Source organism: Solea solea, chromosome 4 (assembly GCF_958295425.1).
Source record: "Solea solea chromosome 4, fSolSol10.1, whole genome shotgun sequence".
NCBI classification, from domain to species: domain Eukaryota; kingdom Metazoa; phylum Chordata; class Actinopteri; order Pleuronectiformes; family Soleidae; genus Solea; species Solea solea.
In genome coordinates, this window is record NC_081137.1 from 2,424,615 (window position 1) to 2,678,288 (window position 253,674).

Consider the following 253,674-nt stretch of genomic DNA (forward strand, 5'->3'; position numbering starts at 1 on the left):
AATGAAGGCCTAATTATACTAAAACAAAGGAATAAATGTCAGTAACTTCATGTCTTTGAGGATGTATTATACACCTCAATTCATCCATCTACCTTAATGGATCCAAACAACTGGACTGAATTGCCAAATGTCTTTGTGATGTTTTTATTTTTATTTAATCTGTGTAGATTTTCAAAAACCATTTAGTTGCAGCCATTTATTTTATTGTGTTGCAAGTCTGCATTTGTACATTTATATATGTATGTGTGTATATGTATGTGTACTACACACGTACACATACATACGCGTGTCTGAATGTATATATGTATATATATGTATGTGTGTATGTATGTATACATGTGTATAAGGTGAAAGAATAACCAATGTTTATGGATGATCACAAAGTTTGTAGTTTCGGTATTTGTAGCTAAATTAGCTGACTGTGGTGCAGTATTTTTTAAATAACACCTAAGTGAGTGTACAACAAAATTATATGAAGTTAATTACGGTAAATGGTAAGACAAGTGCACAAATATAGTTGAAAAAGTCTTGATTTGATATACTCAATTTCCCTAACACCATTGCGCTTACTGTCAACTACGGCAAGCCGGCGGGTGATACTTTTCCTTCTCATGTGTAAATCAACTCAAATTAACGTTAATTGCGGCCAGCCTGTGTCTTAAAAAGTTTCGTGAAGGCGTTAATTTGATTTAATTCGGATACTTTAAGGGTTGTGAATCAGAAGCAGCTTCTGTAAAAGTCAGTTATAACAGCCAGAAAAGTTGTCAAGTTAGCTCAGGCGCTTTAGCCGTGGAGATAACGAGCAGCTACAGCTAGCTTTAGCATGAGCTGCTCGCCTCAGTCGCTGCTCTAACGTTTGTCTCATGTGAAGCAGCAGCAGCAGCAGCACCATGGTGGTCCTGAGAGCGGGGATGTGTCCCGGGCTAGACGAGGATTTAGTGCGCGACCTGCGTGCCGCCGATGTCAAAACAGGTGAATGACGTTTGTCTTTCTGTACGTGAAACGTGTTTGTTTGGTCATAATGAGCAGCTGTCCTTGATAACGTCCTCACTTTGTTGTTTCCTCAGTGGAGGATCTGGTCTCATGCAATCTGGAGGAACTGGCTCAGAGATGCTCCGTGTCATATAAGGTTGTTATACACACGCACCAATTAAATAAACATGGAGCTCATTCCCTGGGAAACCATGTTCATTGAAGCCACATTTACTCAAAACATGTGATGTTACACTTGTTTAAAAAGGGAAACATGCAAACTTAAGCCATGTAATTACATGTCAACACTGGATACTCCCAACAGCCATATTTATTGACTAATAATACATTAGGCACTAAGTGTTTAATACAGCCAATTTGGGAAGTTTATGTTGCTTAGGTAAATCAATTGTTTGAAGTTGTTTGAGTGAAAGGCAAGACTACATAATTTTTTTATTTTTGTTGAATAAATACAACAAGCTCTATGATTTTTTTTTCCTCCAAGATCAAAGAAATCATTAAAATTGAGTACTTGAGTACCAATTCCACTTTTCTATTGATGGATAAAAAGTATTCAACAGATTAACTGATTAGGATTATTATTAGCAAACCAATCACATTTCCTCCCAACAACACAAAACATCTCGTCACAAACAAACTCATTGTTCCTTGAAATAAATCATATTCACTGTTATTCTTTATGGCATTAAAAGAAAAAAGGTCAACAAAAGCCACAAAAAAAACAACCCACCCACATTTTTATATAATTGCCACAAACCCTGTAGATTGTGGAGGTTTGTCGATCCGTGAAACACTTTCACCCACATGCCACATGACTAAGTCATTGTGTACGTGGGATATATTGGATTATTTTAATTAAAATGTATGCATATTGTAAGCAGGCCTCCCACGGGGCTTGTTATAAATAACCTTCATGAGCCAAGTCATCTGCTTTAGAGGCAGCGCCAAATTGTCTCACAGCAGCAGTTCAATACAAGGTTGAAGATGACACTTGTTTCACTTCTTCTCTGCATATTTTATTGCATGATTCCAACTCCCCCCAGTACAACAAGATAATATGTTTTTCCCTTTAGAGCACAGTTGTGTGCACTAGTTTTACCCCCACTGGGTAAATTCCAGATTTTGTCGATTTATTCATTTCTTGTAAAGGAAAATGAAATGCAGCCCTTGCTGCAGAGGGACTGAAAATGAGCTTCTCTCACTGCTACATTTCATATTATGAACTTGAAAACTGGAAATTATTATCTCCGATGTTTGGCCACTTCTACTGAAAACAACCATTTGTCACATGCAGATGCACTAAAGGGTCAACAATTAAAATGCTAAATAGCTATTAAAAAAACAGGAAACCTGTGATAATGTTTGGAGTTTAAAGTGGCACATCATTCAGGGTTTTCTCTCCGCAGCTGATGGAATGGCAGTGGATTTCTCTCATTTTAAATAGCATTATCATATCTAGGGCTGTAACTAATGATTCTTTTCATAAGATTAACATGATTAGTTGTTTGGTCCATAAAAGTGTCAGAAATTGTTGACAAATGTTGATCAGTGTTTCCCAAACCTTGAAATGACGCCGCTCATGTCTTGTTTTGTCCACAAACCAAAATGATTCCGTTTTAATGATTTCTTTGTTATACGGAGCAAAGAAACCAGAAAACATTCACATTTAAGAAGCTGGAAAAATCCTAATGATGGATTAATCTCTGTTTGTAGTTGAGGCTGTGTTTACTTCCAGTTTGTTGTGTGTGTGTTTTCCACCAGTGGGAAAATGTTAAATGACTCTGCAGTGCATGCAGGTTTTTATCGGCTTTAGCTACGACCGGCATTAGTGGGAACTCTGACCCCTTTCGTTGGGGTACCAGAGTAAAATGGTACACTACGGTCTAAAGAGCTGCTGGATGTCCTCCATTGCTATCCGTTGTGTTGCGTTCTTCTTCGTTGCACCGGTACAGTGTCGCGTTTTGCTGCCATTGGGCACAGCCCACACCCCGCCTCCCAAGTAAAGGGAGTGTTCTCAGTCGAAACGCAAGCCTGACCCAGGGCTTTACCATTCCAAACCGTACCATGATGGAAATGCACATAAATGCACAGGTCACTATCTAGAGATGTTCTGCAAGAATTACTAAGAATAACGATGGACAAACTGAATTTATGAGAGGCCTCACGCGGAGGGACGCAGCAGTGTTCTGATGCTGAAATTTGAAATGGCTTTTTCATCTGAGGTCTTGTTGAGTCCCTCGGGGCTACAACACTGATTTTTAATGAAATAAAATTTTCACTGATGGCAGCTTTAGCTTCCAACATATTGTGTTTCCCCCGCAGTTAAGGACCACTTTGATCGAGCTGATTTCAATTTGAAAGCGTTGAAACAAAAGCCTCGCAGAATGAGAGAGCGACAGTCCTCACCTCTCCTCACATGAGATCGTTATGTTTTCTGAATATTTTTCAGCCGCTGCCCGTAGCAGGTTCAGCTCCGTCCCATTGACTGAGCTCCATTTCCTGACCTGCTTGTTCTGCCTGCAGGCTTCCCCTGAGCTGATGCCCAGCATCCCACCGGCTGGTCACACTCCTGCTGTTGAGCTGAGCCATTGTTTTTGCACAAACAACAGGTAGCAGGTCAACGCGAGGTCACGCATTCCCCACACATTAATGTGACCGAGTCGGCCTCCTCCAGACCAATTAAAGCCGAGGAAGGAGAGAAATTTAAATAAAAACATGTCCTGTGTTATGTTTTGAGGCCACGTCCTAAATTGGGCCACGAAATAAATTCCCATTAATTGAGGCCCGAAAGATTTGCCTCATTTGGAGAGAGGCCGACCAGAGTGTAATGGTGTGTTCCATCTGTAGTGGGAACATGGGATTTTTAGAGGTCATGGGCCACTCCCTGAATTTGGATTTAGAAGTTTCACAGTAAATCTCTAACCATAGAAATGTGTTGATGCTGTTCGTGGGCACAAAATATTATGTAGATCAGTGGTTGTCAAACTTTTTGTACCAAGAACCACCTGAGAAAATATTGAGCTCTTGAAGTAAAAACAATTACTTCACTTTGTTGTTTGTCAGGCTCTGGAGCCATGTTTTTGTATGATGTCGTTATTGTGTTATTGTTGTGCATTTTCATATCATTCCCAGACCCCGGAGTCAAAACTAGTTGTGTTGCCACTAGAGCTAACATTTATTCACTCAATTAATCAGTCGTCTTCCTGTGTTTGGAGATTGTTTTGCTTGATGACAACTTTTGTTTTCTTCATTCTGCCTCTGTTTCTGTGATTGTGACGTAAACATGTAGTTTGTACACAGTGTGCAAAGGGAATGTGTGGATAAGGCCTTTGAGTAGCTCCTCTGGCTCCAACAACCCTGAGTAAGGATGAGGCGAGATGATATTTAGTGCGGGCATCGGTCCGATATCCAAATATCCATTCATACTTTGATTGGGGACCCAAAAAAATCTCCCACGACCCATCTCTGGGTCCCAATCCATCTCATTTTACAGTGTGCCAAGTGATCCAGGTGGACAGAAAGCAACCTCATCTGGCACCTCAGGCCGAAGTGGACCAGCACACGTGTGTCAGGTCTGATCTATGCAGCAGTCGTGAGCCTCATGTTCTGTCTTTTTTTTAATATTTCAGGCTCTGTTTGCCGTGCGCCGAGTGCTGCTGGCCCAACACTCCGCCTTCCCCGTGTCGGGGGCTGATCTCTACGAGGAACTATTGAGCTCCACGGCCATCCTGTCCACTGGAAATCCCAGGTAGAGACATTTGTGCCAACACAGTACAACACACGGCTTTGTCATTCAGGGTCCGGGGCATAAAACGAGGGCTCTGAGCCACAAAGGCTTAAGTATCAAATATGTACTCCTAAGAACAGTTCTCCACATATTGAATTAAAAAAAAACACTCCTGTGTGTTCAGTGTAGAACGAAAAGTAATTTTGTAAAACCTATTTAATACCCACTTCCTCTGCCAAATAATATAAGGTTAGAGTAAAGTCAGATTAATTTTTTTATATGGGAGTAGTGGTGATATTTTGTGTGTTTTAAGGATCTCGTCCAAATCCATTTGTGGTAAAACAGCCTTTGTTGGAGCCGTGGGCAGATTTTAAATGATGTTTCCAGCTGTTGGTCAAAGCAGTGACTGTGACTTTTTGCACAGTCACAGGACACCGTGAAATCAATAGTGTCATACATTACCTAAGATGTTTTGTAACCAGAATCCTCCGCATCGATCCGCTTTACCCGCCTAAAATCTTCTCCGTGTTGTTTGAATCAAATTTGCATTGAACTGTGTCGGTGGATTATGCATCGGGAGTTTGGCCGAGGTTAAAAATACAACAGTGCAGTCGACTGATTTAGAAAAGGTCTGTGTTTCCTTCTTCCCTCTGAGGAGACTCTTTAGCTCCTGAGACCTGACTTTCTTTCCTTGTTTTCTTTTTGGCTGCATGAACCAGACCAAACACAACAAAACATTACTGACAGTTGCTTTAAAACACGCATCTCAAATATCCTGGGTGCCACTGAGCTTCTAATATGTGATATAGTTTAAAAGTAAAAGTGTTTGTTTTGATATCGATTGAGGTACGAGGGTTGGCTGGAAAGTTCATAGGCTGACTAATGCCAGAGCCATAAAACTCCATGCATTAATAATAGTAATGCATTTTATTTATTTCTGGACACTGAAGGTCACCAAATTCAACCTTTCATGATACCAGCTGCATTGTGTCCTTCCAGATAAACCTACATTTGATAGCTTCATGAGGACTTTGAGTATTTGTAGAGACATTTTGTGAACATGGACACGGTCAGTCTGGTATAAATTACCTTAAAGAAATACTTTAGTAAAAGTATCTTACCAGAAAATTACTTGGGTAGAAGTTGAAGTCACTTATATTAAGTATAATATACTGCTCGCACATATAATAACATAACATAAGACACTTAACCCCATGTTGCTGCGTGTGAATGGGTGAAAACTGTGGTATAACGCATCTCATCAAGACTAGAAAAGATCTATATAAATACAGACCATAATACCAACTCCTCCTCTTCTGATTTTATTTGGTAGTAACGAGTAACAAAGATAGAGGAAATGTAGTGGAGTAAAAGTTGCTAGAAATATAAATAAGGTCAAAAACGTAATAAAGTAAAGTACAGATTTTGTACTTGAGTCCAACACTGACTCTGTGGCGTCACCAAACATGTGCAGAACAAGGGGTCAGCAGCACCCAAGGACATTCATGCTCACCCAGTTTATCAGCTGTGTAATACCGGGCAGGTGAATTCAAGAGAGCGTGGGGAGAACCTTGAAGACGACCCAAGGTCTGGACGTCCTGCCACAGCCACCACCCGTGAAAATATCGATCGTGTTCACAACAGGCTGATGGATGACACATGTCTGACGGTTAATCAGAGAGACAACGCTGCAAACATCTCCCGTAAAAGAGTGGAGAACATTCTGCACAACTAACGTGGCATTTCAAAGGTTTCTCGTCTTGTCTCCTGCTCGCTGGGTGCCACGGTTCAAAAGCACACCAGGCTGGTCACGTCGCAGCAGATCCAGCTGCTTCTCTTAAACGCTTCTTCAACATTCCAGGATGAGCGTTGGGTCCACACCGCTGGGAGCCAGAGACGAAAAGGCAGTGGAAGTATCTGCTGTTGATGACGTTTTACGACCATTAAGATGAGAGCTTGTATACCAAGAGCATCTAAGGAAGACGTGTGTCGACTGCAGGGGAGACTGTGTTTGGAAAACAAACCACATGTGGTCACATTCGACCGTTGCATCATGCGTGGCACTTGTTTGGTTTTTTTTATCGTACTTGTGACCATTGCGTCAGCCTTTGAGCTTTTCAGCCCACCCTCGTATAGTTTTCATTTAAAAAAACATGTTTATGATGCAAAATGAATCTGTTAGTAACAAAAACAGAATAACAAACCAAGTAAATGATTACATGTGCCATAATTAGGTAATTAGCTCAGGAATTGATTAATAGCTGAGCAGTTGATTAAACGTTGCCATTTGTCATTTTGAAATTTGAAATCATTTTCTGACATTTTAAGAATCAAACAACTAATCCAACAGATTGCTGCTATGATTATTAATAATAAATATCAGCAGTTTCAGTCCTGTTTGTATTTTTAACAAAATCCATCTCTATATCGCTCCAATAGATATTTTAACATCTGTATTTGCCCAGATTTTCACAAACCGAGCTCAGAGACTCAGTCGTACATGAAAAGTTGCAGTTGTGTGCAGGCGACCCCCAAAATGGAGTCGTCTCACTGCTCAAAAAACGTCGCAGATAAATATTTCAGCTGTTGGAAAAGAAGAAATAATTCTGTGGCAGTGATGCAGGCAGCTCTGGACAAAGCTGTGAAACCAGGCCAGAGAAATTTGACTTTATAGGACGAAGCCTCTTCCACTGTTAAACTCTCTGTTTTCAGCATAATTAACGACCTCAGGTGTTTCCTTTTTAAGTGGTTTTCTTGGATTCGTCGGTGCTTTGGATCGGTGATATGAAAGGGAAGCAGCCATGTGAGTGAAGTCCACTGAGCGTGTGTGTGTGTGTGTCTTGGCTGCCCTCTTGTGGTGGACAAGTGAAGTGATGAATGTGATGCTCTCTGCCACAGTGTTGCCTCCTCGGTGCTGCTTCTGTGTTTATGCAGAGATGATGTAATAACACACACACACACACACTCACAGGTTAGTGCAGGTTTTCTTTTAGGATTCTCATTCATTTGAAAAACCTATATAAAGAATTTCCCGTATCTTAAGATAAGACAGTGGGGACATTTACATTGTCACAGCAGTAAAGATAATAAATTATAAACATGCATTTCCACATCATTTAAAAGCACAATATAGAACGATTTTTAACAATACAACTATAAAAGGTTAAAATAGAATGTACATAAAAACAGCAGGGGCTTGATGTTAACTTTAACCTAATCACATTTAAAATCTTAGCCCTAAATTTAACCAGTTCCTCAAGAGATGAGCTTCTGCTTCTTTAGGACCAGGTTTTGGTCTCCATAAGGACTAGACAAGGTCAGTGTTTACACCACACATTGATTTACAGGTTGTTATCCTCAAAGATTCTAAAATTCTAAATTGGAAATTTAATTAAAGTTGCTTCTGTTTTGATTGGATTAGTGGCGACTCGGTGGTAGAGCGAGTCGTCTTTCAACTCGAAGGTTGTCTGTTCAATTCCCGGCTCTGCTAGTCTACAGATGTGTCCTTGGGCAAGACACTTAACCCCACGTTGGTCCTGGCGGCTGTGCCGGCTGCGTGTGAGTGGGTGTGAAAGATGAGCGATAGAAAAATGTGCTGCTTGAAAGTGGATATCGACTAATTGTCATCATCATAATCCCAAACAACTAAATATCGACATATTTATTTGTAGCCCTAAATTTATACAAAGCTCTGCCATTAGAGCTGCTGACGTTACAATGAAATAGAAGTGAAAATGTGTCGCTCTTTAAATGATTGATCCAGGGTTTGTTTTGGCCACAGATGGTTAAAAAAAACAAAAACTTGACGACAACAGAAAACCTCTTGGCTGCTTTGGGTGCAATCGCAGCGTCGATGAAGATGAAGACTGTGATGTTCACCGACTCCGCAGATCAGTTTGATCTCACCTGATGAGTGCGACCCATGGGAAATTCTCAAGGACAATCACTTCCGCCCCGCCGAGGCTTCACAAGAGTGAGAACCTGATGTTTTCATCGAGTCTGCACTCCTGGAGTAATTCTCCTCCTTCACAATCACACTGTGTGATTCTGTGGAAACCAAGCGCGGGCCTGGAGTGATGCTTAACCTTCAGTCTGCAGGACCTCGGTCATGCTGTCGCCTCCTTCACTGTCATCATCACACACTCGCATGAAGATGATGCAGCTCCACAAACTAATGTCAGGTCGTCAAAGTCGAGATGCTCCGGTCTGGAATCTGTCAGAGGGTTGAAGCTTTGAGACGACACATGCTCGAGATCCAAACTCACCGACATCACTCGTTCATCTGGAGTTCCAACAAGTTCAAGTGTGCATCGTTCGTTTCTGTCCATAAAGAAGTTAAAGCTACTATTAAATTAAATTAAATTAAGTTAAAACAGTTGGCAACATTTAATACACCACAATATGATATTATCGCGATATTTAAGTAGGGCTGAGCAATTGAAAATTCTGGAAATCGCAGGAGGTGCAATATTTTTTTCTTTATAAAAAATAATCATTAGAAATTACTCAATGTAATATCCCATAGTAACACTCATTGTCCACTGTTTTAATAATTGATTAATTGGTTTGAATAGTCTTTTAAAAATAATGTAAACAAGTTCTCAGCTTCTTAAACGTGAATATTTTGGAAACACGATTAACATTTTCATACATTTTATAGACTAAATCACTAAATAATCATTATTTGAAGCCCTAGTTGAGATTGTAGTCAAGATTGTACGCTCTATTCAAGAAGAATATCCACTGGAATACACCCACACAGTCTTGCCTAAGTTTCCGTGTTGTTTGACGAGTTAAACACAAAGAAAGTAGAAATCGCAGACGATATTCCGCAGCTCTTTGAGCAGAGAAGTTTCCATGTCGTTCTTTCAACAGAAGTTGCAACAGCTTGGAGGAACAGACAGCCTGTAAAGAAAGCTGACATTTGCTTTGCTCTTGTTTGGCAGGACCATTGTTTTTGTTACGACTCGTCACAAATTCTATTTGTACGGTAGACTCTGGTTTAGTGCAAGGAGAGAAAACTCGTCGGCCGCTGACGGGAGACAGAGAAACATTCAACCCCGCCGTGGCATCGGTCCGGCCTCTGCTCACTGAGCTCAGGAGGAAAATTAATGGCGCGGCGGTGATTTATGGCTGAAAGTTTCTCACAGTGTGTGAACACATAAAAAGAGCGGACACACTGGGGTGGGAGAGGTCGCGTATAAATGACCTGAGGTGTTTGGAGGTGGAGCTCGGGGGGAAGATTTACCTTTGCAGCAACAAAGAGCCCATAACAAGACTGCCAAGGTTATGGATCCTAAGTACAGACCTTTACTCACTTGGTTTAACACTGTCAATAAAGCTGCAGCTCCACACTTTTGCACATGCATGTCACTGAAAAAAAACAAACTCATATGAATTACAGTAATAAAATGGAGTGTGACGCTGAAATTAACTGATCGTAGTGCTACGAAGTTTTACGGGACGTTATTCACCCACTGTGTGAAACTTGTGAAGAAGAATTCAAGTGTTTGTAGCTCCTGCACAGAACTTTTAAAATTGTTTAATTTTTGTGTCACTTTTGGGAAAGTTTCCTCATATCAGGCTCAAATATATATATATATATATATATTTAGGGTATTTTTACTGCCCTCAAATGTTAAAATGGGTCCAACTTGACCCAAACACCTGGCATTTAAAAATCCCTGAATATTTCAGGTGTAATGAATGACATTTATGGTATTAATGCTGTTGAAATGGGTCAAATTTGATCTGAGCAATTTGTAAGGGTTAGAAAAATAAAATAAATGAAGGATATTTAGGGTGTTTTTATTAGAACTTCTCGCTTAGCGAATGATATTAAGGTTATTTTTTTACTGCTGTCAAAGTTGACAAACAGATGAAGGACTAATTTTGATTAATGTTGATGGATGTTGTTAAAAACATTGATGAGAAAAACAGTCAAACTAAGGCCACATATTTTCAAGATTTGCCTGGAACATAATTCAGGTGGTTTGTTGTGTAGCTTTGTGTCGGCTCTGCAGATTCCCTCAGACGTCAATAGTTTATTACACGACGTGGCCGTGGAGAGTAACCAATTGCACCTTGTTTCCTGCAGCTTAGATAAACTGCTGGATTCCGGCTTGTATACTGGAGAGATAACGGAGCTGTCGGGAGGCCCAGGAAGTGGCAAATCTCAGGTGAGCGTTCTCTTCCTTTCTCTTCTCCATCGCTGATGAGTTCTCTCATAAATCCTCTCCAGAATCCAGGGGTCAGCAACCGGAGGCCTGTGAGACAAAACTGGCCCTCCAGCATCTGTATCTGTATCCTGACAGACTGCTTATCTGCACAAAAAACACAATTCCATCCAGAATTCAGAGCCTTTATTCTGAGAAGAATATGAACTCAAAGAGATTCTGTTGCTAGAAATTGAAACGATTGCACAATAATTAACAGTTTTTTTCAGAGCATTTTATGACATTTTATCCTCTGCCTCTCACACACACGAGTCTTCGTAACAAGTTGAGGATTAAAGGCAACGTCCACATTATCACCAGGACACGATTGTTAGCGTGAGGCAGCTCAAATAGGGTTTCAAAGGAAGGAATAAATATAAATGATAAATGAAATATTCCATATAGGAAACTTTTAATGGGAATTAATGAGAATTTACGTTTAAGGAAGGTTTTACAAAAATTGAGTGCTTCTTGGGGCCACATCAGTATTAAGTATAAGGTATAAGTAATCCTTTTGGTTTTTGTCTCTGACTGAAGTTTTAAGACACGAGCAACGGCCGGTGGAACGATGCATTTCCTAAATTAGATTTGTTTGTGTAACATTAGATATTTTATTTCAACCTTCACAATGGTTTTTTTCATAATACAATTGCATTTCCTTCTTGTCACATGTTTTAAAAAAGGAGCAGAAGTATAAACGTGTATGTTTGTAACCAATTCCTTTTACGCACAACTCAATTTAATAACTACTTTATGCTTTCTCCAACTATTTACATAATAATATTATGTAGTGTATAAACACTGTTATTAATGTTTTCAAAACTGGCTTTAAACACTGGATTAAACTGCTGTTCTTCGTCCTTTATTTAGTATTTTTTTTAACTTTTTACTTTGCTTTAATTCACCTTCCATAATTTAACCCCCGAGATCAAAACACACATACTTTGTAAAGTTCTGACGAAATGCATTTTTGAATTTTAAGAAATAACTATTTGAAAGAAAGTTATTCCTTGCTTTGAATATTATTAGTGCTGTTTTTACAGAAATTGTAGATCTTGTATTTCTACGTCTCCTCGACCTCTGACCTGACTGAATATGAACAATCATTCAGATGTAATGCTTGAGTGCAGCGATCCCCGTGTAACGTGTCGGTCGCGTGTCGCAGGTGTGCTTCGGCGTGGCCGTGCACGTTTCTCAGCAGCTGAAACAGAACGTGATCTACGTGGATACGACAGGAGGATTCACCGCCAGCCGCCTGCTGCAGATGCTACAAACGGAGACGAGCGACAAGGAGGAGCAGGTGGGCTTTTTGTCTTTGTTGTCGTTTGTAACGTGAAATTGATCTTAAAGCAAATACGACGCGACTGAAAGAGGAGACGCTGCTGTGACTTCACAGATGGCTGCTCTTCAGAGGATCCGCGTCTTCCGCGCATTTGACGTCTTCTCCTTACTCGACTGTCTGTTCGGGCTCTGCAGCGACGGCCTTCAGCAGGTTTGTTTCCGCCGTTGCTGAAAATACACCGTCGTCAAACTGCGGCGAGGAGACACTTCCACTAAACTCATTTTGTCACATTTCGAATCAGGCGTCAGTCGGCGGAGGCTCTGTCAAGGCAGTGATTGTGGACTCTGTGTCGGCTGTTGTCGCTCCTCTGCTGGGAGGCAAACACAGTGAAGGTGAGGGCTTTTGTTTTTGTTTTACACCTGAGGCCGTAAACTAACACACACCTGCCACAAATGTGTCCACATGTAAAGCACGTTGTGACAACTGTGACAGAAACACACAAATCATTCATTCATGAGAGGCAAATTAAAGCTGTAGTGTGTAAGTTTTGAATGTAATTCAAAGCAAATACGTTCACACAAAGTGGATTAAGTCCATCAGCGCCACACCACTCTGTAGTATAGCAGTGTTTTTGTGTCGAGACACAAGTGATGCTTCAGCTACACTTAGTTAAGGTAAAGTTCTAAGATAAGATAGTCCTTTTTGTCCCGCAGTGGGGAAATTAGCAGCAAAGACAGTAAAGATAAAGACAATAAATAATAAACATGCATAAACAAAAAAGAAAATTACAATATAAAAAGATATTAACACTAAATTAGTTCAAATAGAATGTATAAGGTACATTATATAGTTAGCAGAATATACACAGTATGAACTTGGATATTTACAGTATAAATATGTATGAAAATGTATTGATATATCATATATATTATGAAATGGCGGCCACAAGAGTGGGGAAAACGAAACCCTGCCGCCTTTTCTTTCTTCTCATTCTTCGTGTTTTACAGCAGTGGGGATCAGTGGCTGAGACTGTGAGGGGAAACGTGCCGTCTCATTCGGCTCATTCTGCCATTATATCTGTCACATTTCAACCGATAAATCAGCCGTGCACACACTGGCACACTGCTAAGTTGAAGCCTGTCAGTAACGTGTTGGACAGTTATGAGGTGAAAAGTCAGATACACAAACATTCCTTAAATGAACAGAGCGCTCGAACATTAATATATGTGATGAAAAGTGTCCTATTCCAGTTGGACAATAAAGTTCTGTTATCATTAGAGAGCAATGAGATTAAAATGATTCAATAATCTGTCTAGACTAAATCCTGTGCGTGATCCTGTGTTTATGCAGCGCTGTGTGATTCAGTGTTTTTATTCTCGGCTACACACACACACACACACACGCGCACGGTGGGTGGGCGGGTGGGATACTGTGGCAGCGCCCGGCGCGGCCGGCAGAGACATCGGATCTGAACGTGCAGTCTCACCCCGGGGCCAAAGCGGTTTGTTATTCGGAGCGCGGAGGAGTGGAAACGTCTGAGGTCACAAAGATAAACTGAAGATGCAACTGGCTGCTGGGCAGTAGGTAGAAATTAGCATTTTGATTTTCCTCCTGAGGTTTTAAGCAGAGAACGCCTTTTTACACACACACAGAGTCTAAAGCAATGTTTGGTCTGCTGGGGTCATGAATACAGGCTAGTGCTTAAATGCTAATACTGATGCAAAGCAGGCTGTAGATAGAGTGTGTGTGTGTGTGTGTGAGAGAGTGAGAATACCAATAATCTGAAATTTAAAGTTGTAGTGAAAAACTTTTAAATGTAAACAAACCCTTTCAAACTTTTGTCGAATGAGTTCACGTGATGCTGATTAAAGCCTCGCTATCGACACGGGAGAGTTAACTTTCCCCTGTTTTCTGTAAACACGACATAGTTTAACCCTCAGGAAACCCACGGAAACAACGTTTAATTTACTTCTTAAAACTCCATGACGGTCTGATTTCAGATGTGTGTTTTTCACAAAGACGAAACAAAAACAAAATCATCAAAAGTTACACGCTCAGAGAGAGGTTCAGTGTCTTACATCTCCACGTCTTCCTGTGTCTGCAGGAATGTCCCTGATGAGTCAAGTGGCAGGAGTTCTGAGGACGATGGCCAAGGATTTTAACGTCGCTGCTTTGGTAAGAACGACACGACACAAGAGTTTGAAGTTCATCGCTACGGATGTGACACGAGTTTTCAACTCTAAGCCACTAACTGTCTTTGACAACATGGAAAACCAGGTTATAGCTTTTTTTCCCCCCACTTGTAGTATAACTACTACAACTATGTTTATATGAGTATGTTTGCTGCTTTATCTCACCATTACTGTTCTTTCTAAACAAACCAAATCCCACTGAGAAAAACAGGAGCTCCTGTTCTTCTGCTGCCTCTTTTGGTAAGTCACTGAGGGCAAACCAAATATAAAATAAATAAAATAATAGTATTTCATACACAGAAGTCACAGAATCACACATTTGAACTCCCTGATGGAGGCAGCAGAGGATCAACACGCTCCTGTGTGCTGTGACGTGAAATCACTGATTTCTTATTATATTTCTATGACTGCAGGTTAGAATTTAACGAAATAACTTATCACATTAAAACAGACGGCAGAGAAAATGTTCCTTTAACTCGGATCATCCTGTTATTTAAAGTAAGATAATGATAATGGTGGAGAGACATAATGTTTTATGTCGCGTTTGATTAAAAGGACTCTGAAGAAGCTCTTATTACCTCTGGAATCAGACTCAATACTTTATTAATCCCAGGAGGGAAACTGGCTGCTTTACATTTGCTCCTTCAGAATCTAAATAAACTCCAGTCAACCGAAACACAGTATAAGCTACTGGTAGAATAGTCACCCGTGTGACCTTTATTGAGTTTTAAGGTGATAAATTGATCTGAATCTCGACACAAATCAACAACGACGACGATGACGATGATGATGATGATGATGGTGATGGTGATGGTGATGGTGATGGTCTGGATCTGCAGGTAACAAACTATGTGACGAGAAGCAGCAGTGGTGAGCTGCAGCCGGGCCTCGGCGTCTCGTGGAGTCACATCCCCAGAACCAGAATCCTGCTGGAGCGACTGGAGGATGGAACTGCTGCTGCTGCTGCTGCTGCTGCTGCTGCTGCTGCTGCTCCTGCTGCTCCTGCTGCTTCTACTTTTTCTGCTCCTGCTGCTCCTGCTGCTTCTTCTTCTGCTCCTGCTGCTGATGTGAGCCGCTCCAGTCTACGATCCGCAACACTGATCAAGTCCTCCAGACAGGTATGACTATCAGCAGGGCATTTGCTGCAGCTCAGCACTGGCTCTGTTTAAAGGGGAAGCATTAAACTGGGGTTGTACGAGGTTATTTATTTATAGATTCACATAAGTATGAGTTTGAGTGGTATTGGCTTTTTTTTTTATCCACATGGAACTGCACTCTACCCCGAGTTCAACTCTCTACATGGTTAATTTGTGCACACACATAAGTTAAAAACATGTCTACGGTTAAAAATTAAACAGTACTACGTATACAACTGATTTACTGTGAAACAAAAACAACTCAAGTGCTATTAACTGTAAAATAATCAATCCTGGAATCCTGGACTCGGGTTTGTGAGGTGGCTCCAAGTTTCTCAGTCAAACGCAGATTTTAACCATGTTACAAAAAACTCTTGTCATAAAATCTACTCCCACTTAAGTCTACAGTATCTTAAGAATAAATTAGCATGTTTATCCTGCTGTTAAACGACCCATTCTCACTGGAAACTGAAGTTTGTTTATGCTCACTTTACCCCCGCACCAAAGCCCATGGAGAAAACCAGCGTTTGAAGGTCACAGGGACACAGCAGCTGCTGGTCTGCTGCGTCCTCGTGGGATGAGTTTGACTCATTGAGGTGAATCCAAACTAAGGTTTTTAAACACAGAAGTCACTAAATAAACACTTTTGAACTTACTGAGGGATCAACAACTCCTGTGTGCTGTGATCTAGAATTGCTGATTTTCTCTGTGGACTTTGGTGCAGGGGATTTCCAAAGTCACAAAAGGCTGTTAAATTTCAAAATAAAGTGTCAGACTTATTCTTTAGATATTGAAGTTTAAAGCTTTGATGCACCTGCAAAAAAAGCGATAAACAATCGATAATGAAAAAAATAATGAGTGTGTTTTGTTTTCCAGCCTTGTCTCATCAGAGAGGAGTTTGACCTGCAGTGGTGGAGTCGCTCCAAAGACCAGAAAACCTCTGGACTCAAGAGGAAACGAGAAGAAGACTCCGATTCCTGAAGCAGAGACGTCCTTTCATCCTCAGGCCAGAAGGTAAACAGAAGTGCTTTTTACATATTCATATTTAAGCTCAGGGCTTATTTAAATTCCACTGACCTGTTTAGACCCAGACTGTGAAGCAGACGCTCCGTCACTCGTCTGCTGCTTATTCCATGTTCTTCTTCTTCTTCCTCTTCCTCCTGAAGATCCTTCAGGCTTTTTCAGAGCAGCTTCAAGTGGATTTACTGAAGCTGCCTCACAGCTTTAATACAGTCAAACATTTAATTAAGCCTCGCCGCAGCCTCATGTTTCCCGGGGATAAAAACAAAAGGCAAATCTTAAATTAAAATAAAAAAGAAGAAAGCCTTTTAAGATGTAAGAGGCGACAAATGATTTAAAATAGGATTAAAATGTGTTTGACTTCAGGTGTTTGCTCATTTAACATGTTTAAAGCCGTGTAACCAAACATTAATGTCACAGAATTTGAACGTGTCATGGTATAAAACACGGGTCTTAAACTCAAATGACCTGGAGGTCACTGAGCGTCCAGTGTGGTCACGAGGGCTCGGTCAACTAGAAATTAAAAACAAAACATTTTTTGGGGGAAAAACAAACTTTTGTGCCAATAATCCACAGAATTTCACAATAAAAGTGTTTATTGCCGCCTCCGGTTACAACTTTAGCTCCAGCGACAACATTTGCAGTCAAGTAAATCATTGTTTTGTCCAAACCCCACCCCCAAAGAAAAACAACCTTACAAACAACAAACACAGCTGCTCGTTTTCATACATTTCAGTTTCAGAACCTGTCGACACTTTCTATTTCTACCACAGTGACTTCTTCAGCTCAGTCATTAGCATACGTGTGGGTGGTGCAGCAGTGAAAAGGGTCCCCATTTTTTAACTGTTTTTACCGCGCCATGGTCCTTTTTATTTTGTAGACCGGTTCTTAGTATGAACCCATATACAGACTCTGACCAGAACTACACGTTTTAAGTTTTTCATCCTCACATTACTCTCTTCAAACTAGGGCTACAACCATTATTAATCGATTACTACACTAATCGTCAGCGAGTGCTTGTTTTTTCAATAATTAAAACCACTTTTCTGATTTTTCAGCTTCTTAAATGTGAATTGTGATTTTCTGGTTTCTTTGCACCACGTAACAAAGAAATGATTTTGGTCTGTGGACAAAGAAGAGGAAGACATTTGAGAGCATCATCATGTCCAGGTTTAAGAAACACAGACAACATTTTAAAGAGCTCGAGTAATCGTTATATACAGCCCTACGATAAACTTGTGTTCTGTAGTACAGTTTTAATATCATATTGTTTATTTGTTTGGTGAGAAAATGTTGACTTTTCATGATTTCTTTGTTCGATGGAGCAAAGAAACCACTAAATATTCACATTTAACAAGCATCTATCAAGTGTTGCAGCACGACTATCAGTCATAGAAAAACCTCTAAAGTTGTTCCTCGTAAAACAGAAAAAAACCTGCACTTTTCCTTTAACTCTGGTGCTGTGTTTATAAAAATACACCAAACATCACTTTCACTGTACATTCAACAGCTTTAGGTGACGTTTTTCCTGATATTTCAATAATGTTGTTTATTCCTGTGGTAAAATGAAAGCACTTGTCTCTCTGGCAGTAAAAATGATGCATATTATGTGTGTGCGTTTTTGCTTCTGCGACGATTTGTGAAGCAGCTTCTACCTCGATTTGGCAAAAACTAAAATTAAAACAACTAAAAACTAAAAAGTTTTTGTTGCTGGTTTTGAAAATGTAAAAACCACGTGAGGACAAGAAATTATAAATAAAAAGTTAAAAAGATTAACTCCCAGTTCAGTTAAGCTCAGTGTTAAAAAAGTGTGTTGTTTTGTTTGTCTTTATTGTTGTTGTTGTTTATTAACAGGGCGGGACCATGCGTCTCTTGCGGATGCACTGCCAGATCCAGCTGGGCGTGACCCTCTCCGCCCTGCTGTTCTCCTCGGGCTCCGCCATGGTGTGCGTCGCCGAGGTGGCGTCGTAGTCCGGCACCAGGTCGCCGTCGTACGCCACAAAGTATCGCCGCAGTTTGTCGAAGTCCTGCGTGGAGCCGGGGAGGAAGAGCTTCACGCCGCTGAAGATGTCGAGCAGAGTCTGCGGCAGGAAAAGAGACGGTCAGGAAAAACGTTAGCGACACAACACACGTGTGTAATGCAATTCAAAAATCAGGTCAAATCTTTCTCTTTAGCGAGAAAGTGACATTTTCACAATTTTGTTCGCAGTTTTACATCACTGATGAAACAATATGTAACTAACTCAGCAACTTTAGCTGTTTTCCACAAGGACCAAAGCAGCTGAACGTCACTGTTCGCATTTTTTTAACCCGCTGTAAAGTTCTATCGTGTGACTTTGTTTCCTTCACAGGAAACAGTGTTAACTTTAATCATTAAAATTTGGTTTGTACAGAATATTAACGTAGTAAAACTCTGGTATCATGTACAGAAGCCACATTTTTACAGTATAGAAACACGTAGCTGTGCGTTTGCAAAACAAAGTGTGTAGAATAAGATGTGTAGGCGAGGACAACATTTGATCTAAAAAGGGGTTTTCCACACATTTTAGCTCTATTATTATTGTTATCATTATCGAGCCGTATTTTTAGATGACTAATAAAAACTCCTGAACAGAGGAGAAACTGTTTTCTATAATTCTACACTCCACAGTTGTTATTTTTCTTCTCTAACATGAATAAAACGGTGTATAGTTACTTAACACGGACTTAAACTAAATGAATCCTAAGTGTGCTACAGCGGTATTTGTGTTGAAAACTAAACTGAAGCTTGTTTGTTTAGAAAGTAAACTAATTAAAAGTGAAGTGTAAATAACTACAGCAGCAGCAGTTCAGTGTAAAAACAATCACGGGAGTAAATTTCATGCGTCAGTGAAGGATGGGAGTCGACTTGGCACACGGAGATAATGAGGAGGAAACTGGAGAGCTGTGTGCGTCACAGGTGGACACACACACACACACACACACACACAGGTTTCCATGTCTTCAGAGGACATTACATTCATTTCCTGGACATTTAACCATAATTACTACTGATTTAATCCTAACCCTGACCTCGGCCTATCTTTAAAACACGTCTTCACCTTTAAATTTAGTCATTTATGTTGTGGAGACTTGATGACTTTTTGTCCCCTTAAGGAAGACACGTCCCACACACACACACACAGACACCTGCGTGCAGAGATATGGAGAAACACACAGGTGTGTGGTTTTTTTGTGCCGATTAACTGCGACGCTGAAGCTGTGACTGACATTTTTCTGATTATTATTTTACTTCATGAAATAAAAATCCTCATGTTTTTATGATATGAATTTGGGCTGAACTGAATTTTTCTGACTGAAATTGCAAATGGTGCATTTTCTTATTTTAATAACGTATTTAAAATGATTAATGTGTGAGAGAAACAAAGTCTGTAGAATGCCACGTGTACAGATCAGGACAGTATTTGTAAGTAATTTGACAGTTACCTTTAATTTAACTTTACTTTTAACATTTAAATTGACTAAACCTGACAATTTCCATAATTGGTTTCCCGATTAATCCGGTAATCATTTAAAAATGAAAAACCACACACAGGTTTGTCATGTTTTGTGCTAATTAAGAGCAACGCTGAAGCTGTGACTGACTTTTATTCTACTTTATGCTAAGGTGCTGATTAAAAATCCTCACGTTTTATATGAAACTGAAAGGTCACAGTCCTTCTTTTAATTATACGTTTAAACTTGACAGTTATTCCAGAGCACCAATCATAACGGGTGTTAAACAGACTAATATTTAATTTTGACAATTGTTTGTTTAACGATTCATTTATGTTCACACCTGGTTATTATAACTGAAGTTAAACTAACTGAAGATGAAGTTGAACTTTGGTCTGACCTTGTCGTTTCGCGGCTCCAGCAGTCGAGACTTCGCCGCCGTCGGTGTCGTCTTTGTTTGTCCGTTACTGTAAACGTTCTCGCTCTTCTTCGCCTGGTGATAAACAAACAAACATCATTAGTTCATGACGATTTCACAAGGGTCTTAGCTCCATTTCTCCTCCGTCAGGCAGAGGAATAACTGTGATGTCACGTGACTCAGCTGAGTCACATGACCACAGCACACTCACTCACCTTCTTGGCAGCAGGCTGCTCAGGGGCCGGAGATCGAGGCTGCGACTTCACCGCCACCTTTGCTTTAGGTGTAACGCTGTTACCTGGAAATTAAGAGAACGTCGTTATTATTCCACGTCTGTTGTTTGTGTCATACTTTTATTCTACTTCATTTTAAAGTTATTTTTTATTGTTTATATAAGCTTATGTGTTAAAAAGTAGTGTTAGCGAAAGGCAAATAAAAATTGCTACAAAATGTTCTCCATAGTAAACAATGTTGTTATTGGTGTTTTGAGTGAATTTTTTATGGAAGAAATTACAAAAGGTTTTGCAGGTTTTAGCTTCTCAGCACTTCTGTCTTTGTGATTACAAAAGTTGAGCTATTATTTATTCAATTTATTATCGCCTACTGTTTTCCTTTTTTATTTTATTAATAATAACAATACTAATAATAATTAACACAAGTTATCTGATTTTTCAGCTTCTTAAATGTGAATATTTTCTGGTTTCTTTGCTCCATTTAACAAAGAAATCATTAAAACTGAGTTACTTTGAAGTTTTAGAAATAACGATCAAAATGAATCACTATTTGCAGCCATAGATGAGGGTTTTAACCACAAATGAAAATGTTTTGTCGAATGGAAATTGTGACGATTATTAATATTATCAGGTAGTCTGATTAAAAATATAGTTTACAGCTTTAGGACAAAAACATACATAATTTTATACGATTAAAAACAGCACAAATGTCATTTTTGTTGCTGCGTGAACTTACCTGGTTTCTTGGGAGGAGCTTTTCCGCGGGCCGACGATGGCGGCGTTGGCGGTGGCGGTGAATTCCTGTCGCTGCTGTCGCCTCCCGACGAACCTTTGTCGTCGTTGGACGTCGACGGTCCCGCGGTCACTTTAAAGTCACAGTTCTCCTTAGAGATGCGGAAAAGCTCCTGCGCGGTCAGAAGAAAATAACAAGAGATGAAGCTTTTCACGTCAGATAATTAGTATTTACCACGTTGTTCTCACTCATTTTCCACCAGAGATGAAAATAATGGCAACAATTCTTGAACACACACTATGTTTTCTTAAGTTTGTGATCACGATAAATGTGAAAATAGTGAATTATATTACATTTTAACATCATGTAACTTACTTTTCTTGAATTAGCACATTATTTTATATGGTCGATAATTTATGCCTATGTTTTTGGCCGTTTTCACAGTTTTAATTGTTGTAAACTGTTTTATGAGAACAAATACATGAAATTAAAAAAACTCTCCAATCTACATTTTATTTCTGCACTGTAGAAATTAGATACAATATTTTAAATTAAAATAATACATAAACTAAATATTTAATACAATAAACAGGTCATTTTTGGCATAATAAAAAAAAATAGTTTGAATTTTAGTGACTTTTAGCAACATTTCTAAAGTTTCAAAAGAACAAAAGTGTAATTTGTAAAAACTGGATGATTAATGAATACAATCGACCAACACTGCTTATTTTCAAAATGGCAAATATCTGCTAAATTAATCATTTACATCTAATTATTAGTATCTAATGACAAACAAATCCTATTTTCTGCCCTCACAATGATTTTCTTTAATCAAATACATTATAAAATCAATAGGAAATATTATATTATGTGTTTAATGTCCTGGCGATTTAATGGCGATTCTGCCATTTTCAGAAACTCCTACATCTGGTAAACATGTAAACATGAATGTAAATATAGAAACCGTACTTTGAGCTGGTGCAGGTTGGTGGCGCTCTTCCAGTCCTTGTCGTCGCGGACTCGCGTCATGCGTGGGAAGCGTATGGAGATGCCGTCGGCCGTGTGCATCTCTGATTTGGAGAACTCGGCGCCCGTGATTTCCCACACGGGCGCTCGCTGCAGAGGTAGAGGAACAAATTACGTTAACGTTTGATAACACGACAAAAATCACATTTGTTCAAATTTGGAAAAGAACCACATTGATATTTTACCATTGGAGAAAAAGATTTTTTTTATGCTTTTAGTCTTAAGTGTAGTCTTTTATTCACAATATCATTGTGATAAACTTTAAAAGAAACCTTGTTTCTTGTGACTAAAAACAGAAACCGCCTCCAAAACACACTGAAATGACTTATATCTTCTATTTTCATACTTTTTTGTCTAAAATAAACAGATGTGGGCGGAGCCTCCTGTCCGAACTTTACATTTGCTTGGTTCAAATACAAGTTAACACAAAAAAAACTGCTTACGATACCAAAAACATGACAAAATAGTAAAATAAAGATGTTAATAAGTTTAGAAAAAAAATCTACATTTCTTCTGTTTTGGAGGCGGAGCTTATTTTTGTTGCGCTGCAATTTCGCTATATTTCAAGAAACTGTAAAACTCTCTGACGGGATACATATTTTTAGGCATTTTCCCTGTTCACAATTATCCCGGTAAAGAAAATTCCGCATGACTTATTTTGAGAGCATTTAACACGATGTATGATAAAAATCAAAAGTAAAAAGTATTTCCACTTTTCTACAGGCTGTAAACGCCTCCTGCAGCAGCTCTGCTGTTCATTATCTTAATACGCCTGCAGTTTAATTTATCTGTGGACCTTCCTGCAGTGGACATATGCAGAAGACGCTTTTAACTGATCACTTTTTATGTAGAAAAGGTCTTCGGTTCGCAGATATACAGCTGCAGGTTCTACTGGGAGGGCGAGAATGTGCTGAATCATGAGATCTCACCTGCGGATCGCGGATAAGGAAATCTGGATAATAGTTCTTGACGACTTTAAACCATCCTGGGATTTTGCTCGGGTCCTGCACGCACGCACACACACACACACACACACACACATACATACATATAGAGAGGATTAATTTTCAGTTTTACGGCACCCGCCTGTGTCGAGCCTGTGAGTGAATCCTCTCTGACCTTGCTGATTTTGATCATGTCCAGCTCCTTCTGGAGTCGGGCCAACATGGCGTCATCGTAGCCTCCGGAGCACTTGGTGACCGTGCACCACTTCTTTGAGTCTGGGTCGTAACAGCCCATCAGGAAGCTTGACATGATGCCCCCTGGTGGCAAGAAGAGGGAGAAAAAGAAGACGACACCTTCAGTGAGGAGGATGCTTGAGTTGATGCTGCGTTCACACGGACGTAGCGTGGAATTTTTCACCAGGCGAGATCGGATACAAAGTCAATACATGGACAAGAATTTCGCGTTTGCGTTGTATTTGCGTTGTTTTTTTTCCTTGGGTGTGACACAAAAACAGGTTTCCCACGCGTCCTGGAAAACCTAGAAAATGTTGTTCCAGTCATGGAAAATGAGGAAATGAATCCAAATGTCCTGGAAAATAATTTCTTAAATTTAAACGGGTTAAAAGTTCAGGTATTTTTAGAATAAGTGTTTTGTGTTATTCTATGATAAATTTGTAAGATTTTTTTCACAGATAAGTTACAGCTACAGACTGCACATCTTTTAGGACGTCTGGTGGGACGGGAGAGGATTAAACAGAAGAAATGTTGGCTGATGTCAAACCAGTGAGACGACGAGGTCAGTCGTTGAGCTACCAGGTTAGTTTTTAAATTAAACATTTGTTCTTTTTAGCACTTTGGCCTGAATCTATGCAACAGTCGACTTTTGGGAGGCGTGTCGTTCAAAAAATTGGCGACACAAATGAGACAAATGGCGTGTCAGGAAACGTCAACACTCGATCCTACAATTATGACTAAACATTTTACATCTTAAAGCTTCCTGTAACCTTATTGATTTGATTGCTTTTGCATGCAAAAAACAGAACATTTAACACATTTTTAATAAATTATGTTTTTGTAAATTGCATGTAAAGCACTTTAAATTGCTTTTGATTTGTTTGAAAAACACTTTACAGGCAACATTTTGGTTAAATGACTGACTGGAGAGTATTTGTAGACCGTAGATGTTTCACCTGAAGCATTTCACTGCTTGTTTTTCCATGTTTTATCATTTTATGCCTGTATATTTTCTCTTTTTAACTTAACTCTTGTGAAGCTCTTTGTAAGTTTTTCATTATGACTTTCATTGAGCGGCTGTGGAACTTTCAAGCCGCCTCACACTCGCATTGTTCATATAGTTATAACATTGAAGGCATATTTAACATCCGTTTTGCTCAAAGTTGAATGCTGTTTCCTAAAACGGTCCCAGCGGTCGTTAAAAGAATTAGCATTATTAAAAATTAACAGCAGCAGTAAAACCTTCTTGATTAGCTCGTTTGGACAAAGCCGAGGAGCCAAAGCTCCAAGCGGAGAAAAGAAACCCGGACAATAAAAGTGTCACATGTAGTGAGACAAAGTGTCCGAGAGGACTAAATGTCCCGTGGACGACAGCTGGAGTTTTACTCACCGTTGGAGCCTTTTCCGTAGAAAGCCCCGAGCACCACCAGGTCAGCCGTGTCCGCCATCGCTCCCTCGTTCAAATAGTCTTTCTTCACCTTCAGCCAGTGGCGTTTTCCAGGTTCATAGGTTCCCTGAGACACAACATGTGAAGAACATCTTCAATAAAAATCATTGTCTTCCAGCTACGTCTATAATTAAACTGGAACTAAAGTAAAGCAAAAACTTCTTTATTATGTTCAAACTTTTATCTGTCAGCTCTTTTTTTTTTTTTTTTTTTAAAGAAATGTCAAACTAGTGCAACAAATAAAATACAAATTTTACTTTTAAACGCAACTAGTAAATAAAACGTTCACTTTATTTCAGAAAAGTCGGCAACAACGCAATTTTCGCTGAATTATACAAGATATTTTAATTTCTGCTCTGGTTTTCTGAATTATCGAGCTGTGTTTTACCTAAAAGTAATAGATTTTGCTCTATTTTTCTGAATTAAGATGATCTTTCCTGAAAATACAAGTGCAGTTTTCATTCTCTTGCAATTCTTATCCAAACCAAGTCACTTGCAACAATGAAATATAAAATAAAATAATGTTCCTTGAAACAAACAGTTTCAACAGTCTCAAACTATCGGCCAGTTATGCGATTAACAATCTGACAAACGTTCCTTGCATTTATAGATAAATATTTCTGCCGTTTTCCTGAATTTGCGAGACTTTCTTTGATTTAAAAATATTATTTTAGCTCTGTTCTTCTAAATAAACAAGACAATTTCTCCTATAAATAAATTGCTGCTGCTCCATCTTCTGAACTAAGTCGATATTATTCCTAAAATAAGTTACGATCTATGTAGTCATCTGTGATTTCAAGCTTTATTATATCGTTAATTATATCTTGTTGATTTTTTTTGTAGGTGAAGAATGCAATTAACTTATGTGGTAATTTAACATCTAAATGTACAATAAAATCTTACCTTAACATCTTTTAGCACGAGGCCTTCAAGTCCTTCTCTGATGACGCGCGTTATCATATCAGCCAAATCTCCCGCTCTCTGACACACACACACACACACACACAGGACAATTTAATCAAACATTTTATAGATATTACAGCAAAAAAGGCGACATTCAGAGGCGTCGCACTCACTGTGACGTGTTTCATCTCGGAGAACAGGATCCTGTTTGGCACTTCCACCATGTTGTCGTCCAGGAACTTCCTGCGTTCGCGCAGAGGCCTGAAGGAAGTGAGGACACGTGTGAGAGAACTTGTTTTTTTTGTGCGTTACATATTGTTAGATAAATACTGAACAACTAAACTTGTGACTAAGGCTGGGGAATAAATACTGAAATGTACATGAAGCCAGTGAAGGGAGGAATATTTTTATATTACTCTCGTCTCTCTGGAGAAATGCAAACGCACGTCTAATGGCACTTTTCCACTTTACAGTTCTTGAACTACTCGACTTGGTTCGGTATGGTCTTCCATGACTTCATTGTACCTCCTTAACGTGGACGGAGTCATTATATCACGGCTGTGACGGTGTTTTGTATGCGACACAAACGCACAAACTAGTGACTTGTAAAGCAGTTGTTTTCGGTGTAATTGAATCATTAGAATCATTTGATCAAAAAGATTTGTTTACAGAATCGTTCAGTACTTCCTGCATGACCGGAGCACTTTGGGCAGTGCTGCTGTTAATATTTATACTTTAGACATTTCCTTTGCTAAATGTTGGAGATTAACGCTTAATGTTTTCAGGGATTTTTAAGTCTTTTTAACTGATCTACACTCCGGCGTTGTTGGCTTTGATTCTTGTGTCGGATGTCACGCTCATGACACTTCCAGTGACGAGAAATGTCGACGTCACATTTTAGCAAGCACTAAAAAAAAGCCCCAGGTGCTATCGCTGATGGAAAAGCCCAAAAACGACAGAATAGTGGATGTAGATGAAGTGGAAACAGCATTACCTCTCCATGAGACTCACACCGTTGAAGAAGATGCAGTCGAAAACAAACAGGCACACTTTGGCATCCTGAAATGCTGCTTTCTGAACGAGACGGGAGAAGAAATTAGAACCAAAAATGATGCTGTTGTATGAGACACTTCCACCTGGCTCTGGTGTCCCCTCACCTTGTGGACGCCTAAGGTCCCAAAGGGGAGGGGTTTACTGGTGTTTGTGTCGATGAGCAGGACTTCAGCGTCCAGTATCATACTGTGACCGCCAGGAAAAGCCTGAGGGATGTATTCTTTGAAATGAGCCACCTATATTTAAAAAAAAAAAAAAAAGAAAGAAGGTGAAGATCAAAGCTCATTCATTAAACGCAGTTTCACAGCGTTGTCATTTATCTGAATAAAAGAGCATTAGGTAAATTTGGATGTTGTAATTGGATTCCATTCCCCCCCCTCCCCCCGACCCTTTACTGAATGTTAACCAAACATTAGCATTAAATTGGCTAATTACAGAGGCTGAGGGCGAGTGTTTAGCCATGTGGCAGATGGTGAGAGCGAGCAGAGCTGTTACACGGGGAAATTAGGTCCAGCACAGCTCAGCATTGTTGTTGTTTTTTGTTTATGTATTTATGCTGTGTTCCTTTAAAGAAGTCTGACTCGTCATGACACATTTTAAAATATGTTTTTCTGGGTTTTATGCAATTTGTTTACACTAAACGTACAGGGTTTTCACTTGAGCTCGACTGACACAGTGGATTTTTAATGACCCTCCATTCCCAAGGGAAATCAAACATCAGTCTGTTTCCTGATATTCCAAGAAAACTTGCAATAACAATGTTCCAATTATTTCAATAGTCATTGCAATAAAAAAAAGATACAAAGCGGAGAAATATCAAATCAACGACTGCAGTGATAAACAACTACCACAAGGTGGCAGCAGCTAATCGGTTCTGTGATTTTTCGGCTTCTTAAAATAATAGTTTACAGATAAATGTTTAAAATGTTACCAAGAAAAGCTTACAGAAAAGCTTCCCTGCGTGTTTTCATGATATACTGTATATCCTTACATGTAAACACTATTTGGCTTTATTTCCCTTGTGCCTTTGGTTAATTTAGCGCTAAATTAATTGACATGTTGCAGTATTTATCCACGCATGTTTATAACTGTCAGGCTCCTGCTGGGAGAGAAAATGCAGGGAAAATTTGCTGTGGAGGAACGTCGGAATTTCACGCTGAGATTACACCGTTAAACTGCTAATCCTCCGGGGGCAAACCTGGCCATGTTTTATTCCGACACACATTTGTACTGTTTGTCTTTGTGTGTGTGTGTGTGTGTGTGAGAGACTGACTTTGTGCGGCAGCACAGGTTTGAGGCTGCGGCTGAAGTAGCTGAAGACGTCTCCGTTCTTATGGACCTGCACGCGCTCGCCGTCGTACTTGATCTCCGAGTACATGCCGTTGGGGCATTTCTTCATGGCGTACTCCACGGATTTACACGCCTCCGCCTGAAAACAGAGACGACGGTCGATCACAAAAAGGCAAGTAACCAAATTCTTAATATTACATTTCATTAAAAAAAAAATCACTGGAAAAATGTCTTTTTCTTCACTGCAGATATGACAACAAAATATTTAGTTTCAGGTGAAGGGTTGAAAATGTTAAAAAATGAATTGTCATCCATTTTGAAATATTGATTACTTGTTTCAAGTGTTTTAAAACAAGCTTCCTGATTCTATTTAGCTTTGAAATGAGAACAAAACAAGACATTTGAGAACATGTTGACTGACCTGTGTCACATTTGTTTTCTTACTATTTTAACATATTAATGGATTTATTTTCATTTAGTTTATTAACAGAAGAAGTAAATGGTTTGGTAGTTTTTGGGTAAGCTTGCTAATGCTGCGGTCACGAGGCGTTTTATCCACAGAGACGCGATATACAAAAATTCACATCCAGTGTGACGGCAGCATCACAAAGACTAAAAACATAACCAACCTAGTTTCTCTTCTTCTGCTCAGTCCACAGCATATATCAGGCCCTGATGCAGCATTTTAATCCTCCACAGACTGATGTACAGGACGTCAGGAGTGAAAGGGTTCCAGCTGTGAGTTGGACCGCGTTGCTCATTTGTAAACTGAAATGTGATAAAGCTGCAGCGACTTTAAATTTACTCTCATACTGCGTAATTAAAAGTCTGCTGTGTAATGTGAAAGCTAATGCTCCGTGGGGTTTTGTGTTTATTATTTATTTGTGCGTGTGTGTGTGTGTGTGCATCTTGCTGAATTAGCACTTGCATTAATTTTGTCAATGAGGACTCAACATGGGTTTATCTGTGAAGTCCAGCCGGAGCCGTCGACTGCAAACTACGAATTAAAAGCTAATCTCCTGAACTGATCGACAGCATTTCCTTTTATCTACATCTTTTGTTTTCATATGCACAGAGGTGTAGCTGTAAGGCATCAAAATCATTTTATATCACTGAATGCTTTTTTATAAATCCAAGCTATTAAAGAACTAATTATCATCCTTTTATCGGAAATCTATTTCTAATTTACTCAGGTCTTACTACCGCTGATAACCCACATACAGTGTTGTAGCCTGAAGCCAGAAAGGATGATTACAGTATCGGCTCACTGCTGGATAATTGATGTACAATGATCTAACAATTAAATTAGGTCATTCCTTGGAGGTCGTGCTGTGTGTGTGTGTGTGTGTGTGTGTGTGTGTGTGTGTGTGTGTGTGTGTGTGTGTGTGTGTGTGTGTGTTTGACTCAGTTACAATGGGCACAAGTGGATGCAGTGATCATAGACTGTATGTTCGAGAGAAGACAAATCAATGTCGTCTCTGCTCAGGAGGGTGAAGGCAATAAGGAAACATTTGAAACCTGTATTCTCCTGAGTGGCCATCGGGTGGCGCCTCCATTAGTTTGTATGCAAGTCGGTGAGAAAATTAGGCTCCTTTTCATTTGATTTATGACGTCAGTTAGCATTTTCCTCATGATGTGATTATGATTATCATGTCAGTGGTTATTTTCACAGTTAATCAATATCATGTTCTCAATTTTCCTTAGTCCACAAACCAGGATTATTCAGTTTTAATCATTTCACAATTCAGAAAACTTGTTTTATTTATATAAAAAAGACTCCCTCAAACGCCGATTAATTAAGCTTTACTTTGCAACCTCAATTTTCTGCACAAATGCACAAAGGCTCCTTTTACATCACTGAAACAATTAATCGATTAATTAATTACTAAATGAATTGTCAACTATTGATAATCGAGTCATCGGTTTGAGTATTTTTTAAAGAATTAAAAAGAAGTTTTCAGATTTTTCAGCTTTTTAAATGTGAATATTTTATCGTTTCTTTACTCCATTTAACAAAAAATGCATTTTAGTTTGTGGACAACAAGACATTAGAGAACGTCATAATTTCCAGGTTTGAAAAACAATTTTCTGACATTTTATGGACCAAACAAGTACTCTGTTTGGTCTGAAATAACTCATTACATTTTGATATTGAGTGGTGGGGCCGCATTAAATAGATTGAGGGGTCACAGGGGCGATAGAGACCCCTGGTGTCTACTCACCAACATGGGCTGGACCGGGGTCATGAGCGAAGCCTCCACAGTGAGGAGTTTCCTCTGTCCCGAACCGTTGGACGCCTCCTGCTGATTCCTCAAAACACGCTCAATCACGTCGCCCAGATTACGCGAGGCCTTGAAGGCGTCGTATGCGTTTGGATCCACGGCATCCAGACTGCAAAAAAAAAAAAGAGGGCAACAATAAAAGAGGTTAGTAAAGATTGTAACAAGAAGTGGAGACGGAAATAAAGGAAAGGGGACAGACAGCACTAGAGGGGGGGGGGGGCAGAATGATAAATCAGTCACACCTGGGAGGAGAGGAGGGAACAAACAAGAGAAGCTTGAAGGAGGAATGAATGCTGTGAGAAGTGAGTTTGATTAAAGTAATTTTGGCCAATTAACTAAGAAAAGAAAAAGTGAAAGATAGTTCTGTGTGGAAACAAGACTGGAGAAGTGAGCTGATCCCTGGAGCAGGAGAACCTGAAGATGCTTTCAAGAGACCTGCTCAGATCCAGGGACTGAGCTCTCGTTTGGAAGACCCACAAGTAGCGGGTAAGTCACTTTTTTCTGTAACTCTTCCTCACTTTTAACCTTAAGCTAAATTTGATTTGATGACTGAGAAATGTTTTGAGTTTGTTCAAGTTATGTTGGTGTTGCTTTGTGGCATAGAAATGAATATTTGACGTTTGACTGTTCTCCAGTCTGGTTTTTGAGAGGCTTCTACGCTACGGGCGTTATCGCCACTGAGCATGTAATCTGGTCAGGAGGGGGCCGGTCGAGTAACCGTTTGGGGGAAAAGCAACTGTTCATCGGGGTGGGCGATAGTTAAAATTTATAATACAGTAACAATTTTTTACTGGATTTCAAACTAAACGTTTGTGTTGATATGGAACAATAATATAGTTCACAATAAAAACATAAGATGCAAAATTAATTTATCAATATGCGAAACGAGCGTCCAATCACAGACGAGATACACTTATACACGTCTGTGACGTCAGCATCTCAGCAGTGTCATTCCTAAACAGTTAAATAATAAATGCCAGATATGAAAAGTGAAAGTTATCTCTGGAAAAGGGGCGGAAGCACTCACTCGTTAAACATTTTGACAATTCTACAGCCATAAAATGAAAATAAATCCAGGCGGCCTGATTAACATGATGGTCATAAGAGGGTTAAGTGGCGGGCTGCATGAAATCTGTTCCAGGGCAGGATGTGGCCCGCGGGCCGCATGTTTTAAGCCCACTGGTCGACAGTGCGTTTAGCTTCAAGATGCATTCAAGAAACCTTGTGAATTTCATCACTTTTGCAAACAAACATGAAGTCCACGGACAAAATGCTTGCTGCTGCTGCACAAACTGGAGTATCCACCGATACCACACTATCAGTCAAATGCAGTCTGTATGAAGCTGTAAACACATTTGTGTCATTTCAAGCTATTTTAAAGACATAATTCTCCAACTGTGAAACAAATATTAGAGGAAATAACAGCCCATAACATGACTCAGCTGAAATATTGAATTTTTACAGTCTGTGCACAGTGTAGCATGCAATACATATTAATTTCGGATTTTTGATTTGAAATTTTTCTCTTGACTATATACGATTCTGTGATTTTGACCAGAACATCAAACAGATACAAAGACTGAGTATTGCATCGGCTTGTCCCTAAAATAGACGGTTTATTCTATCTTTAAAAACATAAATAAATAAAATCACACAAAGACACTTACACATGTTTTGCTCCAGAGTTCATCTTCAAGTCATGTTTAATAAGTCGAATGATGCATTTCAGGTCGTTACTGGTGCATCTGCAATGAACAGAGAATAAACGTCATCACTGTGGAATAATAAAAGAAGCGTTTTATGAAGCTGAAATATAAACATTAAACACAGACCAGAAAAGGTTAAAACAACATTAACACAACAAAAATGCATTAGTTTAATTGCTGGCTTGGATTTGACAGAAAACGTAAATAAATTTAGAAAATAATCTGCTTCATTTCTGCTTCCTTCACAAACTTCAAAACACATATTTTGTTAAGCACAGCAGAAAATATGGCCCGAGTCTTGTTTACAGCAAGCAACGTGAAATTTATGACACACAAACAAACTCTGACTCTGGGGTCTTCTGCTGCCATGCAGGGTAGAAATGTCAGATAAAGATGTCGTGTGTGTGTGTGTGTGTGAGAGAGAGAGCGAGAGATTTGCCTAAAGCAGGAAATCTAAAAAAGCTAGAAAAAAAACCTGCAAATCCTAACAATAAAAAACCAGCACAAGCAAATAACATTTCCAAATAATGAAGAATTACAATTATTGTCTGCCTCCACTGTTGTCTAGCCTGGGGTCTATCTAATCTTTAAAAAAGTAACAATATTAAAGTGTATTATTCCAATTAATGTAACAATATCATAAATCCCAATTATTGTGGAAGTTTTCATATCACCTCATGTCTCTTCAAATAGGCAGATGTTTTTTCACCAACGGAAAAGAATCTCCTCCTCCTGATATCGGGATATCATGTTTTATGTTTTATTCCAGTCAATACGTTATTCTTTATACATTATTTCAGGGCTTTGTTACATGTTTCCATTCAACCTCCCCTCCAGTCTCAGTGAATCATCCAAGTCCATATTGTCCTGTCAACAAGATGATTGTTAAACTTTGTGAAAAACCACTGTGTGTGTGTTTACTCCCTGGTGCTCACAGAGCTCCAGGCACTCTCTCTTCCTCCATCTCCTCTCTCTCTCTCTCTCCCTCCCTCCTGCCCTCTCTCTTCATCTCTCCCTCCTTCTCTTTAGAGCAGGGCTTCTAACTCCTGGTCCTGGGGAGCCACTGTCTTGCATGTTTTAGATATTTCCCTGCTCAAACACACCTGATTCAAATGGTCAGCTCGTCAGTAAGCTCTGCTGAAGCCTGACAATGACACATTTATTTGGTGTGTTTTTGTTTTTACTGTAAGTCGCTTTGGATAGCGAGCGTCTGCTAAATGACATGTCATGTAATGTAATGTAATGTAATGCTTTGTGCCTCTTTGTCTCTCTCCCTTCTTTTCTCTCCTGCAGGTATTTCTGCCTTTGTACGTGCAGAGTCTGGATAAAAGCCCCCCCCTCATGTTCCTGCTTTAACACATGCTGCTACATTTATTATTATTACCACTATTACCGCGAAAGGAATGGTTCGGGATGTTTGAAGTGGGTTTTTACAAGGTCAGAGTCGGTGCCGAGCATACAAGCAAGCCGACTGTGCCAAAAAGCAGCAGAGGGCAGGTGGGAGTGAGCCAAGTGAGAGGTAACAACACATTTTTTCCACTTTAAAGCAAAATGAAGCCACTTTTTTCAGCTGTAAACCAGTGTATCTAGCAATGTTATTTGTGGATGCAGGTCTTCAGTTTAGTGAAACTGAGTTAGCCTCAGAAGAGAGGCTTTAGTTACCATTTAACAAAAGACCAACCCAAAAAATCCATTCCTATTTAAATGTACAATATCTTAATATATCTATAATATTCACAGCTGAAGTTTGTTTTGCTCACTCTCCCACACCAAAGTCCATAGAGAAAACTAGCGAATTTACACCACAGAACACTGGAGTCGTTGATCCTCTTCTGCCTCCATCAGCACACTCAGCATGTGTTAAATGTGTTATTTTAGAGCTTGACATTTTTGGGGGGATTTACCCAAGTAAGAAAAACTCACCAAATGAGGCAGAACCAGCAGCTCCCTTGTCCTGAGAGCTTAAATTGCTATTCCTTTGGTGTATGGGGCGTGAGGCGTTAAGCAAAACAAACTTAAAGAGTGTGTACACTTGTGCTGATGTAGCTTTTATTAGGTGAGGATTTTATTGAGTAGTAACTATCGCCTTTTTTATTTAAACTTTAAGATTTTATATTTTTTTTTAACCTAAACCTACTTTTTCTTCTAACACTTACTCTCTTTTACACTCTTTTTAACATTAGTTTTGATTATAATTTTTTAACATTTTATTGATTTCTAACATTTATATGTTGGTTTTAAGTGTTCCTGCACCGCATGAATCCATCTTTGCAAATGGAAAGTGCTCCATAAATAAAAGTGGTTCATGCCCATCTCCATTTCTCTCTACGCCCAACCGGTTGGAGGGAGAATGGCCGCCCACCCTGAGGTCTCGAGGTCTCTTTTAAAGGAAGTGGAAGTGTTTTCTTCCTTCTCTGCCGCTGCCAAGTGATTGCTCATTGCGCGGTCCCCATAAATAATATCATAAAGCGTACGGTCTGGACCCGCTCTATATGAAAAGTGCCCCGAGATAACTTCTGTTATGATTTGGAGCTATATAAATAAAATTGACTTGACTTGATTTGTCACTTTTGGATGCATTAAAGCAAGAGTCATAAACTGTTTTAATAGATCAGGTCTGCACTGCTTGTTCTTTTAATGAATTACCTTATCTGCGCTACTTTACTGCCCGGCCTAATTAATAACGACGTGATAATGTACTGCCTTACTTTTTGGCAATGGCCTCCAGCTCGGTCTGCTGCTCGTCCTCCTTGGTCAACTGGGCGAGGCGGGTCAGGGAGGCGTCCACTTCCTGGATGGTCAGCAGGCTCTTGGCAGCCGGAGGGAAAGATTTACTCTCGTCGAAGAACATCCTCACCGTCTCCGATACGTCGCCCTTTAAAACAAAGACGCCAGTTCACAGAAACGCTATTTTTGGAAAAACAATAGTCATTTTTATCTTCCTCTGCTTGTGTTTGGAATTTGTACACAGTATGCTAGCGACAGTATATGCACATGATCCACCTCTTTTCCATTCTCTGTCGTTCTGTGGCAGTGTTACGGCGCCACATGCAGGCCAGGCATATACACAGTAGCTTGTAGAGTCATTTGGGGGGATTTCATGTGTATGACGATATTTATTGAAACTGCCGTGTTTATGGAAAACTTTTTAAGTGATCAGGCTGAGGAGAGTGAGGAGATGAGACTGAGGGAACGAGAGGATGAGATAAGGAGATGAGAGAGTGAGACTGAGGGAGGGGGAGGATGAGAGTGTGGAGATGAGAGAATGAGACTGAAGACAACAAGGAATACTAGTTGAGTCGTGTCGATGTTTTCTAAATCCAGGAGATGGCAGTAATGACACATGAATCCAAGCTGCCGTAAACTAGACGGGAGAAAAAGATCTTATAGGGAAATGTTGTGTTTCCATGTGAATGCGGACTCGAAGCGATGACTTTTACTCCCAACTGAACATCAGACTTCACGTGTGAGAACATACCTGCTCCAGATCGCGCACCATGTCGTCCTGGTTGGCTCTGAATATGCGGCTGAAGAGTTTTACGATCTGCTTGTCGTTCAGGTTGTAGACGCTTTTTATGACGCCCGGCAGCAGCAGTTTCACCGTCAGGTAAAGGTCTCCGTGGAACTTATCTAGGACGGTAGAAAAGAAACATCTGAGTCCAACATTTTCTCACAGAATCCTCGCCTTGGGTATTTCTTCTTCTTTTTTTTTTTTTTAAACAGACGCCGAGTAAACAAAAACACCAACCTCCACCAGAGCCTTTCCTCAGAAACTTGTCAATGATCTGCGTCTTGGCATTGTAGCTGTTGTTTTCTGCCACCATGGCGCAGAGCTTTCGGAACTCTCTGAGGAGGCAGTCCTTGTGCTGGGGGTCGCACATCTGGACGGACAGCGGGCTACCTTGACTGGCTTTGGCGGGGGAAGAGGAAGACGACGATGGTCCTGCACCGCTGGAAGAGCCAGCCTTCGCCGCTGAGTGAAGTGGAACAATACAAGTAATGAGACTAGCTTGGTACAGAGAAAAGCACAGTGTAGACCTGTTTGTGTTTAAGTGAATTGTGGTTAAGTTAAGCTTAGGCATTGACTGGTTATGGTTGAGGTTAGTTGTGTCAAGTCAGTGCAGTGTCTTAAAAAGAAACCCACGTCTTGGTGTGGGAGTGTGAGTGACAAAGCTGAAAGGAGCTTGAGTGAATCACAGCGCTCCTTGGGCTGAAAAAAAAAAAAGCTTTAATGATTAGGAAATGGAAATAACTTTTTTGGCTAATTTACCACTTGTCAGATTAAGGAGGAGGAGGAGTCTCTAATCTGTCTTGAGGATATATTGCATTTGTGCAGCTCAGGAATGTGGACAATCCACCTTATTATTAAACCACCTCAGAATGTGGCTTCAGAGCCAAGGACGCACGTATGACCGTGATATCACAGAGGACCAAGTCTGAATGGGTTCATGAAGTCAAGCCATTATTATCACTTTTAAAGTGGAAATTTGGTAAATAGAGAATTAGTTTTAGCGTCTGCATTTTGCCTTAATGGCACAAATGTCCCTTAAATTCGTCTAGAATAAATAAAGTAATTGCTAACGGCTACAGTTGTATCTGTTTCTGTCCGACACCAGGAACGTCCTGTCCTTGCTGAACCTCCTGGGCTGCATACAAATCAAACTTCTGTGGGGTTTTTTTCATTTAAAGCTGCGTTTCATTATTTATACTTGTGTTTTTAAACTCTCACACTCTTTCATTGAAGCTGGAACTAAGTAATTAAGTAATAAATAGTACGACTTCCATTTCGTTATTGCTACAGTCCAGACTGGACAGGAATTAACTGTGCATCATTGCCAAGACAGTGAGTGAAATCATTAGTGAGCAGCAGCAGCAGCAGCAAGAACTGTCAAAGATTTTTAGCAAACAAATCACACAGAAAGACAAACGTCTTGTTGAATCTTTGAGAAGCTGGACATCTTCGACTCGGCTCAGAGATAACCAGAAGTTTTCATTCACACTCTTCATGTCAGTACATTTATAAATAAGACACTACTTGTCTATTTCTTACCTGTGAAGCCTGAAAACTTGCGCGGTGTGTTGACAGACGGGTCAGCAGGGGGAGCCATCAGCTGGCCAGTGTTTAACTTGGCTTGTACTTTCTTCTTTGGACTTGCATTGACTTTGGCCATCAGGGCTATAAGACAAGAGAAATGTTTTAAATGTAGCACATAGCAATTTGAGATGATGATGATGCAGTTTGCAAATCACAAAGGACACAATTGCCATTTCTTGTTCATTTACAATACAGTCGAGCTGCAATGATCACTCAATTACAATAATTAACAGTTACCTATTATAATTGTTTGACAGATTTTTCTGGTTTCTTTGCTTCATATAACAAAGAAATCGATTAAGATCAAAGTCATCTGGTTTTTGTTTTGGACTTGTTTTAGAGAAGTGTCTTTTTATTAAAATATCACATAATAACTCACATTATAGTGTATTCCTAAAATAAGCTCATAAAAAGTTTAATTCCAAGACTTAAGCAGAATTTAACCAAAAACTAGAAATATGCTTGAAGAACTTAATCTTGTGAAGAAACTTGCCAATTAAAAATGTGTCATTCGCACCTGAAACGTGTTTATTAACGAGCTCCTTGTCTTCATCCTGTAGTTCCTCCCATCCCTCCAAATCTGTGATGTCCTCGATTTTCTTCGTGGTGGCTCGGGCTCTTTCCAGCTTCTCAAAAATACATTTCATGTGATACCACTCTTTCATGTCTCCCGCAGACTCGCTGAACGGGTTGGGCACAACCTTCCCTATGCGCACTATGCCCTTTGCAATTTTGTCCTTGCACTTCTTACACCCCGCTGTGCCGCGCTTGGCATATTCCACGAGGAACCTCTGTTCCGCCATATCTGGCTCGTCAGAGAAACGCTGATGCGGGGAAACCAGGGGAGGGTGGTTTCGGAGGAGGATGTGTTTATGGAAAACCAGGGGAAAATGACAGAATTCCCTGGAAAAAGTAGACGCAGATACAGGTGGAGATTGAAGCACAAAGCATGAAGAGCCAGGAGACGATCTGCACACTTTCCGGAGTCGCCAAGTCCTCACAGGTGTTTGGAGACTCTGTACACCTGCGCACACAGTTTTAAGAGCTAATACTCTTAGAGGTACCTGCATTCAGGTGTGATTGTGGACAAATCATAAACCTAAAATGAGGGAAAAAAAGATACGAGTATTAAAGGTATTGTTATTTTGTTCAATATAAAGTTGCAGTGACACATCAAACATTGCTAAAAAAAACAATCATCTGACTCAGCCTGTGCCACCACAGATCAAAGCGACTAATTTAAGGCATAAAATGTGGCTTTTGTTTAGTAGCAGAAGTGCAGATCCATTACTAGGGATGGGAATCACAGGGTAACTCATGATGCACAAAGTGCATCCAGCCAATGGGTTCACAATGGGGTCAGGTCATCATAACCCTCTGTTGCGAGTCATTCTTCTCTTATCATGATGTTTTATTATCAATATCACGTCGGGCTGAACACAGAATCATTATTTACACACCGGAAATGTGACTTGAAACAATGCATCTAGCAAAATTGTAAAGGCTGCAATTGAGATGTTCTATGCCAAATACTGTACAATCATATATTAAAGTTTTCATTACTGCATGACAATATACAAGTTAATATTTTAATGGTATTGTTGTTTAGTAAGCAGTCAATAATGAACTGAACTGAACCTTCACTTATTTCACGTTAAATCACAATCCAATTAAAAATATTTTCTAAATGATTCTGCCCCAAAATGTTGCTACGTTGTTTTCCTAATAGTTGCGTCATTAAACCAAACATCAGGAAACGTGCAAATAAACTCTACACTCATCAATTCATATATTTAAAGAATTAGCTACATAAATGTACTTAAAAATGCCTGTTGTATAAGTCTAGTCGTCTTGGTAAAAGCCTATACTTTGAGAGCAAAGTTTTAAGTACCAGAATTGATCATTACAAAGTGGTAACATTGTAATGCAGATGATTGCGTTCAGCTGTGCGGACGAACAACTGCTCGACATAAAACGCATCGTTTTGTTCATTGCTATCTCTTAACAAATAGGACTCAATTCTTACAATTAAACCGTACATTCTTTTATATATTGCATGCCTTTTAAAGACAACCAGTATGATTATAACGAATAACGTTCTGTGACACGAAGGCTAACTCGCTGATTAGCTTTAGCCACGCTCCCAAACTGCGGGGCGTGCAAAGCTAGCAGGCTCCACAAACTATCAAGAAATAACAAAACGTCTCCAATCTTTCTGCGTATTTAATTTTTGTAACTGTACCTTTTTTGAAGCAGCTTGAATAGCACAGTTTAAATTTCTACCTTTTTCTCATTGTTGTTAGACAACAGTTGTGAGTAGTGTGAAGTGGCTTTCTTATTGGACGTTAATAACAAATGCTTCCGGTTCATTCTTTCAAAGTTAAGAAACTGCACCGAGAAATTGCCTTTTAATTGCATTTAGATTGTATTTACACTAGTTTATACCATTATTGAATGTATATTAATGTATTGTAATTGACTTATTGGTCATTGTATGTACCTTACGTGCTTCCGCATGTGTAATAAACTTTATTTCGAAGGGTAAATACATGATTTCCGCCAAGTATCTGATGTAATCTGCTTAACTTGACGTAACTACACAAAGTGAAAAAGCCAACGCATCAGCCAATGGTCAACGATGCTCGTGGACTTCGTGGACCTTTAAACATGTGACAGGATGTTCATAGTGCCATCTGCTGACGTGGAGCACCTTACACATAAATAATAAAAAAGTGGTATAAAACTCTTTCCCTTTCAGCATTTCTTTTTCTGAACGTTCTGTCTTACTTGTATTTCGTCAGTCTCCTTCATAGATGCTATTATTATTAATTTATTATATTGTTATTACTAAACGCCAGTATTGTAATACAACATGTACAAATACTGCTGTGCTTAAGTACAAAATCCAAGTATCTGTACTTTACTTTATTATTTATATTTCTAGCAACTTTACAACTTTTACTCCACACATTTCCCCAAACTATCTCTGTTGCTAGAGTAGAGTTGGTAAATGGTCTGTATTTCCATAGCACTTTTCTAGTCTTGATGACCACTCAAAGCTGCTTTACACAACAGTTTTTGCCATTCACCGATTCACAAATCTTTCATACCCATTCACACACTGAGGGTACAGCAGGCAATCAAACCAGTAACCTTCCAGTTGAAAGACAACTTGCTCTACCACTGAACCCCCGTTGCTAAATTTTAACTCCTCGCTTATTTTAATACTTTTATAAAACTTGAGTACATTTTATATCAGAAAATTACTCTTGATACTTAAGTACAGTAAATGTCATATACTGTAAGACAGAGGTCTCAAACTCGTGGCCCTCCAATTGATTTAACAAGGGCCACACAACCTTCTATTTCATGTAAACATAATGTGTTTTGCGGGAAGCAGCTTCTGGGGAGGTCATATTTTCTTATAATAAGATATAATTATCACATTATTAAATTTATCATATTCAACATTAAATTATATATTCATGAGCTTGTTTGGTGTTTTAATTGCAGTTGTCTACGTGTTATTAAAATAGTATTTACTACAAAATAAAAAGGAGTTATGGAAAGCTACAAAGAAGCTGGAGGTTTGAATTTACAGAACCTGCACAATTACTACTATTGAAGGAGGTTGTTTTTAAAAATGTTAATTTGTTTCAACTTCTGTTCATGTCTTTTTTGAGCTTTGTGGAAGTGTTTAATGTTGTCATGTTGTCATAATGTGTTGCACCTCCAGGCTCCCGCAAGCAAAACGTGACTTAAACTTCTACCAAAGTCATTTTCTGGTGAGAAACTTGTACTTTTACTCAAGTTTCTCGTTTAGGTACTTCACTGCTAAACACCAAAAGTTCAAAACATGTCTAGAGTTGCGCAACCGCCTCGCGCATAATATTTCCGACGGTACGTGAATGCAGCATGCGCCTGGTCAGATTTTGTAAACACGGCGAGCGCTCGTTCGTTGTCTACGTAAACAACGTATATATCAATGTTTTGTATTACCAGAGCGCCGACTGTCGGGCGTATGGTCTCTGTGAATAACAGGGGGGCGTAGCTGCCGTCACACCATTGCCCCCTCTACGCATTGCGCGTGTACGCGGAGCTGTCGGTAGGGAGGGAGGGAGTGAGGAGGAGGAGGACGCAGATATATTATTGACGTTATTCCAGGCAGTGCGCAGGACATACTTCTCATCAGGCCTGCGGTAAACTACAGCGCGAAGAATGGGAAGGAGGCTACGCGGTGGGGTTAACGCCGAAAGCCTGGTCGCCTCCACCGAACACGGACTTTTGCTTTTAAGCGGCGTGTCCACGGGGATCTAGCAGGCTCGCAGCACAGGCTAGCTCCGCAGCGAGGCTAGCGTGCTAGCAAAACTCCTGCCTTTAATTGTTTTTGGCCCGCAACGAAACTCTCAACTATAGGATCCGTCGCATGCACAGAAAAAGAAAATGGTAAGGAATGACACATGTTTTTGTTGGTTAAATTCGGGACAGTCTCACTTGTAATATCACTGTTGTTACACCTTTTGTCGACTTGTTAAAGGTAGCTATTAGCTCGTAGTGCTACAGTGATGACAGCGTCTGTCACCTGTCTGTGGCTCGGAGCCAAATAAAGGTTTGTTCAAATGACACTAGCAGTTTTTGTGTGTTCATGTTTGTTTAACACGTGTCAACTGTTTTTCTCTGAATTTCATCACAGTTTCCATGTTAAAAAAACATCCTGTACCATATGGTTTACTGTCTCGATAACATATAGATTATAATATATAGATTAATCTGTTTAATTAGTCTGAGTATTTGTTTGGTCCATAAAATGTCACAAAATGTTGATTGGTGTTTACCAAACCTCGAAATGATAATGCTCTCCAATGTCTTGTTTTGTCCACTAACCAAAATCTTTCAGTTTTAATGATTTCTTTGTTAAATGGAGCAATGAGAAGCTGAAATATCAAAACGCTTGTTTTAATTCTTTTAAAGAAAAAACCTAAATAATTGACTATCAAAGTAGTTGACGATTAATCTAGTAATCGTGTAATAATAAAACAATCATTGCAGCCCTAAAACACACCGACGACCCTGAAAGGCATTTCAAAATAAATCGCTGTGTCTATATGTTGGTGAGCTACACAGTATTTTCAATGTTGTACTTACATATGTAATAATAATAATGATGTATGTATGTATGTACCAGTGTTTTTCTGTCTTGTTTTTTTGTCTGGTTTGTCCCATCCCTTCCTCTTCTGTGGGAGTTTAATGGCAGCTTGTATCCACCTCGTTCCAGCATCATGTTTGGAGTTAGAAAATGTCATATTCTTTCTATTCAATGTCCCACACCAGCTGAGATAAACAAATCTTAATTCAAAACATTTGCAGTTCTAGCAAGTCTGTGTGTCTTCTTTTGTTGAATGCATCTTGAAGCTGCTCCTCTAAACTCAACATGCTCTAAATCCTGCACATTTAATGAGTAATTCCATTGAATTTTTAGTATGATTTTTATCTAGAAATGCCTAATTCAAAGCAGTTATTGTTTATTAATTTATTTAATTTCTAGATTGGGAGACGCCTGATATACCCTGCTTAGTTTGACCCAGTTTTAATTTAACTTTCCCCAAACCCGCGATATGAGGACCAACCTTTTAAAAATGGCAAACTATTGTGCCCCAAATTGCAATATATCAAATTTGTGGATAATGTAGCAACCAATTTACAGCCATATCTGTTATTTCTGTAATTCTGCCAAAAAATCATTTATATTAGAAGTTTTTAAAAAGGAATTACAATTTAATTTATGCATTATTTCAAACATAGAAACATTGGGAAAATTCAGCAAATGTCTTTTTTTTGCCTGTGACCCATTTTGGCCCCCTGACTCGGTTTTTGAGAGTCACTGTGTCAGAGTACACATCAAAACACACCATATCCTCCATTGAGAAAACAGACATAACACTTTTATGTTTGTTTTTGTTCAGGTTTACCTGTTGAACCCTATAGAGAACCTGAGAAACTACATCAACAACCGTCCACCGCTGGTCATTTTTATGATCAGTGTCAGTGCGGTGGCCATCGCCTTCCTGACCATCGGGTATTTCTTCAAGATTAAAGAGATCAAGTCTCCAGAGTTGACAGAGGTGAGTCACGCCGACGCAAAATAAATTAAATGATGGAATATTGAGGGCTGTGTACTACTGCTGATTCCATTTGATACAGATAATTTAATTTGGAGAGAGTTTAAGTTTCCATACCAATTTGTTTGGTCGTGATAGAGGCTTTCACAGAACTAATGCTGCAAATTGAATGAAACTTTCAAACCTGGTGCATCATTAAACATAATGTTTGCGTCAACAAATCAGTTATCTTTATATACTTTTTATTTTATATGACCACACAGTAGAAGTCCTACTCTAAAGTTGTTCATATTTAAAATATCCATCCTACAATCACTATGAGACATTTTAAAGTAAGGTTTCAAGCAGAGGGGACTGTGAGTACAGCCTGGCCTGCGTCCATGCCCTCTTTGCTCATTAGAAGAAGACAATATTGATGTTATCTTGTTTTGAGGTGACAATAAAGTAGTATGCAGTGGTAAGGAACACATCTGCTGACTTAGATGTTAACTTAGCTGTTAACCTTGTGTGGCTGCGACCTGTGTAGCTATCATATTTCGATAGTCCCACAACATTGGGGCACAGGAAACAGGAAATGGTATATCCATTAGATCTAGCCCTTGGAGTACTCTCTTCACTTCTCAGTGAGCAGTAAAATGTGGTCACTCGGTGATAATGCTAAATGTCAAGTCATGACCTTTTTGTGTTGCAAGGATGCATTTGCCCTCATTTTTAAAAACATTTATTCTCTGACCTTTTTGTTTTTTTTGTCTCATCCAGTCTTTTAAGGTAAAAGAAGCTACACTTGTGGAAGGTTCTGGTTTTTATTTACCGTGCAGACATTCCACAGACTCTCTGTACACCCGGCTTTAATGTACATGTGGCTATAACTTATGTGTGCACACATCATGTTGACATTGTGTGTTTCCAGGCCTCATAGAAGAAAGGTCATATGGTCATATATGGAAATAAAACCTTTGCATTTGAGTTTGAAAAGGCAGCCAATGCAAATTCCTGGAGATGTTGCCATGAGAGCACATGCCTTCACCGAAATGTGACATACAACAGCCAAAGTCTTTTTCATCTAAAGTTGATTAGACTTTAAATTTGAAGGGACTGGTGTGAACTAAATTGTAGCCTAAACATTCTGGTCATTATTGTGTTTCACTCTTCATATTCCTATTTTTTCATCTTGATCTCTGCATTAGTGAGAAATAAAACGTAGTTAGAGTAAAACAGAACATGCATCGCAACAATTGGCCACAAGAGAAAATACTGGAGACTGGAAGATTAATAAATGACCAAAACCCAGTAGGAATAATGATGACAAATAAAATTAAATCCATAATTAAATACTTTAAACCATATTTATTTTGTAAAGCTAATAAAATTGTATACTGATGAGTAGGGCTGGGTTAAAAGCCCAAGTTTTCCAATTCATATCGATTTTTCTCTGGAAGATTTAATATGGACTCATTAGAACGATCTGTAAAGAGATCCCATTTCCTGTTTCCACTGTGCAAACCTCCTTTGTGGAAGCTATTAAAAAGGTAGTATCACACATGGGGATTCTAAAACTCTGTCTTCTAGATTATTATGATGAAATGTTGTAGTGATCCATTTCAGCTTATTGCCAGAATCAAAGTTGCATAGAGAACATAAAAGATTATAAAAGACATTGTTCCCACTTGTGCGCCTGATAACGTTGAGCACTAAACCTTGAGTTTGACTGCAGCAATACTTACTTAATTGTATGTGCAGACACTTATCTAAGCAGGAAATTGAAAATTAAATTAATTATGTACGCTATACATAAATGATATCCACTACATACTACTTTATAAACATACCAAATTTTGGGAGTAAGATCACGTCCAACATTGACACCTCCCTGTCTTTTTTTCTCTGTCAGGACTGGAACACGTTTCTGCTGCGCTTCAACGACCTGGACTTCTGCGTGTCGGAGAACGAAACGATAAAGCACGGCCTGAACGAGTCGACCACGCCCGAGAGCATGGTGGTGACCAGCGGCCAGGCTCGATCCAGCACCCAGGCCCCTCTCCTGCTGGAGGACTCGGGCCCCATCAACATCTCAGTCCCCATCACACTCACGCTGGACCCGCAGCGCCCGTTTGGAGGCTACTCTCGCAATATCACCCACCTGTACGCCACAGTGCTGGGGCAGCAAGTTGGTCTTTCTAGTAGGTTCCTCTTCCTCTTCTCTAGTTATTTCACTCTTGGACAGGTTTTTGCTCCAACCCACCATGTTCGAAAGACTCTTGATCAATGATGAATGATGAAACAGTCTTGTCGCAATGATTTGCCTTGCGTAAAACTATGCTGTTTTTCCTTCATGGATTTCATGGTGAATTTCATGGTGAATTTCATGGTGAATTTCATGGTGAATTTCAGGGTGTTACAGTTCGGAATGGTTACACCCTGGATCAGGCTTGTGGTTCGACTGAGAACAGTGCCTTTACATGGTAGGCGGAGTGTAGGCTGTGCCCGATGGCCACATAGTGTGATGTTACATTGGTCCTGACCGTCTTGCTCTGGTACCCCAAGGGCAGGGTGCCAAATGGAATGATTTAGCACAGTTATTTTGGTACTATTTCTAATGGAAACGCCTAAAAATGTTTCCTGTACCATAACCAAACCAAACTATTTCACTCGGTGGAAACACGACTTTACAGGGATTTTTCAAAGTTGTGTAAAAGTCCCACCGATTCTTGGAGGGACTGTGCACATCAGGACGTGTGAAAATTGAAATCTGGCCGAGTTTTAGGGGCAAAAGCCAACGGGGGCCTGTTCAGTGCTGCTTACAGCCCTCGTTCGGTCTTGGCTGAATAGGATAGGGGACAGATACAGCACTAATCATAAATGCCAGTGACAGAAAGTTTGAAAAGTTTGTCTCTGAACCTGAAAGAGTGTTTACTTCCACTGAATCAGAGAGGTCCCTTCACTGTGACACAGCTACTATGCATAGCCAGGTCTCCGTGCATCCTCATGCATTCACACCTGCACACGGAGCCGATCAAATCTCCCATGAAGTATGTTGATGCCAGGTTAGGGTGAACTGGGCCACACTGAAGCAAACACTGGCAGCTTTGTGTAACATTAATCTCCCTTTCTTCAGTCCAGCTATGGATTTCAGCCCCTAAAAGCAATCTGAAAAGTAAATACCACCAGCTTTGTACACATCTCATCCTCAGTGTTTCATGTTCTGTGTCCTTTTTTGTGTTTTTTGAACTTTACATGTGTTTTTTGTTGACGTAATATTTTAGTGACTGCACTCTGCTCTCCGTGGAGAAATAGATGTTAGCCTCTGAATGGAAAACTGTATTGCTGTTGAAGGAAATTATATCCCAAAAGATGCTGATATTTCCACATCCCTAACGAGTTACTGGAAGAGAAATTGTTTTGTTGACTTTAGACTTGGGGTTCATTGTCCTCCTCAGGATCTACAGCTCATAAACTTAACACTCAGTCTGTTATTTGTCATGTGGGTTGAAGGTTTGTGTGGCATCAGATATTGCTGCTGTGGCTGCCTGTCGTGTCCTGTTGTGTTGCCATTGTATATTTAGACAGATGGTATTAAACCCACGGACGTGGGCGGCACATCTGTCTGCCCGCCTGTACGTTGCTTTTGTCCAATTACCAATTGTCTTTTCTTTTAAAATGCATCTTATCCACATTGGGTTGTTTTTTTAGATGAGATACATTATGACAGTAATTGTGTTAAAGTTAGAAGTTTTTTCAATGATTGCATTCATAACAACTTTATTATAATAAAAGAATAATCAAATTTGACTTCAAAAACTCCTCCCTTTTCACTTTTCAAACATACCAATTATCTTTTCTTTTAAAATGTATCTTCTGGAATTTAAGGTTTCTTGAATGCATCTTGTTGGCTCAGAGTTTAAATCCTTGTTTGAAATGCACATCCCTAACCAATATGGGTTTTTCTATGGCCAGTAAATAATTTACCATTTTTGGCTCATATATTTTTTCCCCCTCCATCTAATATATAAACTGTTTAATGATAACAAATAATACAAAAAATAACTCAACTTTTATGTCTGCACTGCAGTGCATTTATATTCACTATTCTCAGTAAAAAAATAAGGTATTAACTAACTATTAAATACAAGAAAAAAGTTAAATTTAGTGATTTTAGTAATTTTATCAAGTTTATTGTGTCAATTAATAACTAATAAATGGCTATTGGCAAATATTGACCACATTAATTAGCTCAACTGTTTAGTCTGTCTACCTCTGAACTGAAGTTTAGTCATGTATTTTCTGATAATAATAAAATCATAAACATGTTTTTGTGTGTGTGTGTGTGTGTGTGTGTGTGTGTGTAGGCCGGGAAGCCCATGAAGAAATAAACATCACGTTCACCCTGCCTTTATCCTGGAACTCAGACGAGTGTGTGCTGCACGGACACTGCGAGCAGGTGGTGTTCAGCACTTGCATGACCATCACAGCGGCCAGCAATATCTTCCCAGTCACAGTGTGAGTTGGACCGTGTCCCCGTCTCATGGGAAGACACATTTTGTTTCTCTCTGCTCAGAGCTGCTGGGGGAAAGCTGTCTGAATTAAATACACTGACCTAGAGTTTTTTGTTAATCCTCATCTCTCACAGTGTTTTTGTGGTTTAATAGTGTTTTGTTCCATTTAAGTAGTTTGGGGGAAATGGTTTTTACTCATGTTATTTATATGTGTGACCCTTTTTTTGGTTTATGGGAATTTTATTGGCTTTTTGTCCACATGGAACCGCCATTTTGGGAGCTTTAAAAAACAAACCAAAACAACTAAGAAATCATTGAAACAGAATCATTTTGGTTTATGGACAAAACAAGACTTTCGAGAACATCGTTTCCAGGTTTAGTAAATATTGATTAACAAGTTTTAACATTTTTGACATTTTACGGACCAAACGAGTACTCGGTGCATTGAGAAAATAATTAGTCGTTAGTTGCAAACCGTTTACTTTCCACTCGTTTTGGGGGTTTTTGTGTGTATGGAGACATTTCTTGAAACAATGGGAAATGTTTTAAGAACAAAAAAGAAATGGAAATGTATTCGTGAAGTTGTGTTTGTGTGTGGCCTCAACCCTCAGTTCAGTGTTGGGATCGTTTGTGGCTGCACCGGTTTCTAAAATAAATCAGGTTTGAAATAATATTACGTGACAAGGTACTCCTTCAAAGGTGTTGGTGACAAATGCAATTATATTATTATTATTTAAGTAGGGCTGAAACTAATGACATTATATTCTAGATGAATGGATGGAGTTGTTTGGTCCATAACGTGTACAAAAATGTTGATTGGTGTTTCCCAAACCTCGAAATGATGATGTGCACAAATGTCCACAAACCACATTATTCCATTTTTGTGATTTCTATGTGACACTGAGCAAAATATTCACATTCATGAAGCTGAAAAATCAGAAAACTGTGAAGGAAGGCTGACGTGCCGAAACTGCGGATCAGCAGATGATTCTCGGAGCACCTTTTGTTATCTTGAGGACTTGTTTTTCTCGTCCTGTGATATGAACGCAATGTAACCACAATTTTTTTGAACACACCCGTCCAGCAAACCACATGTGTGTTTTTTTTAAATTGCAGGCAGCCGCCACACTGTGTGCCAGAGACGTACACCAACGCCACGTCCTGGTACAAGGTCTTCACCACGGTCCGTGACTCGGACACCAAATACAGTCAGGACTACAACCCGTTCTGGTGTTACAAAGGAGCCATCGGCAAGGTGTACCATGCGCTCAACCCGAAGCTGACTGTCATCGTGCCAGACGTGAGTCAGCAACACCTCCATTGTTTGATAAAAAAAAAACACATCTGTTTCCTGGTTTGATGAATTCAATGTAACATGTTTTTGGTCGCTCCTTAAATTAAGTCACTGACCTTTAGAAATCAGAGCAGCTGATGGCAGATAAATTATATATTTACCTGATTTAATTTTTTCTCCTTTCATCTGATAAAATAAAACGTAATATATGTATAAGATAGATATATATATATATGTAGTATAATTCTGAGAGAAGAAGTGAGTGTCACAGAGTAGTTTCCAAAAAACTATTTCACATGTGGCCCTAATCCTAACTACTGTTAAATGATTAACTGCTTAACTTCTATAACTATTTAAAAACACCAACGGCCTGCCTCTCTCTGATGAAAATAACATATTAACTAAACAAAACGGGTCGTCCAAAAACTAAAAACCTTTGGTTGGAAAATAACATTTAAATGAGCTACAAATATTTCTCAATAACTGTGTAATATGTAATACTTGGCCAACTAATTATTATTAAAAAATCTGTCAAAATGTTCTTACTTTTATGTTTATTCCACTTCCTTTTTGCCGGCCGTGCCATGCATCAACATCAGGACCTGTAAGAAATAGGAAATGATAAAAATGTATCAGTTTTTTTTGTTGAAGAGAGGCCCGAATGTTTGTGTGTTTGCACTTGTTCATGTGTGGCAGTGGTTTTTCAGCAGGGAATCGAATCACTAAGTCAACATGTGACTGAGGTAAATGTGACCAAACACAAAGCACTGTGTGAAAACCATGCCAGGCTATACTGCGATCTATACTGGTGAAAGTAGAAGGTTCCAGGATCACAATGATCCTATTGATGGACTTCAACGGGGCAGTGAATGGTGGAGCAGACGAGTGAAATATACACCTGATCTCAGCCCGCCTGAACACACACACACACACACACTGCGCTATCCTTTTAATTATATGTTAACACTCTGTACTGACTTGTTTAAACAGCCTAATCGATGAGTTATCCCTAACCTTTACTATAACCACAATTCAAATCTTAGCCCTAAACTTAACCAGTTTCGCAGAAATTAGGTTTTGTCTCATCGGAACCAGGTTTTTGGTCTCCATGAGGACTACTAGTTCTGACATGGTTAGTGTTTATACCAGAGAAGGTCGTAAAGAGGTAACAAATACAAGTAAATGGCTTTACTTAAAAAATTCCATTTCTTGATATCTAGTGGCATGTGTTACATCCTCCCTAAACAATGGACTGATGAGCTGAAGTTGCATTAAACATCAGCTGCTTGTTCACCCATCCCTGTAACCACGTCCTGGACGTTGTCTTTGCCCTGACGCGTGTTTTTTTCCTCGTCACCAGGACGACCGTTCTCTCATCAACCTGCATCTGATGCACACAAGCTACTTCCTGTTTGTCATGGTCATCACGATGTTCTGCTACGCAGTCATCAAAGGGCGCCCAGGCAAAGTACGACAAACCAACCCCGACTTCTGCCCAGAGAAGGTACATCAGACACCAGCAGTGCTATATGACCTCAACAGGTAGTTCAAGCCAAGTGTCTTCACCAGTGATTGGTTTAAAAAAAACATGATCCAATCAATCAAAAAAAAAAACATGGATCATTGTATGTAATTGTTATGCTTCTGAAATGTCTTTTGAGAATGTGGCATAAGTTTAATTACCTAATGATTTGTTACATAATGCCTCTTACGAGAGGATTTGTTGGTAAGTTCCATAGAAGCTGAGAGACATTGTGCTGCTGATGGACCTTGGCGCTGCCTGCTAAGTTGCATCTGGCGTAAAAAGGACAATATTAAGTAGTTTATACTATAGTAGAAATCACCTTTAATTGCAGACACTGTACATCCACACACGAAAGAAATTACCCATTACTAACAGCTCCCTAAACAAAAACAACTACTCTAGTGTTTTTACTTTCAGCAGGTGATAAACATTGTTGTGCAACAATTTATATGCTAGTTTTAGGGCTGCAGCTCATGAATATTTTCATAATCGATCAATCTGTCGATTATTTCCTCAATTTATTGATGTCCATTTTAATGTTTTGTCATGTGGAGCAAAGAAAACCAGAGAATATTCACATTTAAGATTATGCTAAAAAATCGTTTTAAATGATCATCAAATAACACTTGAAACAATCAAGTGAGGAATCATTTATTAACCAAGTCATTGATTAGTTGTTATTTTTTTACAGCAGTGGCTCAGTGACAAGAACTAAATCCCTTCCATTTATAATAGATTTGGATTAATGATTTGAAAATCTCTTATTTTGGCACATTTTGGAAGTTTTGTCAACAGTGAGACTTCGGCAGACAGCAGTTCCAGTATAAGATTATTCTTTGTGTGTGTGTGTGTGTCACTTCCTCTGTTGCAGGTGGCGCTGTCAGAGAGTTAAAATGACGTCGGAGCGTTACGTCAGAACGTAACGGAAACACGGACAAACTCAAAGAAAAACGGAAGGAATAAAAATAAACATACCAGTTGCCTAGTGAACCTTGGACTTTGGTACAGTAAAGGGACTCAAAACGCTCTGTGAATGCATTACTCTTGCAATGTTGGGTTTCTCCAACCAAAGATATACAAGTGCCTGTATGTGTGGTGTAAATATTTGTAGGAACTCTTAATATTCTGTGCAAGACCTGTTTGTTTTTTTCTTTTCTTTACTCTTAATTTTTTTCCATTTTGGTTTATTGTTATTATTTTGCCTGAAATCCCTTGTGCCATGTCGGAACATGCAGTACGTAAACAAAGCAGATTCATCGGCATTTATCTCGTAGCCAGTTATTTGTTTTCTTTCTTTGAAGCAAAACAAGAAGAAGGAAAAAAAAGGTTAGGGTTTTGCACATTCTCATGACCTTTATCGCAGATTTACGGTGTGATTTTTTTTTTTTTTTAGTTTACAAATGAGATTTCCAAAGTATTTTTGACCTCCCATGATGTTTGAAGTCGTTTCCAAAAATGTCCGGAATGTTGGATTTGGACCTTCGTTTTGTGGAAGATTGTCGCGTTCACAACGAATGTTCCGAAAGGGGGCGGAGCTTGTCTCTAGCATGCAGCACTCACCCGCTACCTCACGATGAATGAAATCCAGAAGGAGCTGGCAGAACGTTCTTTAAAGAACTGCATCTTCCTTTTTCCAGCAGCCATTTAGTCTCAAGATCGATTTATTTCTTTTAAAAAGTTTGGATTTCAACACTCATCGCAAATACCAGTTTTTTCCTGTAAATGTTTGTTTACAGACTCGATTTTTAGAGTATTTTTTACCTCCCACGATCAATGAGCATGACTTTTAGTCTGAAAACTTTGGTTCAGACATTCTCTGGAGTTTGTCGATCATTAATGACGAGTGTAGTAGTGTAGAGTTCGCAACAACAGGCAAGAATTTAATTAGTCTCAAAATTGTGCTAAATTGAATTTGTCAAAGTTGGATTAACACAGCCGATAATGCGATAGTACTACAGCTACTGCGTCGTGTTTATATGTTGCATGTCATGTCATGTAACATATAAACTGAAAACTGGAAAAAGGACCATCGTCCAACTGAACGTCAAAATCTAGCTGCGAAACCGCCAACCTGAAAGAGGGGAGTTTCGCCCCCTTGTGAATTTCAATAAATCTTTGCCCTCGACTTAGAAACTGGAAAAAAAAGAACCACAGTCCAACTGAGCGTCACAATCTAGCTCAGAGACGTCTGAGAGAAATTGGCTCCAGACGTTCTCCATAGTTTGCGTAGTGCAGACAAATGTCTTGAGCGACTTTAGTGGAACTTTTTTGCGTTTTACATCCAACCCTTTTTGGACAATCTCTGAATATTCTTAAACACCTGCTCGAGGATGAGATGCTTTTGTTAAATCTTCAGTTTGGGCATTTTTGAGCTTTCAAACAGGGAGGAGAATGAATGTCGCGAGTATTTAGCAGTCTTTATTTTTCATGTCAGTAGCAGCAAATTAAGCTGCGTAGTAACCTGTGGTTTGTGTTGATCATTTGTTTTCAGTGTTGTTGTCACTCTTAAAGTATGATTTTCGACATTTTGCCTGTCACTCGACTTCCACGTTCAATAACGGTCTCTTTTTTTGTTGCACCAAAATACGATCTTGCCTTACCGACTGTACGACGTGATTAACTTCCACAGCCGTCCTTTTCTTTTCGTTCTTGTTATTCCACTTCTGATGAGCCTGTGGTTTTGAACTTTCCTTCTGTTTGGTTGTAAATAACACATGGCCCTTTTTTTTTTTTTTTTTTTTGCTCTGCTTTGAACTGACTTGTGCTTTTTATTTTTAAGCAGCTCAATACCAGTTGCACGTTTTCCAAGTGTTGGCAAAGTTTGTGCACCTTCAGATTTCTTGCACATTGTGTTATTTACCCCCCCCCACTGCATTATTTTTCCACTGCAACATAATGTGCAAAAACTCACTCGGTGTGTGGATGTGGGTGTTCAGTGAGTTTGGTTGAAGGAAGGCGGTTTTAGGCTGTGCTTCTCTAGAAGATTTTTTCCGCGTGGCGAAGCATCTCGAGGCATTTTACGTGTTTTTTTTGGGAACACCGCATGGCCGAATTGACAATCACGTATCACAGCCCTGGTGGACTTGCGCATCAGGGTCCTGTAGTGTCCCACTTCACCATCGGGTGGCAGTCGGCACAAGTCTGGACGTAGGGAATAGGACGCATTCCTACCAAAGAAGAAGAGAATGATGCTACACGTCTGGTCCGAGCGGCCCACCCCTGAAAGGCCCGTCGGGGAGCAGAGTCGGGGTGTCAGCCGGTTCGAGGGTCGCCAGGTCGAGTCTCGGATGACTTTCCTTGGCGACTTCTTCTTCTTCTTCTGTTGTCGAAATGTTTTTTCTGCTTGGTGAGGCGGGTTTATACTCCCACACGCACCCAACGCACTCTTTGCGCACAGTTCCATGGAAGTATACCAGGGGCTTAAAAGTGAGCTAAATTTGACGCAGATGCTTTAAACTTAGCTTATGAAAAATTAAAAAAATAACTAGAGAATGAATAACAATCTAAATCCGCCTTTAATATATTATTATTACTATTATTATTAGGTATTGGGTTTTTTTTTGTTTCAGTAGCGATTGCTGATAGATGTGATTTACCTCTGTGTTATATTTCTGTTCCATATTTAAAGTACCTGTTGAATGTACTTTTTTAATAAGAAGCATAATCTGAATCTTGAGATGCAGGAATTCCAAGTGATTTTGAAAATATGATGTAGTTTATTCTTATTGTTTTGTTTTTTCAGTTTGAAAGGCTTGACTTGAATTATGTTTTAGTTCAAGTGGAATTCATTCACGTAACGGTTTATCTTTTTTTCCTTTGTGACACACGGATGAATCTGTTGTCAAACTGTTGTATCAGACACTTTGTACATGTGTTGATTGAATTGTTTTGTGTGTCTGCACACGCACGTGTGTGTTGGTGAATGAGTGATTTTTTTTTTTTGTGAATGATGCTGGGACAAGTCTTCCAAAGTCTTTGATTTGTGTGCATCATATTTGAGCTTGCATGTGTTGCCTTCACTGTCATCCTCCGTGTCCCGACTCTTTTTGGAAAATGTGGCACCTCCTGCTGGACGTTGTCAGTCGGGAAGTTGAAGATGTGAAAGAAAGATGCCATACTGTTGCCAAACTGCGACATTTAAAGGGGATACATGTAAAAAGAAAGGCTTTTTTAATTCAAATAATTGTTGGAAAAGTTTCAGGCCTTATCCACATGGAAACAGAACTCCCGATACAATTGTTTTCTTTTTCGTTCTCATGAAGTTTTCCGTAAATACGGCACCAGTTGCAAATTGGTTGTATCCATGAAAATGGGTTTGTTTGGGGTTTCTTTTGGGCTTTTGGAGGGTTTGAAAAATAGTATTTTAAGGCCCTAACCTTTGCAGATTCTCCTCAAAGCGTTCTTGCATGTACAGGCCCCTAAAACCCGCCTTTACACCAAAGTGGAAGTGCGTCTGCTCCAATGTGAAAGTAACATTGTATGCGGCGTTAAACATCCACCAACGATGTGTTTGAGAGTGTTCGCGAACCTTGGCTGTAACTTTTCTGTTTAAGACAATATAATCTGTTTTCAACGTACTCTCCACGTACAGCTGTTGATTTTTGACGCATATTCACTGCAAAAACCCTTCTTTTTTAAAAGATTTATATTAAATTATAAGTCAATTTTATTTAAATGTAACCAGTTTCTTACATGTAGCCCCTTTAATGTCGATGACCTCCATTTTTTGCATCTTTTCCCTCTGTGTGATTTTTTTGGTTTGTTTCCGTCTTTGCGCATCTAAATGCAAAATGCCTTAACATTGTACGGTTTCATTTGAATTTTTCACACACTGTAAAACGCTTTTCCCGGCAGACGCGCCGTCACCTCTGAGCTAAACTAACGACCACGCTTGCTGTTGTAGTTTTGAATCGACTCCACTATATATCACTTAAGGACTGGAGTGAAAACAGTGCAGCATCATCATACTCAGCCTGAAATGTCACGGCAATCGTTGGCGTCACCGGATTTTCTCCAGTACTAGGCAGCGGCGGCCATTTCAAGTCACCTCCATTATCCGTTCTGTCACATTAGCAGCGCTTAGGCAAGTATTAAGCCAACTCTGTGCCTTTCTGCACTATCGAGCTGCATCCTCTTCCCCATACATACGGTAAATAGGACCATAGGTTTAATGTGGCTATAAGATTTAAGTCATTTGAATCCTCTTCCTCCCCAGTGGAACTGCTGTAAATTATTAAAGTTCAAATAAACTGTCTCGAAATGATAAATAAAAATGATTGGTTGTCTCACGTTGACTCTTTCCTACCAAAGTTATTTAGTTTTAATCTCTAGTTTTTCAGTTTTGTATAATCTGGAAATACTTTTATGATAGTCCCAAGCCTCATTGAAGAGAAAATGCTTACACTTTGGTGGCAAATTAGATTTTTTTTTTTCCTCCCATTTTACATAAAATGATAAAATATTACAAATTTATTACCAATATTTGGAAGTAAAAATAAAAAGTTATTTGTTTTAATGCCTTTAATGTCTCTAAATACTGTCTTCTCATAAGCTTAGGTGCAAGAAAATATAATAAGTGTACTTAATAATATCCTATTTACTTCAAAAGGTTTAGTCCACACAAATATTAGTTTCAGCCTACTTGTAATTTAACTTGTTTGTTAGGAGTTGCATGTGAGGCAGTTTGTGAAATTATTATTTAACTTCTACAGATATGACTAAAAAAAAAACCGTTTATACTGCTATATGTAGCACCTGTCCACTCCACAGTCGTCGTTCATCAGGACTCAACAAAAACAAAAAAGCCTACATTAGTTAGAAGATTTGCCCAAAATGTTCATTTTGGTCTAGTGGTCAGACATTTGCAAATGACGAAGAAGAATTGAAACCCCAGGATGAGACGCCTTCAGCTGCCCTATATGCAAGACTTGGGGTTGAGGACATCGCCTCAGTGCTACGGTCTTGCCGACTATGGTGTTATTGTTATGTTTTGCGTTCTAATGTCAAATAGGGAGATGATAATGTTGACTTCTGCTGCTACTGACTGTCTTGCACTATTACAAACTCCTGACTTATACATACAACTTTTTTACTGCTAATCCTTACATTTATACTGTGAACTCCGACTCGCTTATTGTTTATTTTAGTATCAGGATATGTCTGCTGTTATCGAATGACGTTTGTGTGCTATAGCAGTTTATGGCCAGTTGAAGGTGCTATAACGTGTTATGCATAGTTATTGAAAAGACATTGCAGAAACAACAAACAAAAACCGTCCAAATATAAACTGGAAAAATGTCCTAGTATAGTGTGTCGACAAAAAACGTACAGGCATAAATCAAAAGTGTTCTAGTAATACTAGGACACAACAAGGAAAACATCAATTTATTGTCACAAAATTTATTGTTGATCATTTTAAGACAAAGAGCTGAAACGGGATAATTTGGGCAGCTTTTATAAGTTGAGGGAGAAAGCACGTCCAGCAGGTGGGAGCATTTCCTACAGGTGGTGGTGTTTTTTTTTTTCTCTATTTTAGCAAAAAAAAAAATAATTCAGCTGCCATTTTTATTTTATTTGTCCAGCGAGGACATGAACGTTGATTAATCACAGGTGGAGCTGCTCCTGCACAAAGACACACTGATTTAAAAACCTTTGTTTACTTTCCGTGACTTGGTACATTCCACTCCTCCCCTCTGTGTCGATCTATTTGGAATGTTCCACTTCCGGAGCTTCTTCCAAGCGGAGACAGGAGCAGGGAGAGGACGAGGAGCAGCGGGGACAAACATGTGGACAACCGTGTGGTAACTGCTAATTAAAAATGACCCACACATTTCTTAGCTGTTCTGTTGATGCTCTGTTCACGCCTGCTGTTAACATCCGACCTGAGCGATCCGATCACAGGTGTTCAGATTACACCTGCTACTGCTAATGTGACGTCACTGCTCCACAGTAAACACACGTTCAAATATGAACTTTCCTAGTATAGTGTGTCATCAAAAACGTTAAATTATGAATTGTCCAAACATGACATCAACAAAAAATGTCAATAGACCATGAAAGCTGTTTAGAATGAGTATCTAGTGTGGCCAGGATGAGGCTGTTAAGTGGGGAAAAAAGTTGCTGCTGCTGCTAATGTGACGTCACTGCTCCGCAGCAAACACACGATCATCGTCTAACCATGTACGTGTGTTTTCAAAAAACTGACTTAAAGTCGAATACGTCATTATATAGTTTGACGTGAACAACGGCCTTCATACTGTCCAAAATGTCCCAGTATAATATGTCAACACAAAGTTCAAATATGAACTGTCTAAAAGTGTCCTAAGTATAGTATGTCGTAAAAAAAGTACATTATTTAGTAAACTGTCCAATTATAAACTGTCAAAAATGTAAATCAATGTCCAAATATAGTATTTCAACATAAACTGTCCAAATGTAAACTGTCAGAAATGTCAAACAATGTCCAAATATAGTATTTCAACATAAACTGTCCAATTATAAAATGTCCCAGTATAATATGTCAACAAAAAGTTAAAATATGAACTGTCTAAAAGTGTCCTAGTATAGTATGTCGTAAAAAAATATCTATATTATTTAGTCAACTGTCCAAAATGTCAAACAATGTCCTAGTATGTCAACAGAAAATGTTAATATACCATTAAAACTGTTAGGAATGAGTATCTAGTCTGGCCAGTAGGGGGCAGGTTAAGTAACAAAAAAGGAGCAGTGGTTTAGTCGAATTTCAAAATAAAAGTGTCCGTGTTGATATGATATGAACCAATATAATTGACCATAAAAACATTTAATGTATTTAACTCACATTTATTCACTCATTTACTGCAATGACCACATTTGAACACTTTAAACTGGATACTACTTTGTCTCATCATGTCTCATGACTGAAGACCTTCAAACAGCTGCAGTTAAAGGCACAGTTCATGTGTTTTCAAGCATGGTTGAATGAGGTTATTATCATCACAATTTAGGGCAATAAGAAAATAACACAAACAAGCCATGACTTGACAGTGAAGAGTAAGAAGAGGCTTTTGGCAGTGCTGTCACGAAATACATCAGAATCCTCTGTTAAATATTGAGATTTTACAAATGTTTTCAGGATTTTTGAAGTCTTTGTAACTGATCTACATCTTTGTTTGGACCAGGACCAGGACCATGAGCCGGCAGGAGCAGGAGGACCTGGAAGAGGACCTGGAGGAGGACGCGGAGGAGCAGCGCCGACAGGTGTGTGGTAGCTGCTGCTTAAAAATGATCCACACATGTATTGGATGTTCTGTTGACGCTCTGTTCACACCTGCTGTTAACATCCGACCTAAGTGATCCCATCACAGGTGTTCAGATTACACCTGCTACTGCTAATGCTAATGTGACGTCACTGCTCCATATGTAAACACACACCTTTCATTTCATGTCTCTTCACATACAAATGATGTCGTTTTCTGTTTGAAAGACAAAGAATCCAGGAAATGTTAATGTTATTCATTTCAAACCAGGAAATGACGATTCTCAAACGTCTTTTTATTATTGTCCACAAACCAAAAATGATTCAGTTTTAATTCTTTCTTTGTTATAAGGAACAAAGAAACTGGAAAATGTTCAACATTTGTAATAAAAAAAACAATTCACTCATTATTTAAGTATTTGACGATTCATTGAATAATCATTTAATAATAAAGCAGTAAATGTTGCATCCCTACTTGTTTTATATATTTTCTTAACAAATCATCAGAGACACCATGATTCGATTTATTGCGATATTTGCAAAATCATGTATTGCGATACACTGACGCAACAGCGCTAGTGAAAGTGAGCACTTGGCACCATCTAGTGGACCGAAATGTTCATTCATTTCGTTATTTTTAATGCTAATCACCAAAAAAGTTTGACGTTTATTTGTAACATCACTTAAAAAAATAGACGCGAAAAAAATTAGTTCTTATAATATTGACACACAAACTGTCGCCGTATTTCACTGTAAAAACACTCAGCAACATTTTAGCACATTTTATGACTCTTTCACCTGTCATTGCATCACCTCACACGGACCACGTTAACAGCACTTGTCAACAGAGCTTCTGTTTAATGTGTGCACATGATTTGTTCCATTGTTAACAGGTGAAAACTATGGACCAGTCAAAGTGGCAAAATTCAACCAATAAATACACCATTAAAAGAATGACTCAAATGTGCCATTCATTCATTGAAATTGGAATGAAGTACATACATGTCTTATTAGTGCTATTCATTCATTCATTCATTCAAATACCAATTCATTTGATGTAAAAAAACATATACAATGACTTGACTATTGAAGGAATGATGTCATGGTCCTGTGTTGCAGTGCATCATCAATTGATTTGATGCTGATGGCTGACCATGACATCATTCCTTCAATAGTCAAGTCATTCTACATGTTTGTTTTACATGAAATTGGTATTTGAATGAATTAATGGCACATTTATTAAGACATTTATGCATTTCATTTCAATTTCAATGAATGAATTTGAGTCATTATTTAATGGTGTATTTATTGATTGAATTTTGCCACTTTGACTCCTCCATACTTTTCACCTGTTAACAATGGAACAAATCATGTGCACACATTAATCACACAGACGTCTCATTCATGTGATCATTCATTTTTAAGCAGCAGTTACTGGACACCTGGGCCCCAACTGTGTGGTCAACAGTCCAGAGAGTGGACCCCTGTCAATTTTTTTTGTGTTTTTATGGGATTTCTTGGGACTTTCTTGGGATTTCTTGGGAATTTCTTTGGGAAAAAATGTGAAATAAAATGGTATAACCCCCTGCTGTCATCTGTGCAGGGGGCCGGGGGAGCACAGCCCAGCCCCGGCCCCAGTTTGGCCCCGGCGCCGGGGCCAAGTGTTCGGAGCATGCTGGATTTGAACCAGCCACAGCCGGACTGGCACAACCTCCTCGCGGTTGCGAACCAACCCACCACGCCACGAACCCTTTTGAGGTGTTGGGACGGAGCTCCGGGCGTTTTTGAGTCTTCACTTTGGCTGTGGAACCTTAAACCTTGACGTATAAAGGAATTGAACCGTCAACGTCAGGACTCAAAGGCAGCTCTCTAACCAGCTGAGCTATCTGTCCACCCTCTTCCACAGGTTTTGTCACACATATTCACTCTCTGTGTAGAATATTGGGCTTAAAAAGTTGCTTCATCTAAGATTTGAACCTCTGACCCCAGGAGCTCCAGTCTTTGTCTGAACCACGTGAGCTATTTGTCCTCACACACTTCTTCTTCAACGTTGGACGACTTTCAATAACAGATGAGCACAAACATGACTTCAAAAAACCTCCGACTGATGAAGTATTTAAGGGTACATGTCCTCTGTGATGCGTCAAACAGTTGGTGTAGTGGTTAGTGCTCTTACCTTTGAAACAAGAATACCTTAGTTCGAGACCAAGTTGGAACATGAATCTTTCCGGAGTTTTTCATGTTCTCCCCGTCTGTGCGTGGCTTTTCTCCGGGTTCCCTGGCTTCCTCCCACAGTCCATCAATCATCTACCACTTTGTCCTCCACTGGAGGGTTGCGGGGGGTGCTCTGCCAAGCCCAGCTGTCACAGGGTTATAGGCGGGGTTCATCCTGCACTGTTCGCCAGTCCATTCAAAACATGCAATACAGTCATGAGGTAAATTCCCACTTAAACACTCACTTCATGTAAGACTCGAACCTCCGACCATAGGAACGCCAGACCATGTCTGAACCATGTGAGCTATCTGTCTTGGTTTGCTTTTCCCCACAATTTGGAAGTCTTTCAATAATAGAATCCATGACCAAAAAAACGTCAGACCGATGGAATATTTAGGAATGTCTGTGCGAGACGCTGGGCTACACTGCTGGTGTAGTGGTTAGTGCTCTTGCCTTTGAAACAAGAAGACCTGGGTTCGAGACCCAGTCGAAACAAGGATCTTTCTGCATGGAGCTTTTCATGTTCTCCCCGTCTGTGCGTGGCTTTTCTCCAGGTTCTCTGGCTTCCTCCCACAGTCCATCAATCATCTACCACTTTGTCCTCCACTGGAGGGTGGAGGGGGGGTTCTCTGCCAAGCTCAGCTGTCATAGGGTTATAGGCGGGGTTCACCCTGCACTATTCGCCAGTCCATTCAAAACATGCAATACAGTCATGAGGTAAATGTCCACTTGAACACTCACTTCATGTAAGATTCGAACCGCTGACCATAAGAACGACAGTCCGTGTCTGAACTATGTGAGCTATTTGTCTTTGCACGCGTTTTAGTCCAATTTGGAAGTCTTTCAATAATAGAACCCATGACTTCAAAAAAACGTCAGACTGATGAAATATCTAAGAATGTTTGTCCAAGTGGATAGACAACATGGTTGGTGTAGTGGTTAGTGCTCTTGCCTTTGAAACAAGTCTTTGAGGGTTCAAGACCCAGTTAGAGCAAGGATCTTTGTGGAGTTTTTCATGTTCTCACCGTGTGTGTGGCTTTTCTCCAGGTTCTCGAGCTTCCTCCACAGTCCAAGAACATGCAATTTGGGATTTAAGTTAATTGGTCACTCTAAATTGACCAACTGACATGGTCAATCAGGCTGAGGTCTGTGAAATCATGGGTAATCTAAAGGTGTCAGAGTTAAATCGTTGTTTGTCTCTAAAACTCCATGCACAAAGAATCTAGTTCCATGGGGGGTTCGACCTCAGGTCCTCTTGCTTTAAAGGCAAGAGCACTAACCACTACACCAAACATCTGGCCCGTCATTTGGGACAGACGATCTTAAATATTTCACCAGTCTGACCTTTTTTTGAAGTCATGGGTTCTATTATTGAAAGACTTCCAAATTGTGGGAAAAAGCAAACAAAGACAAATAGCTCACATGGTTCAGACAAGCACTGACATTCCTAAGGTCAGTGGTTCGAATCTTGCATGAATTGAATGTTCAAGTAGACATTTACCTCATGACTGTATTGCATGTTTTGAATGGACTGGCGAATAGTGCAGGGTGAACCCCGCCGATCTCCCTATGACAGCTGAGCTTGGCAGAGCACCCCCCGCAACCCTCCAGTGGAGGACAAAGCCGTAGATGATTGATGGACTGAGGGAGGAAGCCAGACAACCCGGAGGAAGCCAGAGAACCCAGAGAAAAGCCACGCACACACAGGGAGAACATGAAAAACTGCATGCAGAAAGGTAGTTGTTCCTAACGGGTCTCGAACCCAGGTCTTCTTGCTTCAAAGACAAGAGCACTAACCACTACACCAAAGATCTGGCCCAAGTTGTAGGACAGACATTCTTAAATATTTCATCAGGCTGAGGCCTGTGAAGTCACGGGCAATCTGTTATTGAAATACTTCCAACGTTCAAAAGCTACCAAGCCAAGACAAATACCTCACATGGTTAAATCAAAGACTGGAGTTCCTGAGGTCAGTGGTTCGAACCTTAGACCAAGTGACTTTTTAAGCACAATTTTCAGCGCAGAGATTGAAGTGATGTGAGAAAACCTGCAGAAGAGTGTGGACAGATAGCTCAGCTGGTTAGAAAGCTGCCTTTGAGTCCTGACGTTGACGGTTCAATTCCTTTATACGTCAAGGTTTAAGGTTCCACAGCCAAAGTGAAGACTCAAAAACGCCCGGAGCTCCGTCCCAACACCTCAAAAGGGTTCGTGGCGTGGTGGGTTGGTTCGCAACCGCGAGGAGGTTGTGCCAGTCCGGCTGTGGCTGGTTCAAATCCAGCATGCTCCGAACACTTGGCCCCGGCGCCGGGGACAAACTGGGGCCGGGGCTGGGCTGTGCTCCCCCGGCCCCCTGCACAGATGACAGCAGGGGGTTATACCATTTTATTTCACATTTTTTCCCAAAAAAAATCCCCAAGAAATCCCATAAAAACACAAAAAAAATTGACAGGGGTCCGCTCTCTGGACTGTTGACCACACAGTTGGGGCCCAGGTGTCCAGTAACTGCTGCTTAAAAATGAATGATCACATGAATGAGACGTCTGTGTGATTAATGTGTGCACATGATTTGTTCCATTGTTAACAGGTGAAAAGTATGGAGGAGTCAAAGTGGCAAAATTCAATCAATAAATACACCATTAAATAATGACTCAAATTCATTCATTGAAATTGAAATGAAATGCATAAATGTCTTATTAAATGTGCCATTAATTCATTCAAATACCAATTTGATGTAAAACAAACATGTAGAATGACTATTGACTATTGAAGGAATGATGTCATGGTCAGCCATCAGCATCAAATCAATTGATGATGCACTGCAACACAGGACCATGACATCATTCCTTCAATAGTCAAGTCATTGTATATGTTTTTTACATCAAATGAATTGGTATTTGAATGAATGAATGAATGAATAGCACTAATAAGACATGTATGTACTTCATTCCAATTTCAATGAATGAATGGCACATTTGAGTCATTCTTTTAATGGTGTATTTATTGGTTGAATTTTGCCACTTTGACTGGTCCATAGTTTTCACCTGTTAACAATGGAACAAATCATGTGCACACATTAAACAGAAGCTCTGTTGACAAGTGCTGTTAACGTGGTCCGTGTGAGGTGATGCAATGACAGGTGAAAGAGTCATAAAATGTGCAAAAATGTTGCTGAGTGTTTTTACAGTGAAATACGGCGACAGTTTGTGTGGCAATATTATAAGTACTCATTTTTTTCGCGTCTATTTTTTTAAGTGATGTTACAAATAAACGTCAAACTTTTTTGGTGATTAGCATTAAAAATAACGAAATGAATGAACATTTCGGTCCACTAGATGGTGCCAAGTGCTCACTTTCACTAGCGCTGTTGCGTCAGTGTATCGCAATACATGATTTTGCAAATATCGCAATAAATCGAATCATGGTGTCTCTGATGATTTGTTAAGAAAATATATAAAACAAGTAGGGATGCAACATTTACTGCTTTATTATTAAATGATTATTCAATGAATCGTCAAATACTTTAATAATGAGTGAATTGTTTTTTTTATTACAAATGTTGAACATTTTCCAGTTTCTTTGTTCATTATAACAAAGAAAGAATTAAAACTGAATCATTTTTGGTTTGTGGACAATAATAAAAAGACGTTTGAGAATCGTCATTTCCTGGTTTGAAATGAATAACATTAACATTTCCTGGATTCTTTGTCTTTCAAACAGAAAACGACATCATTTGTACGTGAAGAGACATGAAATGAAAGGTGTGTGTTTGCATATGGAGCAGTGACGTCACATTAGCAGTAGCAGTAGCAGGTGTAATCTGAACACCTGTGATGGGATCACTTAGGTCGGATGTTAACAGCAGGTGTGAACAGAGCGTCAACAGAACATCTAAGAAATGTGTGGATCATTTTCAAGCAGCAGTTACCACACAGCTGTCGGCGCTGCTCCTCCGCGTCCTCCTCCAGGTCCTCCTCCAGGTCCTCCTGCTCCTGCCGGCTCATGGTCCTGGTCCTGGTCCAAACAAAGATGTAGATCAGTTACAAAGACTTCAAAAATCCTGAAAACATTTGTAAAATCTCAATATTTAACAGAGGATTCTGATGTATTTCGTGACAGCACTGCCAAAAGCCTCTTCTTACTCTTCACTGTCAAGTCATGGCTTGTTTGTGTTTTTTTCTTATTGCCCTAAATTGTGATGATAATCACCTCATTTAACCATGCTTGAAAACACATGAACTGTGCCTTTAACTGCAGCTGTTTGCAGGTCTTCAGTCATGAGACACGATGAGACAAAGTAGTATCCAGTTTAAAGTGTTCAAATGTGGTCATTGCAGTAAATGAGTGAATAAATGTGAGTTAAATACATTAAATGTTTTTATTGTCAATTATATTGGTTCATATCATATCAACACAGACACTTTTATTTTGAAATTCGACTAAACCACTGCTCCTCTTTTGTTACTTAACCTGCCCCCTACTGGCCAGACTAGATACTCATTCCTAACAGTTTTAATGGTATATTAACATTTTCTGTTGACATACTAGGACATTGTTTGACATTTTGGACAGTTGACTAAATAATATAGATATTTTTTTACGACATACTATACTAGGACACTTTTAGACAGCTCATATTTTAACTTTTTGTTGACATATTATACTGGGACATTTCTGACAGTTTATAATTGGACAGTTTATTTTGAAATACTATATTTGGACATTGTTTTCCATTTTTGACAGTTTATATTTGGACAGTTTATGTTGAAATACTATATTTGGACATTGTTTGACATTTCTGACAGTTTATATTTGGACAGTTTATGTTGAAATACTATATTTGGACATTGTTTTCCATTTTTGACAGTTTATAATTGGACAGTTTACTAAATAATATACTTTTTTTACGACACTTTTAGACAGTTCATATTTGAACTTTGTGTTGATATATTATACTGGGACATTTTGGACAGTATGAAGGCCGTTGTTCACGTCAAACTATATAATGACGTATTCGACTTTAAGTCAGTTTTTTGAAAACACACGTACATGGTTAGACGATGATCGTGTGTTTGCTGCGGAGCAGTGACGTCACATTAGCAGCAGCAGCAACCTTTTTCCCCACTTAACAGCCTCATCCTGGCCACACTAGATACTCATTCTAAACAGCTTTCATGGTCTATTGACATTTTTTGTGGATGTCATGTTTGGACAATTCATAATTTAACGCTTTTGATGACACACTATACTAGGAAAGTTCATATTTGAACGGGTGTTTACTGTGGAGCAGTGACGTCACATTAGCAGTAGCAGGTGTAATCTGAACACCTGTGATCGGATCGCTCAGGTCGGATGTTAACAGCAGGCGTGAACAGAGCATCAACAGAACAGCTAAGAAATGTGTGGGTCATTTTTAATTAGCAGTTACCACACGGTTGTCCACATGTTTGTCCCCGCTGCTCCTCGTCCTCTCCCTGCTCCTGTCTCCGCTTGGAAGAAGCTCCGGAAGTGGAACATTCCAAATAGATCGACACAGAGGGGAGGAGTGGAATGTACCAAGTCACGGAAAGTAAACAAAGGTTTTTAAATCAGTGTGTCTTTGTGCAGGAGCAGCTCCACCTGTGATTAATCAACGTTCATGTCCTCGCTGGACAAATAAAATAAAAATGGCAGCTGAAATTGTTGTTATTTAAAAACATTTTTGCTAAAACAGAGAAAAAAAAAAACCTCCACCACCTGTAGGAAATGCTCCCACCTGCTGGACGTGCTTTCACCCTCAACTCATAAAAGCTGATGTTACTATGGACATGGAAACAAACACTTTATCTTCCATTCAGCTGATTTTAATGCAGGCAACGTCTCTTCAATAACTGTATGCATAACACCGTATAGCACCTTCTACTGGCCATAAACTGCTATAGCACACAAACGTCATTCGATAACAATATTTATCATGAGTTTCACAAATCACACTTTCTCATGTTGTGTAACAGTTTTCTCACTGAGAGTGAACACAGATCCACACCAAACATCCTCAAGGAAACATGAAGGACACTGCAGAGTGTCTTCTTTTCTTTTTTTTTCAATCAATTTGAGAGGTAACCCTTAGGGACTGTTGTGGGTATCAGCTTTGTCTTTTGATAATCTGGTTGTGTTCATGTGTTCATATGGCATATATTTTAATTCTAAAACACACTGTGTACAAATAAGTGTTACACTCATACCGTTAAGTGCAAAAATGTCCCATTTAAATCCATTCAAAAATCCATTATAACAATATTATGTGTGCGTGTGTGCTGATGTTTTCTCTGTCACGTATGAAGTTTTAAGCAGATCACTGAATGTACGGCGAAGTTACTGGCGAACGGTCGAAATTCGCCATCATTCCAAAGGTTGCTTTCGAATCTGCGAGATGCTTTGACAACTTTTCATCTTTGATGTGTCTCATACAAAGTGATAATTTTTTTTCATGTTGGTACAATTAAGGTGCTCAGTGAGTGTGGTCATTTAAGAAATGTGCAACTAAGTGCCAAATTCAAAATGGCCGACTTCCTGTTGAGTTGAGGCCATGGTCACAATAGACTTCTTTGTTCATCTTGGACAGTGACATGTTTCTACCAATTTTCTACTTAGTTTCGGCCTTGTCCAAACATGTTTCACCTTTTGGGGGGTGCTACTGAGCCATTTCACAACACTTTTACATAGGCCCCTTACTTTTATAAAACATTATTTTATCTATTTTCGCCAACGTTTAGGGTCCCAAAAATTCAGAAGAAAAAAGTGTGAGCACTCAAATGTATCCCCTAATGGATAATTTTTAGGGTGGTAGAAATGTCAAATTAGTGTGAAAACAAGATAAATGTTTAAAGTGGTTGGGAAATAAATAATTAAAACTCAGCTAAAAGTCATGTGAAAGAGGCTTTTAAAATGAGGAGAATAAATGGAGGAGAAACCTTTTTTTCCAGTTTGTTCCAGCTGCTTTTTCAGCCTCTTTGTCTGACAGATGGACAGATGGTGACGATGGTGAGAGCTGCCAGGATGAAAAAGGTCATTAATTAATGGGAAAAAAGAGAACAAGCTTAAAGTCTTTGCTTTTCATAACAGGCCTGTTTTTAATTCCAGTTTAATATGCTACGTCATTATGTCAAATGTACGGTGGCCCGGGAGTGACAAACACCACAACATTACAAAAACACAAGTAAAGTTGTTTGTGTTTTCTTAATGTTGTAGGTACTCCAGGGCCACCGTACAAATGTGTCCATGGCAACGCCAAAAAAATCCCCTGGTCACTAATGTTCCATTCATTCATTCATTCAGTTTTCTTAGAAACACTCATCCACTCACCCCTTCCCTCCTGTGAATGCTGACTGAAGCTGCAGCTCTGTGTTGTCACCACCAGAGGGCAGAGTTTGGCAGACATGTGGATGGAACAGGACAGAATCACAGCTTTATTGAGTTACTCCTTCACCGTCCTTTCCTTTATTACGACTCATCATAAATAAGTGCAGGCAGAGAGAAGCTGTGACGCACACTTTTACTGGCAGCACAGCATGTGAAATGGAGGACAAGGACGACTCTGTTTAAAATGTTACAACTTGATGTTTTCTTTTTTGCCTTTAGGGCCTTTTAAATTCAACCTTGAGCGTATGGTGAGCATTAATGAGAGATGTAGATGTTATTAAACATGGATTTCTCAATGCTTTTGTGGAAACAGAGTTGAAAGATGACGAGAAAAAATTTATTTTCACCATCAGGTGAAAACTTTTAAAACATGGATGCAAAACAGATTTTTAGCCACTTAACAAAAAGATTCACTCCATAAAATCCACTCCAGCATGGACGACAGTATCATTAGAATATGTTCAGTACTTTATCTCACCATGAGTCAGCATTTCTGACTGCTAACTTAAGTTTGTACGCTCACGCTCCCACACCAAAGTCCATAGAGAAAATTGCCATTTTTAGCTCGCAGGAACGCAGGAGCTGCTCGTTTGGCACCGTTGTGTCACTCAGGTGAATCTGAACAAAGAATTACAAACACAGAAATAAGAAAAAAATAAGACATTTCAACTTACAGATGGAGGCGGCCGTGAATCAACAGCTCCTGAAATCCTAATCCTCCTAAAATCACTGATTTTCTCTATGGAATTTGGTTCAGGGGGGAATGAGCAAAGTTTTCAAAGTGCCAAAAACTCAGGAGCAAAATAACCGCAGGGGGAAAGCATTAAACATGTTGTAGATTAAAGTAATGTTATGGTGGCTGCTGTATATTACATTACATGTCATTTAGCAGACACTTTAATCCAAAGTGACTTACAATGGAATTGAGTACAATCAACCAGGAGTGGAATTAAACTTGCGACCATTGCGACCATGATGTCTTTCGCACACAGGGTACCGGTCTTAACCACTGAGCCACTCTATGCCCGCAATACGTATTACTTGTATTGTTTCCATGAGTGATTCTACCAGGCATGCATATCCAGCTGTGTGATTCCCTGTTGAGGATTGGTCTTTCCTTCAGAGGCGGTCTAATTCGTGCTGCCTGTCCACTGGTGTCTGTGATTGGTGTGGCTGTGATTCGACCAAGTCTACCAATCAAGACTCTTCAATCAACCCCAGCTGCAACATAAATAGCCCTCAATTCAGGGCGGCTGTGAGTGCTTTGCTGTTGGTTGTATGCCGTTCTGTGTTTAAGAGTATTTTCAGAGTGTGTTTGCTTAGTTTTTCGTGTCTGGACTTGTCTGAGTGGTTCTAGTCAGTGTTTCAGAATCTTTGAGTAGAGAGTACCTAAAAGAGTTGGTCACTCTATTACATTTTGTTTTCAGACCGTTCTTTTGCAGGATAGCTGTATGTTTTGGTTTGTCTGTGTATCTTTGTGTAGCAGTATGAGCGTTGTGTTACTTTCCCCCTCGCTCATTTTCGTTTATTGGTTGCCATGGTAACACTTCCGGTAATCATTGAGGCAGCCGGTACAAAAACGTAGTCCGCTCGCCGGCTCTTCCTCTGCTCCCATTGTCGCCTGTCACTTTTAGTGTGAGGTCACGTCTCCGATCGGTAGGTTCGCACACTTTACTTTGCTAATCGCTTAGTTTAGTTAGTATGCTTAAACTTGGCATTGTGTTATAGGGCGACTGGTTGGGTGCTGCTCCGTGCTGTGTGTGCACGCTGCTGTGGGTTGATCGGCAGTGGTAAGTGTCTCTCTCTCTCTCTCGCTGGTCGTTGGTTGGTGCTAGTGGATGGCTAACGCTAGTGTGGTCGCAGGTGCATGCTGGCAGCTGCCTGAAGCTCTCTTCCTTTTCCTCTCGTGAGCGTTTGTTACTACAAGAAGGTACGTCTGTATATTGTGAAATATAATCAACTTAATCATAACGTACGTAGCGGTTGTTAATAATGTTCTTTCGATTAGGTGATCTTAACCACCTAACGGCCGCTGCTGCTTTGTAGCCACTGAGTTTTGGTTCGTGTTGGTGGCCGTTGCGGGCTCGTGTGGCGTCATTCGGTGGCCGTCGGAAACGTTACCGCCGACTGCCAGCCCAAGCATACGCCGGGCCAAAGCGATCGTTCGGCCGCAGCCCCGCACGACTTTTTTTCCGGGGATTTTCCCCCTTATACGGAGCGAGTGTGTGTGTGTGTGTGTGTGTGTGTGTGTGTGGGAGAAAGTGTGCAATATTGTTTTTGGGTATTGTGTCTGGGTTAAATGGGATTTTGTTTATGTAATTTTATTTAGTTAATTTCAAGATTGTGTTTTGTAATTTAAGTAATTTGATTTTGTTTTGGTTTTCTTTCATTTTCTTTTTCCTTGTCAGTAGTGAAGTTATGTGATTTATTTAGGCCTGTGACCTGCCCATGTTTAGTTCTGTTTTGCTTTTGTTTTGAATGTATGAATCCCCACTAATTTGTTATTATCCTCCTCCTCTTTCAGTTGCTGTAGGCCGGTGGTGGTGGTGCTGGTGGTCTGGTGGTGGCATCCTCCCGTCTTGTCTTGCTGTGTCCCTGGGAGCGGGTTTTCGTCACTGAGAGTGTCTGCCACGTGTGCTTGGTGATTATTGTGGTGTTTTTCTTTGGTGGATCCCTCCCCTGCCCTAGCCTTCGTCCACTCACTTTGGCCTCAGCCCTGTTAAGGTTCTTTTCCCCCCATTTTTGTTGGTGTGAATGAGTTTTATTGAAGTTTTTAGGATTATTGTTTAATAAAAGAAACATATGTTAACTTGGAACCACGTCTCTTGCCCCCTCAGTAACCCGAACTGTGTGCCTTTATAATATTACTTAGTAATTCCCTGGGTGAAATTCCCGGGGTGGCGTTGTCGAGCTTCTAATAATTTCTTACTTTATCGCCTACCCGCGCCACAAACTTGGCGTTGTCGGCAGGATGTTACTGTAGAAGAAGGGCAGAGACGTGTGTTCTATTAGTTGGTTAATTATTATTATTATTATTATTTTTTTGTTGGCATTGATACAAAGCAGCAGTGGTTCGTTATAATAATCTCCAGTAATGGAGGAGGAAATGGAAGAACTGCGAGATTTGGTCGCACAGTTGAAAGCTGACAATGAGAGGCTGCGTCATGAGCAGGCCCCTGTTGGACCCGTCCCTAGTACCATGCCTTCGGCATCATCAGCGGTGCCTACTGCCACTGCCGGCGTCCCTGCAGCAGAGAGGTTAGTGTTTGTGCCTCGTGACAGGAAGTGCCCCATGTACAGGGGAAGATCGGGGATAGTGCTGAGCGAATGGATTGAGGAAGTGCAGGCGTGTATTAGGGCTCGTCATTTGTCCTTAGCTGATCAGGCGTTCTTTCTCTTCGACCATCTAGAGGGGGAAGCACGTGAAGAGATCAAGTACCGTTCTAGTGTAGAGCGTGGGGATCCAGCTAGAATAATTGCCATACTTCAGGAACTCTATGGCTGTTCTGAGTCTTATGTAGCTTTACAGGAGGCTTTCTTCTCCCGGAAGCAACATGAGGGCGAAACATTACTGGAATTCTCCCTCGCCTTAATGAGCCTTATGGAAAGGGTAAGGCAGCGTGCACCCATCGCCATGCATAATTCGGAGGTACTGTTACGGGATCAGTTTGTTGAGCAGGTTCTAGATAGCACATTACGACGAGAGCTTAAACAGTTTGTGCGTAGACAGCCCATTGCTACGTTGCTTGACGTCAGGGGGGAGGCAATTAGGTGGGAACGTGAGGGTCAATCAAGTGCCGTTAGAGGCCGCAGTAACTCTGTCCCCTCCATCAGTGGCATTCAATATGGGGTCCAGGGTGCTCACCCAGTTGCTCGTGTTCCTCTGTCTTCAGAGATGGGTGAATTGAAGGAAATGTTGAGGCAGCAGCAAGAACAACTTAATCAGCGAACTCAAACCATTGCTTTAATGCAGCGTCCTCCTCCACACAGCCATTCAGCGCAGCGTGGGCCTGTAATATGTAGACGCTGTCAGCGACCTGGTCATTTTGCTAGGGAATGTGATAGTGTGCGTGTCCTCCCTCGCTCTCAGTTTCCCTCACAAGCTTCCCGGCCCTCACTTAGGCAGCCAGAATCAGCTCCAGCTCCGGAAAACTAATACCCACCAAACTGCAGAGCCACAGTTTGGGTGGGGCCTCTACTGGCTCAAATGCTGTGCAAGGTGAATTGGTGGATGTATCAAAACTGGTTTCGTCTTGTCCCCATTTAGAGGTTGTCATGGGTGGAGTTAAGGTCCCATGTTTAATTGATACTGGTTCTATGGTTTCCACTATTACAGAGAGCTTTTTCTGCCAGCATTTTGAACCATGGGGTACAGAGCGTCTTAAATCATGTAACTGGTTGCAGCTTAGGGCAGCGAATGGATTGGATATTCCTTTCCTGGGTTACTTTGAGTTAACTGTTGAATTGTGCGGTAAGTTAATTTCAGAGTGTGGCGTCTTGGTAGTGAAAGACCCTCCCGGCAGTGCGTCCCTTCAGGTCCCTGGTGTGATGGGAATGAATGTGATTCGGAAATGTTACCAGGAACTTTTCGTGCAGCATGGTTCAGCATTGTTTGAGCAGTCTTCTGTCACTCAAGCCTCACAACCCCTCACACAGGCATTACAGAAGTGTCACCAAGTGACCACTCAGCTCCCTCCAGAGCTGACAGGAAGGGTAAAGGTCAGAGGTAAGCGTGCGTGCCGTATTTCAGGTGGTGTAATGAAAGTGGTAGCAGCTACTTGCGCAGAGCATTGTTCGGATACTACGGTGTTGTTTGAACCCCTTGACTCTGGTTTACCTGCTGGCTTGTTGGCTTCTCCATCTTTGGTTAGGGTGGTTGGGGGTACAGCATACATACCTATCGTTAATGTTGGTTCCATCGAGGTATTGTTATACCCCCGCACTGTTGTTGGCACTTTAAAGCCGGTGAATGTCGTTAGCTTACCTGCAGGAGTCACTGAGGTTCCATCCACCGTTGCCACTGTAGCATCCCAGACGGCCCAACCTACAATGCAGGATCAGATTGAGGGTCTGGATCTGTCTTCCTTGTCTTTAGAAGACCAGGGTCAGGTGAGGCTCCTCCTGAGGAAATATACATCTGTTTTCTCTGCTCATGACAGTGATTTAGGTTGTACCAATCTAATATCCCATGACATTCCTCTTGTTGATGAGGCCCCTGTTAAACAACGGTATAGACGTGTCCCTCCTTCTGATTATGAAGCAGTAAAAGAGCACATAAATCAGCTTCTCGCTACGCAGGTGATTAGAGAAAGTAGCAGCCCCTATGCCTCCCCCATTGTGCTGGTTAAGAAAAAGGATGGAAGTCTACGTATGTGTGTTGACTACCGGCAGCTTAATAGCAAGACCAGGAAAGATGCGTTTCCGTTGCCACGTATCGAGGAGTCATTGGATGCGTTGACAGGTGCACGCTGGTTCTCCACCATGGACCTGACCAGTGGGTACAACCAGGTCCCAGTCACTGAAAAGGATCGGCCTAAGACTGCATTCTGCACTCCCTTTGGTCTCTTCGAATGGAACCGTATGCCATTTGGACTCTGTAACGCCCCCAGTACTTTTCAGAGATTAATGCAGAGAATCTTTGGTGATCAACAGAATCAGTCATTGCTTCTTTACCTTGATGACATTGTTGTGTTCTCGTCCACTGTACAGCAGCATCTTCAGCGGCTTGATGCAGTACTGGGTCAACTTCAGCAGGAGGGACTGAAGGCAAAGCTCTCCAAATGCACCTTTTTCCAGAGAGAAGTGCGTTATCTAGGCCATGTAATATCCGCTAATGGTGTCTCAACAGATCCATCTAAGATAGAGGCGGTGGCAAAATGGACGTCTCCCAAAACAGCTTCTGAGCTTCGATCCTTCCTGGGATTTGCCAGCTATTACCGCCGCTTCGTGGAGGGCTTTGCCAAGTTAGCAGCTCCCCTTCATCGATTGGTAGCAGAGCTGGGAAACACCAGGCCCAAGCGGAGGTCCACATCGAATGCCATCGAGAACTGGACAGAGGAGTGCCGAGGGAGTTTCGAGGCGCTGAAGGCTAAGCTCACTACTGCCCCAGTGCTCGCTTTTGCAGACTTCTCTCTTCCATTCATCCTCGAGGTTGATGCAAGCCATGGTGGATTGGGAGCAGTGCTCTCACAGGAGCAAGAAGGCAAGGTGAGGCCCATAGCCTATGCTAGTCGAGGACTGAGGCCCACCGAGCGAAATATGTCCAACTATAGTTCCATGAAGTTGGAGTTCCTGGCCCTTAAGTGGGCGATGAGTGAGAAATTCAGAGAGTACCTGTTGGGACATCGCTGCATCGTTTACACGGACAATAACCCACTCAGTCATTTGTCCTCTGCAAAGCTCGGTGCTGTAGAGCAGCGCTGGGCAGCCCAACTGGCCTCGTTTGATTTTGAGGTAAAATATCGATCTGGCAGAAGCAACAGAAATGCAGATGCTCTGTCCCGTCAGCACTCACCTGGTCCATCAGATTTCGAAGCCATGCTCCCCGGCACCCCGCTTCCCAAACCTCTCCAGCAAGCCCTGAAAATGAAAAGAACTGTGGTAACGCAAGCAACTGTGACCGTTTTGCCTCACCAAACACCTGCAGATGTCCGTGCCCTTCAACGAGCTGACCCTGTTATCCAGGAAGTCCAGAGGTATTGGGAGCAGGGGCGGCGTCCTAACTACGGAGAGCGGCAGCAACTCTCATCACTTGCACTCATTCTGCTGCGTCAATGGAACCGACTCGTAGAGAGGGACGGCATCATGTATCGGCAGATTTTCCGCCCTGACGGCGCAGAGCCAATGTTCCAGCTGCTCCTACCTGCAGCCTTAATCCGGGAGGTGCTAAGCCAGGTCCATCAAGAGCATGGACATCAGGGTGTGGAACGGACCCTTGCGCTCCTACGCTCCAGGTGTTATTGGCCAGGTATGTCCATCGAGGTGGCACAGTGGTGCCAGGCGTGTGAGCGGTGCCAGTTTGCCAAAGACAATCAACTCACTGTATGGAACCCCATGGGACATCTGTTGGCATCCAGGCCAAATGAGATTCTGGCCATTGACTACACCCTGTTGGATCCTGCTCGAAATGGAATGGAAAATGTCTTGGTGATGACAGACATCTTTAGCAAATACACACTCGCCGTCCCCACCCGTGATCAGCATGCCACTACCGTGGCTCAGGTTTTGGTAGTGGAATGGTTTTCCAAGTTTGGAGTCCCAGCCAGGATACACTCCGACCAGGGACGGAACTTCGAGAGTGCCCTCATCCAGCAGCTTTGCAGCCTTTATGGCATTCAGAAGTCTCGTACAACACCATACCACCCAGCCGGCAATGGCCAGTGTGAACGATTTAACCGAACCCTCCACAACCTGCTGCGCACTCTGCCTCCATCCCGTAAAAGAGACTGGACCTCCTGCCTCCCTCAAGTCCTTTACAGCTATAATACCACCCCCCATCAGGCAACCGGTGAGTCCCCCTTCTTTCTAATGTTTGGACAAGAGCCCAGACTCCCCATTGATTTCCTGTTGGGTAGAGTTCCGGACCCTGTGGGTGGAGCTGTTCATGACTGGATTCAGGAGCATCAGACCCGATTGCAGATGGCTTTCGATGGGGCACAGGAACGACTGAAGACTGTTGCAGCGCGTAGAAAGAAGGCCCATGATCAATATGTTCGAGGGGAACCCCTAACGGAAGGTCAGCTGGTTTTACAGCGTGATTTCAGTGCCAGAGGCCGACACAAGATGCAGGACCTATGGGGCCCCACAGTGTACCGTGTCATCAAAGCACCTAAGGAAGGGGGAGCTGTGTATTCCATCGCCCCAAAGGAGGATCAGTCCAAAGTCAAGCACGTTCATCGTACCCTGTTAAAGGCTTTGATTGGAGTGGAGTCCCCTAGTGGTGCTGCTGCCCGGGATTCACCTGCCCTGAACAGGCTAGTTTCCGATGATGAGTTGTCCTGTGAAAGTGATCTGTTTCTGGTTCCCGAAACTGTGTCTGTTTCAATCTTGCCAGCTACCAGAGCCATAGCAGAACCTCGAACCACCACTCAGCCAGGTCTTCCCATGTCCACTGTCATAGCTCCCGCTCACCCAAGCCCATCCATAGTGACTCCATCCACGAGTTCCTCTGACATCAGCAACATGGCATTACGGAGATCAGCACGATCAACCGCTGGTCAGCATTCCAATGTTTACCGTATCCCAAGGCCGGTGGGGGATTTGGCATCGGGGGCTGCAAACTCTCAGGGTTCTGTATCACATGCTGTCACTGCACTTTTTAGGCCCTGGAGCTAGTTATGGTCTTAGTTCGTCGGGACGACGATACAAAAAGGGGGGGTAGATTGTAGCAGTATGAGCGTTGTGTTACTTTCCCCCTCGCTCATTTTCGTTTATTGGTTGCCATGGTAACACTTCCGGTAATCATTGAGGCAGCCGGTACAAAAACGTAGTCCGCTCGCCGGCTCTTCCTCTGCTCCCATTGTCGCCTGTCACTTTTAGTGTGAGGTCACGTCTCCGATCGGTAGGTTCGCACACTTTACTTTGCTAATCGCTTAGTTTAGTTAGTATGCTTAAACTTGGCATTGTGTTATAGGGCGACTGGTTGGGTGCTGCTCCGTGCTGTGTGTGCACGCTGCTGTGGGTTGATCGGCAGTGGTAAGTGTCTCTCTCTCTCTCTCGCTGGTCGTTGGTTGGTGCTAGTGGATGGCTAACGCTAGTGTGGTCGCAGGTGCATGCTGGCAGCTGCCTGAAGCTCTCTTCCTTTTCCTCTCGTGAGCGTTTGTTACTACAAGAAGGTACGTCTGTATATTGTGAAATATAATCAACTTAATCATAACGTACGTAGCGGTTGTTAATAATGTTCTTTCGATTAGGTGATCTTAACCACCTAACGGCCGCTGCTGCTTTGTAGCCACTGAGTTTTGGTTCGTGTTGGTGGCCGTTGCGGGCTCGTGTGGCGTCATTCGGTGGCCGTCGGAAACGTTACCGCCGACTGCCAGCCCAAGCATACGCCGGGCCAAAGCGATCGTTCGGCCGCAGCCCCGCACGACTGTTTTTACCGGGGATTTTCCCCCTTATACGGAGCGAGTGTGTGTGTGTGTGTGTGTGTGTGTGTGTGTGTGTGTGTGGGAGAAAGTGTGCAATATTGTTTTTGGGTATTGTGTCTGGGTTAAATGGGATTTTGTTTATGTAATTTTATTTAGTTAATTTCAAGATTGTGTTTTGTAATTTAAGTAATTTGATTTTGTTTTGGTTTTCTTTCATTTTCTTTTTCCTTGTCAGTAGTGAAGTTATGTGATTTATTTAGGCCTGTGACCTGCCCATGTTTAGTTCTGTTTTGCTTTTGTTTTGAATGTATGAATCCCCACTAATTTGTTATTATCCTCCTCCTCTTTCAGTTGCTGTAGGCCGGTGGTGGTGGTGCTGGTGGTCTGGTGGTGGCATCCTCCCGTCTTGTCTTGCTGTGTCCCTGGGAGCGGGTTTTCGTCACTGAGAGTGTCTGCCACGTGTGCTTGGTGATTATTGTGGTGTTTTTCTTTGGTGGATCCCTCCCCTGCCCTAGCCTTCGTCCACTCACTTTGGCCTCAGCCCTGTTAAGGTTCTTTTCCCCCCATTTTTGTTGGTGTGAATGAGTTTTATTGAAGTTTTTAGGATTATTGTTTAATAAAAGAAACATATGTTAACTTGGAACCACGTCTCTTGCCCCCTCAGTAACCCGAACTGTGTGCCTTTATAATATTACTTAGTAATTCCCTGGGTGAAATTCCCGGGGTGGCGTTGTCGAGCTTCTAATAATTTCTTACTTTATCGCCTACCCGCGCCACATTTGTAAGCCTCCTTTTGTTCTTAAGTGTTCTTTTTTTTGCGCAGAGCTAAATAGTGGTCATTTATTTGGCGGTACTTTGTTTTAGTTATTTGTCAGCACCTGTACAGCCTCCTTTTGTTATGTTTTCCTAGTGCAAGTGCACACTCCTTATTTAATTAAACTTCTGACTTTACCCTAAACAGGTCCAGTTGTATTCCACCTTATTTCTAATCCTATCATGTTACTCCTCTCCAAAACGAGCAGGGTTGTAACGTAAATGGGGGCTCGTCCGGGATCAGACACCTGGATAGGTTAACTGGAATTGGTCCAGATCTCAACGTCCATGAGGTGAATTTGGTGTATTTAGTGGGTATAGTTAGTGGCTTTTTATTTTACTGTGATCGTGTTATATTTTGAGCACCGGAGTTAGCCGTTACAATTGTGATTTTTGAGTGGGACGATGTCTCTCCACAGATCAGTGGATCTTCATGTGGTGGAGTGAACTTTCCAGTTTAGTCTGTTTGATTCATTTCCCTAACTTTGGTAGATGACCAGTGTCCATTTTGTGCTGTGGTAGTGTCGGTTCACTTGTTGGGTTTTGTGTTACTGTGGTAGCGACTTTGGTTTGACCCATTTGCTTTGTGGCTGTTTCAGTCCACTTTGTGTGCGACACTTGTTACTGTTGTGGCAAAGCACCACATTTAATTTGTCTAGTGATGTTTTTACCTCATGGTGGTAGGCATTTGTTACCTTGTGGGAGTGGCACCCACTCATGTAGCAAATGGTGTGAATGTACTTCAGATTTTGGATGTTCTGCAGCTTTTTTTTGGAGGTACAACATACAAATATGGAACTTGAGCATTTTGGTTGTATCTAACGTTTGTTAGGGGGAGAAATGTTCTCTTTAAGGGGGAGGTGTTACGACCCCAGGGTCGTGATTGCTTTTTCCCTGTGTGTATGTGTCTGCATGTGAGTGTGAGATGGATTGCAGGTGTGCATGTTTGAGTGAATGACCTGTGTGCGTGAGTCTAGGGTGGATCCTGGGAGCTGATTGGTCCTCCACGGAGGGAATCTGAATAAGAGGCCTGAACATCCCAGCTGCAGCGGACTTCCTCAAACCACTCACAGCCAGACTGCCAGCACGCATGTTGTACTTGATTTTAATAAACCTATAAAATGTTTTGTTTGCTGGTGGTTTTTTTGGGAGTTGAGAAGGGGAGTCCCATTATTCATGTTGTGATCAGGTTTTCTTCTAGGCCTGGTTCTAACAGTAAGCTGAGGTGAGCGTTTTGTTGACAGACTAAAATCTGTGTTTTTTTTGACAGCTGTCACTCACGTTGTGTTTGTCTTTGCTCAATACAAAAAAAGCCAACGTAAATTAATGAATTTGTTCATTTTGAAAGTGAAATAAAGAACCTTTCACTTTGTGACATAATTTACGAGCAATTTAATATACTGTATAAACAAGTATACCAAATGTATTTACAACCCAACTATCTTGCCATTATGAACCACAGGGGTGTGCACAGAGCCTGCTGAGGTTGTGAGGTTATTGGATAATCAGAACTTGGAAATCACCCAAATTAAAACCCAATTTTTGAAGAACCAAAGAGTTTTAAGGATGTTTTTCCCCCACATAACCTACAACACTACACTGTAAAAAAGAAAGTGAAAATGTACATTTTATGGTAAATTACTGGCAGTGTTGGCCAGAATTCTTTCTCCACCTTTAATTTCATAAACCCAAAACTCATTGGAGATCTGCTTATTAAAGTGATCAAACATTCAGACGACCAGACATTTACTTCTTATGTATGTATATATGTATATATGCACACATGTATATTTATATATTATGGTATTTTTTCGTCTTTAACACAGTTGGTTCAGAAAATTAACAGCCATATAATTAATATTTTGCCCCAAAAAAATGTAACGTAGCATTGACGTAATATGTGTTACAGTATTTTTCACTTATAAACACAGGTCGAGTCCATTTAACAGAGAAATTATTTAGTTTTTAAGGGAAATCTAAAGATTTTTGTTTTGGGTGATAAATACAGGCTATATTTACAGTAGTTCCTTGTTACAAAAACAGTATTACAGTCGTCTATCGTCATGGTTTGACAGTATATTACCGTATTATCTACAGATCAAATCTTTTATTAAGTCTTATCAGAACGGAAACTTCTCCACAGAATAGTGACGCGGTCACAGGAGTTTGCCTATGTTTGTGTGTGTGTGTGTGTTGATTTGAGGCGTCATTAAACTTCAACCGTTATGAACGGGCTTAATGGAAAAGGTCAGTCGTCCCCTCGACGCCCTCATTTACACTGAATTCCTGGGTGACAGGGAGTGACGCAGCCTCCGAGGAGTGCTTGTTAAAGAGGCCATTAATCAGGATTTCTCCAGACATGCCATCCAATTTGAGAGGAGATTGTTTATGTTTACACGCGCGCTGGATAACAACAGCGTTAACAAGGACTGCTTTAGGTCTCGGTTGCGTTCAAAGCTGCTTGTGGGAGTCCAGTAAGATAACAGCGTGTGTTATTAAGCAGAGGGAGAAGTCAAGACTCTCTGTGTTTGCAGATACGTTTCACGAGTTAATGATGAAGGACACAGCTGTGGTCAGGAGATACACATACACACACACACACAGGCAGAGCTGGAATATAGGCTGAATATTATTATGATAATAATAAAAATAATATATACCATGCTGAATATACAAAGTAATGGACTTGCTGCAGGGAGTCGTGTTTGAGCGGTGAATTATTCAGTTATGACAAAAAGAATGTTTTTCAGTAAACGTTTGGTGGATTCATTTTCTAACCATGAAAGTCTTCTTAGAACTTATCTGCTGCTTGGTTTGAAAGGAACATTATAGGATTCATTGTATTACGTACACCTGTTTGACTGCCTCTTCTGCCCAGGTTTGGTCTTTGTGAACAGAAATGAGGAATCATTATTTGTTTGCAGGCTCTGTCAAGCAAAACTGTCAGACCTGACTGAGGGAGTGTAAATAAATCGAAATTATAACAGTTAAGATGATATTTCACAGAATTTCAAAATAAAAGTGTTTCTTTTGATGAGGAACAATACATAGTTCACAGTAGCCTCTCACAAAATAATAGCAATAAAAAAAAAGATAAATATAAACTAAATAAGGCACTGCACAAAATAAGATATTTAATAAACCCGTATTGACTCAACAAATTACAAGTAGGGTTTAAAATAAGTGCACATTCTGCAGTTAATTGCACACAATAAATATATTTTTAAAAAGGGATTTTACAGAGACCTCTAGTGGTGTTTGTTTAGTACTGCATTAACAAGAATGACTTACAAACCACCTGTAGCACGTGATGTGAGGTTGAGGAGGTGTTAAGTTAAATTAAGACGACACTCTGCTCGATGACTTATGCAACAGACAAAACATTTCACCACATTATCTTTACTGTACCTGTGTCTTTGTCTCGTTTCTTCTCCTCCTCCTCCTCTTTTGTACTTTTCTTTCCTTCCCGGGACACCGGACAGTTTGGCATTATTATTGTCCATAACGCTTTCTGGAATCACGTCAGAAAACTCTGCCCACAGAGCAGCTGCAGTCCAGTCAGCCGGAGGAGCCAATCAGAGATCAGTGATCTCTTCATCAACTCAAACATCTGCACCTGTGAGTGCACAGGTGTTTATACAAATCTTAGATATAGAAATTGATTGGAAATGGAAAGATTGTAAAAAACTTCGCCTCAAACAAACACACACACACACATACATACACCAAAATAATTAAGTGTATAATTACAAGCATTTATATGCAAAAATAAACAGCAGTTGTAGGTTTTTGTTCGTATTCTCACAGGTTTTATAGAAAAAAAAACTTAGATAAAATCAAAACCAAGGTAACTCCTGAGATAGATCCTTGTTCGGTGAACTGACAAGGACATGAAATCTGGTTTTTCCAAAGCTGATTCAAACCACACGGAGGTGGTTTCAAATGCGATTCTGATTAGATTTTATCTCTGATAGGATTTTAGGATTTCAAAGTGTTGGACTGCGGCCTTAGTTTGATTAAACTGTGCATGCAAACGTACTGCAACAACAAGGACGTAGATCCAGAGAGACAGAAGTTAATTGGAGGAGCATAAAAAGATCAGCACAGTGGAAGACAATAGTTTAAAACTCAGAAGAAAGTTTGCACCATGGCTTCACAAAACAATTTGGGACAGAAACATGCACAGAATTCTGTCGTCCATTTTTTTTAATTTTACAGTTTTATAATCCAGATTTTCAGTGCGATATATTAATGTTGAAACAAGTAAACAATCGATTATTATACATATAACAAAAGGGCAAATGGCAAATTTATTCTGTGTTTATGTAAAAACAATAGAAAATTTGATTTGGCAATGTCACGTCAGCAGGGGTGTTTCACGGATCTTCAAGGGCTCCAACTCTGAAACAAACTCCCCCCACTCTCAAATTAAACGATAACAGGGTTACTACAAATGGAAAATTACGACCTATAATATCTTAAGTTTGTGCATCACCCTCATCATATCTGGATGTTACCGTCTGTGGTTAAAAAATAAATAAATCCAGGGGGCATAGCCTGTAACTACAGAAATCCATGTGGAAGACAAGCCAATGTTATGTCAATATGGACACACTGAGATTAGATCTGATCATTTGCACTAAATTAAACTTTTGGACAGAAAGATCAGATTGTAATCAAATATGCTTACAAATCTGATTTGCGCTGCAGTCTAAACAAGACCTAATACATTTGTTGACTTTAAGATTATGTGTGTAAAGCCGTCACTAGACTACAGGATCACTTGGACAAATAATCTGTTCAGGCCAGTCTCTAAAAGAAACACCCTGGTGGCAAATATTTAGAAAAAAGCAAATATCAACCTCAGAATGACGGACATGAGTCCAATAATCCCTGCATTTTCTGTCTCTTTCAGCTTCAAGAGGAAATCCTAAATCCGCTAAATTCCCCATAATGTGACTCTGGAAGGAGGTGCAGCTCAGAATTGTCATTGTGCCGGTTGCAACTTGTTAGTCAGCTGATGCTCGGGGATTTATTAGTTTTACTGTTTTCACAGAAAGTGCTACCTGGTTGTTCCACTTGTGTTTACTGTTGTCTGCTCACGCTGATTATTTCAGATAATTGCCTCGGCGCGTCTGGGGGATTAGGAGAGGGCGAACTTTAAATATCCCACAGTCCCACACTGCTTTCGCTTTCTCGGTGCAATGTTAACAAACAAAGATGGCCGTGCTAAAGCTCCTGTTCAGTATGTGTGAACATACCGACACTCACACATACCTTTGTATACTCATAATAAATCATACAACTCATAATAAAGCTGTGATTACATTTTTACCAGCGCTCTGCACGATCTTAAGAACATGTTTCACCATTTGACAGCTTTTTCCAAAAGAAAACCTGAATTTCGTAAACTGTAAACCTCTCCAGCACCAAATCCCATAGAGAAAATCACTGTTTTTAGCTCACGGGGACACAGGAGCTGCGGCCCACTGATGCTGCATTTGGTAAGTATGAGTGACTTAAGTACACCAGAACCAAGGATTTAAAACACTAAAGTCACAAAATAACATTTAAATTTACTGAAGAACGCAGCAGTGGATCAACAGCTGCTGTTTGCTGTAATGTAAAAATTAGTGATTTTCTCTATGGGATTTGGTATGGGGAGCAAGCATTTTTTATAATGTTTTTCAGTTGGAAAACGTTGTCTTATGACGATAAGAAGCAGCAAACATACTCCAAAGCTATTTTAGACTTAAGCAAACATATTTTATAAGGTGAACCTTTTGGAATGTGGCTAAAATTGGAACTTGGCTTGTGAATTTCTCTGTGAGATGAATAAAGTATCTATCTATCTATCTATCTATCTATCTATCTATCTATCTAAAATCTGTTACTTACATCCCTACTGGCAGCCACGTCTCGTGCGCAGCTGCCTTTCCCTCAAATAACCCCGCTTAAATGAAACCAGAATTATCCCTTTTAATATCCACAGCCTACACGATCTCATGAAGCCTCTGGATTTTAATTTGGATTTCATGAATGACTGATGATAACAGGTAGGTATGAATCCTCAGCGTGTATCCCACGGAGACGTCCCCAAGAAGTTATCGGACATAATTGAAACCACCTGTTAGGAGGTAGAGTCTCTTCCGAGGCGGCGGCGATGTTAAGCATCTGCTGCTCGTCTCTGATGTGCTCAGAGTCAACAGACTGACGGGCGGCGTGGGTGGTGAGGGGAGAAAATGGCTGCACCTCCTGCAGGAGCTCAGAGTTCATCGTGGGTCTCCATCATCTCGTGTCAATTTATCTTACAAAACTAATCAGGCCACCTGCTTCAGCATGTGCAGCCTCTGAATTTCAATTCCCCCCCTCAAAGCTGTGACTTGTTGCCACAGGCAGACACAAGAGGGAGCTGCATCATCTGCTCACAGCACAGGTGGAGGTTTCTTTAGTGGATCTGCACAGAGAGGCTCCTGAGACTCTGAGAGTCGCTCTATTATTCAGTGTAAGGAACAGGGAAAAGTGTTAAAGTGCACTTAAAGAGCAGGGGAAAAATCAATTTAGGCAACTTAACATAATATTTACAGCTTCACATTTAAACCTGTTGATCTTATTTCTCAGATCTTTTATCCAGAAGTCCTTGACAGTGATGTGATTAAAATAGATTTCTTAACTGTACGGGCGTGTGAAAGTGCTACATCCACACAACAGCTAATGAAATGTACGTATATACAGCGCTACTCGCGCAGCCGGAAATACAGTTTCATAATCCAGATTTTCACTGCGATACATGAAACTGTAACAGTTAAGAAATCGATTATTATTCATATAACATAAAGGCAAATGGAAAACACAATCAAAATAAATGTAATCTGTGTTTTTGTTGAAAGAAAACTTGATTTGGCAATTTGTTTACATCAGCAGGGGTGTTCCAAGGAACTTCAGGGGCTCCTACTCTGAAACAAACCCCCCCCCACTCGTAAATTACACAATAACACAATAACTACAAATTGAAAGTGTGTGCATTGTCCGTTCAGAATGTACTAACTAAGAGATGTCAGTGTTGAAATTAAAGCTACAGTCTTTGATTTTTGTTATCTGTTGAAACCCTCATCACATCTGGATGTTACTGTGTGTGTGTGTGTGTGTGTGTGTGTGTGTTGGGGGGGGGGGGGGGATCCAGGGTGGGAGGAGTCTGTAAAAAGCTTGTGATAATGTACTACTCAAACGTACGACACAAACCGAATTATTGTCTCAGTCGGACTAAAATTTGACTTTTAACTGTGTCTAAATGAGATTATAAATAAAGATTTTAACTAGTAATTAAACTCAAGTGACGCCCATCGTGTTGTGTCACACAGCGGAGGAGTGGCTAGCATTGTTGCCACACAGCAAGGAGGTTCCAGATTCAAGACCAGGATGTGACCCCACCTTTTGTCCTCTGTCAGCTGGGATTGGCTCCGGCTCCCCGTGACCCTCATGTAGAGGATAAAGTGGTAGAAAATGAATGAATGAATTAAACCCATACTTACCTTTTATAGTGTATCTGCAAGGCAGGTGTGTCCTTAGCTGTTTTGTGGCCCTGGGGGAGAGATTTTATCCTGGGTGCCCCCTTCTTTTTATGTTTTTGACTTTGCACGTTGGAAAGAACTGAGGTGAAAACACAAAAACATCCTGGCTGTGAATTAGAAAACACATAACATCCACATTATTAAGGCACACACATGTGCACACGCACACTCTAAAGGACGCCCACTTGCACGTGCGTGCGTCTGGCGCCGTGGTCCGTCTTCCCACCCGCCGACAGATGGATGAGGTTAATATCATAATTAAGCACCTCAGCCAACAGGTTCCTGTTTACCACTCGGTTGCTAGGCAGTGACATCAGCTGATCCCTCCCTCCTTCCTTCTCTAATCCCTCTCTCTCTCTCCCTCACTCACTCTCTCTGCTCTCCCTCAGACAGGCAGCACATACGTGGGCACACAAGTGTAGAGGTGCAGAGGAAGAGGAGAGAGCAGGAGGGGGGGTAGGTAGAGTAGTGTGTGCATGTGTGTGTGGGTGTGTGTGTGTGAGGCAGTCAGACAGCATGGTCTGAGGACAACACTGGGAGACGCAGCAGCAGCAGAAGCAGCAGCAGCAGCAGCAGCAGACCACATGTCCATGTAGACTGGTCTGGTGACATCCACAGCTCACCTGGACCCAGCACCCACCCAGGACCACCGGGGGGGGTGGGTCTGCTTGTGCTCTTTACATTTTTGTTTTTTTTTGTAAATTTTAATTAGATTTTTTTTAACTTCTTTTCCTGGTTTTTGGGAGTGGGCTCCAGGCTGGACCGCATGCATGACACAACGCAAAGGCGCGAAACCCACCATCAGCATCCAGGAGCACATGGCCATTGACGTGTGCCCCGGCCCCATCCAGCCCATCAAGCAGATCTCGGACTACTTCCCCCGTTACCCGAGGGGCCTCCCCCCTGCTGCGCCCCTCCAAGCGGGCCACGCCGGGCCCCTGCGCTCTGCCCTCTCCACCTCCTCCTCCTCCACCACAGCAGCAGCAGCAGCAGCAGCTCCTGCTGAAAGTGAGAGACCCAATGAGGACACCCCGGATCGGGCTTGTGCCGGAGCCTCAGCCGCCTCGGCCACCCCGTCCGCCGCCGCCTCCATACAGGCCGCCAAGAGGGACGAGGAGCCCGACGTGGAGGCATACGACTCTGACGACTCCAGTAAGTGATGTCTCCATCCCACCGGTGTCCTCATGTGTTTACCTCTTCAACTTCTTTCCTCTTCTTATTCGGTCTTTACCACCAGTTGCCAGGCATCTCTCCTCCAGCTGTGTGGCTTTTCTCTCTGTCACCTTGTCTTCTTGTCAGGCTCTACCGTCCATCTCCTCTGTCTCCAATTGGCTAGTGCTTGTATGTGTGTGTGTGTACTGCAGCTAACTCTTCGACAGACGGCCAACTGTTGCTGCTGCAAAGAAAAAGACAGCTCCCTCCTCCTCCTCCTTTCTTTCTCTCTCCTCCAGCTGAAAGGATGATATGTGTGATTTCATTTTCAGCAAACGATTAGATGCGTCTCTCAGTGAGAGTGTGTATGTGTGTCATTTTTATCACCCTGTTAAGGGTGTTCGGTCTACACACTGTCGATGGGCAGGTTGAATGATTCATCTCTCTGGTGAAGCTTCACATTAGTCGCCTTCACGTTCTATTTTTTTTTTTTTACGTGACTGCACCTGTAGTCGCTCGTATGGAGATGAGCAAGTTCCAGCTGTGTGAGCATGTTTCTCTTTTGTTGTGTTTCTAAAGCGTAAAGACGTTTTCTTTCTTCCTCCCCCCCCTGTTCCATCAGAGGAGCCTTTGCTGAATGTCATGTTAGAGGATTGTGTGGAGCTGAATACAAATGATCAGCTTTGAGAGCAATTAGAAAAGAATCACACACAGTTACACATTTTATACATTTCCCGAAGGCATGGGTTTTTGTTACATCGAATATATTTCTTTAATATATGATAATAACAATAAGAATATCTTTATAGGGACAGAAAAAAATTATTGATTTATATAAAATGGCTTCCAAAATCTAAGTCCAGTCTTCAGTTTGACTCCATCCCTGCTAAATTCTGTTTTTTTATTCTTATTTTTTATTTTTACTGTTTGCTGTTTACTGTAGCCCATGGCCTCGTGCAAAAGGAACTTGGGTAACCAGTTCAAATCCTGACAGGTCAAGGTGCTTGGGTGCCCCTGAGCAAGGTGACCAGCCCCCATCGCCCCCCCCCCCCCCCCCACATTGCTTGGTTTTAATTGGACAGTCTAAACTGACCTCAACCACAGGGGGTTTTCTCGAAACCACTGTTTAAAATGACTCATGTTTAGTGATTGACTCTTTGTGGCTTCAACATGATCACAATAATGATGTTTATCCAATATAGTTAGAGGGCAGCTGTTAAAATTAACATCCATTTATCAGCTCCCTACCATAAAGATGTCACAAAATAAATGTAAAACTGCTTCTTCTTATTCCTCTTTAAATCTGCATTAATTACATTCCTAAATGCCCCATTTGTTGCGCATTTTTCTTGCCGGTAATTACTTAAAGATTAATTTCCATTGCATAATTCGAATGGAAACATCCAGAGTGGTTGTATAAAGACATGTAAGTAGTTTTTCCTCCATTGTGTACACTTAATTGTCTGAAAACTTCCTCCCAGTTTTGTTCAAACAGTCCCGGTGCAGCAGAGATTTTATTCAGCTGCATGTATAATTGATATATTCCATTCTTTATTCATCCATCTTTGATCTCTAATTGTGGGACACCAAACCATTTGATTAGTATTTAATGAAATCTTCTTTTTTCCTTCAAACCTGAGTTATGACTGCATAGCGTTCGGTAAGTCGGTTAATTGTTCACAATAAATAATAGAACTGGAAATATTGCGTTCTGTGTCGACAGAAAGCTGCTTCACACATGTCTGCAGTTACATTTGTAAACTATAGTTTGTAAACTAGAGCCCGAGTCAATCTAGAATTCCTCAAGCTCGCATTTTATTACAGTAGCAGTGATTTCTCCCATGGCGTTTGCTTTCTTCTGCATGTCTTTTATTCTCTGTGCACAGTGATGTAAAATCAGGCAAGTTTCTATAGCCATCGTCTTCCAAAGAAAAGACCGTACGACAAACTGGACTGGAAGGTGTTGTGCTACAGGGAGTACGAGTGGTCACGCGTACGGTCTACGCAAGGTCTCAAACTGGAGACATGCCGGAGTTTTTCGTAACGCAGAAAGTAGGAACCGGGCTATTGTTTAAACTTAGAACATTGTACATTAGTAGCATGTAAAAATTTTAGGATTTTTTGCTTGAAAAGGCAGCTTGTGTCGTGCCCTGTTGTTAAGTCAGGCTTCAGAGAAACTTCCTCTGAAGACCCACATTTTTTACATGGTACGTCAAATAAGATGGAACATCGTCTAATTTACACATACTAAAAGCAGAAAATCTTGCCTATCCAGCGCCCTGTTCTCGTTCTCCGGTCGGTCGGTCGGTGAAACATCTTCTTCTACATATGTCGTTTTTGAATTACCGTGAGAAATCCCGGCTGTGCTGCACGCTGACAGTGCTGTAAACGGAGCAGACGGGCATTGATGGCTCAAACACACGCAGCAAGAGCGGAACAGAGGGGATCACGCGACGCAACACGCATGCTGTGGAATCCCTGGGTTAGTGCTTTGGTTGTTGTTGTGCGCCCTCTGCTGGTGTATACTGAAGTACACAGAATGTGAGGTCTCGAGAATTGACACCCAAATGAATGTTGAATTATTTAAGAGATTAAATGACTAATGTTTAATCATTAGCATCCCTAATTTCTACAACCATCTTCTCAGACGGAGCTGAGAGTGAAAGCTGCTGCTGCTGCATCCTTTGTCACAAATCTGTGCGATGAATCACTGACGGACTGAAGGAGTCAGTCTGTTTTTCCCGATTTGTCACTGAAAATGGCCCGACTGCAGCTCGCTCTGAACAACATGTTGCTCTCAGTGAGCACAAAAGCAGTGAAAACACTTCAGCTGTCGACTCTAACAACCCCCCCACACCCCCCCCCCGTCTCCGTTGCCGTCGCCGCCGTTCTCCGACGCACAAGAGACTTGTGATGGCAGGTTAATGTGTGACAGCAGTGCAGCTTCTCTGAGAGTTAATCCATGCAGAGTGGCAGTGAAGAGGGGAGGAGGAGGGGGGAGGCTCAGGCCATCTATAATCCACAACTGGTCAGGAGGAGGATGGAGTGGGGGAGGGAGGGATGGTAGGCGGCACAGGCAGAGGCAGAGGCAGAGGCACGTTGGGCCTGGCAGATGTTGCTCCCTGACCTCGGCCATGCAACCAGGATTTCACTCCCTGCGGGGGAAAAAGGGGGAGATGGCGAGATAGTCTCTCCCAAATTGCGAGAGCAGTCCTCGCTTTGTGAAACACTTGGCTTTTGTGTCGCGAAATGACTTTCTGAGGGAAAAAACTGCCTTGCTGCCGGCAGCGTTTCTCTGCTACTTCTGTTCAGAAGCATTGAGTGAAAACAAAGTATTGATATAGTAAAAGCTTCTCTACATTTTACTGCATTCTATGGAAATATAGCCTGACACAGGAACCACGCTTCATACATAAAAAGTGGTTTAGTCCTCTGGTTTGCAGGGTGAGCATAACCTGGAAGTAACTATGTATTGAATAGCCACCGGAGTGCGATATTAGTCGCAAAAATAATAATACATTTTGTTTTGTAGACAAAACAAGACGTTTGAAAACATCATCATTTTTTGACAGACAAAAACCACTATTGAACAATTTCTTGAAGAAACAATCAGAAGTTTAGTTGATATAAACAGCTGTTTGTCATCTTTTTTGTTGTGTACAGGCCGCCATAGTTTCCTGATGTATTTTACGACACTGGTGGAATAACTACGAAAATGAAAGATAATCATAAAAAGGTATATTTTATTTTACGTGAATAACGTAAAGCGATATGGCTAACGGTTCATACAGGAAGTAGTAAAAAGCCAGAATCAGTGGCTCTTATTTTGAAAGCCAGCTATTTGGCAGGTTCACAGAAGAAGCTCCGCTTTACAGTTTTGGTGCTCAGTTACACTGTAGAAATACTATACTATACTATACTGTACTGTACTGTACCATACTATACTTTACTGTACTATACTATAATGTGTATTTGCTTCATAAGAATGTCAACTAAAATTGAAGAATAACATAGAAACATGTATTTTATTTTCCAATAAAACTATGACTAACTGCTACTACTAAGTCACAAATGCTGGTTTCCTGTTCAAATTAGGTTGATTGGTGTTTGTTATAATGTGCAGTCCCACTAGATAACTAATTATTACATACTGGTCCTTTAATAGAGGTTCATATTTGACATTATGCAATTTTTATGACCACAATTAAAGTGATACTATGGCTTAATTTTGAAATCCGTAGGATTGTTTATCATACAATTGCCCCACCCTACTGTCCAGGCATTGATATATAAATGTATAAGTGCATATATAATGGACTATACACGTATGAATGCGCCTGATAAGAAAACCCATTTAAGTGTTGTTGTGCAACATGCAGATACAAGTGACACACTCTTGTCTAACCAACAATATTAAGTAGAAATTCACTCCTTCCACACCTGAAACCACAGGAAATGCTTTTCTACCTGTTGCTCTAATGTGCAGCAGAGCATACGGAGATAAATTAAGTCTCGCTCTGGGCAGCTGTCGATCAGGAGGCAGAGCGAGGAGTCCATTAACCACAGGGATGGCCGCGTTGTGAATGTGGTCATGAGTTGCTGCAGGCCAACGTCTTGCACGCATACGGACGCCCGGGAGCGCCAGTGAATGTGTGTGATTGAAAATTGCGGAGCGGCTCGTCCATTAAAGGTAGAAATAAAAGCTTTTTGTAAAGTGCAGTCCATTTACCGTCTCCTGCTATTTTCAAGAGGAAGAGTGAGGGATTCAATTTGCATCAACCGAAGAAGCATTTGTCAGATCTTCTCCACCAGCACGTCAAACTCGTTCTCAGAAGTCTGTGCGCGCGTGTGTGTGCGTGGAAAAGAATCAAGCGCACATGTTCACCTTTACCTCATTTCAACAATTTACAGTGAAGAGACGACAAAAGCTTTTTTCTGCTTTTAACCTGCTGTGCTTCGATGATTCAGAAGAACAATGACGAACGCGACAGCTGTCCTGGATTGAAGGACGGCGAAGGAACACGTGTTGCTTTTAAACATCTGGATTGGACGTTTCTTCGGTTTTAATCCGTCTCTAACACTTCTTACACTTTGCTTAGGTCTGTCAGTCCAGAATTCCACATAAGAAGATACTACACCTGCACCTCCAGACTGGAAAACAGTTTCTACCCAACTTCAGAATCTCATGAATAAGGGAACCAATGACAAACGCGTGTTTTGATCTGGACCATTGGTCTGATTGGTTGGTTGTAGGTCAATCCAATTGTGTTACAGAGGCATTTTTCATCGACGTCCGTAAGTCACGCCTCTTGGAAGTGGGAGGTGACTACACCCTTACCGCACTCGTACTCAATCTCTAATGTGATTGAAATGCTGTCTGGGCCAGTACCGAAACCTGGTATTAAACGGGATACATTTTTAAACACGGTACCAGCGATGACGTTAAGGGAATTGGACAAATTAAACCAGTTACTGTCTGTGACATCGTTTTATACGCAGCACAAACAATAGGACAATGGCTGCTCGGTAGCCACTGTAACGCTCTTGATTCTTGTGTCACACTTCGCGCTCTCGACTCTTCCAGTGATGACACTCTCTGACCAATCAGTGGCCGGCAGTGTGTTGATGTCACATTTTAGTATTGGGTCAGCTGGCATGGAACCTCGCCAGAGCAGGAACTAAGAAAAACTCCAGGTACCAGGTGCTATCACTAATCGAGTGATGAAACTGTATCATGGAAAAGCCTCATTAGTCCAACTAATAGTCTGATTTTACTGGGAATAAGATCTTAGTGTGAGTGTTTGTGCCAGAAAAGAGGCAACAAATGCGCGTGCGCACGCACACACACACACACACACATCTGCCTGAGAGTCCTCTTAATGACTTCTACATGAAGAGTCATCAGTGACGCAAGATAATTAGAGTTCCACTTGTTGTGTAGTGTTGTTCAGTTCATTAGAGAAATAAATTAATAGTAAATAAAAACGTATTCGATTGGAAATCCACTGTTTGTTACCTGTCAAACCTACGACACTGATGTGTCTCATGTAGAAAAAAATATATATAAATAAGTAAATGAATGAATAACAAGTGTCTGGGTCTGATGCAACGTCTCCCAAACGATCCCAAGCTGCTGCTGCTGCTGCTGCTGCTGCCATGGGAGTGTGGAAGAAGGAAAATAAGGCATAAAAACAGTGAACCTTCTGTGGAAGTTAAAAACCACAGTAACAGCACAGGTGATTTACTGAGCCATTCGCTGTCGCGTCTGATAAAAAGTGGATACCTGAGCTCGTCCTACGACTCTCTCTCTCACTCTCGCTCTGCACTTTCATCAGTTTTATAAAGGAAAACAGTGATTATCGGGATTTAATGGTCGGTGTCAGATTTACAGAATCGTCACCAAAGCTTCACATCAACAGACGAGTGAGAAAAGGGAATTAACAGAAAAGTACGAAAAGAAAACTTCTGAAAACTCGGCTTTAGATTTACTTATTTGAAAATATTTTGATGGACATTTATTTATATAGTTTATTTGATGAAGACAATGTAAGTTAACATCATTCAACTTCTCTTGTATAGTTTCCAACTACTGTCCCTAGTCAGGGCTTTAGAGAAAGAAGAACTAAGAAGACTAAAAACAATTGCAGCAGACAAGCCTTTAAGACTTAAATGTTTTAACGAGTCAGTTTCATGTGGCCTGTTATTTAATATCAAGTTATTTCTAGGTTTTCTTTTAATTACGATATTCTTTTTGCATCATACATATGTTTATTATTGTGAACTTTATGGCGTTCCATATCAAAACAAACACTTTTCCAGGGAAATGTTGTCACAAATATTGTTTTTGTGATATTGCGATATAATATTGACTGAAAAGTCACCTTTTCCCCAAATCTTTTTGACTTTTTTCCACTTCTGAGTGGCCCTCAGGTCATTTGAGTTTCAGACCCCTGCTTTAAACACAACAGTGGACATGATGGTAGAAGAGTAAGAGGAAGGAACTGCTGTGTGCTTCCTGTTGTTTGTGATTTTAAAAGAACCAGCGCTGCCCCAAATTGGCTGCTGACGGTTCCGGGGGGACTTGATCCAGTATCTGCATGTGTGTCCCCCTGGAGAAAATGTGGAGGGCCGGGAGACTGGCTGTGCCGCGCCGAACTCCCTCATGAGCCAAATCACACAGGGACGTCTCACTCCTCGCTAAGATCCTGCTGGTTCATCTGCATAATAGCATATCACTCTGTGATTCGTTGTGACTTCAGACCTGATTTTAATTGAAACGGAAAAGTGCATCACCACAGCGAGTGTCGACCGCTCCCCAGCTTAAAGGGCGTAATCAAAACCAAGTGGACATCCAGATCTCTGCCACATTAATTAACGCCTGTATACAGTCAGTGCAGAGAGATACTGTGACCAACAAGAGAGAGAGAGAGATGTTGTGTTTTTTCATAGATAAGCCAGGCAGCCATATTTGTTGACAGGGCAGTGCAGGGTTTGCTGGGTTGCGAGGGTTAATATATTCACACTGTTTTGTCCTCCTGTGGTCTTTTCCTCTGGACGTCTATGTCTGTCTCCACAGTCTGCTTGTCGTCGTTAACTGGTGAGATGCAGTCAGTCGTACAGAAACGGTCCAGAGTGAAAGGTCAGGGAAAAGTCAATTATACGAGTCTGTAACCCATGAGAACGAGTTCAGGAGAATCCCACAAACGTTTTGAATCGCAATTTTCTCGAAAACGGGTCACAGAGTAGGGAGAAAAATCTATCTATTATCTATCTATAGACCAGCGGTTGCTGGTCTATGAAACAGGGGAAGCATAAGTTCTGGCCCAACTTGGCAGGTGACTCATTAAGTGTTAAGAGTTATCGCTAAGAAAGTGACAGATTTATCGCTAAAAGAGCCGCTTCTGCCCGTCACACAGCCAATAATTACACATTTTATTTCTTAGGTGCCTTTCAAGAAGCACAGGGTCACTTGACAACAACAACAGCCCCTGGGGGCCAACTCTTCAGTCGGGGGGAGCGATATTAGCAATTATCACAACGTTTGTTACAACATTTTACACACTTTCAAAAATAAAGGTGTTTGTTTTGCTACACAATGATATGAATCACAATTAAAAAAAAACATAAAATCATGCCAAATTAATCTACATATATACATAAAAACCTTTCATACATTTAAGTGGTGGGCCGCATGGAATCACTCGAAGGGCTGCTTCTGTTGGATTCTAGTGTTTTTCAATGCTCTTGCTGCCAGGTTGTCTTTTGGGCATCTTGTGAGGAAAACTCACATTACACCAAAAACCAGGCACATATCGAATGGGTACTGCAATACGACAAGCAATCTATGAGGGGAAATGATGTCTCTACATCTTCTTTTTCTGTTAATGGTGCATTTATATACACCGTTACAGCGCCACACATAGGCCTGGCATACGTACTACAGCACTTAGAGCCATTTTAGGGTCGGGTTTCTTGTCGTGTTTACGGCAAATGGTTTAACCCTCTTATGACCATTACGATACTCAGGCCGCCTGGATTTATTTTGATTTTATGGCTGTAGAATTGTAAAAAAAAAAAAAAAAATTCAATGGGTGAGTTCTTCTGCCCCTTTTTCCAAGATAACTTCCACTTTTGATATCTGGCAGTTATTCAACCACTTACGGTACTGTCTGTGATTGGACGTCCAATCAAGTCCTGAGGTTCTACTGCAATGACATGTACTGTATATAGGCACAAAGCTCTATTTCTCTGCTTTCCGGTATCCATCCATCCACAGCTTTATCCTCCACATGAGGCTCACACGGGGGGTGCTGTGCCAATCTCAGCTGACATAGGGCGAAAGGCGGGGTCACACCCTGGACAGATTGCCAGTCCACAGTTTTTTTTAATTTTCTAGATATAACAGTCTAGGAGTTAAGATAATGAGAAGTAAGCCTGCCGACAACAGGATGGTAAAAGAAGAATATTGTTATAGGGAAAGTTCTGTTTCCATTTAGATAAGACCTAAAGGTACAGTAGGCCTTATTTTGACAACAGTGATCAATAATAATAACAACTATAATCTTCCAGTGAGAGAAAGCGATTGCTTGCGGGTCTTCACGGCCGTTTGATTACAGCCTCACGACTACGGCTTCATTTCCATTTTTAAACTGAGAGAATTGTCGTACAATAAAGGCAATCAATCACGTGTCAGTAACAGTAAAGTTGTAGAAATGGAGATCGGCTGGAGTCGTCTGTCATTTATGAAAATGTAATCAGTGTTGTCTGATGACAAAAAAAAGAAAAATGTTCCAAAATATGAAATAAATTTCGGATGAAACATTATGATCCCGACAACTTTAAACCAGCAAATTTTTAATTTTTTTATTTGTTACTACAAATGCTGGCTTCCATCTTCAGACTTTGCCTGTGAATGTAGTCGCGAATGTTCACACTTAAATGTCAGACAGTCTTTGCCAGAAAAGTAATAATAAGTTTGACACCTTGACACATGATTTCCAAAAAGAAACAGTTTGTCAAACACAGAGAGGCAGAGGCAGAAGCAGGAGGAGGAGGAGGACGACTGAATCATCAGTGAGAGAGAAAATAACACAGGTCACAAGTTGAAACTAATCAACAGGGATAAACAACATGTCCAACAAATAAAATTAACCCACGACGACTGTGATGCTTCACAATTGACTCTTATTTACATTTAATGTGAGTGTATTTTTGTAAATCTTGCCCTTTTTAATTGGTGATTTCAATTAAAATCTCTATTTGCATTAATGACTCTGTTTTTAAACAAGTGACGCTTAAAACTTTCTCACATTTTTTTTTATTTTTTATTTGTTCTGTCCATTTATGTTGTTAGTGGACGACTCTCCAGTGAATCATGCTGTGTGTCTCAGCGTCTTCATTTGATCCCGGACTGACTCGGTGACGCTGAGATCAGGGCCTCACCATCTGCCGCGCGGTTTCTTATGTCGCTAAAGATAGATCCGTACGACTGTTTGCGAAGTAATTTTCCTCAGAGCCTCGCTCCACTAAAACCAGATGAAATGGCATCGAGAGATGGATTACAATATTATTATTATTAATTGTACCTCATAGTCAATTTAAATTGGGTTTATATTAGGACATTTCTGAGGTGATGTGTATTTCCCGGGACAGTATATCATGAGTGTCAGGGGTTCAAACCCTTGCTCTTTCTCGTGAAGTGGATTTTTCCTGAGTCTGAATTGTACTAAATCAACATTGTTGGACTGAATTTATGCTCTGTCAGCTGAAATAATCCAATATTTTGAAGTTAATGGACGGTAGAAAGATGCAAAATTGCCCTCAAAATGCTAGTGAGTAGCCACCACCTGAAGTTATTCTGGGCTATGCTCACACATGGCCGAGTATATTGAAGAACTGATATCTGTTTTGTTGTGTTTTTGCCTTTCATCCACACAAAAACTCTGTTTTAAGTGACTGAAAATGATTATTTCTGAAGACTTTGTCTTTGGCTGGCGAGGTTGGTATTTTTTTTGCTTACTGTGGCTTTTCCTGAAACAGAACTGCTATAAGCAAACAAATTAGCAATTAGTTGAAATGCTTTTTTAGTGTGTGACCAGTGGGATAATCATCGCCTAAAAACCCTGTGTATTCCTTTAAGAATGGACGGGAAGCAAGTGTGTGTGTCGAGCTGCCATCTGTTGCCTCGCTCACACCAAAAAGCCATTTTCAGACCTTTGCAAAAACAGAGTGTCGCTCGCATCCATCCACTCAAAAACCTCCCCGGAGCCTCGTGGTGCTCAGTTCAATGTAAAGAGTGATTTCAGCCCAGTACAGAAGATCCTATTAGGAGTTTCATCTGCAAGCTGTCATGCAATAGTAATGAGTCACTGGAGTGTCCCATGTTTCCCTGTGACTATAATCCAGCTCCAACAATAGAGGAGCAGATTCCCCCGTCTGTCCACATTATGGCTTTTTATCGCCGCTTCTGTCTCTCAACAGTGTTTTTAAGTCAGCAGCAGCTCTGCTCCACCAGATACAAACTCTGCCTCTGTCCCTGCCCCCCTTCAATCCACTGAGCACATTATGTAATGATAATTCCAGCTATTACACAGACCCATGTGGCGTCAAGGCTTTAGTGCCACACGCTTTGCATGCACACATGGAAAGTAAAACAGATTTTAGCCACTTAATAAAAGACCTGTCTAATAAAACTTAACCTACAATATCTTAATTATGTGTTTCTTTTATGTGTTTTTTTTTTTTTTTTTGACTGGAAACTGAAGTTTGAACTTAATTTGGATTTACCTAAGGGACACAAAATCACCAGATTATACAGCAGTAGACCAGCAGCTCCTGTGTGTCCGTGAGCTAAAAGCGGTGATTTTCTCTATGGAGTTTGGTGCAGGAGTGTGTCACTCTTGTTTTTTTAAACTGAACTTGATGACTTTGGTATTTAAAACTTAGAAGAGATGTGCAAATGTGCACTAAATGAGCAAACATTATTGCCCAAAATAAAGCCAAATAAGTTAAGCGCAACACTATTTAGATATCTAATACATATAGATTTCTTGAATATGTGAAAGTTATGCCTTGGGCCGGCTCTGGGTGCATATACAGTATTCTGAACATGCAGATTTTATGAGGTGAGTCTTTTGTTTCATGGCTAATATCAGTTTTTCTTTGTGTGCCTTTTCTCGATGCAGAGGGGGCACACACATCTCAGTCAGCCCCGTCAGTGTGACAGTAATCACACTTCAAATGGCTGAATAATCACTTTAAATATTGCAGTGGCTTTTAACAGCTTCATTTTTTAAACTTAATTAAAAAAAACTAAAAAAAAAGCTCCTCTCTACCGTCAATAAAAATCTAAATAAAACCCTGATGTCTGATCACTTGTGTTCCCACTCCACAGTGAAACTGAACTAACTTAAATTATCCACAGCAGCATGAGAGTGGGTATCTCCACAGCCCAGGTCACCTGTGTTAGATTTTTTTTAAGCCTCTCATCTCAGCGATGTGAAGCTCGGGTGAGCTGTGGGCGGTTTAATGAGAATAAAGGAGATGTGGAAATGAAAGTTTAAAGCTTCCAAAGTGTCACTTTTTGACCAGAGGTTGCAATTTAGAGCAGATTTATCCAGTGCACATGGTGTTTGTTCATGGTTGCATTAACTTCACCCTAAGTTCCCTGTTATAAGCTAATTGTTAACCAAACATGAAAAGCTCTGTGCATTATTAACTGTTATAACTGACCTTTGTGACCTTTAAATGCATATTAAAGGTTTTATTATTCATAACAATACACAGGGACTTTGTATAATTTTAATAAAGCATTTTTTCCAATTACTAACTACAAAGGAACATTGTTAACTGTTCCTGGTGCAATTAAGGGTTTATTAATCTTAATAAGACACTGTTACTACTGTAGATTAAGTAACTGCTAAGGCGCACTGTTAACATTAATGAATGCCTAATAAAGGGATTACTAGCCTTTATAAGCATTCATTTTAACCTCCTATAGTCTTTATTATTGCTGTTATCTTATTTAAAACTGATAAACTATAAACAATATCTTATATATGTGTTTAATGTGTTTATAAGTAATCATTTAGTCTTATTAATATCAATAAACATCACATTCAGGTTCAAAAACCATAATAAATAAGGTTGGTAATTTGTACATTTCAACTACAACTTCATAATCATAAAAAAATCATAATTAACACATCTATTATTGCATTTAAGTGTCTAAAAAGCAATAATAGATGTGTTCATTCTGATTTTAATTACAGTAATATTAAAGTGTCTTATTAAAAGTTAATTACAGCTTTTACAAGAGTGTTTTCCATGATAATCCGGTAAAGTTCATTGTTTTTGCCACAAAAAACAACAACAGAAACGTCAGAATGTGTGGCTGGAGTTTCAGATCACCCCATGACCTGATTCATTTACCTACTAACTGCAAATTTCATTTATGCCAACAGCAGCTGGGAGTCCTTTCCTGATTAAAAACTACTACTCCTGCTCTGAACCCACACACAATCACACAACGCTAACAAGCAGCTGGTGGGGAAAGAAAGTCAAAGACCTTTGGTCAAACCAAGATTTCAAAGAAATAAAGTGAATATTCAGCTGACATTCATCAGGTGTGAACCGATGAACCTAATAAATGTTAATTTTTCTCCCTGCCTGGATGTGTAAATAAGCGGCAGTTTGCTGAAATGCCAAATCCTTTTTATGTAATTAGATAATTCATGTAGGAGGTACAGTGGTTCAAATTAACATAGTAAATAATCTGCATTTTTATTGTCATTTTCTGGTTTGTAATGACCACTCAAAGCAATTTAAACGACAGTTTTGCCTTTTCACTCACACACATTCACGTAGTATGTCTGTACTGAGCTGCACCACCTCAGGTTTTAATATTTTGATCAGAAACAACTGGTTTCTTGAAAACATACAGTAAATAATTAACAAAATGGACCTGAGACTAGACTGAGATGAGACCATGAACTTTACAGGAGAATGTTACGGACATTAAACCAAATGAGAAGGGACTTCCATTCTAACCAATTCAAGAAAACAAAGGTTTCAGACAAACGTGAGTTTGATTTATAGCTACTTTTGCCTAAATTGCCCATAGGTTTCAATGGGACCACAAATGGTCGTTAGTCTCAACATAGACCTTCACACAACGAGATAGCGGTTCATGGCTTGTTTTGGTGGCTGTGTCTCTTTATTGTCATACTCTCTTTCTCACAATTAAAGGAACTGCAGTTTAAGATGCCAAAGTAATGACTAGATGGCTTGGTTTTTTGGCTTCCAGTTGTGACAAAGGGAAAAAAAAAACATAAGAAAACATTAAGAATATGTTTGACACTTAATCTCATCATTAAACATTATTTTCTGACAAATTTGTATACTGTTCAATCTCTCCCACACCAAAGCCCATTGAGGAAATTAACACTTTTAGATCTGTGATATACAGGAGCTTCTGGTCTACAGCTGCCTCATTTGGTGACCTTGTGTCACTGAGGAAAATCCAAACAAAAGGATTTAAAACATCAATGTCACAAAATAACACTTTAGAAGTTACCGATGGAGGCAGCAGTGGATCATTAATTCCTGTGTGCAGTGATGTAAAATCACTGATGTTCTCAATGGGCTTTGGTGCAGCGGAAAAGAGGGGGCTCACACAGCCATGGTAACTGATGTTTCCAGAAGGGAAAACAGTAAATAAGCAAATGTATCCTCAAGATATCGTTAAGTTAATCAGGGGTGGATTTTATTTGGCCAGTCTTGTTAAGTGGCTAAAATATGTTTTCCAGTGTAGTCAGTGGTGATTAAGTGAAGACCTCCAGAACTATTCCTTTTTTAGTTATATGTTATGATGTGAACCTGTGGAGTGACTCTGCCATTAACTGGAGAGCTTTTTCTACACTTTCTTTCTTGGCCAAAAAAAAAAAAAGACTTCCTTTTCTTAACTGTGAGTACCTCGTTACTCCCTGACAAGCCTCTCAAACTCATTTCCTTCAAACGCTGCTGTATCCCACGTCAGGTGGATCGATATCAGGTCACTACATTGCTTCCTTTGCCACAGGAGAGCAAACTCAGTGAGTAGCTTAAAGCTGACAGACCTCCATGTCTGCCCCCAGAGTGAAGCAGAAAATGCTTGTTGATCGCACCTGGACTAATACCAGCCAGGCAGGAGGATTTCCTTGTCGAGGTGTTTTGTGTGTTTCTCTTTATTGTGTGCCAAAGTCGATTTGATTTCCTAAGAAGAGGAGGAGGAGGAGGAGGGAGGTCGAGGTCTTTCTTGCCAGATGGTCTCCAGACAACTGCAGGCTTTAAAGATTACGCATGTAATCTCAAATCACACTGTGCCGAAAGTCGCACAGAAATTACATTTTCATGGTAATTATATATATTTTAAATTTGAACAGGGTGACAAGGCAGAGTCAGGGGGGGCTGCGACGCAGAAATAGTCTATCGAGGCAAACAGGAAATGTGATGGAAATCACTGAGTGCATGAACACACTGCACTCTGTCATCTAATCTGCCTCTTAGAAACACTCAGTCGCTGACTTTATAATGCTGTAATGCTGTTGCCGTGCAACTAATTGGTGGAGTTCTGATTACTTAGAGATTTATAACCCGGGGCCATAACATTATCCCGTGTTATGTTTGCACTCAGTATGTGTGTGTGTGTAGATGTTTGTGGTTGTAACGTCTTTAAAATAATTCTGAAATTGTAGAAAAGACACAAGTGTGAATATTGGTGGAATTTTGGTGGTGTTTTTGTCAACTTGATGAGGGAAAATGGCTGAAAACATGCAGGAAATCAGTAAAACAACACAGGTGAAAGTAATCAACAAACACAGTCAATTTTACAGTGTTCAAGTAAAACACTAACTCTAAAACAGTCAGTTTGATACTAGTGTTTATGAGGACAAAACAAATGACATAATATAGTTAAATTTAAATCGCAATCATGTTTTTTGGTGTAAATTTGTTCATTTTAAAACAGGTTCACAGTGCATTTAACTGTTTTAATGTTACTTTAATTCAAAAAGAGTGGCAAAAAAGTGGAAATACGAAAGCTGCTTGTTTAAATGTGACAAAGTGTGTAATGAAACAAAATAGGTGAATAAAAGATGACTTGTATGAAACTGTACTGTAACTTTATCGATGCAAAATTATAACTTAAAAAAACAGATTAGTGAGGAGAATTATTTGAACTACACCATCTTTTCCTGTTCTTTTACTCTGCAATGGTTCATTTTTAGTGCTACCACCTTTAACCACCCCAAATAAAATTCACATCATATAAATTTGAATCTCTTATATTATGCATCATACATGCATCATTTGGATAACTGTTCAAACTCAAAGCGGTTATTTTAGTGTCTACACTGTAAAAAAACCAAATCTGCTGACTTGTCTGTTAGCTTTGCTGTTAGCTTCACTCAAGTGAGACAGGCAGCGCAACATAAAATAGGAATGCGTACAATTACGTACAATGTAATAGTATGTGTGTCAGGGTGAAATTCAAATATCTTTGAAAATCATGAAAAATGTTTTATCATTTGTGCATTAGACTGACGTACAGGCGATAGAGAGTTTGTAAATGGTTTTACGTTTAGGTGACTGACTCCTGTTCTCAAGTGGTGGGTTAGGGTTAGAAGGTGGTAGAAGAAAAATAAATAAGGTTTCTGGGTATTGGAGTGCATAATTTGGTCAGGGGTTAAATTAGACCCATCAAAATCCCGAGCAGCTGTTTTGAATTCAACAAAGCAATAATATCTGCCTGGTTTGAAAGATGGGTTGAAACTAAAGTCACCCACTTGCAAATCAACCACTTCTCGCAGTATCTCATGACATTTAATTGCCATGTCGAGCATTAAAATCACATTTTATATGCATGTTCATGTGCTGCTCCAGAATCCATCATAAATATAACCTCACACTGAAGCTTACATAAATAGTGAGTCATCTTTGCAGCGAGCCACAGGTCTGTAAAAACTCAGAAGGCCAAAAACAAAATTGAATTTTTTCCACTTGTATCAATAAACGTCGAGCTGTTTGTCTGCTTTGAATGAGGAGGGAGATGAAGAATTATTCAACTGAATATCAATGCCTCCATGAAGAGAAAAGGTCAAAATACCAAACAAATCTTTTGTTAACACATAAATAACTTCATGTCTTCATTGGAATTACTTATTCATGTGTTGGGTAAATCTAAATTCCAAATGATTCATCGTTTTTTTTCATACGGTCTACTTCTGTAACATTTACATTAGCTCTTAGCCAGCATGTTTTCATCCATAGAGTTGTAAAATATTATTATAAAAAGCACCGAGTGAGGCCAAACCTTGATCTGCAGAATTTACTTTTGCATCCACTTTACTTTTCAGTCCACACTGCCCTTTAATCAAATTACTGTAGTATATTTTCTATTTTTGTTTTGAACAAAAACAGCAACATACGTTAGCTATCGAGAGATGCATTTGCAGCTCAAGACACAGCAGCATTAATTAGATTTAGGAAATGGACGGCCATTTTCCTTGACCAGTTGGGTTGAGAGGAGAGAAATTGTAGGGAAGACGAAAGAAGAGGTGGATGACGGATAGAGGGAGAGAAAAAAGTGATTAAAAGAAGCACTGAAGAGCAAGAAGAAGAAATGCTTTTCAACAACAACAGGATGTTAGTAGCATCATACGCCATAAAATGGTGCATGTAATCTCCCAAGGTTATTGTATGACCACACTAATTGCTGTATCGATTAACAGATCATGGTCTAGTCTTGAGGGGTTTTCATAATTAAAAAGGTGGTAGCAAAAAGAAAGGGGGCGGTTTCACCTTCCTCCAGTAATCTGACCAACTTTCCTGAAGCATAACTATTGTGTCTTACACACTAATTTGAAATTTGAGTGGTTTATTGATTGCAGGTGTTCAAAAATTATATATATATTTATTATGTTCATGTAAGAAATGGAAAACATTCCCATACACATACACACGCACACCCCCTTGCAGTTACAGATATTCACCATTAGGTGGTACTTTCATTTCATAGTATAAAAAAAGTGGTAATTTATGTTTTTTTGTGACTGCAAACAGTGGAATAAGGGTGGGTTCAAGGAACACTGGAGAATGGTCATGAATGGATGCCAGCTATGGTCCCCTTTGATTGTCAAAGTTACTTTGAGGTCTTTGCCGCGATGCGTTTCTTTATTCACCCTGAGGTTTAATGTGATAATGAAGCTCAGTACTTAAAGTCCCCTGTTCTATTCTCCAGTGCATTAGCAAGGCCAGTCAACTTGAGTGTGTGTGTCATTAAAAGCACACATCAATTGCTCTTTTAAAATGCAAATCCTCCCCCTAGTCTTTAGTGGAAGCCTCATCTTTATCGTCGATCTGCTGTGACACTGAGTGAATGTTTCATGGAACGTACTTGAGTGTTTGCTTTGTGTACGTGTGTGGGTTGAGAGGTTGTACGTGAACAATTTTAAACGCTATAATCCATGTTTGTTTACCAGTCATAGCACTGATCATCTTGGATGGCTAATTACACTTTTTAGAGATTCCTCTTTAAAAGTCTGGTCGTTTTGTTTGTTGGATTTCACAGCAGTTCTTGGAGTGAAGGCTAAGTCAGTCATTTTGTGCTTGGGGGATTGCAGCCGAGTTACGGCATTGCTAATTTTATATCAGCTGTTAGATCTCGGCGCGACACGTAATTCCTAATTCCTTAAATGCATTGATTATATTGGTAATTTATGTACATGCTGTACTCTCGAAACCTGATTCTATGTTCTGTTTGTTTTTGAGAGAAATGTATCACATGTATTTAAGGTTTTGGTTGTACTCAGAATTCAACATGGGCAGTCTTAAACTTTGTAATGGCTGGAGTAGAACATCAGACAGACAAGGTCCTCATTGGACCAACCACCTTGAGCCCCTACTTTTTGATGTTCTTCATGTTTTGTCTGTAGTTTGGGTTTCTCCAAACGGTCACAAGATAATTCTCTGGAGATTTGTTTTAAGCAATTTTAAAAATGTTCCTCATAAATACAGTAGTTAAAAACTGTAGTTCATTGAATGTGAGAAAACGCCTGCAGCTCTTTGCTTGTTGCCACTCGATTAGCATCCATTCCCATCCCACCAGGTAGGAATCTTTGTCTGATGAAGGACAGTACAGCAGCAGAACAAAACACTCAAACCCACACAGTGCTCTGAATGCACCATTTCCAAGAAATGATGCTGACAGTTTCAAAAGGTTTGACTCCCTGCAGGTTCTCATTTTCCCCATCTGTGTTCTGACTCATGACGTCTCTACAAGCCTCTTACTTTATTTTAAATTGTTTGCCAGTCTTTATAAAAGTACAGTTTACAGCAAACAAAACATACACAAGCACAAAATTATTTCATCCTGTATCTCAAAGGAAATATTGATTGCGAAAGCCTCAGAAAACCCTCACTGATCTGCAGGGACTGGATGTTGTTTTCCAGGAAGAGTGGGCTGACGTCTGTGTGGCTAAAAGTGAAATTACTTTCTGCCAAGGAAATATCACATTCACGTCAGTTTTTAAATATCAGAGACCTGATTGCCTACAAGAGTGTTTACTGAAAAGAAAGCCAAATTCTGTGGCTGTGGAAACTGACACAAAGATATAAATACATACAGTAATCTGTGTATAAAGTGTGTCAAACAGGATTAGGAACTCTTTACGGGGTTATATCTAAATCTGGAGTTACAGTTTGATTACTTTACCAAGTGGGTAAAATGAGTGGGTGGAAATACACAATACAAAGAATCAGTATTTTTACCTCTCCATTCTACAAAAGCGTATTGCATTGACCAAAATTTTATTTTAGGGTTTGTTTTTACAAGATTTTTTTGTGGCTCCACACGAAAGGTGTTTGCAGTACACTTACGTAAGCCTCTCTGTATGTATTATTTAAGCATGCCGAATTAACTCAAATGATCTTGAAGAAACATTGCAATCTCCAGCAGATCCGAGTGTCCTTTCTGTTTGAACAACCGCAAAGTCCAGAGGTGCCTACACAAAGTCGACAAACTAACAACAATTCCATCAGTATCACTTAAAGACAGTCTCAAAGTAAAACTGGGTAAAACTGATCAACTGGGACATGTTTTCAGCTCCTCCGCTATCTCATTCACTCAGAAAAACTGATCGCTTGCGTGTCACATTTCCTGATGCGTTGCCATGATGATCAACATTGAGATTTATATCAACTGTTGTTTCAGAAATGGAGGTCAACTCTTCTACTTTTGTGTGAAAAGAAAGTGTAATAATCTGAGTAACCTCTGCCATGTTTGTTGGTGTAGTTTCTCTGTCGGAGGAAATACACAGACTTCTGGTAATCCTGTCACTTTTGTTAGAGACACAAAAGACGTGAATTGCACAAAATTCCTCAGATTAAACGGTGCAAACACACAGTAATGCCAGTGCTATGTTCATTACATGCATTTTTGCGTTTAAATATTATCTGGTGGCGTGGAAAACTGTGATACAGTATCTAGTGCACTAACGTTGTTGTTTTGGAGAATTTTCTCTTATGTAAATGTTTTTATTCAACACAGTATGCTGAGTGAAATGTGTAATATGTCGTATTACACATTTATGTTCTGAATCAAAACAGACAAAGTGTCTCTTTTTGTTCCTGTCAGCTCTTTAAAGCTTTGCCATTAGTGAATGAACTGTACTCACACTCTCACACACACACACAGAGAGCACAGGGTAGGTTACTGCAAAACACCCTCATCAACAGAAAAATCAATATTTGTGTCGATCATCGTGCCTGTCTGGGGTTTTCTCCACTTCCTGCAGTGACAATAAAACCAAGAAAACCCGCAGACATTCAAGCTTTTAGCAAACATTTAATTACATAACTGGGTACAGACATGAAGACCTTTCATCTCCTGATGTACCAACACAGCTATGCGTGTGCAGCTCATACCAAACATCTGATTTCAACTTCAAAGACTTTGGTCTGATCCTGTGTGAACATGAGTCATCGGGTCTTTGAATTTCAAACACTTAATCAACCTTAAACCAAACAGATGCAGTGTTTGTTTGCTGCTCTTAAATTTCCAGTGTGTAAGAATAAGTGGCATCTAATTCTTCCACTTATGTGTCAGGGAACGAAGGTGGCATTTGCAAACCAGAAAGAATGCTGTTCTTCTTTGTGTAGTAAGCTTCTGGTTCTGGCCGGTTTGTCCATTTTGGCTGCGATAGAAATACGGTGGCACATATACCCCCCTTTTTTCTTGCTACAGATGTTTTTGTTATCTGTTAATTTGTTTTTTGTATGTCTGTTTGCTTGCTTGGAAACAAAAGTTTAAAAATGGTAGGTGGTATATTCCAAAATTACACACTGGACCTTTAAGTTGCGTTTGGTGACATTTTCTTTTCAGGTTTGTGTTTGCATTCAAAATGGAACTAAATATTAAACTTGTTTCTTTATATGGGTTATGAAAGACAAGGACAGAAAAACAATAAAGGTAATGGAATGTAGTTGAATGAAAACCCTTGTCAGGTTTGACAATTAAACTGTCAAATGAAATACACAACACATACTCACACACGCTCATTCTCGCACATTATTCCATCACAACAAAGTACCTTACCCTAACTTTTAACCGACACCAAAGTCTAACCATTACCCTAAAACCAGGTCTAAAACCCACATAAAGTCATTCAAAGTTGTGAGGACAGACAAAATATCTTCACTTTTTCAAAATGTCCTCACTCCCTATGTTGTGAGGACCTAAAAATATAACCTTCAAATAACCACAATTCAAATCTAACCAGTTCCTCAGAGATGAGATTTTGCCACATTAGGGTCAGGTTTTGGTCTCGATGAGGACTGCTCCTGACAAGGTCAGTGTTTGTGCCAGAAGATGTACACACACACACAACAGACCGCAAAGTGAAAGCAATACCAGCCGCACTGTCACTGTCAGTGCAATTAACAAGCAACAAAACCGTGTGTGGTCATGTTTCATCACATGTCCACAGCAACGTGTTGATCTCCGGCACCTTTTTGTTCTGTTGGTAAACCCAGAAAATAACACGGTAATCATGTGTTGTGAGGATCCACTGTGCTGTGCAGCAGAGCAACAGCAACTCTTCACGGCTTTGTTGTGAAAACACCATTTTGGCCACTGCCTCGTCAAGGTCAACCCCCCCCATACACACTACCTCACTCCCTCGCTTCCCCGACAGAGATTACGGTTTCCATGAAAAGCTCCATTTGTCCAGATCTGAGTGCAGCTTGATCTGGCGCTGCTAGCGCTAATGAGTCAACAACACCTCAGTGAGCTGCCCCTTGATCCCTTCTGAGGCACAATTTGCTCGACACATGAGGTGCAAAAAGTGTACAAAATGACTCTCAACATGCTAATAACTAATAACTAGCCGCCAGCTAAAGTTATTTTGGTCTACTGGGAAAAGCCTAAGAAAGGGGGCACATAAGACCACCTAGCATATCAGAGTTTGCTGCTCGTGCAATCATCTGGTTGCAGTTCTCAAAGCAGTTGTTTTGTTTTTTCATTGTCCGTACATGTATATGTATTACTAAACACCAACTGACTGTGTTGTTGGCATTTGGTAGCTTTCTAACTTTAATGTGTGTGTCTTGTAGCGGTGCCACCTTTGTCGTTGTCTTTGTTTAGGCTTTATTTTGTTGTTTCCCTTGGGTTAGATTGAGTTTTTTTAATTGAGCTGACACAGTAAACCAAATAAATGGTTGTAGCTTGACACAGTTTTGTGTTGTAAAGTCTTTTTTCCTCTACGGAGCTACCCCAACCGTTTCAGAGTATGCATAACGACAACACTGTAAACATTCATCAACACATCTTCCACCTTTTTATCCTCACTGGTTGTAAAAAATCACTGCTGATGCTCTTCCCGACCTCCTGATTCTAAAGACTCTGGGTTGGTGGCCCTGATCTTGCAAGGCCGTTAATCCACTAACAGACAGTAAAGAGCAGTGGAAACAGCCCCCAATCTCCCCCTAACATGACATTTAACCATCACAATGACTCCAAAGCTGTTAGGGTAAAAACCTGCATAGTTCCGCTTTATACGAGCCAAAATGGAGACATGTAATATTTTCCTCTGTTGTGTAATTGATTCCTGACTTGCTCCCATGACCTTTTATGGTTCCTCTGACTCACAGATTGAGTGATTAGCTAAAGAACTCTCACCCTCTGGTATTCCATTCATCCAGGCTGTGGAAGGTGTAACTAAACCCCATGATGGAGTCGAGTCTCTGCAGGAGGCTCAGGTACAGAAAGGGACTCGGCCTTGTGTAAAAGTCACAGACAGGTTGTGTGACATTTAAAATCAAAGCAAACTCGTTCAGCAGGAGCAGAACACCACAGCTTTCCTTTGTTGAATAAATGGGAGATTGATTGGCTGGAAAGGTAAGTAATTCATTCAGTCCATTTTAATGAATATCCAATGTTGATTTTTGAAAGGTGGATTCAAATTAAAATTCTAAATACACACTTTCATTTTTTTGTTCAGTGTCCTTGTACCATGTTGAGTCTCACAAGCAAATTAAAGGAAAATCTTTATTCTTGATATATTAATATTAATGATGGCCTTATTTACCGTTTTTTAATAATGCGTCACATGTGCTTTTGTCAGGTCAGTACAAATCACTACACAAGTAGAACTCTAGGTTTTATGTAAGTCATGACCAAACAGTGATTTGATAGTTGATGTGATTGTGATTTATTAATGACTTGATAACATTTATGTCAGCTTATTTAATGTTTATTTAGTCATTTAATGTTGAGTTATGAGTACTGACTACATTTTTTTTTTTTTACATTTAATTCATGACTTTGTAACATTTATGATGATTTAATGTTTGTTACCCTTCAATATTGACTAAGTGCTGATTTAAGGGTTTATTACAATTACATGATTACATGATTAGTAAGATCAATGACTGTTTACTTAAGTTGAGTAAATGAATAAGTAATTAATAAATGACATAATCATTTACAAAAGCTTACAATAGCGCAGTGGTAGAGTGAGTCGTCTTTCAACTCGAAGGTTGTGGGTTTGATTCCTGGACTCCCGGCAGTGTACAGAAGCTTTGAGTGGTCATCAAGACTAGAAAAGCGCTATATAAATACAAACCATTTACCATTACTTGTTGTTCATTACATTAATGTAATGGCTACCAAGTGTTGAGTTAATGGTTTATTACCTTTAATAAATGACTATGAACAAGTACTGACTGCTAACATCATGACTTATAACCTTAATTAATGACTTAATAACATCTATAATAGCTTTCTTATTGTTAATTACATTATGCAATGACTACAAAGTGCTGTCACATTAATTAATGACGTAGTAAGATTAATAATGATTAAGTAATGAGTACTGGCAGCTAAATTAATTAGGTTATCACTGTTAATTAAGGGTAATGAACATTAAATCAGCAGTTGTAAATGTTACTAAATCAATAATTAACGAATATCAAGTGCTGATTAATGGTGAATGACCATTAATTAACAACTTAGCACTGATTTACGTACAACTGTTGGTCAAAATGTTCTTTAAGCTTTATTTCTAAAGCAGCAAACTTAACTGGCAAGACATGATGCTTTTATGTTGAAAACCCCCCACTAATGATAATTAATAATGGCCTGCCATTATTTTTAAATCTACCATACCCCTACTACCCATTATATTTACTAAACTTATTAATAGCCTTTAACTAACAACATTAGTGAATCATTTATCAGCTATTGTTACATTTTGCCAAACTTTATGAGAAAGTTGGACCAATGGAATATTTTTACACTTAATAGTGAGAAGACAAAAGCATTCATTTGTCTCCGAATGTCTTACGTGCAGGGACATTATCTTGCTTTTATTGCTGCTCACAATCATCACAGAGTTGGCGATAATGAAGTCGCTGGTGCTGGTTTATGGTCAGTGTGGATTCACGGATGGCTGAATTTTCTTAGCAGTGTCAGTTTGTCTTGTTTTTGTCAGTGTGGAGAGAAGAGGCAACATCGTGTGAGGGTAGAATAAAATGTAAGACGAGGATGTGATGTTTACGTCCCCTCAGGCTTCCAGTGGAGTTTAAAGAAACAACATAACCTGGATCCTGTTTGAAAATCTGGCCACACATCAGAAAATGTCCTCAAGGTCTGGAGCTTCAAAGAGAAAGCCTCAGCACGGGTAATGATCTGTGCCTCACATTATGACTGTAGAATTGTCCAAAAAATGTTGAATGATTGAGTTCTTCTGCCCTTTTTCCAAGATAACTTTCACTTTCCATATCTGGCAGTCATTAAAGCGTTAAGGAATTACAGTACTGAGAAGCTTAAGTCACATCACGCTGGTAAATCTCGTCTGTGATTGGACGGTCATTTTGCGGAAGTCCTGAGGGCTACCGTAATGACAGGTATATGGGTACAAAGCTCTATTTCTCTGCTTTCCGGTATCAATCCATCCATCTTCTAGTGCTTTATCCTCCACATAAGAGTCGTGGGGGGGGGTCTGACATAGGGCGATTAAAAATACACTTTTTGTTTGCAATCATCAGAATTTTGCTTGTGTTTGCGCTCCAAACTTTCGCGCTCCCTGGGTTTTTGTTTGTGATTCTGACCATGGGCGGGGCCTTAGGAAGCTGCTTGCTGATTGGCCACTCAGTTTTGTAGTGACAGCTCAATGGACCGGAAGTAGACACACTTGTTCCCCCAAGTTTACCCCACGGCCATCCGACAAGGTCCTTACAATACTGTAATTATCTTTGAGATATTACAAACGAGTGTCAGAAAGAAAGTTTTAAAAAGTCCTTGAATAAGTCAAACGTCGACCAAACCTTCAAGACTTTAGTTTAAAAGAATCCAGATATTCTCAGTTGATACCAGACAGACTAACAGCAGCATCCACCGATGTTAATATTGTACATCAGGACTGGAGATTTAGAGTTCGAGAGGTGATTGGATTTTCTTATCAGGCGAAGTGCACTCTGCCAGAAAGGTCCTTATTTTTGGCGAGAACGTTTACCTCTTGGCCTTTGTGCATGAGTGAGCACCGTTCTCCTTCACCTATGGAGGCACATCCTCTGCTCTCACACGACTGCTGACTGCAACTTTTTCATTCACATCACTGACTTTCTCTAACGCACATAAGCAGGCACACACAAGTTGCAAGAAGAGAGCAGGAATAAAAGAATAAAAGAAGAGAAAATGCATAAACAACTAAGTAAATAAAAGTCCATTCATGGTCCATAAAATGTCAGAAAAATGTCCAGTTATATTCCCCCAACTCATCAGTTTTCATGATGTCTTTGTCATATGATCAAAGAAACAAGTACAAAAATCTAATTTAAGGAGCTGAAAAAATAGAGAACTTGTGATAATATTAAAAAAAAACACCAAAACTAGTCAATTGATTAGCAAAATTACTGGCAATTACGTTCCAGCCCCATATTTATGTATATATATATATATATATATATATTTACATATTGTCATTTTTAATTCTTCCCAACCAGTCAAATGGCATTTAAAAATCATATAATTAAAATAAAATCATTTCTGAGCTATTACAATATCCTAAGTGTTAGTCGTAATAAGTGTTTCTGCTTTGTTTTATCCTGTGAAGCACTTTGAGTTTTTATACCTTTGTATGAAAAATCTGACTGATTGATAAAATAAAAACAATAAACCTTCTATTATACAGAGCACATTATCTAAAACACATGCTTTCACCTTTTCATTATTAAGTGGAAAACCTTTCCTCTTCAGTTTTCACACTCTCCCACTGTTTTTCTTTCTTTTCCTATTTTCTTCTTCTTTTTTTTTAGTGATTTACTCCCTCGGGCTCGTGGGAAACTTGACATTTTTGGAGATGCAAGGTTTTTCTTGTGAGATCAGTGATTTGTAATTTGCCGGCTTGTCAGGCCACTAAGCTCCAGCCTCGGGCCAACGCTGAGTAAAACAAGGCAGGGAACCCGGCTCTGCTCATTGGCTTTTATATTAAATCTCTTCAGGTCCTGTTGGATGTGACCAACACAGAATGAAAGAGAGAAAAGAATAAAGTATTGTTTTGATGAAATCATCTCATCATGCACATGAGAATTCGGGGGCTCTCTGGGTGTCACTCTGTGTGTGTGTGTGTGTGTGTGTGATATCACTGATTATACTGAGCCCGGCTTCAAGAATCAATCAAAGCTTCTTTTATCACACATTATTCAAAGCAGTCCTCCCTCACATCACAAAGCTTAAATGGCTTTGTTTTCAAGTTTTCATCCAGTATGTCTGCCCACAAGAACAACAAGAGAACCAAAAAGAAAAAAGAAAAAATGAATTTCTACAAAAAGATGGATGACAGAAGACGGAACATTCATGTTTTGGTACTGTGAGAGATTAAAAAAAACAACTTCATTTCTTGTCTTAATCAGCTTGGCGAATGGAATTCATTTTGGCTGACTCTCATTAAGGACTTTCTGCTGCGACCATCATGTGACTGCTGGATATAAACCCAATTGTAAGGGGATATTGAATTTTATGGATACTGTGTACCCACAATCTGTTTTATTTTTATAAACATTGACCCAACTGGGGGGCACATGCAAGCCTCACAGCAAGAAGGTCACCAGTTTGGGTCGTGGTTTGACCGAGGGTCTTTCTGTGTGGAGCTGGCATGCTCCGCGTGTGCTCATGTGTTCTCAGGCTCTCAGGCTCTCTTGTTTGCTCCCACAGTCCAAAAACATGCAGATTAGATTAATTGGACATTAAATTGAGCGTAGGTGACAATATGAGAGTGAATCACTGCCCTATGTCAGCTGGGATTGGCTCCAACCCCCTACTATGACTTTTATGTAGAAGATAAAGCGGTAGATGATGAGTGAGTGAATGAATGAATGAATGAACCAGTTTGGTCAGTTGTAGCCTGTCAGATGGACACTGACAGTAAAAGTATGTCTGCTTTAGAGCAGCAGCTGAGAATTATTACATGTTGAAAGAAGGCACCAATAACGGACCACGAAAAACGTGACGTACATTAAATATCCGCTCATGAGAGGGCATGAGCTAATCCTGGTTGAAGTTCCTGTGGGTGTTTCCCTGTATGAGAGAAAAGCCCAGCCTATTTTTGTTTATTTGTTATCTTGTGAATCTTGTTTTTCGTCTCTGGTTGAGACATTTTTTAATTAAAAAAAGGTGCTGAGGCTTTTTAGGTCATGCATGATTCTGTATTTTCTGACACTGCTCATCCCGTTGACATCCAGTGTATTGAAGTGCGACTTGCTGTGTTAATTCAATTTTGTTTTACATAAAGTATTTACTGTTCCTGTACAATGACAGTAAAAGCTTTCTATTCGATTCTATAGTACTGTGTGGCAGCAAGAGCACAGGTTGTGGCGCTCAAATGAAGAGTTAAACTATGAATATACTGGATACGTGATTGTTATCAGTGAAGCGGGTCTCAAACCCAATCAAAATGCGGCCCACAAATTGGTTTCACATGGCCCACCAATTAATAGTTATGAGTAATGAGTTATATCTGTCTGTTTTTGCTACTTATGGATTTGTTCTGCATCATAAATACATATGTATTACTGTGGACTAAAAATGTATTTATTATTTTGAAGTTCTGGTATTCCCAGGTCATTTCAGTTTGAGACCCCCTGATTCAACCTGCTCCATCAGTCACATGTGATCACACATGTGATCACACATATCACCTTTCACTGTTACTGTGTGCAGTAACAGGATGTGAAGACTGGGTTACTCACCCACAGTTGTCCTCTTGTCCGTGTTTGTCAGAGCTTGTCTCTCGCCCGTGGACGGTGTCGGCTCAGTGTGAGATTCAATAAGGTGTGGCACTGAGGGCTCTATATTCACTGAACAGGGCAGCAGCATCAGTCAAACAGCACACTGCTGTTAGAAAAGTCCTGAGGGGAAAACCAATAAGAGGTTACTTTTTTTTCTCACTCTCTGTCTCTCTGTCTTTCATTTTCTGTCTCCATACTGAAAGGATTATCTTCTGCTCTCACAAATCCCCACTCTGATTTCCCACATTGTGGAAGATGAATTGCGTTATTAATTGGAAATGAAACGCCGGACATGCCTAATGAGCCTCTGCATATATTTTTTTGCATGTGGTCACATTTTTGCATGTAACCCTTGTGGTCATTTACAATTAATCCCAGCGCTCATTGTAATTGGCTCCCAAGCCCAGAATGTAGATGATTTTCTTTAAAAAACAGAAAAACCTCCAGACTGTCCTCTTGCAGCCTTTCTGTCGACTAACTCCTGCCAATGAAAGACCTCCCGCGGCTTCATTAATTACAGGCGAGGTGAAAAAGCATTAATAATCATGAGTCATGTCTCCCCCCCCCCCGTCCTGTCCCCACACCTCTGTTATCCTCACGGTCGCCTGACACCAGGTTTTTAGAGCTTAGAGGAAAATCTGATGAACCAAACTGCTCATTTTATTGCTTAACATGAAACTAAACCAGAAGCGGAATCCAGTTTTTTTTTAAATAAATCAAATGAAGTATCCTTCAAGACATAGACTATGCCCTTTGTTCTCTATGTTGAGAATAAACAGAGAAATTCTTTGTTTTCTTCAGTTAGACAAATATCGTGATGTATCGCTACATCACAGAATCGTTGTATCATGATATTATTGGTATCGTGGATCATGTATTATAACGTGAGGTCAAACCCTTACTTCCCAGCCTTGTTTTTCTCCAGTAATGTAGTCGGTAGTTCATAAGTGGGCACAGTCAGTACATTTGTGGTTGTAGGTTGACGTTGCCATTTCAATGGAAGCAGTAGTGAATAATTCATTTACTAATATTAGGCATTTTCTGGTTGACCTATTACAGACTTTCCTCCAATGAAACATACATATAGGTCGTATGCAGGAATTACGACCTATGTTTACGTTTTCAAAACCAGCACCCCTAGCGGTTGTATACATAACAGCAACCACTTCCGCCTTAGACGCAGTGGCGAAAGCACTGCGCCGGAGCGCAGTCGACAATGGTACGATTCCTAACTATACCACCTTTTTAATATTTTTTTAATTTTTACTACCTAATCCTGTCCGTTTTGCCCTAACCCTACCCTCAGTAACATCTGTGCATATTCAAGTTGGAAAATACTAGTAAAAACATACCTTTACGTCGCATTCAGGGGTTTGAAAAAAAACGACCCACAGTCACGTTTTCAGAAAACGACCTATATGTACGTTTTCAGGGGTTGAAAAAACGACCTATATGTACGTTACAGTTGAAGGACAGGTTGCCTATTACATCACAGAACAAAACAACTTTAGCTGTTAGCTGGTTCTTAGCATTTCAAGGGCATTTGGTGTATTTCTACCTTCCATGAACTTATTTAGCCATGTTTTTCTTTGCATCAACTTTCTCCTGTTATTTCTGGCCCAAAAGCTAGAGCACAGGATCCATGGAACATGTGCAAAGTGTTTATGCCGCTTTGAGTCTGGTAAAACTTTTATATGCATTCATAATTAATCTCTCAGTTGCATTATCTGGTTGTGCTAGTCTGACAATTTCAGTCAGACTAACATGTCTTCATGTTTTTTAAGTCCAGTCTTAGTTGAACAAACAAAAGAATATTTGTTGAGTTGAGTTGAGTCCAAAAACCAGAAAGTCATAGAAGATGTTAATTTTTCTCAGCAGGTTAAAAATGATCTAAACCAGAGGTCTCAAACGTTGCACCATTTAATCAAGTTACACTTATTTCTGTATGTTTTTTTATCAATAGATTCATTTTGCAGGTTTATATTGTGGACTGGTTATTGCTCCATATCAAAACAAATAGTATTATTTTGAAATTCTATGAAATATCATTGTAAATGTTATTTTTTGATTTGTTTTTCTCAAAGGGTTTGACTGATGCTCAGCCATTTTGAATTTCGAACTCAGGCATGAGGAGTTTGACGGACGTGACAAATTGTGATTGCGACTTCATGGGTTCTTCAGATTGAAACTAAGCTCGGAAATGACAACCTCCATGTACAACTTGGACGTTGCGCTGCTTCAGGATGGATGAGATCCTTCCTTACGCTCATTTAAATATATTTGCATGTGCAGCAAACACATCAACAAGCTTTAAGACCCCATACGTGAGGAAGTTTCGATCAGCGAATGTGCGCATGTAAGGAAATGCAATTCAGCGTGTGTATCTGTGGTGAAAATCTGGTATGGCCCTGCAGAAACACTCAGCAGGCCTTTTCCTGCTGGCTTCTTCAACACAGTATCTGACCACAGACTCCTGCTGGCGAACATAATGTAATCCGTCTGTCTCCTTCTCTCTCTTCACTGTTACAACTCACAAACGCTTTGTCTTCCCATATTTGATCAGATGATCTGAAAACAACTAGTTTCCCCATTTTTTTCCATTTATATCCCAATGCAGATTAAAATTCACTTATTCGACCATACTTTACTGAGGACCCAAGATATCAGATTGTCGGCGGATACGTTTTTAAATTTGTCTTCACAGCAGTTTAAATTAGCTCTGAAATCACTTTTAAGAATCCAATATATTCCAGATGGACCAAGTTTTCATCTTTTATGGACTTTTATATGTACAGCAAAGGTACAGTCTCCACCAGGGGTCTCAAACTCATCTAGTCAGGTCAGGAGGTCAGGAGGGGGCCGGTCAAGTGAAAAAGTCCAACTTTTTAGGGAAAAAACAACTTTCAGTTGGAATGGGGGATGTTAACTTAAAATTATATCGTATATACCATATATCATCATGATTCCACAAAAACAATATTTGGGACAATATTTTCCCAGAAATTTCCAAAAATAAGTGTTTGTTTTGATATGGAACACTATATAGTTCACAATAATAACATATTTATGATGCAATATGAAAAAAAAGCTATTGATAAATACAGACATAACTTCAGACCTCTGGTCTACGCAGGTCTACGCCATATAGCCGCAACTAAAGGGCCAGTATAACCACATCAAAATGCACAAAGATACGTATAAATACCATTTTATGACAAAACATACACTCAAGCAACTTGTTGTTTTTTTCCTTAAAAATATAATAAAATATAATTTATAAGTGATAATGAGACTGTTATGATTGTGTGTTGTAGGTGTTGGTGGCAGATTTTGAGGCCTTTAGGACGAGGGTAGGGGGCTAACATCTTTGAAACAGACAAATGCAATGATTAATGTATGCATGGCCAGGATATCAAATCAAAAAATTAAATATCACAACTAAAAGTAGCCTCCTGACTAAAATGGACTATGCAACGATGAAACTGTATTTTACATCAACTGCACTGCAAACTGTTATTTCAAAAAGAAAAGAAACAACAACAAAAACAGATGATGGAAACATGACTACACTAGTGTAAGGACAACAGAATAAGCCACTCCCCTTCCTATATATTTTTCATGTTATTTAATTTCAAATGTTAAGAGGTTATAATGTCCAGTTTTTCATGTGTTATATATGTATTGTTCTGTGTAGCAGTGTACCTCACAAAATAGCATCTGTACTCCAGTTTCTGTGATGAGAAGTAGCACACACAGAGAGGTGTGGTTTCTCCGTTTGGCCACAAGGTGGAGTATCCGCTAAAGTGAGCACTGCTCAGGAGTAAACAAGGCAAGCATGTGTGTATGAGAACAGTTTCCTCCCGGTTCCATAGCGATAGTGGCGCACCAGAGACATTTATATGATCATTTTTTTTCAGCGTGAGAAATACAATGTGTGGCGGGAGTGCGTGGCAAAATACCAAAAAGCGTGACTATCGAGACTTGAGAGCCATGCGTCCAGTAAAAGATAATAACATGAGTCAGTTATCGTATTAAATTGGTTAAAACAGTCATGTCGGCAACTTTGTTCTTCTGTGAAAATAATGCATCCAAATAGATGTAGAGTTTTTGTGCAGGTCCGTCTCAGCTTATTCATGAATAAATAAAATAACAGATATTACATCAACATAGCAGATGTACACTGTCATTTTGGCAGGTTTGTTCCAGCACACTGTATTTGTAAGAAAACCAGAGGATCCTCTTTTACGTAAATGACATTGCGGCTGGTTGGTATAGCAACAGGTTTACAAGGTCAAGGTTTAAAATAAATTCTTTTCTTCCTCATCTGTGTCTAGCAAATGCCCCATTCAGCTCGTCAATAGTTATTGTACTGCTTGCCGTAAACACACAGAATGGCGGCAGCAGTCCTCCTCGCAACCCAAATGTCGAGTCGCATTCATCTGACATTCATGAGCCACACATTTATGGCGCTCGTGTCTCCTGAGTGCGGACAGGAAGCCGACTGGCTCCTCCATGAAGCTGTTGACAGTGAATTCTCTTTCCCCCACATCTCCCGTGGCTGCATGTGTGAGTCTGAATTCAATCTCATGGAAATGAACTGGGGGGGAAAAAACAAGCTTGAAATTGTTATTAGTACCATAAGAGTCAATAAAGATTTAAATTTAGACCTGAAATTCAATTTCCAGGCACTGCACTCAGGTTCCGACTTAATGTTATTTTCAGAATTGTTTCTTATAATTGTGATGTCCGTTCCCGAATACTGATTTCACAATCTGCATTTTAAGGGTTATGCAAAAGATAAAAGTAGATGTTGTAATTTCAATTTAAAGGCCTCAAAGAGCCATCGTGTTTTTAATTATTGGAACATTATGGCCTTATCTCAAACTACTTTTAATGCAATTATAACACGCATATATACAAACTGAAGTTACTATTTTGACTCTAATCATGATCTTCTCTTGAAAGAAACCATATTTTGCTAACTACACATTTATAATTTTACACATATGTTTGGTACATCTGCTTGTATTATACTGTTTATTTCTATACGATCTGTGTCTCTTTATGGACTTTAGTGCAGAGAGTGAGCGCTTTACAAAGTAATATAAACTTCAGTGTCTCGTCAGAAAAGTCTGTGTAACAGTGAGATAAGATAGTGATTATTATAATTCTTCAGACGCCACAGGCTTAAGCAGGCAAAGACATTTTCCTCAATCACTAGTTCACCTCTTCTTTATTAGAACATTAAGCCGTTTTTGTAAATTATGTTCCCCATTTAGAGGAAAATGGACGACAAAGAGTTAACGGCTGTTGCCTTTGAACTCAAGTTTGCGGAACGTCAACATGGTGCTCGGTCATGTCTCCAGTCATTTCATTTAACAGATTCATTTCATTCCATATCAAAACAAACACTTCTCTTTGGAAATTCCGGGGAAATATTGTCTCAAAATATTGTTTTTGTTATACCATGAAGGAATATCATGATAACATCGCCCACCCCAAATGAAAACTAGATTTTTTTCCCAAAAAGTTGGGCTTTTTTTTCACTTAAAGACCAGACTAGATGCTCAGTGGCTCAAAGGTTTGAGTTTGAGACCCCTGGTCTAGGAGATTCATAGATAAAAACATATTCTCCCTGTTGTTGGAGTAGGAAAGGATCAGAGCTCCCATTCAAAGGATAATTATTGAAGAGTTTTGAGCAAATCAGACTCTTGTGGATCAGCCCCCGCACTGACAACCTTAGTTTCTCACACTCCTGGTGTCTTCACACCTCAGTGTCCTTTATACCTTTAACCTTGTGCTCGTAAGACAACAACATGACAAACACCACAGTCTGAACGTACTGTTCATTTACATATAATAGTCATAAGAGTTTTCCGTTTTTTTTTTATATTCCTACACTTTTCCTAAAAGCTCCATTAACGTTCAGCATCTCCTCCCGTGTGGCGTCGCCGTGATCTCGACGTGAATGTCGATCTGTAGTGAAAAAGCTTTTTATTTTTCCTTCTCCTCTCCACATGACTTTGGTCTGTTGAAAAGATGAAAGCGGTGTTGGCGGATTGCGCGGTGGCGGCGGCGTTGGTGGTGGTGAGGCAGCGATGGGAGCGGCTTTTCTGCTGGGAATTGCTGAGCTGCAAAGCATGAGCATGCAAATCCTTGGAGAGGAACCAAATTTCCTCCTTCTTTTTCCGTCTAGATTGCACCAGCATTGGAAAAAAGCAAAGTCCAATCATTGCGAGGGAAGCGGGTCAAGGGCCAATCGCAGTAGAAAAAGGGCCATTGCGGGCGTTAATTTGTCACATTGCAATAAGTGATTCTGTGCAAGAGGAAAGTCTTCATCACATTTTTCACACAACGGTGGCCTTGAGGAGGAAACACAGCCCGATGTTTTCTGCTCTCTATGTGTGGTATGCAAGAAAGAGGGAGGAGGAGGAGGAGGAGGAGGGAAATCAAGATGTTTAGCCTTGCTTTTCAACAGCTTTAATTCATTGTTCAGTCAGAAGTCATTGACGCAGACGGAGGTTTTCATTCAGGCTGTGGAAGCGTGGAGGTTGAGGGGGTTTAACGTAAAGACAAAGTTGTTTTTTAATCTTGAATCACCCTTAAAATAAACGCTTTAAGGATGCCTCGACTATTTAACACAATCAGAAGCCACAGCGCTGACGTTTCTAGCCTCCAGTTTTCAAAAGAAAGGGTGTTTGTAAGGTGTAGAGTTACGTAAAAAACCGATGAAATGGTTTGGCTGATCAGGGCAATATTTTTAATAATCATACTCAATAATAATTGTAATAAATGACATGGTCTCTGGAGCTCCAACTACCGAATTTATTTTCAGCGCTGATTTATCAATCAACTTGTTGTCTTTTGAGCTGTGTGGTCCAAAACGTGCAGATAACAGCGTGAAATTTCCCCCGTTGTCTCCCACGCTTCAAAATGACGACACCCTCGACCGCTTGTTTTGTCCACAAACCAAAGATATTCAGTTTATTCCGTGCACAATCTGTGCAACAAAGCCTGAGCAAAGAAGGACGAGCGTCGTGCTGAGGGAGCCTGAAAATGTGGGATTACATGTGTCTTTTATCCAACCTAACCTATGTCAAACTTTTGCTTGCCTAACACGTTCACTTATCTACTGAAAGTGCGTCACTCGCTGCTCCACTTACTTCAAATCCTCCAGTGAGTCGGCAATTGCAAAGATTTGTCTCCAAAGCCAAATTTAGATGGGCAAGGGTCAATCAAATAATCAGTCAGAAGGACACTTGTTCACTTTAATTTTGCCCGAGGATGACACCTGAGGAGGGCTGTTGCTTTTTCAGCATGACGGCTCCCACTGAAGGAGCAATTTCACATTTCATAACAGCGGCCTTGAGGGACAGAGACATCCCATTCCATGGTTTCCTTTCAGAGCTCGGAGGAGTGATGGACAGACGTGTTTGCCTTGTCAGTGTAAACACACACACACACACACACACAGGAGACACACTGGACGAGAGTGTGACGGGTTATATCATTTCATCAGACATGACTATTACGTGCAGAATTTATAGCACCGTTTCCTTTTATGAGCTGGAACCAGATCAAGAAAAGACCGTGGTTTTAACCTTGAGCCTACATTATGTTACATCTTCCTCATGTTTTCAAAATCAGATGTCACTCACTTTAAATTAATGTGTTTTTTGTTTTTTTAAAGTGTGGTTAAAGTGTGGTTGCTAGGCATGCGTCTGACACTGACTAATGGCGTTTTTCCATTTTATCTTATAGTTCTAGCACTACCTGGCTCTACTCTATTCTGCTTGGTATCAGTCACGTGGTTTTCTTTTACTTCATAGTTCCTCCTCAACGTGGACAGGGGTCGCCATAGCGCGGATGTATGAAACTGCTGTTTTTTTACGCAACACAAACACACAAACTAGTGGTCAAACCAGTTGTTTTCCGTGTAACTGAATCATTAGAATCAGTTCATTAAAAAGACTCGTCTGACACAGTCACTGAACTGAAACATGACCGAACAGGTCGTGATTCGGCTCATGATCGCACTGTTGTTAAATACAGACTCCTTTGTTAAATATTGACATTTTAGACATTTCCTTTGCTAAATGTTGGCGATTAACGCACGTTTTCAGGATTTTTACATCTTTTTCAAGACATTCTCTGACCAATCAGTGGCCGGCAGTCTGTTGACGTCACATTTCAGTATCGGCACAGCTGCTTGGAACCTTCATCAGAGCAGGTACTGAAAAACACCAGGTACCAGATACTATCACTGATTGAAAAAACAAAAAGTTGTGCTAGGACTGACATGGAAAAGCACCATTAATACTGGGAAGCCAGTAACCTGAGCTAACCCTCTCTGAACACAAAGAAAAACAGATTCCAGCCACGTAACAAGAGTCTCAAATCATGAAATATACATCAATGATATCTTAAGAATATGTACATGGCTTCTCTCACTGTTAGAGAGCCAAAGGTTTGTTATTTTACTTCGTACACTGGTCAATCTCCCACACCAGACTCCATGGAGAAAATCATCGTGTTTTTAGGTCTACTGCTGCTTTATTTGGTACATTTGTGTCACTTAAGTAAATCTGAATGAAGGATTTGCGAACACTGAAGTGACAAAATAACACATTTGGACGTAATGATGGAGGACACGGTGGAACGGCGACTCCTGCTGTGTGCTGCTGATGTGATGAAAATAAAAAAATGTTGTTTTTTTTCTCAATGGGCTTTGTTCTGGAAAATGAGCAGTGGATGATGTTGTTTGTTTGCTCTCGGTTTGTGTTTCACAGCAGTTGGCATCCGTAACGTTGCACTACTGTGTTCTTATTCTCTCTCCTTTGCCTCTCTTCTTCTCCTTTTGAATAATTTTTGTTGTCCACATTCTTATAATGGGTGACGTTTCCTGTCGGCTTGTGAGCAGGATGACTCATAGGGGAACAATCCCCTGCTCATCTACAGCATTTCATGTTTAAACTAAGAAAAGGAGACATGCTTTTCCATTAGTTATTGTTCATGTTTAAGCAATTATTGATTATAAACCTGGTTAACAGGTGCAATATTTAAATATAAATTTAAAGCAATGTCATTTTCATCCCAAGAAGACAGCTACAAGTAAAACTTTTCCAAACGGATGTGAGAGATTGTCTGGTCGGCCACCGCAGGGATCTGCCACACTCGGTCTGTCTCTATACATTATTGCATGTGCCACCGTCTTTGTTTGTGAATTACACGCCGCAGAAAAATCACATGCACCGCAATAACACAGAGACAACTGGGATAAGATCAGAATGACAGAGGAGAAATGTTCCCGATTTTTATTACATTTACATCTAACCAAAATCTCTCCTGATCTCTTCTTATCTCTCCTGTGTTTCTGTGATAACTGTGAATCAAAAAAAAAATGTGGGCATTTAATATTTTATTAATTTACTTTGCTCTCCCCCTTTTTCCACCCACCGTGCAGTCGTTCTTTAAGAAAAACAAAAACCAACCCAGTGGAAAGAGTCTTTAAACGATTCAGTTAAAACCCCTCAGAAGGAACGCTCTTTAACAATGGAACAAACAAATCTTAATGAAGTGGACTATAACAGGCTGACTTTGGGTCTCACACACATAATAAGCCACACACATAATCAAGCAATACCAATGCTCTACATCCATGGTTCTCAAACTGTGGTATGTGTACCACCAGTGGTACGCGAGCTTCCTCTAGTGGTATTTGGGAGGAAAATCTGAAATACTGTTCTACTGTATAAACTAGGGCATGAGATTGGAGCGGAGCTGAGGGATTTTTGAACCGGAGTGCGTAGTAGAGCTGCAACTAACCACTATTTTTATAATCGATTAATCTGTCGATTAATTTCTCGATTAATCGAGGAATCGTTTGGTCCATAAAATGTCAGAAAATGGCAAAGAAATATTGATCAGTGTTTGTCAAACCTGGAAATGATGATTTTCTTGAATGTCTTGTTTTTGTCAAACCAAAAATAGTGATTTCTTTGTCATATGGAGCAAAGAAACAAAGGAAATATTAATTAATAATCAATTAATCAAGTACTTGTTTCAGCTCTAGTGTGTAGAAAATTAAAGAATAATAATTAGAGTGTGAAAAGTCTGTCGCTGACTTTGCGAGGGCTCAGTATTTCTTCAGGTGGTACTTGGTATAAAAGTTTAGCGAATCAATGATCTGCATGGTAAAAAACAGCATAGCAACAGGTCAGGGTTTGGTGAGGACAGCCATTTTGTCTGTTGGCCCTGTTTGATGTGTTTACTGTTGATATGATTGAACAGCCATGAAATATTCAAAGCCTCAGATGTTTTCAACTTGTCTGTGAAATCAATTAATGTCATTTACTTTGCATCTGAAAACAAACAACACTGCAAAAGGAAGGATCTGTTCATTTCTTCCTTCTTTCCTAACGTTTACCTAACAGTGTGTTAAGATTCATTAGTCATGTTGCCACTTGTTACGCTCCACGCATCAGCCGATTGTTTTTGTGCGGGGAGAGAGAAACACAAGGTCACGCGAGGATAACGCGGTCCGCTACGCCTGGCGTTCTGTCACCCTCCTCACTCCCTCGCACACACATTTCCCTCCGTTGTACCATGAGATGTTGAGGTATTCAGCCGGAGGATGAGAGCGAGATCAGTCATGTCGTGTCTGATAGCAGGATATCGATCTGTGGACAGTTTCTTTTCCTACATCAGGAGAAATGAATGCGCCGCTCTAATTCTACGCGTGGCCAAATCCTGTCACTTTAATCCGACAAACCGATGTCACTTCTGCTGCTGCTGCTGGGTCGGAAACAGGTCAAGATGTGAACGCAGTGTTTGTCATCACTGCAGGGCTGATGCACACTCTGTATCTTCATTCATTCATTCATAAATCTCTGTTTTATGAGGTGTGCCTCTGTAGATTCCTCTGCTGCTGCTACTGCCAGCACTGAGCATCTGCTCTACACACACACACACATAGATTAATAGTCAAATATGAAAACTATTCTTGATAATTGATTCATCATTTCGTGTTTCTGCTGCTCTAGGTTGTTGAATGACATACGCTGTCACTGAAAAGACATCAGGAAATCATTGATGCAAGCAGTAATCAGATTTTAGCCATCAACTAATAAAGTAATATAATTAAATAATAAAACTACAGTATCTGGAGAATATGTTTGCTGCTTAATCTCACTATTGGACAGCCTTTTCCAACTGGGAAGTTCGTTTTGCTTTGTAAACCACTCACTTCCTCCCTTCCTGTGACCAATGTCCATTGAGAAAATCTGCGATTTTAAAATCACAGCACACAGGGTCAGGGTGAGAGTGACTGATCCACTGCTGCCTCCATCAGTAGGTTAAAAAGTGTTATTTTGTGACTTCTGGGATTTAAACACTTCTTTTATATTTACATAAGTGACACAATAGCATATGAGGCAGCAGGATACCAGCACCTCCTGTTTCTTTGTGGGCTTAAAACAACGTTTTTTTCAATGGACTTTGGTGCAGGAGACTGAGTCTTTAACAAACTTGTGTTTGTAAAAAATATCACAGGATATTTCTGGTTAAAATAAGCAAAAAAGTCCAGGCGGACATTTTGAGGCTTAGGCGTTAAACAGATTTTTAGTTCAAACCCTCACACAGCCTTATATTTGGCATCTTGTGGTGCCAGTTCTGTCATGTTTGACTTTTAATGAGGGCCTTTAAACTTTTGCCTGGACAAATTAACACTTCTGAATATTTTTACTCTCGTTTAGCTGAAAGCTCAAACCTTCTCAAGTTCAAATACTACGCGGTGACAGCTCCAGGATGTGTGGGGAACATTTAAAAAGGTCTGAAAGTCAAAATGTGACTGCGAGAAACCTCAGAGCTCCGTCTTCCCTTGTTCTTATCTGGAGAGAGAGTAAGAACAGCTGACGTCTAAAGCACAAACGGGGGGTTTTCTGTCACTGAGACTGATGCTCGCAGCTGGTTTAGACAGCATTACTAATTATATCAGCGGTGCCGTCACCGCTGCTGCTGCTGTTGTTGTTGTTGTGTTGCTGACAGTGATGCTGTAACGAGCCTGCAGGTGATCTTAATGTTGATTCAATGACAGCAAAATTACAGCCTCTCTTCAGAGAGGATTTTTCTGCAGTTGTGGATTTGTTATTCGAGTAAAACACAAGGCCACGAGATCAGGATTTATTTTCCACCCCTAAAGTCTCCCCTTACAGAAGCGAAGTTTCTTTTTAATATTTAATATTTGTTTTCTTACTGCTCTTCGATTCATCAATACTAGTTGAAGGATGAGGCCGGTTATAGGAAGATCTTGCAGTCATGCACACCATTTTTGGAATGCACTTTATTTGTCCTTTCTGGTGTGCGATATGTATTTCACATCAACAGCCTGCTAATTAGCGGAACTGAAGCTAATGAAGGGCCTCATGCTGCCTCTCAAATGACTGAATTACTATTTTCCTAGTCGTGAAACTGTCATTGTGTTTTCTTTAAGGCTAATGAAATCTCATTTCGCTTATTAAACATGTGTATGTAATTTTTTTAAAGAAAAACAATCAGTGCTTATTCATCAACAAGCTACACTCACCGGCCACTTTATTAGGTACACCTGTCCAGCTGCTTGTTAATACAAATCACTAATCAGCCAATGCTATGGCAGGAAACAGTGATTTAAGTGATTGGTGTTGTTGGTGTGAGTATTTCAGAAACTGCCAAGCAACCAATGGTTTGGAAAAAAAGAGAAAATATCCAGTAAGCAGTAGAGACTAGTTGATGCTTGTTCATGAGGTCAGAGGAGAATGATCAGTCTGGTTGGAAATGACCGAAAGGGCACAAATAATAAAAACCAAGGTGAGGAGAAGACAATCTCTGATCACACAACATATTAAATGTTAAAGTAGATGACCTGCAGCAGCAGCAGACCACACACTCCTGCCTCTCCCAATCAGAAAGTGAATACGGATAACGGAACCATCATTTCCAAAGATCTTGGTTTTTGCCTTTTCAAACAAAAACAGAGCCAGCGAGTTTTTAAACTTTAAACATCAGCTTTGTGGACGACAGACGTGTCTGTAGAGCAGAATTGATGCATTTTTAAACAAAAACAGAGTCGTTTAATGTAGCAGGAGCTCCAACTGTCTCCGAGCAAATATGTACGGGAGTCATTGGGAACATCCGTGAAAATGAATCAACGTAATTGCCAGTGTGAACGCCGCTGTGAGGGACAACACCACCGCTCGCTTCGTTTCCATGCATCTCTTGACCTCTGCTCGCCTTAAATCATCAGCCGCAGCACAGTGACCACACGCGGCGGACACGCTGCATTTTCTAACACGATTGTCTCCAAACAAATACAAATACATCCTCCTCCTCCTCCGTCCACAACCACCCATTTATTTCCTCTCCTGATATTAGATCAAGTCCGGCTCAGTGTGGTAAGCTATTTGATGGGGAATAGAAAACCGTCCGCCTCATCCATTCCTCAGCTTGTCCAGTTCCTAGCAACCAATGAGATTAGACTCTGTTTCTCAGCGGTTTGGAGGGAGCTGCAGTGCAGGCAGATACCATAATCACATTATATAGATTTAATGCATGCGCGCAAGCACACGAGATAAACACATAATGTATGTGCCTGCACGCACACACACACAGCTGATAAGCCAGTGACTGAAAATAAGACATGGGAAACTTTTATAGTAAAAATTGAAAAATACCAAGTTGATTCACTTTGCTCCAGTTTAGAGCAATTATGCTTTAGGCTGACGTCAGTTAATGTCAGATTTTCAAAATGGAATAGATAAAATATAAAGTATGGGAGGGCAAAAACTGTCCTCACTGAACCACCGGGTCACAGAAATGGCTATTTTCCTTTTTATAGCAAAAAAAAAGGCATAAATAAAGTAATAATCTAACATGAAAATGCACAATTTAGTGAAAAGGGGAGCAACAGGTGATACCACAGTGTTCTCTTTAGAGTATTACACGTGTTAAAGCACAATTAAAGAAAACTTTATTGGAAATATCAATGTATTTGTTCAATATAGATGAAAAGTCAGTCATTTTAACTTGAGTATATATAACAAAAATATAATTCCAACATACAAATTGAGTTACTTCAGGATTATATAGAGAGGATATAGATGATATGAGGATAAAAAAGAAAGTGTCCTTTACTAAAACCCAACTAAGTGGGTTAGGGTTAGGGTTGCATGTCTAAACCCAGTCATCCATCCATATATCCATCCATTTTTTACTGCTTCATCTATTATTTAACAATAATAATAATAATAATTTTATTCCAGAACATGTGCAGTATAAAACGCAAGTGAAAATACAGCTTTTGGAACGTAATCTTTCGGGAAAACAGGTTGAATTAAGACCTGAATCTGACAACATTATATAAACGTGATGATCTGATTAAAAGGTGGTGTATTCTGATTTTAGTCACATTACGCATGTATGTGGCTCAATCAGGTTAAAATGTCTTATAGAAGTTTTCACAGCATGAAAACCCTCTCATTAGATTAGTTTTACAAAGATTTATTCCAGCGCTGTGGCATTACACACACTTAAATTAAACCTAACCACACACGTGGCATATGACGTCCACTCACACCTCTTAAGATTATCATGCAAAAATAATTATAATAATTTAATAACATAATTATCAAAAGGAGGGGTTGTAATCTTACTTTGTGGGTAAAATAAATCGTCTGATGAAACTAAATGAAGTCACGATCTGCCTGACACGGCTCAGCGGGCAGCGATGATAGAGCAATCAGTCATTCACGTAGTTCTCTATTAATCAAAGCAGCACAACACAACACTGTGAGTGAGGGAAAAAATCCAACGCTGCTGGTCAAACACCGGACTGAAGAAAGTTTCTGAGTCTGAGTTTCACCCTGCAGAATCAAACCATCATCATATTATATTTGTATCTGTGGTTTCTGTAGGAGAAGTCTTCTCTCTGTGGAAGCTCCTGCCACAAACTGAGCTCTTCCAGCCCTGAACTTTATTTTAATTTATTACATCGCAGTGTTCAGTCCATACCTGCAGGGATGTGCTTTCAGAGCAGGATGTAAGTTTTGCTCACTAAATCTACTTCTTCTTCTTCAGGCTAGGTGCTTTAATAAAACTTTAAATTTAGTTTAGGGCTGCATTATTCTGACCATTAATCGAGTAATTCAGCAGTTTTTTAAATTTAACAACTTCAGGTCTTTGCACACCGGACGTGTTGCAAAAATACGAGATACGTATAGTTGAAACGCTGCATTCATTCACTGTAAGTTACAAACTACAAACCAGACTACAAGCTTCAGGGTGTTAATGTGAATAAGGTCAATAGATTATTGACATTTGTTGCTTTGCTGTCTCACTCTTTAGTTTAACCCGTGACTGATGGTCAGTTAGTCGGATGTTCAAGGCTGCGGCCCAAAGTCCTTGAAGCTATAAAAGTAAATGAACTGAACTTAAAATCACCATCTCGGTCAAGCAACACCACAGTCGTTGATTTTGATCAACAACCCCCATTGCCTCGCTCAGACACTAAATCAAGAATCCTTTCTGTGCAATGGGGCAGGAAGGGAAAACATGCAGGAGCTGTACCCCCGGCCGCGCTGTATAGCTGCAGGGACTAAACCACATAATGGTCAATCACATGGACAGCGATGGTGTGATAAGACAACAAACCAGAGGAAAGAGAAACACAATGACAGATAGATGGGATTACTGTCCAATGGGCTGATGCACTGCTTGGTAAAACCGTAGCATGTGCCTCACAAAGCAGAGCCAGGGTCAAACAGAGAAACAGGCACAACATTACAGCAGAAATCTTATATTTCTGTGCAACTGTGCATAGTTTTTATGCATCATTTTTATTAATCAATTTATGGAGTCAATTTTTGTGTACAGACACTTTTAGTCTGGTTTCTATTGTCATGTAATTCAACCTAAATGCAGGTTAAAAAGGTATTTTCTGTTCAAAAGTTTTCTTCAACGGTGTCCATAAAGTGAAGCCAATGTGGAAGTGTCGTAAACCTGTGTTCTTTTTAGTAGCCAGCAGGGGGCATTTCCAGTTTGGAAGTCTATAAGACAAAGACCAGACTTCTTACTTGTTTTTAAAACATCAGTAAAAGTTTTCTTAATACCAATCGCTATTTTCAGGTCTTCTTCGATGCTATAAGAAGTCTATTTCGAGCTGTTGGTTGTACCATCTTTGGTTGTTTTGGTCGTGTCTCTTGATTATCTCTACCCTCTTAACCAAATTTTGTTCTGGTTTCCAAGAGGACGGTAGAGAAACTGCAAAATGGTGGCAGTTCAGGTTTCTCAATAAAAAGTAGGTCACAAAGGGTATTACTCCATTCAAACTGATTATCACTTAAGTTTTCTGAGATGATGATGACATAATTAGCAAAAACCTAACATTGCCTCCTCTGGTTTCACAAACCAAGATGGCGCTGGAGAAACTGCAAAGTCATGGCTATAAAACAGTAGTTCACAAAATAAGAGGGTTATGTCACGGTGTGTTGACTTTTCAATAAAATAAAGAACTCATTTGTGGGCAAAATACAAGACAGTATAAGAAAATCAACAGAGCGAAATATGAAATGACAAGATGCTAGAAAAATCTATTTGACTCGGTACATACTTTAGATTGATGATGGCTCCATTGTATCTGTAGGAGCCTTCAGCTGCGGCGACACACAACACAACCAGGCAGTCGCTTCACAGTCGACGCTGCGCACTGATCAGACACAAAGATTAGGCAGTGCATCAATCAAACGCCGCTCCATCACCGTGACTCACTTTGTCCTCGCTGCAGTTCGTCTCAGCGTAGAAACACTGGGAGTCACTCGCGTGAATAGACCTACAACATACATCTTCCCTAATGGAACACAGCTAGCGTTGCTTTATCATCGGCTGCTCCGGGTACGCCGCTGTCTGACTCATGAACATTTCAACAGCTGGCTGAGTAAAATGTCGTCTTTTTTCCCCCCAGAGGCCGACACAGAGAAATTAATCACTCGGCCCTCGATGTTTGGTGACGTAAGCACAACTTTTGGCACTAGGTGATAAACCATTGTAGCTATGTAAGCGAAAAGCTAAAAAAAGTGTTCATTACGTTATTTACTTAAGCGTTTTGATTTGATGCTTATATCATTTACATAATACCTCACGGCCACTTTTTTAGGAACACATATTCAGCTGTTTGAAGCAAATATCTTGTCCAGAGGTCTCGAATTCACGTCCCCCGAATCAATTTAATTCGGCTCGTCATTTAATATCAAGTTATGAGTTATTTCTGTATGTTTTTTTAATAATAAATTCATTTTGCACCATGAATATCCTTATATAGTGAACTATTTATTGTTCCATTTCAAAACAAACACTTTTATTTCTTTATTTTGAAGTTATGTGAAATATCATCATAGATATTATTACTTCGTTGAGACCCCTGATCTAGTCAGTCAATGGTAGCAACTCAATGAATTTAGTCACAGAGACGTGGTCAAGATGACCTGAAGTTCAAACCAAGCATCAGAATGGAGAGGAAAGTTGATTTAGATTACTTTGTAAATCAAGTAAAACATGGCATCCTGCAATGGACTGGCGAACTGTCCAGAGTGTACCCTGCCTATCGCCCTATGTCAGCTCAGATTGGCACAGCACCCCCCACGACCAGCAATTTGTGGTTATCCCGAGACCTCACAAGACCTCCTCATTCTGAGGACTCCCTGATCTTATAAGGCTGGTTTTCCGCTAACAGACAGCAGGGGCAGTGGAGACAGCCCCCAATCTCCCCGCAACAAGACATTTTACCATCACAATGACTCTGAAGCTGTTAATTTAGGTAAAAAATACTGCATTAGTTATTGTGCGTTCCTAATAAAGTGGCAGGATAGTGTATATGTTATTTGGTTTAGAAAAATAACAGCATTTTGTGTTTAATTTTAAGGTTAGAGAGATAGAGAAGGTCTATTGCAAAGATATCGGAGCTACACAGCTGTCAAATAAATGCATTCCCCCTCAATAAGCCTATGGCAGTGAGCTATAATGCTCGGTTATAGTATAACAACAAGAAGCAGTGTTGGTTTCAGTGTCTTGTCCAAGAATTCTTCAAATGTGGACAGGAGGAACTCGGGTTTGGACCATGTCATTACTGGGACTACAGAGCTGCAGAGCTACAATAGCTTTCTCCCGTTACCTCAAAGGTCAGTGCTGTCAGGCGGTTTATTCTTGGTCAGCGTTGCAGTGTCGTGCCTCAAATATCATGAAAGTTTTAGCTTCCCCCAAAGGTGAAGGAGGTTCTGATCGAGTATTTGTGTATTACGTGACTGTGGGGCCTTTCTGCAATATCTGTAGGTACATGTGACCTTTTCTTTGGCAACCAATCACAGTTGTTGTGGTTTTGAAGGTATAGAACCTCTGAATGAAATGTGTCTGCTACCTTACACTTGATGTAATACAGCTTCGGCATTAGCACGATAAAGTTGTGTAAATAATGAAACCATCTGTGGCTTTTTCTGTCCAACTCTAAACAGGGAGACGTATTAGCATCAGTCCTGAGCAACATGCCATTATTTTCAAACAGCCAAATGTGAACCTAATATTAAAAAATGTTTCTCTGCCCCACGGCTCAATTCTTTCACGTTAACGTGCTCACCATTTCATCATCAAACATTCTGACATTCAATAAATGTTCACACGATAGCCTGCAGACAACATTGAAATATATTACGGCCAAAATGAAAATGGAGTCGACGTCCGTAAGTCATCCATCATCACTACCTGCTGAATGGAGTCGGGAGCTAAATACCTTTGTGGAATCAACATCAGAGCTGTTTCTCTGAGCATTTTCACCTTGCTATAAAACCATATTTGGGGTATTTTGCACTCATCTAAGAAGAAAGTTAACAGGAAACACTTGTTTGCATTTCCATTTGTCTTTAATAAACGGTATAGTGACAGGGGAAGCTCAGGATTTCATCATCATTTTCAGGGTTTTATTGTTAGTGTCTGATGTACAACAATCCTCCCTGCTGCTGTGTTTTATGCAACATAGACTCTCGAACATCATGTGTCTTATTTTTAACCCTCGGCGTACGAGTGACTGGTGATTCATCTGTGTGCGACAACATAATCCCATTACAGGCGGTAATGAAGCTGACTACCCGACGACAAATGGTGGCTGTTGGTGTTGTATGTGTGTGTGTGTGTGCAGGGTGTCATGTCTTATCACCAGTCTTTTCTCCACTTCATTCTGTTGTCAGTTTTTGAGACAGAATTTCATATCGCTGGAGGTGGATAAAGGCAAAAAAAAAAAAAAAAAACACACGCTCCTTTCCCTTCGTCTAATCCACTGGGCTGCAACAGTGAACGTACAGCAGGGCGGAAAAGATAACTTCTCTCAGGGGAAGCTGCCAGGCTACAGCTCTTGATCAGTGACTCGATTCGTTTTAAATGCATAAATAAAAATGTGGGTAAAGTTTTGCCCCAGTGCTTAACAGAGTGAGTTTTTATCCTCCTGCAGCTTCTGAGTGAACTTCTGAATTTTTCCCCTTTTTTCCACTTTAAGTCGATAAGTACAGTGAGTGACAACAATATAACTTAAGGCGGTTTATATGACAGTGACTGATAAATGAAGATTGTCCAATACATTTTTTATGAGGGGCAAAACGGGGCAAAGGTCAAAGGTCGGGGTACCCCTCAGCAAGGTACCCAGTACAGGAGACTCTAAATTGATCCCAGGCATGGGGTAAAAAGTGTACTCCTACTGCTGGTTCCAGGCCTTGATACATGTGAGGGTTGTGGCAGGAAGGGCATGTAAAAAAAATCTCTGCTAAATCAAATATGCGGTGATCAGTTCGGCGACCCCTAGAGAGGGAGAAGCCAAAAGAAAATAAATAAATAAAAAAATAGGATCAGAGAACTGACTGGTTATTATTATCCAACTTCCCAGGTGTAAAATTACATGGTGTGCACATACTGTAGGTCCAGTCCCAAACAAAAACTATCAAGTGAAAACTGTAAAACTGACACCGTACTTGCCTGAGGGCATCTGCACACTGTACCGCACAAACGAGACACACAGGTTTTTGAATTCTTCAAAGACTGAGTCTGCAAATGCTTGCTTCAGTGTTCGTAAAAATTGTAAATTGATAAATCATTGAAAAATGCTTTTGGATGATTTGAAAATTCAGCCAGTATTGCATGAAAATGTAAACTTCTTGCTTTAATGTGCATATAAATTGACAATGTTTTCACATCATGGCTGATGATGAGTAAACATTTCCACAACTGAACCTCAAAAACTGGATTTTTGAATGATGCCCTCATGTTAACAACAATGGCAGTCAACGGGGAAAATGTCATCTTTAAACATCAGTTCTCCACTTGTGGAGTCAATTTCAATCTTTTTTCTTCTTTTTTTCGAAGATCGGCATCTCTATGCTGTCTAGAAGAATTATGCAAATGTGCACTGACAGCTGATATCCTGCACCCTGATGGTTGGCTCAGTCACAGTGAATAGTAAATGGTTTGTATTTGTATTACACTTCAAATCTAATCTTGACGAACACTCCAACCTGATATTCACCCATTCACTCTCATGTTTATACAGAGCATTTACTGTATGTGCAGCACTTTTCTTCTATCACAAAACTCTCATACCTATTCACACACTGCCATCAGGGGCAACGTGTGGTGCTGTAGGCTAGCAGAGCTGGGAATCAAACCCTCAACTTCCCAGTTGAAAGACAACTCACTCAACAACCTCTCCACCATTGCCCCATTGTCAAACCAGCTCGAGCTTCTCACTTAGCATGTAGCTCAATGGGATAAGAGGTTATGAGTTCAAGTCACATTATGATTGAAAAGTTTAATTCAGTCAAGACCTAGCCAAGTTTAAGTTTAAAGCAATTGAAAAGCTATATTAACAACAAAAACCACAAAAGTATCAAAGTACACAGCAACAACAATCAGTCTCTTAATTAACAGTAAATTACAACAATTGCAGCTCACAATAACTACAGCATTTCCCTTACACTACATATAAAAATCTTTTAATTTGGACTGAGGTTTGTTCCAGAACTAAATGTCTCCATGACACGTCTCTGGGCAAGACTGCGAAACAACAACCTGCGTCAGAAAACGTAGCGTCGTCTTACCTGTGAGAGCTGAATTGACGTACGTTTGAGTGGCTAAAAGGTGACTGTGTGCTGTGAAGAGCTTTAAGTGCTTGTTGAGACGAGGAAAGTGTATATAAATACAGACCATTTACCATTTAGTACAACCAACAGCCCAATCTCTCCCCGAGAGAAGAACACGGGTGAAGCTGGGCGCTAAATTATCACCATGGAAACCTGTATGCAGATGATTGGATGTTTCAAGTAAAGGCTTGTAGCTAACGAAACACTTGACGTGACTAAATATACTTAGTGTCATTATTTTACACTTAATATTTAGCATATCTTGAATTTTAGTCTTCGCATACACAAATATTACTACACATTTGTATATGTTTGCATGTATTCACAACACAGTACAATGTTTCTTGGGATACACATACCAAGAAACAAAGCTTTTCCACCTTTGGCAACATTATTAGGTTATTAGGTACACAGGACATCTAATAAAATGGCAGGAGTGGCTTGACTTGTTTTGTGTTGTTAATTCAGAGATGGTCCTCTCCATCAGTGATCCACAAACTCTGGGTTGGGACCCACAAATGGGTCGCGGGTGCATATTTTTGGGTCTCCAAACAACTTTGCCGAATTTTCACAACCTGTTGGTTTTGATGTATGTGTATATGTTTTAAATAACATGCACGTTTTGATTCATTCCTCAAACATTACTTTGTATATTACTTGAAATATTTTGTTTACCAAACCAGCAATCAGTCCCACAAAATTGTTCTTGTCAGTATTTATATTGCAATTTGGGTCACAATAGTTTGCCACCTTTAAAAATTGGGTTCTGACAAATAGTATATAGAAAGTTTGGGAAACACTGCTCTATCTTATGGTCTTCTTCTGCTGTAGCTAAACTTCTTCAAGGTTTGACATGTTCTCCTGCTTCCCTTGGTTGCAATAAGTGGTTCTTTGAGTTCGACAAGGTGTTTTCACGTAGAGAACTGCAGCTCACTGGATATTTTCTCTTTTTTTTGGCCATTTATTGCATTAACGAGCAAATAAACTGGTGTACCTAATAAAGTGGCTTCAACATCTGTTCAACAAAGTACCTGTAGTAACCTCAAGCAGCAAATTCTCCAGTGTCCCAGACTTTCTCTTGAATTAATTTAAATTCAGGTTCCTCTGGTCGAAACACAATTTGGGCAACTGAAAAGGTTCATGAAAGTGCAGTCCATTTTCTCTCCAGGTTATTTTTGTCTTGAAATTGGGGGCAATTTCTTGCTTAAACTTCTCACAATCAGGGAAAAAAAATATGACAATTTAAACGAGAGCAAAAGCAAGTGGTATGTGCTCTTTCTGTTTGCTGCTTGTAACAGGTGTTGGTGATTTGGAGAGAAGCTGTTCGAAATAACTGAATGGAAGAAGAACCTAACACTAACACTGCAAGGCTGCTTAATATAATGAATGGCAAGTGGATATATATTATACACAGGGTTTGTGGTTATATGGTAATAAAAATGGATTGAACAGAGATATGAATCTATGGTAGAGCTTCGCCAAGGACCCCAACAATATAAAAACAAAATTCCAGTGACTTCCTCATGTATAGTCCTTTAAATAATTTTGCAATAAATAGTTTCAGAGACCTTTATCGTCTCTCAGGAAGGAAACTTGGTTTGCAGTGGATGACGAAAACATCCAAAAAGACACATAACTTTGTTCTTCTAAGTGCAATTGTGTAACAATTACTGCTACTTCCTTGACCTTAAGGGGAGAGGTGTAATCAATCATCTTGAACATCCCATTTAACATGTTAAAAACCAAGTTTTGAATTTGAATAGATCATGAAGCAGGAGATTATGGCGCGTTTGCACGGTTCAGTTCGGTACATATTTTTTTTGCGTTTCCTTTAGGAGTAATATCAAAAATAAAAATATAAAATTAAATTTTTCGGTACCCTACCCTTTGGGTACAGGTACGGTATGGTACAAGTGGAGCTAGACTCATGACAGTCAGCTGATTGGGCGACAGAAAAACTCTGGTGCTTCTTCAAAGCCAGGAGTCTCTTGTCAGACAAAGTTTGACATCTTGTTGAGACAAATGGCCACAAATCCAGCAGGAAAAAGCTGCTGGATGTCCTACATTGCTGTCTGTTGTGTCGTTTTAGTCGTACTGGCACAACGTCACGCTATGTATGTCGCTGCCACGGCTATCGGGCACAATGTACACGTCGTCCACCAAGTAAAGGGTACTTTTCAGTCGAAACGCAAGCCTGACACAGATGGAAACACAACTTTAGGTGTCTCCTGTACCTAATAAAGTGGCTATGAGTGTATATCAGATCATTTTATTAGATTTATCTGGAAACTTGTCACAGAAACACTGGTTCACAGCAGTATTAGTCGAGTTACTGCTGTTTGACTTCTGGCAAATGATCTGTAATTCTCAGTTGGGCTAATTTAAACCAAATTCCTCAACCATCTTCCCTTTTGCCTCCTGGTGCTGCCACACTGATCTCACTCATCTTTTTATTCGTATTCCGCCCACACAGAGACGCGGACACTTCTTATTGTCATTTGTGGGGCAGAGGGAAAGAGCAGGGGCGGACAGTGGCCTGACATTTATTTAATAAATAAAGACCATTTTAATCACTCTCTGTAAAATGCCCCAACCTCGAATTGAATAATTAAGTGCTCAGTGAAGGTCAGGAGGAGTTCAGAGCTGTTACGCTGAAACCTCAAGACAACATTAAAAAAAAAGGTCCAATATTTCATTATTAAAGTTCTTCTACTAAATTAACAGCGTCATTAAGACCAAGGATCCAGCCTGAAAAGAGAATTCTGCTTCCAATCAAAGAAAGATTATGCTGCATTTGTCTGATTTATGAAAACAAGATTTTCAGGATACAGTTCCACTCCAAATAATTGATATTAACATTAGCCTTCATCCAAATACATAATTAGGTGACCTTTACTCTGAAATGAGTCTGCAGCAAAAATCCATGTGAATTATTGAACGCTTTGTGTCAGAGATTTAGAGACGGACGGACGTGACCTTAAGTCTTTACTTGGCAACATTACTTTGATTTATGATCAAATACGTCACAAAGTTCGGCCGCAAAACAATGCCTTTAAACATGTCTTCCTTTATCTTCCTGTGGAGACATGTCTCGCACTCTCTGACATGGTATTAACCTCCATCCTCAGTGATTTGGAGGAGGTTTGAGGACAGCGTGAGAATTTTGCCGAAATTCGAACACAGAAAGCGCCATGTGTAGTAGAGTTGGGCGGTATCCAAATTTTGATCCGATGAAACCTCCCTGCGACTGCACGAAAGTGCCTTGACATCATTTCATACGCAAATGCAACAACGGTATGCGGAATCATTATAATCAGTTATTTAAAGACATTTAAAGACATTTAAATAACACACTACAGCACAGACTCCGTCTGACACAGTCACTGAACTGAAAACACGACTGAATGGGTTGTGATTTGGCTCACGATTAATGGCTTTCAGCAGCGCCGTCGCTAAATCCACCAGACTCCTCTGTTAAATATTGACATTTTCGACATTTCCTTTGCTAAATGTTGGAGATTAACACATGTTTTCAGGATTTTTAAGTCTTTTTAACTGATCTGTACATTTCTACATTGTTCGCTTTGATTCTTATGTCGTACGTCGCACTCATGACTCTTCCAGTGACGACACTCTGTCGTCTCTGTGACGTCACATTTTACTATCAGCTCCACTCACTTGGAACCTTTGACAGAGCAGGTACTGAGGGCTTTACGGTATCCATCCATCCATCTTCTACCGCTTTATCCTCCACATGAGAGTCACAAGTGGTGCTGTGCCAATCTCAGCTGACATAGGGCGAAAGGTGGGGTCACAAATTCCATAGTTTTTGCCCCAGGCCCAGTGATGTGTCTGGCGCTAGCCCACACTGTTTGAACCTTTGGCGGGTTTTGAAGTAAGCTATGGCCACTGCATTAACACCACCGATCGATCATGTTTCTGATCTCCTTCGTGTGCACTTTTCACGGCGATTGTTTGGAGAAAAGAAGGAAATTATTTCAAGAGGAAGACCTACACCGAAGAGGTACATCATTTCCGGTAGTTCGAGTGTTAATGATAAATTGATATATAGTGGCTTGTGAAATTGCGGTTGCTGAGTGACATAACGGAAGATGTGGTGGTAATGATGCAGTAGCCTATAGATGCGGAGTGGTGTCCGTGTGCACTATGGTTGGTGCAGATCAACTGTCTCGTGAATATAGTGCATAATAGTGTGTTTTGTATGTGGTTGTGTTTGTGCATGTTTTTTTTTTGTTTTTTTTTACTGAAGGCCCTGACTGAAACCCCACGGTACGCTACTGATTTTTAGATACCACGAGATACCTTATCATCGCCCAACTCTAATGTGTCGCTGATACTCAACTTTGTGTGAACTCATCTGACAATAGTAAAAAAGTTTCATACTACGGTTTAAAGTTTTCCAGTGCTGCTAAAAAAATATATATATATCTTATTGCATCTGACTTTGCTTCAGGGCAGCATTCTTCTTCTTTTCTTTTTTAGCCAAGAGGTTGCTTGAGGCCTCCTACAAATGGTGTTGCTTACAATGTGAGGTCCCAAAAAGGAAAGCCGGCGTTGTTACTGATGCAGCAGCCATGACGCTGCGCGAGGTGTCGACTCCACTTGTTGCATCAGCTTTAAACAAGTACGGTTCAGTGATCTGTCAGTACAGTGTTGTACAGACTTCCACCTCAGCAGGGAATGTGTTGTTTTTTTTGCATGCAGCATCACGCGCCGCATCCATACACTGTATGTGACGCTCATTCATATGAGCTCGAGCAGGTACACTGAATATTTGATGGGTGTATTTGTAACGAGAGCAACACAGACAAGATGTCTTACAGTCCACTGACTGGAGTAATTAACAGGTCAAATTGTAGTAACTAGACTGTATTTTGGTGTTTAATCATCAGAAATAATTAGTATAATGTATAACTTTAGTGTTGTTGGCCTTAGTGAAGGTTGTACTTGAGAGAAAATGTGAATCTTTAGTTCCGTTTCCGTGGTTTGCACCCTTTAGAGGAGCTGATAGCTTGGGATTTGGCAACAGATGCTCAGCGGTAACAGGACACCACCAGGTTGAGAGAGTTATTTTTCCAGAAGCTACAGTGTATGGAAGTCTGTACGTGCCATATCTTGATATTAGAAAACAAAAAAAGTGATAATTAAAAAATTAAAATTAAATTTGAAACATAAGCAAAATCACTATGCTCACAATTATTTCCCTGATTTAATTTTTTTGAAATCTATACCCCAATTCATTTATTTCCATTTTTATTTATTCTTAGCAATCAATTCTGTCTAACTGGCACAATGTGACCAGGGTTGCCAGGTTTGTCTAATTTTGGAGTTTTGCTGCAGGATGAACATTTTGCTGCTGGTTGAGCAGTGGTGAGTTGCGATGTTTTGCATAAAAATAATATGGGTATCTTGAGATGACATGATTATTTAATACACGATGTAGACCAAAAGAGACAGTAAATCAGAGTTTGAGGGAGAGTAACATTTAATTTTACAGCAATGATTCAATTTGAATTTAGATTATCTCGATAATTTGTATCATGTCCAAGTGTTTTAAAATACTTACTTACGTGTAATGGTTTTATCCTGACATTTGTAGAAAAATCCTCATTTTCTACCTCATTTTCTAATGACTGTAAATGTTCCAGATGAAAGTATCAGGTCATAGTTATTTATTTGCAGTTTCACTCACGTGCTGATGATTTTGCAGCAGAGGGTTTTTAAATTAGGTTTATTTCTGTTAGTGTGAAGAAAATAGATTAACTGTAGGAAGTAATCTGTTCAATAGGATTTTTTTTATTGAGCATGGAAATATATAAACATTTCTCCTTTTAATTCCCGACGCTCTTGTGATAAATATTTGGTTAATAAGGAGCTTATTTAAGCAAATGCAGTCGCTTCATATGTGAGAAAATGATGTTGAATTCATTCCACTACTGTTGACATATTTAGACGACACTTTCATTTATTTATTTTCTTATTTTTTTATCTATTGGCTCAGGTTGTTTACAGTTGCCAGTTTGTCCGAGAAGGACTTTCCTTATCGTACCCGGCTGTTAAAGGCATAGTTACATTTTTTTGACGAGTGTTTGCATGAAGTATTGACCTGTTATCAACACTGGCTGCACCACTGTGTCCATGGACACTCACTCTCACCGATAACATGCCTGTCTTTAGAGACAGACTTTAGCCACTTAACAAAAGTCTTGTGTGATTAAATCTATGCCTGCTTAAGACCAGAATATCTTAAGGACATGTCTGCAGCCTGGAAAGTGAAGTTTGTAAACAATTCCGTCTCCCCTACGCCAAAGTCCATAGAGAAAATCAGTGATTTTTAAATCACAGCACACAGGAGTTGTTGATCCACCGCTGCCTCCTTCTTTAAATTAGAATGTTTTGATTTTTGTGAATTCGGTGTTTGAAAAACTTTTGTTTGGATTTACCAAAGTGGCACAAATGAAACAAAAAAGACAGCAGTAAATAAGCAGCTGCTGTGTGTCTGTGAGCTAAAATCGCTGATTTTCTCTATGGACTTTGGTGTGAGAGAATGAGTGGTTTATAAACTTAATTTTAGAGCCAAAAAATGCTGTTTTATGGTGAGAAAAAGCAGCAAACATGCTCCTACGATATCAAAGACTACAGCAGACATAGATTTTATGAGTTAAACCTTTTCCTTTTATCTCTTTTGTCATACAACCACACTTTAGTAAGTTGTAACATAACTGGCAGGTGTTAAAGATGCTCCTTGGTTACTAAAAATAAGTGTTTCTGTGTCAAAACACTCGTCTTTAGAGTTAATGTGAACTAAAAAGCGTTCAGATGTTACAATGTTTACGGAAAAAAAAATTCTCCTTCGTCTCATTAAGATGCAAATGTGTGCAGTCATGAGCTCCTAATATAATAATTTCCCGTGTAGGTGGAAGCTGTCATGGCATGTGGGGAAGTTTCTATCATGTTCCTTTAATTAACCCGAGATGTCACAGGAACAGGCGTAAAAAAAACGTAAAGTGCAAAGAGATATGTCTCAAAATTTCGTCTGAAAGTCCTGATTATTTATTTATATCAGCAAAGATTCAATCAGCTCTGTGATGTAAAACAAAAACAGTTTCATCTTCAGCAGGAACCTGCCGTTCCCCTGCGAGACTTCCCCGCTCTAATGAGAGGAACAGAATGGGAGGCATGCAATCTAATTGTTCATTCAAGCACCACGAGCAGACAAATTAACACTTGGACTATTTGTCCTTCACTCTGCAGTTCAGTCAGTGAGCAGGGGGAGGGACTTTTACTCACTTTCTGAAGACACAGTGTAAACGCACCGGTTTTTAAACGTCTTAAACGCCAACAAATCTCTGCATATTTGCTTACATAAAACCCAGATTTATTACAGTTCCCAATTTTTGACAAAAATACTCATTTGTTAGCTAATTTATAAGAGCTGTTCACTCTATATGTTTGTTCTCAGCTTCTATTTGCTTTATTTAAGGCAAGAAACACAATAGAAACAGTGTTTCCCAGACTTTCTATATGAGGACCCACTTTTTAAATATGGCAAACTATTGTGACCCAATATAAACCTTGACAAGCGCAAATGTGTGATTAATGTAGCTAATCTCTAATATCATTTTGGGCTGGAATCATTTTGATAATTGCATTTAAAGTTAATTTTATGCATGTACTTTAATACACAAACACATCAATCTTGACTGAAAGGTTGGGGAAATTTCCGTAGATTTGTTTGGGGGACACAAAAAAATATCCCATGACCCATCTGTGGGTCCTGACCTAGGCTTTGGGAACTACTGCACTAGGGTTAAGGTTCCCGACCCTGACTTGTTTCCATAAATCAATGATAACTGCCACATTTTGACATAGCATTTCCTGTTTCTGTTTCAAAGAAAGAGCACTTTGTTGCAGTTTCCTGTGTCCAGTCTTTTTGATACAGGGCTTTTATTGTGAAATGCTCCAGCTTCATATTGAAAGGTTCGGTATTTCATTGATTATAGAGCAATATTTCAACATATAGAGGGAAAAAAAAGAGTATTTTTTGTAACAAAAACAAAAAACAGTAACTTGATTTAGTGGAATTCATTTAAACATTTCTTTATTGAGGGCTTTGTGAAGGTTCTCAGTCATCCAGATCATTGTGACCTTCAGTGGTCAGCCCCTCGGGGAGTTTGTGACGTTGCGATCACTACAAATTCAAGCAAATACCTCCACTTTTGCAAAACTTTGCCCAAACAGTGTTGTTTTCTACATCGCAAATCACCATGACAGAAGCTGTTTAGTCATTTCATCATTTCAAATGTCTTGTTTACTTTACACAGACGCCGATACTCATATTTAAATAATATAGTGCTTTCGACTCAACTACTTGGGATTTTAGGAGCTGTCCACACAAAAAGGTGTTTGTTTTATTGTATCAGTGTTTTATTCACATGGAATCGGCATTTTAGGAGCCCTGAAACACAACGGGCCCCAGAGTGGAAATATTTAGGGAAAAAATTGACATGTTTTGTCTTGTCTTCTTGTTTTTTGTTCCTTTGTTAGCCACACTCATGGCATGACTAGCTGTAAAAAAAATCCTATTATGTTTTACACTATATGGCAATAAACCTATCCTTCATCCTTGATCCTTGACTTATTTGGATAAAGTACACACAGCGCACATGTTAAACTTCTCCAGTTTTGGTTTAGCAGTGTTACAGCACTACGTACAGGCCTGGCATGGGTACTGCACCATTTAGAGTCGTTTTGGAGGGAAAATATTTACGGAAAATGTATTCAAAATGGCAAAAAACAAGATTGTTTTGAAGGTTGTGGGTACATGCCAACAAGTCCTTGAGCCGGCAGCGTGTGAATGTTATGGAAAAGATTTGTGACAGAAAAAGCGCTGCTCATAGATGCACAGTATGCATATGTACCTCTGACTACTTATGCTTTGCTAAGTAATTGTTTAAAAAAAATGTATTAGATGTGAGAAATACAGAGAAAAACAAAATGCTATGTATTAAAGGTCTCCACTTATTTCCAGCACATTTAGTCATAAAATAAAGTCACAGGGTATTTGACCTAGTTTGCGAGATGAATTACTTTGCACTCAATTTATGCAATTTGACTTTGAGCTATTTAGCGGTAATGGCAGCCTAATTGCAATCCTATTCCACCTGAGCGCACCCAGAAAATAACCACTGGTGTTGATCACAGCATGTGCTGTATGTTTCTCTCAAAAATGTTCACGCTGTGTCACAAGTGGCACTAACTGAGCTCTCATTTGCATTGGATTATTCTCAAAAACAGCCAAATTCATGTCTATGTCAGGGTATAAGTTTTTTTTCTGGCCCTGTCTATAAGTTTTAAGGGACATTTTGAATCATTTCCATTTCAGTTTTTAATCAAATATTGGCAAATACCTTGATTATTTTCTTTCACAGCAGTACCTGTATATATATGTACATATATATATATATATATATATATATATATATACAACACACATACATACATATATATTTCCTGGTCAACAGTTAAGGGTAAACTTAAGGGAAATTAAAGTAAAAATTATTGTCATTTTTAAACTTCTTAAATTGCTTTACATTTTATGAAGTATACAAGTGTACATACACACGTGTACATAAGTGTAAATCACTGATGTACACATATATATATATATATATATATATATATATATATATATATATATATATATATATATATATATATTAATACATTGTATTAACAGTGCTATACAAATAAAAGTGTTATTGATGGTTAAAGTGCATGTATGTAAAGTCTTACTGTATTTTAAGACGCTGTATGATATTAATAAAGCCTTCATTTTATTTGCTGAAGTTAGGGATGAGATTGAAGTTCCCTTAATTGCTGTCCAGGCAGCTGTGAATCTTGATGCCAACTCCATTGTCGTTCCAGAGGCCAGTGTTAATTAACTTAAATATCTTTTTTATTGATTTACTTTTACTGCGAAAAATTTGGTGTAGATTAAGGGAACGTTGATTAGAAACGTTTAAAATAAAAGGTACTATCGAAACACAAGCCTGACCCGGGATTTTACCATACCATACTATATCAAACCGAACTGTACTGTGATGGAAACACATCTTTATGCTGCGGTCACAACAGACGCAGTTTACATACAAAGTCAATACACGGATGTGAGTAGACGCGGATTTGGCGTGAATAGTGCAGCACATTTAAGCGTCATTCACTTCAGTTGAGCTTAGCGCTGAGATTCTCCGAATTGATGTCGTGTCTGTGACGTGACGGCCAGTTGGTTCATGATATTTTGTCAACGAAAAAGGTTAGAATCAAGTCAGTGAGGAAATATGGATTGACGTGATCTGCACGATGCAAAAACCGGCAGAGTTACAACTTGAAACTAGCACAAGCTCCATTCATCATCATTCCAACAACTTTTCCTGCCAACATGGCAGCAATCAGTCATGTTGACATCCAGAGCTCCAGTGATACATCACCCAGCCCAATTTGTGAGTTGTGTGTGGTATTTTTTTGCAAACATTAACCATCTATTTTATGTGGGCATTAAAAACTCCCATCACGTAAATTTCAAACCCAATGTTAGATATTTCAAGGGTAATTTACCCCCGAGCCCACACTAATTTCCCACCCTGGCATGTGTCAAGGTGAAATGTGGAGAGCTTCCACCACACAGGGTTTCATGAACTTTGCTCTCAGCCAGGAGGTGAGTGGCCGGTCAGCATCACTCACCAGGGAATTGCCTCTGCAGTTTGGCCTGGAGGGAGGTAATGGAGCTGCCATGGCTCTGCTCTTAGCTGAGCAAAACGACGGCCATTTTGACAGCAGTCATCACTCTAAAAAAATATATATAATAAAAACAAAAAATAAAACCTTCTGTCCCTGTCGGCTGTGTCTCCTTCTACAAACGGAGCTCTGACATGAGCAACATGCTGCTCGGCTTTGTTGCCACATTAGCCGTAATGTGTGAATTTGCACATCAAGTCGTTTCTTTCCGATTCTTGACTGTAGGGGAGACTTTCCACACTTTACCAGCACCATTTTGGTAAATGTGTAAACTGTCACATGAGGTACGAATCAAACGCAGCCACATGTGGCCGAGGGTGATCTGTTTTTGTGATGTCTACCACCTGCTTTTCACAGAAGCTAATTATTTATTTATTTTAAAGATGTATTTGGGCGAATGTGTCATTAAAAAGCCCATACAAGTTTTGTACACTTTGAGCATCGATTGGTGCAAAGGTTTTCAATCCCTGGTGACATAGAGCTGGAGGCACGTTCACCCTGGACAGGTCAGCAGTCCATCACAGCAACAACATATAGAAATAAACAACCATTCACTCCCACACTCACACTTTCAGTCAATTTAAAGTATTTAAAGAACCCATAGAAAACCCACTCGACCTGCAAACGCCACTCAGAAAGACCCAAGGCCGGACCAGGATCCACATTGCGATTATTTTGAAAGGAATTGAATCACAATATCAGAGGGAATGGTCATTTTTACATAATTATTATCTTAAAATGATTACTGTGTGATATGTTTGCAGATCTGGGAGAAACACAGTCTGTAGAATAAGACGTGTATAGATCAAGACATCAGTAATTAATCTAAAATTATATTTTAACACACATTTTGGCTTTAAAAAATATTGCAGCTCCTGTGATTTGCAAATTGCAGTAGGCCATATTGCGATTTTGATATAATTACAATTAATTGTTCAACCCTATCGTGGGTGTTTGGTTTTTTGCTTTGTTTGAGGTTAATGTTTGTTGAGTCTAACTCAGTGTTTATAGTGGACACTATATACACAGTATATACTGTATATAAGCTGATAATGTGAGATTAATGATGCAGTGAGAGAGAAAATAATAAAGCAATAAAGCAGGAGGAAATGTGAAATAGATTTTCAAGCTTCAGCAGGATTAAAGTTTTCCAAGTCAAGTATTTCAAAGTCATAGTGCAGCAGTTCTGCCAAGTTCTGCTTTTCAAACGTGTGGAAAAACTCATTCTTCACTTTAAATCAATGACTTGAATTCTTTTTTTTGAAACGATCAATGGTTTACAGAAAAAACAACGGTGGTCAATGCTTCAAAAATGTTGCTTCACGCAGAGACTGTGATAACAGGCGGTGACGGCTGTCAGCGCATTAATCATTACACACAGCAGGAACGACGCCAAAAAACAAACACAAATAAAAACAATTATGAAAAAAAAAGTACTTCTCAAACATTTGGCATCAATACATCTGTACTTTACTGAAAAAAAGTCATTTAGTAATTTCCCTGTTACACACGATTCTTTACAGGAAATGTTTGGTCATTATCTTTCTCATAATCACTTGAGACTGAATTAGACTTTTAACGTCATTCTTTTCCTGCTTGAGCGTCAATGAAATTAGGCTGCACAGCTGGAGTATGACTCCACTGTTCTCTTTTCTTTTTTTTCTTTTTTTTTTTTAAAAATGGGAAAGATTCCACTTCATTATTCTCCTTCTGGGTTCACAGCTCTGTTGCATCTCACTGGACTGTAACAGCGACACAAATGGCTCATGCAGCTGCGGGACAAAATGGTGTCACGAGAAGCAGACAGCATTACTGTAGAGACTGTAAATAATAATAATAAAAATAAAAATGATATTATAATATCTTTAGGAGGCCATGCCCCCACATTAAATCCACATTTAAGAGTATTTTCAGACATGATTGATGGTTCAAGGAAGAGTTAACAACCTCTTTAAAATAAGGACAAAGAGGATCACGCACACAATTTGTCTGATCTGTTTTGTTAAAAACTAGGGGTGGGAATAACAGATACGATAGCGATACATCACGATATCTGTCTCACTGAGGAAAACGAAATGTTAACGTGCAGGATTTCTCCGTTTACTCACAACATAGAGACCAAAGTGCATAAAGTCTATGTATTGAACGTGGATGGAGCATCTCTTAACGTAGCTCTCTTAACCCCATTATCCCTCTTCTTCATCCATGTAACTTCCACCCCAAATTTCCCCTCATACATTTGAGCAGCACCGCCATGAGGAGACATGAATAGCGATGCCATATTTGCGCCAGCATATCGATTATCATATTGCACAAGGAAGGACGACGATTCATCCCCTATTTTAAACAAAACTTCACCCTCTTCTGCTTCCTCCCAAGGATTTTAATGGTCATATTTATAATTCTGGACATTGTGTTTCTTTGTTTTTAGTGCCCAGATTTTCACACCACATGCACATATTGAAAGAGAAAACACTTTAAAATAAGCCTTCTGTAAAACTCTCTCGAAAATGCTCTCCCTCATATCAAACAAAGCCAATTTCCCTGCACAGATGCACGTGCTACACTGCCCTGACTCATCACCACAGGTCAAAAAACTCTTACTTTAACTCCACTATATCGAATGTTTCATTCTTTGACGACTCTTGGTGAAACGGCCGTTCCTCAGCCACAGTCGATTACAATCAATCTCATGTAGTTGAATTACAGAAATCACTCACAACAAACATTAACCCGCTCCCAGCAACCGCTACCACGTCTTCTGTGTGCAAGTGTGAGTGAGTGGACTGCAAATGATCCCGACAGCACAGTCTGTTCGCGTTCCTCAGAGAGAAATCAGCCAACTTGTGCAGGGCGTTAGACGGAAAACTGTCGAGAAAACAAAATAACTGTTCATTCTCGTTTGTCTGGGGAAAGATGAAGCGATGCTGGGGCGGAGAACGCGCTGCGTTGAGCAAGAGATCGGGACATGATGGCAGGAAAATAAAGAAGTTTTTTCAGCGTGGGAGCATTAACGATCACATTCACTCAACAACTTTGATAGAAATACAGCAGCTCTGTAATTGTATGAGACACCAGAAGAAAGAGAGACACATTCATCCTTAGAGAATGTGTTTTGAACGTTTCACCATGTGATTTTGGTTCTATTTGTCTGCACAGATAAAACTGAATGTATGTCATAGGTCAAGCAAGAAAGAGGATGATTTTTGTGGTGATCGGTACCAAAGTTTTGAAAAGCCAATTAAAAAGTTGTTCACGAACAAAGGTCTTGTGATCAATCTTTACAGGAATTAGATATCCAAGCCAACACTCACAGATAACTGGACAGGAGCATGGACCAACAATGGCTCTGTTGGCAGAGCAGACCACTTTAAAAGATCCATTATGTAAGAGTTAGTGACATCTAGTGGTGAAACTGTACAGTGCAAGAAATGGAGGATGCACGTATGCTTTTTCAGTGTTTCAGGGAGCGACAGTGGTCTTTGCATACCAGAGAAGATGCATTTACAATTCACAACTGCCATTGTAGGCTTCCAGTTCAAAGCACGAAATAATGATAATAATAAATAAATAATAATAAAATAAAATAAATAATAATAACTCGGAAATGGACCATAATATCAACAAATTATACAGCAAACTCATTCAAATTGTTGAAGATGTAGTTGGGAGTGTGAATTTACGAGTTCATAGTCTAGACTTCTTTGTTTCGATTTACATCAGTCGTAAACATACTTATGTTCAATTTATTTCCATTGACATCTTGCCACACTGTTTAAAAATACATTTTATCTGACTTCAGCTCAGAGACGACGTCGCCAATTCTGACTTCCGACATAAATGGAATCGCTGTGTGGAAGCAGCCAAGAAGTTCAGTCAATTTCGATGAACTCAGCGTTCTTTAGGTAGCAATTATTCACTGCTTTTTAAGTGAATCAGGACGTCTTCAATCACAAATATAGACTTTGTTTCAAACTCATGTTATTTAATGCTTTGGGAGCCAATAAACTGTTGTTTCTGCATCTAACTGAGGAAAACAGTACGAATGTTGATGTGGAGCCTGGTTCTGGGCAGTGGTGTGGGGTTTGTAATACTGTCCTTTTCAATCATTTGTTTTCAGAGTCAGTGTTTGGTCAGGGACGGACACTGGGTTCACTGAGAGCCAACAAAACATCTTACAATCTTTTAAAAGCGTTTAAAAACTTAATGTTCAATTCTTCTAAAAATACCAAAGTGTGAATAAAGAACTGGGTGTTATTTGTCACCAACAACTTCAGAGTCTTCAAGTACTTTTTTTATGATTTAATTGTAATCCTAACAACATTGTGTTGTTCCAGGAAAAGGGTTTATTTTCACTTGGCTTTAAGTGCGACAGTCACCCACTTTGCACCGTGGTGCTTTAATAAAACTAGGTAAAATGAGTGATTTTCTCCACTGACCTCTGAGTGAGCAGAGTTGGACTTTGTGTTGTCGTCGAGGATGCTGCTGTGCATGGCTGGATTCAGCAGGGTGGACGGGCTGCTGATGCCCACTGACCTCTTCTTCTCCAGCAGTACATTAACATCCTTCACAGCTGGAGAGAAGGGCGATTTTGTGTGGATTAATATGCTGCAGTGTGTGTTAACTTTTAATATAAACAAACTTCTATTACACTCTAACCAAAATCAGTGGAGTTCAGATCTCGTGTTGCCCGGGACACATTCCACAGGAAGTGATTTGTTTTGTGTCAAGATATCCTGAAGCAACAGCATCGCAATAATAAAGCGAGACAGTTGCAAACAAACAGTTTCTGGTGTGAATTCTACTGCTCAAAAAGCCCAAACAGATAAAAACATGGATAGTTGTGTTTTTCCTCAGTAGTTTTGACTGTTGACCACATTGTTTGTCCTTGAAGTGGTGAAAGAGAGTTAAAACACTGACCATAAACCCAAAACAATGAGCTGAAAGACACTAAATTGCATCATAGAGCTGAGAACTACAGTCAGTCAGCATTTCTCTATTATAATTCAAGGTAAAATCCTCTGGCGTTGCGGAGACACAACTGCATTTGTACAGAAATATCGGGTTCTGTTGATGTTGGGTCTCACCAAGAGGAGACACATCGTCCTGAGTGCTGGAATCAGGGGCTTCAGTCGAGGATTCCTCCATGATGTCCACCTTCCCCTCCAGTGGGAAGGCGGAAGAAAGCTGCCTGGGAGCCGGAGGCTGAGGGCTGCAGTGGGACTCCGCGTCGGTGGAGGCTCTGAAGTTGAAACTCAGACCCATGTGGAGACAAACTCACACCTGCAGATTTTAGACACATTGAACATTAGAATCTTTACATACATACAACCCAGATTTATATTTAAATAGTGCAGTGCCCGTGCAAAATCTGTTTTTGTGTGTGTTTTTTAGTAATTGGTTTGGTGTGCTCATTGTGACTATTACACAGCAAAAGTTCAGTGACATTTTTATTTGTGTATGGTAGAAAGCAAATCCTGATACTGACATAATGGCATACAATAAATATGGAAAATTTGTCACCGGGATACAGAGCTTGAGTTCAGTAGGGTGACCACTGCAGGAAAGAAGCTTCCTCTGTACCTGCTGGTTCTGGTGCGGAGAGACCTGTAAAAAATAAAAAATAATGCATGACTCATTTACCAAAATCATAGTTTCTGTGAATTTTCAAACTTTCTGTGACACACACAGATTTGCCCAACTACTCTTCTTAAGACACTGCACTGACTTCCAATCATTTTAAAAGCCTAAAAAGAGTATTATCCCAAACATTAACCATGTAATACCTAATCCTAACCTTAACCTAACTTCAATTCAAAGTCTCAGAAATGAGGTTCTGCCTCATTTACGACCAGGTTTTGGTCTCTGTGAGGACTACTGGTCCTGTCAAGGGCAGTGTTTATAGGTAACAAATACAAGACAACTCACACAATGTTTGATTTCCATTACTTCAGAGGACATTACATTGACTCACATTCATTTCCTGGAGATTATTCTAACCTAAACCATAAATATTACCGGTCTAAACCTACTCCTAACCTTAACCTAACATCTCTTCACTTTAAAGTGTCATCATTTATGTTATGGGGACTATTTTGTCCCCATTAGGAAGACAAGTCCCCATAATGTGACTGCCTCAAACTCAATATGAAACGGTCAAGTAAAAAGAAATATGAGTGTTAAGATTTGATTATTTGAAAAAAGAAAGAAAGAAAAAAGATAGGAAGAGGTGTGTCTCATTAAACAAGAGTGATCCTGCACTGACTTTGCGCAACAATGCTCATATTGACGAGAGAGAAAAAAGAAAAAGAAAAGCGTTAAAATGTGATAAAAAAGAGGTGTGTCTCATACAGCAAGTGTAGCTCTACTAGCATACACTGATTCTGACCTATATACATTTCAGACTGTAAATATGAGCATTATAGTTGAATAGTTTCCAGGTCATGACCTACTGGTTGAAAATCAGTGTAGGACAGCAGAACTACATGTGCTGTAGGGGACACACCTTTTTAATCACATTTTTAATGATTCTCATATTATTTTAGGTATTTTTAATACATTTCATATTGTAAATATGAGCATTATAGCTCAATAGCTTCCAGGTTATTTAACCTGCTGGCTCAAAATCAGTGCAGGATCACACTTGTTCAATGAGACACACCTCTTTATTTATTTATTTTTTCAAAAAACGCTGCAGTAAGCTCGCCAAAATATTTGCCATAAAGTTGGCAATAATGGCGCACTTGAAATGTCGGAGCGTTTCCTTGACAACGCGAACACGAGAGACGGCTGGCCTGACCGCAGTCTGAGAAACCATGTTCTGCCTCATTAGGACCAGGTTTTGGTCTCAATAAGCACCACTGGTCCTGACAAGGTCGGTTTTTATGCCAAAAAAGTGTCCTAAAGCGGTGACAGATACAGTACACACGCGCACGTTAATAGGGCGCGCGCGCACACGCACACACATCCGCACACTTCGACACCAAAGTTTGCGCCATGGTTTGCACACGTTTCTGCCGTGAATCTGTTTCACATACAAATTAAATTATCTCACTTACCTGCTGCCGGTGAAGCTCTGAAGCTCTCGCACCTCCGTCACCTCCATCACCTCCGTCACCTCCATCACCTCCCGTCAGTCTGTCAGACCACAGCGCTTGTACTTCCGCATTAATTAAGGAAAAATTCCCGGGCTTTAAAAGTCATGTGACCAACTGTCATATGGCTAGTTAAATATCCTGCATTTCTGCCGAACAGGTGTGTGGAGGTAGGGTGAAATGAAATGCAGTATACGCAATTTCGTTTATGAACACATGATTATTGTGTGGGACTGCTTAAAACCTGATTCAATGTGTTTTTCCACATGTTTTTACAGCTGATTGGGATGCGCTATTTGCTTAAAGAGGCTGCTGTGAGCCTCAGAGGTCAGTTGTGGTGTTGGTTGCAGTGGAGGTAACACTTGCTGTGTTTTGCTGGCTTTATAAAAAACTGTTATTGTGGTTTACTTGTATTTTTCTCACCTGTGAATTGTATGCACCTTGGGGTTGGTAAATTAAAGTGCACCTACCAAAAAGCCAATATTTAGCAAGCTAACCTGCGATCTATCTAGCTAACTCGCTAGCAAAAACTTAACTTTATTTTACAGAAGTCAATCAGGAGATATACAATTAAATAACTTTATAGATTAAAATCTAACTGTAATATTGATTTGTTTACTCGGTTACATTGTAATATATTAAGCTAGCTTTCGAGCTCGCTATATATCTATCTTACTAGCTGGTTAAAAAAAACAATAAAAACTAATTATTTTACTAGAAGTCAGTCAGGAAATTTGCCGTTAACATTATAGATTAACTGATTTACTGAGGAGATACATTATAATATACTAGGCGAGCTTGCTATCTATCTAACCAGCTTGCTAAAACTTTGTCTTGGTACAAACAATTTATTTTACAGAAGAAGTCAGTCAGGAGATTACAATTAAATTACTTTATGGACTAAAATCTAACTGTGGAATGAAACTTATATTTCATTGTATTGTTTTTTCACAATTCCAATTACCTCTATATTTCAAAATCTAACTGTGTAGTTGATAGCGTTTTCATCCATACATTTTTCTAAATGTTCACTCCTACGTTGATTATTATTGCTGTAATTACATGTCAGTGCTACAATCTCCTGCATATTTCCCATGTGGCGTATGAGAACTAGATTTTTCTCTCCTCGCAACAGCGCGGCTGTTAGTGCACAGTGAAAACGTCTTCTCCAGCAGCTAATTCCCGTTTCTCTGTTCTGTCTTTGTCTTCACAGCCACGTTGGGGACCTTGGAGTTCAGTTTGACGTACGACCAGGAGAACAATGCACTACACTGCACCATTAACAAAGCCAAGGTGAGCCACTGTGCTGATTGTCCACTGATTTATTTGCTTTGTTGTTACTTTACGTTTGATTAAAAGAGACATTCTAGTTTAATTCCTTCCTTCGTGAACCCAGATAAATTGCACAATCTCTGTCAGGCTTTTGGTTTAGGCCATAGGAAACAACCTATTTGTGGTTTTCAATGAAGCTAAATGGATCCTACTTGTTTCTGTTACTGTATAAATATCTTTCGTAACCTCACAACAGGGCAACATGGAACAGATCAATACAAATCAATTAGCAGTTTTTCCAATATGCTTTTTAGAATCTATCAGATGATTGTCAAAAATTAACATTTTCCCTGTGATCTACACTCGAGTCTTCCTACGCATGCTGACAAAATAAAAAAGCAGTGGAATGGCAACTTAACACATCCCACAGTTCTGCGTGAGGGAGACATTTGCAGATATATCCATCTTGGAAAGCATAAAAGTATGTGTAAAACAGTAATAAATATGTGTTTTAAATTTGTCACGCCACAAAAAAATGTGTTTTCAACCACACGTCTAAATTTGAGCAGTTAAGAAATTATATAACCATAGTAAATTAGGTTTAGGAATTGGTGGAGAAAAAAGTAGCTCTAATTTAAAGTCATCCGAGTGACTTTTGTAAAATGGTCTTGCAAATGCAAATACTCGGTTGAATCCAACAGGGAACAATTTATTGACGCAATTTCAATTTGCAAGAGCATCAGAGATAAAAAGCTGAAATATTATCTATAACTTAGGACAAGATTAATGTTGCAGGGTGATTAAATACAGTTTAAATCCTTCAAAGCGTTAGATAAATCCACAAGGAACCAAATATCCCACATATTGTCGGTTTACAGCAATAACCAACATATCTGATTTTAATAAGAAGCCCATTTTTTATATAATTTACCACAAATATGAGTTTATGGGTGTCGTCCTCTGGTGATGCCCCTCTTTGTCAAGATGAAGTGGTGGTTCCGACAGTCACGGCTGCTGTCAGCAGCTCTAACTCTGCCCATCGATCTGCCTGAATGGCTGGTATGGAGAAGAGTGGGCATCACAGGAGCCAGTCTTGGCAGGAGAGTTGGACGACAGAGTAGGCATGAGGCCATAGATATACAGTATGTTGGTTATTTTCCATTTTCCACTCTGCCCCTGAAAGTCTGTTGCCTCGGCGAGCACGAGAAAAAAAAATAGATTTCTCTCAAATATTGTGGTGTATCATAATTTCTGTGATTAAATTTGTTTGCTAAAACACCTTGGTTTGCTGCCAGAGCTAAAGGTGTTTCAATAATAACTGTAACTGCGTATTCTCTGACTAATTATTTGCCTAATTAGATTTTATGGATCCTGCCGCTGAGAGAAAAGGGGAAAGTTTTCACTCGACTAGACAAACAAGAGGAAGCTTATTTTAAATTCTGTGGACTGAAATCAGTGCCTATTGTGCTGGTTTTATACTGTGCACAGACGCGAGCTCATGTAAATTCATGCAAACAGTAACCACTCATGTGTACAATGCTTATATTATCATAAACTTGTTGATATTCACAGAGACTGACAAAAGGTCAGACAACACAAGTAAAGGAAATAAGAAATGCTCAATTGTATAAAACTCTATTTATTAACAATATTGTGTCAAAGCGGAATGCAAATTACCTCAGTATTCAACTTCACTTTCTCAAATATAGTTAGGTGCACCGGCCATTTTCAACTGCTTTAGCTCACTCTTTAAACCAGCTGTCATATTTTTAATATTTAAAGCCGTTTCTTTTAGAGAATGAGACAGTGGAATGTGACACAAAACTTTGTAAATGCACTAGCTATAAGTATTAATGAGACATAGTGTTGTGACAGCTCCAAATGTGACAAAAAAAAGAAGATCTAACTAAAATTCTCCTCAACATATCAGGTTCTTGTCAAACAGACTTGTTCTGGAAAAGTATTTCACCCAAAAACAGACACTAAGTGCTGCTGCGCCGTCCAACGCTGCTTGGATCTAATGCAGTCGACCAAATGATTGCTGATAAAAGTAGCAATTAGAAAAAAAAGTTAGCTTTCTGTGCTTTTTATATAAACGTGTCTCTGAAGGTTCTCAGTCATCCAGGTGATTGTATCCGCAAGAAAACCCAAGCATGTCTAGCAGCCTATTATCTACACTCCCAGGGGTTATTTATAAAGCAATTTTCATTCAGATGTAGTACAATAACGATCATCATCAAGTCCATCACTGCAACACCCATTTTGACAACGCTGCTCCATGGAGATAATGATGTGAAATTGATGGCGGGCCACAGATGAACATTTCAGGGTCAGACATTAACTTCTATTTCACTTTTGCTAACATCACTCCATCTGTACTTCTGCTGTCTTCCAGAGCTGCTCGCTGCGCTAAGTTAATCAGCGGATGGCTCACATGACTGAAATAAGTCAATTTCAGCTCCTTGAAATAGGCTTTAATTGTTTTAAAAGGGCGTACATACATGTAGAGAGGCGGGGAGACCAGAATAGCTCGAAGCTAACGGCGCTTCCTCTTCATGGTCTTTGTCTTCAGTGGCTCTAAGAGTAGAATAGAAGAGTAGAATAAAAACACTCATCTTTTGACACTTGTGTTGTGCTCTCTCCACTGGCTTCCTATTCCTTTTTAGGATTGATTTTAAAATGTTATTGTTGGTTTTTAAAGCTCTTAACGGTTTGGAACCATCTACCTCTCGCAACTCCTTCTTCACACCCCATCCTGAGCTCTAAAGTCTAATAACAGGTTGCTTTTAGATCAGGCCTTTTCTGTAGCTGCCCCAAACTTTGGAACCATTTACGCATTGAAATTAAATCTGCCCCCACTAATGAATATTTTAAATCACTTTTAAACACCCTCCTCTTCTCCTTGGCCTTCACTTCACGTTGCTGTGCCTTTAACTCACTTTGATCGACCCTGGATGTTTTTAAATGTGCTCTAGAAATAAAGACTTGAAGAAATTGAACTGAAATACAGCCATTGTGACATCAAAATGGTAACACTGGAAAGTATTTAACCTCCCAGGTAAAAGCATTAATTAAATCATTGTCCATTGAAATCTCACTTTTAATTTGATTTAAACGATAATGAAATAGCAAAGGGGCAGCACTTTAGGATGACAAAGACAATCATTTATTGGGGAAACTCTGAGGTGACAATGGTGCCTCTTTATCTTGAATATGCAAAAATCCTCCCCTGACTCTGTGTGCTTCACAGTTTGTTCAAATTACATTGATTTTGTGTAGTTTGAAATCATTATGGAAATTTAGAGGGTTGCAGCAAATAGCTGCTCCACTAAAGCCCCTTTCATACTAAAATTAGCGGGTGCAAAATCCCAAATGAAGCTGCCAAAAATAAGGTATTTCCATTCCCAGTGGTTCAACTGCCATGTGGCATAAAAAACACACCTCTGCACGAATTGTGATGTCACGGATGTGCCAAAAAAAGAAAGCTGGAGAAAGAAAACAAAAACTCCGTAGCACTGAGTGATAATGTTTTGCTTCGTTTATTTTGATCTCTCTTTAATTGTTGAAATATGATCCAGTTGATCAAATAAATGATGCTGAGAGTAACATTAAGGCCAATCGCCAGAAAATGAACGCATGTTGTTGCGTCGCTCACAAAAATAGAGCAGACTGAGAAGAAATTTGCACGTTCACCTGGGAGTTACATTCAGACTGATGCCAACTGAAGCCAACGTTGTTTAAAAACAGCACAGTAGAGTAATTTGACCTGATTTTGAGCAAAATGACATTCCTGATAGTGAAAAACCTGTTCAACCTGTGATCAGTCTTGTACCAAGTAAAATAAAATATTACTTCATACATATTAATATTAAGTATAGTAAATATCATATATTTTGGGTATCAAAAATAATTTTCTGATGTAAAATTTATCAAAGTGAGGAGTTAAAGAGCCAGTGGTAGGGTGAGTTGTCTTTCAACTGGAAGGTTGTGGGTTGAATTCCTGCTACTGCTAGTCAATATGTTTCCTTGAGCAAGACACTTAACCCCATGTTGAAGTGTGTGAAAACTGTAGTGTAAAGCAGATCATCAAGACCAGAAAAGCTCTCTATAAATAATGGTTTTCTAGTTTTGTCTGGTATTACTTAGGGTTGCAAAAAGGTGGAATATCCCAGACAATTTTCCTTTACTTTAATGGGATTGGGAACTATAGTTTTGGGAATATTTCAAATTGGAAAAGGGACTTTTTGCCATATAAAATAATGTCAGTTTTATTAGCAAAATCATTAGTCTATAATACTAATACGAATTTGAACTATGGCATTGTCTCAGTGGCATTTCACTCCAGTAATAAACGAGTATAAAACAACCCCACCCTCCTTTTTGTGCCATTTCTAATCTCAGTAAATGACGAGTCTGCTACGTTCTTTATCCTCTTGTACCTCAGCTGATAAAATAATTCTCTGTTCCCTCCTGTTATAATATTACATGCATCTAAAAATCATAAAAACATGTCGGGCATCAGTAAAGATTATCGCACCTCACCACCACCACAAAACCCTCAAATTGTCCAAAGAGCTTGTCCCTGCAGGTGTGGAGAGATGCAGCTCAGTTTTACAGACATCTCATTTTATGCTCACTCTGGAAAAAAAACAACTGCTGGACACTTTTGCTCACTGACAATCAAGAATTACAATCATTCTCAGCGGCTCAGTCACACATGACTTTCCCAAATTAACAGGTCACAGCTGATGTGAGGCCTGTGTTACATCCTCCTGCTTCCAGATTTATCACTAATTGTGTTTTTTTGTCCTTGCTGCTTGTGTCTTATCTGTTTTGTCTGCACACAGCAAAACTGCACTAAAGTTAAAGATTTTCTGGTCCTGTTTACTCTGATAACGGCCAATCTGTCCGTCTGTACAACTTACCTGTGCAAAGAAAGACAACTCAGCAACTGCTGGACAGATCACAGTAATTATGTCCATGGTGGCGAACTGTGCAGTCTTACTAGGGTTTTAAAATTCAATATCAATCAATTAATCAATCACATTTAATTTATACACCATTTTTTGTGCAAAATGTTAATTTCAAAGTGCTTAACAAATAATTAAGTTTCACATTAAAGAGTTTTTTCTGGTATTACCTACTACCTAGGGGTTGCAAAGAGGTGGAAAATACCTGATATATTTCCAGAAACTCTTCCTGGGATTGGGAACTTTGTATTTCAAATTGGAAACTTTCCATGAGAATTAACGTGCATGTGTTTATGACAACACAGTTTCTTTAAATTATCCCTAATTTCCACTCATTGAATTACTTGGAAATTAAAAATGTTAACCCTAGAGTGTTATATACTTTTGTTACATTTTTCAGTTTTTGTTTTATTTTAATGTAGAAAATATATATACATATATATACATATAAATATACAAGAAAACATTATTTTAGAACATTATAGACCATTTAAGAACAGAACTCACCTGATTGATTTCTTCAACTTTCCACCAACTTTCTTTGAAATCCACATGCTTCTAACGTCTCTCGTAACAAATGTCTGCAGAAGTTACTGTTCTTTGCACTAATTCCAGTAATTGCAGTAATTCCCAATAATTCCCATCAAAATTAGGAATATTTCCCAAATTCCTGAACTAAAATTCTCATAGAAAATCTTATAGTATCATATATTATGGTTTATTCTAGACACTAGTAGTGCTCGTCTTGGTGAACATTGCTCAACTGACGCAATTGCAAGACTTAAAGTCATCCTCAAACAATATCCACAAAGTAAAATACCTGTGGGATGAAACCGGGTCAGTAAACAAAAACCCACTCAAATTTATTTGCAGTGTTTTTGTTTTTTTTATTTGTTGCTAGATCTTCATCCGCTTCATGTGGTAAAAAACACAAACTGACAAATGTATCATCGGGGACATAATATTTGGAGGAGAGTGAATGTGGCTGAAGCTCCCGAGGACGTTTGTGCGTTCTGGGAAACGTCGGCGTTGCCAAAACAATGTCCTCATGGTTTCAGCTCGACACAGAGATCCAAGTTCTGCAGTCTGTTTGCTGCAGTTTCTGCAAAATGTCTTCACTGGTTATTCATCCGTTACTGTAGACACTCACGCGAGGCTGATGAGAGAGTTGTTAGTGTAATTAGTTCATTACATTTACTGGTCCTTTTTCGTCCTGGGGTTCATTGGACATGCAATTTAGTAATCTATCAATAATTGATTAATCGAGTCAATTTTGTCAGGCCTACATGATTTAATCTATAGTATATACTTTGTTTTTATTGGTCAAGGTGTCACATTTTGGTTGTAAATATTGATTAAAAGTCAGACAGATGCTTCCCTCCCTCATAGTTTCAGTAAAATTTTATGTTGTTTCTTTGTTTCGTTGTACTGTGACATGGATGTCAATATTTGCCGCTCTCTACGTGTAGTCGTATACCTCGCTTAGTAAAACATGAAAAAAAAACATGAAAAAAACTCTCCTCCCTCTGTAGACAAACAATCTTTCAATCTTATCAGAGAATCAGATTCTGTTTCACTATTTAATTGCTGATCCAAGAGCTGTTTATTCAGCACCGCCTACGTGACAGCCCACCTCAACACTCACTAACGCTGCAGCCTTTCTTTCTTTCAGTCTCTGCCGTCTCCTGCAGACGGCCAGGACACCCACACTCATGTGTAGGAACACATAAACACATAAACACATAAACACAAACACACAATGGCTTGGCTCCTTGATTCTGCTCATTGTTTCTTTTAATTATCTTTAGTCGCCCTGCTTTTGCAGAAAAGGCAGCTTTTTTTGTTTAAATGAAAACAAAAACATATAATTCACCGTATATATACTTTGTCACTGGTTAAGTCTGACAGACGTTGATTCAGATGTGTTTGAATCACAAGAGCTTAGCACTCACAAATTGATGGAGAATTAATTAGAAGAAAATACCTATTTGCGGTTCCCAAAATAAGGCTTGGAGCACTTTAGGAGGGCACAGGACACTTTGATTTGTACAAACAATTAAAATAAAATAGTAGTTACAGTAGTGCAGTCTGCGTGATATACAGTAGTAGTTGGATGTTAAGGTCCAAGGTATTACATTTATGAAGGTTTATTGGCAGAAATATTTACCCTGCATGTATAAATATCATTTGGTTTATGAAGTATGTACAATTTTTTTACAAGTTTGCTGTTTCCGTACTGTTTCCGTACTAATCCCTTTTTAGGGAAATTCTTTCTCTGCATTTAACCCATCCTAGAATTCGGAGCAGTGGGCAGCCACAGTGAGCGGCGCCTGGGGAGCAATGGGGGTTGGGTACCTTGCTCAGGGGTACCCCAGCCCTTTTTGACCTGATGGGGACTTGAAACGGCGACCCTCCGGTTACAAGCTCGGTTCAATTGTAAATCGAATGTCGATGGACATATCAGTCATGACACCATGCAGACAGTCAATATGGGAATTCAAAAATTTAATGAGTTATCATGATAAAAAAAACCAATGATCCTCAACTAAAAGAAAAGATTGAAAATCAATTTAAATGGAGGATTTGGAGAACCGTGGCACTCGAAGCTGACACTTATTTACTAATGCAATTTCCACATAGCTATAACCAGCAATTTAAAAAAAAAAACCCTGCTCTGATTGTGTTGAGTGAAGCATGTGCTTCACATTTACTGTGTGCAGTTTGTATTGATCCAGTGATTTTGAACAGTATTGCAGCAATTGGCTCATCCATATAACTGTGTCACAACAATAGAAAAACACAGGAAAATTCTCACAACAACAAAATAATTCTGTTTCGTGAATCCACTGAAGTTGTGAGGGAATGTAAATTTTAGTGAGAACCGGTTAATCACTGTTTATTCAGCATTACAGAAAAGCTTGTGACATGTTTGTATCAGTCTGGGTAAAACGAGTTCCAGAGTCTCTTCCACTGTCATTTCTGTTTTTCAGCAGCTGGTGAATATGGTTTATGGAGTTTATGCATCACTCATTTTAATTAACATTCTGAGACTCAAACTTGGCGATAAGAAGATGTCTCTTGTTAAGTACAGAGCTTAAGTCAGGAGGCAATTAGCCTAGCATAGCATAAAACAAAGTGACGGCTGAGTGTAACTTCACAAAATACTCTCATGCACGTCTGAAGCTCACTAATTAACATTTTAGATTTGTCTTGTTTGCTTTGCATGTGCACAACACTGTTTCTCTGTCTCTTGTCTTGTTTTCTTTGCATGCTAATTTAACACCTTTATTCTTGTTTCTTTCCAATTCCACCTCATTTTCTTGCATGCTCTCGTTCATCTCTGTGTTTTTGTTTGCTGGGGGGAAAAAAAACAGCTTCCTGTGCCCAGATACAAGAAGGTAAGACGCTGAGATGAGATCAAATCCCGACCAGTCCCTGTTTTTCAATACTTATCAATACGCCTTTCCATTATACAGTTCTAGCTCTACTCGACTTGGCTCTGCTCATTTTGGTATCAGTCACATTGTTTTCCATCACTTTATAGTGGGCGGAGTCATCGTGACTTTGGTTTTCTACGCGACAGTAACACACAAACTAGTGACTTGTAAAGCTGTTGTTTTGGGTGAAACTGAATCACTAGAATCAGTTGATTAAAAATGTTTTGTTCACAGAAACGTTCAGTACTTCCTGCATAACCGGGGCACAGATTCCGTCTGACACAGTCACTGAACTGAAATACCACTGAACGTGGTCATGATTTGGCTCACGATTGCCGGTTTTCAGCAGTGCTGTCAATAAATACACCAGACTCTGTTAAATATTTTATTTAGATTTTTGATTTTTCCTTTGCTAAAAGTTGGGAGATTAACGCATGTTTTTTAGTTTTTAAGTCTTAATTATAGTAGTCTAATTATATATAGTCTTTAATTAAGGCGCTCTAAAGTAAACAGCTGCTGACAGTTTCACCCACTGGGCATCACTACTTCATGTCTCCTCATGGCGGCGCTGCTAAGGAGTTTACAGCGGGATAATGGAGGAGAAAGCTACGTGAAAAGATGCTCCATCCACGTTCAATATATAGACTTAAGTTGTTTCCTTCAGTGAGACAGATGTATCGCTGTATGATTGTCTCGCAATATATTGTTCATCAAAGAATCGCTGTATTGCGATATTAGTGGTATCGTAGACCATGCATCACGTATTGTATTGTATTGCGAGCTACACTGTGATTCCCACCCCAACTCATGACTCTTCCAGTGACCAATCAGTGACTGGCAATCTGTTGACGTCACATTTTAGTATCAGCTCAGCTCGCTTGGAAGCTCGCCAGAGCAGGTACTAAAAAATAACCCACCAGGGACCAGGTACTAACATTGAGGGAAATTCAGAAACAATGAGCCGAGCCGTGCTAGAACTGTATAATGGAAAAGCCTCATTAGTCTGATCCAGCTAGTGTTCAAACCCAGTGACCCTTGATCCAAACCGTCCCTTAGCTCCTCTGAGATCCCTCACATTTTCCCCCCTCGTGTTGTGAATAAATGTTTTCCTTCTAATAATAACAGTTTCCTGTTTCGTTCCGTTCGTCTCTGGTTACACATTAGTGTAAATAATCACTCACCAAGAGTGAGTCCACTCATTAAAAGTGAACACTTTGATAACACGTAGTGACGGGAGCATATTACGAGGCGACGTGGTGATTGACTGCCTCAAAGGTCAAGCACTTTAACGATTAATTAAACCTAAACTCCGTCTTTTTAGACGCGAGGTACAGTTACACAACATAAATCAAGGTTGCTCGGGGTGGTTACTGTTAATTAGGGCCTGTAATTTATGGATTTCAGTGAACGCACGTTCCCTGAAAATGCATTTGTGAGAAAGTCTTTCATGAATACACCAGTTTTCGGGTTAAGCAGTTTGTTTTTCAGCAAAATATAATTATTACTTGTTATTGTATTTTATCAAACTGGCAAAAACAATATTTTCTTAATTTGGTTGCATTTTTAAAAACTTGCAGTGCATTACGTATCTCGAGGGTTGGGAATTGTTTGAATTTGACCAACACTGAGTCACATACTACTTATCAATTCCAGTTCTAGTCGATTAAAATTTAAATAACCCATTTGGCAGTCCGTTCATTCACTGCACAACATTTACATAAGACACCTTCTGGCAAGTGTTCTGTCCTTGCAGACATATTAAGTCTTGAAAAATAAGAAAGAAACATTCAGTAGGAACCATTTAAAAACTCAAAATTCAACTTTATCTCACTTCTACATGGTTCTTGGCACAGGTGATTTGATTCTACTTTGGTTCGATTGTATTTTGATGGTGTTTTCATTGTGATAGCTCAGGTTAAATTACATTGGTTTTATATTAAAAGGTTGATTGTTTTTCACTGGCATGAAACGATAAATCTCAATGGAAAAAATTGTATATGCTGCAGGTAATTTTATTCCAATGCTTCCTTGTCAAATTCAAATTGCCTCAATATAAAAACACTGCACAAATGCCTTTTTATAGCATAGTGTTAATGAATAATCAATAAACGCATAATTTAACAGTAAATGATGTAAGATGTGACGGATACATTTGTTTTGCTTTTCTTGTGCCAGATGCCTCATTACTGCATAATAGCAGATGGCCTTCCGTGCAATATGTGCAACACTATTTTTAACTGTGCAATATGTTTTTTTTTATGTTTATATGTGCAGTTTGTGTGAGTCATAAATTATTTTCGCCATGTGGACGGTGAAATATGGCTACGATAAACCCAGATTCTTTAAAATCGATCTTAAAAGAGCATAGGGATAGGACAATGTCAGAGAAGTTATTTTTCTTGTCTTCCATTTTACAGCAAAGTAGCTTTAACCCCCAAAATACACTGATCTGCACAGCTCCGCCAAGTTACACTGCTTATGTCTCATGTCATGTGAAATTAAGTGAAATATGGGTTATCGTTAATATTTCAAAATTCCACGTAACATAGACACACGTCACAAGACACACACACACAGAAAAAGAGTTTTCATTAAATTCTGGAAAACAGCATTCCACAAACTGTAAACTGAGCAGGCAAAAATTACAATTGTTATAAACTTAATGAGAAATAAACAATGAATACCCTGCTTAATTATCCAGAAATACATTATGCCAAGTCCGACTCCTTTAAATTAAGACTACTTTACACACTCGCTTGCGTTAACTTTGAAATAAATAATGAAAATAAGGGAAATACAATGAGAATGCACGGCTCGGTCCAAATGTCACGATTCTCCGCTTCTGTCAGTTTGCGTCAGTATTTCACTGAAGTGAAGAAGTGTTCTGCTGCTTTTTTTTAAATGAAAATGGTCCAAGTCTTTGTGACAACTTGCAATCCTCATAACCTTGGCCCTTTTTTCGTTTTCCTTGAGAGTGATTACAAGTCACCTTGTAATAGCTGTATAAATGGCGGCTTAAACCTTGACGGCTATAACCCCAAATCCGTAGTGTTTTCCCACCGAATCAATATTGCGTTATCAATGACGTGGTTAGCATTGACACTCATGAATCCCGGCGTGACCCCTGCGACCCCGCACTCCCGCCCTCCCACCCGTGCTCCCTTCTTAAGCGTCTCGATCATCAGCGTTGACATTTATTGGTGATGGATGGGAGAACATCTGCCAGCTTTCAACATCACCACAGGATCACGTCAAGTAGCCTTGACCCCGAGCACCTCGGGCCGATCCCACGTGGCCCCGGCAGCGTTAACCTCTTCTTAAACGCGACTGTGGGTCAGCTCCCACGAGGACGAGATCGATGCCCCGACTCATCCATCCCGTTATCTGCTGCTGCCGGTGATTGATGCTTCCTCCACCTGCGGGTTAGCGGCCCGGTCAGATATGGTAATGAAGACGTATGCATTGGCTGATGAAGCGGCTGATGCTGCTGTGGAAAACAGAAAGAGAAGCAGCTGTGTGATGATGAAGGGGCTCGCAAAATAAACACTAACAGTATTTGCACAAAATATATACTGCCTGCCCTGAGGCTTCATACAGGTACATTGATAAGATTAAGACTCTTTATTGATTTTTATGTGAGGTAATAATGAAGAAAGTAAAGCAAACAAACTGAAGTAAACTAAGCTGTATAAATATTAATTAACATTTTTCAGCTCATTAATATATATTTATAAGCACTTTTGGTGCTCTGCTCTTAACTGCTCCCCCTCAGCCACTTGAGATTTTAATCACGTAAAATACACCTCTAATGAAATGTATGCCTTCTCAAATCTACAATATTTTTCAGCTTTAAAATGACGTTTCTTATTTGCTTACACTCCTGCACCGGTGTCCATAGAGAAAAGCAGTGTTTTTAGGTTGTTGGATAACAGGAGCTGCTGCTCTACGGCTGACACTTTTGGCAACTTTGTGTCACTAAGATAAACCCGAACAACAGATATAAAACACCAAAGGCAAAATATAATACGTTTAAAGTAATGGATCGGGTGGATGAACAACTCCTGCGTGCTGTCATGAACAATTGCTGGTTTTCTCTATGGACTTTGGTGCAGGGAGAGCGAGAGAGAGCAACACTAACTAACTAACGACATAAACATTTGTAGAAGCAAGTATTACAGGCCAATTGTGAGTTTGTTGATTGCATGAGGTGAAGTTACACAACATTTCTAGCTGTAGTTTGTATATTATGAGTTATATATTATAAATATTTAATCAATTCCTAGCTGTATTTACCGTTTTTCTTCAGTATAATGAGCTAGTGGGTGGAAATCAAACACAAAACATTAAGATCTTTATATGATTTGGTTTTACTTCAGATATCGTGAATAAATCTTCTTTTTTGCACTTTAAATATTGAATTAAAAAGTGTTTTACTGTATTCAGGTCAACACAACGTGACCACACTTTGCTAAGCCCCCGGAAACCCGTTCACTTCCGAGCTGAAAAGTTCATCAGTCTGCAACAAAGGCCGCTCAACTTCATTTCACAGCATTTAGGCCGTTATTCGAAGGAAGCTATTATGAATGAATGTGTGCACGGTGGGAGGTTGTATGGATACACTGATGCATGTTACCCATCTGCCTTTCGCCGTGGTCATTTTTCCTCCAGCCCCCCCGGTAATTATGATCAACCGAGTATTCACAGGCAGCCCGTGCAATCAGGCAGCATGACGCAGCTGTCTGTTTCATCCTGATCTAACCCTTCATAATGTGCCACCGCTTAAATGACAGATCAGGTGGTCCACGCTGGCAACAATAGAGGTAGATGAGGACAGCACATTAACCTCTCCAATCAGCCCTCATGGTGTTGTCTCAATAACTCTGTGTGGAAAACACAGTCAAAGTATGGACGGGAAATGAAAGAAGAAAAATGCAACATTTGAACACTCAAGAGTGCAGCTCAGGAAAATCACATCACTGAGTTATAATTTTCAGAGGCATGTTAAGCTTCAAGCTGCTTTATTCAATCTGTTGCTTGCAGTGTTTTGATTTCAGATCAAGTGCATTGTAAATAGCTGCATATTTCATGTGTTTTCTCCACCTACGAGCAAAGAGGAAAATAAGAAACAAGATTGAGGAGAAAGGGTCACGGCTGCTGCAGAGATTGGGGTTGCAGAGGGAGCTTTGTCACCTGATATTCGCAGGCCACTTCAGACTCCCACTCCTGCCCAAGAAATGGATGCTAAGCGGTAGTTCCCTTCAGTGAGGCGGCAAAGCTTCCATTTCTTAAAGCCATTTCTTGTTATTTACTTCTTATTACTGTAATCTGGTGAAAACAGAGGCAACATTAATGAGGGGATATTAACTTCAGAGTTGGCTGGAGGAGACGGCGGGTTTACAAAACACAGGGCTGTGACACTAGAGATCAGGTCCCACATCCCCACATCCAGGATGTGCAGCTTAGGCACTGATGTGGTCCAGTCATTACGCCTCAAGTCAGAGTTGAGCCTTAAATCCCCGGTGTTTGAGGCTGAAACCAAATCGAGTCAAAGTCAAGTCCCCATGAATTGACTCCAAAGCTTAGGCGCAGAAAACCCCCAAAGCCTCGTTTTCACCAACGGCACAGTGCAGTTCAGCTCTCCACAGAGCCATTTGGAATGGTACACCCCCCGATCTGGCTTTTCCAAAGCAGGTTGTGCATGCACTATACCTGGATTTCATCGCTGTTTACACAGCTGAGTCAGCAACATAAAAAGCGGGAAGTCATATCAGCGTGACACAGTGTAGCTCGCCAATAAATTCCACAAAGAATTACAACGTGACACAGTAAACAAAGGACAACAATAGCGGACGTTCAGGAGTCTGTGGTCCCTCGTCTTTGCGTTTGGCTGTTTATCACAAGCTTTGTTTAAGAGAATTCTCTGTCCACCAATCAATGGACTGCAGTGTATCCTGCGTCAAAAAATAAAGATCACCGAGAACTAAAAACTCTAAAAGGTTTATACTGTAAGTGAATATTCCACAGTACAGTCTGATATTTACATGGAATTTACCAGTCATTTGCAGCTTGCCACGAAAAAAGCAAACAGTATCTTCAGCTATTTAATTTATTTGATCAAACTAGATATACTTTCAAAGAGAGAGGATTTAACTTTCGGGAAAAACAACCCACTGACAGCTGCTGTGAGCAGACTTCTCACTTAAATTTACAGAACATACACAACTAGAGAGCGTTAATAAATCTAATCCTTCTGAAGTGAGCGTTTACTGACGGAAGATTTATTCGACTCTCCCCAAATAAACTCACAGACTTCCAGAGGAAGTTATTTTTTCCACTTTAAGTTTCTTCACTTTTGATTTACAACCTTCAATGCAGATAGTGAAGGATTGACTGTTGCCATCAACACTATATTTTTGCTTCAAGCATAAATAAAAGCAGCAGTCAAGGAAATGAGAAATAATTTGCTCAGACAGGATGTGGAGCGGCTTTAAAGAGCCCAGTTCTTCATAATTGTGGCTGAAACGACTAGATTTGTTTAGTTTTCCATCTTTTTGATCCATTAGGAGATGGAGAATAATTAAAATAATCGCCCCGGGCTTCTCCCTTTTGGATGATGTCCATATTTCAGCAATGTTAAATCTCTGTTATTTGGCAGATGAGAAGTAAAAAACCTTTTGTATTAAGAGATTAAAAAGCAAGTGAGCATTTATATTATTATTATTTACCCTGTATATTAATATACTGTAAATGGTTCATAAGTCCAGAGGTTTTACTGTGTGTTCCTTACTTTTAAGTGAACAAGATAAAGTAAAGGTAATTTGATACTTATTTAATATTTGCTGTACTAAACACAAATTAAAGGTTAAATCTGACAAAGATCTTTTTGTACTAACGGTTACAACGATTACGATGCAAAAGTTTAGAAGAAAAACCTACAGAACATTTTATATTCACTGTTTTTTTCCCCTCTAATTTTGAACAAATAAACATAAACAGAATCATCACCTTTTCTAAAACCTCCTACTTTTCACTTCACTTCCCCCTTATTTACAGAATAATACCGTTTATGTTCCATCAACACTGACACACACACACACTCACTATCACACTTACACTCTCATCCTCAGCCATGTTTGTTGTGTTTCACGTTCTATTCGGGCAGACTAAATAGCTGCGAAAGAAAGAAAGAAAAAGAAAGAAAGGAATTAACAAATGAATAAATGACAGACTGACCAAAGGAAAAAATTGAACGAATGAATAAATGATAGATTGACTAAAGAAATAGATAAGAGAGAGAAAGAAAAAAACAAATGAATGAGCAATTGTACGAGAGCGACAGACCAACCGATGAAAAAAGAATAACATGACAAACGAATGGGATAACTGCTGACTAACAGACCAAAGAAAGAAAGGATGGAAGTAATTAACGAATGAAGAAACAAACAAATTAAGGAGACAAACAGACTGAAGAACAAAAGAAAGACAGACAGAAAGAAAGAAAGAAATTATGAACTAATGGGACAGACTGAATAAATGACGAGAGAAAGAGAGTATGGAAGGAGGGATGAACGATTGAACGAATAAATAAATGAAAGAAGAGCGAGACTAACCAAAGAAATAAATCAGAGTGAGAAAGAAAGAAAGCAAAAGTAAATTGGCAATTATATGAAAGGGAAAGAAAGAAAGAACAGACTAACTCTAGAATGAAATAACGAAGAAACAGAAGAAGAAACAAATGAACCAAAGGGAAAAAAAGAATAACAAGTGGTCATTTATCATCCATCCATCCATCTGCTCAGGTTGTGGTGGCAGCAGATCAGGAAGCGTATTCCAGTCGTTCTTCATCCTCCTCTCTCTTCTTCTTCCTCCCAGCTCTTCTGGGAGAATCCTGAGGCTTTTCCTGGCCAGATTACATTTATAATCTTCTCTCTGACATGTTCTGGGTTTAACCCGGCGCCTCTAACCATGTTCACGTGTCCAGAAACTCCTCGTAGTGGAATTTTCTTTCCTCGGGCATCACAAACAGGCGCTGGAATCACTTTAACAGACTCCTCTCCAGCCTCTGTACTCTGATATCAGAGCTTCAAACCACCGAGGCTAAACTCAGCTACGCTGTGGAGGAAAACTCATTTCAGCCCCTGCTGCCTGCTCTGCTATCTCCTTCTTCTTGAGGTCATTACCCACAGCTCATGACCATTTGGTCGACTGGTAAATCGAGATTATGCCTCCTGGTTCACTTTTCACCTCGGCGGTTCAATACAGTGTTTGCTTTTCTGTCGATGCGGCATCAAATCCACCTGTCAATCACCCGCACTGGTGAACGGTTACTCAAGAAAAAGATGCTGAGATAATTAAAAGTGTTTATTTGGGGCAGAATCTTCAATGTCAACCCTTTAGTCCTCCACATGAGGGTCATGGGGCTACTGGAACCAATCCCAGCTGACGTGCCAAAAGCGGGGGCACATTAGGACAGGAGCCAGTCCATCGCAGGGCAAACAATTTAGTCCGAATTAACCTCTGCATGTTTTTTGACTGTTTGGAACCCGGAGAAAACTTACGCTCACACAGGGAGAACATGCAAACTCCAAACAGAAGGCCCCTTGTTTGTGAACCCAGGACTTTTTGCTGCAAGGCAGCTGCGCGAACCACTATTCTACCATGTGACTTCTGCAAAAACTGTTTCATAAAATTAAGATTGTGACTGTGTTTGTGTTTTGTTTTAGCAAATGTTCCTGAATAATTCACTTTCATTACTAGAAAACTCTCTTTGCTCAGGGAACCCTTTAAAAAGAAGATTTTTGAGCTTAAAGTGTTTATGGCAATAGATGAATAAGTGAAATATGTGCAACAACAACCCCTAGTGTTTAAAATGAGTACTGCAATGTAGCGTGGTTGCCAAAGTATCCAGGATGCGGAAATGCGGAGCTGCACTTATACCCGTTGTTACATTCACATCCAAATGCATAACCGTCCCACTATCTGTTTTATTTTCATAAATGTTAAAAGTATTTTCTTAATTTCTGCATGTGAGCAACAAACTAAGATTCAAAGTGAAAGTGTGTTTGCTATAAGCAGCTGCAGAGAAAACAAACAATACATTTTCAAGTTTTTATTGACAGTGATTCATATCCTTGTTATTAAAGTGGAGTCTTTTTTTTAATCATGCTGATTCATGAATACTTCCCTCTGTTTCTTCTCCAGGGCCTCAAGCCGATGGACCACAACGGGCTTTCGGACCCTTACGTCAAGTTACATCTTCTGCCTGGTGCCAGCAAGGTACGATCAGTAATAAATCTGTGTGTTTTTTCTGTGTATTCCATATTAGGGTTGCAACTAACGATTATTTTCATAATCAATTAATCTGCAGACTATTTTCTCGATTAATCGAGTAATCGTTTAGTCCATAAAATGTCAGAAAATGTTGATCGGTGTTTGTCAAACCTGGAAACAATGACATTCTCAAATGTCTTGTTTCGTCCAAAAGCCAAAAATTATTCAGTTTTAATGATTTCTTTCTTATATGGAGCAAGGAAACCAGAAGATAAACGAGCTGAGAAATCAGAAAACCTCTTTAATTCCTTAAAAACACTCAAAACAATTAGTTGAAGATTGACGAGTAATCGATTAATAATCAATTAATCGAGGAATTGTTTCATTCCTATTTCATATAAAAGACAAATTGGTTAATTTGCTCTGCTTAGTGTTAGTTTCCTAGCTTTTCTGACACTTCTTTCAATCATCATTGGGAGTAATGTTAGCATCAGGCTCATGTCTATCCTTTCCTGCTGACTCATTGTTCTCTAAAGTGGCTGTAGATTCAGGGCCAGACTGTGGAAAACACTCCAAAACTGCTTGGTTTTGTTTCATTTCACCTTGGATTAACATTTATGACTGGGATACATTAGCATGCTCTGCTCGTAAAGTGCAGCGGTCAAGCGTGTTGACCACGGCCCCCGTCGCATAAAAATAAAAGATACACACACTCAAAGCGGCATCAGTTGCCAGATCACCAGTGCAATTACCGACAAAAACAGAGTGCATATATTCATTGAATTAGTTTTCTGATGAAAATGACCTCTGTCCCCACCTTTTATTAGGGAAAAAGGAAATGCAAGATTTGTCAAAAAGCTGTTATGTGTTAAAAGGTTATATGGGAAACCCGACCCTTTTGTAGTGCGTATACGGTGTTTACCTACGTATCATAGCGTAGATCAGTGGTTCTCAAACTTTTTATACCAAGTACCATCGGAACAAATATTAACTATTAAAATATCACATATACTTCAGACACTGGTGTAGTTACATTAGATTAAGTAAAAGATAATGTTACTCTAATTGTTATTATTTAATTTATTGTTATTATTTTGTTATTTGCGATCACATACCCTGATATAATCAGTAGAACAGTATTTCTGATTTTCCTCCAAACACCACCAGAGGAAACTTGCATACCACAGTTTGAGAAACCCAGGTGTAGATTACACCTGTGGTGTAGACTGGGTTGCTGCTCCCTGTCTGTTGCCGTTTGTGTCCATTATTGTCCTTTTGGTTTTTCAAGAAACCAAACCATTTTATTTTTGCTCTGCTGAATCTTATTTCATGATTCATGGAGCAGAACCGTGTTGACGTGTCAGCGCGCTGGACTTAATCAGTGTAAACAACATTGACAGAGTGACCCAAAGTAACTGCTTTGCTGTGATGTGCCTCACTTTGAGAACTTGTCGTCTTATAATGATGCTGTGAGCATTTTCTCCTCCTCCTCTTCTTCAAGTGAATGCACTTAAATGAGATTTAACTTATGTTCTGTTGCATTAAAAACCACTGCAGGTCTCTGTGCGTTTCAGCCATCTCTCCATAACTCATACATATAATTAAAAATGGAAACCTATCCGACTCATAGGAGACAGGGAATTCTGTGATTTGCTCTGACAGCAGGCCTCGAAGTTAATTTATTCCTTTCATTAAAGTTTTCATATCTAATATGGATCCTGTGAATGAGAGCATAGGACAAAAGCAGCTTACTGGAAGCTGAAGCTGTGTTATCATCATCCACCTGACTCATATCTACCTTTTCTTTTTTTACAAGACCTCTTCAAACTCATCTCGTTTGTTCTTTGGATTTGAACGTGGCGATTGTACTTCATGTCTGCTCTTGCCACAGAACTTCATCTCTGACTTCAGACCCATATTTTATGTATGTATAGCTCTCTCCCTGGCTGTTAAATGGTAATGAATAACTTTGTAACTGTGTGGTTCACTCTTTTCTGTTAAATAAGATCCAGATATGAGTCTGCTGACACAAGCTGGTAAAGAATTTAACATTTCAGCAGGGATAGAATAACTTTGACTCATCCTCTGGCTAAGATGAATGGCTGAATCAAAAGACTGATGGATGATGGATGAACAGATGTTTCCTCCACCCAAACACTTTGTTTCCTACCTCCTCGAGTCTTCTAGCGCTCCATGCTCAAAAAGAAAAACTTCTATGTGATTGATAGAGATGCTACTGCAGTATAGAAGCAGCCATGACAGTGATAATAATTGTGTGAAGTCATCTGACAATGGTTTAACCCTTAAGAGTTCCTTTAATATCCTGATGAAAAATGTCACCTTCCCAATAGCTGCTGTAAAAATATTATATATACATTTTTTTTCCACTTGAAATTAGTCAATCTTTTAAAGTACTTCAGCCTGAAATATACATATCAAATATGAATAATATTTTTTGGGATTTTATCCCCTTTTATATATTTATATATATATATATATATATATATAAACTACAATCATTTCCATAAAACACATTTCAAGGAGAATTTGATTGTAATTATTACTCGGCCCTGAGATGGATCAGTGATTGGCAGAAATCTTCATTTTGATGAATTGTTGTTTCTTTTTGCAGTGTCAGATTTTTAAAAAAAACTAGTGGCAAAAAAGCCATGGTGGATCAGTGGTAGGGGGAGTTGTCTGTCAACTGGAAGCTTGTGGGTTCAATTCCTGGCTCTACAACTCTACTTCTTCTGATTTGATTTGGTAGTAATGAGTAACAAATATAGAGGAAATGTAGTGGTGTAAAGGGTACTAGAAATATAAATAACAAAGTAAAGTACAGATATGTGCACTTAAGTACAGTAACAAAGTATTAGTACTTTGTTACATTACAACATTGCGCACTACAGCTTTAAATCACATGTCCTTCCGGTCTGAACTCAAGCAGGTTGTCTTGGCCATGACTGCATGCTGAAGTACACGCAGTTGAATAGGTGTACCTAATAAAGTGGCTGGTGAGTACATATTATGCAGTCAAGTGTCATACTACTTAACTTGCACACACACACACACGCTAATGGCGCTTTGTTGAAACACATGTTTTCCTCGCATTTTTAAAATGGACTAATTAGACACGGGTTGTGATTAATACCAAGTGAATGTGTAATTAGCCATTCAGCGAGCGACGAAGCCCAGGCCTGATGGTGGCAACGAAACAGTAGCATAATAATTGTCACACAACAAGTGGAATAGGCCAATAAAACAACAGCCTGTCCGCGGCTGGTTTGTTTTATTGGCCATCGCCTCCCTTTTAATCACTGCGGTTAAAGATGAAATCTGCCAAGTGTGGATATCATCTGTGATAATATCCTTCCAACACGTTTGGCCCAGAGCGGGATTTGTCAACAAGTAGCAGCCAGATTGCTGTGAATCTTCATCATCACACCCTGAGGAAGATTCGGATGATTCAATCCTCGCTGCAAAACAAGTGCATTTACACTGAAAGATGACACTTTACACTGTAAAAATAAATACATAAATAAAAAGGACTGTAAAATTTGTTATGCATGTGCAACATTTTCCTACTTAATAAAATGAATTTGTTGCTGTGACTTGAGGTTAAAAATTCTCCAGGGAACCATTCAAAGTAAATGAGGCACAACTACATCAGTAATGATTCATCTTCTTATTTGTTCTAAATGGAAATGTTAATTAAGATAATTACTTTGTGGCCCTCGTTGTAATAACACTTAAAGTATTGTTTGTGATCATGGAAACGGTCATTATTCTGCAATAAAACCAGAGCCACGCGTCTGCTCACCTCCTGTTTTTCTTCACTCCACGCACAAAAAGTAAAGTTAATCGGGTAATACTGCGAGATCCTTGTTTGGTGACAGAAACAGATTGAGAGCAAAATGGCATTACAGCAAAATTAAAAACATAAAGTCACTGAATTTAAACAAGGACAGGTGCACTTGTAAATCCTGTCCATAAAATTGCCACAAAAACAGCCAGAATATCTGCTGTCACTAATCTTCTCAATTTCAGACTAACCTCTGCTTCATAAATGTTTATATTTGCTCCACAAGGAACACAATACGTTCAGTACTAGTACTAAATGTTGGTTTTGATTTCAACTGTGAGCTCCAGAACCAAACAATATGAAAATATTTCCTGTGAGACTTCTTTGAATTGCTGCATTGATTGACAAATTCATCTATATACTCTATGCGCGCTTTAGTTTTCTCTCACTGCCAATTACTTTAACCAGAGTTCCTTGTGACCACATGTAAATTTCCAGGGGTTGATATAACAGCAGTCGGTTTAAGTCAAATGCTTTAATGTAAAAATTAGTGAAATAATGCTCTCCATGAGGACATGTTGCCTCCTGCTTCGGGATATATGGCCTCACAGGAGCCATATTGCATATTCCTGACTATAAACTAACATGCTGTCACCTTGCTCCCCCCCAGCTCTGATATTTTCTCAGCTTGCCCTCAAAATAATCATTAGACTCGGTCTGAGAGCCTCATTAAGAGCCACTGAGGAGGTCATGAGTTCTGCTCGCTCTCTAATCAGAAGTGAAGTTTCACGCTCGGCTGCAAAGACAGATCATGGTTTCATCTCCACCGAGGCCACAATCAAGCACAACGAGACGCCTGTAATTATTCCACATTAGACGTTTGACAGGGTTTAAATACTGTAAAAAATGATGACATGACCGCCACATACTAATGCAGTGAGTCTGACTAATTTGACAAACATTCTGTACAGGGGCTATTCAAATGACATGTGCCCTAAAAATACTGTTAGTTATAATTCTTAAATTTTTTAAAACATATAAATCAAAGCCTATCCCAGTTTGACAGTCAGGACAAAATGCTCCTTGATAACCTTGTTTGAATGGAAGCACTGGTCTGAAAGAGCAACTGAACGACAAATTTAATAGATAGAAATACTAGTAGTCCAAGTTTATATTGCATAATTGTAGAATGAATGACCCTGAGGTTTCTGTGCAGTATCTTAAACCGTGTATCCACCAAGTGGAAATGTTCGGTTTGGTACAGCACAGTCCATTTTTTGGCATTTCCATTAGGAATAGTACCAAAATAAGCAGCCCCAACTGTTTCATTTATGGGGTACCAGAGTAAAATGGTACGGTCAGTTCGGAGCTAGACTGGCTCCACCCACAACAGTCAGCTGATTGGGCGACAGAAAAACGTCACTCCCTTGTGATTGATGTAAATATCTCATGCATGCACGTATCTCGCAGCCTACCATGTAAAGGTACTATTCCCAACCATCCTTGTAGGCGTCCTCCATCTTGAACCTGGGAGCTCCCGTCCATACTTGGTGAAGTTCCATGCACACCCTCTCAGCCAGTCTTATTTTGTATGTAGAAGAAGTGATTATTTCAACCTCCATATAAAGCCGGTCAAGTTAATGATTCTACAAGACGTGTTGTTATTCAAATCATGTTACTGGACTTCCTCTCTCCGACGTCATTCACCTCCTCGTGTCCCTCAGGTGTGAGAGCTTTTTCAAACTGAAGCTCGTTAGAGAGCTGATTCCACAGCTGTGTGTTCAGTAAGTGAAAGAAAGTGAGGCTTTTTGGTCTCTGTGATGGAAATGACTTGTGACACCAGTTGCTCTTTTGTCGCACTGACCTCAGCGTGTGAGCAGGTGGCGGTGAACGATTTCCTCTGTAAAGCCTGTTGATCACACGTACAGAAGAGGAAACTCTCAAAATTTCTACTGAATTACTGCTCCTCTCTTTAAGGGCCCGTACAGACTGGATCAAGTTAAGAAGAATCTGCCAAAGGTTTTTATCATATTGGGTTTTTATCCACATAGAAGTGGAACCTTGTGTTTTTCGTGTACACAACCAATATGCATATTTGGAAAAATACCAACTTTATAGTCGTCATTTTGTTCTTGTGTTTGGAGTTTGTTTACAGTGCGCAAGCTCTACGTCTTCTCTGTTGTTGTTGCGTTACAGCACTCCATAAGGCCTGGCATACATACTACATCCTTCAGAGTGTGTGTGAAGACACAAATGATGCCATGTTTTCTGAAAACGAAAGTTCTGTTTCTGTGTAGCCTGAGCACTGCATTGACCACGTCATCCATCTATAAATGCAAGGAACGTCTGTCTATCTGTCTTGTAATCAAATAATTGTCCAACAGGTCACTTTAATGGCTTCAAACTTGACAGAACACCTACTAAGGCAGGTATTCTCAATCCAGGTCCTGATTACCCACTGCCCTGCATGTTCTTGATGTGTTCCTGCTCCAATACACCTGATTAAATGCATGGGTCATTTAAGGCTTCTGTAATGCTTGTTGATGAGCTGACTGTTTGAATCAAGTGTGTTGGATCAGGAAAACATCAAAACCATGCAGGACAATGGGTCCCGAGGACCAAGATTGAGAAATTCTTTACTAAGTGTGTGCACTGCCAACTTCCTTCCATATATCTCCAACATTTCGCTCGACAGGCTTCAAATTTTGACCTTGTTTGGATGAGATATGTCAAAGATATTTCATTAATTTTGTGGGAATCTGTAAGTTTACTTCATTCATTCATTCTTTCATTCATTGTTCACCACTTTATCCTCCACGTGGAGGAACTGGAGCCAATCCCAGCTGACATAGAGCAAAAGACAGTGTACATCCTGGACAGGTCGCCAGTCCAAAACTCGGAGACAAACAACCATTTACTCTCACATCAACGGTCAATTTAGAGTGTCCCATCAACCTTATTTGCAGATTTTTGGATTGTGGGAGGAGCTCTAGTGCTTGGAGACAACCCACAATCACATGGGGAGAACATGCAAACTCCACATAGAAAGGTCCTATGTCTAACCAGGATCCAAACAGTGACCTTCTCGCAGTGAGGCACCAGTTATCTAACTTACAAATAAAACACTCCTTGAATGGGTCCTGCACTAGTGTAGTATACATTTCGTCATGACAACAATCTGGACCAGTTAAGCTTTGTACGCCTTTAATTAAATAGCCGTGGTGCCACATACCTTCAGGTCAGCCTGCTTTCTTTGTGATTTATCGACGTGTCTGCCTCACCAGTCACTTTCATCTGACTGCATGGTAATTCAGCCGATCGCTCCCTCCGATTGTCACCGTCCTGCCAACAATCCACTCCGAATCTGCCAAGTCGTCTGTTAATAGTGTATGAGAATGGCGCCGCGGTGAGTGATGAAGTGTTTAAATGGACAGATGCAATGTCACATATTTACTTATTTACGCAATGTCTATCTGGCAGAACGAGCCAGATGTCGTGTGCTTTATGTCCGTGCTATCTGCTTCTGTAAAGGAAAAGGCTTTTTAATATTCACCACAGTTTAACTGTTTTATTAACTGTCGCCTCTTTTCCCGCTCACAGTATGCATACATTTACATGAACATTAAATACAAGCAGGGGAATCTCAAAGCTTATTGCATATTCAACATATGAATTTTACTATTTATAAGAGGAAAATGTTCATTTATTATACAATTCTAATCACATCGTGACATGAAGTACGTACAAATGACCTCTTTGTTACCATGTTGCCGATATCAGACGATATCTACCTCCCCCTGGTGGTTTGCTGCAGTTAAACCCCGCCCCAAAAATAGTCAAAGTATACAGCAAAAACATGGTTTCTGTCATGTCCCACACAGATGTTAGCCTAATGTTGTGTTTATTGTATATTAAGTGTGTGGATGTTGTTTAAAGTTGGTCATAATGGTGGTTCTTGTTTTAAAACGTTGGCGAAATACTGTTTTAGTTGATTTTGGTCTTATATTGCTGCAGCCTGTGGCTCAATTTAAAATAAATAAAAGTATGCTGAGGTTTTACTGCCTGACAAAGTTCTCAGAGAAACAACAAAACAGTGGTGCTGTCAGGAACACGCTGAGCCGGAACTGCAGTCCATCGTTTTTAATTTCAGCACATTGTTCTCTGTGTTTTCCTCTGGCTTCCTGCGTTGCTTTGATAAAGCCTGTCACTTGTAAATGCAGTCTACGGTTTTCTTGTCACTTGGAGCAGTGGCTCAATATTCAGTGGAGAGTTTTTGTTTGTGTGTGTGTGAGTCAGCACTATGACAAATTCCCACCAGGTTAAGGCTTTGCACATTTTTAAGGCTGTTTATGAACCTGAAAGAGACGGTCTCCTGAGCTGTCAGACAGATAAAGGACTTTGTGTTTGGTCATAGTTTATTTATTTATTTTAAAAAACTTTGTTTTTCTTCTCTGTTTGTCTTTCAGGCAAATAAACTCAGAACCAAGACGCTGCACAACACACTCAACCCTGTGTGGAGCGAGACGCTGACCTACTACGGCATCACCGACGAGGATATTGTCCGAAAAACACTCAGGTATGACGAGAGAGAGAGAGAGAGAGAGAGAGAAAGAGACAGAGAGAAAGTAGGTTGGCGAACAAAGAGAGAAGAAACAAAGATTTTAGAGAAATTATTTTGACATCTAACTTTGTAACTGGCTTTCAATGTTTTAATCCAGAGAAAGCACAGATTAGACCAGATCCAGTCAAGACACAGGACCACACACTTTCATCAAACGATTTTTAGGGAGGAGGTTCCAGGGATTCGGGGGAACTCTCACAGAAACTCACGTGATTTAACGTGACAGAAGGGTTTACTGTCGGCGTCAGTTAATAACTGTTTTGTGTGCGATGGAAAACAACTGTGGATGAAGTCGTGGCTGAGAAGACGGCATCAACTTGGTTTGTACAAGTTATGGTTCTAAACAAAACTACGCAACATCTGTTTCCCGGGCCAAGTTACTCTCATTGTTATTGCAGGGTTCTGCTCACTCCCCCAATCGCTGTTCAGTTGAGATATTTACAATTTGAAATGTCTGTTAATCCCTTTTACGACAGGATCATTTGGCCCGATAATCTGTTCAAATCAGCCTAAAATCGTGAGGCAACCACAATAGTCGGAAGGGCCAGATCACGACCAAAATCTGGGATATTAAACTTTTTCTTTTAACCAATATCTACACTGTGTAATCCAGTGTTTTAGTACATGACATAATCACATACATAACTAGAGTGACTGTCTCAACTCAATTTCACACAAAGTTAACAATCTTATCATTTCTTTCTTGGCCATAAACCACATCCCCCCCAAAAATGTAATCCAAATCCCTCGCTGAGTTCTTCCACAAAACCACATTTATCTCAGTGACTCCTGAGCTGTGTCCAAAATCCCGGGACCGCCTCCTACCTCAAAGGCTAAATTATAAAAAACGATCGCCACCAGCTCGTCCCACCCTCACTGCTGTTGCCTAGCAACATCTTTGCAGCTGGACATGGTTCAGGTCAGGGGGAAATATAAGTTCTTAATGCAGAAATTCGCCGTAATTCCGAGACCATTTGTGATATCTAGAAAATTCAAAAACTATGGACTGACGATCTGTCCAGGGTGTGACCCCTGCATTTCGCCCTATGTCAGCTGAGATTGACACAGAGCCCCCGCAACCTTGCGCCCATATACTTGTGATTACGGTAACGCTCAAGATTCCCCCCGAATAACTGCCAGATATGGAAAGGGCAAGTTGTCTGGGTAAAAGGGGCAGAAGAACTCACTCATTGAACATTTTTATGACAATTCTACAGTCATAAAATCAAAATAAATCCAGGTGGCCTGAATATCTTAATGGTCATAAAGAGGAAAACATTAAAACTGGATAAAAAATTTGGCTAAAGGGGCCAAAAAAAAAGTCAAAAGTAGACATTTCAACGTCACTTTTCTTTAGTTTAAAGCCAAAGAAACTATCATGTCCTTCTCGGTAAAGCTGTCGTGTGTAACATTTGACGATAAATTCACGTTTGTCACATTCAAACCATTGTAGAGCACTTTAAAAAACTGCTGAAACAAAGTGCTGTACGTCAGAGATACATAAGACAAATAAAATATAAAAATGACATCATAAACCTAACAACAAACAATAAAACATTCAATTAAACAATAAAATACTGTAGAAAGTATAAAGTCATACAATAAAACTATAAAAAAGATAAAAACCAACATCTCACACTGGGTCAAAAGCCAAAGAGTAAAAATGGGCGTGTCTAACATGCTGTGGAAGATTGTTCCAAAATCTTGGTGCAAGACCATTGAAGGATTTAAAAACAAATAAAATAATTTTAAAATGAACTCTAAAATGCACAGGCAGTGGAGTGAGGCTAAAATAGGTGACGTGCCGCAGCATTTTGGACGAGCTGGAGACATGAGAGGGACGTCTGACTGACCAAGATAAAGTGCATTACAGTAATCTAAGCGAGACGTAATCAACGCATGAATTACAGTCTCAAAGTGCTGTGCTGAAAGAAAAGGTTTTACCTTTGTCAACTTTGTTGCAGCTGTTGGGCAGCTCCACACGACTCTGTGTCATCCCCAATATGCTGGTTGAAGTTAAGAACATGCTAAACAGCCACCAGGGGGCGACTCTGAGAGAATGGCACTCTAAAATGAAAGTCTATTTGGAAAAATTAGCTCCTACTTCAAATTTATTTTATTAAGTTAGAGAACAGTTAGTGGTTGGAGTTAATGATCACATTACTACACTAAAATGTACAACTTGAAATAAAACAGAGTGCTACAGAATAATAAAAAGAGAGTAGAAAATAAAAGCTGAGACTGAAATGGAGAGTAGAGCATAAAACAATAATTTACTCTAAAATTATTAAATAATGTGAAGTGCAGAAGATTAGAGCTCAGTCATCATGAGAAAGTGTGAGTTTTTAACCTGGATTTAAACACATTTGGTGCTGACTTCAGTTCCGCTTGTGTTCTGGACAAAGGTGATACAACCCATATATCTTTTATTTCCCTCATTTAACTAGATAAAAGTCTCATTTTCAACAAGGCCACAAATGATCACACACAACAAACTTTTTAATTTGAATTCAGCTCCACTCATCCATGTGTGTGTCCCCATGAGGACACATTAATCATGCCACGGAGGATCATGTTTGCCCCCATATGACACGAAACAAAGCCTCACAGTACGTGTGTGAGTCATGTCATGTCAGGGCTGTGGTCGTAAGAACGCTGTGTGCATTTACTCAAGACGTGCAGGCCGTCCACCGGGACCAGCAGCGTCCCTCCACCAATAATTGACTTTCATTATGAGTTTAATGAAACATCACTGGAGGAATAAGAAGTACAGAGTGAAGCCGAGTGTTCTGAACTTGGCGTCCCCGTGTCCTCACTGGCTCTGAACGCAATAATATGTTTTAATTGATTGACTAATTCACGGACAAGTACGCAGTGGTGTTTACAAAAGGACGTTGTTAATCAAGTAAATAAGCCGAGCACACAGTCAGACGCCGTACGTTCGAGTGGAAGAGTTTCTCATTTTGGCGTCTTAAAGTCGTTTACGCGGATGAACGCTTCATAACGCTTAATTATATCATCGTTTTTGTGATTGACTGAGCTCCAACACCTCCTCTGCAGATGTACATGGAGTTTTCCTCTGTGTGGTGAGGCCTCACAGAGTCAGTGGGAGAAGTATATACACACTATATATATATATATATATATATATATATAGTGTGTATATACTGTATATATAATGAAGTAGGGATTTTGCTCAGGGCTGAATGGCTGTGAAGGAGGATGATCAACTTCAGGTGGAAAAGTGACTGGTCTTAGTCAGTCAGTAATCCTCCTCTCGGCTCTCTTCATTTATTTGTCCTCCTCCTCATCCTCCCATTCCCTTTTCTCCTCCTCCTCCTCCTCCTCCTCCTTTCAGGATCTCAGTGTGTGATGAGGACAAATTCCGCCACAACGAGTTCATCGGGGAAACGCGAATCCCTCTCAAGAAGCTGAAGCCCAACCAAATCAAAAACTTCAACAACTGCCTGGAGAAACAGCTTCCTGTAAGTGTGACTCACACACACACACACAAACTGAAACACACAATTTCAATCACAAAAAACAAAGAATACTAGGGTGTCATACCCAGATTTAATCCTGTCCATTCATGTATATAACATACAACACAAAATACTGGATTATATTACAATTTACTATAGTATAATATAGTCCTACTAGTTCAGTTCATGAAATGGCACAATCCCATGCTTTATATTTATTGAAAGAAATACTATTTTACTCTATAAATACAATAATTAAAGTATATTACTTTGTTCTTAGGATGTGTCTGGTGTGTATTATATATTTAAGTATATAAATCAGCACTATAGTGTACTTTATTTGATCAAAAATGTATTATACTATGTTCCAATACATCATTTATGACAGCATACTGTTATATTAATATATATGGTACTCTAATTTGAGACTAATATGAGTACTAATGTCTCAGGAGATGCTGGTGCTCTGTTTAAATTATCTGTGCATTTCATTATTGTGGCGCAGAATAATCATTTCTCAGGCTGCACGACGTGACGTTCGGCTGTTCTCGCCAGAGTTTATTGTTCATTGTTGTTTTATTATTCTTAAACAACTAGAATTGTTCAAAATGTTTCACTAATGTTCAGTTATTTATATTCATTGAATTCTTGCCGCATTTGCGTCCTGGAGGAACAGCACAATAAAAGGACACCAAATATTATAGACTGAAGTTGGCAAAATGTGTCACATAGGTGCAGTTTATAGTTATTTTAACTAAATATTTAAATTAATAGATGTTGTGAACGTCACTCACTTCTTCTGGTAACATTTTCAGAATTTTGTGTTTAAAGATTTAGTAACCCTGAGAGATAAACTCTGGCACTTATCTTTTTTTCCCCGCTTCACACACTGGCATCATGTGTTGTTGTGCTCAGAGATGTGATGCTGGCCATTTCATTATTTTCCTCCACAACATGGCAGAAAGTTTGTTGTTACCATGGGTTGCGTATAAAAAAATGGACATAGTACAGGTACTGCACTTTCAATCTTCATCATAGCACGGCTGCATGAAACTGCCGTGACTTTCTTTTACACGAGACACAAACGCACAACCTAGTGACTTGTTAAGCAGTTGTTTTGGGTGAAACTGAGTCATTGAAATCAGTTGATTGAAAAAGATTTGTTCACCGAAGCGTTCAGTACTTTCTGACTCCGTCTGACACAGTCACTGAACTGAAATACCACTGAACGTTGGTCGTGATTTGGCTCACGATCGCTTTCAGCAGCGCTGTCGCTAAATACAGGAAGCATTTCCTGTGGAGATTAACGCATGTTTTCAGGGATTTTTTAAGCCTTTTTAACTGATCTACAGTTTGGCATTGTTCGCTTTGATTCTCGTGTCAGACGTCACGCTCATGACTCGGACGTCACGCTCAGGACTCGGACGTCGCGCTCATGACTCGGACGTCGCGCTCACGACTCGGACGTCACGCTTATGACTCTTCCAGTGACGACACTCAGTGGCCGGCAGTCTGTTGACGTCACATATTAGAACCTCGTCAGAGCAGGTACTTAAAAAACACCAGGAACTCTCACTCATGGAAAAGCAAAAGAGTCATGCTGAAACTGTGTCGTGGAAGAGTAAAGACCAACAATACTCTTCTGTTGGTGTAGTTAAAGTTTTATCACATAAGTTTCACAAGAACAAGACACAACTGTGAACCTGTGAACTTGCAGCTGATTCTTGTACTGTTCAATAACTAATAACCAAGTTAGTTGCACACAAGATACAATCTGTAATTCTTGTAGAGGCGTACAGGACAACAGCATCCATTAGAGGATTTACTTCAAACCACACGGCCGTCAGGCTTTGAGCCCTTGTTTGGTAACACGAGTGGATTATGAGTTTCGAGGGCATGGTAGTGGAGTGTCATTGAACTGTAATTGAATATCCCTTTTCTAACCTGCCCACACGGATTGTGGTTTTGAAAAGAATAACACGGTTTAATTCTGGACCTGTTAAAGCACAGAGGCGCTGCCTTTATGCTTGGAGAGACACATTCACGTTGCTCTTCTCCTGTGCTTTGTTCTCTGCATGTGGGAGTGTGAAATGGCGTCCCAAAAATACAGAATATGCTTTGTGTGCGAACCCGGTATCAAACGGACACGGTGCATACATCATTCCAGGTCTTTTTGTTTTTTTGTATTACGGTTTTATTTAATGTACGTGCACGCTGTGCTTTCAAAAAAAAAATCCAGTGTTTCTGATGTGTGTGGAGGTTGTCATTTGTCACACAGTGATTATAGAGTAACCACAGTCACAGTCTCTATATTGATTTTTTTTTTTGTATAAAATCTCGACTACTGCCTGTAGCAGTTCATAGTGTGAGCCAAGCAGCCTTTGATAAATGACTCACAGACGTTTTCAGAGCTTTTTATACGCAGCAAAAATCTCACCAAGATAGTAGATTACATTATGTTAATCTTAAAGAGATAGTACCGAAATAGAGTTAGTGCTGAATCTCCTGTGTTATTTGCACTAGCTTAAGTTTATGATATCTTAACTATATCTATTGGCATTTTATTGCACCATTAAATGGCCTTTCCTGACTGGAAATTTAAATTTGTCATCCACTCGCTCTCCTGCACCAAAATCCATTGAGAAAATCAGCGTTTTTAACTGGCTGGAAACAAGAGTTGCTGTTCTTCTACTGTCTTGTTTGATGATTTTGTATTATGTGGGTAAATCAGAATGAAGGATTTCATACACTTAAATAGAATAATAACACATTAAAACTTGCTGATAGAGCGAACAGTGAATTAAAAACTCCTGTGTGCTGTGATGTAAAATCGCTGATTTTCTCAATGGACTTTGGTGTGAGGAACGCTAGACAAAAGACTTTGGTTTCCAGTCTGAAAGGACAGTCCAACCACAAAATAAAGTGGTAAAAATCTTTTTTTAAAGGTAGCTGAGACTTAAGCCGGCATAGATTGTATTAGTGTTTTTCTTTATGTCCCTGCAGGCAGCCATCTTTTCACAGAGAGCAGCAATGTGGCATCCAAAACACAGAACTATCCTAAAATTCAAGTATGAAACTACTGCCTGCAGGTTTTCAAAAGCAAAATAAATGTATCCAATACCCACTAATCCTCATACATTGCTCATATTTCTGGTAAGAAATAAAACTGGAGAGCATTTTATGGCTCAGAGCAGCATCTTATCTGTGGAGCAGAGAGAGCTGTGTCAAAATCAATAACTGATTTTTCAGCGCTTGCCTCTTCTGTTTCAGTATAGGTTGTTCTAAACTACTTTGGACCACCCTGTTATACTGTATGTCTTGAAAAGGGGAGAGTATATAAAGCACAATTTGGCCCTTCATTTTCCACAGAGAAATGCTGGAAGGCAGAGTGAATCATTGACGGTTGCTGGGTTGCAGGGAAAGGAGCTCGGGGAAGGACACGTTCTGCTCCGTTTGCTCCCGAAGTAGCAGATAAGGAGTTGTGACTGAACACAGGATGTTGTTCTTCTGTCCTGGGGAAGAACGGGCCAGTGGTCACCCACCGTTTAATCGTCTCATTCAGCAGCTTATTGATGGGATTTGCTGTGAAAAAGAGGCCTCTTTGCTGTTCAAGCGTATAAAAAAGTTTTAGACTTTTCGCAGGCTGAAGTAAAGGTTAAAGAAATGTCAATAATTCCATGATAATCCAGACGCAAAAGAGTTGATCTGAGAGTGAATTAGATGTCTGCACCTTGTGTGGAAAACTGACCTGTAACAGGAGACTTTGACCAATCACAAGAAAGAGCAGATGCCTCCATCTGTTTTTCAGTCCAGACAAACACAAAGAGATTACATGCAAAAATACAAATATATGCAAGTTTAGTTTACCCTAATTTAACAGCTTCAGAGTCATCGTGAGGGTTAAATGTTGGGGAGATGTGGGGGGGGGGGGAACAATAAAATATTGTTCGAAAGGATAAAGAGATAGACGATGGATGGATGTTTACGAAAGTTCCACTTGAAAGTGACCAAATAAGGGATTTCAGTCTTAACAATACTGTTTTCCAACTGTAGGGGGACTCTGAGCAATATTATATGTTAAAGAAATCGGGGTCCATTTACGATTGTGCCTCTATTGTCGGGTCCTTGAGTGACAGACGACTCTGTTTGTATGACTCGCTCGTCCCAAGGTGCCTGGGCAGCTGTGTCCCTGCTAACGTTGTAACCACACACCCATTTTCTGTCTAATGGATGTCTGTGCCATCCTCGGCTCTGAATCTGGATCCAGCGCTGGCACCAGACGTGAGCGAGAGACCCCCTCCCCCCCGAGCAGTGCGAGGAGAGTGCAGCCTCATCTGGCAGGGAATCTTGATTCAGTCTCTCAGTGCGATGCTTTTCTCCATTTTGCCACAGCTCAACTGGACAATGAAAGGCTTCAACAGTGAGAGATGATTACTGATTTTTCACCCACACTGTTGCCATTTTTTGAAAATGGCAGTTTTAATTACTTTTTTTCGACAACACTTTTGTCTCATTACGGTGCAGGCAATAGTTAGAACTTGTAGAATTGTCACGTGGAAGCAGCTGTGGCATCGCTAATGTGCAGAATTAGCACACAAAGGGTTGTGGTAACGTTGGTCCAGAGGCACATCTGTTGACAAATAGTGAAACTGTAAATATATGGACATTCATGACTCCTTGAAGATGGTATCAGAACGCCTGAGGTCATAATCGCTTAATCACCCTTCAATGAAATCCCCCCCCACTGCCATTGCAAACTAAAGCTGTTTGCACACTAAATGTGTTTTTTAGCCACTTGGGATCAGCAGGAACATGCTGTAAACACACCAGAGGTGCATTATTACCTCATAAAAATGTCTGAGGCATATCTGTCCACAAGCGGTCGACACGTCCAGCAACTGGGGGAAGACATCAGCATTCATGGAATGTTTCCCGCAAACCGCTGTTTTTTTGTGCGTGTGTGTGTCGTCACCAACTCTAGAGGGAAATATCTGGCTTTCACTGTTTTTCAGGCTTGGAGGAAAATTGGCTCCAGCAGGGGATTGTTTGCGTCGTCAGATTAAATCAGGCTACAGGTGGCGTCTGGGTCGAGTGTGAAGGCGGGACGCTTGTCCACTCACTCTCACAGATTTTTCCTGCTGTATTCTCACCAGGACATTTTTCAATGTTAGGAACAGTAGCAGGAAATGTCCTGACTCCCATTTGACTGGAGCTTTATTTGCTACTATGTGTATGTGCTGTATATTTTATTTTACCAGTTAGACACTTACTTTATCAACAACCATTGTGGTAGCAAGTGTTTGGAAAGGGTCAAAAAATGAAGGAGGCCTATTAAGGTAAACTAAAATGTTTATGTCAAGATGACCTCTCTCTCGAAGTGTTTCTTGTAGATCTTCATCAGAAACGAACGTGTCCTTGTAGCCTGGGTGAACCCCAACGAGTCTGCCAGCGATTTGATTTCACTCTGCAGCCACGTGTGGCCAACTTCAGAATCTCCTAATATCCCTGGCACGCGAGAGGCAAGTCTGAACGCGGTGACGACAGAGAAGCGTTGTCTTTGGCTTTGGTATACATCCAGCATGGCAGCCACTGAAGAGCAGCTGTCTTTCGATTTGGCTGTTGCTTCCATTTTAAGCGACTTGCTCCACAGAGCTCCCCCGGGCAAAATGCCATTACCCCATCGCTCCTGGAAAACTATAACAAGCACTTTTGTTTACATGTGTTTCCACACTCTGCATACATCATCTGGACAATTGGTCTAAATGGTTGTAGTTCTGTTCACTTGCACATGTTGGCAATTTAATTTACACCCCTTGTTCATGCTTCTTGTAAGTAGGAGGTGATTAAAGCCTTTCCAGACTCGTACTCGGTCTCAAATGATACTGAGATAAAGTCTGGTGCAGGTTGTGTAAGAACAGGATAAATGAGATTTGAGAGTTTTGTTTTGGTTGTACTGGTTTCATTTGGTGTCCGTCGTCAGACAGGAGGTAGTAATATGGATTAGAAGATTAGACAGGGAGGCTAATCACAATTGTAATGACAAACCATTGCTCTATAATCTGCATCTTCTGTATAAAACGTTGCCTTAAGGTTTCACAGGGTCCACAAATGAAAACACATCAACAGGTCTTTGGGGGAAAATTTAAACCAAAGTCAAACCAGCAGATCGGCTACCTCTAGCAGAAGACTGCCATTTTATTAGGTACACAGGGCATAAGTAGCCAGTGTGTTTTTCTGCTGTTGTGTACAGAATTCATGAGCATTAGCAATATTTATTTACTTATTACTTATTTATACAATATATATATTCATCATTATTACATTGTTGTAAGTACTTAGTACTCATGGATACATGTTACAGAGTATACATTATTACATGTGTACCCTCCACTTATTACTACATAATTATTACATACTTACCCTGTTGACATTATTACATTACTACATAAGATGTTGGACGTATAAGGTTTTCACTGCTATCTGGATTGACTTCCATTCATTTGGACAGCCTAAACAAAACATTATCCCTAACCTTAACCATAACCAGTTCATAACCATAACCTTAACCATATCCACAGTTCAAATCTCAGGCCTAAACTTAACCAGTTCCTCAGAAACGAGATTCTTACGACCAGGTTTTGGTCTCCATGAGGACTATACTGGTCCTGACAAGGTCAGTGTTTATGCCAAAAAAATGTCCTAAAGAGGTGACAAATACAAGAGCACACACACACACCGACTGACTCAGGCTGAAAACAATAAGAGCGATGCTGCCACAGCTGGTAACCAGGCAGAGAAAATAGATTTCTTTTCTTTCCTATATTTGCAGAACTATTCATGCTCTCACACAGACACACTCTTCATTACATTCTTTCTTCTTCTTCTTTAGTTGAACACAAGTAGAGCACAGCTTTTATTCTGAAGGCTCAGGTTGCTGCAGGCAGGAATGGACGTCAAGTATATTTTTGAGGACATTGGGAAGAATCAGCTTGTCAATAAATCCAATATGAAATGAATCTCAATAATAGATCTCTTCGTTTGAGTTTAAAAAAGGATAAAAGGACTTAAGAGACACATATTTTTGTGGGTGGAGCTATGAGAGGCCAACCTGAGGGCATTGTTTTAAATTCAGTCGTCATGGTCATGGTCGTGTTGGTCAATAATCAGTATTACCATAATAATGTGTCCCTGATTCCTCACTATGTCTGTGTTATTGCTGCATTGTAATGTAAAGTGTTAGTGATTTTCCTCCAGAGAGAAAAACACACACTGAAAACTGACACACAAATGCAGCTCAGACCCTCGAGCTATTTGAGCTTTTTTTCATTTTCTCGTATTGTATGCCTTCCTGTACCCTGTGACTTAGAAATGCAATTTACCAACAACACTTCCACAGTTGCCCCCCCCCCCCCCATATTGGCTTTTCCCATACCTCAGCATTTATTTCCAACCACATACACACAGTAAATGACCGTCTGTATCAGCAGAGGAAATGCACAGAGAGGTGTAATACCGTTACACTTATCCACAGCTCCATTGTGTGAGAAGAGCAGTGTGGGGGTGAGAGTATTAGACCTGTGAGTTATTTCAGTTTGGTTTTGTGCGTTCTCACATTGATATTCACCATGTTTTTCTGTCTCATTTATGACAAACTGCAAATGACTTGTCTCTGCAGCTCAGCTGTAACGTTAAAGCTCATAGGTGCTTGCGATGGAGGCCGTCTGTTCTGAGACCTGGGTGGGGCCCTTATGCTGTGTTCACACTGAACGTGTTTTGTCATCATTTTGTACATTTTGTGACTCGATGGCCACAAGTCGCCGTATCGTAAACAGAAGTAACGTTGATGGAGAAATTTCTTTTCACCGTAAATGTTGTGGAAACGTCTGTCGAGAAGAAACAGTCGTCTTGTGTGGTTTCACAACACACCATGTGGAGCTGGACAGAGCGTGGTGAGTTTTGCCGCTAACTCCAGGAGCTACGTGAGCTCGTCATGTGAAAGTATCGCTGGTGAAACTTGCTTATTATTGTGTCCGGTGCTGTGTGTTGTTTCATCTCTGAAGATTTTTCCACATCAGAGAGAGCGTCGTACACCTCAGAGTGTCCACACACAGAAATGATATGTTTCCCAGAGCGGAGTCTGGCCACTGGCAAGTACGTGACATCAGTGCAATGTCTCGCAAAAGTTGATCAATTTCAACTCGAGCGTTAGACACAATATGTGCGATAGATGCAATTTTGTTTTGTTGTTACTCAATGCCCACAGCATTAAGGCATATTCATAGCTTATTGCTCTGAAACTGGGGATGTTTCCTTGTGCGAACACAGCAATCGCACGCCGTTCCTGCACCAATCAGTCAGGGTCTCAGCTCGGTTGCAGTCACTCCACAGAGCGGTTCGTTTGCAGTGTGTACACAATTTACAAGTGGTATCCAGCTGCATGTTTCCACAGACCGGTACGACAAACAGCGCTGTTGTAACACAAACAACTTTGGTAAACACAGTTTGAGCTACACTGCTTTAAGTAGGCTGTAAACAAACTTAATTGTGTATCCATGGACATGGATTGAGAAATTATGATTTGGTTGGTTTTCATAATCATAAGCTGCATCCTGGAACATTTTCAACATTCAGAGACAATAGCAGAATAATGAAATGAAGAAGGGAAACAGTGCTCAACAATCTGTCCAACAGTGTTCACAGCAGGATACTAATCAGAAACCTGCCGGGAAATGACTCTCCAGGGTGAATCACAGATGACTTCTTCGTCTTCTCTTTTTTTGTTCCAGACATCTCACTGGACTTGCCTTCCATTTCATCTGGCATGCCAACATGTCTCAGATGCCACCTTGTTTTACTGTCAAATCAATTTAGGCTTGTCCCTTCCTCCACCGTTGGTCCATGTCAGGGACATCCCCCCTCTGTTGTCTCTATCTCGCTGTCTCCTTTAACAAGATGCAACCTGGGAAATCGGTGACAAACCAAGAGGCTGACAGGAATACAAGGGTATAAAGACAGAAAGCAAGCAAGTCGGGGGGGAAGGAAGGAAGTAAAAAAAAAAATAAAGTGCAGGCTGTCTGGATGGTATCAAGGTCGACGTACCTGACAAGTGCAGACATCTTTACAACACTCCCTGTCTTCTGTTCTATTCCTTACTCACAGACCTCCCCTCCATTAAGCTGTCCTTCTCTGGCATATAAATAATACCAACAAAAGATGCGTCCAGGACTTGGTTTGAAATGATAAAGACATTTCCGCAGCTGTGTGGCCTCCAGTCTTCAAAGATTAAGGGCTGTTCTCTGCTTCCCTTAATGGAGCTTTTCCATTATACAGTTGGAGCACTACTCGGCTCGACTCTACTCGGTTTGACATCAGGCACGTTGTTTTCCATTACTTCAAAGTATCTCCTCAACTGTTGCATGACACTGTTGCGATCCTCTCGTCAGCCGCCAAACACAGGAACGTCTGCACCTCGTCAGTGGCCGGCAGTCTGTTGACGTCACATTTTAGTATGGGCTCAGCTCGCTTGGAACCTCGCCAGAGCAGGTACCAAAAAATCACTAATGAAAAAGCAAAAAAAAAACGAGGTATAACGTATAAGCCCCCTAAGTCTCCTTTTCCTTTTTCCATCATTTGCTTCAAACTCTGCTTACACGAGCAAACACACCACTGCCCAGCAGAGTTTCCTCAATGTTTTCCAGCTAATTGTACCACTGCCTGCGGCAAAACTCAATTAAGATTGGCTGAAGGCTGTCCATTAATTGGATTCAAAGCGTGGTCGAACAGGACACCTCTCATGTAACAGTCTGCGCACCGCTCTGAATACATGTAGCAGCAGTGCCAAATAATTGAATGAGATATACATCACCCTCTCTGCCTGCTCCCATTGTTTTCTGAAATCCACAGACTGGCAACAAAGCCACACAACACAATAATATTCCAAGGCTATTGACTACGTTCCAGGTATTAGTCATCCCCCGGGGGTTACCAGGGAAACGGAGGTATTACCAAGAACAAGGTCTGGTAATATTCCTGCATAAAAGTGGCTTTGGCTTTGGCTGGTATAAGCTTCTTTTCTGGATCTCTGACTGACTCTTTGACAGATTTAGTGATGAGTTTCAGTTTTGGTCAGTGGAATGTGGCGAGACTGAGTGATGAAGTTGAGCACATTTTTCTGCCATGTAAAGGGGCAATTGTACTGCCTTTGTTACTAGCTTTACCAAACTCAAAGTCAGTGCCTGAAGTGCATAAAGTGTCACTCCCCGCTGACCGGTGTTACTTCAATGCCCTGCAGACTATTCTCATACAAAGCTTTCATTCTTGTTGAGACAAACAAGCACAAACAGAGCAGGGGAAAAAGCAAGTTGCTGGATCTCCTCCACTGTTGTCCATTGCATTGTCCTCTTTTGTGTCACTTTCAATGTCGTGCTACGACATCACGCTACCAAATAAAGATACTGTTCTCAGTCGAAAAGCAAGCCTGACCCAGGGCTTTACCACTCCAAACTGTACCAGGATGGAAACACGGCTGTATTTGATTTGGCAAATCTCCCATTTATCTTGGGACCAGCAGTAGGATTTCACTGGATTCAATTTAATTCGCTTCAATTTTATTTGTATTGTGCCATGTCACAACATACATTATCTCAAGGCACTGTACATAGTAAAGCAAAAACCTTTACAGCATTATAGAGAGCAGAGAAACCCAACAACTCACGTAATGGGCAAGGCAAAAAAAAACCCTCTCTTTTAACAGGAAAAAAACTCTGACAGAACCAGACTCAAAGATGTGCAGCCATCTGCCTAGACAGGTTGGGGTGAAAGGAAAAATGGGGGACAGAGGAGAGGTGGGGGACAGACAGGACAGAAAGAGGAAGATGGGGTAAAGACTGGCTGGGGTCAAAGTGGTTGGGGTCAAATTTGAGTGATGAGCATTGGTGATTGGGTAACTTGCTCAAGGGGACCCCAGCCCTTTTTCCTGGTGGGGATTCCAACCAGTAACCTTCCGGTTATAAGCCCAATTCCCTTTCACACGGCCATAGGCTGCCATCACTCTGACACTGTACATGGTCTAATTTTGTTTCATGACAACCTCACAGTATTTCTTCGTATTTTTTGTAATGTTTACAGTGTGCTTGTGTAGTAATGTAGTAGTGATTATTGTGTACTTGTGTGTAATTATGTCATAAATGCTGTAAACCCCCGTGAGCAGATATTTGACTTCATGCATGGGGATCTAAACGTCTGTTAATCAGTCTGGAGACGAGCTCATCAGCGTGAAGGTATTTGGAATGAAAACTCTTGACACGTGGGTCATGTGTCAGATCAGCTGTTTATCCTGTCTCTAAAAAATGTAGCTAATTATTTTTGATGAGGCTATTAAGTCGCCATCTACAGCGGAGATGGCATCAATCAGCCAATCAGTGCTGATTTTCATGACACAGCTGTCAAGACGGCAAGTTCTGTCGCTACTGCAGACTTTTAATGATACAGACTTACTTTCACAAAGTAGTTGACGAGACAAAAAAAAAAAGAGTACAGGGATTAAAAAAAAAGTCATGGGAGATGGAGAGAACACTTTTAGATAATGATTTTCATGTCACCGAGGAATAATAGTATTCTGGAACTTAAACATTTTTGGTTATCTGATCAAACCATAATGATTCCTGAAATGAGAAATGTTCTCCGCTGTTTGTTATGAGAGCCGGTTATTAATACTAAACTTTGTCGTTTTTATCACTGCAGGTCAACAAGACGGAGGAGAAGTCCCTGGAGGAGCGAGGACGCATCATGATTTCGCTAAAGTACAACACCCAGAAGTCTTGTCTGGTCGTCGGCATCATACGCTGTGCTCATCTCGCCGCCATGGACGCCAACGGCTTCTCCGACCCCTACGTCAAAACGTCAGTATCCCAGACAAACACTCAAATATCATCAGCATAAAGGATTATGTCATGTTATGACAAAAACATAATTGAGAGATAATTAGAATCAGCATGAGAAATTGCAGAAGTCTAAACAACCACCAGGCGATAAACAACAACACAGCTGATTTACTGTTTTTAAAGTGTTATTAGTAGGGGCATTATTCATTCATTCATCGTCTACCACTTCATCTTCCACATGAGGGTTACAGGGGTACACCCTTGATAAGTCACCAGTCCATTGCAGGGTTATATAGGGACAAACTGCCATTCACTCTCATGGTCAATTAAAAGTGTCCAATTTAGTGTCATAATCCCCACATTTTTGGACTGTGTAATGATAATGATGCTTTTATGCCAAAATCTCAACTGGGAAGAGACAGTTATATCACTAGTACCTGACTCCATACAAAGACAAAAGCCAATCGAGTGACATTATGAAAAAAATTATGGAAATTAGTTTTGTATCTTAGAAATAAACTTTGAAAAAGGATATTGTGAAAATACGCAGAATACAATAACCTTTAAAGGAAACATATTATACCCTATTTCCCCAAGTTAAAATAGTTCCCTGGTGTCCTAATGAACATGTCTGTGACATGCTTTGGTCAAAATACCATAAGGATGAAGCACCATAGCAGTTCAATAACCCTGCCAAAACCGCCCCTTTCAGAAAGCTCGGTTTTGTGCATGGTTTATATGCAAATGAGACACAGGCAAATAGGCGACTGGTAGGGCCTCCAGAGTCCCAAATATAAGTATTGAAATGGTTAAAAAGTTGATTTTGCATAATATGTCCCCTTTAATAACAATTGAGATGAAAGTTTCCAAAGGTCCTTCGTATTTACTCGGTTATATTTTATATTTGATGGTGGGCTTTTGCTTTTGTCTGAAAAGAAAAGGAAGTAGAGGAACACATTTTTCATGATTTCTGTTTTTAAGACATAAAAGTTCATCTTAATTGGTTGTAGAAACTTTTTCAGTATCCACAGTGTTGCTCCGTGGCAAAATCTGAAAGTTCAAAAACATTACAAATCAGCCTCCAACAAATTTAATTACAGATACACAATAGCCAAGATATTTTTGTTGTCAGCCAGAGAATGAAATCAGTGCAAGAGTAAAAAGTTTGACCTGAAACTCCACGGCCTCGACGTATTGATCTGTCGGTAAAATCTAGAAATAAATAAAAGGAGGCAGCTGTGCTCGAGTCAAGTTCGTCTCCAAATTCACTTTCATACTCAGAATTTATTTCTGCATTATCCTTGTAGCCTCTTCACTGTTTGTGTCACGCTCTTCCAATATAATCTCCAAGGCCCCATGAGCATGAATCTTTCGCTCATATTGCTGCTGGAGTATTGAAGCTGAAGTGACCTACGCACGTGTGTCAACACCTCTTATTATCCAGGCGACAGAAGAGAGAGAGAGAGAGAGAGAGAGAGAAAGAGAAGAGATGAAAGTGCAAATCAATTAGTAATATCAGCTCCATATAGAAAAACATCATTTTGCAAGATAAACATGATTTGTGCCACCTAAGTGAATTTTTATGCCTCTGCCGGTGACAGCCTTTGCAAGAGGTAACATGTTTTTTGGAGTTGTACGTACATACAGGCGTCTTGTTCTTGTTCTTGTGAACGTCTTCAGGCAACCCTTTCAAATATCGCACAAAGGTTCACTTGTACTCAAGGACGGAGTGTTTTTATTTTGGTCATCGTAACTCACTGTGACCTCAGAAAATCACATGTGTTGCCTTGTTAAAACTTCAAATTTGGCACAAGCCTTCACTTAGACTCAAGGATGATGTGGTGAACATGGTGGCACCTCCAGGAAATCATGTCAAATTTGATCATTTAGTCATGGTCCAGGTGACTTACTATAAGTAACTATAGCTATAACTATATATAACTATAACTTTCATAAATCTGATAAATTGAGAACAAACAAATGTAATTACATCTGGTTCATCATCAACGTTCACTTGTGCTTGCTTGATTTTGGTCATCAAAGGTCATGGTCACTGTGACCTCAGAAATCACATTCATTTCATTGCGTCTCTTTCTTCAAATTTGGTAGAAACCTTCACTTGGAATGAAGGATGAGAGTTGTAAGAAGTAAGAGAGTTGCAACAAATTTGCACAAATCTGGTGCAAACATTCACTTGGACTCAAAGAAGAACAAAGTAGATATTGGTCGTCTGCAACTTTAAAATTCTCACTAACAACTCCAGGAAAACCTTTCAAATTCAATACTAAAATTCACGGTCACTGTTACTTCAAGAAAACAAATTTTGCCTTGTGAATGCATGATCTGAAGAACAACTTGACCTAATCCCAAGCACAAATGTTCACTTGGACTCAAAGATTAACTGATAACATTTGGTTTACCAAAATTCACGCTCAATGTTACTTCATGAAACATTGTTTTGCCTTGTGAATGCATTATTTTAACAATGTCTTGAGTGAGTGCCTCCAGATTAAGCATTTACGTTCAGGTCAAGAGCACTCTGACCCCATGAAACCTTGTGAATTCATTATCTTAATACCACCCTGACAGAATCCGTTCAGATTTAGCGTAAATGTTCACTTTGACTCATGGATTAGATTAGGTCAGGGTCACTGTGACCTCACCAAACCTTTTTTCACCTTTTTGAATGCATTATCTCAAGAGCATCTTCAGATAATCCCTTCAAATTTGGTACGATCGTTCACTTCGACTCCCGACTCACGATCAACTCCCGGCCTAAATGCTTAGATTTCGGTGGCTAAAAGGTCAAGGTTCTTCTGGTGTTTCTTGGTTTCTGGAACATAAAATAATTTTTTAAGTCAAGAGCAGAGGCCAACATTAATTTAACAATAATATATACTGTATTATCTACTGGTAGATTGAAAAAAAAATAATGGGTTTTATGCCAAAACCAGAATAGATGGATATGAAGCAACATGTCCAACAGTTACTGACATTCTTCTTGACAAGCATTTCTTGTCAAAACACCGGATGTTCATCACAATGATGCTATTTTTAGTGGGAGAAGAAGACGTCGCAGCCAGCACTGACATTTTAGCAGAAAATAGGTAGACTTACTGTGATTATCAGCAGCATGAAAGAGACAGACGGCACAAGAGGCCGTCCACGGGGCTGCAATTTGAAGGAGAGTCCTATTTATCACACCTGAACATTTCCCAGGTCTTTCATCTGGCTGAGCAATGAAAGTGCAATTAATTTCTGACTCGGCTGTGCACACCTCGAGAACAAAAGCCTTATGTTTAGAAGGATGGAGGCTGGCAACAATTTTCCAACGGTTTTTGAGGTTGGAAAAGAAAAATCTCCCCGCAGCTTGAAGGACACGCTGGCAGATAAGAGATTTACTGAGTGTTTTGTGTGAGAATAGCAATAAAGGAAACATATACTCTGTAAGAGAGACATGATTGGCTTCTCCTCTTTGACCAGGACGATGTTTGATGTCAGGCATCGCAGCTGTCACCCGCACAGAAGAAGAATTTTTGGCTCTGTTGTGTTGCTAATGAAGGGGGGGAAATCTTCTAAAAAGCATCTGTGGTGTGAATACAAAGTGCGAGTGCACACATTAGTCGACAAGATAGTGGAGTTAATCATGAAAAGTGACAGCGTAAAAATGCTGTTGTCAACAGCGGCGACGAGTGCGTTTCATCAAGCCTGCTCGTCAAGGTTAGAGAATCACCCAGGCCACGTTTTTCTGTCTGAAACGATTATGGACCAAACGAGACCCAAACCTAAAATGCATCCTTGATTTTTTTGTCTTAAACACTTGGCACCTGAAATATTTACATTTTACTTACTGGATCTGTGTAGAACTTTATTACCATTTTACATAAACATAATAAGACAACATTCATCCTCATCTGTCGAGATGTCACTGAGATTGTACCACGTTACATTTAAAATTACGCCAAATCCGTAATCTGGATCACATCCTCGTGCTAATTTCAGTCTTCACAGTACCAAAACTTCAATGGGAACATACTTGATTGATCACCTACCCATCACAAAATATTCAGATTGATTCGTCAAACCATGTAGACAGGAAGTTGCAAACATAACCTCCTTGGCGGAGGTAATAATTAAGTGAAGTATGCTCAACACGGGTGGTTGTTAGCCTTTATTTATGGTGACGGGAAATGGCAAATTACATCCAGGAGGAAGCAACTTCTAGGCCAATACACACACACTCACACACGCCTTACGAGTCATCAACAGCGCTTATGAGTATAATAACATTTCAGACTCGCCGTTAACGACCATCACTTTGTCTTAATTAGCTCTTGTAACCACTGATAACTGTTTATATAATCCAGCCATCGTGCATTATTTTGTGTGGATGGCTTCAGTAGCCTGTGTTCAATGTTCTGTCATAAATCCTAAATTCTGTCAGTCACGTTCCAGTTTCTTCTTATTATCACATATTTACTCATTTAAACATCTGTTAATTGAATGATTTCACTGTATTTGCAATAAAGCAATAAATAAAATACTTAAATTCACCCTATTTTACTTACTGTTTCACTAAAAGAACTTCAAATGATCGTGGTAATTGATGTGAACAAACCTGACTCGAGCCCGACAAACATTTCTGGATTTTTCTCGATTATGCTTTAGCCAAGATTCTTTTAAAGGTCCAATATGCAGCATTTGAGCACCAGCAGTTGGCAGAGTTAAGCACATATACCAGACCAAAACAAAGGTGATTGTGGCAGCTAATACTAGTAAGATATCGCACCTATTCTTGCTCATCACCAATGCAGGCATCTAAAGTTTTTGTCTTCTTCTTCTTCTTCTATTAATTAATTAATAATAATTAATTTTGACAGACCTTACACTGAGAGGTGCATTGCTGCCCTCCACAGTTCAAAGTTCTTAATCACAGTTCTTCTAATCCTTCAATATCGCAGCTCAAAGTTCTTCAACTGAGCTCAAAGTTCTGCTTTTTCCATAATCCTTCAAAAGCTCCTCTCTTGTCCTGAGTGGCATCATCCACACAGATTTTTCTTCCAGATTTCCAGAGGGAGAAAGACTTGAAGCTTCAAGTCATAGTCGAATCTCGTAGAGCTCTCCATCATAGAAACCTAGAAACCTCAGATTCGTCTTTATCCTGGTTTCTCTCTGGTCTCTCCTTCTGTTAAACATTTAAACAAAGTTGAACTGCTCAGCGACTTTTTAATTTGAAAATACATGTAGTAATACTGATGTAGCTTCTGCTCTGGACATTATAACTCTACACAGAGATATTATTTGTTTCCTGACCTCTCTGGAGGCAGATCTTTGCATACTGGACCTTTAAAGAATAATAATAATGGCATTAGTGGAAAAACTGCGGCTATTATTACATATAAAGCCACTGTTCTGCACAGGAGCATTCATTTACATCCCGACTTTTAACTCCTGCCGTGTTTTGCCTCGGGGTCAGTTGTCCCATTACAACAATTAGGCTCGCTGCAATTTCCTCATCAACAACCATGTCAGAGCCCACTCCCCTGTGGGGGCAGTTTGTGTGCAATAACCCACTTAGCTTCTCCTTAAATCTTTTGCGTTACCCTGGGAAATTGAAGTCTGTGCAGGTCCGGCGAGCACGTACGAGGAGAGACGGGTTGTGAAGTGAAATAATATACCACATCAGAATGAGCTTTATTGCCTTAAATTGTTTTTCTCCCTGCATCCCCAATGAGCAGAGGTGCTAAACAACATCCAGCACTGAGGGTTTTTGATACGAGCACAACCTGCTTTTTGCATCATTTATGAAGGCAAAACAGCAACACAGGTCCAGCCTGTGAAAACACATCCCTCAACACATAGCGTGCGCCCGCACCAGAGCAACAGTAGCACGGAAAACCTGTTCTCACCACTGACTCACTGAAAGTGATCAGCAACCGCAGCGTTGTGTGCTGTAGGAAACACCGGCGACACTTCAACAGCCAATAACCTGTCAGAGCAGTCCCACTTCTTTATGTCTGTGACATATTTCACAGCATACGCTCAGCTGTCACTTTATAAAGTACATATCCAATCCAAGCTAATGCAGCAACCCTGCATTTAAAGGTACAGATGGCAAGATTGTCTTTGGTGTCACTGGTCATATTTATCGATGTCCCCATCAGCCTATTGTCTAGTGCAGGGGTCGCATACAGCGCAGTTTGATCTCAAGTGGGCCATATAATAACATATAAACAACAAAGATATTCTCTTTGCTTTAGTATTTTTTTTTACCAAATAGCCTGAACTTTCTTGAGAAAAATAGGTGCAATTTCAACAATATTATTGAAATATTACATCAGTGGATTTACAAAGGCACAAAACATTCAGTCACAGGTATCTGGAGCTGAAATATGTAGTATTTCACATTATTATTAGATTTTAGTCATGTGCAATTTTCAGAAATGTGTCCACCGGGCCGGATTGGACCCTCTGGTGGGCCGATTCTGGCCTGCAAGCCATAGGTTTGACATCCCTGGCCTAGTGGAAAGGAGCTTGGCTTGTAACTGGAGGGTTGCGGCTCCACAATGGTGAATTGGACACTCTAAATTGACATTTACAATACAAGCTAATGCAGGAAACTCACATTTAAAGGTACAGTAGGCAAGATTGTTTTGGCGGGGGGTTGGTGTCCAGAAGAACTTTACCTGCTTATAGATATTACCATCTTACACGGTTCATCCTCATTTGTTGAGATGTCGCTGAGATGTACACAGTTGAACGTGTTAAATTGGACTTCATCCATACAAACCCATGCCAATGAAAACATACCCTCCTTAATTTGGTCAATCTAATACGTGAGCTTAATACGAGCTTTGTATTTAAGCGTTTCATTAATACAAATAATGACTTGAGATGTGTTTTTGCAGTGGTTTGTTGCCTCACATTCTCCTTTTTTGTTGCCTTGTTGTCTTACATTGTGTCCACATGTCTCTCGTTGTCCCCTCAGTACATTTTCTCCACTCACCCTTCACTCTCTGTCAGGTTTTTCTGTCTTTATGTAACTGCTTTGGTCACCAGTTGAGTAAAAGAAAAGAAAGAAGTCAGGGCCGGACCGCAAATTTTTTAAATTAATAAAAATAATTCATAAAAAAAACATGTGGGGACTAAAATAATGAAACAATAAAACAATATACTTTTACCTTAGTGCCGATAATAAAACTCCCCCAAATTAAACCTGGAAAAACACGCAGGTGCTCGTTTTGTTTTTGATTAAGTCGTTTATTTATGAGTTTCAATAAAAACTCTGTTTTAATTTGAACAGTTTTTTGACAGTTTAATGTTTCCTCATAATTCCACTTTTAAATTGCTCAATAATATTATATTACCCTGCAATTATTTATAGGTTTAATAAATCATTGTATAAATACACTCACAAATTGTTATTGTACAGGAGAAGCAAAGGAAAAGCTGTGATTTTTTGCTCTAAAGCTTTTCATCCCTTCACACGTATTAAAAGACAATGCAAAGCTTATACACTTTTGTGCGACGTGGAGTTAAAACTTATAGGTTTTCATTGCTGTGATGCATCAGCTGACACGGTAATCTTGTGAAAAACACAAAAATGTTATTTTGCATCACTGTGTGTCTGATATTTAACGTCAGGGGAGTTTTCAGAGGTGATGACACAGCAGTGAAAAGGAGACAAAAGGTAAAAAATGGAGTGTGTGTGTGATGAAATGTCAGCACAGTGAGGCTGAACGCAGGGCAGCACCACAGCGCCCTCTGGAGGCCAGAACAATATAACATCTGAGGAAAAGCTGATGGTTATAATAAACAATTCACACAGTGAGTCATCATCATGTCTGTGAGGGTTTTATTAAATGATGATTGCTTTTTATTTAACATTTATGTGATTTATATATACTATATATGTCTTTGTGTGTGTCTGTGCTTGTATTTGTTAGGAACTTTTTTTTTCTTATTTGCTAGTCCTCATGGAGACCAAAACCTGGTCCTAATGAGGAGCTGGTTAGTTTAGGACTAAATTTAGGTTAAGGTCAGAGTTAGTCATTGACTAGTTATTGTTAAGGTTTGTGATGAGGCTTCACAAACCTGTGTGTGTACAGTATCTATTTCAAATTTAGCACATCAGCTGTTTATTTTTTATTTCCTTTGCGATTCAGTCTGTAACTCGTGTGGTTTTCCTCCTGCAGGTACCTGAAGCCAGACGAGAACAAAAAGTCAAAGCACAAGACTGCTGTGAAGAAGAAGACGCTCAATCCAGAGTTCAACGAGGTACAGACGGCCACTTTTGCTTTTTGCCTCGGCTTCTTTTGTTGCAGCTGTTGCTGTTGTTAACCTGGTGCTTTGATTTTGTGCTGCCTCCAAAACCACACACACACACACACACACACACAGACGCACACATTTCATCCCAATATGGCAGACGCAGAATTGCAGAATAAATTGCAGAATATTTCACTTATTGTAAAGTCGTAGTCGGATAAAAGATTGCCCCTAAAACATTAACATCTGCACAATGCTCCACATTATCTGACATCTGATGCCAGATAATGTGGACCATTATCTGACATGTTTACCCTCAAAAAAGACACTACAAGTTATTATTAGTGTTATTATTTTTACTTTAACTGAGCAGTGGTCATATCATGTCAGCAAATAGTATATTGCTGTGATGATCCAGTATTTACACGTATAAATAATGTTTTTTACTGTATAAATCGTGTAAATCAACAGATTCCTGTTATAGGAATAGCTATAAAAATAATTTAGCAATAAAGCACACAAAAAAATCACAGTATTATATTGTTTATTATTACATTATAAAGTCTGTGAAGTCGAGAACATAATAAGATAGATAGATAGATAGATAGATAGATAGATAGATAAGCAGGTGTAGATTATGTCAGGTGAGCATTTAGTTAAATGGTTTAAAATCTGTTTTTTCTTGTGTTTGTCTGTCCCAGCCTGAGCCATGTTTATTCCTCACATAACCACACTGACCTATTACTTCAAAGCTGCGCCAATCAATATTTTACATTGACAAAGGTGGCAAATTGCCACGTTTAATGACTTGACACACCCACCTAATTGCCAGATACATGGACAGTCATGAATATTTAACACGACGCAAATAAAAGTTTTGATTCAGAGCCTTTACAGCTGCACTAATCAATATTTTTTTCACACGGTGACAAACCCACATGATTGCGAGAGAGTAATAAGCTGGAATTATCAACCACTCCACACTTCCTCTCAACACTGGAGCATCTTTAGCTGCCAGAGCAGCTGAGGCTCCCAGCTGAAAACACCTCCATGACTGAATTCATTGGTTGTAAATGCAGTTGAAATCAGTTTTTCGGGTCCATGAATATGTTTTTTTGAAGAGGGTAAAACACAAAGCAAGCCCCTCAGGACAACATGGCCGGAAACGATCCTCCTGTACACGAGTGGACGTCACCGGTCACACACACACACAGAGACCACAGGCTTGACATTTCCTCTGACATTTTTTGCAGCCCATCTTCCTCCGTCACCCCGCGACCTCTCTGTGAGAGACGAGCAGCGAGGTCGTCCCTCATATTGAGACACCGGTTTCACCGCAGCCTCGGCTGAACCACACATTTTTAATATGCAGAGAACACAAAAAAACGTTGCTCACGCTGCTGCCAAACGGTGCTTGTCTCATTTAGTGAACAGTGTCCTCTATTGATTACGCTGTCATTCTGCTGCACAATAAAAGGTGCGTGTGGAGTTTATGTTAGTGTCTCAAACTAATAGGATTGGATGAATGTTTGAGAAGGAGAGAGAGATAAAAACCTGCATATTGATTGAAAAACTAATTAAAACTCACTGGGACGCGCAGAATGATGTGAATAAATCACACCGAGATATAAAATAATTTCATTTATGTCCAGGTTTATAATTATAAACAATAAAACCATTTTTTTAGTTAGTTTATTTGAGCTGTAGTGTGTAACTTTTCTATATAAACATTCAAACAGTGTTATATGAGTTTACAGAATGCTGATGAAGCTAATTCAGCTCCAATTTTCTGTTTTCATGGACACATAACAGCTACGCTAGTAAAGCGAGACGGCAGTATACTTTTTGTTAATTATCAGGTTAATCTGAAACATGAGGAGCCAAAGAAGATCCTTCACTGCGACAGTTAATTGATATCGCTCTGCAGACACGTCGGGTAAGGACGCCGTTTTGGCCAACGTCAGGATCACAATCACAAACCCTTGGTGCGATAGAGGCGGGCTTAACGCGATGGCACCAGACAAGTGATGCCACGTACTTGCCAGCAGTGTGTGTGGACACCCAGAGCTCTACGACACAAGTTGCTCTATGTACTTGGACAAAAACAAAAAGGAGAGAGTGTGGCAAATGGCCAGCGGAGAAGCTGAAGATGCTGACGGTCTGGGCTCGGGTGGGGCTGGAAAATTTGTGTTTGGTGTGAACGCAGCAACACACTCGCTCTAAAATTAGATTTTTTTGTCAAATTAAGACAGAAGGTCTCAACTTGTTTTCTGTGTCTGATGAACTCAGACTTCACATGTAAATTTAGCCTTTTTTTGTGTGTCAAATGCTTTCCAACAGTAAAAAATGCTCTGTATTTGGTTGTGTGTTTTGCTACTGCAGATGTCACTTCAATTGACACTTCAATTTTGATTGTAATTATGCAAATATGGCACTGAACAGATCAGTATCCCATCAATTTTATTAGTGCAGCCCAAATGCACAGTTTATAACATGCAAAGGATTTAACCTTTGTAACGGCATCACTTACAACTTCCACTAAAATATTAGCCAGCTTCTTAACTTCCTGTCATTTAAGGGGAAACTTGGACCTTAACATTAGTGATTAAAAACACTTAAAACTCTTGGTAAGTTCTGCAGACACCGACTGTAGAACATCTCTGCATTGTTGATCGTCGGACTGCGTGACTGAAAAACAGGAAGTGACGCTGCATGTAGTAAATCGACGCTGGAAAGCTGATTTCTCTCTTCCTCTTTTTCTGTGCAGGAGTTCTCTTATGACATAAAATATGCAGACCTCACCAAAAAGACTTTGGAAGTGACCGTGTGGGACTACGACATTGGAAAGTCCAATGATTTTATAGGTGAGTCCGCGTGGACCTGCTCCACCTTCAAATGGCTTCACTAAGGTCACATCCACACTAAAAACATCCAGTTTTCCTCATCCAGACAAGCTTTTCATCTCCTTATTATTCAGGTGCTGGTGTAAACAGGATGTTTGTGAAAATAACTACTGTTGTGGATCCACAAGAGTAGCGAGTTGACCAGCACCATGTCAGATTTTGCTCTCACTGGACGATATGTGACATGATTTATCATCTATTTTCCTTCTAAATGTGAACATAATTCACAAAATTTCCAGGATAATGTGGAAGACGGGCATATTCAAAGCAGAATTGATGTGTTTTTAAACAAAACAAAAACGCAGTAGTGTGGATGTAGCCTGAGCTCCTCTCTCTCTCTCTCTCTCTTCGCTGTCTTCCAGGTGGTGTATCTCTGGGTATCAATGCAAACGGAGAGAGGCTCAAACACTGGTTTGACTGCCTCAAAAACAAGGACAAGAAAATTGAGCGCTGGCACACGCTGACCAACGAATTACCCGGTTCTTTAAATGACTGAGGACCCGCCACATCCTGTCCCATTTCCAACCACTTGGCCACCATTTTCTCCCTCGGCTGTACCGCGTAGGACTCGTCCATCAGGATCTTCATCTCTGGATTATTCCCACAGCGACCTGTGACTCGTCTCTCTGGGGATTATTCCCCTTTAACAGGGCTCAACTAAAGAAAAGAAACCACCTAAATTCTCCCACTTGTACAGGCTGCTCATGTATTTTTCTTGTTTCAGTGAAGACCGTCCGTCGATGAATTCTTTGAATAATCATTTCTCAATTTGCTCCTCCACAGCAGTCTTTCACAGCACAAAATAACGTCTTCATGCGGTCATCTCTGAGGGTTTAAGGTGAGCGTCAAACAAAGGATGTAGCAAAACGTCGTTTAAACGGAATCCCACGTAATATGTCGTGTTGTAGGAGGAGCATCTGAACACATGAGCTCAAACTCATATTTGATGAACGGTCATCGTTTTACTTTCAGTCGAGTTGACCGCGTGAGAATGGCGCATTGAGCAGTGGTTCCCAAAGGCTGGGTTGGGACCCACATATGGGTCGCGGGAGATCATTTTTGGGTCATTTGCAGAATTTTCCCAACCATTTTGTTTTAATGAATTTACCAAACCTCTCACGGAAATGATTCGTTTACCCATTCAAAATGATATTAGCTGTCACAGAAATGTCGCTAAATAAGTAAATTATGCAGAAATTAGCTCTTTTTGCGATTTGGGTCTTGGTTGTTTGCCATCTTTAAAGAAAAGTGGGTCCTCATATTAAAAAAAAGTTTTGGAAACACTGCCATAGAGAAACACGACCATCCTCAAAAAGACTGGGAGACGGCTTCGTCCATCACTGTGCAGATATGAATGTTCTTTCTAACTAACAAACGGGATTCCTGTCCATTGAGAACAAAAGTAAAACTGACACTAATGACGCTTTTCCACGACATGGCTCCGGCACGACTCGGCACGGCGCGGTTATTTTGCGTTTCCATCAGTGATAGTACCTGGTACCTGGTACTTTTTTTAGTACCTGCTCTGTCGAGGTTCCAAGCGAGCTGAGCCCGTACTACAACGTCACATCATCAGACTGCCAGCCACTGATTGGTCAGAGAGTGTCGTCACTGGAAGAGTCGTGAGTACCATGTCCGACACAAGAATCAAAGTGAACAATGCCGAACTGTCGATCAGTTATAAACACTTAAACATCCCCGAAAACCTGCTTTAATCTCCAGCATTGAGCAAAGAAAATGTCTAAAATGTCGATATTTAACAGAGGAGTCTGGTGTATTTAGCGACAGCACTGTGTCAGACAGTGCAGGAAGTACTGAACCAAATCCTTTTTTAAATTAGCTGATTCTAATGATTCAGTTACACCCAAAACAACTGCTTTACAAGTCACTAGTTTGTGTTTTTGTGTCGCGTAGAAAACAACGCCACGGCAGTTTCATGCAGCCGTGCTGTGATGACCCCGCCCACATTGAGGAGGTACTATAGTAATAGAAAACCAATCAAACTGTGTTGAGCCGTGTTGCGCCATGCCGTGCCGTGCCATGCCGTGCCGTGCCGTGCCGAGGCGAGTCGAGTCGAGTCGAGTCGTGCCGGGACCATGTTGTGGAAAAGCAGCAAAATGGGAACAAAAGTAAAAGTTTTGTGCGAGTAATGCGCGAGTAATCCACAAAACTTAAATTTAAATATCCCTTTATTCTCCACAGCTTTGTGGCTTGATTTTATCAGAAGTACAAGAATGAGCAACAACATTAAAACGCGTGAGTTTTAAGGATATTGCAGTAGATTTGGTCAGAGTGACACTGACACTGCAAAAAAAATTAGAACAGACATAATGTAGTAATATCAGCCTGTGGACGTAAATAAGCAGGTTTCATATGCACCTGATCATTCTGATAATGTGTGTATGGTGGAAACGCTCACAGGAACCACACGGCCTTGATTCCCCTGCTGACAGGAAATCACCACAGAGTTGGGGCAGCTTTTACGGCTCATTGTTTACACTCAGTCATTTTTCAGCTGTAATGTGGACGGAAATATTCCTGCTGTGCCTCAGAAGGGGCAAAAAAAAAAAAAAATGCAGAAAGTTTACATGAAATATCCTTTAAAAAAAAAAATGAAAGAAATCCGACTAATATTAGCATGCATTGTTTACAACAGTCACTCTTGCTGAAGTTCAAGTTTGCTGCGGACAAAAAGACTGGTACGACGTGAGAACCGAAGATTTTTTTTTTTTAAATATATTATCTGTGTACGTAAAAACTGTTGCTTAATACGTTTGTTTTATTTCTGTCGTAAGCGGCTCCACTTTCAGTGTGCAGTATCAAACAGAATGTACATGTTTAACCTCTAACTATTCCACAGTGAATCCTCTGAGAATGTGCACCTCAGTGCTCTGTGTGTTGTTGATAGTTTACGTCAAATCCCCTCCAAAAAAAAACACATCCAGGACATGGAAATGGAGCCCAGGAGCAAACTACAGGTGATTTGTCGCTCACGTCACACACGAGATTTCCTCTAATCCTTTTATTTGTTTTCATTCTCATGTTTTAACCAACCTGAGACCATTTGTAGTCTTGAAACAGGACTGAAAAACATGTAATCCTGTGTTGACCTTGTGGACCTGATAGGCTGGGACGCATGCCATGTATTTGAGTTTGATTCTGCAGTATAACCTTTTCTGCATGTCCCCCCCCCCCCCCCCTCGCCTGACCTTGTAAACACAGAAACAATTGTACCGATATAATTCAGGATTTCTGTCCAGCTTTGTGTCACGACGTCATGTCCGTGCATGTCGGCTCTGTCAGTGTGGCTGACTGATTTTATGACTGAAATCACGTAAACGCACTAAAAATTCAGCAGTTAATGTGAAGTGAATGTTACAAACAGCCTGACTAACTTTGTTAACCCACACTTTTGTTGTTTTGTGACATCATGTCCCTCTAACTATTGATGGCCGTTCAGATGTATTGTCTTTAAAAGGGAGACGTGTGACAAGACCATTCGCAAATGTCAGCTACACAAATTTACTGCAAACTGACCCGTTTTCTGAGTGCGTTTTCAGAGAATGTGAAGAGAACACATCGATGTAGTGAAGTGAAATACAATAAGCTGGTGTCAACATGGGGCAGTGAGTGCAGTGCATGCTGGGAGTTGTTGTCGTTCACCTACATGGGCCAACATTACATTTTTCTGCCTTTCTTGGCGAAGAAGGCACTTGCTTCAAATATTATTTCACATTTCCTCTACATGGATGACCCAGTTTAATAGACATTCATATCTTTCCAACGGTGAAATATGCCTTTAATGTTGTGTTCTGTCGTCCGGCAAAAATAGAACACCTATCGCTTATTTTTCTGTTCGGTGCGACAGACTGACCTGAACAACGACGGAGCCTGTATGCATCATGAAAAATGAAAAATGTAAGCGTTGTGAGAGAACAAAAGTATTTCCCTCTGTCTACAGACTCTGATCAATTCTATAATTTGTCACTTAAAACTTTCGGTAACTGAATATAGAACATCTTGGGCTGAAATTGTCTGGCTGACGCATTGAAAACCAGGAAGTGACCGTGCACATAGTCAATTTAAAAATGGTTCACAAGATGAGTCAGTTTCAGTGTCCGCCTTTTGTCGCATTCACAGCGTCACAATTGTTTCTGAAAGCTCCAGTTTGACACGCTGTGTTCCCCAAACAAATTTACTGAATTTTCCCAACCTTTTAGTTGAGATTTTTTTGTATCTGTTTTAAGTAACATAACATACAATTAAGTTTTACTGAATTTACTAAACATCTCTTGGAATTAAAAGTGTAAATTATCATGATTTGTACTGGGATCTGGGTCTTGGCTGTCTGCCATTATTGAAAAGTGAATTTCCTGTTGATTGTAAATTAATATATCAGAAAAGATTTCCAACACATTATTTTTTTCATCACCTTGATGTTACCACAGGACAGACACGTCAAACTCACATCGGGCCTGAGATACAGTTATAGCTGGCCCGCAATCATACTACAAATCCCATAATGCACTGCAGTACCTGTGAGCTCCAACCAGTTTGTTTGTATTTGAAATATTCTCAATTTGCTTGAAGGTAATGTTAATGAACGATATTTAAAATTCTATTTATTATATAGAGAGATGAAATGTTGTTCAAATGTTCATATCTCTGGTTAAATCATGGTAAGTTTTAGACAGTTATATATAAATAAATAAATAAATAAATAAATGTTAATCCAGTTTGGCCTGCAACTGAGATCATGTTTTAAATTTCGGTCCCTTCTGTGATTGAGTCTGACGTCCCTGCCGTCGCGAGTTCACGTTTGAATTTATAGTTTTTTGTGTTTGAATGTGTCCTCAGGTGAGTGAGTGGAGTCTGAGTAATGTGACATGACTGCGTTGTCATCTTGGCGCACAGGGTTTCCTTCGGTTGCTTAGCAACAACAAGTGAGACGGGAGCGCGACACGTCAAAAATGTAATCAACAGGTTTACAGACACTACATCTCAAACGGCCCTTTGTTTCCCCACCTCTCATCACATCACATTCATTTTACAGTAAATGTGATTTATTATGAAATGTTAAATTCATCACACCAGGCCTCGCATGTCGTCTTCAGCCACAAAGCAGCTGTGAAAGCACGTCTTCATCTCAGTATTCTCCTCCACACAGTAGTGATCCCCCTCTTCTCTCTCTCTCTCTCTCTCTCTCTCTGTGGAATATGTAATGAAAACAACCGATATGTGATTTTGATTTTGTAACAATGTCTGCCTTTGTATGCAAAAAGCTCCACATTATGAAAACAAATGGGATAAAAAAAACAAAAAAAACACACAAAAACAAACATATCTGCATGCATATGTTGTTGGTTTTGTCATGAGATGACTTTGCCTAATGTTTGATACTGTTTTCTGTACAAAAGAAAGAAAAAGCGTCAATATACACGCGTGTGGAAGCTCTGAGATTATTATGCTACAAGTCCGTCTTTTCTTCTGGAGAACATTTTTGTACCTTTGAACACTAACCGCGTCGGCTGTTTGGCTGCTGTATCTGGAAGCGTGACTTGATGTAAACTAAACTCTCTCTCTTTGTTTTCTTGTTTTCTTCCCCCCTGTTTTCAACACTCAGGCACTTGTTTGCATTTCTCTGGTTTGTTGAATGTATGACTATGAGTTATGTTGTCCCAAATTATATTTTAGTCCTATGCCAAATGGACAGTTTTTATTGTTGCCTTTCCTTCTTTCTATTACTCTGTTTTTCTAACAAGTATCACCTGAAAAAATACCGAGCTCTTGAAGTAGCAACATTATCACCAACGTTAAAATACAGTGGTGTAAATCCAGACTTTTGACAGGAGGCAGCTCCTCAGCTCCTCAGCTCCACTGCGATCTAGCCCTGAACAATTAATTGATTATATATACAGTAAATATTAAAGATAAAGATATTTCTTCAAGCCAAAAATTTGATTTTTAGATTAAATATATACACATCTTATTCTCCAGACTTTGATTCTCACAGATCTGCACAAATATCACACACTAATCATTTTAAAAAATGAAAATGAGAATAACGATGTTAAAGTGACCGTGCTATTTAATTCAAAAATAATCGCAATTAAACATTTATTCAAAATTCCTCTGTACTACCAGAGGAAGCTTGCGTACCACTCGTGGCCACACGCACCACAGGTTGTACAACACATAAATTGGACGATATGTGGGACAACGTTGTTTCTTCGCCGGCTGTTTTCATCATAAAAAAGAAGATGGTGCATATTTGCTGTCAAAAACCGGAGATTCAACATTTATCCAGAGAGAGGGTGGAGGTGAATCACACAGAGACTGATGAAAGTGTCCATCTCAGTGTTTCCCAATCACTGGTCCTGGGGCACTTCACTGCCGCTGCTCCATCGCACCTGTTTCTAATAAGTGGGTCGTCATCAGGCTCTTACAGTCCTTGATAACGAGCTGAACCTTTGAATCAGGTGTGCTGGAGCCGGACTGTGAAGTCCAACGAGGAGCAGGACTGAGAAACACTGGCGTATAAACGAGTCTAAACGGGCCTTTGGGCTGCCAACATATAGAAACTGAGTCACTTCAGTCTGAAGAAGAGTTATGAAACGTCTTCAACTTCACTCGAGCAAGTCCAGTCACCTTCAGCAACCTCCTGAAGAACACCAGAGCTGACCACGTGGAAACAAAGTTAAAGTGACCTGGGAGCAGCTTGTTGTAAGTACATATTGTCATTCACAGTCATTTTAAACACAGTTGATGTATCTGTTGTTGTCGTTCTTGTGTAACCTGTAGGTTGAGGTCACAGGCTGTGGTATTTTGTGTTCTTTGAGAGCGAGTGTGCAAAGTCCACTCAGCCGTGAACAATGGTGTTTGCACAGATCACGGCTGCGTGCGCTGGTGGAGGGAGCTCCTTCTGAGACTCACTGCGTCCTGCCAAGACCGTGGTCGTCCTCGTGATTCCAACGCGGTCACGAGGAGGAGATTAGAGCTGACCCGTCCTCCATTTTACATGTCTCTGTGTCTCTGTGTCTTTGCCACAGAGACTCCGAAACACAGCATTTAAAAAGACTTTTTTTCTTTTTTCCTCCCCTTAATTTCTAATGTGGAATTATCTCAGACTCACAAATTCATTTCATTAAATCCCAGATTGGCACATGGCTGCTGATAATCCTTGAACTGAGGCCAAAATGTCTGACACACAGCATCCCATTATGTTATTTATGGAAAGTGTCTGATGACTCACTCTCACAGGTGAACTCTCTGTTCTATCTGTGCTGGATAAACGGTGACAAGCACTGAACAGAATCTCTGTTAATTAGCAGCTGTTCAAAATAATAATAATAAAAAAAACAAAATAATAACTCACTGATATTTTTAACTATATTTACGTTCCCCCGACTGTGACTTTCGTGTCAAAACCTCTCTGCACACCATGTGAAATGTTGTCATGTTGACAGACAGGATGAGGAAGTATCATGAGCTTTTCTGTAAACAAGGTGCTTTTTTTATAACAAGGGAACTTCAGTGACAGTCATCAGCCTCGTTTCCTCCTTCCTAAACACACGAGCACAGTCGTATACAGTCATATACACGACTGCAGACGTGTAACGTGATTTCAGTTGGGAAACATGAACTCACACGTGTCTGGTTTCATTTTATCCTGGAAGCTAGAGACACATCTCTGTGAGTAAGATGATATTGAATATTGTTGCAGGTGGAGTTACACGATTTGGACGTATTCAAATACACATACAGGACTTTAATATCAGTGGCGGTTACTGGTCTGAAACAGGTGAAGGTCATTTAACTTCAGTCATTCATACATAAAGTCTGCAAATGAACATCGAGAACAAGAAAAACGTGCCAAGTATGTAAAACTCAAATGCTATAATAGTGTTTTTATTTACAGTGTTTATGTACACATGAGATATTACAGCGTAAACAACACAACGAGAACACGACGAGAACTGTCGACAGACTTCATTACAAAATCCACACAGGCTCCACTGTCGTGTGTGTTTCTGCAACGCTGTCAATCAAAAACTGGCTCCGCCCACTGCTCATTGACTCCCAAAAACTACTACTAAGACAACTACTAAAACAACTACTAAACTACCAGTAAAATAACTAGTGAAAACATACTATCAAAGCTGTTACTAAAGTACTCTCAAAACACTAAAACAACTAAACTACCAGTAAAACTGCTTCAACTAAAACTAGTACTAAAACTACTACTAACTTCCGCTACTGTGTTTCTTTACAATGTATATGTACAAATGAAAAAGTTCTATATCACAGAGTAAATAACTACAGACTTCATCATAAAATCCACACAGGACTGAGGCAGAAATGAAACTGGCTCCGCCTTTCAGAGACTTCCTCCAATCATCACGCAGAAGGACAGGGTCCACGCCCACCCAACGCTCCACGATTTCTATATGGATTTTCAGTGCGTTCATTCTGTAGAGCATTTATGACGTCAGACACTGAGGTCGGACGAGGTCTGCACCTTTGGGATGAACTGGAACAGAGATCGTGAGCCAGGCCTTCTCGTCCAACATCAACACCTCCATATTAATATGTCCTTTGTATATACATATGAATATGTCATTACAGTCCCTGCTGGTGTAATGGTCAGGCGTCCAAATACTTTTGTCCACATAGTGTATGTTTTTTTCCCCCAGAGCACATGTGTCAAACATGTGTCAAACTGGTGGCCCGGGGGCCACATGTGGTCCTCCAATCAATTACATGCGGCTCGCCCACCACTGTGCGAGGTGATGGAATAGAGACAGAAAATAAGACTAAATGTCTTATATGCAATATTTTTTATAATAGTAATAAGACATTCAGTTGTAATCATTGCTTTATTAAATGTATTACACTCAACATGAAATTACATATCTTTAAGCTGTTTTAATCAGAATTATCCTCATCGTTATTTGCTAAATTTTCAATTTATTTCTCCGTTTTTGTGAATCATTTTATATCAAAACAAGCAATTTTACTTTGCAATTCTGTCTAATATCATAATGAATATCTTATATTGACCACCGGCTACTAAATAGTTGTTTTTTCCACTTTTTTTCCTCTATGTCAGCCCCGCTTAACCAGACTCGATGCTCATTGGCCCCCAGGTCATGTGAGTTTGACACCCCTCCCCCAGAGTCTTAACTGGAACACAGTCCATCTTTGAATTCATGAAACTAGCTTGTAAATTTAGCCACTTTCCAACTGTAATGTGACTTAAAACTTAGTGAAAATGTATAATTTATACTTTATAATGTCTCATATTTGCACACATACAAATCAGTGATGGTGAATTGTACCTCTGTATTTAACACAGGAGAGAAGAGCAGAATGCAAAACCATTATTTTAGCATTTTACTGTAATTAGTTTCTTTCTTAAAATGACTAAACTTGCTTGCCAAGATTAGGGGAAAACGAATATGAACAATTTTCCCAGAAACGAGGCTTATTTTATGAATCATATCATTCTATTATTCTCCTCCACTGTCTCTTGTTCGCAGTATATTTTTCTCGTTATACACAGTCCAGCGATCTTTTCACTGTTGTTGCCTCCTTCAGTGTAAACTAAAGCGCTGACTTTTTAAACTGGAACCATTACACAGACGCTCTGTGTGGTGGAGTCATCATAAATCCTCTTATCTTCTGCTGCTGCTGCTTGGGCTCAGTGATGTGTGACGTTCCTTTTTTTGTGCACCTAACCAAAACTGTATCTGGAAAAATGCTGAGTGTGTGGCAGAAAAAAAAAGACTTGACTCAGGGTGTGGAAGCTGCAGAGAAATCACTCTTCGCAGAGCCTGAGGGCACCAGGAAACATCTGACGCATCACTTTCTGACCACTTGATCATCTTTCAATGCAGATCCCAGATGTTAAAGCGATAGTTCACAGCACACAGGTGTCGTTGAGCCCCTGCTTTTTCCTCCAGTGAGTTCAAATGTTTGATTTTGGGATTTCTGTGTTTGAACTTCTTCATTCAGATTAACCTCTATGACACAAAATTACCAAACAAGGCAGCAGTAGAGCAGCAGCTCCTGTGTCCCTGCACGCTTAAAACACTGATTTTCTGAATGGACTTTGGTGCAGTAGACCGAGGAGCTGACAAACTTCAATTTCCGGACACTAAAAGTTCTTTATTCTTAAAAAATTATAGACTTGGGCTGGCATGAAGTTTATAAGCTGTTTTTGTTAAGTACGCTAAATTATGTTTTTCCTTTTTTTCAGAGAACCTCATTCAAGTCTTCTTCAGAAAACCTGAAATATTTAAGTGTTAGGTCTTAAATGAACATAGAGTTTCACTGAAGTTGCTCCAAAAATAAAAATAAGAACAATAAACTTGCAGCTGTCAGGTTTGTTCACTGTAATGTCCCACAATTATATCTTGAATGCCTTTGTGTGTGCCTCTCACCTGAGCCATGTATAGATTAAAGATATGGATTTTCCCACTCTGTCAACTCCTCACACACTCACTTATAATTTGTGGCTTCTGCAATTTTCTTTTAGGCTGCTGCTCTGCTGCCTTTGGCTGTCATTCCAGCATGGTTTAATGCTCTCCATCTCCACTCCACCTCCACTCCGCCTCCTGCTGTGTTAATTCTGCTCCTCAGGAGGAGAGCCATCCCTGGGAAGGAGTTTCCACCGTCAGCCAGCATGGATTTCATTTTGGTGACTGGCTCGCTAATTTTCATATTCTGCTTTGGTGACTGTAAAAAAAAAAAATGTCAGTGATGAGTGATGTGGGTTTTTTTTTGCTTTTTTTTAGTGCAGCTCCACAGAAGACTGAACACTGGAGGTGGAGGGTGGAGCTGCACCCAGTTCCAGTTAAAACTTGGCCAAAGGTAAACAAAAAAATCACACAAACATCCATGCTACCACATTTTCTTTAGAACGCTTAGACGACATGATCTGAAATTAGAAGCGTTGGTGGTTTGTTTCGGTTTGAACCACCTTTTAAATTTAGCGACAGAACAACAACAGCTGAGCTGATAAAATAGAGTTAGTGTGTGCTCAACCTGTCCTCCAACTGAAACCTCACTGTGGGTCGATTTGGTCAAATCCCTGAATACGACCCGTATGTACACTAAGTTTTAGTGAGGTTCGGGTAAGAGCTAAAGTTAGACGGTAAGTTACAGACAATGACATTAGAAAAGGAGTCAATCCCGTGTAGATCACGCCAAAGTACGTTTTAACAACTACACAAACTGCACATGGAAGCTACTTTAATGAGGTACCAGATTGCTCTTATTTATACTACCACTAGGGGCCACCTAAACGTGGATGACTCGCCTCCAAATGTGATTTTAGCTCCGTGTGGTTTTGTCTTCAGTAACATCATACGTGAAATTAGGCCACCATGTCGTCTCTTCATTTAAAAAAACTTAAGCATTCTAGGACTATTACATTATTACATAAATAAACACAAGGTACACAGAAACCTTGTAGCAATCAGACAGAGCGTGCTCGACCTACGACTGGATGAAATGGATCCAACATTTCACAATAAAACTCGGTGAAATGAGCACACGCCGGTTCAGTGTGTTCTCATATTGTGATCCACGTCTTCCTGGATATTAATAATGTTTTTGGAGTTTTTTTCCACTTTGGTTCTGAGCATCAACGATGTCAAATAAGACCTGAAACTGGTGACAAACACCTTTTTTAATTTAATCCATTGAAGGCGATTCCATAGCTTATGTTCCATGGCGTATAGAGTTGAGTGTCATTTTAAGGAAGACAGAAATGTTTAAATCTGCTGACTAATGGGAGGTTTATAAGAACTGGAGGAGTGAGGAGGTGTGAACACAGGAGGTATGAATCACATTTGGAGCGTCATACATTTGCCATGATTTCACTACTTTTCATTGCTTTTAAGGAGCAAAAAGCATGTGAGTGTATGATTCATCACATTGAAACTAGAACCTGGAAGGAAGTTAGAACCAAATGGAACGTGCTCTGTGTCACATCAGTTTAATGGGTATTTTCAACAAAGAAGAAAGCTGAAGGGTCTGGGTTAGGTTAGGCTGTACAGTACAGCCATGGAAAGGAATGGCTCGTATCGTACACCCAGCTCGTTCCCAGCATGCATTTCATGTCACCTTTTTAAGTGGTAACCTTTTTGAAGCAGGTCTAAAGAAAAAATGGTTTTCTTTACCTGTAATTGTACAGTGACAGGCATCATTAAATGTTTGAACTGCACAGAAACTTTGAAAAACTCCTGTGGTGTTTTAAGTGCACACTGAAGAAAATGGATGAGCATCAGGTTGTATGTGAACACAAAGGAAAACTGGCGTTACAGTAACTTAATACTCTGACTGTGCACTCGTCTTTTTCACTTAAAATCACAATAACATAAAAGGCTTTTTACTCACTTGGAAAGTTAATGGAATTAGACTTTATATATTGCTATGAATTAACTGATGGTTGTGTAATGGGCTTGATCATATCTGCACAATGTAAATGTCTCTAGCCACTGCAATCACCTGCCAACATCAGTCAGGATTAGACACAATAGTCCCTTTGGACTTGTTTATTCTGACATTGGTCCCAGGTAATCTAGCAACAATTTGTGCTCTGAACAGTATTTTTGTGAAAACGGTAGTCAGATCAAAAGGTCAGTTCTTTGGCTAAAAAGACAGCACTTTGGTTTATCATTGAAGGATAACTGGTTCATATCCTGGGGCAGTCTGGTAACCCTGTTTCTCCCTTATGTCGATAAGTTATGCCCACAACTTCTACTGCTGGAGACACATGTGGACCACTTGTGTTCTGACCCGGGTTGTTCTCATCAGAAGACCTTGTGGCGCAATGGTAGCGCGTCTGACTCCAGATCAGAAGGTTGCGTGTTCAAGTCACGTTAAGGTCAGTTCTTTGTCCAAAGAGTTAGGACTTTGGCTTGTCATTGAAAGACTACCCCAGATCCTGGGACACCCTGGTTACCCTGTTTCTCTGTACTGCAAGTACGTCATGCCCACTGCCTCTACTGCTGCAGACACACGTGGACAAGGTTTTAACAAAAGTCCTTGTGGCGCAACAGTAGCTCAGTTGCTCAAATCACTTCTTTAGCCAGGAAGATAGGACTTGTAATTGTAGAGTAACTGATTCAAACCTCGGACAGCCTTGGGTGCCCCATTTCTCCCCAAGTGCAGATAAGTGGAGAATCCCTGTAGCTTATAAGGTCGTCTTTGGCCCTGTTCAATCCTCGAGTTAAAGTGCATTTGAAATCCACATCACGTCCACGTCCTCTAAACCACTACTATTTTCACACTGAAGTGTTTCCCATTTTTTGATTAATTTGTAGCCACAGCCACAAAATGAACATTTACTGACGCATGTGGTGCTTGTTTTTTTATTTACTGTTTGAAGAAGGTAAAAATACATTTTGTGCTCACTGATTAACACACAAACACAGTTCAAAGCACCATCCATAACCTTAACCATATCCAGCTAATGACCATCCCTAACCTTAACCTAACAATTTAAGTCTTAGCCCTAAACTTAACCAGTTCTTCAGAAACGAAGTTCTGCCTCATTAGGACCAGGTTCAGCATCAGGTCTGAACAGAACCAAAGCCCAAATGTATTTGCTCCAGATTTGACAGTGTTGGATGGTTAAAAAACATGATTTGGTCTTTGTGACATGGTTTTTGCATACAGAGCAGGAAAGTGTGTCTGGAGACACATGTGGAGATGGCAGTTGAATGAAATTGCCGCTATCAGGTCTGAACAGGAGCGATGATGGCCAGTGCACTTTGTTTGGGTCTTGTTTGCGATTTGCAGAAATTCGAGTTTCACAGTTTGGTTCATCTCTGCAGGATTTAACTTCATTAACGAAGCAGAATACCAGAACAAATTAAGTCACCAAAACAACAAATTAAATGAAATTCAATCTTTATGTTGTATTTATTTATGCATGGACGTATTTACACATGGATTAGTTTCTACAGATACTCACCTGTCACATGGGACTCATTTTTAACACAATTATCTCTCAGCTCCTGTCCTCGTTTGCTTAATTACCACACTGTTTTTTGGATGGTAACATCTAATTGTTCTTGCCAACGTTAGAGCGTCGGCTGGAAATATTCCAGCAGGCCACAGACAATTAACACCACAGTGCTTCTCTGAATTGTTTCCTTCGACGGGAATATACTTGTCAGGGACTTGGTTTGAGACTTTTAAATGAGATGTAGCTGTGACGCCTGTGAGGCAGTTTGGTCTCTATCTTTTTTTTGGGGAATACATTTTACCCAGATATTCAGAATGTGACATGTCTTAATTTAAAAGCAGCACCACAAAAAAACATGTCTGTCTTCAGGTGTTCTGTGAACCAGCCATATAATCACATAATAATCGTTGTTATGATATAATAACACAATATAATGATGACATGAAGATTGCAATATTAATTCCTGTGAGTATAATAGTAATAAAGAGATAGTAATATTTGGTATATTGCATTATTATATCATTGATATGGATCATAGATCATGCTGGGGGTTTTTTAGAAGTGAAATTCTCAGTATATTAGATTATTACTTTCATACAATCCCCAGTTAAATGGTGATGTAACTTTGTTAAAGGACATCAGAGTCAGAATCAGGTAAATCTGTTCCGGTTAGTGGTGCACATTTTATAATCATAATAATATTATATTAAATTATAGTCATAATATAAATTGTGTCAAAAGAGAACAGGAAATGAGAAGACTGTAGAAATTGTGCAATCTGGAATTGAGGCGTGCAAAACAACAGTTCTGTCAGTGAGGTGACAGAACTGTTGTGTCAGGATAATATAAACTAAAATATGGAGCTTTATTTAGATAAATGACTTCTTGACTTACAGCAATGCATAATCATTTAGGTTATTTGCTGATATTATAATTCATTTTTATCTAAAGATGCAAAATCCAAACGTCACACACAGACCAGGGTTGGTTGGTTGCACCAATTTGGAAATAAATCTTTCCTAAATTCAGGATTTAGTAAACAATGCACTACTAAATCCTTAGGATTTACGAGCTAGTTTGCCACAAAAAGAGTACTAATTTCACACCACACCAGCTTAAGCACTCTAGTAAGTCTAACAGTGGTCCCAAACTCGCGGCCCGTGTGACCCGCCACCAGTTCATAGATACATTTTTGCATCATAAATCCATCCAAATTTCCGTCTGAAAACAGAATTATTGTGTTAGTCCGACTAAAATAGGACTTTTAACATGCATGTAAAGATACTGACTAATGCTATAACTGGGGTTAGTAAATGCTTAGTGAGAGGTGATACCACCGGCCTCAGAACCGGCCAAGCATAGGAATCATGTTGAGGAGAATGTTCTCTGTCATGAACACAAAGCTTTGAACAAACGCCTTTAACTGTGGCCTCACGGCAACAGATGACATTTCACACGTACACTGGAAGCTGCAGCAGGAAGCCACTTATTGTGAACATAAAACACGCCGAAGCTTCTCGTCACTGCTCGGTGGTACGACAGGGAGAGGGTTTACAAAGGTTCAGGGCATTGAATGCAATCATCCTGACACAGATCTGTTTTGTTCGACACAGAAATTGGTTTGTCATGTTTGTTTCTCCACAAAACAAATTCTCGTTTAAAACATTAAGGGAACTACAACGACTTTATTAGGTACACTACACCTGGTGCCTCTCCATTCACTAGGTGTTCTGTGTACCTATTAAAGTGGCCAATGAGTGTATTATGCAAAGGTTTTCCTATTTATTTATTTATTTATTTTATAAAATAACCCACTTTTTAAAGGTGTAAAACTATGGTGACACGATTAACGATATAAACATTAGTAGATTTAATTACAGAATTGTGTTTGTGGCTGTTACTACTACCATATATGAACTGCAATTGGTACAGTACTTTTTAAAGGCCCGGCTAGAGATGCTACGAGCATAATCTATGTTGTACCTTTAAGGATTGGCTGCATTCATTACTAAATGGATAATTTCAACTAATTTTAATATCATCTGTGGTTGTTACGTAGGAACAGGACGTAAAAAGAAATGCAATTGAGTGATATGCCTGCCTTACTATCTTACATTTTAAATGGAGATGAACATACACTTAAAAACGACATTTCCCGTGATTCCCCGCTCTCGCACTTTAGCCCCGCCCCCTTCAGTTGAATGGCAAGTTGTTTGTTTCACTCGGACCAGCTGCTAACTATTCCAGTCCAGAGCAAACACTGGGACCAGCAGCCCAGCGCTCACCCATTCAACTGTCCTCACAAGCTGCAGGCAGCTGGTTGGGCAGTCACTTCCGCTTTAACGGCTTCTCTTCACAATAAAGGCACATGATTTTTAATAAAACTGAGAATTTGTTAAAATTGTTAAATCAAATAACTAGTTGTCGTGTAAAATAACAAAGATAACTCGGGGTATTTAAGGTTGCTCCGAGTTCTGACTATAAATGAAACGCACCACATGTTTATTGTCATACAAAAAACATGAAATATGTACAGTAAAATAATAGATATTTAAACAATGTAAACTATGTATTTGATATAGACACAAGAATGACAGCTTTTACAATATTCTTTGAGCTTTTCTTAATGTAGTTATTACTTAAGTTGTCACTTAACCTTGTGGTTTTATAAACTACCAGGGAATGAGTCAAAAATACTCTCTGAACACCTATTTTTTATGTAGTTATTTCTTATTTTCAAGTCAGATGTGTATTTATACAGGATACGTAGGTCATATACTGTGCATCGTTGCCACCTACTTCCCCCTACCATTCTTGCTATTGCTGGTTGAACATACAGAAACAGTACACAGATAGAATATGGATTAAGAAGGAACAATTAATATAATTATTTAAAAGGTTTGAACAGGTAAACTTAAAGTTTCCGGTGGTGCAGCCAGCCGCAGACACCACACTCATAGTTTAGTTTATTTTAATGCGTTTTAGGTCTCGTTTTTAGTGTAATCATTGTTGTTTTGTTGTTGGTAATTGGTGAGCCAAAGACAACTTTCCACCTTGGTGGACAGTAAAGACTTAAAGATTTTATTCTGTTGTATTTTTTTCTATTCTAGGAGGTCCCAGACAACACAGCAAAGAAAATACAGCATTTCTTCTGTTCTATTCTATTCTATAAAGTGCCAGACAACACCTTTTGTGTGTTTGTTATTTTCTGTGTATATATATATACATACATATATATATACATACATTTAGCCTAGCTCGTGCTTTGATTTTGAAAAGCACAAGGCGGAAGTGCGACCAGATTTCCGTCGCAGGTTTGACAGCAGGTCCCGTTTTTTTTTTGTTTTTTTTTTTTACCTTTCTTTATTCCTCCCTGCCTCCCTCTTTCTTTTCTCTATTTAATACTCCTTGGGCTGCCGTGTGGCTGCGTGTGTGTGTGTGCGTGCGTGCATGTGTGTTTGTATTTATTTATTTATGCATCTTATGTTAAAGTATCGAGGCTTTCCGTTGTAGCCCCGTTCCTCAAATGAGAAGACGTAAACGATGGAGCTTCATATTTTAGAGCACAGCCTGAAAGTGGCGAGTATAGAGAAAGAGGGGATCCAGATTTGCACTCACGGATTAATAAAACTCGCCTTCTTGGCCTCAAAAACAAGGTACGTAACTTCCAGGACGTTGATCGCGTCGTGAATGTGCTGGCGTTAACGTTAGAGGAAACTGCACGTACTCTACATGTACTTGTGTTAAAGGGCTCGTCCGTGCCTTTGATTGTGCTAATGCAGGTTGATCTTGTTATTTAAAAGGAAAACAAAGTGTGTTTAATTCTCTGCCACCAGTTTTATAGGCCGGTGCTTGTTTATTTGTGTGTGTGTGTGTGTGTGTGCCATTTTGTGTCGACGTCAGTGTGTGTGTGTGTGTGTGTGTGTGTGTACTTACCTCGTTAGAACCTCTCCTGGCACAAACACCGGACTCTTTACAGGACCATAACTGGGTTCTAATGGGGCAGAACCTCATTTCTGAGGCTCTGGTTAGGGTTGAGGCCAAGGCAGTAGGCAACCAGGAATTGAGTAAACTACTAATATTTGTGAAACATGTTGTTAATACATGTAATAAATGTATTATTACTAGTGATTTGTTGTTGTTTGTTGTGTGGTGAGACATGGCAGTTTTAGTTAGCTGACATTGTGCAAGTACTGGAGGAATACTACTTTGATTAGATTACTGTCTTTGATTAAGCTTCTCAAATGAGACTAAGGCACAAGCCACAAACATGGCGTTGTTGCAAGAAATGTCTTCATACTCACACGACTGGGCTTGTTTTTTTGCTTTTCCATCAGTGATAGTACCTGCTGCTTTTTTAGGGTCCAAGCAGCAGAGCCGACGTCAACAGACTGCTGGTCACTGATTGGTCAGAGAGTGTTGTCACTGGAAGAGTCACGAGCGTGCTGCCGACACAAGAATCAAACCCGTCTTTTTTTTAAAAAACTAAAACAAAAAATGGCCAGTGCTTGGACCAAACTGTGGAAGAGGTACTGTGAAGTAATGGAAAACAACGTGCCAGATACCCAAACCGAGCCGAGTAGAGCTGAGTAGTGCTAGAACTCTTTAATGGAAAAGTGCCATAAACGCTGTAGTGCAGTAATTCTCAAACATTTTATACCAATAACCACCTGAGCAATTATTGAGCTCTCAAAGTAACACCATTATCACCAGCTGTGGACTTTTCACAGGAGGCAGATTTATGCTCCTCTTGGCCACATGGTTGTTGTAGTGGTCAGCACTTTTGCATTAGCAGCGAGAAGGTTTGCAGGTTGGGTCAGAACAAGGGCCTTTCTGGATGGAGTTTGCATGTTGCATGTCATCCTCATTCTAACAGATTTGCATATTGGTTGTAAACACGAAAATGCAAAGATTGCTTTATTTTCTCAAAGCTTCCGAGAGCTCCCAAAACGCCAGTTCCACGTGGATAAAAAGCTTTTACGATAAAAAAGAAAATGGGATGGATTCTCCTAACATATGTGTCTACATCTTAATGAGGCTGAGAGGACACATTTGTGAATATTGTGAGGACATTTTAGCAGGTTTTTACCACGTCAGAGTGATTTTTAAAGGGTCAGGACTTGGTTTTCAGGCCTTGACACACTGACATGATGGTTGAGGACCATCTGTAACCCTCGTGCGCAGCATTGTCGGCCTTTTTTTTTTTACGTCTAGTCCAGCATTCATTTAATTCATTCATTTACAGTTTGTAAACTGTAAACTTTCCCCTTTTTCAATGAGGAATTGATGCTGCTGTCACCCGCTGGTAAGGACAGTACTTTCCTCTTGTGTGTGCACGGAGCATATGCTCATCAGTTGTCGTGAATGGGATGTTTTTTCGTGTGTACTTTTCCTCAACAAAGCCAACTGAGGCAGCATTGTGGTTTGTCCTCCTTGTGTCCCAGGCCTCAGGGTAACTGGCTTGGGACTTAATCATAGTGTCCTCACAACTGCAGAGAGACAAGTGTGTCTGTGTATTTGAACTTGTCTCAGGAATAAATATCACAACCACATCAAACAAGCTCCTCTAACCCTGCACAATAAAGTGAGTGTTCGGTGTCGTCGCCCCCTTCAGGAGATTTTCATATAAATAACTCAGAAATCTGACCAGGGCCTTTTTTACGCTTGTTCACTTATTAGCATCATGGTCTATTTATTAAAGTCAGCCGAGGAACAAATGAGTTCCCTCCACTGAGCCACTGGCTATTTTACAACAGGCACAGTCAGTCATTAGCCCGAGTGTGCCAGTGCTCTGTTAATCTCTGTTACTGATAAAAAGGCAGATTACTGATTACGAAAAGATCTGAAGATTACGCTGAGGATTCAAAGTAGTGCTGCAGCGGTGAGTCATTTATTAATTGGTTACTGAATGAATCGTCAAACATTTTGATAACCGATTAATCGGTTTGATTTAAATCCCACAGATTATTTACACTTTGGCGAAGAAATGAACTTTAAATGCAGACACGAAACTTCCCTGTATGATTTTGCAGCTTTTTTATGTTTGGATTTTTCAAATATTGTCATTTCATCATTTTACTAATTTTCCATTTATATACATGGTGCATGGAATGGAACCGTAAATTAGCCTCTTAATATTCAATCACTTTTCAGAATATGGTTCCAAATGTCATTTGTCTTGTTTTAGTTGTCGTTGAACAGCCAATAGGAGGCGCTGTCTGTTCTTCTGATCCTGAAAACAGAAACGAGAGCAGTTACAGAAGTTCTGTCTTTGATCACTGAAATTACATCAAGATTCTAACTGATAATTAATGATATATGCATCTTTGTGCCATATAGACGTATATTTCAGTTTCCCAGCCATAAGAATGTTGAGTTTGATTTGAAAATGTGAGAATATTTTCATCACGACAACAAATTATTTCGTTTTGTTAGACTTATATAAATATACGTCAACAGTTTTAAGTTGTTTTGTTCTTCTGCTGATAACACAATTGATTTGCTGTGTCTTTATCTCTGTTTGGCCAAAACCACAAACCTCTATTTATAGCTATGAGGTCTCAAACATGCATCAAGTTATAATTAGTTATTAACATATGTATATATACATATATATGTATACACATATATGTATCTGTTAATAACTTATTGATTATATATGTGTATAATTATATATATGTATGTACACATATGTATATATACATATATATGTATACACATATATATGTGTATATATATATATATATACATATATGTATATATATGTTAATAACTTATTGATTATATATGTCTATATATATATGTGTGTGTACATATTTACATATATGTGTATTTATATATATATATATATGTGTACATACATATACATCATTATTTCAATGACCAAACGAGACACTCAGTAGGTCATTTAAGTTTGAGAGCCTTGATTTAAAGGATCTTCTATTATTATTATTATTATTATTATCAGCACAGTCACGAGACAAAAGAAGTCCACTGCTCGTCGTCCTCGTGTCCTCGCTCCGCACACAGTCAAAGTAACTCTTGACAGCTCATTTATTTCCAAGAGAAATGCTGCTGTTTCCATAGAGAGCTGTTATTCTCCCTGTCCCTCTTCACACCTTTCAGCCAAATATGAAGTGCGAGCATTCAATAGCCGCCCTGTAAAGAATGTGATTATCACACGAGTGTTGTGTGCGCGGTGTTTTTCCAGTGATCTGCTTTCCACCGTGCTTTTAGAAAGTCTGGGGGACGCCGTGTCAAGCCGACCATGTTAAAAACATTTCGGTTAAATTAAATCTAGAGACTCCTCAGAGAAAGTCGCCCCAAATCACCTTCGTCTGACGCACACACAGAGGGAAAAATAAATTGATTTAATTTAAGAAAGACCTAATCATTCTACAGCAAGGGTCTAAAAACTGTTCAGTAGGAGTGAGTCATATATCATTATTATTATCCATCATGTGACAAACACAAAAAAACAGTTATTATTACAAAATGAGTCTTTAAGAAGAACAATGACAATGAAAAACAAACATTTCTTTTTGAACATTTTTAACATTGCCACCAAACTGTTCTTCCTTCTCTCCTTCACAAGCTGTGTTTGTCTTTTAGCTGCTTTTTGTCACCAGTACCACAACTAACTCTTAACAATGGAGCTCAATAAATCAATGATTCATGGCAGTGACTTCAGTGGCTTTTGTTTGAATAAAGCAGGTAAACTTGATGCGCTTGATCTACTTTCACGTCGCCACAATGGGACTATTGTGCATGTGGACATCGCAAACAACTTTCTTTGCTAATTTATTGCATTAATAAGAGCAGGTGATGTTGTATCCAGGCCTGCGTTTGCTTCCCTCTGTGTGTGTGTGTGTGTGTGTGTGTGGGGGGGAGGCAGCAGATGATATTGATGATTTTTAATTTAATATACGGCGATAAGGCAGAGATGCAGGCTCTGGTTGGTCCCTGCACATCTGTCATATGACACGGTTAGATAAAGGTTTATCGATATCGATGAATCACTTTGAAGCGCCCTCATTTTTCAGCTCCTTAAATGTGAATATTTGCATTTGGCTTCTTAGCTCCATGAAACAACAAAGAATTCATTCCCACTGAACACTTTTGCTTTCTTTTTCTACATTTTCTGACATTTTAGGGAGCAAGCAAATAATCGATCACTCGAGACAAAGACAATAAGTGTTCGACTGACCCAAGACTAATGTTGCAAGTAATGATTGCTTTTGTAATGATTAATCTGTCAATTATTTTCTCAATTAATCAAGTACTTGTTTGGCAACATTTGGAAAGAAATGTCTAGCTATGTCAACAAACCACAAACTACTCCGTTTGAATGATTTCTTTATTATTTGGAGCAAAGAAACCAGGAAATATTCACATTTAAGAAGCTGGAAAAACAGAGACTTTGTTGCAGTTATTGTGATTTCTTTGCTTCTTATGATAAAGTATCATTTGTATTGTGGACAAAACAAGACATTTGAGAACAAACACAAATAAATATTCACATTTAAGAAGCTGGAAACTCAGAGCTTGTTTTTAATAACCAAAACAACACGATGAATGAACTGATTAATAATCGATTCATTTCTTAGGAAGTCCGTCTTTTGCTCATTTAAGACGATCGTGAATCAGAATATTTTTCTCTCCCTCTTCTTTTCAGATGCAAGTTCTTCAGTTTGACCGAGACGCCGGAGGATTACACCATCATCGTGGACGAGGAAGGATTTAAAGGTGAATCTTTAAAGTCACTGTGACGAGAAAAAGATCACGCCGTGTAATCTGCGTTTGTCTCCGGTTGGATGTTTCGAGCGCACTCGGACATTATGGATGCGAGGTTGGTCGGTCTGCTGCTCGCTGCTGTGTTTTGTGGTTCACTGATTGTGAGTGAAATCCATGTCATTACACACCCTTTTCCAGGGTGACCCTCCTCTGTTACCCTGGAGACCGCAGGCCATTTGTTGCATAACTGGCTCAGGTATTTTTCTGCCAGCGACCGACTCTGAATGTGTTTGTGCCTCTTTAAACTTGGCCAAGAAAACAAGTCAAACACATTTGTTTTCATTATAGTTGTTTGGTTCAGAAAATGCAAGGATGTTCTTTTGTCCCTTATTAAGCTGATTAATTACAAGGGTTTCTTTGTTATAAGGAGCAAAGAAATCAGAAATGATTCATGTTTTTTCCAACAAATGCAACAAATTCTCTGGTTTTTCAGCATCTTAAATGTGAATATTTCTGTTTTCTTTGCTCCAAATAACAAATAAGTCATTAAAACTGAATAATTTTGGGTTTGTGGACAAAATAACACGTTTGAAAACGTCATGATTTTTTATGGTTTGGGAAACACCGATTTTCTGACATTTTATGGACCAAACCTACGGACCTGTACCTTTTAAATGAGACCTTCATATTACACAGTTGAGGGTTTCAAGTCCCAGCATGTTGTGCAGTTTTTTTGCACGAGGTATTCATTTGATTGCAACGCTGGCCCTTTAAAGTGTTTGTTTTGTTTTTTAGTAACAATCTAGGCTTCAAAAAACATTTCCTCCTTTATATTTGAACCAAATCTAACTGGAATTCCTTATGTTTGAGAAGCTGAAACCAACAATGATTTTCTTTTGTGTCTCTAACCAGTTACATAAACCTACAGTAGTTAAGATATAATGATGACTGATGATTGGTCAGTAAAACCCCCCCAGAAATGATTCACTTCCTAAATGACCACTGTTAAAAGGGAGGGTTATGATAAATCGAGAAGAGGAGAGGAGTCATCAGAAGTCGGTAATCTGACTCAACTCTACTGTTTCAGATTATCTAATATTAGCCGCCATCATCCATGAGTCATAAAGGAAGAGAGAAGCAGCAAAAACTAGTGGTATTCACTGAAATGACTGTGAATTTTCTAACTTCCTATTTTTTTAAGTTGACATTTTATTGGAATAAATAAATAAATAAGTCATAAATGGTGAAGAAATAGAAAGATTCTATCAGTATAAATGATGAAAAACAGGAAGTGGTGCTGCTCTCTTTATTTATTATGCCTAAATTCATCATTACCTGTGAATTTAGTCCCAGGAAAAATAGAAAACATCTCAAATCACTGGTTTAATTAAATTGGCTGCAGGATCAAACAAGACTGTGTTCACCACTGTGACAAAAGTCTCATGACACTGTTTACTGGGCGTGTGGAGCCACTTTGAGTCCACTTCACCTCTTTGTGACACTTTTTCTGTCCGTCTGTCTGTTTCATTTGTCAGAGCTGCCTCAGTCGGAGCACATCAGCGTGGCCGACGCCACGTGGTTGGCCCTCAACGTGGTGTCGGGAGGCGGCAACGCCTCCAACTCGCAGCCCATCGGGGTCACCAAAATCGCCAAGTCGGTGATCGCGCCGCTGGCCGACCACAACATCTCTGTTTTCATGCTGTCCACATATCAGACGGACTACATTCTGGTGAGTGAGGAGGCTTTGTGTTTCATGTTGAACACAGATATAAATCCAAGTGTATCACTGACAGCAGCTTTAAAACTCTAGTGCATAACATTCAAATACAAACACACAATCAGATCCACACAACTTTTTCTGTGTTTCTCAGTAAAGTAGTGTTTAGCGCACAGGAAGTGATTCATTTTATGTCTAAAAACACAAAGAAGTGTCTTTTTGAGACTCTTTTTTTATTACATTTAACATATATATATTTTTAAACTCATGTTACAAATAAAGATTAAACTTTTTGTGGATTTGTATAAAAAAAAAATCAATTGACGTGTGTCAAGTGCACACTCTCACCAAGGCTGTTGCGTGAGTGTATCGCAATACATGATTTTACACATAATCAGTATATTTGCAAATATTGTGATAATATCTTATTGTTACTTATATATAGTGATCTTATCGTGACTTATATATAGTGATCGTATCGTTACTTAAATATCTTGATAATATTGTGATCTTATCGTGACTTAAATATCGCGATAATATCGTATCGTTACTTAAATATCTTGATAATATTGTGATCTTATCATGACTTAAATATTGTGATAATATTGTGATCTTATTGTGAATTAAATATTGTGATAATATCGTGATAATATTGTGATCTTATTGTGAATCACAACTGTAGAACATTCCTGTGGCGTTGGCTGACAATTTACCAGAAGAGTGGATTAATAAAAACTGGGATGAGACCATGTATTTAGACAGTTCCACTGAATTTAAAACACTTTTTTAAAGTTTTGCTTGACAGAGCGTGTTTAAGTCATTTCTGTCCACAGTAAAAACATCAACAACAACAGCAATCACCAAAAGTTACGCACTGCAGCTTCAATTACATTAATGAAGGCCGGGCAAATGTATTACTAATAGTTTTGTTTGTGTTTGTTGTTGGAAAAATGCTGATCACATGTGTTTTTAACAGCCAATGAGTGATTTCACGTCACGCTTTAAAAGTCACTCTATTCATTTGTTATGCAACGGTTGGCAGCACAGTCGCTCTCGTCCTCATGTCTGAAAAAAGCAATAAGGTTGGATATAAAGTCGCTTCCGCAGCCTCGCTTCCTTTGATTTAAGAAGAAATCCTCTCCCAAACCAAAGCATTTGTGGCCACAGGGAGTCTCGCTGTCTTTTTTTTATTATTGCCTTGTTCTAGTGGAAAAACAAGGTCTGCTGAGCAGCTCTGGTATGTTTATGAAAATGGAAGAAAAGGGGGCGAAAAGAAAGAAAAAAAACAACCCACAGTGTCGATGCTGATAATCTGTTACATAAAGGGGATCAGCAGCTCAGCCTCTTTCTGGAATTCAAGGTATCATAGTCAGATCTGTTTCCCATCTGGACGCTGGCTGCTCCCACCCACAATCCTAATTAAGAGTGTATTAAATAAAAAAGAGGCAAAACAAAAAACTGCAGTGTTCACCCACCACCACCTACTTTCACCTCACACTGTGTCAGACTTCATTACAGATGGAGCAGAGGGAAAAACAGAGCAGTGTAACGTGTGTGGCTTTGTTTTCTTTCCCCCTGTTAGGACCTTTCGTGTTACATAAAGTGGTAAAAACCTGATCTAAATGATAAATGCGCTCATTTAAAAAGAGCTGGAAGCATCCTGACTGAGGCACAGAGCACACAAACCAGGGCTGGGCAATAATTCTATAACACTACATCAATAACAATTTACAGTTTTTTTTTAATCAACTTTCACTTGAGAGCAAAAATCTTTCTTTAATAATTCCTTCAGTTTAAGTGGTTGAATGTTATGCTTGATTTATTTCTAATGTCTTAGAGAAGCCCAGTGAGCTGGCTCAAATTAGGGTAAAAATAATATATGAATTCAGTTTATTTGTCAAAACATTTCTAAAATACTAGTTTTCTCATTTTTATGACAGGTGGTCTAATATATTTGTTAAGCACTGTTATTTCCAGCTCCGCTCCTACAGTCAGGCTAAAATACACTGTGTACAAATAAGTGTTACACTCAAACCATTGAGTGCAAAAAACGTCCCATTGAAACCCATTCAAACTGCAATTTTTTTTAATCTCATTTCAATTAAAGCATAAAACATGCATTTTATTATATCTGGGTGGCAAGCTAGGTGTTTGTCTTGGAAGCGATAATTCTCAATACTCTACACCAGATGGCGTTGTTTTTTGTACTTATTCAGCATATGAGGAAAAAAAACATGCTATTTCCACTAGATGGCACTACTACTGTCCCCCTTCCCTCTCATTGACATTCACATTTTCTGTTTTGTTTTTTATCTAAAAACATGTTGGCATCATGACAAAAACCTGGAAGTTAAAGGGATAAAATCTTTAAAAGTATTTGATATCAATAATTAGCTTAATGAAAGTAGAATATAATAATGTATAATATTTTTTCTAGCTTGCTTTTAAAAAAAATTTTTGTGCTTAGCAGTACGTGTGTGACTAATATTACAACTGCCCCTACTTTTTCAATTGAATGCCTAATATTTGGGTTATTTTACCATGAATAATGTTTTATCGGAAATGAAAGATTATTATACATCTATTTATTTTAGTGTATTTACCGTTTGCTGTCACGCTTATATTGTGATATATACTGATATTTAATGATATAAATAAGAATATTGTGATAAGATTTTTTTTTTAAGGAGCCTTATTGACTTCCATTCATTTTAACAGCACAAACAACTTAACTCATTCCTAGACTTACTTAAACTGACAACTGGTCCTGATGAGGTCTGTGTTTATGCCAGAAAAAGGTCCTAAAGAGGGAACAAATTCAAGGACACACACACACACACACACACACACGGAGGGAGGTAGAGAGAAATTCAATTGAAGTAATGGCTGTCACCTTGGATAAGGACACATCACTACTCCCAACACGTCCTCCCTCATCTAAGGACCCCACCTTTGTATGAAGAGGCAGTTTGTTGCGAGACAACAAAGGCTCCACCTATTGATTTAAGTCAATTCTCCCTGCTCCATTATATTTGATGTATTAGCACTGACGTACATGACAGGGAAATTAAATCTTCCGGTTGTTATTGGAAAGCATCCACTGACTGTAGCTGCGATGAATCAGAGATTCAAATTACAAATTAAACTTAAATCATGACTTTAATTATAAATATAAATGGTCAAAAATGTCAAAGTCTTGAGTATAATGTTTGGCCAGTAGGGGGCAGGTTAAGTGAAAAAATGTTTTTTTGGGGAAATTATAACTTTTCAGGAGTTGTGGTTTAGTAGAAGTTTAAAATGAAAGTGTCTCACATTTTACTCACAAACTTGTCTGCAGCTGAAAGTGTTGTCCTGTCCTATATTTTTGTAGGAGGTCCTACAACCTGTGCACTTCCTGTATGAGGAGGAGCTAATGGCTGTTTTTTGTTTTGTTTTTTTTTAATAAACAGTGAGTGCTGATAATATGTCAATAATACCTCATACTGTCACACTTCAACAATCCTGTTAACCGAGACTAGTCAAAGCATGAGAACTATTTTTAACTGTTAACTATGGAAAAGTGACCCTTTACCACTGGAGGGCTGAGGACTGCCACCTTGTGGACTGGGACAACCCTTTTTTTGTGGAACTGAAGCTGCTGGGTCAGTTCTGGTGGTTCAGTTGTGGTCCAGTAGGTTCAGATCCACATCCCTGTGTTCGGTTCTGGCGGTTCGGTTGCGGTCCAGCCGGGTTCAGCTTCTGCCGGACTAGACCCATCCCTCCACCTCCACCATCACCGTAATTTTCCAATCGTGCGACAAATATTCTTCTCCCATAAAGAAGAAATAAAACGGCCACAACATTACTCGGCTTAAACGGTGCTGCTGTTTTTTACAGCCTGTGTGAGTAAAGCATGCGATATACATACATAGTATATATATATATATATATGTATGACTTTTGGATTGTATCAGATTTTACATTTTTATCCAAAAACCCTACTTTTTTTCTGTGCGTGTCAAACTAAATGAGGAGAAACTTTTCCAAAACACTTCAATCCAATCAGAAGCCAGAACTTCACAAAGAGGTGGTCCTATGTTTGTTACCGGAGAAAAGCCCCTCAGTTTTGTTTTGGTTTTTTTGTAATTATATGAGGGATTTTTTGCCGTCAGGTTCGAGAGCGAGATCTGCCGATGGTCATGCACACGCTGTCATCCGAATTCACTTTGCTGCGGGTGGTCAACGGGGAGACGGTGGCTGCGCACAATCTGGGAGTCACCAACGGATTTGTGAAGCCAAAGCTTGGTAAGGAGTTAACAATTATACACGTATATGGGCAGAAGTATTTGGCCACACCTGTTAAGTATTGAATTCAGGTGTTCAGGTGTTCCTCCAGTGAAGTACAATCTTAATGTTTCTACTGGTGGTACATGTACCATAGTTTGAGAACCCTGGGCAGAATAATTGGGCACCTATTCCCACAGAAAATCTTCCAAGAAGTGTGGAATTGTGATTGGACGAAAAGGGGGACGAACTCCATTTGAAAGTAGTGTGAATACGTCCTTACAGTCTCTGTTTTGTGGTAATGGTCAGGCGTCCCAATACTTTTGTCCATATAGTGTTTAATGAGTATTAAAGTGCAGAAACCTTCATATTAATGTTACCGCCTCGTGTATTCGTTTGTTTTTGGATGTCAGTTCCCCGGCCCATCATCCACCCTCTGTCTAGTCCCAGCAACATGTTCTGCGTGACCAGCCTCGACCCGGACACGCTGCCCTCAGTCGCCACCCTGCTCATGGACGTCATGTTTTACTCTGGAGGGTGAGAACCAGCTCCTCTTTATCTTAAAGTACTGCAGTTGATTAGAGGTAGCACTAGAGCTGTGGCCTTAACCTGAGGTCTGAGGTTCTGCCTCACTAGGACCAGGTTTTAGTCCTGACACGGTCAGTGTTTGAGTTTTTGGGTTTTTTTGTCATCCATATTTTCAAAATAAAGTACATTGTACAGTACAGTTTATGGCCAGTCGAAGGTGCTATACGGTGTTAAGCATGCAGTTATTGAAGAGACGTTACCTGCATTAAAAATCAGCTGAATGGAAGATAACGTTTCAAAAGCTGTCAAAATATAAAATGTCAAAAATGTCCTAGTATAGTATTTCGTCAGAAACTTCGGGCATCGGGCGATAGGCAGGGTACACCCTGGACAGTTTGCCAGCCCTAATACAATACGACGACAAAAAATGTCCACATCTCAACTGTCAAAAATGCCCTGGTATGGTATGTCTTCTAAAACTGTCCAAACATAAACTGTTAAAATGCCCTGGTAATACTAGGACACGACAAGGAAAAATATCAATTTATTGTCACAACATTTATTGTTGATCATTTTAAGACAAAGAGCTGAAAAGGGATCATTTGGGCAGCTTTTATAAGTTGAGGGAGAAAGCACGTCCAGCAGGTGGCAGTATTTTCTGCTGGTGGTGGGGTTTTTTTCCTCTGTTTTAGCAAAAATGTTTTTAAAAAACAACAATTTCAGCTGCCATTTTTATTTTATTTGTCCAGCGAGGACATGAACGTTGATTAATCACAGGTGGAGCTGCTCCTGCACAAAAACACACTGATTAAAAAACCTTTGTGTACTTTCCGTGACTTGGTACATTCCACTCCTCCCCTCTGTGTCGATCTATTTGGGATGTTCCACTTCCGGAGCTTCTTCCAAGCGGAGACAGGAGCAGGGAGAGGACGAGGAGCAGCGGGGACAAACATGTGGACAACCGTGTGGTAACTGCTAATCAAAAATGACCCACACATGTATTAGATGTTCTGTTGACGCTCTGTTCACAACTGCTGTTAACATCCGACCTGAGCGATCCGATCACAGGTGTTCAGATTACACCTGCTACTGCTAATGTGACGTCACTGCTCCACAGTAAACACACGATCACCATCTAACCATGTACGATATGGACCAGTATATAGTTCACAATTAAAACGTTTTAATGTACTTTGTACTGCAATGACCACATTTGAACACTTTAAACTGGATACTACTTTGTCTCATCATGTCTCATGACTGAAGACCTGCAAACAGCTGCAGTTAAAGGCACAGTTCATGTGTTTTCAAGCATGGTTGAATGAGGTCATTATCATCACAATTTAGGGCAATAAGAAAAAAACAAAACAAGCCATGACTTGACAGTGAAGAGTAAGAAGACACATGACACACATCTGACAATGGCAGCAAACTTTGTCTGCAACTGAAATGTTTGCAGACATTTAATCAGTTCATTAATAACATTAGTTCAGTACTTCCCTCATAACCAGAGCACAGACTCCTGACACAGTGAACTGAACTGCACTGAAATATAGCTGAACCGGTTGTGATTCCATTCGCAATCGCTGGCTTTCTGCAGTGCTGTCACTAAATACATCAGCATCCTCTGTTAAATATTGAGATTTTACAGATGTTTTCAGGATTTTTAAACTCTTTGTAACTGATCTACATCTTTGTTTGGACCAGGAGCAGGACCATGAGCCGGCAGGAGCAGGAGGACCTGGAGGAGGACGCGGAGGAGCAGCGCCGACAGGTGTGTGGTAACTGCTGCTTAAAAATGATCCACACATGTATTGGATGTTCTGTTGACGCTCTGTTCACACCTGCTGTTAACATCCGACCTGAGTGATCCCATCACAGGTGTTCAGATTACACCTGCTACTGCTAATGCTAATGTGACGTCACTGCTCCATATGCAAACACACACCTTTCATTTCATGTCTCTTCACATACAAATGATGTCGTTTTCTGTTTGAAAGACAAAGAATCCAGGAAATGTTAATGTTATTATTTTTTCCATTAATCGAATATTTTTTTGGGCCAGAAAATGTTTGAAAAATGTTGATCAGTGTTTCTCAAACCTGGAAATGAAGATTCTCAAATGTCTTTTTTTATCCACAAACCAAAAATTATTAAGTTTTAATTATTTCTTTGTTGTAAGAATGATAATAATTATAATGCTAAGCCCATATCCAATATGCCCATATATCTTTCCATAGAACAAAGAAATCATTAAAACTCAATCATTTTTGCTTTGTGGACAAAACAAAACATTTGACAACATCATCATTTGCACCTTTAAACTCTCATCAACATTTGATCACATTTTATGGACTAAACCATGACTCTTTCACCTGTCATTGCATCACCTCACACGGACCACGTTAACAGCACTTGTCAACAGAGCTTCTGTTTAATGTGTGCACATGATTTGTTCCATTGTTAACAGGTGAAAACTATGGACCAGTCAAAGTGGCAAAATTCAACCAATAAATACACCATTAAATAATGACTCAAATGTGCCATTCATTCATTCACATTGGAATGAAGTACATACATGTCTTATTAGTGCTATTCATTCATTCATTCATTCATTCAAATACCAATTCATTTGATGTAAAAAACATATACAATGACTTGACTATTGAATGAATGATGTCATGGTCCTGTGTTGCAGTGCATCATCAATTGATTTGATGCTGATGGCTGACCATGACATCATTCCTTCAATAGTCAATAGTCATTCTACATGTTTGTTTTACATCAAATTGGTATTTGAATGAATTAATGGCACATTTAATAAGACATTTATGCATTTCATTTCAATTTCAATGAATGAATTTGAGTCATCATTTAATGGTGTATTTATTGATTGAATTTTGCCACTTTGACTCCTCCATACTTTTCACCTGTTAACAATGGAACAAATCATGTGCACACATTAATCACACAGACGTCTCATTCATGTGATCATTCATTTTTAAGCAGCAGTTACTGGACACCTGGGCCCCAACTGTGTGGTCAACAGTCCAGAGAGCGGACCCCTGTCAATTTTTTTTGTGTTTTTATGGGATTTCTTGGGTATTTTTTTTGGGAAAAAATGTGAAATAAAATGGTATAACCCCCTGCTGTCATCTGTGCAGGGGGCCGGGGGAGCACAGCCCAGCCCCGGCCCCAGTTTGGCCCCGGCGCCGGGGCCAAGTGTTCGGAGCATGCTGGATTTGAACCAGCCACAGCCGGACTGGCACAACCTCCTCGCGGTTGCGAACCAACCCACCACGCCACGAACCCTTTTGAGGTGTTGGGATGGAGCTCCGGGCGTTTTTGACTCTTCACTTTGGCTGTGGAACCTTAAACCTTGACGTATAAAGGAATTGAACCGTCAACGTCAGGACTGAAAGGCAGCTCTCTAACCAGCTGAGCTATCTGTCCACACTCTTCTGCAGGTTTTCTCACATCAGTTCAATCTCTGCGCTGAAAATTGTGCTTAAAAAGTCACTTGGTCTAAGATTTGAACCCCTGACCTCAGGAACTCTAGTCTTTGATTTAACCATGTGAGCTATTTGTCTTGGCTTGGTAGCTTTTGAACGTTGGAAGTATTTCAATAACAGATTGCCCGTGACTTCACAGGCCTCAGCCTGATGAAATATTTAAGAACGTCTGTCCTACATGTTGGGCCAGATCTTTGGTGTAGTGGTTAGTGCTCTTGTCTTTGAAGCAAGAAGACCTGGGTTCGAGACCCATTAGGAACAACTACCTTTCTGCATGGAGTTTTTCATGTTCTCCCCGTGTGTGTGGCTTTTCTCCAGGTTCTCTGGCTTCCTCCCACAGTCCATCAATCATCTACGGCTTTGTCCTCCACTGGAGGGTTGCGGGGGGTGCTCTGCCAAGCTCAGCTGTCATAGGGTGATCGGCGGTGTTCACCCTGTAATGTTTGCCAGTCCATTCAAAACATGCAATACAGTCATGAGGTAAATGTCCACTTGAACACTTACTTCATGTAAGATTTGAACCGCCAACTATAGGAACGCCAGCCCATGCCTGAACCATGTGAGCTATTTGTCTTTGTATGCCTTGCCCCACAATTTGGAAGTCTTTCAATAATAGAACCCATGACTTCAAAAAAACGTCAGACTGATGGAATATTTAAGAACATCTCTCCCAAGACATAGGCAATATGGTTGGTGTAGTGGTTAGTGCTCATGACTTTGCAGAGAGAGGAACTGCGTTCAAGACCCCCTTGGAACAAGGATCTCCGTGCATGGAGCTTTTCATGTTGTGTGTGTGTGTGTGGCGTTTCTCTGGCTTCCTCCCACAGTGCATGAATCGTTTACCACTTTGTCCTCCGCTGGAGGGTTGCGGGGGGTGCTCTGCCAATGATAGGTGGGGTTCACCGCTGATGACAGCTGAGCTTGGCACAGCACCCCCCGCAACCCTCCAGTGGAGGACAAAGTGGTAGATTATTGAGGGACTGAAGCCAGAGAACCTGTAGAAAAGCCACGCAGACAACATGAAAAACTCCATGCATTAAGACACTGGGTCAAACTGGGTCTCGAACCAATGACTTCCTGTTTCAAAGGCAAGAGCTCTAACCACTACACCAACCATGTTGTCCATCTTCAATGTTCTTGAATATTTCATCAGTCTGACGTTTTTTTGAAGTCAGGTTCTATTATTGAAAGACTTCCAAGTTGTGTGAAAAACCATGCAAAGACTAATAGCTCACATGGTTCAGACATGGACTAGCGTTCCTATGGTCAGGGGTTCGAATCTTACATGAAGTCAATGTTTAAGTGGAAATTTACCTCATCATTGTACTGCATGTTTTGAATGGACTAGCGAACAGTGCAGGGTGAAACCCGCCTATCACCCTATGACAGCTGAGCTTGGCACTGCGTCCCTCCGGTGGTGGACAAAGCGGTAGACGATTGATGGACTGAGGGAGGAAGCCAGACAACCCGGAGAAAAGCCACACACGCGGGGAGAACATGAAAAACTACACAAAGATCCTTGCTCTAACTGGGTCTTGAACCCTCAAAGACTTGTTTCAAAGGCAAGAGCACTAACCACTACACCAACCATGTTGTCCATCTACTTAGACAAACGTTCTTGAATATTTCATCAGTCTGACCTTTTTTTTGAAGTCATGGGTTCTATTATTGAAAGACTTCCAAATTGTGTGAAAAACCATGCAAAGACTAATAGCTCACATGGTTCAGACATGGACTGGCTTTCCTATGGTCAGGGGTTCGAATCTTACATGAAGTCAATGTTTAAGTGGAAATTTACCTAATGGCCTTGTTGCATGTTTTGAACGGACTGGCGAACAGTGCAGGGTGGACCCCGCCGATCTCCCTATGACAGCTGAGCTTGGCACTGCGTCCCTCCGGTGGTGGACAAAGCGGTAGACGATTGATGGACTGAGGGAGGAAGCCAGACAACCCGGAGGAAGCCAGAGAACCCAGAGAAAAGCCACGCACACACAGGGACAACATGAAAAACTGCATGCAGAAAGGTAGTTGATCCTAACGGGTCTCGAACCCACGTCTTCTTGCTTCAAAGACAAGAGCACTAACCACTACACCAAAGATCTGGCCCAACATGTAGGACAGACGTTCTTAAATATTTCATCAGGCTGAGGCCTGTGAAGTCACGAGCAATCTGTTATTGAAATACTTCCAACGTTCAAAAGCTACCAAGCCAAGACAAATAGCTCACATGGTTAAATCAAAGACTAGAGTTCCTGAGGTCAGGGGTTCAAATCTTAGACCAAGTGACTGTTTAAGCACAATTTTCAGCGCAGAGATTGAACTGATGTGAGAAAACCTGCGGAAGAGTGTGGACAGATAGCTCAGCTGGTTAGAGCGCTGCCTTTGAGTCCTGACGTTGACGGTTCAATTCCTTTATACGTCAAGGTTTAAGGGTCCACAGCCAAAGTGAAGACTCAAAAACGCCCGGAGCTCCGTCCCAACACCTCAAAAGGGTTCGTGGCGTGGTGGGTTGGTTCGCAACCGCGAGGAGGTTGTGCCAGTCCGGCTGTGGCTGGTTCAAATCCAGCATGCTCCGAACACTTGGCCCCGGCGCCGGGGCCAAACTGGGGCCGGGGCTGGGCTGTGCTCCCCCGGCCCCCTGCACAGATGACAGCAGGGGGTTATACCATTTTATTTCACATTTTTTCCCCAAGAAATCCCATCAAAACACAAAAAAAATTGACAGGGGTCCACTCTCTGGACTGTTGACCACACAGTTGGGGCCCAGGTGTCCAGTAACTGCTGCTTAAAAATGAATGAGCACATGAATGAGACGTCTGTGTGATTAATGTGTGCACATGATTTGTTCCATTGTTAACAGGTGAAAAGTATGGAGGAGTCAAAGTGGCAAAATTCAATCAATAAATACACCATTAAATAATGACTCAAATTCATTCATTGAAATTGAAATGAAATGCATAAATGTCTTATTAAATGTGCCATTAATTCATTCAAATACCAATTTGATGTAAAACAAACATGTAGAATGACTTGACTATTGAAGGAATGATGTCATGGTCAGCCATCAGCATCAAATCAATTGATGATGCACTGCAACACAGGACCATGACATCATTCATTCAATAGTCAAGTCATTCTATATGTTTTTTACATCAAATGAATTGGTATTTGAATGAATGAATGAATGAATGAATAGCACTAATAAGACATGTATGTACTTCATTCCAATGTGAATGAATGAATGGCACATTTGAGTCATTATTTAATGGTGTATTTATTGGTTGAATTTTGCCACTTTGACTGGTCCATAGTTTTCACCTGTTAACAATGGAACAAATCATGTGCACACATTAAACAGAAGCTCTGTTGACAAGTGCTGTTAACGTGGTCCGTGTGAGGTGATGCAATGACAGGTGAAAGAGTCATGGTTTAGTCCATAAAATGTGATCAAATGTTGATGAGAGTTTAAAGGTGCAAATGATGATGTTGTCAAATGTTTTGTTTTGTCCACAAAGCAAAAATGATTGAGTTTTAATGATTTCTTTGTTCTATGGAAAGATATATGGGCATATTGGATATGGGCTTAGCATTATAATTATTATCATTCTTACAACAAAGAAATAATTAAAACTTAATCATTTTTGGTTTGTGGATAAAAAAAGACATTTGAGAATCTTCATTTCCAGGTTTGAGAAACACTGATCAACATTTTTCAAACATTTTCTGGCCCAAAAAAATATTCGATTAATGGAAAAAATAATAACATTAACATTTCCTGGATTCTTTGTCTTTCAAACAGAAAACAACATCATTTGTATGTGAAGAGACATGAAATGAAAGGTGTGTGTTTACATATGGAGCAGTGACGTCACATTAGCATTAGCAGTAGCAGGTGTAATCTGAACACCTGTGATGGGATCACTCAGGTCGGATGTTAACAGCAGGTGTGAACAGAGCGTCAACAGAACATCCAATACATGTGTGGATCATTTTTAAGCAGCAGCTACCACACACCTGTCGGCGCTGCTCCTCCGCGTCCTCCTCCAGGTCCTCCTGCTCCTGCCGGCTCATGGTCCTGGACCTGGTCCAAACAAAGATGTAGATCAGTTACAAAGAGTTTAAAAATCCTGAAAACATCTGTAAAATCTCAATATTTAACAGAGGATGCTGATGTACTTCAAGATTTCAAAAAGTTTTATTGTCATTATGAGACATAATGAAATTTTTGCAGAGACTCCCGGCTTGAGGTACACAATAAAATAGCAAAAATAACGAACAAAGGACTTGACATTTAAATAGACATAACGAAAGGCATTTAAATAAGACACAACAAGACACTTAACACTTAACGAGACACTACTTAGTGACAGCACTGCAGAAAGCCAGCGATTGCGAATGGAATCACAACCGGTTCAGCTATATTTCAGTTCAGTTCAGTTCACTGTGTCAGGAGTCTGTGCTCTGGTTATGAGGGAAGTACTGAACTAATGTTATTAATGAACTGATTAAATGTCTGCAAACATTTTAGTTGCAGACAAAGTTTGCTGCCATTGTCAGATGTGTGTCATGTGTCTTCTTACTCTTCACTGTCAAGTCATGGCTTGTTTTGTTTTTTTCTTATTGCCCTAAATTGTGATGATAATGACCTCATTCAACCATGCTTGAAAACACATGAACTGTGCCTTTAACTGCAGCTGTTTGCAGGTCTTCAGTCATGAGACATGATGAGACAAAGTAGTATCCAGTTTAAAGTGTTCAAATGTGGTCATTGCAGTAAATGAGTAAAGAAATGTGAGTAAAATACATTAAAACGTTTTTATTGTCAATTATATTGGTCTATGTCAACACGGACACCTTTATTTTGAAATTCTACTAAACCACTGCTGCTTTTTCGTTACTTAACCTGCCCCCTACTGGCCAGACTAGATACTCATTCTTAACTGTTTTAATGGTATGTTGACATTTTTTGTTGACATACGAGGACATTGTTTGACAGTTTATAATTGTACAGTCTTAGACAGTATGAAGGCAGTTGTTGACGTCAAACTATATAATTATATATTTGACACTAAGTCAGTTTTTTGAAAACAGATGCGTTGAAAACACACACGTACATGGTTAGACGGCGATCGTGTGTTTGGTGTCGAGCAGTGACGTCACATTAGCAGCAGCAGGTGTTATCTGAACACCTGTGATCGGATCGCTCAGGTCGAATGTTAACAGCAGGTGTGAACAGAGCGTCAACAGAACATCTAATACATGTGTGGGTCATTTTTAATTAGCAGTTACCACACGGTTGTCCACATGTTTGTCCCCGCTGCTCCTCGTCCTCTCGCTGTTCCTGTCTCCGCTTGGAAGAAGCTCCGGAAGTGGAACATTCCAAATAGATCGACACAGAGGGGAGGAGTGGAATGTACCAAGTCACGGAAAGTACACAAAGGCTTTTAAATCAGTGTTTTTGTGCAGGAGCAGCTCCACCTGTGATTAATTAACGTTCATGTCCTCGCTGGACAAATAAAAAAAAAATGGCAGCTGAATTTTTTATTTATAACATTTTTGCTAAAACAGAGAAAAAAAAACACCACCTGTAGGAAATGCTGCCACCTGCTGGACGTGCTTTCTCCCCTCATCTTATAAAAGCTGCCCAAATGATCCCGTTTCAGCTCTTTGTCTTAAATTTATCAACAATAAATGTGACAGTAATTGATATTTTTCCTTGTTGTGTACTAGTAGTACTAGGATAGTATTACTAGGACACTTTTGACAGTTTATAGTTGGACAGTTTAGTTTTTGTTGAAATATTATACTAATATTAACTAATAACTAATATAATAGTATAATAGTCTTCAAAACTGTCCAACTATAAACTGTCAAAAATGTCCCAAAATATGTACTCGTATAGTATTTTTCGTCAGAAACTGTACAAATGTGATCTGACAAAGGGCAATAGGCGGGGTCCACCCTGCCTATCGCTGGACAGTTCGCCAGCCCTAATATAATACCACTAATCTAAACTGTCAAAATTGCCCTAGTACAGCATGTCGAGAAAAACTGTCCAAATAAAAACAGTCAAAAATGTCCTCGTATGGCATGTCCAAGCATAAACTGTCCCTAACCTGTCAGCAGCACAAAAAAAAAAAAAAATTCACAGAGCGTACGTGTTTAGAGCTGAAAAGTGTAACGTAGCAACTTATTTTGGTTCAACTGTACAACTTTATTTTGACCTTTTTTTAAAGTAAAAGCTCATTTAAAATTGCAGGGTACAGTGTTGTTATTGGATACTTTGAGTCGGGGCTGCAGCGATTCATCGATGATTCATCGATTACTAAACTAATCGTCAATTACTTTGAGTGTTAGTTTTCAAAAATAAATTAAAAATGAATTTGTTTTCTGGTTCTGCTTTTTAAATGTGAATATCTTCTGGTTTCTTTGGTTCAAGAACCACAATATCTTTCCCCCTGTTGCGCTGTCGTTGTGGCGTCACCGTGCTGTGAGAGCAGTGGTGTGTGCTTATTGATCCATGTTCCTCCTGAGCAAAGCTCTCCTGCACTTAAACAAAAATAGCGTGTGCGTGTGAATGAGGCACATGCAGTTCTTGTTGTTGTTGCTGCTGTGTGTGTAATTCAATTAGACCCACGTTTGCTCAGGAGTTAGATCCTGACGATGATTAAAGCTGGGGGTAGGTGGGATATTATGATTCCATAATAACCTTTTAGTATAATGTAAATCAAGTAGACCTCATCTTAACCCTGTTTTCTTACGTACCTAATTTCTTAAGGCAAACCAAAATAAAATCCACTTTTTATCCAATTTCACATTGAAATGTACAAAGGTAAAAATGAACAATTACCAGCACTTTTCCAGAGGTTGTTTAAATGTAACCTGTAGAATATCTGCTCTGGAAAAACTTCATCATTTAATCTTGCAACTCAATCAATAATTTAAAATTTAAAAACATGATTCATCTTTTGTTGCCAAGATAACCGTGTCTTGAATAAAAGGCTCAAACAGCTCTGAAACCTCTGTGATTGAAAAAACACTGTACACTGTTTGTTGTGTGTGTGTGTGTGTGTGTTTTTAACGATTGTGATGAAATATTAATTGAGATTGGTGTATTGTTTTGTTTTTATTGCTTTTACTGTATTACTATTATGCATCGTAAAAGTTCAGTGTATTTTACGTGGGTTTATACGCTTACACAAGGTCGTGTACACAACTTCTGCCAATAAAACCTCCTAAATGTTACTCACAATGTCCTCTTTCTTTTCCAGGTCAAAGGAGTCGGGAGCGTTCGGCGAAGACTCGAGCCACATCCGCTTCTTCTCCTTCTCGCTGATCGAGGGCTACATCTCTCTGGTCATGGACGAACAGACGACTCAAAGGTGGAGAACAAGAGAACGTGTTTGTGTGTTTTCTTTTTCAAGATGTTGTTTCCAATTCATGATTGAGGGCTGATTAGTTTGTTGCTAAGCAATAACAGAACACTTAGGTTTGGGTCTGACTCATTTATTCTCCTCTGCGCCCCCCCCGTGACCGTCCCCCCCACTCTCTAATGAAGCAGAAAGGCAATAATGAAACCTGAGCATCTGTGGGTCTCGTGTGGTTTCTCCTCCATTAAGATCTGATGATTCACTCATTCATAACAGGGGTTTATGAATTTATATATGGGTCAATTATGACTTCAGGGCATGTGGAGGTAAAACAAATTTCCACGTCATTGTTCTAAAGTTGGTATTTGGCTTGTTCAGTATGTAGGTCAGCGTCGTCCCTGTGTTTGTGTAAGATTTAATGTGTTGCCTTAAAGGAATAGGTCACCTATTTTTCTCCTTCAGTGGTGTCAGTCGGACAGACAGTAGTGACTGAATTCACTGGCGGTTGTTTTGGCTCTTCTAGATAACTAAGTTATTGGTTAGCGTCTTGTACTGTTAACATGTTCACTAGTAGAGTAACAAACATTTAAAAAGGTAAAAATGGAACTCCGTGTATCTTAAGAATATAATAAACACCTTACCTTGCAGACAGGAAAACTCACTCCTGCCAAACCAAAGTTCAGAGAAAATATTTGTTTGTTAACATCACAAAACACATGAGTTGTTGATCCACAAATGTGTTATTTCCTGACTCTGAGGTTGTGACACAAACTTACTACAGCACTATGGAATCAATGCAGCTTTTCTCATGTATCTGTATTTTTACGCATCTCAAGAATGTTATAATACATTTACTGTATTTTATACTAAAATTTGTTTTTGTCTTCTTCAAGGTTTCCAAACAATGTCCTCTTCACGAGCGCTTCTGGTGAGCTTTGGAAAATGGTTCGTATCGGAGGACAGCCTTTAGGATTTGGTGAGTAAAAGTTGTTTTAAATGATTAGTTTGTTTCCCCAGAAGTTAAGTTTAAACATAGCTAATACAAAATAAAAGCATGGACTGTTATTATTACAGCTTAGTGGATGATACAAAAAATGTTACCATTCTGTCTTGGACTAAACGACACTGTTCCCAACGTCATGTCAGACTGTTTCTCAGCAGAAGTTGTCGTCGTATAAAACCAACGAACAATCAGCGTTTGTTTATTTTCCCTGCAGACGAGTGCGGCATCGTGGCTCAGATATCAGAACCTCTGGCGACGGCGGACATTCCAGCTTACTACATTAGCACCTTCAAGTTTGACCACGCCCTGGTGAGAACACAAACCTCCCTGTGATCACTGCACAGCTTTCTTTTTAACACTAAAAAAACATTTTCAAATGAAAATGTAGTAGTATGGATGTAGCCTTAGTCTGGATGAACACAAACTGAGCCCTTTTTGTTTTAGAAGTAAAACACCTTAGTCTGTACATTGATTGCACTTAAATTTTGTTTTGTGGATGTGCAGAAATTGAGGCCTCTCTGTATTCAATTAAAATATCTTGGTGTGGATGAGCACTTAAACTGAAACCTTTTTGATTTAAAAAGGAAACATCTTAGTGTGGATGAGCAACTTAAACTGAAACCTTTTTGATTTAAAAAGGAAACATCTTAGTGTGGATGAGCAGTTAAACTGAGGCCTTTTGTTCTAAAAAGAAAACATCTTAGTGTGGATGAGCAGTTAAACTGAGGCCTTTTTGTTCTAAAAAGAAAACATCTTAGTGTGGATGAGCAGTTAAACTGAAACCTTTTTGTTCTAAAAAGAAAACATCTTAGTGTGGATGAGCAGTTAAACTGAAACCTTTTTGTTCTAAAAAGGAAACATCTTAGTGTGGATGAGCAGTTAAACTGAGGCCTTTTGTTCTAAAAAGAAAACATCTTAGTGTGGATGAGCAGTTAAACTGAGGCCTTTTTGTTCTAAAAAGAAAACATCTTAGTGTGGATGAGCAGTTAAACTGAAACCTTTTTGATTTAAAAAGGAAACATCTTAGTGTGGATGAGCAGTTCAACTGAGGCCTTTTGTTCTAAAAAGAAAACATCTTAGTGTGGATGAGCAGTTAAACTGAGGCCTTTTTGTTCTAAAAAGAAAACATCTTAGTGTGGATGAGCAGTTAAACTGAAACCTTTTTGATTTAAAAAGGAAACATCTTAGTGTGGATGAGCAACTTAAACTGAAACATGTTTGATTTAAAAAGGAAACATCTTAGTGTGGATGAGCAGTTAAACCGAGGCCTTTTTGTTTTCTGTATCTTTTCTTTCTGCAGGTTCCTGAAGAAAATATCCAAAGTGTGATCGGAGCTCTGCGGACGGAGAGCACGACCCAGTGAAGGAAAGTCACTCTGTTCAAAACCTTTTATCGTGTCCAAAAAGTGCCAAGAAGAGCTGATTAGCAGACGACTGTGGACTGGCTCTGAAAGCAGAAGGAGGTGAAAGCACAGTGTGGGTGGAGGGAGGACGACGGTGTGATGGGAGGCCTTTGTTACTTGGATCTTTTAGCCTTTTCTTTGCCCTCGTCCTCCTCTCCGACTCCCTCCGCTGCTCTGGTAGTTGTTGCTTTAGTTTACCAGAACGAGTAGGTTTTATTTTTTCTTCTTTTCCTCTCTTCAGCTGCTTCTTCCCGCGCCCTGACCCTCGTGAGCACCATACTGTATTAGTTACATAATCCCTCTCATGGAAGGATGACGAATGTACTCTGGAAAATGACAGATATATCTCAAGCTCTCCAATTTTTTTTTTGTTGTTGTTGTTGTTGCAACAGGTCATTTTCTCAGTGCCAAGTTTAAATGCTTTTGTCAAAATACTTAACGTGTGCAATGGAAGGAGACGTAAGACAGACGGCGATGTTTTTCTTTTTGTTTTTTGCTTTAATTAGCTTGTTGTTGAACATGCTTTAATTACTGCGATGATGTGACCAGTTTCATTCAGTTCTGGTGAAAACATGAAGTGAATACGGAAATCTTGAGGAATTTACTTTTCCGCGCTCTGATAAGTTTCACACGTTCACACTGTGAGCAAACGGAGGGTCACGACTTCTGCCGCGCGAGTCCTTTATTCATAAGCTAGCAAGCCAATGTTACGCAATAATAATCAATTACGTAGAAGTTAGATTGAGACGAAAATAATCAGTGACTGACAGTGATTTGATCATTTTAGTAGCTTTTCGACATTTTCGCAATACGAGGAATCTTGCAATTTGGTCCCGTGTTGACACGTCGTTTATCATTGGTCAGATCACACTTGCTGTCTCAACAGTTAGGATTGCGAGGCGGCTGCCGTCGTATAAACGCTGTCACTGTTTCACCGTAAATCAGTCGTCAACATGAAACGGTAAAATTTAGATTTTTACTTGTCGCTGCGCTATTTTGTGTGCGCAAAATACCCCGCATGGCGTTGTTTTTAACTGGTATTTTAACAGCTAGCCCAAGATACGTTTAAATTAGGTTCTGCCTCATTAGGACCAGGTTTTGGTCTCTATGAGGACTACTGGTCCTGACAAGTCAGTGTTTGACAGAAAAGTTCGTACAGAGGATGTTGATGTGGAGATTTTTGCACAAAATCAAAAAACAGACGCTCCATGTTTCCAGATTAGTCTCCTCATCGCCGCCAAATGCAAACCTGTTTCGCTCACATTTGTAAATCCTTTCAAAATAAAACACCGCACACTTCTGGTGACTCTGCAATCGTGTTTGCTCACAGTGTAAACTCAGCGTGAACTCAGTGTGAACTCGCAGCGTGAACTCTGACGATAAACACACGAATCACAGTGTTTGCATCTACGGGAGTAAAACATGGAAAATAAAAATGACTGAGCCACTTTTGAGAGTGTACTACAATAATGACATAAGCTAAGGCGGACACAGGTGGGAGGAACCCTGGTGTCTGTTTAGATCTTGAACATGCCCCTCCCCTTAACCCCGCCCCAGTCTGCACTTTAACGCAGGTCCCCGCCCACAGACCTGCCGTCACGATGTGAAAACGGGGAGGAGGCCGATAACTTGAGAGCGATCGATTCTGTCCAAATGTGTTGGATTTCTGTTGGTCTTAAAAAAGCATTCAGTGATGATGTTTTTGTTTTTTTTCTTTTATCATTTGTTTTTACTTTGCACCTAACAGCGGCAGTTCTTCTGATCACTTCTAAATAGCAGAAACCTTGTATTTATCAGTGTTAAATATGTGAGGAAGTGACATTGTCTTCTGATTCCATTTCAAAGAAAACGTCAAAAGCTTTTTTTTCATTTGGAGCTTCTTGTGTGGAAAAAAAAAAAAAAAAATTAAATAAACAAGCTTCTTTGGTTTGAGCTTGATGCATTTTCTTCTGTTTCTATTCTTTTTAGCAACAGATTCTTACATGAAACTTACGCCAAAGTCAGAATGTACAAGCAAGTTGTTACGTAATTATGGCCGTGTATTACTGCCACGCATTAAAACAGATCAGTGCAACGTATATGATTCAAACAGTAAACTATCACATTATAACACAAAAACCATGTGTGTGAAACCACATCTGAACTCAGAGCGAACCGTAAATGACCAAACTAGACTCGACCAATCATCTTGACCGATGGAAGGAACAGGGGCGGAGCTAGAGACTGTAAACAAGCAATAGCATCCTTAAGCAATTCATATGATTGTTGTCGTGTTGAGTGCTGCGAGTTATGCTTCTGTGCGATTCATCGGTCCATAAAAGTGGACTGATTAAAAAAATGTTGAAAAAATTTTAATCTGTTTTTCCCAACCCTGGAAATGATCCACAACCATTTCAGTGATTTCTTTGTTGTTTGAAGCAAAGAAACGGGAAAATATTCACATTTAAGAGGCTGAAAAATCATTGAACTTGTTTACTTTTCAAACCGGGTACCACTAAAATTGAGAACGCCAGACTTTTTG

The 253,674-nt window shown here is 39.8% G+C and overlaps 5 protein-coding genes, 1 long non-coding RNA gene and 1 other non-coding gene across 15 annotated transcripts; 6 read left to right on the forward strand and 1 right to left on the reverse strand.

Annotated features, from left to right (window-relative positions):
• Window positions 1-587: 587 nt before the first annotated feature.
• rad51d (RAD51 paralog D) lies at window positions 588-19,870 on the forward strand. Of its 2 annotated transcripts, XM_058627276.1 has the most exons (11): window positions 588-972; window positions 1,068-1,129; window positions 4,623-4,741; window positions 10,818-10,899; window positions 12,101-12,235; window positions 12,332-12,427; window positions 12,519-12,609; window positions 14,322-14,392; window positions 15,249-15,527; window positions 16,422-16,559; window positions 18,420-19,870. In XM_058627276.1, the coding sequence occupies exons 1-10, from the start codon at window positions 891-893 to the stop codon at window positions 16,524-16,526; spliced, it is 1,122 nt and encodes a 373-aa protein (XP_058483259.1). In that variant the 5' UTR covers window positions 588-890; the 3' UTR covers window positions 16,527-16,559; window positions 18,420-19,870. The 2 variants fall into 2 exon arrangements, with proteins under 2 accessions (XP_058483259.1, XP_058483261.1); XM_058627278.1 differs by lacking the exon at window positions 4,623-4,741.
• lig3 (ligase III, DNA, ATP-dependent) lies at window positions 17,144-39,767 on the reverse strand. Of its 2 annotated transcripts, none has more exons than XM_058627275.1 (21): window positions 39,687-39,767; window positions 37,921-38,502; window positions 37,359-37,484; window positions 36,057-36,281; window positions 35,787-35,938; window positions 35,017-35,183; window positions 32,270-32,347; window positions 30,543-30,711; window positions 28,304-28,459; window positions 27,135-27,266; window positions 26,972-27,051; window positions 26,151-26,238; window positions 25,978-26,055; window positions 25,018-25,141; window positions 23,569-23,711; window positions 23,379-23,453; window positions 22,393-22,539; window positions 21,427-21,595; window positions 20,673-20,755; window positions 20,440-20,532; window positions 17,144-18,646 (listed from the first exon to the last, which is right to left on the reverse strand). In XM_058627275.1, the coding sequence occupies exons 2-21, from the start codon at window positions 38,471-38,473 to the stop codon at window positions 18,413-18,415; spliced, it is 3,072 nt and encodes a 1,023-aa protein (XP_058483258.1). In that variant the 5' UTR covers window positions 38,474-38,502; window positions 39,687-39,767; the 3' UTR covers window positions 17,144-18,412. The 2 variants fall into 2 exon arrangements, with proteins under 2 accessions (XP_058483258.1, XP_058483257.1); XM_058627274.1 differs by having other exon boundaries at window positions 39,646-39,746.
• Window positions 39,768-41,526: 1,759 nt separating this feature from the next.
• On the forward strand, window positions 41,527-56,128 carry tmem248 (transmembrane protein 248). 2 transcript variants are annotated; one of them, XM_058627552.1, is made up of 7 exons: window positions 41,527-41,849; window positions 43,367-43,525; window positions 45,414-45,702; window positions 47,869-48,019; window positions 49,132-49,315; window positions 50,670-50,851; window positions 51,706-56,128. In XM_058627552.1, the coding sequence occupies exons 1-7, from the start codon at window positions 41,847-41,849 to the stop codon at window positions 51,755-51,757; spliced, it is 1,020 nt and encodes a 339-aa protein (XP_058483535.1). In that variant the 5' UTR covers window positions 41,527-41,846; the 3' UTR covers window positions 51,758-56,128. The 2 variants fall into 2 exon arrangements, with proteins under 2 accessions (XP_058483535.1, XP_058483536.1); XM_058627553.1 differs by having other exon boundaries at window positions 50,670-50,813.
• Window positions 56,129-70,211: 14,083 nt separating this feature from the next.
• Window positions 70,212-71,499, forward strand: LOC131458003 (uncharacterized). The gene is made up of 4 exons (XR_009240047.1): window positions 70,212-70,339; window positions 70,412-70,473; window positions 70,547-70,613; window positions 71,208-71,499. It is a non-coding gene; the product is annotated as an uncharacterized LOC131458003 (long non-coding RNA).
• A 15,278-nt stretch (window positions 71,500-86,777) lies between these two features.
• Window positions 86,778-214,357, forward strand: doc2b (double C2-like domains, beta). Of its 2 annotated transcripts, XM_058628170.1 has the most exons (10): window positions 86,778-87,305; window positions 155,954-156,033; window positions 164,357-164,380; window positions 173,621-173,695; window positions 181,958-182,067; window positions 185,471-185,597; window positions 197,337-197,494; window positions 205,672-205,753; window positions 208,512-208,608; window positions 209,010-214,357. In XM_058628170.1, the coding sequence occupies exons 1-10, from the start codon at window positions 86,924-86,926 to the stop codon at window positions 209,141-209,143; spliced, it is 1,269 nt and encodes a 422-aa protein (XP_058484153.1). In that variant the 5' UTR covers window positions 86,778-86,923; the 3' UTR covers window positions 209,144-214,357. The 2 variants fall into 2 exon arrangements, with proteins under 2 accessions (XP_058484153.1, XP_058484154.1); XM_058628171.1 differs by lacking the exon at window positions 164,357-164,380.
• A 7,114-nt stretch (window positions 214,358-221,471) lies between these two features.
• trnaw-cca (transfer RNA tryptophan (anticodon CCA)) lies at window positions 221,472-221,543 on the forward strand. The gene has a single exon. It is a non-coding gene; the product is annotated as a tRNA-Trp (tRNA).
• A 4,392-nt stretch (window positions 221,544-225,935) lies between these two features.
• Window positions 225,936-253,085, forward strand: castor2 (cytosolic arginine sensor for mTORC1 subunit 2). 5 transcript variants are annotated; one of them, XM_058627396.1, is made up of 10 exons: window positions 225,938-226,281; window positions 231,300-231,370; window positions 232,894-233,087; window positions 237,227-237,359; window positions 237,752-237,875; window positions 238,763-238,834; window positions 239,574-239,640; window positions 248,650-248,760; window positions 249,642-249,724; window positions 249,966-250,060. In XM_058627396.1, the coding sequence occupies exons 1-9, from the start codon at window positions 226,169-226,171 to the stop codon at window positions 249,678-249,680; spliced, it is 924 nt and encodes a 307-aa protein (XP_058483379.1). In that variant the 5' UTR covers window positions 225,938-226,168; the 3' UTR covers window positions 249,681-249,724; window positions 249,966-250,060. The 5 variants fall into 5 exon arrangements, with proteins under 5 accessions (XP_058483377.1, XP_058483380.1, XP_058483379.1 ...); XM_058627398.1 differs by lacking the exon at window positions 238,763-238,834 and having other exon boundaries at window positions 225,939-226,281; XM_058627395.1 differs by lacking the exons at window positions 238,763-238,834; window positions 239,574-239,640 and adding an exon at window positions 251,052-253,085 and having other exon boundaries at window positions 225,940-226,281.
• The last annotated feature ends 589 nt before the right edge of the window (window positions 253,086-253,674 follow it).

Bases quoted from the DNA above. Each gene is read 5' to 3' on its own strand.
- rad51d (XM_058627276.1), top strand. From the start codon at position 891: ATGGTGGTCCTGAGAGCGGGGATGTGTCCCGGGCTAGACGAGGATTTA. The intron at 4,742-10,817 runs GTAGAGACATTT...TGTTTCCTGCAG, and splicing joins CTGTCCACTGGAAATCCCAG to CTTAGATAAACTGCTGGATT. The intron at 15,528-16,421 runs GTATGACTATCA...TTTGTTTTCCAG, and splicing joins TGATCAAGTCCTCCAGACAG to CCTTGTCTCATCAGAGAGGA.
- lig3 (XM_058627275.1), bottom strand. From the start codon at position 38,473: ATGCAGGTACCTCTAAGAGTATTAGCTCTTAAAACTGTGTGCGCAGGT. The intron at 35,939-36,056 runs GTTGGTGTTTTT...CTACCGTCCTAG, and splicing joins GAGGAAAGGCTCTGGTGGAG to ATAAGTTCCACGGAGACCTT. The intron at 22,540-23,378 runs GTGAGATCTCAT...CTACCTCTGCAG, and splicing joins TCCTTATCCGCGATCCGCAG to CGAGCGCCCGTGTGGGAAAT.
- tmem248 (XM_058627552.1), top strand. The intron at 45,703-47,868 runs GTAGGTTCCTCT...GTGTGTGTGTAG, and splicing joins GCAGCAAGTTGGTCTTTCTA to GCCGGGAAGCCCATGAAGAA. The intron at 49,316-50,669 runs GTGAGTCAGCAA...CCTCGTCACCAG, and splicing joins TGACTGTCATCGTGCCAGAC to GACGACCGTTCTCTCATCAA.
- doc2b (XM_058628170.1), top strand. From the start codon at position 86,924: ATGACACAACGCAAAGGCGCGAAACCCACCATCAGCATCCAGGAGCAC. The intron at 87,306-155,953 runs GTAAGTGATGTC...TTGTCTTCACAG, and splicing joins ATACGACTCTGACGACTCCA to CCACGTTGGGGACCTTGGAG. The intron at 156,034-164,356 runs GTGAGCCACTGT...GAAAAAAAACAG, and splicing joins GCACCATTAACAAAGCCAAG to CTTCCTGTGCCCAGATACAA.
- castor2 (XM_058627394.1), top strand. From the start codon at position 226,169: ATGGAGCTTCATATTTTAGAGCACAGCCTGAAAGTGGCGAGTATAGAG. The intron at 231,371-232,893 runs GTGAATCTTTAA...TTCATTTGTCAG, and splicing joins GGACGAGGAAGGATTTAAAG to AGCTGCCTCAGTCGGAGCAC. The intron at 233,088-237,226 runs GTGAGTGAGGAG...TTTTGCCGTCAG, and splicing joins ATCAGACGGACTACATTCTG to GTTCGAGAGCGAGATCTGCC.